We start from the raw sequence: 231,845 nt of genomic DNA on the forward strand, positions 1-231,845 counted from the left end.
GCGCTGTTTCACCGCCTGACAGAAGGTTCCATCCCAACAGTGACAGCACGGCTTCACTGTTGGGCAACGCTGACAACGGAAACTGTACAAGACAAGGCTGCACACGGCCATATCCTGGCTGTGGATACGCACATCAATTTTCCGATCGAGAGGACTACGAAGAGGAGCTCGAGGTGATGACCTCCATATCTCTCGTAGAACAGGCTCCTGTTGGCCGGGCCCACCTGTCGGGGCCCCGCTCGGTGTAAGCACTCCCCTTGGACTATAAAAGGGAGAGTGCACTCGTTAGAAGACACATCGGAACACACACGCCTCAGGCTCAGTCTGGTTCACACAATCAATACTACACCAAAGTGGACATAGGGTATTACGCTTCGGCGGCCCGAACCACTCTAAAATCCTCGTGTTCTTCATGCGTTCATCTGTTCACCGATCTAGCGCTCCTAAGTCTCCTCCAAACCCATCCTTAACTAGGATTAGGCGTGTGCATTCCGCCACCCGGCTGGAGATTTCCTCCGACAAGTACTCTTCTTCGTAAAATTGAATTAAAATTTTATATGTATACAAAAGAGTATGGAGAATAAATATTGTATTTGAAAAAAATTCTGAATTTCAAATAGTTTGTAAACCATAAATTCCAATAAAACATAACAATTACAACAAAATATAATAAAAATAATAAGCAGCAGGGGGATCTCCCGCCCACTAAACTTTTCTTATTCGCGAAGAGGCCCTCGGGAGGGGCCTCGAAATATTTTTTCGAACCTCCCGCCCGCTGGTTGGGCAGGAGGTCCTCGGCCCCACGCCTCCCGCCCGATCAACGGGCGGGAGGTACCCATTTTCCGAATTGTTCCAAACCGGCACCCTTTTTTGAATTTAAATTTTTTTAACTCTTTTTTAAAAAAAATCCAGTTCCACCGGCCCAACAGGCCCGTTGCGGGAGCTGGCCCTCCTTCTAGGCGGCACGGCCGTGCGGCCACCCCTGCGCCTGCCGCCGTCTTCCCCGCCAGCCAGTCGCCGCCGCGCCGGGTGCACCCGCGGCAGCCACCAGCGCGGCCTCCAACTCCTCGTCCCGGCACCGCTGCCATCGCCCGAGCGCCGCCCGTGCAACCGAATCCAAGTGGGTCCGGCCCTGACACGTCATCACATTTTCCCCGCCGTCTGATCGAGATCAGTTTTAGGAAAGGAAACCACCCCGACTTGCTTGTTAAGAAACAGATAGCACGGGCAAGGCAACCAAAGTTGTGCTGGCCCTGCCTTTCTGTTTGTCCGCCACCGAGCCCCGTGTTGCGTTCCTCGCCGATGGAGGAAACCCTAGCCGTCGAATCCGCCGCCGGCGAGGCGCCCGCCGCGGTGGCGCCGGAGCGGAAGGAAGAGACGCTCGAGGAGGTGCTCGCCAGGCACAGGTCAGTAGCCCTCTTTCCTTCACCATGCCAGCTGTGGATTGGGGTGATTGAGCTTGTGCCTTCTAGATTTCTGTCAAGTTATATGTCGTGTCGTGCGTCTCGCAAGAGAGAAAAAAACTAAAACTTCTTCCTTCTTGTTTTTATGTGTTTAATAGGGAACGCAGATCGATTTCCCCCCTGTGGTAGATACTTGGGGGCTTCTAAATTGTAGGCTGGCTGGTTCACTAGTTTTGACACTGGTGCAGCTGTGGCTTTCCTGTAAGATTTAGCACTCTCGTGTAGCTGTGGATTTCCATTAGTCCAAAAAGTTGCAAATATTATTTATCTGTGAAGGTGGACATGTTTCTTCTTAGCCTAGATGACCGTAAGAAAGTTAGTTTTCCATGGCGACAATTAAACTTCTTGGCTATTAAAGTTGCGTATATACTAGTGATATGTGGATGCAAGTAATGCTCTGTTTTCATGCTGTTGTTCAAGTGATTGCATACACATGTGACCCGAGTTGGTTCGGCGGAGCGACTTTCGCTGAAAACCTGTGCAGCATGAGCGAGTTTAAAGCATTTAAAGGATATCAGAGTGGTGACAACTAGCTGATAGCTCGGTGGTTGGGCATCCCAGTTGTGCTGCCAGCCGACTAGGGCTTGAACCCTGGGTACGTTGGCTGTCGGCATGTTTCTTCTCGACCTAGATGACTAGAATTTCCCTCAGGGCTGTTTCATGGACACAATTAAACTTCCCCGCTATTAAAATTTTGAATATATAGTGATATATGGATGCAAGTGACATTTTTGCGTGCTGTTTGAGTGACTACAGATACACACATGGCCCAAGTTGGTTCGCTGAACGATCCTCCCTTAAAAGCGGTGTAGCATGTGCGGGTTTAAAGGGCCTAGAAGATATAACAGTGGTGCGACCTCGCTGATAGCACGATGGTTGGGCACCCAATTGTGGTGCCAATCGACCAGGGCTTGAACCCTGGGCCGCGCGCAAAAAAAAAGAGGTCCCTCAGTTGTTCACCCAGGGAGTCCACCCTTGGCTAATGTCGGCTTTAGGTACATTTTCTCGAGTCTCGACCCTGGAAAGTTGAGATTCCTTCTTAAGGGAAGTTTGTATGGATAGGTATAACGCGTGATATTCTATCTGTAGACTCTAGGTTCATATGCTACGTGCCATGAACAAAGTGCATTGCTGCTACATGACTGCAATACTGCATTATTGGGGGTAGAGAAGTTCATATATGCCAGACTTCACACCAGTTGCATTCACTGCACGTTTTCGCTAAAGGATTGAGCCCTGCTAGAATTCTAATAAAGAATACCTTACACTCCACTTTTCACCTGATCAGCATAAAGGATAAGATGTATGATAGTAAAGCACTTCGATTATTCATGTTCCATTCAATTAAATTTATGAAAATTACATCAAGTTAATCTAGAAAATAGAATATGCTGCATGACTTGCTTTAGGTTTGGTATTTCAAATTGTGTGATGATATAATGGACCTATGGCTGAGAATGCGGATACTTCATTGTTTTAGTATCAAAAGATCAGTTTCATAAGGAAAAATTTATATATTGGAAAAAAGAGGAGAACGTTATAAGTGGCATGGAATGTTTGCTTGCCTACTTGTCAGTATGATATAGAAAGGTTTATGTTTGAAGACTTCATCAGATGATCAAATGTTACACAAATATAGTAGTTGAATCATTTATGGAACCGTGTTTACACAGCTAAACCTCAAGTTTCTGGTCAGTTTTAGAGAAGCCGTTTTCTGCCAGCTGACTGGTTAGAGCATTATATATTTCATTATACACCAAATGTATGTTCACGTCAAACCCAACAAGATTGTGACCTGCAAAAGTTATTTCATATTTCTGCTTGTGTTTTATGGTGTGAAATCAGCTGTGTAGCTGAGTTCATTGATGTTGGAACTTGCTGTTTTCTATTCCTCATTTATCAGACTTGGATGTTCCTTACCTGCTTACTTGATGGTTTCACAAATGGTGGGCTGCAACCTTTTCAGTCGTGTCACAACTCACAAGTTATTGACAATGATTTTCTGTTTAATGTGTCTGAAACAGGAAAGAAAAATCCAAACTCCAGGATAAAGAAACAAGCCTGAAGAAAGCTGCTGCCAAAGGAAGCAAAGCTGAGCAGAAGGCTAAGAAAAAGCAAGTAGAAGAAGAGATTGCACGCCTATCAGCTGAGTTAGAGGCGAAACATGCTGTGGAGCTTGCTTCTTTTGGGTACAAACCCTCAGGCAGCTCAGAAAAGGGTAACCTTGACAACCTAGTGAAGGCCATAGCTGGTGTTTCCATGTCCAGCAATTTGGATTCCGCAAAGCCCAGCAAGGGTGCACGGCGGCGAGAGAAGAAGGCAAAGGAGGAAGCTGCTCGGGAGCAGCGGATCCAAGAAGAACAAAGCAATCTCGTCAGCGACCGCATGCTGGAAAACGAGAAGCTTGAAAGTAAGCTTGAGCCCTTGGGGCTGACCATTCAAGAAATAAAGCCAGATGGCCACTGCCTGTACCGTGCTGTTGAAAACCAGTTGTTGCTCCATTCCAAGGGCACGGCACGGTACAGCTACCAGGACCTACGGCAGATGACGGCCAAGTACATGAGGGAGCACGCAGACGACTTCCTCCCGTTTTTCTTAGCAGAAGGCAAGGCTGAGACTGGGTCAGATCCCTCTGAGAGCTTTGAGAAGTACTGCCAGGAGATCGAGTCCACGGCAGCCTGGGGTGGACAGCTTGAGCTTGGTGCGCTGACCCACTGCCTCAAGAAGCACATCGTGGTCTACTCAGGCTCCTTCCCGGATGTGGAAATGGGCCAGGAATACAAATCTGGATCCGGAGGTAGTAGTGCCGGGGATGTTAGCATCAGGCTGTCCTTTCATAGGCATGCCTATGGTCTTGGTGAGCACTACAACTCAGTGATTCCAACTGAGTCATGATAACAAAAGAAATTCGCCGCACTCTGATATGTTTGATTGTTTACTGGTCTTGCCTGTTGGAGGTTAAACACAATAGATGACTTGTTTCCGGTTGCTGCTAAATTTTCCATCTTCTCATCGGTCGTTGATGGTTGAGTGTACCAATCAAATCTGTACTCGGGAGGTTGTTTCCCAAACAATTTTGCTCTTACCAGTATTATGTTGCAATCAGTGATATGTTTTTCCATTGGCTGTAGCTTGTTGCTGCTTTTGAGTGGAAGTGTGGAACCCTAGAATCAGTGATACGTTTCTTTGCCTGTGTGCATTCCTAATAGTTGTTGCCTTGTGCCGTTGCTGAAATCGGCTGTAAGTTTTCAGTTGGACGGCTCAGTTGCATTTTGCCGTCTTGGCTCTGACATGCTGCTGTTCAGTTGACAGTCTGCAAAAAGAAGAGCCTTTTCAGGCAACAACGCAAGCATCGTCAGCGAAGGTAGCCATGCAAGTTATAACAAGTTATATATTTAGATCATTGGTCGATTTAAAAAATTAATAAAATAAATTAAAATTGCACTTTACGTAACTAATTTGAAATATTTTAAAGAAATGAACTAAAGTGGCGTACCATCATAATTAATTAGCTGATAAAAAATGCTACTAGGTATCCGCTTATATTCTTAAACGCAGGTCAGATGATGATAAGGTAGTTCACTCTAGTCATTGATTGGTTACTTTTCTCATGACGTGGCTTCAAATTTTGATAATCTATTTTCTAAATTTCGAAGTACCCTAATTATGAGGTATGTATATGACCAATTGGTTGCATCTAAACTACTTAGAGCAACTCGAGCAAATCCTCTGAACACGCCTCTATTCCAAATTTAGAGGGTTAAATAAAAAGATGCAATCCAACACATTCTCTGTTAGACCCTCTATTATTTTGGAAAGGCCTCCAAATTCTCTCCTCCACCCTCTGAGTCAGAATTGAGGACTACTTCTGGAGTTAAATCAAATTTGGAAGCCCCAAAAAATAGAGATAGACCCTGTCGGTGTTTTACCGGCTGCCCACCGAGAGATATACCCAAAGTGGTAAGTTTAGGTGAGGAGACATAGAGATCTGGAACTCGAAGATGCAAGGAACACAAAACTTAGACAGGTTCGGGCCGCGAGGTGCGTAATACCCTACGTCCTGTGGTGATTTGTATTGCCTTGGGTGTAGAATGATCCTAGGATCTGCCTTGAATGCGTCTCTACCCCCCCTCCCCCCTATATATCCGGGAGGTCAGGATTACAAGAATTCTAGTCCAATACTAGATAAGGAATCGTAACCGAATACAACTCGAGTAGATTCCTTCTGTACCGACTAGCTTTATCTCTTATTCATATGAGATAAATAAGATGTAAATGTAAATAAGAGATAAGACGGGCTTTATCTCTTAACCCTGTTTAAACTACGTTATGTACACAGTCTCGTGGCCCCGGATCTGACAAGCCCCCGAGCTCTTTGTAGCTGAGTACTGCAGGCTTCTCGAGTACTTTTGAAGTAGTCTTCGGCTTCTTTTGAAGCTTCGTCTTGAAGTTCTTCTTCAAGTATTTACTTGGCTGCATCGAGGCTATGAGGTGCTCATGCCTCGAATTACTTCTTTGGTATGGTGTGCGATTGAAAAATCGTACTCCATATGGAGTAGCCCCCGAGCCTTAGGTTGAATCGGAGAATCAGGCTCAGGGTGATATTAGTCTTGAATCTTCGTTGCCTACTCTTCGAATATATTCAAAAAATAAGTAGTCGATGACACATATCCTGCAGCCCCCGAGTCTTGAATCCAAAACCTTTAGGTTTGGAAAAAGGATCCAAGAATCGTGGTATTGGTGTTACTCTGAAATTTCGAGAAAAACTCTTCGCCTTCTGCATAGTGAAATTGAGCCTCCCGCTGGTTTATTTAACCGCGTGGTGACTTAGGGTTTCTTCTGCACTCTTAGTCCAGCCCCCGAGCTTACGAGCCAGGAGAGCCGAAGGAGCCACGTTGAGTAGTGTGCATCGTTCAGCTCCCGAGCCTGGGAACTAGCGGAACTGTGATAGCACACCGTACTGCCTGGAGGGTTGTTGCCGAAGCTTGATATGAAAAAAGACAATGCATACATTATGTAGCATAATGCGAAGATACCGAATAGTACTTAGTAATAATGTGAAGACACCAAAATTTATTTGGTGTAAAAATTGCTGTGTCAAGCTCTTTTTTAGGCCATTTAAACCTCCCGAGTAGTATGCCTGTTACGTTTAAGCACCTGGTCCTGTTTTAGCCATTGCTCATAGCGTGTATGAGATCTTTATCTCGTGTACGCGTAAAGGCATTAGGCGTGACAGAAGAGCTGAGGTTTCACGGATTAAGGCATGTGCTATCCGAGTAGATTAGCGACCGTTAAGAGGAGACAAAGAGTAGTTGTCATGCAACAAAGAGGATGAGCAGTGCGCAAAATTAGTCGATATTGCGACAGAATGAATGCGCGTTGCACAAAATGTAGTCGACGAAGTGTAGCTCTGGAGGGTTTCATGCCCATCGAGAGATGTACACGAATAAGTAGTCGGCGAAGTGTAGCTCTGGAGGGTTTCAATGCCCGTTGAGAGACGTACATAGATAAGTAGTCGGCGAAGTATAGCTCTGGAGGGTTTCAATGCCCGTCGAGAGACATACACAGATAGGTAGCCGATCATGGAGTAGCCTCCGAGGGTTTCATGCCCGTCGAGGGGCGTACCAAAAAAGGTAGCTGATCTTGTGAAGAACAAGTCGGAAAAGTTATAAGTCACTTAGCTTGACTCGTGGACGAATGTCGATGAAGCCGTGGAGCTTGTTGATGGAGCTGCGACAGTTTGTTGATGAAGCTCGACTAGTCGGAGTCGATTTCGACTGGTGAACTGGAAAGATGCCATCGAGTTCGCCGGTAGATCTTCGATGCGCTCCCCTACCTAGCGCGTCGGCTGTCGGTGGTTTACTGGCTGCCCACCGAGGGGTATACTCAAGGTGGTAAGTTTAGGTGAGGAGACACCGAGATCAGAAACTCGAAGGTGCAAGGAACACAAAACTTTGACAGGTTCGGGCCGCGAGGTGCGTAATACCCTACGTCCTGTGGTGGTTTTTATTGTCTTGGGTGTAGAATAATCCTAGGATCTGCCTTGAATGGGTCCCTGCCCCCCTTATATATCCGGAAGGTCAGGATTACAAGAATCCTAGTCCAATACTAGATAAGGAATCGTAACCGAATACAACTCGAGTAGAATCCTTTTGTACCGACTAACTTTATCTCTTATTCATTTGAGATAAATAAGAGATAAGACGGGCTTTATCTCTTAAGCCTGTTTAAAGTATGTTATGTACACAGTCCCGTGGCCCCGGGTCTGACGGACCCCATTTAGCATTTGAAGATCTAATTTAGGAAACTTTGCTGGAGTTGCTCTTAGCGATAAAATACCAATTCCCTCCATCTGACCAGCATTGACAAAAAAGTGAAACACCATGCTACAGTACCTATTTACCGTAAGGAGTCTAAAAAAATCTATTTACCGTAATGAATAGGCTGCACGCGCGTGTGAAATGGAAACAAAAGTAATGAAGAAATATAGATGTTTGGCCCTGGCCGTTCGACTTGACGAAGGCCCAGCAGCCCAACAGACGGAGAGCCCTTATTATTTATATTCTCCTCTTGGGCTCTTCCCCTCTGTGTTCTCTTTTAGGGTTTACACTTTTGCGACGATGATGAACAACGACCTCAGTGCCGGCGACCGCTGGGCTTGCACCGTTGCGGAGGAGATCCGACGCTTCAAATCTCTCAGGCCTCGCCCATGGAGGGTCTTCCGCTACACCCCGAGTGGAGGTGGCCAAATGGCTGGGGATCCGACCACTGACGCAGAGCAAGCGTGACGAGGTCGTGGACATGGTCGCGAAGAAGATGGCTGGGCTTGCAGGCTCAGCGTTTTCTTTATCAGCCGAAATTCACCGAAATTTTCGATATTTCCATTCTATCCGTGAGGTCCGATAAAAGTAGATATTGGTCAAATTTTTCCAATTTTTCATGCTCATATAGATAGCCCAAATTCACCCGCGTCACGATCCCACACTCATAATATTTTATTCTTGATTTTATCTGTGAATAAGTGATGTTTAATAGCTTAGGAATAATTTCAGGTAAAATTCTATGAATCTTTTCAAAACAATTTGAATTTTTTTAAAATTTGATTCGATATTTCCGATATATCCTTGTTATCCAATTTATCGATGACCTCCAATAAATTTTAATTTCCGATAATGAAAACCCTGCGCGCAGGCTCCTTCGTGCTGCGCCACGGCACCATCTCGGAGCCCGAGGCCAGTCGCGCCGCCGCCGCCGCCGTGGAGGCCAAGGCCTTCTCCGCTGTCTCTGTGTACGCCGCCCACAAGGACCTGGCTACCAAGACGGAGCGGTTCGAGATCTTCCGGACGTACACTAAGGAGTTGTGGAGTCGCGCCTACCGCTACGCCAAGTCCCGACCCGAAGCCGCCGGCACCTCAAGGGCTGCAGGGCCCACTGCTCTGCCGCCTCCTGCCGCTTCCTCCGTCGGTTTCGCCGCTTTCGTCACTGGCGTCTGCGACGGGGCCTCCAACTGCTCCGCTCCCAAGTAGTAGGGAAATAGGGCGTCGCCCGCGCTTTCATCCAACGGGAATTGCATGCTCTCCTTTGGTGGGGGTTTCGTTGGTGTCTATGGTTAGTACTATGTGATCTGATGTCTATTTGAGATTACTCCAGTGAGAAAATGATCTACTTATGTTTGTGTCTAAACGATCTGGTACCTACTCTGCTCTATATTATATATATATATATATATATATATATATATATATATATATATATATATATGGAGTAGCTACAAGCGCGTGTAGAATAGATTTTTCATATATATATACAATCACTTGTAGCTACTCTCACTATCAGTATACCATCGTGCGTATGTCCACATACTCATTTATCACTTTAAATATGTTCATATACTAATTCTAAGATACTTCTGAGAGATATGCATGAAAAATTTTAAAAGTATCCCTATTTTTTTAATATATCATGATTATATATTAGTACTAGTATATAAAAATAAGTATATCTATATATTCCATGTATGATCACATACTTAAAATATATACCATCATAGATAATCTAGTATGATTACATACACCTCGTATGTTGTATCAGATACACCATACATCATGACATACAAATGTGCGAAGATCCTGCGAGCGGACCCATGGGAGCAGAAGCGCTGGCAGAGCTCTCCGTGGCGGAGCGGCGGTGAACGAAAACCAGGCCGACCGGATCTGCGCGGTTGCGCTGCCGGATCCGATTATCGGGGAGCTCATTTTTTTTAATTTTTTCTTCCTTTTCTATTTTTCTTTCTCCAAACTTTTTTCACCTAAAGTTTCCTGATTTCGTAATAAAAGTTTCCTATACAACTTTTCCGCCAAAAAGGCTATGTAGAGTGTATAACTTCTTGTTTTGTTTTACTTTGTTGAAATTCTTTTGTGCAAATGTTGGTTATTTTTGTTTCCAAAATTTTCCTATAAATTTTGTTCTCATTTTTATTCTCTCAATTTTAATAAATTTTTGTTTCCAAATTTTCGTTTTGAATATTTAGCAGATTTTTTGTTTCAAATTTTTGTGACCAATCAAAATTTTGTCTATCTAATTTTTTTCCAAAATATTTTCCTACTTTTAATAAATTTTGTAGTCATTTTTTTGTTTTGTAAGTTTTCTATCTACAAGTTTTTTAAAATTTTGTTCGCAATTTTTGCTTCCAAATTATTGCTTTCCATTTTTTTTAACAGTTATTGTTCAAACGACAATTTGCTCGTGAGGGCAAGTGGGGAGTTGACAGGTTGGGGATGGGGAACAAAGCCATCGCCTCAAGACTTTCCAAAGGAATAGAGCCGAGCGGGTGGGGAGTTTGGAAAAGGAATGGCGCGGGGGAATAAGTCCAAATAAGGACGGTCGCCGGGAGTGAGGACGCGGTCCTCCCTGCCGCGCCGAACGCAGAGCCTCCGAACGATGCAGCTCGACCAGGTTCCGGCTGGGATTTTCCGCTCCGGACGCGCAGCACACGGACCGCATGCAAATGCCTGATGGCCTCGCCGCGCCGGCGCGGCCTCGCCCACCGCGGCACCGCTAACACGGCCGCCGCCGCCGCTTTGCTTCCGCAGGGAAGAGTTCCAGGGAATAGCCAATTTTGCGATGCGAAGCGTATATGTTTAGCTCGTTGATCACCGGCTACCACCTCCATTGTCGAGCCTGCGTGCACAGCGCGGTGTGCGGAGCGGCAGCACGGGGGCTCGAAGAGGGGGCGTGAGTGAAAACGAAGGCTTGACATCCGCGGGCACGGCGGCGAATCTCCCAGCTGAAGGCTGCGTGTACCAACCAAGGCTGTAACCGGGAGTTCATTCTCCCAAACAATTTTTCTCGCTGTTTCCTGGGTTCAGATTGTGTCATTGCGTGCCGTCACCGTCCTCATCACCATGTTTTGTTGCTGCTTTGTGACTTGAACAGAAACTAGTACGCTCCCTTGCATCCCAATGAGTAGTCGCCTTCTTACCGTGTCTGTAGTTGCTTGTCTGCTTCCTGTTAATTCGAGCTGCAGCTTCGCCTTCGCGGCGCTCTTGCCTCTTGGCCTGGACATGGTCCGCAAAGAAGAGTGTTCCCTGTGGGTGTTTGGCAATGGCAACAGAAAAGTCAGTTCGGGGTCTCTCATCAGTTGTGTGGCTTCCGTCTTCCTTCCAGGCTTCCAGCCGAGGCCGTCGTAGCATACTGTCCTCGGCTCCTCACCATGCCTGCCGCCTGCAGGATCGCCTCGCCTCGTCGTCCCGTCATAAGGACATCTCCGCCATGGCCGGCATCTCCTCCCTCTCGTCTCCAGCAGCGCGTCATACCTCCTCCATTCTGCAGGACCCTGCACGGTGGGCTTCCGGCCGGCGCCCGGCGGCGCGCGCGTCCACCTTTGTGCGCCGCGATGACGACGGCGTCGCGTCGCGTCACCTGCGCTGCGAAAATGACTGGGCAACTGATTTTCTGGGCCGTGGCATCGAACTGGGCCGACCTGACTGCTATAGGCCCACACGACGCTCCCAAGCCCAAACACCTGCTCGGATCCTGCCGCTCGTTCCCGATCCGACGGTTTCCGTGACCCCAGGGTGGACGGTAAATGAAATATCGTCCGCGTCTTGATGTGTGCTCCCCTCGCGACGGCCGCCGCCTTCCCACCGCCGTCCGCTGGCTTGCTAATCGGAGTCGGGGTTAGAACGCCGTCGCCCCGTCGCGCTGACGGCCGCATTCCGCTGATCGATGCGCCTCCGGCTGACCCTCGTCGCAACTCGCGCACAGATGGTGGCGAGCCTGCCGGTCAACGCTGAGGGCCTCGAGGCGCCGTCGCGCGCTCGCCAGCCGCTAACGCCGCCGCCGCCGCCGCGCCGTTGCTGTCGAGGGTAACTACGAGAACCGCCCGATTTAATATTATTTTAAGTGAAACCGTCGGTTCTTATCATGAAAATGAGAGTAAACTTGCGCTCGCACCAATAGCGTGCCACAGGTTAACCCACATCTAAACTCCCAAGAATCAACTTAACTTTTCACCGAAAATAATACTAAACCCGGTAGTCCCGGTACGTGCTCCAACATATGCCCAAGATCACGCACATGCACATACCGTCACAAGCTCATATATCACCATTGATTCACAAAGAGTAAATTTTAATACAAAGTTAAGCCATTAACCATTACAACATTGATATAACGGAAGGTTCTAAATCTGAATTTAAGGTTCAATAAAGGATACAAGCCTCGGGCTCACATAGAAGAGATAAAAACCATAAAGTTTAACGTTTATCATGATAACCTCAAGTACGATATGCAGCGAAAAATATAACGATAAATAATATTAATGACGCCTTGCTCAAGGACACCATTGACCATATTGGCCTATTCCTCGCCCGCGCCGGGTTCGGCGGGGTAGAAATGGCCAAACACCACTTCCGGCTCACCTGCAACTTAGTATAATAAAGCAACATGAGTACAAAGGTACTCGCAAGACTTACGCGGATAAATAAATCAAGAAAAATGCATATGAAGGCTCACAAGAAGGCTTTAGGGCTAAGTAAATTAAATACGCATGAGCTTCCTAGTTCCACCATCTAGCCTCCTAGCATTTTAATTAACTTGCCCAACCCACCTCAAATTTTAGTTAATTAGATAACTCGAATCCTAAGCATCAACAAGAGGGAACGTAACATGCAACCAACCATTTGACCAAAACTTCTACAAAGATTTCGTAGGATAAAGAGCTTGCTCATAACCGAGAGGGCGGCAATTCGAATTGATTCATTAACCTTGCAAGGGTGTACATCTTTACCCACACGACACAAGGAACATGCGACTCACCCAACCGATCACGTGGGGTGAGGGGGTACTCGCATCAACCTTTCCCGACAAGTTGTAACCGTCGAACATCAAGCCTAACTTGCGCGGAGAGTTACCTAGCTCCGCCGGGGACACCCCTAAGCCTCTCTACAAAGCCCTACGGCCACGCATCTAGGACCGTGCATCAACGATTAGAACTAGAGGTTATTCGGTTTATCTACCCTATGAATGGATATGTGGTAGTACGATAAGTGCTCAATTTTCAAGGTCATCCACGGATGGTCCTTAATCGGTTCAAGCGGACTAAACCTCCGAGACTCCTTTCTCTAGGCCCTACCTTCTGCTCAAACCTCAAAACCACGCTTCCAACTAGACCGATCCAAACCAACAACCCGACACCGGACAACATGTTTAAGATAATAAAATATGGGTGAAACAAGTGATCCTATTCCAATTTTCCCTACAAGATATCTACCAACTCTAGGCACGACTAAGCATTTAGTTAAATGGTTTGCAACTAGCTACGTGTGTCAAGGGCATGGATATACAAAATCAAGGGAGGACATTGCATGAAAATAGGACCAACAATGCAATAGATAAATATTTAACATAAGCATAGATATCCTAAGTGAAATAACTAAATTTAAGCAAGTTAAGTAGGTCAAGGGATCATGCTTAGCTGCTTGCCTTGGTTCTCTTCTTATTCAACAACACACTCGGCTCCCGGCTCGGTCTCAACGAACTCGGTGGGCTCAACGGGTGCGTCCTCCGGCGTCTCGGTCACTAAAATGAATGAATGAGATGTGTGCATTAGGATGATGCTAATGATATAAAAAGAGTTGGTATGATATGAAATGGAAATGAAGTACCACAAGGAGGCACGCAAGCAAAATACACGAAGCTCGATCAATAATTCAAAATCTAAGCCCGAAGGCGAACTTGCTCACACAACATATAGCAAGAATAAATTATGGTTTTATTTCTGCACACAGGGGATCTCAAGAGGGAATCATGAGAGTTGAAATTGCATCAAGAGCGTATTTGTGGAATTACTTATGTTATTTATAACTTTCAGCAGCTAAACTCAAGTTAAATCTTAAAAGATACTCAAAGCATATCTATAAATTCTCAAAGAATTACTGGAGACAGAGAACATGATAACAAAAGTAATAGAAGTGGTTTTACCATTTTATCAATTTTCTATCAAAAGTTATTCATTTTACAAGTTTGCAGGCAGCAAAACCAAAAATGCATTAAAACCCTATCAAACAGCCTAGGAACATTTACACAAGCTGCACCATGAGATAAAGCATTTTATCAGAAATTTAACAAGATTTAGTTTAGCATTTCTAAAGAATCACACAAAAAGTTTAACAATTAACTATGTTTAGCAAGAATAACCTATAACTCAAGGTACAGGACTCTAACATGTATAAAATTAATTTCTCTAAGTAGATCTATTACAGAGGAGTCAAACAAAACAAATTTCACAATTTTTGGAGATCCACAACAATTTCTATGCAATTTACAAGAATCAGCATGAAATGACACAACAAAACGGGGCGGCAACGCTAGATCCACCCGGGCCGGCACCCAACAGGCGCCGACAGGTGGGCCCAGGCGGCCGGGCGCACGACCCAGGCGAAGTCAAGGACAGCCGTGGCCTTGACTCGCCACGGGCGCGGCCAGCGCACGCCCGCGGCGCGACACGCGCGCGAACGCGCGCGCGCGGCGCGACGCGGCGGCGGCCAGCGAACGGAGGAGCGGCAGGGGGACGAACGGGGGCGGGGCGCACGCGCACCAGCCGCGCGGCACGGCAAGGGTGCCCACCTGCGGCACGGGCGAGCGGGACGGGGCGGCGGTGCGGCGGAGAGCGGCGGCGGCGGGAGGAGGTGAGCGTCGGGGAGGAGCTGCGGACGGAGGGAGAGGCGGCGGGCGGCCGGAATCAAACAAGGAGGAGGAGAAGGAGGTGTGGGCGCGGGCAATCGGGGCGAGGCTCACCGACGGCGGCGGCGGACGGAAGAGGAAGAGGCGGAAGCGCGCGGGTTTTGGGCCGAGAAAGGAGAAGGGGCGCGGTTCGAATGGGGAGGGAGGAAGGCGAGCTGGCGGCGCGCGGGATAAGCCCCGGGCGGGGCCGCGCTGGCCAACCGGCGGGCGCCGAAGCGACGCCCGCCGTGCGGCCGGCCAACGGGCGGGCGCGGAGGCGCGGGAGGCGCGGACGGGGAGGCTGACGCGCGGGCCCAGGCGCGCAGGAGAGGGAGGAGAAGCTGACGGGTGGGGCCGGGAGAGAAGGGAATAATCGAAAATGGAAGGCCAAAATTCAAAACTCTAACAAAAAACTTCCCGGGCTCCAAAAATCACCAAATTTTTACTGAAGCAATATCACACTACCAAGAATATAATGCAATAACAAACACTCAAAAATACGCCAAAACTTGCCCACAATAAATCATCCAAAACTGCAGTTTTCAAACTTTCCAAGAATTTTATGGCTCGGCAGAGACATCCAAAAATTTAGGAAAAATATCTTAAAATCATCATTTGAAATCTAATATTTGAATAAAATCTTTGGGGGCACATTCACTTAGCAGAATTTGAACTTGCTTCACAACTTACACATAAATCACACAAGAAAATGGATGCTCATGAGGTAATTAAGTGCATATGATGCTCCTTGATGCTTGGATGATGCTCATGATGATATCTTAAATTTTTATCTTGTGCTTTTACATTTCGGGTCGTGACAGTAACAGTCCATGCGACGCCTACCGTACGCCATTTCCGCTCTGCGAATAGCGCATGCTTGTCCCGTGGCAGACTTGCCGCCTGAACCGATGAGGTGGAGAAGCAGGGGTTCCATCGGTGGCGATCGAGGCAAGAGAGCTTCGGATCACGCATCTCGTCGGGCATCGTTCGCTGTGTTACTGGACTTCATCGTCCTCCAGCAGAATCGAAATCAGCATGCGGGAAACCCAACCATTCACAGACATGGTCGCTACAATTTCAGGCATCATTGTTCCAATTTTGGTTCTCCTTTTTCTGAGACAAAATTGCTCTTATTTTCCACACACACGCGTACAAGTCTTTCTTCATGGTGGCATGGCTGATCGTTCCGACATGGTGATCGTTCCGACACACAGAGCACACAAGAACACATGGTGGCACGGCTGCAACTCACGACACGCTACCAAGAAGACACGACAGGGACGACACAGATGCGCGAACACGCCAACGTACTTGGCCACGTAGGAGTACCATCTATCACGGCAGCTGACGAGGAGTCTGCGTGCGGCAGCGTGCTTCCTCGCCTCGCCGTCCCGTGAGAGCTCTCAGAAGGACACCTCCTCCCTGGCCGCCGGCTCCTCCCTCGCCTGCAGCGGGGCGGCGGCTCTGGCCTCCGTCTTGCAGCACTTGCTCCCGTGCCCGTCGTCCGCCACCTTGCGCGCGACGATGACGGAGTTGATCACCTCGTCGTCGGGGTGGTACACGGCGAGCACGTCGAACCCGCCGCGCCCGATGTCCTCGGGGTCCACGACGGGGTACAGGAACCCGCGCGCCCCGTGCGCGCTCCGCACCACGAGCGCCGCACCGGGGGCCATGTGCCGGCCAAGGTGCGCCACCACCCTCGCCTTATCCTCGGCCGCCACCCCCACGAGCGCGGCCAGGAACACCACGTCGTACTCCGCGAGCTCCTCCGTCAGGTCCGCGACGTCGGCCGTGCGGAACGACATGCGCGCGGACAGGCCCGCGTCGGCGCGCACCAGCTTCCTGGCGCGCTCGTTGGCGGCGGCGCACCGGTCGTAGTTGTCGAACAGCGCGCCGGGGAGGTGGCGCGCGGCGAGCACGAGCGAGCTGAAGGGCAGCGGGCCGGAGCCGACGAAGGCGACGCGGGCGGGGGCGATGCCGGGCACGTGGCGCGCCAGGAGGTCGTTCTCCAGGCGGCTCAGGTCGATGTAGTTGCGGTAGTAGGGGAAGCGGTGGAGGTGGTCGAGCGGGTTGTCGAAGGCGGCGAGCGCGTCTGCGTGGTGCGCCTCCAGCTGGCCCTCGGCGTCGGAGCAGAGGCGGATGAGCTCCTCCCGCATCTTCCGCGCGTCGGGGCCGAGCCGGGACACGTCCACGGGGCTCGTCGGGACGCAGGCCGCGACGAGGGCGGTGAAGAGCGCGTCGACGGCGGGCGACGGGCTCAGCGACGGCAGCTTGGCGATGGCGGCGTGCAGGCCCGAGATCTTCTCCACCAGGGCGGCCACCTCGTGGTTCTGGGCCTCCATGGCGGTCGGTCGGTCGCTTGCGATTTGCGGAGTTGGTGAGCTCGGGAGGCTAGCAGGTCGCGATGCGATGGAGGCGAAGAGCCGAAGGCGATCGAAATGGACTGAGCTGCTCGATGGGCTCTGGATGGCGCAGTCGATCGGCGTGCATAAAGACCTGGCGCCGGGACGCACGGCCGGCCGTTTGCATGCAGCGTGGCCGGTGGCAGGTGGGGAAGACGACGACGCTTCGTGTCGGTGGAGCTGCGAAGGCGAGCATGCTGCACGGCGTCCGCTGCCGGTGGCCTGTTTCGTGCTTCTATTTTGTATGCATGGTCCTACTGCTTGTTTTATTCTATTTTCGGGATACCAGCTTGATCGTTTCCAGAACGGGACAATTCGTATTAGTCAATGTCGCTCGTCAAATCTATCGATTGGTCAGGTAGCCGGATCAACTCTGTAATACTAAAAGAAAACAGGACTCAGGATGACCTCGGTTCGAAAATATTCATTCGCCCTCAAATAAAGAAAGGTGGGCCGAAGGAAGCTTGGATGCTAACTGGGCCGCGAAATCTGACCCGATCGCGGATTCGGATGGATGGGATGGGGGCCCTGTTGCCTGCCGGGCATGGCATGTGCTCTGCGCCTGCACCATCTCAAAAAGATTTCTGGCAAGCTGCAGTCGACAGCGACGCGTCACCTCTCTTCCTTGCTTGGCCGCTTCCGTCCCTTCCCTGGCTGCTTGCCCTTGACCGCTCAACACTCAGCGCCTGCGGACGACGACGATTGACGCGGTCAGCGAGTACTACAGTGCACGAGCGCTACTGCTAGCTACACCCCAGCTCAAATCGCAAGCCTGTACTTGGATCTTGGTAGGATCAAAATGCGCATCCTCCCCAAGCGTGCACGCATTCTGGAGCCATTGCCAATCTAAGATCTCTCACAGTTCGTCGACGCTGCTGGACCAAGAAAACCTAACCTACCGACTCGAATTTGCTGATGATCCTGCCTGTCCCTGTCCAGTTTTAACACAATGGCACAGAAACTTTCCCAGCGTCCCCACATTAATTTCGACAAACACGCTATCAACCAGTACAAGTTTACTCCTTACTTTCCCATACACCACCAGACAAAGCACGCGAGATTAGGATTATTGTTAGACAAATCGGGCATCTAATTGCTGCGGCCAAACATCCAACAGCAATTTGCACAACAGCTCATGCTTTTCCTTGTACCAGCTTCAAGCACCCACATCCATCAACGGCGCACAGAGCTGCTGCCCTAAATCTGAATTCTGCCCATTCCACCTTTCGGTGCGCCACTGACACTCATCAAAGGTGAAAAAAAAGGTGATAAGAAAAAAAAACACAGCCCATAACCACAAGGAGAAGTGAATCTACCATATAGGAAAAGGAGGTAGGCCACCATAAGGGCAACGCATCACCACCACATGCCATGCTTCTCTTCAGAAGCCTTCCTGGCAGTAACAAGGAAGAAAAAAAGAGAGAGAAGAAGCTCAACAGAGAGAAACTACTACAAACCAGCACAAAACAACCTCATTGATCTAGGGCTACGAGAAAACTGATGCTTGCAGACGGTGCACTACACTCGAATGGTGGTTACGCTTTCGCAGTTACTGGCAGTTGGAGCTCCTCCCGGGGCCTCCATAGTAGAAGTAGGTGCCCCAGTCGCCATTGTTGCTGTTCTGCACGTCGTAGCAGTTGGACTGCTCAGTGAAGGTGCCCAGCCCCTTGGGGGCCTTGAGGTTGTTGGTGCTGTCCACCACCTGGATGTTCTTGAAGTAGCTCGCCTTGCTGAACCCTTCCTCCGGGAAGTGCCCGCTGCCCATCTGCGTTGATGTGTGCACGCCGTCAGGCTGCGAGTTCACCACCTCCCCGCCCCACTCGATCATCGACGCGCTGTCCGCCAGGTACGAGAAGAGGAACGATGGCCAGTAGCCCAGCACGTAGTCCTTGCCGAACTGCATCCACCAGTTGCCCTCCTTCGGGTCCTGCACAGATATAATGTGCACATATACGGAAGAGATTAATATAGCAGGCACACATTGGAAAAGTAATTTACCAGTGTAAAAAGACATCATTCACATTGACATAGCTAGGTTTCACCGTTTCAGTATCAGTGAATAGTAAAACTGTTGGGCATACACTAGGTGGATGCATTCATGTTCTTCTAGCACGCAAATCATGCACTCATTACCCATGCTCAATGGAAATGAACAACGCTGCACTTTCTATCTCACACTCAGAATACCACTAGCTTGTTGAGGTGAAAAGTTAGTAATGGTCGTTTCTTTTGAAAAATCAAAAGTTGAGTAATCATTAGCGATAAGAAAGAAAGGTTTGTTGAGAAAAGGAGTATGATAACCACAGGGTGAGGAGGAAACCAATTTTCAAAGCCCCAGGGGTACGGGTTCACCAGTCAAGGAGGAGCACGAGTAAGAGCATAACAGCAAGTGGGCTAAAGATTCTCTGCATGTCTCTGATAATTCTCAACGTACTAGGCATGACATGTGGTGAGTTACTAGTTTAATTACTTGCTCACCTTCCAGATCAGTATACTGATATCATATTGGGAGCCAGAGTAGCTTGAGGTCGGGAAGATGCTGGCACCCATGGCAATCTCGCTGTTAATCTGAACGAACCCGGAGCACAACATGTTGTAGCACCCTGTTGCTTGGTACGCATCACTCTGCAGAACATCAGATAGCAAAAATAATCAGGTATCAACAATTAAGGAAACAAAATGGCAAGCGCTAGTGCAAATATTTTTCAAGAATGTTCTTATAGTAATGTTCAAAACTTACGGTCCAGTAGGTGAACAGCCTTGTGTTGTTGTCCCCATACAGGTCCGGACTAACCTGATGCAACAAAGCAACACACAAGTGTTTCAGAGCTCGTGATAAGAGGCACTGCACTGCAGCAGGGCTCCCAACCGCGAAAACGGTGCTGCATTTACTCGATACTGATTATGAATGTGAAGCTCATGGGCTGTGGGTCTTTCTTTCTCTACCTGCCATCCAGCCTCGATGCTGTTAAGATCCTCCCCAAATGACCCCCCCAAGATCCAGAGCTGGGACAAGCTGAACTCGTTAGGCTGCTCGATCTTGGGCTCCCAGACATTGATGGTTGCCTTGGCGCCGTAGTACTTGTCGCCTTGAACGTACGCTATGGCATGCTGCGATTGTCAACAAGAGTTATGAGCATCACGGTACATCAGCACACCTATATACCTCCTTCCACATTATGTCCTCAACAACATGGGTGATACGAGCAGGTACCTGATGGCCACCCTCATTGAGCATGGTGGGATTGACCGACATTGGGTTCGCGGTGGTGTGTCGCTTCCTACCGTACCTCCGCATTGAGCTTGCCCTGAGCAGGTCGTCCTTCTTCGTTCTCCTGATGGGGACGGTGCCTTCCGGACACCTGCCATTCTGATGCCAGAGCTGAACCTTAGGCTTCTCGCCACTGCTGGTGGAGGCCACATTGGTCTTGGATTCGTCATACAGGCCTTCGGGGTGATAGTTCGGTCTCATCTGCGAAGCACAAATGCGTTAACTGAAACAACCCAACAAGATACTGGTTTCGGTTACTGCAAGCGAAGCACTGGAATTTACCTGGATAGTGTGGTTCTTGAGGTAAGGATGATCAAACGCTGGCTGGTGGGAGATGTGCACGCAATCTATGATGTCCCCATCTGGGCTCTGCTCGATTTGAAATTTGCAAACAGCTGAATTAGATGGGTATGAACTGGAGCAAAACACTTTAGCAAGAGGATTATTTTGACAATCCCAGAAAAGAAAATGCCAAAGTCAAGCTAGAAACAACTCCAAACAAGAACAAGCACAAAGTGTGGAGAAAAGAGTGAATAGCCCGAAAGCGAATTCCCCTCAAGCGCCACCGCACCGCAAAAGAAGCCCGAAAAGCCAGCTTTTATTGAATCCGAGTACAGCTTCAACGACTAGCAAAGAAATACACCTATCGTGTCGCTTGTGCTTGCTCAAATGCTCCCAAATGCAGCTAAAAAGACGCTAGTTTCCTTGGAAATTCACCTGATGGGGGAAAGATTTTTTCCCCCAAGCAAGCAATTCAAATCTACAGAGAGCAACAGCGAAACAGCAGGCTTGACACAGCTCCGGGGTGAAAAAAGAAACAAACCAAACTTGACCCACCTCGATGCTCTTCACGGCCGGCTTGTTGAACCGCTTGAGGTGGCGGTGCAGCCTCGCCGCCGGCGACCTCGCGGCCGCGGCGGCAGCACACGACAAGCAGATCACCGCCACGAGCAGGCACGCGACCCCCCGCGTGGTGTCCATGGGCGGCGCGCCCCTTCACACCTCCACCGCTGCTGCTCCTCCTCCCTTCCTTCCTCTCCTCCTCTCCTCCGACGCCCTCCGCCGCCGCCGGCGACCTTGCAGCACGGCAAGGCCCTCCCCTCTTACCCAGAGAGCCCCCTCGCCGGCCGCCGCGCGGCTGCCACCACGGACCGAATCGAGAATTTTGAAACAATGCGGGGGCGTGGTGGGATTGGGAGTGGGAGTAAATGGCTCGTCGTCTTGGGCGGCTCGTCGTCTCGGTTGGGAGCGGAGCGTCGTCCACTACCGCTTGCAAACAAGTGGGCAGTGAGGAGCACTCTCGCTGCTACTTTTGCCATTTCCGAGCCCGTGCTTCTGGACCAAAATGCCCCTCTATGATTCAGAAATTATTAGAGACACCCGGCGTGCAACCTCGAACCGGGACCGTACCCACTGATTCGCGGGCCACATGATGGCATCGAAGGTTTTTTCTTTTAATCCATTGATGGTGGAATCTGCTCCATGCTGCTAATGAAAGTTTCTCAATAGCCAGCGTTAGGATTTAAGGCGGAAGGGACCTAGTATAACATCAAAACTTTTGTACTACAAGAAAGATTTTTACTAGCAATATCAAGTTATGAGACCAAAATTCACGGATGCTTAAAAAGTCAACTTGTGTGCTCGCTTCTCACTTCATCGGCATGGCCATTCGAACTTTGGCTACTTTACAAACCGACCAATCCAAACGACGGCTCTACTAGGTTTCATGTGCGGACAGGCATTCTAAAATAACGGTCGCAGGCGGTTGACTGCCGTTCATGCCCTTGCGTACGCTTAAAACGGCCTCCTCCTCCGTTTCCCCTTCCCGGGGGCGTGTGGTTGGTAGCAAGTTTCTTCTTTATCCGGGCTCGCCGTCGGTCCCACCTGCCAGCTTCGCCCACGCGGCACCACCTCGGGCCCGCCGCGGCAACGCCCGTCGGCTTCCCCCCAGGCTCGCCTCGCCCACCCGGCCCGACCCGACGCAGCGATCGAGCGCGGGCGGCGTCCTGATGGTTGCTGGCGGCTGGCGCGCCGCGCGCGAGGCGAGCGTGCGCATCGGATCCGGGCGCGACCGCGCGATCTTTCCCCGCCCCGGGCGCACGCACGCAAGGAAAGGCCTTTGCTTAGCAAAGCGATTAGCCCGTGGCGCTTTACAAAAGCAGCCGCGTCGCGGCCCGTGCTTAGCCTACTGTTTTTTTACTCTCGTGATGATGGTTTTACCGCACGCAAAAAGCCAAAGGGCATTGCCGCAGGGCTGTGAATTTACCCTCTAGATTAGTGGCATTTCGTACTGCCAGTACACTCGAACTATTTAACTGCGCTATCGCTCGGATGTTTTCACTTTGGCACGGGTACGGCGCGGCAAGCTCTGGTAAAAACCCTGCCACGGGGCTGGTTGGCTGTAGGAGTAGGAACAACACATGGTCAATCGCCATGACCGGGTCCGCGTACGGCCGGGATTGACCGGATCTACAGCCTTGGCATTTGGTAACGGGAAAGAAAACAGTCTTGGGCCTCTTGGTAACGGGTAAAAATAGTCCCGATCCTGTTGGGCACAGTGGCTGTGCCAGATTTATACGTGCGGTCCTCCTCTCCTCTCCTCTCCCTGCATTAGGAGGAGGAGGAGCTGGCTGGGACAAACCTGGATGTTTCAGGTCAGCAGAGCCGGCGCAGTAACATGGGGGGCCAGGCAAGGACCAGGGCCCAGAAGGGGAGCACCACTGGGATGGGAGCAGTGAAATGATCTTTTTTTTACTGGGATAAAACTTGACAGTGACTTCTTGTTACGCGTTCCAATTTATTATTATTTACCGTCGAACTAATGACCAGCCACTTACTAGCTAGGATTATTAGTGGTATTTGGGATGCTGTATTTGCTTCACAAACAAGACTGAAGCGCACGGCCGCCGCGGCAAACAGAGGGAATCCATCCTGACGAGAAAGCCGTCGCTTTTGCTCATGCGCAAACACTCGAAAGACACCTTTCTCTCCTTCCTTTCATACTTGCATTATCATTCCCGAGCTAGAAAAAGGCGGTTCGTGAAGGCCAGCGAGCGAGATGGGATGCTCTTCTCTTCTGTATAGAAATGGTCACTTCCCATCTACAAGAACCGAATCATGCCTTGTCCTATCTCACTCACTACTAGCCACCACCACCGCACAAGACTCGCAGCTTGTGTGGAGCTCACTTCGCTAGTTGTACACGTACTGTACTTGTACAAGCAAAAGGCAAATGGATAGGACATGGGAGATGGGCTTTGGAACTATCGTTTCACATGAGAGGAAAAAAAAATCAAAATGCAGAATTCTGAGCGTGACGTTGGTAACGCCAGGGGCACGGACAAGACAGCGTACAGATGCTGCAGGTAAGGAACTCGCACCACGTCAGCTACTGATCTGAGCCACGGGCACGCACAATTCAAGGCCGTTATCACATGCTCTGCTGTCAGTGGAAGAGGAGCAAAGCTGGCAGGTTTGTCCACTTATGCTAAAGCAGGTAGTAGCGCACACAAGAAGGGCTAACCCTTTTTCAAGTTTTCCCACCATAACGCTCCAGATCAAACTTGTTCCCCCAACACATAATTGAGGCAGCATGCTCTTACTCTATTGGAATTTTTTCACTCCCTCCTTCCAAAAGGAAAAGGAATGCGACTCTCGTTTCTTCTGAGTCAAACAGTTTTAAATTTAACTAAATTTATATAAAATACTATTAATATTTATATTATAAAATAAATATCATTATATTGATCACGTAATATATTTTCATGCTAAGTCTATTTGGAGATACAAATGTTACTAATTTTTTTATATAAATTTGGTCAAATTTAAAATTATTTGATTTTTCGGGAAGTGAGAGTTGCATTTTTTTTGGGACGGAGCGAGGTTATAAAAGATTCTATTGGATTGGAGGTATGACTCAGACAGTAACCAGCCATGCTTCAAGGGTCGACACTTCTTGATAGTTTGCTGCCCAGCTGCACTACACTATGCAAATCCTGACTGAGATGCACGCGTATGGCACACAAATCACTCTCAGGTTTGATTTACACAAATCAACTTCATCTTCGTGGGTATTTATTACGACCTTATCTTCGTGCGTATGCAAGCATTCTTGAAAGAAACTAATCACCCACCAACCGTATAAACCAAGGCCATCTGGTCTACTGCCACAGCTTAAAAGCATGCACCTTCTACCATAACGGTGGTCTAGGTAGGCTCTGCTAGTTTCAGAGCTGCTTTCCAGCGTGTGCGTGTCTGCAGAACAGAATGATGGCCCGTGCCTTGTACGAGGCACCGGCATAAGCATGATTGGCGGTGGGTGGGGTCATGCATGCACACTCCTCTACCAAAGTGTGTTTTGTGCATGTACTGTGTCTAGAAAAAAGTTAACCTGCAGGTAGAGTAAGGGAGCAGACACTCCCGTACCAAAGGACGACCTGAACTCGACACACGGGCTGGTGAGCGATCCGCCTATACGTACGGCTTATACCTGCCTGCCTACCTGGGGCCGTATAGGTGCGCGTCACCACCTGAACTTGAAAGCTCTACTGAACACAATGCTAAGCCCACTTTGGGAATTCTTGCGTTCCAGAACGGCTTGAAAGGTTTACTCTAGTAATCGAAACCCAAGGTTCAACAAAGATACGTATAACCCGGCCCGTTAATTGGAGAATATAATGCCACAACAAAAGAAAATGTGAGATAAGAGTGGTCAATGAGGCATTATAACAGACTACCAGGTAGGTCCCACTCTTCACTGCATCACGAACTGTGAAAGAAGCTAGCAAAGGCCACAAGGCACGGAACGGCAGCACGTACGTGCCACTATTACCTCGCTTGCCCGTGAAGCAAGAAGTTGACGAGGCTAGGAGGCTACCTAGCAGCCAAGCTACTTCATCAGTGTTCTTCTCTAGGTTATCCAAGCAGGGATTAATGGTGCATCCAGTAAGTTGGTACTACTCCATCCATGCCCCCCTTTTTCCATGGTGGTGAGCAGAGCACGGGCCCATGGGGCACCACGTGTTCACGGTTCGTGAGGCCACTCATTTGCCAAGGTTGCCCACACAGCCACACACTCGCAGATCACAACTGGGGCCTAATCCATGGGAGCAGCAAGTTAGAAATGTGAGAGCTACATTTCAGCTGTAGCAAACGGTTGGTTTGGCAAGAGGAAATCAGAGAAGAATCGTCATCTGACGAACCTTCTTGGAGTCTGGAGTATAGTCATCAAACTTCCTCTTTTGGGTGTGACCAAGGAGAAAATAACAGGGGTATCCGATGGGAGTAAATTAATCTGGCAGAGGAAATAAATTACTTGTAAGATTCATTGACCATGATATATAATTGGAACTGTATAAAGGGATGAAACATTTTCACTGTACCGGAACAGAAGCTCAGAAAGAAAGCACATGCGATTGAATAGGATAAGGTCCCCCATTTGTCTCCATCCATCCCGGCTGGCGGCTGCACCGCCTTGGTCCTTGTGACCTTTCCCATGCATACAAGTTCCTGACAAGGGGAGGCAGAATTTCCGTAAAGCCTCCTCCAAAGGTACGAGCTACTACCTACTCTAAACACTTCTAAACACTCTAAGAGACAACCCTTTCAATAATCTAACTCTAAGCACATAACTCGTAACATAAATGACTCTACATGTCATTCCTTTATTCATGTATCATACTATCTCTTATAGCTCTTCACTTTTGGCACTGTTTATCGACTAAAAAAATTCTATGACCTGGCTAAGAGCCAGCCTTTGGAGGAGGCCTAACAACAGCAACAACCAAGCAGGTCACTAAACTACATGAAAATTTGATTTGAGAAACACAGATGATGACAAACAAAAATTCTAAGATTTTCCGCTTGTCACCAAAAACATAGAATTACTGAGGTAAAGGCTTCGAGTTCTACAATCATATCATCCACTTTCTTACCAACATCGATGGAGACAGGATAAGGAGTAACGGATCGTAGTTGAGCAAGCCTTTACTTAGAAATAGACATGGCAGCGAGTACAGCTGTAAGCTATCACACTCGAAAGGTCAAACTAGCATAGCTGAAAATGAGAAGATGAGAGATCTATTCCTTTTACTGTCCTGCACGAGAGTCGGGGTTCCTAACCAACTCCTAAACACTATTGTACTTGCAAAGGAACAACTGTTCTTCATACTTGAGATGATGTCACTCATCCAGCAGCAACAGTGAGAATGTGGGATATTATCATTTCCAGACAGGAAGGAAATCTTCTTCAAGTCAATTATGGAATAGATGAATGGTATTTCTACTTTCATGTACCTGTGACATTTATGACTACTGCTTTGAAAACGAACAATATTCAATTCAGTAATGAAAGATTGACAGTCTAACCAGTTTCCTCTCAGTTTTTTTTTCTGTAGTCTCCGACCTATGGACTTATTAACAATTAGGTCCCTCAGAATGCAAGGTTCCTGAAAACTAGGAGATAGAAGAGCGACTGGTTTAACACCTAGGAGGCTAGGACTGCATCTTCGTGTTCAATCTTTGCAACTGAAGCCCTAATTTTTCTCTATTTCAGATCCTTATTCCTGTACAACCTAACACAAATGAAATTTAGAGATGGATGGAGAATCTATAATCTTAAAATTTCCAACCCCAAAGTTTTAAAACAAATGAAAGGCCCCTGTTGGCATGGTGAAGGGATTCAGCTGAAAGGATGGCCGCTATGATAATTATAACTTCTTTTGAGTAAATGCTTTTAACTTCTCACTGAGTGCTATCCTCACCAAGATGAGTTACAAAGATTTTTTTCTATTATAAGGAATAAAGATTAACTTTAAGCACGAACAAGATACTCTGAAAATAACCTTGCTGAGTGAGCCCAAGTGATTTGATTGCTCTCATCGAAAGAAATCATGATCATTTGGTGGTACTCGACATGCTTGATCCTTGACTATGCGGCCAAGAACAAGTAGGAAGTCAAGCATTAGAACTCAGTGAGGATATTATGCCCCAAAAGTTCAAGCAGGCCGACCGAGCTAGACATCACTTATCATTATTATTAAGGCAGGAGGCAGCAGCGCAATCATGCAGTGTGCACAACAGTTTTGAGTCTTGTTAGTGTTTCTTATCATCATATCCCTCATTTTTTATTCAATAATTTCCAGAATAGCGTACATCTCTTGTACAAGCTCACACTGTGTCTCGCTGTTAGCAAATAGCAGTCAAAAGCCAAAAAAAAACCCTCAAGCAGCTACCATCATCAGGTCAATAGATCAATTCCGTGGGTGCTAATTTTCTATTTGCATCAGAAATTTAGAGTAGGCAGAAGGAACCGATTCTGAGAGGTCAAATTAGAACATTACTGTCTACTGTTCTACACAGCAATCCAAATTACAGAAGTAGCTAGCTCCAATAACAGCAAATGGAACGATTAAGAATAAAACATTGCATAGTGCAATTCAACATATGACATCCTAAATTTGACGAAGATGCAAGTCATACTTATAACTTAAAGTTATTATAGTCCTCTTCAACTCGAAATCTGGCGCCTACAGCGATTATTAGATACCCAAAAAAACCTAAGGTCCATCTCTCTACAAAAGTCATTTTGCTAAGTTCTAGTGACCTCATGACACGAAAATTTTATCAGAATCGAGCATTCAGATCGCTGATCGATGCTGAATATGACTCTATTTGGACGAGTTCTCCAGATCACCCAGACGGCCAGACTCAACATAGTGCACAAAGCCACAAAACCCTGAGCCCACGAACTGGGATCCCAATGGTAGGTCAAGGTAATTAATTTACCACGCGATCAGCTAGTACTTAACACGAAACCGAAAGCTAGCGCAGGGCAGCCGCGTACCTGAATCGACGAGAAGCAGATGGAGCAGAGCGAGGACGCCGTCGGCGGAGGGCCAGCGTCGCCGCATCGCCCGCCCGCCGCTACACCGGTGGGCCGCGGCGCCGGGGTCGAAGGCGGAGGCGGGAAACTCGAGCCCGATCGTGCGCTTCCCGCCTCCGCCTGCCCTGCTGCTCCGCTGCAGCCAGCCAGCGGTTGCTGCTGCTGCGAATCTGTATTTCTGCCGTGATTTTGGAATTTGTCTCTGGAATCCACTGCCGTGATTCCAGCGGTTGCTGGACCGAATTCTTTTGGTGCCATGGTGCCGCCGCGGGCGTATCGTATGCTTTGCGGCACACTGTTTGCGGCTGACGGGTGGATTTGACGGAGATGGAAATTGGATTTGGGAAGAAATTATGCTTTGAGATCATCACAGTTTCCAAAAGAAGCGTCTTACATATATGGCACTATAAACACCCTGCGTCCCTGCCCCTTAATTAACGAATGATACAGCAGTGTAACTTCTTAACTACCAGGGCAGGGCATGCTATTAGTTACACAACAAGCACCAAATAATTCCCAGATACAAACGCAGCACACCACACAACACTTCAGCAATCCACGCTCTCCCGCCAGCTGGTTCGTTTCCACGGCGCACCAGAGCGATCACTATCATTGCCAACTTCACCAAGTCTACTTTCAAACATACCAATAAAAAATAGAAGATTATGCTTCAGCAAGCGTCTTAAAATGTTGCAGAAAAGAGCATACGGGATATACACTCGAATATCTTTCTGTCTTGAAGGATGCTAGAATTTCGCAAATGTCAGCCCATAGCAGGAAAGGGGTTCCTATTCTCTTATCATAACATCCCCATCAAGATTAACAAGGGGGCCTCCAATCTCAGCCTAGCAAGTTGACATGAACAAGATGTGAATTCTACTATTCCAACACTAACTAGGTACTGCTAGCCAGCTCATTCCGATGCAACCATATACTTCTTTGTTCAGAAATACAATGTCTGTCCAATTTCAAGCATTGGACATAGATTAATCCAATAATATCCAGGTTTTGTCAAAAAGGATAATGATACCCTTATATTCATATTCCAAAGTACTTTCTCATGACCATGTTTTAACCGCAAGCTAAATAATGTCAGGGGAACAGTCAAAGCTTGCTTTTGGACAGTGAAATTACACTTACAGAAACGTGGAGCTGATGAACTTGTTCCGCTGATGGCGTAGCTCCGGCTCTTAAAATTGTGAAATTTGATACGAATGGTCTGTTCTACCCATGGGACATGGATGATTGTTGTTTGAAAGCAGTTTGCTTGTGAATGTGCTTTCCCAAACCTGTCAAGAGCTGCAAATGTTATACACGAGTATAATAACTACTGAAAAAAATGGCACAAATAGAGAAACACAATTTTTCCCGACATTTGAAGCTAACCTTGATACCCGAACTGTAATGGCATTGGTAGAGAGAACACAGACAATGCCATTAACCTAACAGGGATCCAAGGGAAACTCGCGAACGCCATTGATCTAGTCCAAATTAGATCGGCCGCAAACGATGTCGACTCCAAATCAGATGCCTGCATACCTGCTTATTGATCCAAACCGGACGGCGGCGCCCGTACACGTCTGTGTAGGAGGCGGAATCCGGATAGCGGCGGTGCGCGCAGGCGGCTATGGCACGGCGCAGTGCAGCGCAGCGTGCGGCACGCGCGGAGGCTTGTCGTGCGGAAGGACGGCATGCGCAGGCTGCCTGCAGTAGGGTAGGGGAGCAGCCGGCGTCCGGCGTCCCAGTCCCAATCAAGCCGTGCGCGCGCAGCCCTCGCGACAGCTAGCGATGAATCCCTTGGCGGGATGAAGATCAGCGTGATCGGCTTAGCGATCTCCCCGGTGACATCCTGCTCCGCATCGTCGGAGACTTGGGTCTGCCCGCCGTCGTCAGAGCGAGCGGCCGAGCGTCCCTTCCCTTCTTCCCGACCTCACGATCGACGTCGCGGACTTGGTGTCTCGTCGTCACAGCAACCTCGTCGAGGACGACGACGGTGGCAATCGGAAGCTGATGCAGGCGTACGCCGGCGCGGCGAGGCGGTTGCTGGCTCCCAGCGCGGAGAGGGCCCTCACCCTCAGGAGCGTGCGCCTCCGCTTCCTCCGATCCTGTTGGAGCCGTCGTACCCTCCTGCACACCATCGGCTGCACGGTCGAGGACATGCTGGTCGCCGAGGAGAGCAGCAACATGGAGCGCCTCGAGTTCGATATATGGACGGAGACCGAGATCGGTGGCGGCGCCAGCAGCAGCACTCAGCAGAAGGCCATGTTCCGACGGCGACTCGTGTCGTTCTTGGATGCTTGCCCCGTGGCGTTCGGATGGCTCACCTTGCAGAACCTATGCTTCGGGCCGTCCGACGTTCCTCGTCTCCTCCGCAGCTGCACCAGGATGCATGCAGCTCCTCTCTTTGAGCCACTGCAAGTTCGGCTGCAGCTCCGTCGTGGAGGTCGACGCGCCGCCGCACTCGTGGCTCGAGGCGTTGGAGATCCGCTTCTGCTGCTTCCGGAGGGTGGAGCTGATCCACGCCCCCAAGCTCAGACGATTTCATTGTGATACTTGGTCCGGTGGCGACCCACCTGTGCATTTTGGACACGTCCCTCGCCGTCGCAACGTAACCCTTGCTTGTAACGTGCATTGAGCAAGGTCTTCCTGTCCAGCGCAGCAGCTGCAAACCTCTCGACGTTGGATCTGGATTTCCGTGATGGGAAGGTACGTTAGTTTAGTGTGCCATGTCGATCACTGTTAATTACCGTGACCTCTATTTTGCAATCTTTTATTTGTTAACACCAAAACTTAAATATCTATCTATTTCGTCTTTATTTTCCCTCTACATGCAGATATGGATTCAACCTGAAGAACCAATAAACCTCCCGTTTGCTAATCCAAGAGACGTGTATCTATACAACATTTTTGCCATATGTCACTTGAATTGGACTCTTTTTGTTCTTGAAGCCGCACCATCATTGAAGAACCTTTATATCATGGTAAGTTATTACACCATGCATCCTTTGTTCTTCCAATCCATCTCTATTTTGTAGTAGTAGTTTGTCTATAAATTTGGTTTATTTCTTTATCAATAATCAACATATTTAACCATTGTGAATTATATGTACTAGTTTAGCAACCCATGCTCATATACCGCGAGAAATTTTAAGAGACCTAAGTACTCGCATGCTTATGGTTTTTTTTTTCTTATCTCATTTCATCATTTTCTAACAAAATACATATATGTACTTTGTAACTTTTATCCAGCTAGCTGTGTAATAGACTTATTACCAAGTACTCTATATTATTTTTCGGTCGTATTCATAGTTTCCTCTCTTTTTATTGTGCTTTGGGTGTCTCTGACATGTGTTTCGATACTTTAGATCGTTTGTGTCTGCTCTCGTTGTAGCCCATCTTCCGTGACTTCATAAATCCAGATTCTTATCTCCCAATGTTGATCTTGTTACCTATTGCAAACTGTAGGACATATATTTTTCCCTCGAATATTAAAAAAATATCAGCAAGTTGATGATGTGGCATAGAATTTAATGCCATGAAACTCTCCCTAAGTCGCCAACCGGTACTGCTAAGTCCCAGCGGCTATCATTTGTGACAATTAGTGATTATAATTAAATCTACAAAATGGATAGTCTTGAGTTGATGCCGTCGCCGGCAGCGTCACCGCAGTGTACTAGATGTTCCTGCACGTATGCCTTCACCCGCTCATGGAGGTGCTGGGAGACGGCGCGGTGGATTCACCGATCGATCGACGAGGTGCACACCGGCCGACCCCGATCGGACCTGTTTGTCTGGACGGCGTTCGACGACGGCAAATAAGGCGCGCGGAAAAAGCTGCAGCAGACGCTCGGCTCGGAAGAATCGGCTTTTCCAGACGTTATGAAATCAGGCTTGATTTTATTTTGAGAAGCAACATATATATACAATTTGAGAATTGAGACCAAATACACGATTGAAGTCAAAATATACATGTTGGAAAATTGGTGTCAAAGGTTTATGGAGCATCTAGTGTTCTGTTGTCTGTGGCATCGCAAAGCATTCTGCCAGCATGTTCAAGAATTAAAGAAACTAGTAAAATTTGATGAGAACAAGCATCTAGGCCTGAAAGAGACAAGCCACGGCAACACTACAATTAATTACTGCAATGTCTGTGACTTGGGAATAGATGGCCACTGCACCAACAGCAAAAGAAAAGGGAGATGAGCTGCCTGCGTTGAAATCAGGACTTGCCATACATCCACAGATTTGGCTTCACTGACCAATCAGGCTTGATTTTATTGTGGAATATGAGACCTTTACTCCTGATGAAAACATAGGAAGCATTAGCTTTGCAAACAGGGCAAAAAAAAAATCCAAAGAATTAGCTTCACAAGGGAAAATTCCACACAACATCGATCTCTAGCATATTTAGATGAGAAAAAAATGACTTGGACATGGTCGACTTACCAGTAGCCGTGGTGGCAACAGGTAAAACTATGATGGATGAGCATGTAAGGGCTTGCCGGAGGTCTATTCCAGCATGAAATGTCTCCATCCATAGCTGGAGACCAGGTGCCAGTACCTATATGGTACTGTTCAGTACTCCTTGGCAAAGGACGTCCTCCCCTCAGTGGATTGTTCTAGTCACTCTATACCTGCAGGTGATAGAGTTAGCCACAACAGAAGGGAGCCCCTTGTTCTGTGATGCATACAGGGGCCGTTGCCCAAGGAACAGAGCATGCTCTCCAATGTTGGTTATGGGAACGACCCTTCCACTGATGAGGTCGGCGACTCTGTAAACAACCAGGTCTGTAGGTTTGGCATCATTGAAGCCAACAAGCATGAGCTCCGAGCCGCATTCGACCAGGTGGACTGCGCCTAGAGTTGCAACCAGCGGGCAGTGGGCGATGATCCTCGGTGGCAGAAGAGACCGACCCTCTGCGGCATCCGGATCAATTTGCCAGATGCACACGCTGTTCCTTTGAGGAGACTTGGGCGTCACCGCGTACAGGTTGCCATGGAAAGACACCATTGGTCCTAGCAGACGCGGGAGCCTGCCGGCCAAGAGAGTCCACCGCTGGTCGCCGGTGGTGGCGTGTGCCACAAGCAGTTTGATTTCGAGCGCCAGCACGACGGTGATGGCCCCGGCGGCGGCGGGGCCAACGGTGACGGCGGCGCTGACTCCCGAGAGGAAGCCGCGGAGCGTGCAGAGCTTGCGATCCTCGGTCATGTTGCCGTAGTGCTCCATCTGGGGCAGGAGGGACGAGAGCGGCGGGAGCTCGGCGACGTCGCCGGTGAAGGGGTGCAGGAGGCGGACGGCGGTGTACCCCGGGTCGCGGTGCCGCAGCAGCAGGAGGAGGCCGTCGGTGCAGCCGAGGAGGACGTGGTCGTGGAAGAGCGGGAGGTGGAGGCGGGCGAGCGCGCCCGTGGAGAGGTTGAGGAAGCGCACGTGCCCGCCGAACGCGGGGTGGCCGGGGTAGAGGCCGTGGCCCTCGGGCAGCATCATCCAGCGGCGCGGGTGGAAGCGCGGGTCGAGGAGGCCCCGGCCGCCGGGGCGGGCGGCGCTCCGGCTCCAGTGGGCGCAGACGGCGCGGAAGCGGACGTAGTCCATCAGGTCGCCGGAGAGCACCCGCCACCCGATCAGCTGCACCAGATCCTCCGGCAGCGATGCCCACGGCGCGCCCGCGCCGCAAGGGGCCGTGGCGACCCGGGCGCGCTTCGGACTCGGCAGCGGCGGCGACATCCCAGATGGATCGTCTGGTGCCGTCGAATCCGACCGCGCAGACAACCAACTCAGCCTCTTTTCCTCTCGATCCCGATCTTGTAGAGGAGCAGGACGATCCTAGAGATTGGACTCAGTGGATTTGGTTTGGGGATGGATCGTCGAGTCCAGGGTTTAACAAGGAAGTAAATAAAAAAAAAAGAAGTCGGAGTGGGAAAACAGGGGCATTCCGAGAATTGAACTCGGGACCTCTCGCACCCTAAGCGAGAATCATACCACTAGACCAAATGCCCGTTGATGGTTGCTGGTTTCCTGTGGTTTTATTACTTCTTAGCTGCGTCCATCTTAGGATTGTTATGACAGGATAGAGACATGGCTGCACAAAGAATGGACGGTAATGAGCGTCTTGCTTCTCATCTCTCTCTCTCTACCGCTGCTCATTTCCCATTTGCCAAACAACACTCTTACAATAAGAAAATGACATGAGCAGCCGCTCGTGTCGCTCCTGAGGGGCAAACCCCGAGCGAGCCGCCGCCGCCCCTGGTCCCTCCACCTCGTCGCTACCAGAGGGCCCGTGAAAATAGTAATAGGTTGAGTGGATGACACGCATGGTGTACGTACATAATAGGTATACGCTCCACCATTATATTGCATGGTTTGTCGAGCAGTTATATTAGGCTGGATATAGATGATGCGTTGTACAATGACTATGACTTGATGAGCATTATATACTAGCAGTTTTAAGTGATGTCGTCGCCTTCGCCTGCTCATGCACCTACCCGTAGAGCCGGAGCAGGTGCTGGGAGACGGCGCGAGGTGTACTTATGCCAGTATCAATGAAAGTTTTATGATATTAAATTCTATGCCATTTTGCTATTGCTGATACAGCGATAAGAAAGAAGGAATGAGTTTCATGGAACGAGAGAGGAGTTTCGTCCTCGTGAAACTCAGCTGACGGTAAAGGAGGTGATTGGTTTGCTGACTCGGCTCGTACTTGGAAGCTAGGCTCCCGCCGGCATAGGTGCAAGTTGTTTGGTTGCACGCACGAGTGCTTGTTACATAATTTTTTTTCAAAAACAGTTAGCAATATGATGTGTATTTTATATAATTACAATTTAATAGCTCTTAGTATACCTTATTAAATATTAATCAGCTTTGAAATCACTAATACCACTTAATACACCCTAATCATGCGCTAATAGAGTCATTAACCAAATGGACGCATGCACCAAGCGAGCCAGGCTCGCTTGCGGAGCCAATCGCCCCCATAGGCGCCGCCAACGCTGACACGCTGTGCCTCCCCCTCTCCCCCGTGGCGGAGCGGGAGCCGGACCAGCAGCCGCCCCAGTCGGCAACGGAGCCGCAGCAGATCCGGCAGCCGCGAGACGAGCTGCACGCCTCCAAGGCACAAGTCGACTTGGCTCAAGTCGACGGCCACAACGTCTTCGCCACTCCTCAAGCCAACTTAGGCGCGGCCTACGTGGAGCTGGAAAATCTACCTGAAACGGAAGTTATCCAGCGTGTCACCCAAGCTGCACTACTCGAAGAGCTTGCTCAGTCAGGACCAAATCCGTGGCCCGGCCCTCAGGGCGGAGCAACGGCTGGCATGCCAGAGCGGTGCACGAGCCACGACGAAGCAGGGGTCCGCCGCCGACAGGAGTATAATCGCCTCAACGGCAATCCAGAGGAGCAAAACCATCAGGATGACAACGCCCACAGCCGCGACAAGGCGGATACCGACTCCAGATCAAACCCGGACGCCTGCCACGCTACCAGCATCAACAAGGGTCAGTGTTGCAGAACCATGTTAAAAATGAAAAATTGCTCCGTATCTTTAAGTTGTCAGGACATGGCTTGCCGCCTCCCAACTAGTAAAGTTAAACGGGGGGAAAAGAAACACCGTGGAGGCGCCAATGCTTTCTTTCTTATTAGAATTATTATTACAAAATTGGTTGGTTACTTCTGCATGGGCTGTCGATCAAGCAACTGGGCCCCAACTTGCATCTAAATCTTCTCTTTTCCTGAGCAGATTGCCACAAAGAATTCTTCAAAACACGTTAGCCACCTCCTTCCGTTTACAGTAGCAGTCTCCTAATGTCGCTGAAATTCGATGCCAGCTCCGTGAAAAACCTCCCTGCTCCGCCGTACATCACAAAGAGGAGGTAAATAACACGAAGCAAAAAGGAATGATAGTGGAAACAGATACAAAGCGAAGAAATAAAATAGTACCTCCTACTTGCCCATCAAACACACGATGGTCAGCAGACAGCGTCAAGCTCATTTTTGTAACTGCAGCGGCCTTCTCATTTCCTGGACAAAAGTCTCATAGATTAGTAATATGCCTGCAATTGTTCTGAGCAGAAAAGCACAATGTCAATGAAACGTACCATCACTGTCCACAACAGGCTCAACAACCTTGTTACCTCTACCAACAGCTAAGATGCCAGACTGACAAAAGACATGAATAGGAACCATCAGTACGAATTCGACGGATCCATCCTGAGGGAATAGGGGAGGAGTTAGGGTGGAAGCGACCTGTGGAGGATTAATGATCGCACAGAAATGGTCCACAGGGTACATACCAAGATTTGAGATACTGCATAAGCATGAGCCGTGAAAATGTCAAAATACAGAATTTCACAACAGGCAGGATTCCCTGAATAACAATTACAAACAGGCAGACATCACTTACCTGAAAGTTCCCCCCTGAAACTCATTAGGTGCAAGTTTCCCAGCTCTTGCCTTCTCAGCCAGCTGCTTAACCTGAGTGATTAGGAATGGAGAAAACATGACTTACAACAATTGAAAATTTTAATTCTCCTAAGCACAGAAATAGAGATTCTTAGAAAAGTGTTGACCACAATTTATTTTTGCAAGTTTAGAGCTTCCATTGATGGCTGTTGATGGCAAGAGCTACATTTACATGACTATGATCAATTGATAGTATCAAAAACTTCCAGAGTATTCCGAAATACAAACATACTGCTGAGGAAATTTGGCTTGAACTTTGGAAACTTTGTTATACCTCTGAGGATATTGCTGATATAGTCTTTTGATCAGCATTTCTTATAATTGGAGTCATCAGACCCTAGAATAGCAAAGACAATCATTAGAGGCACCAAAGATACACTAACAGTAACTTCTTGGTATTCTTATCGTCATACCTTCTCTGTGGCAACAGCAATAGATATATCAACTGAATCACATTTTTGGGCTTCTTCCTTCTCACTGTTCCAGTAGGCTAAAAAGTGATGAAAACTAATCAATTTTTGAAAAGTGGAAACTAAAAGGGCAGGCTGTATGTTCGGTTGTAACAAAAAAAAAGGAAAACAGGACAGGGGCTGGTTAGCTATGTTCCAGAGAAGCGATAGGATAGGAAAACTAGAATACCACTGATAAAAAAACTGGAATTTGCCAATTGCCGACCACCAGTCAAACATCCCCACGTGCATGGCTGGTTGCCACTTGCGCTACGCTTGTCAAGTGAGTCAATATACATTTGAAAAGGATCTAATAGAAACTTGGTTGGCTGCGATGATCACCACATCAGCCCAGTACTTGTACTATTGTACAAGGGCACACATCAATGTATAAGCTTGATTGCGTCATGATTTAACCACCCAAACTGCCTGTTCAGTGACTATCCTATGTTTAATACCACGGAGCAAACTCTACCTCCCTGGAAAGACAAACTCAACTAAAGTATCATCGTGAAGCTGATCAAATTCAGGCTATGGTAATTCCATACCATGTTAATCTAATTTAAAACTAGATTAAGTTCATAATCCCTCCAGTCACTTTTTATTGACGTTTCAGACAAGCAAATACAACTACATGCAAGTCAACATCCCTGTCTGAAACGTCAAATAATACTGATAGCTGGCAGTACTATTCCAACCGTGGTGTATAATCCACAAACTCCTTTCCTGGTGTGTGACTTCATCATGGACCGTTCAAGCAAAATGAGAATGAATCAGTGAATCATATTTTGTGCAGGTCAGTGGGATGCTATTGCTGCTAGACACTGCCCTGTAACTTGGGTCAGCCGTCACATGTGTTTAAGCTTCCCAAGAACAGGCAAGTCATTGTGGAGTCCATATGTTCAGGCCAAACAGGATTTGGATATGATACATCTGGAATAAAAACACAACAGATCCCATTTGATATTTAATTAATTCTTTAGGAATTACCATTTGCTTCAGGAACGTTCCGCAAGGCAATTGCCACAGCTTTTATGATGATATCATTTACTGAAACTTTAATGCCATGTTGCTCTGCAACAAAAAAGACTCATGAGAAAAGAAGGCCCTTTTCTTATCTGATTACTGAAAACACCAAATAAAAGGAAATAAATAGCACACCTTTCAGTTCGCTCCTGAAAGCAAGCAAGGGATCAAGTACAACATCTGAGAACAATGCAACAAATATCATTATATCAATAACATCATGAAAATAACATGTGCAGTGAACGGATACAAACCTTTGGATAGATATAAATGAGGAGTCGTCTGTTTTGATTCAAGCAACCTTTTTGCAATAACCTGCATGATACCAAAACAGGTCGACTCTTATTAAACAAGTGAGATCTCATAGATGATACATGGCCTGACCAAGTTCATTTTCATCAAAGACATCATCGTGTACCAGTAGCAAGAATATCCAGCAGATAAATAAATTGATGAAACAGGCTATAAAATGGAATGACACATTTGCAGAATCCTCAGCAGCAAATATTTGAAGTGCTTATATGACAAGTTTTCAGGTTGAAGTACTTGATTTTATCTAAAATACTATATAAAGAGAACATGTAGTTCACTAATAATTTGATTCATTGCGCAAAACTCTGGGCCATCCTAGAATCCCTGTAGCTAGATAAAAGACAAGAGGAGTTCAATGTGGTGTGAAAGCTTTGGTATTCACACTTAGATTGATCACAGACTCTAGTTTTTTAGGTCATTCTATGCACAAGGTAACATAACTAAAAGTATATATCATGATATCTACAAAAGTCAATAGAGGTGAATAGAGTACCTTGCGTATCTGACTATTTGGAATATCTTCATATGTATCGGCCTTTTGTGAAGTAGTGGCTGGTTGAGCCTGGGCATCACGAGTTGGCTGAGATGAAGGCGTTGCTGGAGCCTTCTGTTCTTTGGCTGGGATTGAAATTGCGCCTGACTTCAGTGCAGCCAGAACATCCCCTTTCAGAAGGGTGCCACGAGGGCCTGATGCTCTCAGTGATGACACATCCAGTCCATGTTCCTTGATGAGTAACTTAGCTGCAGGACTGATTCGGCTCACTACTGAGCTTTGTTCAGACACATTAGCTACATCAGTTTTTGGTGCACTTTCTGTTGACTGTTCTTCCTTTTGTTCACCTCCAAACGATGTATCGGCGGGTATATTTTTAATATCATCAAGCTCTTCAACCTTAAATGGACAACCAGCAATCAGTAGAAAATTAAAATGGATGTTGAAAGGATATAAAAGCCACCAGTCATGGAGCTATACCGTGACAGCAATTGGCTGTCCAACCTGAACATCTTTTGAACCTTCAGGTGCTAAAATTTTGGCCAGATACCTAAGATATTAAAGTGGTTAGGTTAAACAAGAAAGGTGTATGCATAATTAATAAGCATCCATGAAAAGAAAAGACAGGGTATCACAAAAGACTAAAAAAATATGACCAAACACAAATTAGATAAAGACAAGAAAAAAGTTAAATGAAACAGTAACTATGTGTTCTAGTTGTGCCAGTTATTTAAAAACTTAAACATTTAATGTAGTTTTTTCATACTGGAAGAACAATGGAATAGGCTTGTACAGGAATTACTGGAACATTATGTGCAATTTCTTAGAGTTTTGGCCAACCTACACAATTGATGCATAATGGCAAAGTATAGCATATTACACTGATTTGACTTGGAGGCTTGGAGCACTATATTGACCAAAATTGACTAAATGAACTATGAACAAGTTTTGCATAAGAACCTTAATCAATATTTCCACTAAAAATGAATGCACAGGGAGGTTCATATAATGCAAAACATCGGAGCTAAAAGAAATTTAAATGGTAACCTATCCCTAAAGCATGCTGACATGCTGTACCACTGAACATGTTATTGTAATCAAAAGCACCTTTTCATAGTGACAGTTCATGAGACTATAGCATACTTTGCAGTAACTGTAAACTCGGGAATGCAAAATCATAATTATAGAGCAATGAAACTGAAACATATTAATAGTCTCTCGGAACTGTCATGTTCAATGTCCACAGTAAAGATTTAAACCCAATGAAAAACATGTCGTCAAGGACATTACCCTTCTTCAAGGCTTTCAAATTCAAGAGTGGCTTTATCGGTTTCTATCTCGCATATCACATCACCAACCTCTATCTGCAAAAAACATACAACATTTAATGATACTGACATATTGCTAATAGTGACAAAAAGAAGAAATTCTTTGAGAATATGATATTTGTATAATGAAATAGCAGATTGCGGAAAGCCTAACCTTGTCTCCTTCATGTTTTCTCCATTTTGCAATGTTACCTTGGTTCTAATGAAAACTATGTCAGAGTATGGAATATGCAGAAAGGAAAAAGAAACAAAGCTGGCAACATATATTACTAAGATCAGTGTTTAAAGTTTTTACCATAGTAGGGGACAATGCTGGCATCCCAACCACCAGATGTGGAGGAAGCCCTGCGAAAAGATAAGATCATATTAATGATAGTGCCATAAATTGCTATGTGCTAACAGAATATTTTTGTACATGTTTTTAATGTCAGTTTCAAATATGAAAAAGTAATAAAGAAGAAAATTAGCAGCATGCAGTAGTTAGTCTACTAATTGATTTGCTTCATCAGCACAATATGTTGACAAATAATATAATCTTGCCTAGAAAACTTCTCTTGACTGGGATGTGTTCGTAGAAATATGACGTAGAAAACCCAATGAAGCATACTAACTTACATAGGGACTTTCCTTCATCGAATCAAAAGTGCAGGACAACAAGAAACATAAGAGCTAAACCATATAAAATTTGGTAATTTCACGAGTTTAAGCTAGTGGTTTAAATATTTCAAGTTTTCTGTTTATGCAAAGCAATGGAAAGATAAATTCAAAGACTCACATGATAACAGTGCTACAGAGTAAAACTCAAGCTATGTTTATGCAAAGCAATGGAAAGATAAATTCAAAGACTTACATGATAACAGTGCTACAGAGTAAAATTCAAGCTATGGAAATAAAAAATTATTTGTCTGTTCATCTATAACATATCAGATTAACAATGTGAGCCATGTGGCTATACCTGTTGAGAACCAACGGGCTGGCATGGGAGCCTGCACAAGGAATGCTACATAAGTAGCAGTTTGATCAATGAAAAGGATTAATATTTGAACTCACCTTGTAATGTCCACCCACTGATGCTAGGAGTGATGGCCTGGAAAGAGATCAAACTTCAGGAAAAAAATTGTACAAAAGAAACATATAGGTAATCACGAACTAAAGCACGTGTAACTGTGGGTACCATTCCTGCATTACTGCAAATTCAGCACCTCATTCCAACAATCTTCCATTGCGAATAATGAAAGCATGAAACGTAAACATGTGCTAATCCACATTCCAACTAACTAGTTAGACCTAGGGTCAAAATTGGGGCCAGCACTGAATGCATGTACTGACAAACGACTTGGCAACAGTGTAAATCTGAACGATCCCAGCGACAAAATATGCAAAGTTATACCTCATGGAAGCACATCGGCCAGCCTCAGCTAAGGAACCCCTTGCACGCGACAAGCTGCGAGTGATCAACATTAGAAAATATGTCAAATAGCTGAGTGGACACGCATCACAATCTGTACGAATTCATCGGCAGCATCTAACATCTTACCCGACCAGAAGCGCCCGGATGTTCGCCATCTTGCCAAGCAAAAACCTAGACACAAGACGATCCCTGCGGCCAAATTCGCAAAATGAGTTACAAAAAGGAAAATGATAGCAAACGGTGGGTGAATTAACTTGGGTCCGGCAATATTTTGGAAAATAATCTGAACTCGCGAAATCCTAAACACACCACGGATGGATTGATCGAATGGAATTGCAAGGAGCCTCACCGGGACGGGCGGATCTTGAACCCCGCTAGAAACGGCGGCCGGGGAATCCGGCAGATGGGGAGGAAGGGACCACGGCGCGGACGGAGGAGGATTCGGCGGCGGAAAAGATGAGCACCACCAGCGGGGCGAAGGCGAGCAGGGGAAGCGAGCAGGTTTTGGTCGTTGGGTGACGACCGGGCCGGATGCTGTTTAGGTTGCGGATCCGGCTGTCCAAAACTATACGCTTACTCCGTGTAAAAAAATTGCAACTCTCGCTTTATAAACCAATCAATTTCAAATTTAACTAAATTTATATAAAAATACTAAATTTATATCTCTAAATAAATTTAATATAAAAATATATTACATGATTAATCTAACGGTACTTAATTTGTAATATTAATATTAATATTATTTTTATAAATTTGGTCAAACTTGATATTGATTGACTCCTCAGTAAACGAGAGTTGCATTCTTTTATGGACGAAAAGAGTAACATCCAGCTATCTAGGCCTGCGTTCGTGAGGCCAAATAGATTAGGTTGGGTTTACTCTATTTTTTAAAATGTTTGGTTCAAGGGCAATAGGGATGGATCCAAAGCGATAAGAGAGTATCCTTCTCACGTACGGGTTGGATCATGACAGAGGTAGACTCCGGGTATCCCTACCTAATGGGATCTAGATTCCTAGAAAATGATCTCATGCTACAATCCCTGTATGCAGATACTGTGCCACGATATAGGTCATGAAGAAGGAGGTGAGGAAGAATTAAGGATATATAACAGGCGTGAAACTAGGAGAAAATAGGGATGGGATCTTTACTATCGCGCACTGAGGTCTTTGCCTTTACAAAACGGTGAGAACATTAATTTTCACCGACTTTTTAGAAATCCATAGGGGTCGGCGGACCCCAACGAGCAAGCCTAGCTCCACCTCTGCGGGAGAATAGGATTAAAGGATAATTATACTATGATTTATGCGAATTTAGACCACGAGAATGTGACGTGGCATGAAGGTAGTGGGATACGGACGATGAGATCAGACAGACTGGATGTTGTACCGGTAGGATGATGAAGATCAGAAGGCTTGGATTTTGTAGAGGTGGGATGACATCAAGGGACGGCATAATGTACAATGTGCGACGCAACAAACCACATATGAAGAGCTCCGCTCTTTTTAGTAGTACATATATTGAAAAGAAAGGCAAAAGAAGTGTTCTGATTCCTCAACTTTACCTGAGACTCAAGTTACAATCTAGTTTCTCAACTTTTATTTTCAGTTAACCTCGTTCTTGTGTTGATGTGGCTATTCATGTTAACATAAGAATGATGTGAGAAGTTAATTTTTGCCCTAAGCTTCTTCTTCCTATCTCACTTTCTATTGTTGCATCATGGACATACAGATCCGCTGTTGCCTCCTGACTTGTTAACTTTTGTGCGCGTTGAAGTGCCCATTCATGTTTAATTTGATCTTGATCATACACGAACAACATGTATATATTTGCTTAACTTTCCGCTTCACTCCTTAACAAAGCGGAAAAGAAATAACTAAGATAAATAGGACTTTTCAAATTAGCCTTATGCTATTATGGAGCACCACATGTCCACATTACTATAAAGGTGAATTTAAACTAAAATAAAAATTAAGGGATTAAATTGATATTTCTAAAAATGGAGGGACTTGACTCTCGAATTAAGTTTAAGGGGGCAAATCGCCTATTTTTCCAAAACAAACCCTAGATAGCAGCCGCTCACCAGTCCACCCACACCCACCCCGCTCCCGCTTCCCCCGCCGTCACTCCGCTTCCCCCGCCGCTACTCCCCACCCCCCATCTCCCGCTGCCACGCCTCACCCCGATCCGGAACCCTTACCGACGCACCGAGATCTCGCTCCTCCTTACCAGCATGGAGGATCTCATGGAGATGCTGCTCGGCGGCGAGGACTTCCAGAGAATGGAGGGCACGCTGCGAATGCTCACGCAGCATGTCTGCTCCGCTGTCACACCCTTGGCCGTCGACGAGTCGGACTTCAGATACTGCCTGAAGAGCCATCAAATGGCCCATCCTGGACAGAGAATCAGCCACTACATTTTCTTTCCCTTGTCTATAGACAATTTTGAACTTGAGCCCCATCAGACGTGTCATAGCCTTCCTTTGCATTTCAGAGTGAAGATTCTGCTCTATCAGATAAGAGAGACTTTTGTGATCTGTCTTGATGATAAACTCCTGAAGTTGCAGGTAAGACCTCCATTTCTCTACTGCCATAATGAGTGCAAGGAACTCTTTCTCATAAATAGAACTAGCCTTGTGAGATGGCCCCAAAGCTTTACTCAGAAAAGCTACAGGCTGGCCTTGCTGTAACAACACAGCTCCAATTCCATTCTCTCAAGCATCTGTATCCACAGTGAAAGGTTGAGTGAAATCTGGGAGAGCCAATACCGGAGTAGTACTCATGGCCTGTTTAAGCTTGAGGAATGCTTGCTGGGTAACATCTGACCATTGAAACATTTTTTTCTTCAAAAGTTGGGTCAGGGGCTTAGCTATGATCCCATAGTTTCTCACAAAACGCCTGTAGTAGCCAGTCAGGCCCAAAAATGCTCTCAATTCAGTCACTGAAGTTGGTACTGGCCAATTCACCATTGCTTCAGTTTTAGTGTCATCAGTGGCAACTCCTGCAGCAGAAATGATGTGGCCTAGATACTCCAATTTTTCCTGGGCAAAGGAACATTTGCTGTTTTTGAGATACAATCGGTGATCTCTGAGTTTCTGTAGGACCTGCTGCAAGTGTTCAATGTGCATTTCCAAGGTTGGACTGTATATGAGGATGTCATCCAGAAAAACTAAGACAAACTTTCTCAGGAATGGGCTCAGTATATCATTCATCAAGCACTGAAACGTAGCTGGTGCATTGGTAAGCCCAAAAGGCATTACCCTGAACTGAAAATGGCCATGATGTGTTTTGAAAGCAGTTTTGAATTCATCTTGCTCAGACATCCTCACCTGGTGATAACCAGATCTCATATCTAGTTTTGTGAAATATTTAGCCCCAGCTAATTCCTCCAAAATTTCCTCAATAACAGGCATGGGGAATCTGTTCTTGACAGTAATGGAGCTCAGTTTTCTATAATCAATACAGAACCTCCAACTCCCATCTTTCTTTTGTACCAGTAGTACAGGAGAGGCAAAGGGACTTGTGCTATGAGTGATCAACCCAGCTTCTAGCAATTCCTTAACTTGCTTTTCGATCTCATTCTTGTGAAGAGGGGAGTATCTGTATGGTCTTGAATTCACTGGTGTTGCTCCAGGTTGCAGAGGTATAGGGTGATCATGGATCCTTTGTGGTGGAAAGGTTTTGAGGTCTTTGAACACATCAGTATACTTCTGAAGTATTTGTTCCACCAAGGGGGACAAGGGAGGGGGATGTGGTGGAGGAACAACATCTACCAGTGCAACTGCCCACACTTCATTGCCCTGAACCCATTTGCAGAATGTTTCCATAGACATTTCCTGAGGTAGCGGAGAAGAAGGTTGCACACCCAACAGTTTAATTTTAGTGCCTCTTTCCTCAAACTCAATTACTCTGTCCTCCCAATGACAGGTCATGGGACTGTGTGTGGACAACCAAGCATAGCCCAAGATGGCATCATAAGCCTCCAGATCCAATACCTTCATGTCAGCTGTCATGGTGTAACCATTTGACCACCACTGTAAACCAGGCACACACTTGTCAGTAATCAAGGTAGTCCCATTGGCCATGCTGACAACCTTGGGTTCAGCAGAAATAGGAGTAATGCCCACTTTCTTAAGAAAAGAAGTCTGACAAAACTGTGTGTACTGCCACTATCCACCAATATCAGCATTATTTTGTTTTTCACAAGTGCCCTGACTCTCATTGTTTGCCCTTTATCAGTACCAGTCATTGCATTCAAGGACAAAAGAAATCTTGAGAAAGAGCATCCTCTAACTGTGCCAAAATGTTCTCTGACAGTTCCACATCAAGACTATTCACAGATACAGCATGGACTTGAACTTTGGGTTGTTTTGTGCATACCTCGGTGTGAGAGGGATCATATTTCTCACTGCACCAGTAACAAAGGCCATTGGCTCTGCAATAATCTCTCTTCTGTCTTTTCTTCCACAAGGAACTTGGTGGTGACTGCTTGGGCTGGGAGGGAGGGGATTTTGCTGACAGAAGTGGTTTCTGCATTTTCATCTTTCCTCTTTCCTGTACCTTTTGATGGATCTTGGCCATCTAATAGCACGATGTAGTGTAGTCGGCACTTGTGTCTGTACAGCCATGCCCACATCAGATCGCAACCCATTGATAAATTGCTGAATAAAAAACACAGGATCATAGCCACTGTTATGCATAATGAGCTGATAATACAATGCCTCAAACTGATCAGCATACTCTTCCACTAAACCAGTCTGTCTGAGTTGCAAAAGATCATCCAGAGCCTTCCTGTACTCATACTGACCAAACTGAGCTTCCACTGCATCAGCAAATTGGTCCCAAGTAGCTCGAAGATGTTGCTTCTTGTACACTTGCAGCCACTTTGCTGCATTCTTGTCGAAATGGAGAGCAGCTGCAGTAACCCACATACTTTCTTCAATGTTGGAGATGCGAAAATAATCCAGGCACTTTTCTCTCCAGATCTTTGGGTGTTCACCAATAAACAAGGGAAACTGCATCTTAGGAATAACGGAGCGTGGAATATGAGTGGACTCCCTCGCAGGACGCGGCACCCCTGGATCCGGCCGGCGAGCAGAACCATCCCCCGTCTGAACTGGCCTGGCACTCTGGTGGCTACCACCCCCCATGGTCCGCACCGAATTGGTTTCCGAGTCACTGTCAGTCATCATGTCCATAGTCAGACGAGCCACCGTCTGCCCTGTTGCCTCAACTCGCTTGGCGACGAGCTGCTGTTCCTTGCCGTAATGATCCACCGTTGTAGTAGTCTGCTCCAACTGGGCCTTGAGTTCCTTCTGAGAGACACCAATCGCACTCACACGAGCAAATAGCAGATCCAAACTCGAGAGCACCTGATCCCAATGTGCCTCGTCCCGCTGACTCGATGCCTCCATGGCGTCTAGGATGAACGCCGTATGAACCAAAGGTTTTGGGGGCGCCGTGATTGACAGCACCGCAAGCCGATCCAAGGGTGAGTGGGAATTACGGGATCTCAACGTGAGCAAGGCACTCGAGGCGACGAACGCACCAACCCAAACTTGTTTCTCAGATTAAGGCCGACGGAATCTCTGCTGACAATTCACCGCGCAGTGATGGGGAAGGGAAGATCTGCATGCACAATTAAGGAGCTAATATGTTTATCGAGCTATGGATAGGTTAAAATTTAATAAAATAAAATATTTACGTGAAAAGATGCTAATTTACCTGATAGACGGTAATGGAGCTCAAAAGAAAATCTTTATTTATTTTATATTTTAAATTTGAGTATAGGAAACACCGTACTATTAAAAGGGATGCGAGGAGATGGCTTGAAGATGTCAAAGTACTTAATTGAGATGCTAACCTCCTACGAGATACACAAATCACGCATTTCCTGTAGTTTCTGCACTCGCCAATAATAACGACTATATGATATTTAGGTTGTGTTGTTGCCTTTTAATGTATAGTTAAGTCGTTGCAATAAGGTACTCACTTTTCATTTATAAGGTTGTACTGTCTTACATTGCATTTTAATGTATTATTAAGTCGTTGCAACAAGGTACCTAAATAAGACATTGCATTTTAATGTATTATTAAGTCGTTGCAACAAGGTACCTAAATTCCGTTTCATTTACCGGTCACCATTGACAAGCCATGAAAACTAAGGAATCAATCTGTTTAATTCTAAAATGATCAAAATACCACTCGTCTAGAAAATTCAATCAATTTGTTATATTCTAAATTATCAAAACACCATCGCCTTGAAAGTTCTATTTTGTACCCGTTCTTTTAAGCCAACTAGCATAGTGCTTTTTAAGAAAACCTAATAAATAAATAATAATTTTATAATCATAGAGAATAGTCAATAATAGTTTTATATTTATAACAAAGATGCATATTTCACATGGGAAAGGTCTCCAGTAACTGAAAATGGACATCCTTGAAGAAAGAAACACTGATGACAAGATGGAAGATTATATTCAAAGGAAACATTTGCGCTCCTGGTGTGCCACCCATCCAACAGCAACAGGGAGATTATATTTTAAATTTGAGTATAGGAAACATCGTACTATTAAAAGGCTGTCCTCGGTTCAAAAACATGGAATTGCATTTCAACTTTCGCGCACAACAACAAATATGAGATACATTACGCTACTACCTCGTGATGAGTTCAATAAATAAAATACAATGCAACAGTCAATAATCACAGCTTAAACCGGTGGTATCCTTTTTGCAGAGCTTCTGGCCTATGGACTTATTAACAATGAACAATCTCAGAATGTCAAGTCTAGAAAACCAATTGACAGAAGGGCAAGCATTTCAGCATCCAGTACAACATGCGAGTGTGAATTCTTCGCTTCTGAAGCCCCAAAATTCTCACTACTTCCTGAGCCTTAACCTCAACCTGAAACATATGGAAATTTGAGATGAATGGAGGAACCTATTAATCTAATAGAAGGATCTATTGTCATGAATAGATATTTCTGTGAAAGGCATCTCTCTGTTTTTCCTTTTCTGACCTACAAACGACTATACAAGTGTTTTACTGAGTTACATCCATTTGCATCTCTTAAAAAATGATATATGAAGATAGACATTCAAAATAGGCATGAAGTTAGATGTCATTCAAATGAGCAACTAACATCTAGCTTCACATTAAAAAAAATGCATGGCATCTTAACTGACCAGAGCAAGTGTTCCGAGTTGCACACTGATCTGGAAAATGATTAATGAGTATTGAATAATCAAAAGGACAACAGAATCAATATTCCTAAGGTCAGCAAATGTTTCAATATATTATGCCAATATCACCTAAATTTCACTAGGATAGTAGGAAGTAGGATACAACAACTCATGCTTTTGCCAAATTGTGGCGACCCCGTTGCTACAGATTGCTTAGATGCTGTTCAGTTCAAGCTGACAACCCAATGGAAAATCCATGACTCCATTTGGATCAAGTAGTCAGACAGCTGATACTGAATTTGCGCCCATTTGGATGAGCATCCAGACTCCAGCCACAACTAGGATGATAAAACTAGACAAGCTAATTTGCAGCGCAGACAGCGACCGGATACGCAACCACAAGCGTCGAGCAACCGCATACCTCAATCGGCGTGTTCGTGGATGTCGTCAGCCTCATCCTCCGAAGACGAGGACGAGGAGGAGTTGGACGAGTAGGTGAAGGGGTGCGGCGCAAGCTCCGGAGGCTGGAGGACGAGGAAGACGCGGCGGTCGCGGCGGGGCCGGAGGGGGCCGCGGGCTGGCCCGGGGAGGAAGGGGATGCAGAGGAAGGCGGCGAGGCGCGCGAGGAGGTGGAGCGGCGCGCAGCAGATCAGCGCGAGGACGCGGTCGGGCGGGAGCGTCTCCGGGTTGCACGCCACCCGCTGCCACGCCGCCGCCGACCCCCGCGCCACCCACACCACCCACACCGGCCGCACCGTCATGAATTGAAACCGACCCCGAGCCCCCAATTCTGGGCCTCGGCGTGCGCGGGGAGCGGGGAAGGGAAGGGGAGGCGCGCACGGCAAGAAGGCGGGCGGGGGCGCCTCCGCCTGCCTGCCGTGCCGCCGCGTGGATCTCGCCGCCGGGTTTGGAAGGATTCGCCGCCGCTGCTGTAAATTTTTTGTTTGTTGGGCGTTTGCCGCGTGCAGTTCGCGGTTGATTCATAGCTTTATCACTCGGCTGCATACGTGGACCCGCCGCCATGTGGAACCCGCTCGGCAGCCGGACGTTTCAGGCTGCATCTCCGCAACGGTTCAGAAGATTCGCACAATAATGTCCAACGGCCTGCCTGTACAGTGAGATTTATATAGCATGCGAATTAATACAAACTTGAATAAATTCGTACAAATTTCTTGTATGATCCCACTGTTCCAAACCGAAGGTGGAATTTCCTACCCGTAAACATGGTCTTTCTTGGGAAATCAATACGCACATTTTCAGTGTTCAGGTTGCAGAACAAAAATCGCATCTCCCGTGTCTGCTTTCTACATATGAACGGCATTCTGTTGAAAATGCGCAAACCGAAACGTGGTCAGCTATTGAAGTGCGATTACAATGACAAATGGAGGAACGATAAGCAGCAACGCAACCCATTCAACTGGCAACAGCGCAGCACGGTACTGAAAGCAGACAACGCTTTGCAGAAATGGATGATACAAATACGCAAAAATGAAACAAAAAGGCAAGATCAAACAACATAAGGCTGTAACAGTTACCCAGCTGCCGAAGACTTCCATAACAAGTTAATATGGGTTGAACATATCATTTCTTCCCATTAATTAGAGGGCGGGAAACAGAACTACACGCGCATCAACAAGTAAAATGGAACTTGGTAGGAAGGAAAAAACAGTTTCATCCACTGCATATTATTTCATGCATTTTGGTGTGCCGTAAAGAGAAAAATTGAGATAGCTTCTAGGCAGCACGTTTTTAAGGAATGGTTCTCTGGTAAAGCGGAAGGGCTCCCAGCGCTTCACGCTCAGCACTCTCCTTTTTCACCTGCAAGAAAAATGAGATATAAGACAAAGGCCACTAATGGCATGGATTGAAATAAAATATAAGTGTGAAATAACTTAGCAGCACAAGGCTAAATCAAGAACTATGCAGTATAAAGGCAAATCAAGAACATTGCAGCATAAGGCTAAATCATCAGCATAAGAACTTCACAGCATAAGGCTAAATCACGAACTCTGCAGCATATCAAGGCAAATCAAGAACTTCGCAGCATAAGGCTAACCAAGGAACTTCTTAAGCAGTGAAATCAGCATTGCATATCTGCAGTTAACATTCTACACCTTGAATTGTAACAAATAATCATGTTAAGTTGCAATGTTAACTGCAAAATGTTTGCTGTAGACAATATTAGCTGCAAATCATGCATAAGTTCTCCATGAATTTATAAATGCTATCATTTTCCAGCTTGCACCAAGTATTGATTTGCAAAAGTACAACAGTAATGATGAAAAAAAGGCTCAACATGATAATGATCACGAAAAGGAATGAGGTTGATATTCATGCTGTCATGCACCTTATGAAAATAACAGTAAGAGAGTTAAAGGGCATACACCCACGAAAGAAAAGGTCAGGATATCCTGGCTGTGAGATGAACTTCATCATTGCACATGAGATGCTAATGCATATCCTAAAGTAGCTTGAGTTAACACGTAATGCATGGTAAGGATAACGAATAAGGATCATGTAGACTATTCCCTTATGGAAGAAAAGAGACAGTGGCTTACTGGTTTTTATGTAAAGGACAGATGAAATGACAAAGGCATGAAGCAGAAAAGATCCTTACCAGAGCCAACATGTCACTCAAATAGCCTCTGAATGGAGTTTGTGCAGCCTGTGCAAAAGAAAGTAAATGTCTCAGAATACCAGAGTTTATTAGGCTATACTAAACAAAAACTCATGTAATTGTATGCAATACATGATATGAAGAGTATCCAATAAGAAATCCATGTCCACAGAAGAAAATTTAAAGAATATTCAGCTGATAATGATATGATTTCACACATTGGAAATCCATATTTTAAATGAACTAACGGCTTTTTGATACACTAATCTACAAATATCTGCGATGCTGAAAGAAGAAACAAAATTTAGATTTAGTTTTCATCAAACAACTACGTGGAACATCTTCAGGGCAAAACATAGCATTAATATAAGCAAGGATGAGAAATCTACAAACCAAAATGGTAAACTGAATAAAAAAGCATACGAGTGCCTAAAACAATCTAACAGACTCCCTCCTAGCTGATGCAAACTACACTGGGAGATGGCATATACAAAGCATACGTTCATAAAAAAAAGTCCTGGAATCAATATGCAACATCAGGGCAAACTTCTGCTATCCTAATTCCCACCATTTTTAATTCTAATGCTCACTGCAATCTCATCTCTCATCAAAACTTAGTTGAAATGTGCACCCTATTCAGAATCGCTGCCTCCTAATTCCACTGGTTTTATACACAACTATAACATGGAGCTGCAAAATAGATTGGCCGGATGGACCAACCAAAACTTCAGGTAAGTAGAACCATCTGCATCACATGTACAACCCAAACACATCACCCTACACATTTCAATTAATATGCAGTCGTCTGCCCCAGTACACAGATGACTCACCGCATGAGCTTTCAGTAATGCAACCTAGAGCCTATCTCATGCAATCTCGCACGCCACCGTCAGAACAACCACGACAAACACACGAATCGAGAGATCCAGATCAGGGCATGGGGGAAATGAACGGGCATGAACCTGGAGGTCCTCGGGGAGGTACTGATGCTTCATGGAGAGGTCCATGGCGCGCTTGAGGCGCTGGATGCGGGCGTCTACCACCTCCCTAGGCAGCCTCCCGAGCGCCTCCTTGATGTCCAGGTCGAAGTACGGATCGTACAGGTCGTCGTACCTCAGCCCTTTTGGATCGGATCACCGGATCACACATACGCAGCACAACCGCCATTCAGATCAGGAGAACAAGAAGAAAAGGACGAGATCGCGAAGGGAGCACGGCGGGATCGAGGCCAGATCGGATCCGGGGTTACCGTATTTCCTGAGGCGCGAGGAGACGGCGCGCATGTGGAGGCGCGCGAGCGGGTTGCGGCGCGGGTTCACCAGCCAGTTCGACAGCGCGGACATCATCGACGACATGGTGGCGGCGCCCGGGAGGTCTCCTACGTCCTGCGCGGCGGCGGGATGCGCTTCCCCTTGGCCTCCTCGCTTTTGTGGGAGAGGAGGAGCGGTGGTGGGCGTGGGTGTGGACGCGGTCTCGGGCCGGGGCGTACGGAAGATCGAGAGAATGGGCTGTCGTTATAGGGGCCAGAACAAGAGGAATTACGGTCCATTTATTAAAGCCATCTTAAACTTCTTCTTGAGGGCCGGCCCAGTTTATCTAGACGCTGAGTAAGATTAGTATTTTTTTTCCCGGGAAGAGAAGAGAGAGATTGAGAGTTTGAGACCAACCATCACTCCATCACTCCATCACCATTCACCAACGTTAGTATGTACTGTATTACTGATTTTCTTTATTGCAAGGTATTGTTAGTGACACATCTAGAAATAATTGCTCTGGTAGATTAGAGTGAAATTTTTCTTTTAATTTGCTCTTTCATGAAGAAAACAAGTGTTTTTAAGATATATACCAGCTTTTTTTTTCTCTTTTTTCCTGTTGAGAGATATCTGTCAGTTTCGCTATCCCAAAAACCCCATAGATAAGTTTCTGAGCACACAATACACCAATATTCCTACAGTACTTAGCCCTCCATACGAACATGACTCGCTGACAGCCTTAGAGAAAATTCAGAACAGTTTCATATTCTAGACTAGCACTACAACCAAACAAAGTTGACAGGAAAAGAAACTAACTATCACAAGGTAGTAATCAGTGGACAATAACTACCATCAGTTGCGGTGTTCTTTTCAAAGGTCAGCATCCAAAGGTGACCATGCATTTGTCTGCACTTACCAGAAACGCGACACTGTATTAAACTCCTGAGATTAGGCAACTAACCAAGTTGCAGCAACAATAAATTGGTGTAATGAATGGACAGGCACTAGCACAACACAGTAGTGACACTCTGTTTATTAAACCAAAGCATCAGTTGCCTAAGCTTTCTGTATGGAAAGGTATCGGCGATGCTTTCATTAATTTGTGCAGGAAGGCTCTGCTTCAATTTTAAAGAGCAAAGTGCTCAAACCTCCCCTGGCCCAGGATCAAATCCTGGCCTGGCCACCATTATGAAAAAGGGGAAAAGATGAATTTGCTCTGGTGGTACCAACAATAAAAAGAGGGCAACAAAGAAAGAAAAAAAAATCATCGCGAGGGTCAGGACAAGGAGTTAGTGATAAATTTAACTTTGATTCAGATACTACAACAGGAAAGCAACTTTGCAACCCAAATTCATGACAAGAAACTTCATAAGTTGCATTTGAGAGTTTTTATGCTGTTGGCAATACATGGGAGTTTTCCTTAATGATATCCACATAAAACAATTCAATTGACATAAGTGCCCACCTAGAAGACTGTTAATCCATGGCTTTCTTGATTTAATATTGCTCACCAGTTTTCAGAAGCCCATGACTTGCGCGGCAGTTTCAATAAATTCCTGTATAGAGGTAATGATGGTATTTGACAATCTTATGCTGAAGGGAAAGTGCAATGGAATTACAAAATTCTGAAATACTGAACAGCACAAATAATGGTATACAAAGTAGTGTTCCTATCAGTGAAGAAAAAAATAGTGGCTAAGAGAGGTTCAATTTATTGTTGCCAACTCAAGATATATAATGCCTCATTTATTTTCTCTATTTTCAACATCACAGCTGAAGTGGTCCATCAGATGGAAAAGCTGTTAAGTTTCCTTGTCCATTCCCAGTGTCAATCCGGTCTCTATGAAAAGCACCAGAGCTACACACAACTTTTTGGGTGGGCAAACACAAGATATGCTTAGATCAGAAGAAAATGCTGTAAAACAATCCAGAATTGCACAAAAGAATTTAAAACTATACGATTGGAAGATGCATAAACCAAAATTGACCAAACTGCACCACATTCAGCATCTGACGATTAAGTTGTTATCTGAAGAACATCAGAACACTCATCAGAACGACCAGATTCCTACAAAAGATAAGCACATTCAGGTGCCCACAGATAAAGCACAAAAGATGAGTTACCAACAAACCTTGATGCTCACGTATGCACATGTCTTGAGCCTTAAAACTCCACTTCAAACTTTTCCACAGGTTCAAGGTTATATCCAGATGTACATTTTAATCTTGTTATTCAGGTACAATTGTAACAGATGACAAACATGAGAACAACAAGAAGCAACTCAATATTTTGTTGCACACTGTTGTCAAACAAATAAACTGTATCGGAGCTGAAAAATAACTCAAAATTACAGAAAAATTAAGTGACATAAGAATCTCTTTGACTAGTTGTTTTATCTAACTTTCAGGATACTTATCAAGATGATCAGTGTCCTACTAAAGATAGGCACGTTCAGGTGCCCACAGATAAGCACAAAAAGGCAGCTATCAGTAATTCAGTATTACAAACCTTGCTGCTCAGGTAGTCATATGTTTTGATTCCTTAAAACTCCTAAATTTTCCACAGAATCAAAGTTATATTGAGATGTACCCTACAGTTTTGTTATTTCAGTATGAATTGAGTGATCACAAGACAATAAAAAAGGAGAAACAACGGAAAACTCAAATTTGTTGGACATTACTATCATTGACAAATAAACTGTATCGGAGCTTTACATCATGACAACATTCTCTTTTTTGAGAATTACCACTGTTGAACTATTTTATCATCAGAATTATCCCCACTTAAGGCACAAGAAGGGAGAGAACAGAGTGCCAAAGTCACTGGGATATCACATAATCTTGCCAATCGTTCAAACGAAGCGTTTATATAAGATGGCAAAACAAAAACAAAATGAAATGAAAGAACATATATTGGAGAGCCTCCATAGCATTCTGATGAACAGACACTTCAACAAACATCTTTTGTTAGCACTAAAGAAAAGGAGGCAGGTGCAGAAGCAAATTGTGATCCTGCAAAAACCTATTCAAGCTTCCATGCATGCAGGATCAACGAGAAACCAAGACCTTGCAGCTGGGACTCCCTAAAAATCTGCGAGTATGACCATGGTAGCGACTTCTCAGGTGCCTGGCATGTCTGAAACATGAACACTGCATTGCTTGCCGTCGATCCAAAGAGCCAACTGTGGACATCCCAGAACACCTCCACAGGCAAGCCATCAACGAGAATTGTCTGATTTCCCCTAAACTTCCATGCCAGGCGCTTCACCTGCATCACAGGCTTCTTATCAACCCTTATTTCGAGACATGGATCCTTCAGGCCGATGGTATCACACTCGATGACAATGTCATGGAACTGGCCTTTGTCACAGAATTGCGCCTTAGCAGAGTAGACCTTCTTGCCATATATGTGCTCCCTTCTCGCCACGAACGCAGCATTCAGCATCGACCGGTTGGCTCCAGTCTTCCTGTAAGCATCCTTCTTCATGTCACCGAGCAAAAGCACAAGCTCAAGGTCGAACACCACTGCAACATAGAACCCCTCCACTGGTTCTGGACCGGCACCAAACTTGGCGCTCGACAGGTCCCAGAAGATCTCAATCTTGCCATCCTCAACGTCGAGGCTCTTGGACCCCTTCTTCTTGGAGAAGAGCCACGGCTTGATGTCCGCCTTGCACAGGCACTGGCCGGACAGGTCGTCCACGCCGATGCTGAGGCCCTGCCCCATGAGGCTCTTGCTCCACGTGACCGAGATCACGCAGGGCCGGCCCGAGAACTGCGTCTGGTAGAGGCAGGTCACCAGGTTCTGCGCGGCGCCCTTGCCGGCGCTGGACGACGACGACGACGCGTCCGCGATCTGGACGCCGCTCTCGCCGAAGCAGGACGGGAAGTCCCTCATGGCTCGCTCACTTGGGCCTTTCAGCGAACACCTGGCGTGCAGTAGCCCGCTTGGATCACAGCGCAGAGCTCCGCTCTTCTGCTCTTCTCACGCAGCAATCGACACCACCCGGCGAGCCCGCCTCGCAATGCCGAGGAAGAGATGATCAACTGCGCACAGATCGGTCACGCAGATACGGAGGTCGCCGTCGAAGATTGCTCGATCCAGCAATGCCGCCACCGCCGGCCGCAAGATCCCACTCTTTACTGCAAAAGGCAGCACCGACAACCGCCCAGAAAGCAAGGGGCAGCCGAGTGATTGATCGCAGAGCAAGATTTCCTCACGACGCCGCCCCCTTCCACCGCAATCCAGCGCCGCGAATGCGCCAACCGGCCACAATCGCCGCGAAACCGCAGCGACGGAGCAATCTTCCGCCGGGATATCTTCAAAAGGTGGCTCAAGCTTCCGCCTTTATACCACAGCAGCGGCACCAGGAACGGAACACGAAACGGAAGCTTTTCCCCAGGCGAGGCGAAGGCCTTCAAGGCTTCAACTTCAAGCCAGAAGAAGCAAGCAACCAGCAGAAGATGAAGAGGATGTATGAACATCCATGGGAGAGGGGATTGAGAGGAGCAAGTGGATCGAACTCGAACACTAGCAACCACTCCAACCAGTGTACAGACTAGACACGAGGGAAGCAAGCAGCCGCAGCAGCAAGGTAGTGGGGGAGGGGAGGGGAGGTGGTGGTGTGGGAGGAAGGAGACAAAAGGTTAGTGAGAGGAGGGATACAGTACAGCCATACAAAGATACAGCACAGAGCACACACTGGCAGCCAACTCACTCCATGGAGGGAGGGGAGAGGACCGAGGAGGAAGGGCATCAGGGATTCAGGACAGGAAGAGCTGCAGCCGCTGGCTGCTCCTCTCTTTTTGTGACCGCTGCCATTGCCCAGTGCTACTGTTACCACTACAGGCACTAGCCACCGGTACATTTTAATGCTAGGAGAGGGGCTGGCTTGTGTGATCTTGTAGCAGATCATATCTATCAAAAAGATCTCGAAAATTGAGATAATGAATGGTCGGACGATCAGGAAAGAAATCAGTCAAAACACTTGAACCTTTCATAGCCATTTAGATTCCTACTGCCCCATGCTCATCAAAACTCAGACAGAAGTGAACAGATGACAAATTGCTCTAAAAAAGACAGTCTTGTTTAATCTCATGAACACAATGAATTTTTTTCCCCAGTTGCTATGCTGCACTTGCAGATTGCACATGGTGCCACTTTCTCTCTCTTCAGACTTGCCCTCTATTGCCTGCCTGCCATGAGAATACCAGCTCCTTTTCTGAATTTTCTTTTCTGGGGAGAACCGGTTCACATGCATTACAGTGGAAAATGACTGGAGTATGCGCCCTGGCTGCAGCCTACAGAAGTACATGTACACCGTGAGACCATCTCTCGCTGTTGTCTGGTCTAAAAAAAATAAGCATGTATCTCCTTTAGGATTTTTTTTTCACAAAAAGAAAATGGCCGTGAAGCATCTCTTGCCCCACTTGCTCACGGCTCATATTTTTCCTCCATGCTTGGCTTTGCTACGAATATTCAAATGGAAATATTGGGTGACGCGTGCGTTCTCAATCATTGCTTCTACAAACCAAATTTTTATACAACATTCAATAGTTTTATTGCAGGAGTGAGAATGTAAACTATACGTCAGCATGTCATTTCAAAAATATTCCATCTAAGCTATCCTGATCAATAGTAAAAGGATAGTTTTTAGGTTCAATTAGCAAGTTGCACTACTATGACTTTCGATTTTATGATGCACCCCCCGTGTTCTATGCTGATGACTTCATGTGATTAACAAAATTAAGCATGCTTATAAATAAGAAGGAAAGAGAGAAAGAAGAGTGAAAATGCAGGTACACCGTGGTACCATGCAGTGAGGTAACAGGAATCAATGAGAAGGACAACGGTTTTCTTGGATCTGGGCCCATTTCATCTCATCTGTTAACTGCACGCCCACGAGGGCGCATTTATTCACCTCCTGGAGATCATAACCACCCCCTCTTCACTCTGCTTCGTCCTCAAGCAAAGGTACACAAGAACACAGTTCCCTCTTCATTCACATCACATTTTTCTAAAGATAGATTCACTTCAACACAGTTTGCTCTTCACATTTTTCTAAACACGAATTCACTTCAGCTGTTCAGCACAGTTTACTCTCATTGAGAAGTAGTTTTCAAAGTTTGGTGCATTGGAGGAGCTGATAAGAAAGGGAAAGATCAGTAGTGCATCCTTACAATTTTAGCTTCCAAATTATGTTCCTACTTTGTTTTATTTATGCAAGCATATGTGTTTTTATGTGAAAAGTATGAGCCAGATGTACAACCCTTTCTTTGTCTTGCACCTACTTCACTCACCAGAACTAAATCAATAAGAAAGAAAGAAAGGCGACACTTATAAATTATAATGTGGAGTAGCACACTAATGCCATGAGGGTACAAACTTGTTTGTTCATGGAGAAAGAGTTGTTTAGGGTCCCATCTCAAGTTCTCAATTAATTACTCACCTAGCTAGAGCCAACTACTACCATCATCAATCATGGCAGGTGTTGGTGTTCAGCTGCCATTTCATTTTTTTCCTCTGACAGATTGTTAATATGACTCACAGACTCAAATATGAAAAGTACTACTCTAGTAGAGTCAAATGTGAATGTACTTGCTTGGAGCAGTGCTCGGCCTACCGTTTTCAGTCAATTCCGGAGAGGCTGGCAAGACCGAAAACCAAAGAAGATTTGACTGAAATCAGAAAAGTTGCATGAATTTCATCCGGATAAAAACCGAAGTTACCATACATCCATCTACCAGTGTGACCGCTAGAACTGAAATTCATTTAGTTAGTTCCAAAAATGGAGATGCTAAGAATTCATTCGAAGCGTCAAAGAACAAGGTAGCCACCTGAGTCGTTGGACTCGAACCCTGGTGAACCACAAAGGTTAGTGAAAACTAGAGTTTCTCTATGACCTATAATAATTGTTCTTTCTCTTGGACCAATTGGGTTCCTCTAGACTGATCTTCACACAAGATATATAGCAGTATCTGTGCTTCAATTTGCTGCGGCTACGACGTTGTCACCTACCTCAGCTAGTGACAACAGATCACTGCACTCAAATCTTGAGATCGATGATGACTTGGTGACACACCACGTTAGTCTAGGACTGTGGTGTTCCAAGTAGAATCATCATGATGTCCATGCATTCTGGTTGTCACTTTGCTTTCTGACCCTGCTGGCGTTTTTGGCGTGTACAGCATCATGTGCGTGCAGACGCAGGGCTCTCGCCAGGAAATCTGTGTGCAGCTGGGGATCGCAGATAATGGTATCCAGAAAAAGTTAAGGGCAGGACAACACTCGTTGGCGTGCTCGCGGATGATGGCAACAAGATTGCGTGCTGCTATACTACATGCCTGCCTGCCCTTTTATATTAGTTTTGGACTTTCGGTACTGATAAAATACTTCAGACAGAGAAGTGATTGATATTGGGCAACATATCAGGTGCAAACCAGGTGCCCGTGCAAACTCCGTGCAAACCAACTAATAAAAGTCGCAAAAAATTCTTAAAAAATTATGTATATACTTCATAGACTACTCTACCACTGTATAAAATTTTAAGTTCAAATTCATCATATGTTAAGAGATACTAAAAAGATAAAATTCTAAGAGATAAATAAAAGAGAAAACTCTTAAAACTTTCTCTTTTTTTATCTCTTAACATATGATGAATTTGAACTTGAAATTTTATACAGTGGTAGAGTAGTCTATGAAGTATATACATAATTTTTTTGAGAATTTTTTGCGACTTTTGTTAGTTGGTTTGCACGGGTTTGCACGGACACTCTGGTTTGCACCTGATCCGCCACCTTGATATTGTTACCCAGAATCACTTTGAAATTCTTACTTCCTATTTCATTTTTTAAAAGTAGTTCACAGCTATTTTGTCAAGGCTAAAGGGAAAATAGAGAGAGCTCTGCATTTGCACTTTAATTTACCTGTGTTTTTTATTTGTCGTTCGTTTGATGGGCATTCTGTTTCAAGCAAAACAAGGTCTGCTTGCTCCCGGTTCGGTGGCAATCATCGCAAGAAAAAGGCTAAAGCGGATGTCTTTACAGGAAAAAGCCTCCCTATCAGTCTGGGATAAAAAGTGCCAGGCACGCTAATGATGGCTTTGTTATGATAACTGACGGTGCACTTGCAGAAGTAGCTGTAAGCAGCGCCAGATGTTGCAAATAAAGAATGCGTCTTGGAGATGATGACAACCCAACTGGCAACTGTTTAGGGTTAAAGAAACTAAAAAAATCATCTAAACTAGTTCGATGGACACATCTCAAAGCAGTATCGTAATTATGAGCGCTGTAATGCTCTTTTTCTCAGGAGAGCGTGTCTGCAGTAGCACGGCAAGAACTCCATTGAGACTGGAGGAACTTTTCAGGCAGGCACCACAGCATGTACAAATAACATTCCAGAATTAGAGTCGGCAGTTCGTTCGAGTTTGTGGATTGTTACAGTGCAAGACGGGGAAGCTGTTTGCTTGTCTGTTTCAGCCTAGGATTTGAAAAGGCTGCAGTACAATTCATAATTCCAAGGCCAAACAAACAGAGGAATACATAGTGACCCTTCAAGCCTTCACACATCACACCTCTATCTGCAGCCAGTCATGAGCAGCATGAGGGCTACTAGTGACAGCACTGAGAGACCGAGAGATGAAGAGACGCCAGGCGCAGACACCATGCAACGCTAGCTAGCTGTCCCTACGTGGCCAAGTCAGGGCAGGCACCCCCGCACGCGCACGGCGTGAAAAGCTTGATCTCATTGTGGCGGCCGGCCGACAGCCACGCCCCCGCAGTGGTGAGCATGCAGCCGGCCGAGGGCCGGGACTGGACACTGAAGTTTTGCTTTGCTTGATCTGCACTTATCCTCCCAGTCCCACAGGCCACACTGCCTTTGAACCTCTCTTGCTTTTGGGTAGGATAGCTGGACCGGAGATCTCGATTGCAGCCAGCTACTGCACAATTGCACAGACACTAAGGCTCTATTGAGTTTGCACTTGCTTATGCTTATGTTGCTTATGTGTAGGGACTCAAGTTGAGTTTAAATAAGTCCTTAAAGTGCCAAATATGGTGACTTATTAGGACTAGAGGTCCATAAATTTTAAAGTTGTAACTTATGGGAACTAAAAATTGATTTTGACAGGGGATACCTTTCATTTAACGCTGCCCCAGCCCCCCTCCCTCCCACACCCACATTAAATGATTAGGGGTTCAAAAATCTTTGCACAACCACATTAAATGACTTTAGTTCCTACAACCAAATAGGATGGGACTTAAGTTTAATCCCTAAACTAAAAGGACGTTTGGTCCCATGGATTAAAAATGAGATCTTATTAATTGTATCATAAGTATCTTATTCGTCGTGTCAGATTGAGGCTCATTCTGGACGAGCAAATGATATAGCTTTCTTCCGACACCAGGGACTAAAATTAAGTCTGGATATGTTTGGTTACTAATTAGAAGTATTAAAATAAAATTAATTACAAAACTAATTGTATAGATGGAGACTAATTGGCAAGATGAATCTATTAAGCATAATTAGTCTATAATTTGACAATATGGTGTTACAGTAAATATGTACTAATAATGGATTAATTAGGATCTAGGATACTATATATGAAGCACCAGGAGCTGGAAGCAAGAACAGTGTTCGATCGGTCGAGCACCCGGCTCCGGCGACAGAAAACGCTTTGTTCCCCTGTCAGGATCGGAGTCGGAGGACCCTCCCGGTGGCATGAATCCAAGGCATGCGTTTGCTTGTGCTAGATAGGTTTCACCTGCACACACTACTCGTGCTGGCTTGAACTGCAGCTCGCTCGCTAGCGTACATGACTACATGTCATGCATGGCGACACCAACAGCATGATGGGGGACGTGGAAATGAAATCCTCAGTTTTAGTTTCAAGCCTCTAGTCATTTTTCTTTTGAGAGCCTTCTTTACCTTTCTGCTGCACGAGCTCTCATTGTTGTTGCTTGCTTGGTCAGCTGGCGGCCAGCCAGCCGATCTCCCCGGCCGGCCGTCCCGTCACCCTCAACTCCGGCCGTCGTCTGCGCCGCGTGCGTGCATTGCAGTTACAGGCCTGTACAGGAAACCAATCCCAAATCGGCTACCATCACGTACGATCATACCTATCGTCGTGCGCCGTAGAGGATCCTGAGGAAGTTCCTCCGTCCTGACACCGATCGATCAGGCGACCAGATCTTGGACGGCAGGCCTTTACATGTAACCAATCCAGACCAGATCGATCCCCATGGCGAACCGATCACAGTTCACAACAAACTCACGCGTGCGTGCGTGCATGAACGCGGCTGAATCCATTGATTGCAGCTGCAGCCCGGACAATTCACTACCCGGCCGTCGTTAGACGGAGCTTTCCTGCCTGATCGATCACACGATCGCCGACGGGGACGTACGGACCGGACGAGCACGTGGTGGTTTAGGCAAGGTTGGCATCGATCAATCACTCCGTCGTCAGCTAGGGGGCCATGAACGAGCAGCCAACGGACAGGCACACGTGGAGGGGCGCCATGGCTGCGCTCGACCAACGGACCGGCGATCCTTTCCGCGCCTGGATTTGTCCTTCTCCCGCGGACTCGAGCGCCGCCCGGAGGATTCTGACCGATCGATCGGTCTCTTTCCGGCGCCGACGGTGCGTGCATGGCCGCATGGTGGCGGTGGGAGCAAGTACTGGAGCCGGCCTAGCTAGGGTGCTGACCCACCGACAAGGCCGGCTGGCCGGCCGGTCGCCGGCGGCCGCAGCGCCGGAGCTCCCCGGGGAACGCTGAACAACTTACAGCTCGTCGATTGCCGCGTAGCTCCAGGAAATCTCCTGCGCCCGAACAGGGCGTACGGGGATCCGGTGTATGAATGAAATCTGAATGCATCTCGACTGTTTAATTTCCTAGTGATCTTTTCATCTTTACGCGCCCCTCTCCCTTCAAACCCTGGTTCGGTTGGGTACGAGCATTCATTGCTCGCGCCAAAGATGGCAGTAACACTGACAACGGCTGCCCGATCGGCTTTGATGTGGCCTACCGGCTCGCTCCTCTTGCACCGCATTGAAGGAGCAGCGCTGTCAGTTCGTTGAGCTGCCAGGCGCCAGGGTGCAGGGCACCATGATGGCCTGATCAGTTGCCTGAAAGGTATTGATCGCCAGCAGATGCCCTAAGCTTGAGTGGTAGTCTGGTACCACGCCATTACCAGTCTGTCTCGCCTCATCAGTGAACACAAGGCTGGATCGGAGCGTTATGTGTACTGCTACATCACTTGCCGATTTGGCAGTCTCATTCTTGCGTTCCTGGCTGCGAGCCTGGGAGGAGTATGGAAGAAGAACACCAGAAGATTCAGGACAAGTCACAGTTTTCAAAAAAAAAAAAAACTGAGAAGATTGTGGCAGTGTTTATCGACCAAAGGGAAAATTACGAATGGGCTTTGGATGGGCCTTGAATAGCTGAAGCCCATTGGGCTTGAAATGGACGAACTCAGTAGCGGCTCATCGGCCTCGCGATGCCAAGTGAAATTCCAGCGACGATCCAATCAATTATTTTCACTTGAAATTTGTCGGTTGTACTGAAATTTTCGAGGAGCACGTATGGCACCTTCCAGCGTCGGCGTCACGAAGAGCGGTGTCAGTCTCATCTCCCTGGGCCTGGACCCGTCCCAGCCATTGCTGTCGCAGGAGCACTGTTCAAAGATGGCTTCTTCTTCTTATCCTCTGGCACATGGATGCCAGATCTTTCGCCGCGTTGCCCGTCCAATCCGATCCGATCCTTGGACGATTTTCCTATATTTTTCTGGACGGGGTATCTCGGAACATGGATCAACAAGGGAACGGAAAAGGAGACCACTGTCGGCGGCGCGTGGCGCCCTGCGGCGTCCTAGTCGACAAATCAACAGTTAGTCTCCCATGGCGTATGGCGAGTTGGCCGGCGAGGAGGTTCAGTGAACGGCAGGTCATGCACAGCCAAGAACCATCAGGTCCTCAAACAAAACTTTGTATTCATTTCTGCATAGTGATGTTCTTACAATTTGATCGATCTATTACAGATAGTAGTATTCACATCTAGTAGCTGGAGCAGAAAATGTACACACAGGTCACTGGCAGCTGAGCCCTGGCCAATGTAAAGAAGAATGCACAAACAAAGCAAGTACTAATCAACGCATGGAATATATTATTCCAAGTTCTGACTGACGCATCAGAACCCCTGATAGTACCCGCCAAATGATATGCTTGCCCGTGCGGATGATGCGCCTCCCATGACCGACGACATGGTCTGGTTCAGCCTGGATGCCTGCTGCACAACCTGCTGAATCCTCTGCAGATCAAACAAGCGAGAATCCTGTCAGAATGCCCCCCATTATTTCTCTTTATACCGGTGCATTAGCAGCAGCCATTAACCTATTCATTCCAAGATTCCATTCTGCAATAATCTGGTCTAAATCCAAAGATTCTTTTCATTATTTTTGCACCAACGTATAAGTGAGGTGGTTCAAGTTTTAAAAGGAGGAGTAAAGTATAAGCAAGCAATATCTTAATCCAAGAACATACATGCCTTTAGGAATGTTTTGATTGCAGGTGTTAAAAAAGCTGAATTGCTACAAGGCATCAGGGAAGAGCCACGAACCTCGTCGCCGGCATACATCTGGCGGTGGATCTTGTGATCCTGCCGCTTCTGCTGCTGCTTGCCTCCAAGCAGGAAGATGAAGAACGTGGCTGCTGCAACCCCAAACGAGCAGAGCGCACCAACGCCGTTCACCCTCAGGTTCCCCACGCTGAGGCCAGTTTTGTTGACGCCTTCTTCCTCCCCAGCACACTGATCATCAGGTGCAGCAGCTTCAACCAGCACCTCTTCCTGATCAGCCTCCTTGACACGAGCCGGGGATCTGACGACCATCTCGTCATGATCTTCCTCTTCGTAGATCAGTATCTCGGTCACCTTGCTCACGAGCTCCTCTTGCTTCGGCTCGGCCGGCACGACCAAGGTGTCCTTGAATTCGGTGGCCGGATCATGGACACAGGCATCCTGTGATGGTAGCAGGAGGATGGGTTCCTTGTCCTCCTCCTCATCTGGGATGCAATCATAGGGAGGAGGGTGAGATGCAGCGGCGAAGTGGTCCATGTCGATCACGACCAGCTCGGCGCCGTGCAAGAGCTGGTCCTTACCACCGACAGAGCCATGGCCTCTATTGCTGCAGTCCTCTTCCAAGAAGAAGGAGCTCCTGTAGTCAGGCAGGAGCTCCCAGTCGTCAAGGCTGATCGCATCCATGGAAGCCCCTCTGCTCATGGGCAAGTTTGGATCAGGGATCTATATAGCTGGACGCTTGCAGCGATGATACCTAGAGTGGTCAAGAATGGATGCTTCCCAGGAATCACAAGTGGTGGCATGGAAGGATACTTTGTGTTTTTCTGGAGGGAAACGACTGGAGAAAGAAGAACCAATGGGCCGGCAGTGGGAACAGGGACACTTCTTGGAGCAAGGGAAATGGCAACCCAATTTTGAAAGAGTTTGTGTGTGTGTTTGAGCTTAGCCAGCATTGCTGCTAGGTGACAAGGGTGAAAATGTTCTTTGGCGCCTACCTCTTGGGAATTCCATCTTCCTTCATTTCTACTCAATTCTTTTTTTTCCCACGCTTTATGTGATCCAGTCAGGCCGAAAATATGAAATGCATGGACCCATCCATTAGGAGAAAGCCATTATATAAGAAAATAATAGGCTTAGGCTAACATTCATGGATTAACTTATCTTCGCCCAACACACCTTGTGAAACCTACTTAGCATGAATATATCAAATAACTTTATTAAGAGTTTTCTGTTATGCCTAGTGATTCCCAGTTTAAATACCACATCCAAAAGTATAGAAAAAGGACCTCCGACATTTAAAATAGTTCTCAAAACTTTATTCTGCAAAAGGCACACTGGATCACATCCAGTATTTCTGAAAATAAATACATGTACCACATGGTAGTTTTAATTAGACGGCATAACAAACTAATTAAATCTGTCTCCGTCATCAACTGTCAGAATTAGATGCCACTGCAACCTAATCCGCATCCACGTCAATCCTTTTCCATCATGTTATGACGAGCATTTCCAGAATGCTATTTGAAAGTCAAATCAAATTCAGAAAAAACTGCACAACATAGCTGAGCATGGTCAAGCAAAGGGGGCGATAAAACCAAATATACACAAGGAAGATACACACCTGTTAAGAACGGCATGTACAGGCGACATCTGTTCAAAAGCTTCTGCATAAATGCAAGTTAAGATAGCGACCAGAGACAGCAATGGATGATAAAACAGAATAGTAAAACTCAGAAGAAACCTTACAAGACAAATCGCCAGAGGAAATAACAAAGTCACCGAGAAAGAAAGCCTTTCAGGTTTCACGTGATCTTGTTTCTTCCAAAAAATATAGCGACCATTACAACTCACGAGAGCAACTGACTTCCACAGTTCAGAGCACGACTCAGTGGCCCAAGCTTCAAGCTCGTCATGCTGGCTTCAAACAGAATTACAAAGTGAAACCAAGTTCTTTAATGGAGAATAACAGTGTAAATTACAATACAGCACCACAAACAGAAAGAAATCCTAAAAAAGAAACTACGAAGATGTTCATCATACATGGCCAATTTACTGTAGTTAATGGACAGAAAGATTAGGCATTGCATTAGCAAATGCTAATGCAAAGGTATTCCTAATATACAACAGCACATGATGTCCTCAAAATTTACATGCCTGTAAGGTTTCCCCACTTCCTGACTGCACAGAACAGAGAACCATGGTACACATAGCAGGATGGGAAACAAAGATTAAATGGTCTCACCATGTGAGCCGCTACCCTAACAAACAACACCTCCGAAAAGCCTAAGCTTGCCTTGAAGACGACGGTTCACCCAGTGAAACAGAAGTAAACGAGGATGCCCAAGCTCGGGCGTTACTTGCTCCTTTCCTTAGGTCTGTTGCCTTATTGCTCAGTCTAAGCTTGCTCCAAAGCCTCCTCACATCAAGTACATTCAATGCTCGATCCAAGAGCTGGTTTGAACCCCTACGGATCCCCAAGTTTAAGTTTTGGACACGCACAACTAAGAAGGCTCTCAAATGAGACATGGCAACAGGTATGAAGTGCGCTGCAACCTTCAGAATGATAAAAAGAACTGCAAGCAACAAAAAGGGCTCATCGTTTGCCATTTCATGAAGCGATCGATCCCATGGCATTATGGACCTCAAGTTTCCTCTTCCCTCTTGCTGCACAATATCAAGATGCGCAATAGGATCTAGACCTGCAGCAGGAAAACATCCATCAGAAAAATGCTTTAAAGTACTATAAGGGACCTAATGGTACAATTATCCATGTGACCACAAATGTGTCATATAACATATCCCTGTTTAGTTATTTGGTGTGGAGTCAATCCATATTATAATGACATGTTGCTATGAGCATGCCCATTGCCACATAAACTATTACACCAGGCTGCTTGTGTACATTCACAAGCATCAATTATTCAAAACCTCAAAGAGTAAAACATCATAATTAGATAAAAATTTTGATGCATGACCACATTGGGGCCATGGGTAAAGAGCATTCGAGGCTTTTTCATTCATGGGTGCAGTTGATTCACCATTATGCAGCAGTAATAATTTCCAAGATAAAAACTAAAAAGCACACAACCAACTAAAAAATAATGTTAAAGAAAAATAATCCAATGAATTTCCAATAAAGGGAACCCAAGGATTATATTCTCAATCATTAGATCTGCTCAAGTCTCAAGTAAAGTATATTATAAAGAAACTGTGTTCATTCAATAAAGCTATGTATGCATGAAGATGAATTGTTCATACCTGTAGTTTCTTTATAGAAATCTACCAGAGAGCTGAGATCTTTTGAACCTCGATACCGAACCATCGTAGTCTCATTTACCAGAAGAATGGCTGGGACCCCACGAACACCATATCTTGAAAACAAACTACAGTGAGCAGATGCAGTACAATGAGCAGCAATCCGCTGAACAAATGATTTTTTGTTCAATAATTCAGCAGACTAACACTAAAGCATTCAACATTCACATACCTAGGTGTAGTAGAAGATTCTTCAACAGCAAAGTGATGTATCTGAGGGTACATAGTGCTGAGAGCTTGAAATATTGGTCGGAATTTGCTTGAAAATGGACACCATGCAGCGTAAAAGAGAATGGAGTATGAAGCACCCCTACGCCGAAGGTTCAACTCTGTATCAACAGCCTCTCCACTCACCTTCAGCAGAAGACAAGGTATATTAAGTACTACTGAAGAAGCCACAACTTTCCCAGTTTCGTTAACTATCCACATTCGTTGCACTGCCAGGGTTTTCAATTAATCAAGTGACAAAACAAGATTCTTCATCAAGTAAAAATGTGCCAACAGTGGATGAAAATAAGCTGGTTAATGGATCTACAGAAAATTAGGATGATCTGTTTCATCATAACAGGAATAGTTTTAGGTTGATACTATTTCCCATTTCATTGCCAACATTAGCCAAAAAAATAAGTAAACATAATTTAGCCAAATTTCTTACAAATCCTGTTTCAATTGAAATGCAGCCTTTTCGCTTTGTACATGGATGCACATGTCACAACCAGTCAAATATGCCTCGAGTTTGGTAAAAACTTTCAAAATCCAAACCGACATCTCATATTGCAGTTATGATAGCAATCTTGCAGCATTTTGGATGGTTAGGACAATACATGCATGTACAAGTAGTTTTGCACTTTCTCAATATTTATACATATTTCGCTATAAAAAGTGAAGTTTACGATGTAGATATTATTTAGAGAACAAACAACTAATATTCTCAGCCATTTGATCACTGATTGAAAAATACTGTTGCTGTAGCTCATGGAATGATTGAGTAAAAGTTACTAAAAAAATAACTTCTCTACTGTCAAATTGCTTGATTAAGTATGAGGGCATGCATATCATGTGGTATCATCATTGCATCCTAAACGTGTCTTTCTTTGCTGAAACCCAGACACGCACAATCCATGTTGCCCCATACCTTCCTTTGAATTTTGCCCCAATTCCCAAATTCTCTCGAGCCAAAAACTACTTGACCGCCCCATTTTTAAGTCCACCAGCCTCCTTCTGTTTATTATCAACCAATTGCATTCATAAACACATTTTCAGCACAAGCAAAGGTTTATTGAGTGACTGGATTCCTCAATAGCTCTGGTTTATTGTATAACTGCGCCTCAGAAAGTTTCCATGTCGCTAATTTTGCTGCTTTAGTTTTTAAAGACAAGACTAATTAGCTAGGTACAATATTCGCACCCATCAAATGCGAATATTTCTAGCAGGGAAAAAAATAAAAACAAAAATATCACCGCATCTTTCTCTATCACCCTCCTCTAATATCTCGTATCCCGAAGGCGAATTAAAAAGAAAAACAACACGTCGCTACTGTTAGATGAGCCTAGCGTCTGTAGGAGTCAGTTAGATTTGCATGTGTTTTTTCTGTTAGTCATGTGCATGAGGACCGGCTTGTGGTTGCCGTGCGCATCGTGCCCGTGAAGATAGCTCGCGCTAGACTCGGACAACCGGAGGTGAGCGCACATCGTGGACGTGGGGATGGACGCGTCGTTAGCGCGGTGTGCGGGTTGCCACCGGAGTCTGTTGCTTTGTTTTCAATAAAGGAGAAGGAAAAACCAGAAAACGCTGCGGGTTTTGGGCAGCACAAAAACTCTCGTGTGCTTGTGTTCCAAGTGTTCGTGTGTGTCCATCTTCACTCACGCCGGCGTTCCGAGCTCGCCTGAGCTGGTCACCGGCGTTCCAGCTCGTTCCAGAGCTAACAGCTACTAATTCCCGAGATTTCGACAGGAACGTCGCGGCTAGTTTGGCCGATTAGGCGGTGGAAGAGGAGAGGAGGCCTACCTCGAGAGGCGGGGACGGCTCGATCCGGACGAAGGGGCAGCGCGATCCGACGGCGTCGAGGAACGGCGGCGCGTCCCTCCGGGCGCATGTGCCCGCGCCTGGCGACCCCGCGGCGGCGGCCGCGCCAGCAACGGCTGCGACGAGGGCGAGGGCGACGGCCACGGCAACGGCGGCCGCGGCGGCGGCGCAGCGCATCATAGCTTCTCTCTCCCTTCTCTCTCTCCCTCTCTCTCTCCCCCCCCCTCTCTCTCTCTTCCCTTTCGATTCTTCCGCTTCGGAAATTTCTCCGCGTGTGGAGGCTAGATTTGGCAAAAGAAAAAAATAGGCGAGGTTATTTTGGGGAGCCGGTGCGGGTGGTGGTGGCCGGTGGGGACGCCCGCGGGTACGCGTGCGTGCTGCAGCCTGGTTGGTTGGGGCGCTGCTGCCGACGGCTGACCTCGGGCAGGGGACAGGTGGGTCCCTCCACGCCAGCGTCTTTTCTTGGGCTTCAGGGCCACCCAATTGGAAACAAGAGGTCAAAAAATGGCAAAAGGACCCTCACGGTTCCGTGGGCCTGAATCCACCACAAATGTTGGGCTTGGCCCATATCGTAGCCATTTCCACTGCGATCCGGTTCCTTCCTCGCCGCGAAGCCGCAAGGGGAGCAACGCCGACTTTCGCGATGCAGATCCTCCGCCGGAAGCTTCTGGAAGCTTCCCGCCGCCTCCCTCTTTTCTACGCCGCGCCCCGTGGCCGCGCTCATGCGATCGCCACGCTCGCTGCCGCCTCGCGGTGGGCCCCGCCCGCCGGCGCGGGCTCGCTTGCCGCCGCTCCGTGGGCCGCCACCCAGCGACGCGGCGCGAAGATGCTCGGCTCCGACGTACGAATTCCCTCGCGGCTCTTCTTCATCACTTTCCGATGATTCACCTCAGTCGATCCTTGCCAGGGTTCAGTTAGGGTTTTAGTGGCTTGATGCAGTTAAACTGGTTTTGTTCAGTTGTTTTTGTTCAATTCGCCACAAAAATGGTTAAGATGGTTTGTTTATTTGTCTGCGCCTCTGCGGCAGGATTAGTTGTTGCTCTTTTGTCTCTGGGACTGAGAGAATTTATTCAGTTCAGGCCGCAGAGGCTGTTATATGGAACATTATGCAGGGTTTAGCCGGGAGTTTATTACAGTAGTCATGATCATACATCTTAGGGATCCAATGCATGTCATGGATTCAAATGTGCAACTTTGTAATACACTGTGCAGGAAAGTGATGTCCTTCTTAAGTAAACTCATTACAGCTAGCAGTCAGCAGGAAGGCTTATCCATGGTCTAAAAAGCCCTTGCAAAATGAATATTTATGTCTAGCTAATATCTTTATCCTGGTCCGCCAAATGCTTTCTTTCAGTTCTGCACTCTTTTCTCTTTGCTGAAGCACTATGCACTGATTAACTCTGGGACTGTCTTCGTATATTGTAGGTGAAACTTGGAAATGTAATACAAAGAAGAGGTGTGTGCTTACATCTCTTGTGTTTTACCTTCTCCTTCAAGTATCACTGACAGTTACTCACTCATCCATTTGGCCAACCTTAAAATCAAGGTCGCATTTATCAGGTACAGAAGTTCTTTTTTGTATTCTGCATCCATTGGTAGTTACTGTTCCGGTGAAGTTTGTACTAATTTATACCGGTGTTCATCACAAGAAAAAGCCATGTATTGTTTCCTGACTTGGTTATGTTTTGTTCAGGTAATAAGAGCACAACATTCACATCAAGGAAGAGGAGGGGCCACAATACAGGTTCAGCGATTGGCGTCTCATGCTTCACTACCACAATCACAAGTAGCCAGCATTTACACTGTTTTATTTTGAACACTTGAGTGTTACAGGTGGAACTGAGGGATGTTGACACTGGAAACAAAATAACAGAAAGATTTCGTACCGATGAGGCCCTTGAGAGTATGATGATGCACCCCCCCCCCCTCTTTTTTTTTTTACAGAAAAGGCAACTTTATTAGGTAAGATAAATATAGGCACACAAGCCTTTATTTTGTAGCCTAACTGCCCCCATGCATGTAACCGTCCCCTGAAATGTGCTCACATGTGTTTTACGTGGGTACTTCTCTCTCCTCTTTACATTATATTCTAGGGTGTCACATAGGATTCATGTGCAAAGCCAATTTTAGAGAGTCTCATAACCTATGGAACATGATCGAACAAACTAAATTGAATTCGTGACCATAATTAATCTACGTAATCATGATGTAGAAACTGGTATATATGGACCAGCCAGTTTGGTATCTTATGTCCAAGATGTTGTCTGCCAGCCATGACCAAGAGCCTCTCCAAAATTACGTATTGTATTAAAGCTTCAATTGATTTGATTACCATAAGTGTATTCTTTTTGCACAAACACACATTATGTTAATAGTATTAAAGAAAATATAAAATATTACGGTACCATATCTAACAGAGTTTTGTGAGAAGCTGTCCAATTATCTGGGTCCAGCTGGATCCTGGCTAAGTTTCAGCCTTCCTGTCTAGCCAACTTCTCTAGAAAGAGCCTGAGCTAATGGCCTTGTATTAGCCTGACCACGATTTGCATTGGGAAAGGGGACTATAAACACTGGCTGGCTGCCGAACAATATCCAGTTTGGTGGCAGGTTGGCATCTATGATAACATGTTTGGTTCAGTTTTTCATGTTTTAAACTTATACAATCATGTTAATAATGCTAGTCTAATTATTAAAAACTCTGTGTGTACACAATCAGGAGTTTTTGTTGAGGGGAAGTCATTCACATATCTGTATCAGGAAGGAGACACTGTGATGCTTATGGAGTAGGTTTCATTTTCCAATTTTCTTGCCATTTAACTATTCACGTCTAAGCTGTGATGCTGTCCATACTTATTTTTTAGTTGTGATCTAATCTGGTGTCTTTTCTGCCAGGCCTGAAACATTTGAGCAAATTGAAGTTTCAAAGGATCTGTTTGGCAAAGCTGCTGCGTACCTGAAAGGTTCAACTGAGTATTAATTAACAACAAGAAGGAATTCTGATGGTTTTTAAAAATAAAAATGTGCTTATGTACAGTTAGCTATTTAATTCTCTTATGACTCCCTCGTTATATATGAAAGCTGATGGTTGTGCAGTATTATTACCTTTCAGTTTTCCTAGCATGACAAAGTACAAAAATCTCAATTTAGGTTAATACGTGGACGACTTAAGTTTTGCCAGATGACTGATATGTGTTAATCTAGTAATGTTTATTAATTTTATAGTTGCCTTCTATTATAGGGCTTAACTTATCATAGTCTCCAACCATAGCAGCTCGATTTTAAATTTGCACTGTCCATGTTTATTTCATATGCTCAGTTTGGAATTTAGTTTATAACACGTTTTTTAAATCCTTACAGCCTACTTATTTCTCTCTTATAAACAGATGAAATGAAGGTGAACCTACAATACTTTGATGGCCGGCCAATGTCTGCTACGGTTCCTCCAAGAGTGACTTGCACTGTTGTTGAAGCACAACCGAATACAAAAGGGCTTACTGCTCAACCTCAGTAAGTTTTTATGTTATTTATTTAATCATCCACTTATTTCGTGTAAGATCTGTTTATCATATATCTACAAATAACAACATTTTTTGTTGTTTTTACCACTTTTAATGGGTTAGTTGATAGAGTGCATATTCTGGGTGTCTATTCATACTCTGAAAGAAAATAGGCTTGTTAAATGTTCAGCAATAAGGTTATGGTTACATAGTAATATGATTTAATGCAATCTAATGAGTAGTGATTAATTGTTTAATGTGAGCATTCTAGTTGGCAGTGAGCGAACAAGATTAATAGCAATTTGCTTTGAGAGAGATTATGAGAAAGTTGCCAGCATATGCATATATCAAGTAGACACAGGCAGTGGGATGCTGGATTGTGGAAGTAGGCTAGTTTGTATCATTCAGAACTTGTAAAAGGAAGAAGCTGCAGTCACCTGTTTAAAATTGTCCAAACTAGCTCTTTGGTTACCTGTCCTGAATTCAAGTGTCACATCTTCCAATCGTCCGTGAGGCTGTGAATGTAAGAGATATTTTTGGCCCCAAACCTCTGTTTATTATACAGGGTTTGTGACTGCCCAGATCATGCTGCAGTAGTTTTTGGCTTCCTAAATCATTATATTGAAATGATATCTGTAATCTTGAGATTTGATCCTAAGACTTAAATTGCTTGATAGTGCAGAGGACTTTGTAGATCCGAGATTGATGAGCACTCTTGTCATTATGTTGTTATCATATAGCACTTAGAACATATCTTTTACTAACACCAGCTTCATAATTTTACCGTCAGATGTTTTAAGCCTCACTATTATACAGTTAACTAAGCACATGCTTGTTATAAATGCAGGTATAAAAGGGTCGTGCTGGACAATGGTCTTACAGTGCTTGTAAGTTGCTGGGCACCATTTTGTAGTGTTTGCTTACCTAGAACTATTGTTATTATATGCACTTGTTGATCTAGTGCTGTTAATCTTTGTTGGATTGTGTATGGAGTGCAGTACGCATGTTTTTTGTTTGCAATTTCTTTTTTTATAGATCATCTATCTAAAGAGCTGATTTGTAGTTGCTGAATCGGCACAGCTTTATACTTTTCTATATTTTCATTTGAAATTTAGGCGCGTAACCTTCTCATCATTCACCCTCTTTTTGGGTAAATTCCCTCTATGGCCCTAGAAATAATACCACTTCCTTCTATGGCCCTCGAAAGTTGAATCTTCCTTATTTGGCCCTATTTTTAATTTCTATCCCTTCTTTGGCCCTACAGTCAACTATGCCACTTAACTCGCATGAACAGTAACTTGTGGTTTTTCACCCCTCTTTTCTTGACTAAAACGACCTCCAAAATTCATGAAACTTTTTACAGTGATACAACTGATGGAGATGAATCCATTTTGCAAAAAACTCATATGTAGCATTTACGATCTTAAAATTAAAATTCACCAAATTATGCTACTTTTTAAGACTATCTGATTTTTTATGGCACAAAACTACTATCCAAAAATTGAGAAAAAAATACCTAATATTTCTAATATGAGATGTATTAATTTATAAAATTATTTTGTCAACTAAAATTATTTTTTATGGCACAAAACGACAAGGGAATTTACTCCTCTTTTTTCCTTTTGTCAACTAAATTTTGTTGCCACCATAAACTTCATCGGTTCACTTATCTCATTAATGCGGCACCTTGATTTTACCTGAAAATAAGTTATCTCCTGATTTTTTTTTCCCTAGATGCGTAACTTATTGAATAGTGATTGAACTTTTACGGACCCATGTGTGGGCTATTTCTTATGAACATTGCCCTTCTGTTGTTATATCAGGCACCACCTTTTATTGAAGCGGGCGAGAAGATTGTAATCAGTACAGTAGATGATTCATATATGACGAGGTACGTGATAGAAAGTCTGATCATTTCCTTATTATATCAAGAAAAGCAATACAGTTCATCGTTTAGAATCTGCACTGGTTTTCATGTCTCTTTTGATATTTAAATTCCCCTGATAATCATTAAAGTGATTTTGCATTTCAGGGCCTAAGGGATATCTTTGATAGCGTATTGTTGTTCCAAATGGGAATTGAATGCAATTTCCCTACTAGGATAAGTTTTCACTCGTGCAGCTACCATGGCCGCCAGCAACCAAGAATTTAGTTTGTAGCCACACATTTTGTACTCACAGGTGTTCTTATTTTGTTTCGTTTGGAACATTTATGCAACAGCTTCCTTTCATGGAGAGCCATGGGAATTTTTGTGGGAACACACAACACAGGTAGAGAAGCTATTTTGGTAGATATTTTGAAATTATTCATGTTCCCTTGTATGGCTTACTGTTCCGCGGAACATTGGGATTTGATTGTCTGGATTTCATGCAAATAAATACGAAGTTTGACTATTGATTCATATCTCGCATATGATTTACATATCCTGCAGCAGAATGCCATATCCTATCGGCAGTGGCCACTGCAAGAACATATTTAATTTGTAGTTTTTGTCGTTGAACCAACGCTGAAGATAACTCGTTGATTATATACAGTTGCTACCGTGTCAAATAATTTGCTGTGCTTCCTACACATTTCTAATTTGCATTTACTATCAACAACAACTCCTAGCAACAAAAGCCGCAAGTTTTCCTGAACACATCACTTGTAAGCGTGGATGTAATCTTGGAAGTAGAAGTTCTTCTGGATGAAGTTGGCTAGCCAGCGGGACACGGCGAAGCACAGCACGGCCGTGGACACGACCACAGCCCTCTGGACAGTCGAGGTGACCAGCGTTCCCTTGGCGACGGCAAGGAATCCAACAACGGCGACCGACGCGATCTGCAGTGCAACCTCGAGTGCCTTCATGGCCTTGAGCGCGGCGCTGCAGCTCGTACACTGCGCCACGTGTGACCAGTATCTGGACAGGCATCAGGAGATTTGCATTACAATTCACAGTTCAGATTGCATTGCAGAATTCTCTGCCAGGTGATGTTTTCTGGCTCATTTACCTCTCCATGAGCTGATCCTTGGTAGGGGTTGGTGGCAACTGATCGACTTGTGGGGTTGCCCATCCAACCCGATTCTTGCAGAATTTTCTGAACCAGTTCCTGAAGGCGATCACCATGTTGTCGGACGAGGTGGGCACATAGCAAGCTTTCTGCCAATTATCGAGGCCTACTGCGGCAAATTTGCGCTCCTGCAAAAGGAATTCAACAGACAAGAGTTACACAAGTCTGAATCACTTGTTGGTTGTGCCTGAAATTAGATGCTGAATTCAACAGACAAGAGGTACATAAGTCTGAAGATGTTGGTTGTGCCTGACAGGACTTGAGTTACCTCAACGTGGAGGAGGAAAATGTCTGAATCCAATATAAGATTCTGGCCTACATGGTACAGCCACCGTGGTGTGATGTTGTGGAGCCAGACCCCAACGTTTCTCGGGAACGCCCAGATCACCCTGCTCCTACCAGGAGCAACCGGAACGCATAAGAACACCAGCAGGATCCGAGGCGCCTTCTTTCCCTTGGCCCGACCGGCCACCAAGAACAGAAAAACAGTGCCGGCGTGTTAAGATGGTTCTATGAATTCCTATCCATCTCGGCTTGCGTTGACAAAGGGGGAGGGGATTTACACACACCTCTTGGGAAAATGGTGAACCCACGAGCGTGCTTGGCGCGATGAACTGGAAGTAGCCACGCTCCTGCGGTGACACAAACCCTTCTACGTTTGCCGCCTCAATCTTCATCTTGATCGGACCGCCGCCCTCTTTGTCGTAGTCAACTGTGAAGAAAACAAAAACTCCCAATCAGAGATGCAGAATGACAAGCAGTTTCTTTTTCACTCCTTCCAGATCCAGCATGAGCCCCAGTGTAAGCTCAACAAAAATTAGGCTGAAAGAACTACTTCACTTGCAATGCCAAAGATAAATTCAAAGATGATATTCATGTAAGAACAGGGGGCTTATCTTCCGGGATCTTCCTTCTTGCGGATTCCTCGCATTATCCCCTTGTGCGCATATGGTACATGAGCTGGGTCGAAGAGGTTCTCTACCAAAACATCATACCTGAATTGCAGTTTGCAACAGTGCTACAAGCTACTTATGACTGAACCATGAATATCCAGATGCACACTGCAGCTGGATCGACAAACGGAAGAAGCATAGCAAGACTCCGAAAAATGTTTTGAGCCTGTACCCGTAGGGAAGATCCCTGATGCCATAGACGGTGACGAACCCCGGGTCGTCAATCTCGGGAATCAACGGCGGCGGCTTCCTCTGCAGCACGTCCTTGTGCTCCGGCTCGGCTCTCGGGTAGAACCACAGGATGTTGTTCTGCACCACGCAGGGGTACGACGCCACGCAGGCCTTGCTGTTCTTGTGCACCTGCCGCGAGAATCACGAGAAGGATTTTGATTTCACTTTGCGGCGGCGAATGATGACGGCAACAGAGAGGAGAAGTGGCGATCGGCGGAGCGCGGCGTACCGGTGGGCCGAGGGCGGGGGCCTGGGGGATGAACTTGCAGGCGCCTGCGCCGTCGAAGCACCAGCCGTGGTACACGCACTGGAGCCGGCCCTTGTCGTCGATGCGGCCCTCGGAGAGCGGCGCGAGGCGGTGCGGGCAGGCGTCGTCGAACACGCGCCACTCGCCGGCGCCTCGGTCGTACCAGGCGACGACGCTGAGCCCGAGCACCGTCTTGCCGTGCGGCGCGCCGGGGTCGAGGTCGCACACGGGGGCGAAAGGGTACCACTGGTCCAGCCAGTCGAACAGCTCCTGCCCGGACGGCGACGGCGACGGCGCGTCCTCGGTCCGCGGCGTCTCGGCCGCCACGGTGGACGCCGACAGCCGGGCGGCGCGGCGGCGCCGCGACTGCGCGATCCGGGCGCCGCCGCTTAGACTCCTGGATCTCAGTGGCGCGGCGGCCGTGGCGAGGGGGAGCGACAGGCGTGAGACGCGCGCGACCGAGAGGAGGGAGAGGGTGTCCATGGCGCGGCGGCGGGCGGCGGGCAGCGCGGCCACAACCGGGGCGGACCTCGCGAGAAGCCGGGAACTCGTGGCTGTGGTGTGGCGGGAGTCGTGGGCACGCGGCTCCTGTGGGCCGGCAGAGGCGGTTGGATCAGGCGATCAGCAGCTCCCATTTCCTCCTTCCTGCACCTGTCATCTGTCGATGGTGCACACTTGGGCTATGCAAATCAAGTTGCAGGCTTGGAAATGTCCCACAAATAGTTTATTCAAAAGAAAAGGAAGAAGAAGATCGGGAACAAATTAATACAAATATCCCACAAATAAGCACATAAAATATATATCAGAATAAATACGGAAATTATGATATCCACTGCTAATAGCACAACTAAAAATTGCTAGGGTCGCAACAAAAGAACCCATTGAGAAGCAAGGCCGAAAACCAAATGGTCCAAATAGGCCAAAAATGAACATATGGCCCGTTAAGTGTCCACAAGAGCGGTAAGGCCGCCGATGGTAACGCTATGAAAAAGTCACCATCCGGTGGCTGAAGGAAAAAAGTAGACAAGGCTTCTCTAACGTGATGCCTGGTCACTGACGCGTGGGTCCGGCGGATCCATGCGGAAAAACGGACGAGCCTCCTCTGCAGTAGTGCAGAAGAACCGTTTCCAGAAAAAGCACCCTCAAGGCAGCAGCATTCTAACTTTCTAAGTTACAGGTCAGAAAAATTGCGTTCTCCTCATCCTCCAGAGCGCGTCACTTGTAAGCATGGGAGTAATCCTGGAAGAAGAAGTTGTTCTCGATGAAATTTGAGAGCCAGCGGGACGCGGCGAAGCACAGCACGGCCGCGGACACGACCACGGCTCTCTGAGCAGCCGACATGACCAGCGTCTCCTTGGCGACCGCGAGGAAACCGACGACGGCGACCGACGCGACCTGCAAGGCGACCTCGAGCGCCCTCATGGCCTTCAGCGCCGCGCTGCAGCTCGTGCACTGCACGACGTGCGACCAGTACCTGTCCATGGCATCCGGAGATGAGCACCACAGAGCTCACTGTGTTCCTATGGTGTTTGTTGCTTGCTTAAGGTGAAAATGTGAAAAACTTCAGGTACATCATTGGCTTAGTTAGTTACCGCTCCATGAGTGTGTCCTTGTTAGGGGTCGGCGGCAGCTGGTCAGGCTGCGGGGTTGCCCAGCCAACCCGATTCTTGCAGTACTTCCTGAACCAGTTCCTGAAGGCGACGACCATGGTGTCCGACGATGCCGGCACATAGCAATCGTTGTGCCAGTTGTCAAGGCCTGACGCAGCAAACTTGCGCTCCTGCAAAAGGTAATAATAAATCTTCAACTAGTTGAGCGCCTGAGAATGTACAAAACATTCAGGCATTTGGTTTTTGCATTGGGTCACCTCGACATGGAGGATGTAAGCGTCTGAATCCAGGACACGGTTCTGGCCGACGTGGTAGAGCCACCGTGGTATGATCAGGTCGAGCCAGACCCCGAAGTTCCTCGGGAACGCCCAGATCAGCCGGCTCCGGCCAGGAGCCACCGGGACGCAGAAGACCACGAGCATGAACCGGGGCGCCTTCTTCTTCCCCGGCTTCGCCTGCAGGGCCAACGAACAATGGGCTCGTCATGGCATGGCATCGCCTGCATTGCCAAAGGGAGAGGGGATGCACACCTGCATGCTAGTCCCTGAGCTGTAGAACGTGCACGGCGCGACGAACCTCCAGGAGCCGCGTTCCCACGAAGACAGGAACCCGGCCATGCTCGCTTCCTCTATCTTCAGCTTGATCGGGCCGCCGCCTTCTTTGTCGTGCTCAACTGTGAAGAGACGAACACCTCCGTTACAGGATTGACAGAACAACTCCCTTTCTGAAAATTCAGAGCAATTTGCATTGCCAAAGATGAGTGAGGTCAGGGACATATCTCCCGGGATCTTCTGTGTTGCGGGGCCCGCCTATCAGCCCCTTGTGGGCATACGGGACATGAGAAGGGTCCATGAGGTTCTCTGCCAAGATATCATAGCTGCAGTGGAAGCAGTTCAGAATTGTGAATGTGCATTGCAATGGAAGAACCATGAATGAATATTCAGAAGAAAGCAAAAAAAAAAAGAACAAAAGACAGAAGAGGCTGAACATTTTACCCGTAGAATAGATCTCTGATGCCGAACGCGGTGACGAAGGACGGGTCGTCGATCTCCTTGATGTACGGCGGCCGATTCCTCTGCAGCACGTCCCTGTGCTCGGGCTCGGCCCTCGGGTAGAACCACAGGATCTTGTTCTGCACCACGGTTGGGTACGACGCCACGCACGCCTTGCTGTTCTTGTGCACCGGGGGGCCGAGGGCCGGCGCCTGGGGGATGAACTTGCAGGCGCCGGCGCCGTCGAAGCACCAGCCGTGGTAGACGCACTGGAGCCGCCCCTTGCCGTCGATGCGGCCCTCGGAGAGCGGCGCGAGGCGGTGCGGGCAGGCGTCGTCGAACACGCGCCACTGGCCGCCGCCGCGGTCGTACCAGGCGACGACGCCGAGCCCGAGCACCGTCTTGCCGTGCGGCGCGCCGGGGTCGAGGTCGCAGACGGGCGCGAAAGGGTACCACTGGTCCAGCCAGTCGAACGCGCCCTCCCCGGACGGCGACGGGTCCTCGGTGCGCGGCGTCTCGGCCGCCACGGCGGACACTGACAGCCGGGCGCCGCGACGCCGGCGTCCTGGCGCCAGGATGGTGGCCGTCGGTCTCCTGGAGCTCAATGGCGCGGCGGTGGCGGCGAAGGGAAGCGAATGGCGCCCGGCGCGCGGGAGCCGCAGGTGTAGGGAGAGGGGTTCCATGGCGTGGCCGCGGCCAAAAGGCTACAGGAGGAATGCGTTGTGGGTGTGGAGTGGCCGGAGTGGTGAGCGGTGACTGGTGGAGGACGCTATCGCAATCGCGGCCGCGGTCGGCCAACGCTGGACCAGCTGCTACCGGCTACCGCGGCTGTGCCTGTCAGGCGCTGGACAGCTGCGCTTGTGGTAGTCACCAGCCGGTGATTGCTCACACGTGGATTTTTTTTCTTTTTAACGGAGGGAGTACATCACAATTCACAGGCATCATGCACCTGCACACGTAGGCACGTGTAGTGCATCATGGGTTCATATCCTCCGCTATTTTAACATCTACTCCTTCCGCTACGAATCTGGAAAAATCAAAATAATTAATAATTTTGGGACTGAAGGTGTAAAAGGAACATCTTCATCATCTTGTCTACTGCTCTATGGGCTACATGGACGTAATGCTACTCTGATGTATTATCCTTCCATAATACTATTTGTTGAGATATTAAGCTAAAATCTTATTTACTTATCTATGGACAAAGCTACAAAAGTTTGTCTGTTACAAACTAAAACGATTTATATTTGGATTGGAAGTTGGTACCAGAAAATGATGGGATCACCATGTTCTTTTTTCTTAAAGATGTTGGATCAGCACTAAAGAAGACTTGAAATATACATCATAAAATACACATCATGCCAGCCATATTGCACATATATAGACGAAACATTTCCATCCCAAGCTTCAATCTCCAATGGTCCTAGTAAGAAACCGGCAAGATCTTCTGAAACTCATTATCACTTGTAAGAATGGACATAATCTTGAAAATAAAAGTTCTTCTCTATGTAGTTAGCAAGCCAACGGGATGCGAGGAAGCACAACAGAGCCGCGGATACAACAATAGTTCTCTGAACAGTAGATGTGAGAAACGCCCCATTGGCAGCGGTGAGGAACCCAGCAATGGCGACTGAAGCGACCTGCAGGCCGACCTCGAGCGCCTTCATGGCCTTGAGCGCCACAGTGCAGCTGGTGCACTGCACGACGTGTGACCAATACCTGTTGAAAGCCATCGGAAAATGATGCATCACAAAATCCACACCAGGATCATCGTCTTGTCGAGTCTGTGGTGTCTGATGCTTCAGGTAGTTACCTCTCCAGGAGCTTATCCTTGGTAGGGGATGGCGGCAGCTGATCAACTTGTGGGGTTCCCCAGCCAACCTGATGCTTGCAGTACTTCCTAAACCAGTTCCTGAACGCGACGACCATGCCATCTGAAGATGTGGGCACATAGCAAGCTTTGTGCCAACTGTCAAGTCCCACGGCAGCAACCCTGCGCTCCTGCAAAAGGATTCAGCAGGGAGGAGGAGGAGGAGGACAAAGGAGAAGATCAGTAACTCAACTCGTCCATTTTTATATGTCATAAAAAGAATGTAGCTTTCACAACACATTTAGTGTCACAAGGACTGATGTACACAATGTCTGAATCCTCCCTACCTCAAAATGGATGAGGCAGATGTCTGAATCCAATACACGATTTATGACGCTGTGGGAGAACCACCGTGGCATGATCTTGTGGAGCCAAACCCCGGCGTTCCTCGGGAACGCCCAGATCAACCTGCTCCGCCCAGGGGCAACAGGAATGCAGAAGGCCACGAGCATGAACCATGGCGCCGCCTTGCCGTCAGCATACTGCAGAGAACAACCAACACTGCCGGTATGTTAAGATCGCTCCGTGGATTCCTTGAAAGAAGAATAATAAAAAGGAGTTCAGCTTCACTTCCATTGACAAAAAGGAGACTTGGATGCATACCACTTTGGTAGCTGGTGTGCCATGGAACGTGCATGGCGCCACGAAGTGGATGCTGCCTCCTTTCATCGTCGACAAGAAGCCGTCTATGGTGGCACGATCTATCTTCATCGTGATTGGATCACCGCACTCTTGATCGTGCCCAACTGTGATGAAATGAACACCCCCAATTAGCAGCGCAGAATGCTAACAGTCATTCAGATATTCTTGTGAGATTAGGGACGTATCTTCCAGGATCTTCCTCATCGCGGAAGTTGGGCAGCAGCCCCTTGTGCGCATACGGGACATGAGCAGGATCAAAGAGGTTCTCTACCAAAACATCATACCTGCACTGGTGATCTATGAACGAGCCATATATATCCAGGTATTGCATTGCAATGGAAGAAGTATCAGGGTTAACAAAAATGCTGGTGAGCTTTTTACCCCAAGAAGAGATCTCTCATGCCGAACACGGTGTAAGACGACGGGTCGTCGATCTCGGCGAAGTACGGCGGCCGCTTCCTCTGCAGCACGTCCTTGTACTCGGCCTCCGTCCTCGGGTAGAACCACAGGACTTCGTTCTGCACGACGCACGGGTACGACGCCGCGCACGCCCTGCGGTTCTTGTGCACCGGGGGGCCGAGCGCCGGCGCCTGGGGGATGAACTGGCAGGCACCGGCGCCGTCGAAGCACCAGCCGTGGTACACGCACTGGAGCCTGCCCTTGCCGTCGACGCACTGGCGCGAGGCGGTGCGGGCAGGCGTCGTCGAACACGCACCACTCGCCGGCGCCGCGGTTGTACCAGGCGACGACGCGGAGGCCGAGCACCGTCTTGCCGTGCGGCGCGCGCGGGTCCAGGTCGCACACGGGGGCAATCGGGTACCACTGGTCCAGCCAGTCGAACGCGTCCTTCTCGCCTGACGGCGCTTCCCCGGTGAGCGGCGTCTCGGTGGCCACGGCCGGGGCCGGCAGCCGGGCGGCGCCACGACGCCGCCGTTGTGGGGCGAGACATGCCCTGCCTAGCGGCCTCCTGGAGTTCAATGACGGGGCGGCGGCGGTGGTGTGAGGCGAGACGCGTGGGAGCTGGAGGAGGACCGAGAGGGGTTCCATGGCGCCCGCGCGCTGGCGAGTAGCAAGAAGCGATCGAGGAACTCGTTGCTCAGGAACGCGCGGCCAGATCGGGGGATCGATGGGATCCATAAGAAATTCAATCAGCACTCGGGTAGTCGGGTCGGCAGCTATCCGATCAGCCACTGTGGTGCTGTACTGTGTAGATCACATGCTTCACATTTCGATTTGGATTGCAATAAAGGTCATGTCGTGCTTTGTTGGAATAATAGTCAAGCGACTGGAGAGGGGGCAGTCATAGCAGCGACTGGACAGGCGCAGCTGCCGCCGACGGTGCTTGTCGTACTCACTGCTCAGTGCACGCACGCATGCATCTGCAATGATTGGACAAAAGTGGAAAAGGGCCTGTATAGTTCACAAACCGTAAACGCAAAAAAGTCGTAAACGCAAAATTTTCAAAAAATCTTACTAATTTGAAGTACTAAATGAAGTCTATTTACAAAACCTTTTACATGGATGGGCTGTAAATCGCAAGACGAATCTAATGAGCCTACTTAATCCATAATTTGCAACAGTGATGCTACAGTAACCATCCACTAATTATTGCTTAACCATGGATTAATTAGCATCATTAGATTCGTCTCTTGATTTACAACCCATCCATACAAAAAGTTTTATAAATAGACTTCATTTAGTACTTTAAATTGGTAAGATTTCTTTGCAAAAAGTTTTTTTACCTTTACGGCACGCAAACTAAACAGGCCCAGAAATGGAGGGCTCACGAGTCACATAACCTGTTGATAAAAAACAACACATACTTGTTAATAAATGGGCCCAGGCTCGAAGCCCAACTCATACACATGTAGGCGGGGCCCATAGAAACAACGTGGCAAAAGAAAAAAACTACTATCGTAAATATTCTAGTTTGTCTCTACCCCTATACAAAATACTAGAAAGGCATGCCGCGCAGAGCGTGTATTTCGTGTTGTAGTATTATTGTTGCTATAGACTTTAGTTTATATATAAAGTAGTACATATTAGGAAAATGTATAATTTTTAAGCAACGTAGGTAAGAGAGATTCGTCGCTTTGTTATTTTCGCATGGGCGTCATGGTCTGCGACCCATTGTTGCGCTTGGTATATGTTCTGGGCACTCTACGTCGTGGCGCTATTATTTGAGTAATTTATTATTTTGGGTATCAAAATGAAACTATGATTTTTTCCCGAGGTATAATTTGGTTACTATCTTTTTTATATTTAGCATTTTTGGTTATAGTATTTTTTATTATTATTTATTTTAAAAATTTGTTGTGTAGCAAAGCTTTTGGTTTTAAAATTTTGAGCAATTTTTGTATTCAAAACTTTTTGACATAAAGACGTTTCGGTGTCCGAATCGTAGGTAGAATAGATCTTACGTAAATATTTATGTGGATGAACTGTAAAAGTGTTTTAAATTTAAAATTGTACTATATAATAAAGCTGTAGATTTTAAAATTCTAAGCAACTTTTGTATTGAGCAGTTTTTAATTTGAGGACGTTTTGGTGTCTATATTGTAGGTACGATGGATCGCATGCAAGCATTTGTGCAAATAAATTGTGAAAGCGTTTTGAATTTTAAAATTTGTTCTATAATGAAGTTGTAGTTTTTAAATTTTTGATCAAATTCTATATCAAACAACTTTTGACTTCAACATGTTTTGGTGTTCAAATTGTACGTATAATGTTGCTCATGTAGAAGTAATGGATGGAATGAGTTGTGGTTTGATTTACTTAAATTAAGATCTGATGGTTTTTTATAAAAAAATCATGAGAGAGGATCAGGATGGAGGATTGATTTTATGAAAATTTAAGGTTTTCTTTGCAAATTTCCCTGAACCAGGAAGGTTGGACTGTGAGTTGATTTTAAGAAAAAATATGAACTTTTTCGCAAAATCACCTGAAAAAGAGGAGACTGGACTGCGGGTTGATTTATCTAAAGTTCGAGGATTTTTTGAAAAATAATCAGGACTTGCATGATCTTAGCCGTCCATCCAGCCGATCTGACGGTCGGGAATAGCCGGCAACGTGGCCACGCTAGCCGGCAGCTTTTGGTACATGAATCGTGTATAGAGATTGTCTTAATTTACTCTCAGGCTATTTAAAGTGGTCCAGTTCATCTTCGTTGAAATTTTCTTTCAAGTGGTGTTTCTGCTCAAAATTCCTTGGAATGTATTATTACGTATGTGAGGTCAACCTGTTCATTTGGCTTGCAAAGGCTCAAATTTCTTTTTCTTTCTTCAGAGGAGTTTCTTGCTCCAAACGGATTAAAACAACACGGGGCCTATATATGAACGGTTCCAAGTCTAACGCATCAAAATGGCCCGATAAAAGTGGTGCAAAAAAAAATTCTAAGTAACCAGGAAAACCTTGGTGCGTTGGATTATCTCAACATTTTTTTCTTTTTACAAGGACAATGGTGTTGGATCAGCTAAGTCCCAACTAAGTATATTACCCTCGTTAAAGATATGTACAAGGATGCGATGACTTGCGTTCGAACATGTGATGGCGATACCAGTGACTTTCCAATTAAAATAGGACTACATCAGGGGTCAGCATTGAACCCTTATCTATTTGCTTTGGTGATGGATGAGGTCACAAGGGACATACAGGGTGATATCCCTTGGTGTATGCTCTTTGCTGATGATGTGGTGCTAGTTGACGAGAGTAGGGCAGGGGTTAATATGAAGTTGGAGCTGCAGAGACACACGTTAGAGTCGAGGGGGTTCAGACTGAGTAGGACCAAGACCGAGTATATGATGTGCGACTTTAGCCCGACTAGGCATGAGGATGGGGACGTTAGCCTCGAAGGTCAAGTGGTGGCCAAGAAGGATACTTTTCGGTATCTAGAGTCAATGCTTCAGAAAAATGGAGACATTGATGAAGATGTTAGGCATAGAATTTCAGCCGGTTGGTTGAAGTGGCGGCAGGCTTCTGGCGTCCTCTGTGACAAGAAGGTGCCACAGAGGCTAAAAGATAAGTTATATAGGACGGCGATTCGCCCGGCGATGCTATACGGTGCTGAATGTTGGCCTACAAAAAGGCGATATGTCCAGCAACTGAGTGTAGCAGAGATGCGTATGCTGCGTTGGTTCTGCGGGCATACAAGAAGGGATAGAGTCCGGAACGAAGAGATTCGAGATAGGGTCGGAGTGGCACCTATCAAGGAGAAGTTGATTCAACATCGGTTGAGATGGTTTGGACATGTACAACGGAGGCCTCCCGAAGCGCCGGTGCGTAGTGGAGTTTTAAAGCGGGGCGATAATGTCAGGAGAAGTAGAGGTAGACCTAGACTAACTTGGGACGAGACGGTTAAGAGAGACCTTAAGGAGTGGAATATCGCTAAGGAATTAGCTATGGATAGGAGCGCTTGGAGATTAGCAATTAACGTACCTGAACCGTGACCTTTGTTACTTTTTGTTTAACTCCTAACTCTTTCTTTGGCTTGTGCCCTTTTTATGTTTCTTATTTTCTGTGGGTTTCATCTGTAGCCTACCCCAACTTGTTTGGGACAAAAGGCTAAGTTGTTGTTGTTGTAATGGTGTTGGATCAGCATTTTTTTTTCTTCTACTTTTTTGCAAGGATCTTGTATCACCACATAATGGTCGAAAAGTTGACAAGGTACACAGCAAGATCTTGTTAATCATAAACAGAAACAGAATGAAATAAACCAGCGAGTCACTTATAGGATCACCTAATCGTGTCACTTGAAAGCATGGACATAATCCTCAAAATAGAAGTTCTTCTCGACGAAACTGGCGAGCCAAAGGGATGCCGCAAACCTAGCACGGCCGCAGACACGATCACAGCTCTATGAACGACCGATGTGGCCAACGTCCCATTGGCGAGGGCGAGGAAGCCGATGACGGCAACCGAAGCCACCTGAAGGATGACCCCCAGCGCCTTCATGGCCTTCAGCGCGGCGCTGCAGCTCCTGCACTGCACGACGTGCGACCAGTACCTGTTGACGCCATCAGAAAAAAAATGCAATAATGCATCACAAGCTTCAGTATTTTTTTTTTGTTTTAGGCCACCATGGAGAATTGGTGACAGACTGATAGTAGACCATGCTACTTGTTTACCTGTCGAGGAGCTCATCCTTTGCCTGGATCGATGGCAGCTGGTCCACTTGTGGGGTTGCCCAAATAATCTGATTCTTGCAGTACGTTCTGAACCAGTTCCTGAAGGCGATGACCATGCCGTCTGATGACGTGGGCACATAGCAAGCTTGGTACCAGTTATCAAGACCCACGGTGGCAAAATTTCGCTCCTGCAAAATGGTTTTAGTTAGCAGGGAGAAGCAAAGGAACACCTTTTTTTTTTCAAAGTTCAGTTACCTCAATATGGAGAAGGTAAAGATCAGAGTCGAATATACGATTTTGTGAACATGTGGGAGTACGACCGCGTTGTGATCTTGTGGAGCCAAACCCCCGCCATTCCTGGGGAACAACCAGATCAACCTGCTCCTCCCCGGAGAAACTGGAGCGCAGAAGATCACGAACATGAACCAGGGCTCCATCTCACCATCGACGTTCTGCATGCATAAACAGTTGGAGCAAAGACCCGCTAGAGTGATCTAGAAAGCAAAACAATTCATGCATACTTGCATTGACAAATACTAGGAGAGTAGGCATACCACTTTTCTAGGATTTGTGCCCTGTAACGTGCACGGTGCTTTGAATTGGAAGTTGCCTCCTTCCATGATCGATAGAAACACATCTATGCCAGCTTGCTCTATCTTTATCTTGACCGGGTCGCCGCCTTCTCGGTTACGCTCAACTGTGAAAGAATGAACATTTCCAGTTAGCTGCATGGAATTCTGAACATTTCCAGTCAGCTGCATGGAATTCTTGGTTGAAACAGCAGACTGATTTGAGATGGCAAAGCTAAGTGATGATATGATACTCATGTCAGATCAGGGACTTATCTTCCGGGATCTTGCTCGTTGGGGAAAGTAGGTAGCATCCCCCTGTGCGCGTATCGGACATGAGCAGGGTCTATGAGGTTCTCTATCATGATGTCGAACCTGCAAATGAAATGTTGGATCAAAGGCATAGCAACGGAAGGAAGAAGCATCAAGATCCAGAAGAAAAAGAAGGAAAAGATTGAGCCTCTAGTTAATCACCGACCCGTAGAGGAAATCCCTTATGCCGAACACGGTGTGCTACGACGGGTCGTCGATCTCGGCGAAGTACGGCGGGCGCTTCCTCCTCACTTCCGCAGCACGTCCTTGTACTCGGCCTCCGTCCTCGGGTAGAACCACAGGACTTGGTTCTGGACCACGCTGGGGTACGACGCCGCGCACGCCCTGCTGTTCCTGTGCGCCGGGGGGCCGAGGGCGGGGGCCTGGGGGATGAACTGGCAGGCGCCGGCGCCGTCGAAGCACCAGCCGTGGTACACGCACTGGAGGCGGCCCTTGCCGTCGACGCGGCCCTCGGAGAGCGGCGCGAGGCGGTGCGGGCAGGCGTCGTCGAACACGCGCCACGCGCCGGCGCCGCGGTCGTACCAGGCGACGACGCGGAGGCCGAGCCGTGCGGCGCGCGCGGGTCGAGCTCGCCCACGGGGGCGAGCGGGTACCACTGGTCCAGCCAGTCGAACTGCTTCTCTGCGGGCACCGGCGCTTGCTCGGCCCGCGGCGCCCCCAGCGCCGCGACTGACACCGTGGACAGCCGGCGGCCGGCCCCATGGCGCCGCCGTCGTGGGTGGACGACGCGGGCGCCGCCTAGCCCTGCAGACCTCAATGACACGGCGGTGGTGCCGAAGGGACGCGAGGCGCGCGGGAGTAGTAGGAGGGAGAGGGGATCCATGACGCGGGCGGCGATCGAGTGGCAAGAAGCAAGGAGGAGCCTGCTCTCGGGGAGTGCCGGAAGAGTAGCGGGTGGTTGGATCGGTAATGTATACAGCGAGCGATACAGCGCCGGCCGGAAGCTGCCGGCGACTAACCCTCTCCGGCGCTGCAGGACATATCTGAGCTGCTGCTGCTGCTTCGGTCTCGCCTCGCGTTCGTTTGGAAATGGTTTCCAGTCACCGGCGCGGACCCGCGGACGGGCGGTCGCGATGGGATGGCATCAGCAAGCGAAGCAGACACCGGCGGCCACTGTACCCGGATCTGTGTTTGGAAATGACTGGCAGATATTTCAGCAGCGCATATGATTCATACCCGGGACAACATGTCAGAGTGTGGCTATTGTACGTTTTCAATCTAATGCAAGAAGCAACCTAACTAAACAAACATCTTATCTTACATGATATCCAGGATCTAGAAAAAGATTGTGACATGTTTGATCACCTCCATTTTCTGTAGCTACCAGCGATAAATTCAATCAATGATTAAAATGTATGTTTGAAGACTTTGTTGTTCTAAAATACAATTTTAATAAAGGGAAAACTCCTGTTTACACCCTTAAACTATAGCAAAAATCCGACTTTCAAACTTAAACTACAAAATCGGATAAGAAAGGCCATTCAACTGTTGAAACCAGGCAAATTTGAACCTTAGGGTGGTTTTGTATTTTTTAAATTTTTTTTTAAAATTCTAATTAGATCTAAAAAATCAAAACTAATTTATTTTAAATCATAAAAATATGAAACGAGTACCAAAATTTTTCTAAGAATATAATCTATCTATCATTGCTCTATTTGAATCTTATTTATTTAAAAATAATGTTATAAATATAAAAAATTAGATCCGAATAACTGACAAGTATAGTGACAATAGATATGTTACATTTTTAGAAAAACTTTGATACTCATTTCATATTTTTTGGATTTGAAATGAATTACTTATGAATTTTTTAGTTTAAATTTGAATATTTTTAACTTTCATAAAATGGAAAACCACCTTCCAAAGGGCCAAATTTACCCGGTTTCGACAATTGGATGACATCTCTTATCTGGTTTTGTAGTTTAATGTTAAAATCGGACTTTTGCAGTAGGACGTAAACTGGATTTTACCCTTTAATAAACAAAGTGATCATCACATGTCTGCCTAGCTCGTGAAATATTGATCGATTGTTCCTATGTATAGTATTGTGCTAATTTGGAGTTTTGCCAAATTACTGATTCACAAATGATATCAAGGGGGTTTCAATCGAATGCTTCCATTATGGTTTTTTCATAATAGTGAAGCCGCAATACCGTATCCTATTTTGTATTCAAGGCAAATATCTGAAACTGGAAACAATTTAGACATTTCCTGATTATCACAATTTAGGCAAAATGGTGAAAATCATTTTCTACTAGATGGCCCCTTTTATCACAATTTGCAATCCCTAGCTTAGCATGAATCATGAACGGTCCTTTCGAACTATCACTTGTAAGCATGGACATAATCCTGAAAATAGAAGTTCTTCTCACTGAAACTTGCAAGCTAACGAGACGCGATGAAGCACATCACGGCTGTAGACATGACCGCAGTTCTCTGGATAGTTGTTGTGACGAGCGTTCCGTTGGTGATGGCTAAGAAACCGATGGTTGTGATCGACAGGACCTGCAGTGCAACCTCAAGTGCCCTCATTGCCTTCAAGGCAGAGCTGCAGCTTGTGCATTGCACAACGTGCGACCAGTACCTATGGACACCAGTAGGAAATAACGCATTACATCCTGCACCGTTGAGTCTGCAGCGCTTGATGTTTGGAGCCATTTCAGAGACTGGAGATAGATCTTCATAGGCTTATTATTTACCTCTCCAGGAGCTTTTCCTTGGTTTGGTGGCAGTTGACCAACCTGTGGGGTTGCCAGGCTACTTGATTCTTGCGGTACTGCTTAAACCAGTTCCTGAAGGCGATGATCATGCTATGTGAAGATGTGGGAACATAGGGTCTGTTTGGAGTCTTGCCTAACCTGCCTAAGCCTAAGGTTAGGCATGTGCCACACCTGTGGCGCGCCTAAGGCAGCTCACTCTAAGCTTGTGTTTGGTTTGCTGCCACGCCTAAAGTTAGGCAAATCTGAAAAAGTGTGGCACCTGTTTGGATTGATACCCCACCTCAAGTTAGGCACACCTAAAAATATGTGGCAGCTGTTTGAATTGCCACCACACTTCACTTCATTCATACCATATAAATTAATAAAGCGTTTTGGGTTGTGTCATAAGATAAAAAAGTAACAAATCAATATAACATCCGCACAAATCCAGCAACTATGCATTGCATGTTAACGATAATTTGTAACAGTAATATAAGTCCACAAACAGCTGCTAAATAAGTTTATAACAGCAATATAAATAACTTTAGAGGCTCACATGAGTTTGAGTACCCACTAACTGTAAACAGATTCTAATTTCAGTTAACAAAAGGGTGGTGCAGCAGCTACCACCACCACCATGCATCTCCATCAGCCCTGATGCATGAGAACAAGTGCAAAAGAACCATCCACCATGCTCCAATCAGCCTTGAACAAGTGCAAAACAACCATCCTGCAGCTGAGTACTCGATGAGCCTATAACCAGTGCGAAATACATCTTTTTAGCAAAGTGCAAATAATAATCACAAGGATTGTTGAAATACAGCATGTATTACCTGACAAAAAAGGAGCAGCGAACCACACCTAACCAACTCACACCCCCTGGTCACTAAGGAACTTGAAGATCCATGACTCGAATGTTGTCTCAGATACGGCTGATAAGAAACCACGCATCCCCTTTTGGTTTTTATGTGCTATATATTCTCCTATCATAACCTTTTGACCAGTGGTTAGAGTCATCTTTTCAAGTCTTTCCCACACTATTTCATCAGAATTGCGTATAATTGGTGGAGGAGGTGCTGGCTTCTTGATTTCATTTTGAAGATCCACCAAAGTAGTTGCGATCATATCTCCACCTTGGACATCCGGCTCTTTGGTCTCACATCTCTCTTGGGAGGCCTGCTTTCACTTCTTGGACGCTTGACTCCCGAGCTAGATGAGCTTTGCTCAGCCACTTGAGATCCCATGCTAGCCATACCACTTAAAGGAGAAGGTAAAGTGTCAGAATCATCACCTAGATCATCCTCAGCTTGGGCATAGTTGGATAAGTCATTGCATAAATCATCATCATAATCATTTTCTTCATCAGCTTGAGCCTTATTCATGCAAGTGTTGGCGTCCATGGCAAGAGAACCATCAGCGCTGCTATTAAGGAATAGCTCCTGCATTTCACTGAAGAACTTGATAGGTTTGGACAGGAGCCTTCTTGCCCTATCCTGCATTAAGTATAGTGCTAAATGTTAATAATAAGTTCACAAAATGTTGACAAAAATAGGTTGAAACATAGTGCATACCTTTAGATTAACCTTCTCTGAATCAGATATGATGACCATAGATCTTGAAGCATCAAATGTGTTACCACTTTTGCCCAAAGCTGTTGCCTAAAACATAATATATTAATGATTTAACTTGTACCTTCTGGGAATTTTAAGCCCGAGGGTCGTGATAATGCATCTTGGAGCACAAAGGAATCATGAGCTGATCCTTCCCATCCAGCCAACACATATGTAAACCTAAGGTCAAAATCCACGGCAGCTAATACATTTTGCGTTGGATAGTGCTTTCTCCCCCTAAACCTATCTTGCATATATATAGGAACCGATGCCGGTATATGCGTGCCATCCAGTGCTCCTACACAATTCTAACACACAAAAACAGTGGTTCAGTTATTGAGTACTACAAATTAATATAAGGATGAATTCCAATTATATATATGTTACCTCAAAGTATGGGTAAAATCTTCCCGGGCTGGTGGTTATCTTTAGATGTGTCTTCGTGGTTCTCATGGTAATGATATCACGAGACAAGACACATAAAGCTTCCAAAACAACATTAAAATATCTACTAACTGTCTCTCCGGACCGCAAGAACTCAAAGGCAACTGATCTATTTGTCCATCTATGACCAACAAATTTCAAGAACATAGCCACTTGTTCTTCAATTGGCACATTAATACTGTCCTCTAATAATCCACGGGACCTCAAAAGACAACATAACCGGTGAAAAACAGTTTTACTCATGCGTAACTCACTAATACAATTAGCCTCAGTCTCGTTATATAAACGGTTTAACCTCCTTTCTCTTTCCAAATCTCTTTCTAACGAAGAACCATATTTGGGCCTCCTCATCAATCTATTTTCTTGTAACTTGTACCACAATATACAAACACAGATGGCTATGCAAACAAGCAACCTTCTTCTTCGAATGTTATAATCATAATAATAATACTCTAGATAATCCTTCATTGCACCCATCTATACATAAGAACTATTTTAGAATGCATACAACATATACGACACAAGTAAAATGTAAAGGATAGTTGTACCTTGCAACAAAAGATGATGGTCTTGCTTGAGAATTATTCCTGGAAAAAGAAAAAAAATGTTTAGAGAAATATACACAGATGGGGGGGGGGGCGCAACTGCTCCGCGCGGCCGGGCGGCGGGGGGCGGGCTGTCCTGCTCCTACTCTGCCGCGGGGGGGAGGGCCGCAGAGCGGGCTAGCGTCCTGCTCCCGCCGGCGGCCTGTTCTGCCCGGGGTGGGGGGTGGGGGGTGGGGGCGGCGGCGCGGGGCGCACCCGGCGGCGGGGGAGTACCTGGCGGCGGGGGAGATCCACGCGAACGGGTACGGTGCGGCGCGATTCGCGTCTGTGGCGGCCAAATCGAGCGCCCCAGGTGCGGCGCGTTTTCGTGTGGCAAGCTGCGTACGCCCCGCCTCAAAAGTGTGGCGCGCCTAGCCTTAGTATAGCAGCCAAACGCTTGCCTAACAGGGTTTGGCACGCCTAAGGTTAGGCTGTGGCGCCTTAGGTAGGACTCCAAACAGGCCCATAGCAAGCCTTTTGCCGGTTATCAAGGCCTACACCAGCATAATTTCGCTCCTGCAAAAGGGTTTGGCAGGGAGGATGAAAGAACAAATGTGTCAAGTCCACTCATATATCTATATAAGCAGAAGGATTGGAATGTCCTGGCGCATAATATTTGCATATTTGTATCTAACTTGACATGTAGTGACGCGTAATGTTCACGCATTTCCCTTTCAGTTAAATTACCTCAAAATGGAGGAGGCAAACATCTGAGTCCCAACACACGATTTGAGACCATGTGAGATAACCACCGTGGTACCATCTTGTAGAGCCAAACCCCAACATTCCTCGGGAACGTCCAGATCAATCTGCTCCTCCCAGGAGCAACCGGAATGCAAAAGGCCACAAGCATGAGCCAAGGAGCCGTCTTGCCGTCAGCGGCCTACAGGGGCAAGCTTGTAAGTTGTAACGATGACTCCATGGACTCCCTACCACTTCATTTGCACAGACAAGGGGACAGGAGGTCTGGAGATGCATACCACTTCGTCAGTCGATGAGCCATGGAATGTGCATGGCGCCTTGAACAGGATGCTGCCGCCTTCCATCGTCGACAAGTACCCATCTATGTTCGCCAGCTCGATCTTCATCTTGAATGGGTCACCGCCTTCTTGGTCGTGCTCAACAGTGAAGGAATGGACCAATCAGTGGCGAAGATGCTACTATTGTTATCCAGCGTTCACCTATTCCAGCCTTCTTTTTGTTTGGAAAACAGGTGTCAAGATAAGAGATGGTATTCGTTTCAGATTAAGGACATATCTTCCGGGGTCTTCCTTTTCGCGGAACGCAGGCACCAGGCCCTTGTGCGCATACGGTAGATGAGCAGGGTCCATGATGTTCTCTACCAAAATATCGTACCTGTAATTGTGAATGTGCAATGCAGGTGTAGCCATGGAAGAAGCATCAAGATCCAAACGATCAGGGAAGATTTAAATATAATCCTGAGCTGTTTGTTACCTGTAGAAGAGATCCCTCATGCCAACACCGCTGAGGAGTGGCGGGAGCAGCGGTTGCCGGTGTCCGGAAGGGTAGCGAGTGAATCAGCGACAAGGATGGCTGGCAGCCTCCGGCAGCTGTGCCCTGTACGGACGTATCGGGCGCTGCAGGCCAAGGGGCCAGCTGAGCTGCTGCAAATGAGCAGACCACGTGTATCACGTGCATCAACAACGACTCTTCCAAAGCACCCGGGCCACCAAGCAAGCGATCAGCTTTCGTGGCCTCGTGGGCCAGTTCGTGCGTGAGAAAACCCAAGAGCATCTGGGCTTTCGAGCCTTCGGTTTCGTTCACTTGGCCCAGATCCTAATCATAAGATAATTAGCACACTTATATATCCTGGCGTGGAATTCGCGAACGCATATCAAATGCAAGCCATGGTTGACTTGGGAGAAATCGCCAGCCGGAAGGAGGCGCTACCCGCTGGCTAGCCAGTAGCCAGTCATCTCAGCGCCAGCGCCAGCGCCCGAGCTGCGAGCTCTACGCTTCTACCTCTACCTCCACGCTCCACCACGCCTCCTACCTAACCGATCGAAACAAACCCGCCCGCCGCCTGCTCGTCTTGCCGCGGGTCGCGCGCAGAAACGCTAGCGCTGGTTTGCCCACCACAGACAGACACACCGCGGCGGCCATCATGGCGGCGAGCGCGAGGGGGGGCGTGTGGGAGATCCAGCCCGGCGACGTGGGCGCCGCGGGGCTCGGCGCGGCGGACGCGGGCGCGTTCCTCGCCGCGCTCCACTCCGCCGCGGCCGCGGCCGGCCCGGGAGCCGCCGGGGACGCCGTGTGGGCGGCGGTGGCGGCCGCGGGGGTGCTGCGGCCGGAGCACCCGCACGCGCTGCACCAGCTCGTCTACTACTCCGTCTACGCCGGGTGGGACCGCGCCGCCCGGGGCCCGCCGCCGTACTGGTTCCCGTCACCGTAAGTCGATCGCCGGTCGCGCTCCTGTTCCTTTTGCGACCAAAACAGGGCAGCTTGATTCCGAGTAGCTTCCGGCCTCCCGTTTGACATGATCCCATCAAAACGAGCTTGAAATGGAAGTTGTGATGTGAATGTAATGTGCTATGCAACGTTCAAGCTTCTACTTGTGCTGTGTCTAACAATACCAGTAAGATTGATAGGTTGTTGGTGACTTGGTGCTGTATCAATTAAGCTGACTGACATTAACACGTGTTTGACTGTCACAGGATTGACAGTAGACAAACGAACCTTGGGAGGTTGATGGAAGCAAACGGGCCTAAGCTGTTAGGGCCAGCATACAAGGACCCGATAACAAGTTTTAATCTCTTTTACAAGTTCTCCGTAGAGAACCAAGAGGTCAGTTGCTCTAATTCTCCATTACTCCATACAAAAGTAAACAATGCTTGATTTTTCTGATTTTGTTAGTGTAAAGTGGCTATCTGAACTTAATTTCTGATGGATACTTTAAGTTTCCCCTCCAACAATGTGACCCTAGCCTTCGAGGTGATTCACTTTTTAGGTCTACTGGTCAATGGTGCTAAAGCAGCTCGCAGTCAAGTTCCAACAAGAACCAAAGTCGATTCTAAGTACATCAGATAGATCAAAGAGAGGGGGGACATGGCTTCAAGATGCAGTGCTCAACATTGCCGAGTGTTGTCTGCTCCCTTGCCCTTCCCTGAACAGGACAGATGACAGTACAGCTATTGTTTGGAGGGATGAAGGCCATGATGATCATCCAGTGAACCGTATGTCACTGAAAGAACTTCGCAGTCAAGTGATGTGTGTTTTTATTCCCAAACTAAGAGATGAATCAACAGATTTTTTAGCTTTTCCGTGAATTATTCTTCATATGGCTTTCCTTGTTGCTATGATATTTTCAGAACTGTTGCAAATGCCTTGGATACCATGTTCCACAAAGGGGATCGGATCGCAATAGACATGCCTATGACATGCAATGCAGTCATCATATATCTGGCGATCATCCTTGGTGGCTTTGTTGTTGTGTCAATAGCAGATAGTTTTGCACCACAGGAGATTGGTACTCGCATGGGTGTTTCAAAAGCAAAGGCAATTTTTACTCAGGTGAGAGATAAAGCAAGCATTTCATGGTGGTATATCCATTTAGGACTAGATGTGGGCTCATTCTAAATTACATAAATTTCAGGATTTCATTATTAGAGGAGGGAAGAAAGTTCCACTTTACAGGTATCACATATAGTTCAAATTCATGTTCTGGTAAACTAATCTGCTCATTTTCAAAATAAAAGAAATGAAAACTTCTATTCTCTTCTCTTCTCTCAGAAAAAAGGGAATTTGTTGTTCTTGTAAATTTTTGTACCTAGTATGTAAATGTTGCAGTTCGGAATTAAATACACATTATCCTGTGAAACCATCAACTTGCATTATTTGATCAACTTTTCTTTAGCTATGATCAACTGAATGGAAGTACTACAATTAAATAATTATCATCACCACACATCAGATTAGCTCATAATAATTCCATTCTATAGCCGTGTCGTGCAAGGGTCTTCATCTAAAGCTGTTGTGATTCCTGCAACCGGAGACTATCTTGGAGTTACACTGAGGAATGGTGATATGTCCTGGAAAGATTTTCTTTGTCGTGCTTCTGGAAGGTATGTGTTCAGTTTTCTCTTTCCCTTGTCACACATGAATAAATGGCATCTTGAGCTTAGATGATTCTGAAATTCTTCTTTTGTGAAAATTGAGCACAACTTCATTGTAAATAAAGGCAATTTCTTCATATAAGGAACATTATCTCTTGGATTTGCAGGTCATCTATCTATTCTCCAGTTTATCAGTCTGTGGATGCGCTAACTAATATACTATTTTCTTCAGGAACAACTGGTACATCCTACAACCGTTTCCTTTCTTTCTCTGTTTGCACTGTATTTCATGTTCACATTTATTTTTTGTTATTTCATTTGCTTCTTGTGCAGGGGAGCCAAAGGCTATACCATGGACACAACTTTCTCCCATAAGATGTGCAGCTGATACGTGGGCCCATATGGATGTTCGTCCACAGGACATAGGTTGCTGGCCTACTAATCTGGGCTGGGTTATGGGACCTATAATCCTGTACGCATGCTTTCTTAATGGTGCGACTTTGGCTTTATATCATGGATCTCCACTTGGACGTGATTTCTGCAAATTTGTACAGGTGGGGTTAGCATAGCTTGCACCTTCACTTGCTTTCAACTCCTAAAAGGTTTTATCCTTGCTCCTTGCATATAGTTCTGTTGGTTTTGAGCTTCAGTATGTTATGTTCATTAGTCCCTGTCGAAGTAGCATAGGCATATCTTACTTCATATCTGTTTTTTTACAGCTCTAGCATACCTCTACACATTGAGTAACCACCTGACATCAAATCTGTCTATGCTCCCAAAGCATTTCATTCAATGACGTATACTACAGTTCCTTTTTTCATCAAACTATTGGGTTTATCAAATGATGATAGATCCATATTCATAGTAGGACAGAAAATACAAAGGAAATCAGCCTGTCCTTGTGCACTTAGATTATTTCTGCAAAATATTTTGCAGGATGCAGGTGTGACTTTATTAGGAAGTGTGCCTAGCTTGGTGAAGTCATGGAAAGCTGGGAACTGTGCTAAAGGGCTTGACTGGACCAAACTCAGGTAAGTAGCACTGTCGGAAGGCAGTCATCTTCATCACTGTCTGGTGGAAGGATGATTACAGTATTATATTTGCAGGGTACTAGGCACCACAGGGGAGGCTTCTGATATTGATGATAATCTGTGGCTAACTTCACACACCTCATACAAGCCCATTGTTGAATGCTGTGGGGGCACGGAGTTGGCATCCTCATACATTCAAGGTAGTCTTTTGCAACCGCAAGCCTTCGGCGCTTTTAGTGGTGCATCAATGTCCACTGGGTTTGTCATACTTGATGAACAGGGAACTCCGTATGTAAGTAACATCCCCTAGATATTTCAAGTTTGTTTGTTGTGTTTGTGGCATAACCATTTGAGTTATCTATGGCAGCCTGACGATGTACCTTGTGCTGGAGAAGTGGGTCTCTTCCCTCTGCATTTTGGCGCTACAAATTGGCTTCTCAATGCTGACCATGACAAGGTTTACTTTGATGGCATGCCCATTTACAATGGAAGGGTATGGAACTGCATATGCCAGTTATCCATTTAGATTGCTAAATAAGCAGTTCATATTTGAATTTTTAAACCAGCAACATCTCATCGTTATTTGACTGTCTGCCTAAATTTTTAACAAGCAGCATATTTGAATTTTATGCTGAACATATCATCAGTGGTGTTCACCTGTAAAACTTAATTGCTGAACCAAATTGAAGTGCTGAATCAGGCATTCAGGTTACATGCTATTATAGGTTGTAGAACAAAGTGGTGAATAACCTTATTTTGTATTGGTGCTGTAGCAACTCCGACGACATGGAGATATAATCCAGAGGACAGTAGGTGGGTATTATATTGTACAGGGCAGAGCAGATGACACCATGAACCTTGGAGGAATTAAGGTTGAACCTCCCCTTTTCAATGTTTCTAATCCCTTATTACCATCCTTGCATTTCATGGAACCAAATACATTGTTCTCATCTGCATATGCAGACAAGTTCAGTGGAGATAGAAAGGGTATGCAATAGAGCCGATGAAAGACTTCTAGAAACAGCTGCCGTTAGCATCAAACCTGCTGGTGGGGGACCAGAACATCTGGCAATCTTAGCAGTGCTGAAAGATAGATCGGCCCAATACGATGTAAATCTTCTCAAGAGCAAGTTCCAGAGAGCCATCCAGAAGAACCTCAATCCTCTTTTCAAGGTAAGACCTTCCCTTTTCTGCTGTCGAGCTCAAATGATCGTATGAACATGCTTACACTAAGATCACTGGAGTCATATATTGATCTTGGCAGGTGAGCTATGTCAAAGTTGTTCCTGAGTTCCCAAGAACTGCTTCAAACAAGCTTCTGAGAAGGGTCCTGCGGGACCAACTGAAGCAGGAACTCTCAAATCACAGCAAGCTCTGACCTTTGAGTGGTTTGACTGTCCTACCTTCGGTGAAGAATACCTTTTCGCATGTCACAATATTAATATCAAATTCACCCGTTCCAAATTCAATAAAGCAAATGAATAAATAGGCATCGTTCACTGAGTTGTGCAGAAGGCTTTAGGATGCTCATTATCATTTGGTACTTCGGAATTATGCTCAGCGCGTATCAAAGGCTTGATAGTATAGTAGATTTGTTTCTCCTTTTTTTGCACTTCTTCAGCCCTTATACGGCAACTGCTTTTTTCAAAAGGGAATTACGAGAGGAAAACTAGTCCAGAGAACATTTGCAAAGAGTAAATCTCAAATACAGAAACCGGAAAATCCAAATGTAGCACCGTTGGGGCTCTGTCATTGTTGTGTGATTCTGTTGGCAAATGCAACGAGCATGGTGGCGTTGTGCCGTCATCCATCCCGTTGATCTTGGGATCTGTCGGCGGAGCAGGCAGTGCCTCTGCAGACGAAGCAGCAGCCGTGGTTGGCGCACCGGAGGTGGTCCGTGGCATCGACGGCGACCATACGGAAAGCGGGGGGCCCTCGTGCGCGCCGGGCCGTGCCGCGAGTCCCAGCGCGCGGCTACGATGCGGCGACTCGCGTGCGCGCCTCCGCCTCCGTGTCCTCGCAGTAGGAATCTGACGAGTGGCGGCCTTGTGCTAGGCTTGAGAGGGAGATGAGTGAGGCGGGGCTTCGCGAACAGGCGGGCTGGACGCCGGCGGCGGGCGGGCGGACGGCGGAAGGAGCCTGCCATCTGACCAGGTTTTTTTTTTTTTGCAAATATGCGGATCGCGATTACTAATCGCGATCCGAAATGTGGGGGGGGGGGGGGGGGGTGGGGTTGCAAATGTTCAGGGGATTTTAAAAAAATATTCCACCTCGGCTCCATGTCAATCGGCGCGGCCGCCGGCGAGCTCCGCTAGCCCCGCCGCCGCGCGTCCAGCGCTCCCCTTCGTTGAGATCACGCGCTCACACGCTGACTCCAGCCCCCGCATACCCAGCTCGAGGCCTTAGCTCCGGCAGGATTTTGTTTTTCGACGCTCGACCCATCTAGAGAGCAGGAGGCGAGCGAGTAGCTAGTGGCGCGGCCATGGCGGCGAGCGCTCCGAGGAGAGTGTAGGCGATGTGCAGGCTGTCAGGGTCGCCGCATCTGAGTGCGGGTGCGCTCCTCGCCGCCCAATGCTCCGCCGCCGCCATCGCAACGGGAGCCGATGGGGCCGACATGTTGAAGACGGTGGCGTAATCTCGTCTCCTACTCCGTCTACGGCGGACCGCGCCGACCGGAGCCCCTACGCTGTGCTGGTGCGTGCCGCAGTGAGTCATTCGTTGTCATGCATCTGGTACCTGGGTCGGGGGAAACAGGGTGGGCAGTGGCAGCTACTCCCTAATGGCCTCTGTTGCCAGGCGGATCAGTGCGAGCAGTAGAGGGGCCATGCCATGGTCATCTGATGGAGATGGGAACACTTAATGGGAGTGTCTGACAGTATACGATTAGCGCCATCCATGTTTCTAGATCCGAAATCATCAGGGAGATTCATTCTGCAGTAATTTTTCGTGCAGTGCTCAATGTTGCTGAATGTTTTCTGCTGAATGGTGCTACCTTGTCCTTCCCTGAAGGGGACTGATGACAGCACAGCTATGGTCTGGAGGTACTAGTCTCTGATGATTATCCAGCTATTTCTCATTGAAGGAGCTTCACAATCAAATGATATATGTATCCATTATGAAAACGAGATAAAAGCTTACCCGTAAAAATTTCATTGAATTTTACTGTGATTCTTCTGCATGGTCATCATCATTGTTCTGTTGATTTCATGATTTTAGGATTGTTGCTGCAGATGGCCTGGGGCATGTTTCAGAAAGGGGATGGTTAGCAAAGGCTAACAGATATGCCTACAGCATACATTGCAATCATCTTCTATTTGGTTATTAATCGTGCCTTTGTTGTTGTGCTGATAGCAATAATTTTTGCATCTCAGGAAATAGGATATTAGGTGAGACATTAACAAGCCTCGCATGACACAGCCACTAGTAGTAAGTTTCACAAGATTTCAGGGCTTAACTTTCTTTGTTTTGTTAAGATCTTTTGTTCTGATAACTTAATTTCATCCTTTTTAACGAAAAAATAGCGCTCCATGTCCTCACAAACTTATGGCTTAATTGGTAAACCTTTTAGCTTTCAATGAATTAGAACCCATCCTGTGAAATGAATATTTTGCATTGTTTTCGGAATTAGCTCTTAACGTAATAGTTCTCAGTATACAGTAAAATAGCACATAGATTACAATAGTTTTTCTTCTGCCATGCTATGCAACTGTGCAAAGGACTCATCTAAAGAAATTGCAGTTCCTGCAAGTGAAGGTTGTCTTGGAGTTACACTGAGGAATGACAATATCTCCTGGAAAGGTTTTCTTTATTGGGCTGGTGGAAGGTATGATGTATGTAGTAGGTTAAGTCTAATCACTCCCTTCTCATATAGAAATACACTAGAATACGAGCTTAGATGGCTTTATGCATCTTATGCTTCATAATACAGAACACCACTGCGCAAAAGGAAAGTAATTTTGTTAGAGATGTTTCTATTTTCTTCAGGACAATTGGTATGGATTTTCTGAAGATCCACCCCCCCCCCCCCCGGTTTTTCTTTTTGTCTAGAGCATTATTTCTCTTGTTCGTACATAATTTTTGGCTTTTACTCTATTTCTGCCAATAGATGTACGGCCGATACGTGGGCACATTTGGATATTCGATTGCAGGAAATATTTTGCTGGCCTACAAAGCTGAGTTGGGTTATGGGACCTGCAACCTTGTACTCATTTTTTTCGCAACCTTGTACTCATGCTTCAGAAACAGCAGCTGTTAGCATCAAACCCGTTGGTAGGAGGCCAGAACAGCTGGCTATCTTGATATTGCTGAAATAAAAATAAAAAGAAAAAAGAAAAATCGCTGCAATACTGTATAACTATCCCTAAGATCAAGCTTTAGAGAGCCATTCAGAAGAATCTCAATCCTCTTTTCAAGGTAAGAGTCTTTTGTTTTCTGTTGTTAAGGTCAAACGGCAGGTTAGCCATGTCAAAGTTGTTCCCAAGTTCCTGCAAAGTACTTCGAATAAGCTGCTGTGATAAGGGTCCTGAGGGATCAGCTGAAGCAGGAACTCTCAAATCACAGAAAAATCATGGAGCACGAAATGCGTGGAGCACTAAATTAAAGGTATGTCTACTCAACAAATTGACTTTTCAAATGTCATCTGAAAGAATCCAAGTTTGATGCTGGGGTTTTACTGTATGTTTATTACGTCAGATGCTTGTGTTGGTAAATAAAATGGGCATCCACATGTGTTGTGCTACCTACCATCCACTTGATACTGGACCCTGAACTTCTTGTGTTCCGAGGTATGTGGGCAATACATGTAACCTTGACATCCAATCCTACTCACATAAAATTTCCTGTAAGTTCTTGCATTTTTTTTTATATATGAGACAAGGAAGTGAAAGTATGTGTCATTGCAGTTTCTAATCCTCTGCAAGCCCAATTATTATTTTTGTGATCCTGTAAGACTTAGCACGCAAGTGACCAAGCAAGTTACGCTTCCATTTGGAAAGCAAGGCTGTTCTGATGTATATTTTCGTCGGAACAGGCCGTGCTTGTACTGCAGAACAGCATCCATATCCTGACTTTTATGCACACCAGGCCTGGAAAAATGCCTACTACAAGACGGCTAAATTGACTAGTGCGAAGCTCAGTTGACAGAAGAGCACGAGCCAAAAATCATTCTTGTGCACGTCAAAGCTGAAGGAGTCAAGATTCAAGGCGCACATTGTTTTGCCCCCTTGTTCCTTGCTGCCATGCACCGGTACATGTGATGTTTTCCAAGCGTGGGATTTCTTTTTCTTTTTGATGCCACGGTATGTGTAATGCAGCGGCTGAAGTACCAAACCGCATGCGGACTTTTTTTTTTCTCCATCGTCATGAATTGTAATGGCAGATTTGAAAACTACTAAAATTTGTGGTGGCGTGGATCTAATGAACCCTTTTTAAGTTTGGATTGTCTCGTTGTGTTGTGCCAATGCAGAATTGAGTTTAAATTATGGGAAATGCATTCAGTTTAACACCGGCCTGCCCGACTTGCAGAATCTCATTTTGTATCATGCTTCCACACTGCAAGAGGCATGGTGAATACTAAACAACGCGTAGAATGTTCCAAGTCACGCACAGGTTTCATGTCATCCCTGCGGCGTCTTCTTTTTCCACGCATATAGAGGGGGAAATGGAAAAGGTGGACATAGTAGCACTGTAGCAGACTAGCAACAACAGCTACAGCTAACTGCCAGTCAGCGTGTCCTGGGAAGTTTCTTGGTTGGCACTTGCCAGCGCTATGACTGTTTAATTTCCATTTTGAAGCAAAGACAGCGTAGCCTTTTTGTGTTGGCACATCTGCCTTGTAGACAGAAAGCTTTTTTTTTAAAAAAAAGGTAGAAATGACAGAAAGGCTTTGCTCGAACAAAGTTGCCTCAGCATGTCATGTTCTCTAGTTCGAGGTCTGTGGGAGTGAATCCAGTAAAAGAAACAACTAGTGCGCTATGGTCATACTCATGACATGATCCTGTTCAACAGGTACACCAGATGGCATTGGCTCACTTAACCCATCTCAAAAAAAATATGCTCCATGCACCACTGTCAAGTCTTTAAACGCACGATTTCCCAATGACCAATTTAATTTTTGCAAATTGCCCCCCCAAAAGAATCCCACATGCCACTCTAGGATGAAAACAAAAAAAGAGAATGAATGTGTGAAACACCAATTGGATGAAAGAATTAGAACCTTCCGAAGTCAAACGTCAAACCGCATGACGCCCACAAATCCGAAACTTCCAGGGACAAAAAAAAAGAGAGAAAAGAAGAGAGAAGAAGAAAACGAGGAGCCCCCGAGACCCCGCGTGGTCGTCCGGTCCAGAGCGGGGGGCGGGCCGGCAACGACGAAACGAGCCAACGCCGCCACCTCCTCCTCTCCTCCCCCCGTCGCCGTCCCGTCCAGCTCCGTGATCCGCACGACCCCGTCCGCCTCGGCCTGCGCCCGCCCGCCCGCCCGCCCGCCCTCCTCTCGCTACAAGAATCCGCCCGGCCGCGCCGCGGCCCCAGCGAGTCCCTCCCTGCGGTGCGGGAGAACGGGAGAGGAACCGAGCCGGCGGCGTTCGCGGGGGAGATTGGATATGGAGGCCGCGGTCGTAGGTGCGGGCGGCCCGGGGCTGACCAGGTGGCAGGCGGCGGCGCTGTCGGCGGTGGCCGGGTGGGTCTGGGCGGCCTCGTTCTACGACCTCACGCGCCGGGCGCGCGCGCTGGTCCAGCCGTGGGTCACGCGCCGGGTGCACGCCGAGACGACGGCCATCCTCAGGTTCCAGGTCCGTCCCCGCGCGCGTCATCTCCGTCCTCCCCTGTCTGATTCCGGCTAATTTTACCGACGAACGAGTTAACTGCATTTGCAGCGCTTCTCTTTTAGGAATTGTATCGCGCGATTTGATGTTTTTCACTCGTGTTCCTGACGTTTTCACGATTAGTCTACTTTGCAGGAATAGGAAAGCCTGGTAGAGGGAAGGATGTGATTGAATTAACTGGAGAAACTTGAGATGAACTTGGCTCAAATTTTAGAGTTTAACCTCCTAAACCTAACTAGTATGGATGGGTAATAAATAGAGAAAATGTGCCTTACAAAATCATTGGTATCTTAGTCTTATGTTTTTGCCTATCTCCGGTGTTTCTGCTGTTGGCTCTGAAGTTAAATTCTGTTGGCTGTTGAAATTGTTGCAGAGGTTGCAACACAAGTTGCTGGACAATTTCTTCTCTGTGCTGTCGTGCGTTGTATCTGTTCCCTTCTACACGGGATTCCTCCCTCTCCTCTTTTGGGTATGTCTTGTGGCTTACTTATTGACTCTCTTTCCCCATTTCCTGCTGCAACTCCCTATGATTCTGAATCGCTTTTGTTTTTGTACATATTGTAGAGTGGACACGGCAAGCTGGCTAGGCAGATGACCCTCCTCATGGCTTTCTGTGATTACCTTGGCAACTCTGTGAAGGTTTATCATCCGTTCATCATACAATTGAAGGTATAACCTTTGGTTTAGCTGCTGACACTCTTCATGTTTCTGGTTGCAGGATATAGTGTCAGCTCCTCGGCCATGCTCTCCTCCTGTAAGAAGAGTAACAGCTACGGAAGATGAGAAGGAAAATGCCATGGAATATGGGCTGCCATCATCGCATGCTCTGAATACTGTTTGTCTGATGGGGTATACTGCTGATCTTATTTGGATTGGGGAAGCTTGAAAAGAATTTACGTCTAATGCTGCTTCTGATCAATGCAGATATCTATTACATTATGTCCTCGCGTATGGAGGACATGGCAGTGTTATGATTGCTGTGGGTTTATCTCTAGCTTTCTTGCTTGTTATGCTAGTTGGCATTGGTGAGTTGGAGTTCTTCAGGCAAATGTTTTTCTCAACTTACCAAAAGATGCTGACGATTTGGTTTACCTGAAATTGACAGCAAGGATATATTTGGGTATGCACAGCTTGACCGATGTTATTGCTGGGATTGGTTTTGGCTTTGTCATCCTTGCATTCTGGTTGGCTGTCCATGACCATGTTGACGCCTTCGTTGTGTCTGAACAAAACGGTACGTCCATATACCTCATTGCTCGTGTACTGCAAATTTTGGAGGCACATGGACAAGGCGTGCCATTGAAAGTTGAAAAGTATCCTCACAATTTGCCCCCTTCGCAGTTGCATCCTTCTGGGCAGGCCTCTCTCTATTGATGTGCTTTGCATACCCGAAGCCAGAATTCCCAACTCCTAGCTTTGAATACCATACAGCATTCAACGGAGTCGCTTTTGGAATTGTAAGAACTCTGTCTATTCTGGTCAAACTGAAGATATGATATATACCTCCTGTACTAGCCTTAGACTGGAAATGAAGCTAGTTTAAGATAAAAATAACATGGCATGGATTCTGGTTGCTTCTCACTTTCCTTAACCATTTGATTATAATATCTCTAGTTTCTAATCCATCTTATTGATGGAATGCATAAAAGTTGGTCATTGACTAAATATTTGTACTGTCCCAAATAGATTATGTGGTACAAAATTAGTTCTCTATGATGATTTGTTGCTAGTCAATCACTCTCTCAGTACCAAGTTTAGAATTCAAAAAAAAAATAAAGAATGAAAACTTTAGGCCTTTCATCTCTGTTTTGTTTCTTAATGTTTCGGTACAGCCTTTTCACCATTCTGAACTATACTCTATACATGAATTATCTCTGACATTTTCGTTGACAAACCTGACTCAGGTCTACGGCATCCAACAAACCTACTTCCATTTCCACACCCCTGACGCCCCCCTCATCTTCAGCCCGCAATTGCCCCTGCTCGCATTCGCCGGGCGCGTCCTTGTTGGGATACCGACCATCCTGGTCGTGAAGTTCTGCAGCAAGGCGCTGTCCAAATGGCTGCTGCCCGTCATGTGCAGCACCCTGGGCATCCCCATTGTATCATCTTGCTATGTTCCTGCCCTGAAAGTTGACAACAGCAAGAGCAAGCCTGACGTGAAGCAAGGTGTCGGGTACCTCCAGAGGGTGTTCTCCCTCTTCCCCCAGAAGGCATTCGACGTGGACACGGGCATCAGGTTCGTCCAGTACGCCAGCCTCGCGTGGTCCGTGGTCGACCTGGTGCCGGCCATATTCACTCATCTGAATTTGTAGCCCAGGTACTCAATAATTCAGGGTGCAGTTTCATTTTTAGTCTTTCTGGAGCTCCCAATGGGGTGTTCCTACTCGTAAGACATGGATCATCTTATGAGGCTGTAAATCCAATGATCCCTCCCTCGTCTTTTTGTCTTGTATGCTTGCCTAGGTGTTTTCGCCACGGGGTGATGCTTCTGTAGAGGTGTTTAGTAGTAGGCAGGAAGTATTAATGTGTTGCTGTAACTATTATTGTTGCATGACAGAAGTGGCCACTATAGTGCCACGTCTAACCCTGCAGTTGCAGTGAATTCTGATTCTTGACAGCAAAGAAATGCCTTCCCTTGCCTTGCATATACTATGGTAGTGTGGTGTTGGGTGGACTATCCATGCTTGCTACTGTTATCTATGCCTGCTACTCCAAGGGGTGGTAACAGATCATGGCTTTGATGCTCTTTCCATCATCCAACTTGATCCTTATATATTTTTATTTTTAGCTTAAAATGTATTAGATTGGAGCTCGGCCCTTTTAGAATCCGAGATCTTTTACCACCCCCTGCTTGCAGGTCATCTCACAGTGTGTTAAGTTTTGCCCTCTGAAAACGTTGTCAACTTCTCAACTCTCGTAATGGAATTGGACATGGTAACAGAACAATGAGGCTGATCATGACGTAATGACGCATATATGACTATCAGTATTGACACTGACTGAAGCCTGGACTCTGTATGTTAATGGATTAATGCTACTTGAACTTGGTAACCTGGGCGGCGGCTGGGGGGCCGTTCATGCGATGCGACCAGCAGCGAGCTGTGCAGGATTGGCTCGTGGTGAAAGCGACACGGGGGAATGGACGTGGGCAACCAATCGCCGTTTGCAAGCGGGTACCCAACGAATCCAGGCCAGGCCAGGACGTTCCTCCCTGTCACTTGTCATGTGCAGGTGCTGCCCGAGACGACATGCCACGTTTTGTGAACAGGGAGGCACCAACCAAAAAGCCTTCTGGAAGCTCGATCGATCCTGCATTCTCAACGAGAGAGAGAAAAAAAGAAGAATCATCGAGACCACAGCTTATACCTAAGCCAGCCTCTGATCGTCGGTAGGCGCTTACAGCGGGCATCATAAACAATTATTATGCAGCTGATGTTGACATTATTCCAAGGCACATTAACAGCACAAAAAAAATTGGACAGCAGGGTCCAGTGATGTTACTGTCAGCTGCTGGTGAACAGATTCTCTATGGCATTCGCACATCAACACCTTGAAGCATGTTTCATGTTTGGTTGGTCCTTATCCAGGTAGCACAACCGCCCAAGAGGCACATGACAGACTGCTGCATCCTCAGGTGAGACTAGCTCAGGGCTAGGATACGTGATAGTATTTCAAAAGGAAATGATAAATACGATGTTACAGACCGCACGCGCATACAAATCATTCGTTCCACTGGTCTTCGGGTGGTGCACTTCGCCTCATTTTGTCCAAAGCAAAATCAAAAGCGAAACCAGGGCTCAATTGAAATGCTGGTTGCAAAGAATGCTACAACATAGACTACTTGTGCTTAAATGGTAATTCTATACGGCAAATCGAGGCAGTTGTTCACCTCTACAGGAATCACAAAAAAGAAAAGAGAAAATAAGAAACAAGTGAGGAAGAAAGGGGAACAAAATGAATACAACGGGAACAGTTTCCTCTCATCATACAGATTGCTGCTTGATGCTTGAACCCACCACTGCAGCACCCCCACCAAGCCAAAAGCATCAACCAGTTAGAGATAAGTGAGAACACAATCCGGTCCTTCCAGCTGTAGTGGGTATACACTTGAATCGAGATGTGACTGAGCAGCCCGCGACAGCCGAAGAGGCATGGGCAAAAATAATAAGAATAGCACACAGGGGGGTTTCGAGCAAAAAAAAAATATCTGCAACCAGGAAACTTCACCTATCTATCAAACCTTTGCTGCATATCCACATCACTTTTGCATCAGAGGAAATAATCAGGTGTCCTACGAGTTACATCTGGCTCTCCCCTTCTTGGGGCTGGCTCAAACTGCAGAATCACAGATCAGAACTCATGAGACACCACAAAGTATGCATGAAGCCAGATAACGGAGTAAGAAACAAAAACGTAACCGGCATGCATATATTCTAGCAAGAGCTGTCAATGATCATGAGTCATGACAGAAAAGACAAATCTCAATAATTGAAGATAAAAACATATGAAAGTGTATCAATTTCATTTGAGCGAAAACAATCAGTCCAGCACTTTGATCAGGGTTCATATTCAATAGCTATCATCTGAGCTATCTTCTCGATGTCAATCAATGTAATCAATTTGATTAATTTTTCCTGCTTGAGGTGCGAGGGTAACATTATCATTTCGTTTCGACAATAGCACATTTGATTAGATAAATAAATCACTAAGCCAAAAACTATCATGAGGTCTATTCAGAAATCAGGCATCTGTTGCAAAGAAAATGTACCTGGATGAAAGTATGCTCCCTGCAATCATCCACTTCTAAGATTGACGCCATGTTCCCACAGCGATAGCAATAATTAGGTGCGCTAAATATGGTCACAACTTTTTGCTCCTGTTCATGTAATAAAGGCATAGATCAGAATGGGGCCACAAAAAGAGTGTATGCTTCAGAAACAGATACTTACATGAGCCCAATTGAATCCCTCCATGACCAATTGGTGAGCTCTAGCAATAAGCCTTAAGTTATTGGTATGGTTGAACTGCTCTGAAATATCCTGGAACAAAAGAATTTGGCAGTGTCAACACATAAGGTGACATGCGATAAGCACCACTATAATTTGTGATTGACCACATAATTTATGTACCTGTCCGAAGGTATATCCAGCACCACGTGGAGAAATACCCCAACCACATCGATCATCTGGATCAGACCACAGAAGATCACACATTGGACCTTCATGAGGAACTTCTTGGACGCGATCAAAGTTTCGGATGTTATCGAGGGTCTCGATTGATGGTGACAATCCACCATGCAAGCAAAATATTTCTGACTCAACCTATGAAAAGGAGAAACAAGTTGAATGCCAAATTCACTAGATACACATGTAAAGCATCCTAAATAAACAAGCACTGCAATACGCACCAATGCTGTCAAGGGGAAGTAGTCAAAGAGGTCCGTGAAAGTTTTCCAGACATTTGCATTTCCATACCTGCAATGAGCACAGGAACAGGATGTATCTTACAGTCTTAATATTTCACTGAAAAGAGGGTGGTATGGTCAATTCTGTTTGGACATAGGACAAGTAGAACCAGTTACATAAACTATCACATAAAAATAAATCATGTAAAGTACAAATCATACAGTAACTGAAAAGCTGGTAATTTGCTAAAGAACTTTTCCTTGCTTCATTCATCAACACTTTGGATCATCATACAAGATAAGATTCCAACAAATGTACTACTTCTCACAGCATTTAACATAAGATAAAATTTTGAATAATCTTCTTCATATTAAGACTTGTAGTCAAGTTGCAAGCATGCAATGTCGGATTCAGACGTCATTTTTAAACTAGCTGGGCCCAGTAGAGAGACAGAGAAATAATCCTTTGGCGTGTTGTACTAAAACTTAAGCTTGCAAATTTAAAGAATGTGTACTAGTGTTCCAAGGACCAAAGGCGATGATTTTCCTGTAGACTAGTTATAAGCCCTTTTTATTTTACTTATAAATCCTACTTAGTGATATCAAGAAAATACTTTCCAGAGAATAATTGCCAAAAATACAGAAACCTAAGCAAAGATACTCACTTCCTTAAGCACTCATCATAGAATCCATAAACTTGAGTGATCTGCAAATCAGCAAATAAATTAACTAAAAACTTTAGTTTGTACGAGGTGATAGCAGAAAATGAAAGATGCATGAAGAAAAACTCAGAATAACAATTTCTGCACCAAAATATGTATACCTGTCGGCTTTCGTGGTTTCCTCTGAGAATGGTGATCCTCTGAGGATAGCGAACTTTTAAAGCCACTAAAAGCTGTTTATTACATGGGATAACATCAGTACTAAGAGCTACTAATGTTGCACAAATTAGAGAGTTAAGTATGTACACCAAAAGGCATGCGGAGTGCGCACTACACACCTACACTGGACACTATGGTGCATAAAGACATGAGTGTTTATAGACTAACGTTACTCTTACCGTGACAGTTTCAACAGAATAGTAGCCACGGTCAACATAATCTCCCATAAACAAGTAGTTCGTATCTGGACACTGGTAAGCAAAAGCAAGTGTCAAGGTATTAAAATCTTCACCTGTTTCTTCACAGATCAAATGGTGACAGAAGAATATAAAAAAATGAAGAAGATACCTTTCCACCAATCCGGAAGAGTTCAGCAAGATCATGAAATTGTCCATGAATATCACCACAAATTGTAACTGGACTCTTCACAGGCTGCAAGTATGATGACAAAACCAAGCATCAAAAAGTAAAAAAACACAACCAAATCAGAACCACATCTCTGAACTGGTGTCTAAAAGGCATAGATAATCAGGAGTCCATTGCACCGTCTGCTATTTAAAGTTGGTTAAAGCTCTACAATTCTGAAGGTGTATCTTCCATCCGCATGCCAATTAAAAAAATCAAACCTAAACTAGTTGACAGAATGATACATTACAAAGAATGAGTATGGGTTGCCACAAACTGAAACAGTACAGGTTACAACTCAAAGTGTAGATTCAGGACTCCTCTATTGAACTCCCTATGTCCATTTTTTTATACTTCCAAACTGAGGCTGTCTTTATTAATCCAATGCTTCAGTGCCATACTACAATCTTTTTAAGAGCCTGGCACAGTCCCATGCTCCTTTTCTTATTAAAAGTATAAAATAGGTGGATTAAGAAATCTTTCCTCAGATCTTACAGTAACAAATATTTAGCCATTGCAACATGCGTAGGAATAAATTTATATGTATGATTAGCGAACATAAAATTCAGCTAGTGCCTGGTGGCATAGAGTGTGAATTGGAAACTTAAGCAGTTTTTATGGCTGGTTGAGTCAAGCATTAATCTAGCTATCAAGAAAAGTAAAGTGATGCCAAATATGATGTCCAAATTGATCCTAGCAAGGAATCAATGATCTCTTAGCCAACACAATCATCTTAGCATATAAAGATGTAAAACAGAGTACCTGAACATTGCTTTCCTCCATCAGAATCTCCTTCGCCTTCTCACACAGCGCTCTGACCTGTACGGTAAATTGCACTGAATCAGACCCACCCTCCCTTGCAAATGTGCCCAATAATAACAAGGTGGGATGTTTAAATCTCGGAGCGGTTCTAGGCCCCCTAGCACTCCCCATATAGCATAAATCGGGGTAGTAAAGTTATGTTGTTATCAGAGATCTTAGGAAAATGAGCAGTCATAATTGTTTCCGTTCAAGCAGACAAATTAATGCAGAGTTGGAAAAACAGAGGGGGGCTAAAAAGAATCAATTTTTAGCGTTTCCTCAGCGTCAAAAAGTGGCGCACCGCTCAGCTCACAGCAACATCCCCAGCTTGTAACCGCCCAGCACCCGCCCGAGCAAATCAAACGCCCTCGCAAAACATTTCCGCGCCAACCAGCACCGGAACGCTTGCCAAGCCCCGATCTCCCCCTGACCCGTGCCCCCGCCCCGCAATTCCGCTAGATCTGGCGAAAACACACCTCAAACCGAGAAGAGACGGGCGGATAGGCTTTACCTCGGGCTCGGGGAGCGGCTTGCACTGCATGAGCCGCTCGATCTGGTCGTCGATGCCGCCATGGGGACTGCTCATCTTCACCGCGGGGGAACCCTAGATCTGGGCGGGCACGCGCGCGCGTGAGAAGTGAGCGGTGGGGAGGAGGGAGGGGGGCAAAAGGCCTGGAAAGTTGCAAGGGACGGTGGTTATATAATTGCGAGTTTGGAGGCTACCTCTGAGGAGGAGGGGGGAGCCAACGGACGGACGGACGGCCGGCCGGAGCGCGCGCCGTGGTGAACTGGTCGTCGTTGTCGTGGATGATGGGTGTGGGTTTGTCCCGTGCATATAGCATGTCACGTCGATCAAGCATTCAAGGGCGTGTTTGTTAGTATCGGATATTTAGACGATAATAAGAAGTATTAAATATAGATTAATTATAAAATTAATTGTATAGAGACTGATTCGCGAATTGAATTTATTAAATCTAATTAGTCTATAATTTGACAATGTTGTGTTATAATAAATATATGCTAATGATAGATTAATTAGGCTTAATAGATTCATATCGTGAATTGGGGCAATTAGTTTTATAATTAATCTATATTTAATACGATATCCAAATATTTGATGTGACAGGACTAAAGTTTAGTTACTCGGATCCAAACGTACCCTAAGTCTAGCCTCCTCACGCGGCATACTGTGTGAAAGATTTATCATCTCTACAACTATTTAAAAAATTGCCATGCTAGAACGAAAATTATCTTTCTTCTCATTTCTATCTCTACTTCTATTGCATTTTCTTCTTCATAAAACAAAAATAAAAGATAGATCTATTTTCCATCATCTTATTTGTTCCGCATCTGCATAACCTAATGTACCACCTCCATCATACACTCATGGTGTCGCAACATCGCCATATAAAATTCCATCCATATAGCCCTATCATCCTCCGTGACTAAGTTCATGCCACCGTCACCACCATCTCAACCATACCGTCACAATGCTAGAACACCACGTCATACCCTACATCCAACTGTATCAGTCCACTCATACCATACTTTGTGCACTTAACTCCTACCCTCCATACCTCTAAACAATCCAACACGCGCTGCAACAACTTTTCTTCCCATTCAATCAGGTGACACATGTTAGAATTGCAACATTTCAGATGATGATTAATTCGTTCCTTACTAAAAAAAAGAGCTACATAAAGAGTTCATTATGTAAATTTATATATGAAGTAGCAATGTACAATACTCGATGTGGAAATAGCAACGCTAACCAAATAACAACTTCTACTAGAACATCAAAGGCACACCGAATTTCTAAGAACCATGTACACTTAACTAAATCTACTCATTGTGCCTTTAATTATATGTTGCTTGGCTTAGTTCTAGATAGAATTGAGATCCGTAATAACCATCCTGAGTTAATGAAGACCTCCAGAGCTCTGATCTAGAAAATCAAAAGACTGTTTAGAATGAGATATTTAGATCTATTGCTTAGCATGGTGGAAAAAGTTTTACATATTTTTTCATATAACGCTTATCATGGTGGTATTGGCTGGCAGGATGGCTAGTAATGAGCATCATTTGGCTATAGTTTTGCCTAGCTCTTGGTGCATACACTTGCAAGTTTTACTTTTTCTACTACAAAATAGCGGTGTTCGTAAAATGGTCAAAAACACTACAACATGGACGGCAAGTGTGATGTGCGAGTATGTAGATGCTAAATTATTTTTGCACGTCTTGACTATAACTATGTGATTTGACACCTCTCACTCTTCATATGTTTTAATAGTATCGCTGAACATCATACTTAATGTAACAGTTTCACACTATACTTCAGCGAGTATCACCTAAGCCATTAGCCACTAGGTCACTAAAGATCGATCATCACGATCGATGCATCACAAATCAATTAACCAACGAGAGGTTAATAGAACAATTAAAACTTAAATATTTCCATTTACTTATTTTATTTAATAACTATATTTATTCGTGTATATTTTTTTCATTCTTTCTCACGTGTATAAGTTGATCTAGTGTTCCAACTTTTAAAGAGTTAGATCTCCTACGCTTAAGGGTAACACCCACGGCTTGAATCTTCACATGTCGCGTGATACGATGATTCTCGTCGCAAGGTACAACCGTGATGTTAGAAAAAAAAGTAAAAATAGATTGATCCGTTGACATACTATCAGGAGAGATAAAAAAAGAAAAGAGAAGAAAATATCCATTGCAGTAACTATTATTGATATCTTGAAATATTGAAAGCCAACTTTCATATAGGTAGAGCAAACAATTAAGGGAATAAAAATCTCTTAGAGACAGTTTCCCAGCTGGTGAAAAGTTATATTTTACGAAGTAATTTATTTTAAAAAATCACTCTATCTACATAAAAACTGCGTCGCGGACCGGCCAAGTCGGAAAAGGGCAGATATTTTCCGCCGGCCCCTCGTATAACTTCTCCCCTTGTTTCGCCCTACGCCTTTTGCTGCTTCGGTTCATCTTCCTCCTCTCGCCTCGCGCTGCTTTTGCTTCTCCTAGGGTTTCTCACGGCTCAAATCTATTCCTGCATAGCGCTCCGTTGTATCTAGGTTTTCTCGCATCGGGCATCCACTCGCCTCTTATCGCGTTTTTCTTCTCCAGGGTTTTCTCACGACTCCAACACCTTCCAAGTCTAGCTCTCTCCGCTTTACCATGTCACCGTCCTTTCCCTCGCGTGTATTAGGGATCCGCTTAGCCTTCCGATTGGATTTTTCTTCCTTTGTCAGTAAGGAATCTATGTCCTGTTTGTTTAGCTAGATTGTTCGTTTTGCTCAACATAATATGTTGTTTCATGTGAGCCGTGTCTGCAAATATCTCACTCTAGGTTGGATAAACTACAATCGATTCCAGTTTGTTGCCTATTTGTTTGCCTGTGGACTACTGCTTCAGTTTATTTTTAGTTTCGAGCAGTGGTGGATCTAGACTTTAAAAATTAGGTGTACATAATCTGTAAAAGTATTCTTTTTATTTAACCATATTCTAATAAAAGTTATTATAGCTAGTTTGAAACATATATTATTTAACAATTTAAAAATTATTACTTAAACATACATTCCATTTCTCTTTAGTCAATAGCTTCTTAAGAGTAAACAATAAAGATTTCATATATCTTGGGTACGTTCGTTTAGTATTTTATTTTTTTAGTGTTAGTTGTTACATAACTAGCATATAAAATATTTATCAATGTGATATTTTGCTCCACTATATGATTTGACGTGTTGTAGGACATATTTTCTAATACTTAGGTAGAATAAGATTTTTTTAGCTGAAACAATTTGTTATAATCATAGCATATATGCCCGTAAGTTGATACGGATGATACTGTGAAGCATTTATTAACCTTAGCAGTTTAAATCATCATGATATAATTAAATTTCACATGACAACATCTCGTTCAAAATCTTTTCAAATAAAGTTTTGACATCTAGCATTTCTTAACACTTTCATACATACAGCATATCCCCCTTTCTCAAAAAATCTCCCTGCCATTCTTCACGATGTTGGCTTTCGCGACCTTGATTTTAGCAACAAGATCTTGATTTTAGCGATGATAAAATAGCCTACCATATTAGCATGCGTGCTCATCCCAACACTGTGATTTAATGATCTGCTGATTTGCACCTACTAACCTGCTGAGCATTTATGACTCACCCCAATCCCTATTAACCTGCTGAGCATTCATAACTCACCTCAATCCCTATGTAGGTTTAACATAAAAGCTCAAAACTCATGAGTTATTTATATTTGACTTATTAAAAGCTCAATTCAAACTAAGCTATACTTGGAATCAAACCAAGCTTGGACCCCATCCGGAACTCGCGAGCTCCAATGATCCGAAATTAAGTATTCAATGAAGCTCGAGTATTTCAATTTTGCATGGCATGTGCATGTACCCTGCTACCTCTATTAATTGAATTTCCAACCATCGAAAGTTAAAATAATATAGCTGGAGGTTAGAGCCTTGCATTAGCTAGCGATTTACTATGTTGAACAAGCTAAATAGGTACAAAATAATACTCCCTCCATTGATAGTTCTATTTCATCTTGGTACAATGATTAAGAAAAAAAATCTTGTGTATCATCTCAATAATCATGACTTCTCATTTTCTTTTTTTTCAAAAAGAAGTTACTCTGGACCGGTATCGAACAGCCATTGTACTATTCCCAAGATGTCAACCCAAATAGAACTATCAAATAGAATAATTTAATTTTGGAAATAAAAATATCAAAAGAAAATAGAGGGAATAAAGCTAAATGTCTAAATATGCCTCTCTTCCATTTATTTATCGAATTAAATACATTTTTAGGGCAATCTCAGTGCATAGTTTTATTGCACTAGTACAAAGACTATGAATTCGATAACCGAACTGGATGAGTGTTATGAGAATGAAACTCTACCTTCTCTCTTCTTGTAACGACCCTACCATATCAGCAAATTTGCTGATGTGGTATAACATTTAATGCTTATAAAATTTCTACTGAGACTAGTTTTATACATGCGTCTTCTTATCTATTATCAATACCTCGTAGTTTTGTTGTCGTCATAAAAGTTAGAGAGTGTTTGGATGGAGGCAATAAACTTTAGTCCCTGTCCCACCAGATGTTTGGACATAAATTAGAAGTATTAAATATAGACTAGTTATAAAAGTAATTGTATAAATGAAGATTAATTTGTGAGATAAATATATTAAACCTAATTAGCTCATGATTTGATAATGTTGTGCTACTGCTACAGTAAATATGTGCTAATAATGGATTAATTAGTGTTAATAGATTCATCTTTATAATTAAATCATATTTAGTTCTCTAATTGGCATAAAATATCCAATATGATCTTTACTAAAAGTTAATAAATTAATATCTGAATCCAAACCTTAAACATCTCGGGCTCAGATCAACCTCGGCTCGGGATCCTCCAGCTCGAGCTCGGCTCGTTGACAGCCCCTCCCGCTCGCCGCTCAGGGCCTCAGGGTCATCTCCTCCCTCTGTTAAACCTTTCCCTTCTCTCGGGCTCTCCTCCCTTGCTCTTCCTTCCCTGGCGGCGACGACTGGACGAGCGGCGGCGCCATTTGTCCTGTCTTCGCCCAGCCCCAGCGACGAGCGCATCTTCCAGGTATGGCCGCCCCTTCTCATTCCTTCTGCTGTGCGAGACGGAGCACCCCAAACCCTAACAAAACTATTTGTATTCGGATCTGAATCCAGTTACAATATATTACCTACTAACTTCGATTTCGTTTGCAAGAATTATCGGGTGTACATGTGTACACCCATGTCCTATGCTGGGTCCGACCCTGGTTTCGGGGGGTTCGACTGGACCCATGCACGTAGGTCAGACAGAAACAGAATTATGGTTTGCTAGTGTATATCAATGCACATTGCTTTGATTGGAAATATGTGTATGCTGAACTGAATCACGGTTATCTATCAAAACATTTATTAAATATTATGGGATTTTTTTTGTGCTCAGAAAAAAATAAGTTAGTCATTGGTTGAGGCTTTATTTCTTTTTGCTGCTGAAGTGTTTGCTATGCGCTACATTATCCTTCATTTTTACTGACAATTTTCTGTCATTCTGATATTTTTAGGTCTCAGTGATCACCGGTAGCGTCCTCATCAAAGGCCTCTTGCGAAATTATGCGATCTTCATGGGCTGATTCAGTTGCGGCGCCCGCGACTGTTACTGCTACTGCTCCTGCTGCTAATCATCAGAGCGGGTGACCCACCCTCAGTGCATACGTCCCTCCCCATCTCCGTAATCGCTCAGGTGGTCCTCCCTCTGAGAACCAGGCTGTGCCTGCTGCAGCTCCAGCACCAGCTGAGGCACGGTCAGCTGCTGTGCAACCTTCAGGCTACGCAGCTGTTGTTGGTGGCGGCTCTCGTTGGTCTGGCCCTACTGGCGGTGGTGGTAGCAGCGCCATACGCCAGGGTGGTGGGGGTGGTGGTGGTGGCCGAGGTGGTGGTGGCAGTGGTTGGAACTCTCACCCTGGGTGGGACCGTAGAGATCGTGAACCAAACCCCTTTGCCAATACTGAGGCTGCAGATGTTGATTTTGAGAGTCAGGAGAACACAGGCATCAACTTTGACGCATATGAGGATATTCCTGTGGAGACAAGTGGCCATGACGTCCCTCCACCAGTCAACACCTTTGCTGAGATTGATTTGGGTGACGCACTGAATGAGAACATACGGAGGTGCAAGTATGTGAAGCCAACACCGGTGCAGCGACATGCCATTCCTATCGACATTGCAGGTAGGGATCTCATGGCTTGTGCACAGACAGGGTCTGGAAAGACTGCAGCATTCTGTTTCCCTATCATCAGTGGTATCTTAAAGTCACGGCCACCTCAGAGGCAAAGAGATTCCAGGACAGCTTGTCCCCTAGTGCTGATACTGTCCCCAACTCGTGAGCTATCTATGCAAGTATGCCGTCATTCAGGTTTTCTTTTTTTATTGCTTTATTGCTGCTCATTTTGACGTGGTTTGTGATAATACTTTTTTTATGCCTCAGATTCATGAAGAAGCAAGGAAGTTTTCATGCCAAACTGGTGTTAGGGTGGTTGTTGCATATGGCGGAGCACCAATACATCAGCAGGTTTACACTTTTCTTTGCATTATGATTCTTGTTTTATTACAGGACGGGGTTTTTAGTTTTTCACATGCCTATTGAGTTCCATTGCGATCTTAATATCTTGTCTGATGTGTCCAAAATCTTGGTGATAGTTCTACTGATTAGTTTATGATGATGCATCCATTATTTTTTATCGATTAGAATTCTTAGGGAAATAGTCGGATATCAATGCACTTTTCTAGACATTGCTTTGAGAATGGCAAATTAATAATTGCCCCTTATTGGTGCTTTCTGTGTTCCTTTTCCTTTCCTTTTTATACCACTTAAATTTGTGACGCAGACTCTCTATATTTAAGTTAATGGCTATGAAATATGTATCCATCTAGGCTCCTAAAGACATGTACTTAACTTTTACTGTAGCTGAGGGAACTTGAAAGAGGAGTTGAAATCCTTGTGGCAGCTCCTGGTCGTTTGAGGGCTAGAGTATCACTGCAAATGATAAAGTACTTAGCTCTTGATGAAGCTGATCGAATGCTCGATATGGGGTTTGAGCCACAGATACGCAAGATTGTTGAGCAAATGGATATGCCCCCTCGTGGTGTGAGGCAGACTATGTTGTTTAGTGCCACCTTTCCAAAAGAAATCCAGGTATTTATACCTCCCTTGTTCTAACTTCCAGCTTCAACCATATATGTAAACTTTTTTAGTGTCTGCATCATTACAGTTTGGGCGAGTTGCTGAGGTAGTCAGAACTTGGAAATTTTGCACATTCATTACCTGTTAAAATTACCATTTTGCTGATGTTGTCATGTTTAATTGTTGAAAGGTAAAGATGGTTTAGCTGTTGTAGAATCTGAATCATATCCATTTTTCCATATTTTATTCCTAGAACTGTAGTGATGCTTGTTTCCATTTTACAGAACTGTATGCTAAAAATGTGTCTATGTCAGCATGTTTTTGTTATGTTGAATGATACGGTCAGAAAATCTTGTTGCTAAAATATTATATCGCAATTGCAACTAGAAGAAATATTGTTTGTCTGTTGTGATATCTGTACTTTTTTAGCCTTTTTGCATGACGTAGAGAAAAGCATGCCTGATTGTTTGTTGTACATGAGCTAATGAAAATCTTGAAAAAAAATTCTGCAGCGTCTGGCTTCAGATTTCCTTGCTGACTACATCTTCCTTGCTGTTGGAAGAGTTGGTTCCAGTACTGATTTGATTGCTCAGAGGGTTGAGTTTGTACTTGAGGTGGACAAAAGAAGTTATCTGATGGACCTTCTCCATGCGCAAAATGCTAATGGTGCCCATGGGAAGGTATTGCATGTTGTGAGTTTTCTATCTACCTTTGATTTAATTTTTGGTGTCATTTTATGGAGTCACTTTCACTATAGTAGGATCATAACTAATACACTCAAATTCGATTTTTTATGTCACTATTTTTAGAAATGTTACTTCAATCTCTGTGTCACTATTTTTACAAATGTTGGCCCAACTGTTGTTGTCATGTTTCCAGCAAGCTCTTACTTTGGTCTTTGTGGAGACGAAGAGGGGAGCTGATGCTCTTGAGGACTGGTTCAAAAATGGGTTCCCTGCAACAAGTATTCATGGTGACAGGACACAACAGGTACAGCAGAGCTATAACTATCCGTCTGTTGTAGTTACAATTGTAATTCTTGGTAATAAATTAGCAAGCCACCATGTAGACATTTTGCATGCTGCTGAACAGAGTTGGATTTGTAACAGGAAGATGCTACAAAAGATCTACTGTATTGTCTATTTGGGTGACCAATTCAAATAAACAATACACCAGATCCATCTTTGTAGCATCTTCCTGTTATAAATCCAACTTTCCGTGGCTGTTTAATGTGCTATGTGTGCTTCCACACGAGGGGTAATATTTTCAATCATTTGTATTGCATCCAGCTGTTAAGTGTGTGCTTATATCATAACATCATTGTACTTTGTCTGTGTTTCAGGAAAGAGAGTATGCATTGAGGTCCTTCAAGAGTGGAGCTACTCCCATACTCGTTGCAGGTGATGTGGCTGCTCGTGGACTTGACATACCACATGTTGCTCATGTCATCAATTTTGACCTCCCAAATGACATAGATGACTAGGACGAGCGGGGAAATCTGGTCTGGCAAACTGCCTTCCTCAATGAGGGCAACTTATCACTGGCAAAGCCTCTGTGTGAGCTGATGCAGGAAGCTAACCAGGAGGTTCCTCAATGGCTTGAGCGTTATGCAGCTCGTTCATCCTATGGATTTGGCGGGGGCAGGAACCGCCGATCAGGTGGTGCTCGATTTGGTGGCCGTGACTTCCGCCGTGACCGGGACTTCAGGGGAGGCGGTGGCAGTGGTGGAGGATATGGAGGAGCAGCGGCGGCGGATATGGTGGCGGCTATGGTGGAGGTGCAACAAGTTCCTGGGACTAAATACTGTTTCCTAGTCACCAGTGGGAATTGAACTGACACGCCTGATGTTCTTTCCACTACACGATTCCGGAAAAACACAATGCTCTGACACGAGTTTTTGGAAAGGAAAAAAAAACATGTCAGCACAACTAGTGTGTCCGCTGCTAACTAAATAAAAACACAAGTTTACAGGATACATGTTACAAGTTTCTTTTCCCCTGAAACAACTTCAAACGGTGCAACACGCGAGGAAAGAGAAGGAACAAAAGAATTGAGATTGGCACAGCATCATGGAAGCAGTAGCATGCAGCCATATCCTTCATTCCATCTACAGTCGGTACTTCTGGATTTTCACGGCCTTTGTAGACTACAGAGTACAAAACAAAATCTGTAAAACCTCCAACATAGAATTAGCCTCGGAAAGTTGGGAAGAAAAAAAATCAAAAGAATAGAGTTAAATCATTGAAACGTACCGTATTGGCGTAGTTGCTCTCTTAAGTCTCCATATGAAAAAAAGGGCCAACTAGCAGGGCTTCACTTGGTATACAGTACCCCAAATATAATAGCCACCAGCAGAAGAACAATCATGAGCTGAGGAAATCACAGAAGCAACTTCAGAAAATTATACAGCAGAATATTAGCATGATTTTGCTGGTTATGGGTACTCACCAGCATAGGCTTGTAAGGTGACTTGTCCAAATGGTACCCCCTACAGAATCAAGACAATCAGGATGAAGATACCAACAGAGAAGTTGCGACTCTTAAATCATTCAGCGTACCTGCTCTTTAGCAAACCTGATGACCTGCAAGTTTGCTTTATTGAATCCACACGTTTTCGTGTTAGCGCAGCATTTGGATCATTGTCGTCAATCTGGAACATGGACCAAACATTCTATACATCAATTCTCAAACAGCAACTGTAGTAGTCCAGAAGCCTTTAGAGGAGACCATGACTAATGCTATGAATGCAACACAGATTGGTACTAAGGTAGATTGCTACAGGCAACCTGCTCGAAATACACTTGTAATTCCATTGGGACAACATTAACACATGGTCAGAACAAATAATGGCGAGTTCCAGACAATTCATGAAGCAGCTTGAAAGTGAAAACCCGAATAAGGATTTCCTAGTTCGAAACCTAAATTATTTGGTCTGAAACATCAACTAATTCCAAGTGTAGATAGTATAATAAAAGGCTGCCTACACCCAATGAACTTAAACATTATGTAGTTCACTGTAGTGATTCAATGGGAACATGACTGTTTAGAATAACCGGGTTATGCAATAACATTGATCAATATAAGATTTCTAGTGGTGCAGGTAGCTCAGGCTGGTTTGTATGATCTACTGGGCACAAAATAGTGAATGGCCAATTTAGTGGTGTGGGTTTTGGGTCGCCCATCCTATCAAATTTCATTGTGTTACAAAGGAACACCATAAATACTATGATGTTCTAGTCAAATAAAGACAGGTAGACTCCATATTGGCTCCATACCTTTGACTCCAGCAACAAAGAAAACTCATAGAAAGCAGTATAGACGTCTGACATTGAGTTTGTCTCATCAATCACTCGTGCCGTGAGCCCTAAGATAGTAAATATGTTAGGTAATTATATAGACAAAACATAAGTAATAGATTAAATCAAATTATTATGTTAGCTGGATCAGTGATTATGAAGAAGCAATTGTGGTGAAATGCAGATCCACTTGCCAAAAATAAAGCAAGGAAAGCATGAAACAGCCTCATTTAAGTGCACATCTTCCTCCACAAATCCAAAAACAGATTCATAAATGATATTAGGTACCCTGCAAGTTTCAAAGTGCACTTTTGTGCCTCCTATAAATGAACGGCGTGAGGTTGTGATGGACACACGTTTCTCCCTAGAGCATAACATGCCTTGCATCACTGATCAAATGCCAATCACATAACAGTAATCAAAAGAAACCAAGAACACATATGTATGTTCTATCTGAATGTAGCATGTAGTGTACAAAAGCAAAGCACTGCAGAACTCTCCAAAATAAATTTCACTAAGCATAAGTGCGAGTGTGACATACTGGAGAAAAAGCAAGGTAAAGAGGTAACAGGTAAGTCTTGATGAAGTTTAATATGTGTTACAAAAGTAGCTTACCACGTCTCATCTTTACAACTCCTCTAAAGACATTCACATTATTGTAGCAAAGAGCACATGTTCCAATTGCCATTATCTGAAATGAGGAAATAGCAAGTTAATAGTACCCCATAGAGGAAGCTGTTTCAAGAATATATTGATTTACTAAGCATATAACATGCAAAACGTAAGAAAATACTTCATGAAAATAGGAGAATCACTCAGGACAAGTCAAGAAACCAGGAATGTTATCTAGTTTCCCACAAATGAGATTGTTTAAAACAAAGCCAATTGAGCAATTAAGTAAAATATCATATTTCAAGAATATTCAATCCAAAATTAACATCATATTTCAAGAATAATATTCAATCCAAAACTTAACAGTTTCCTCAGCCACGAAAGATGATCAAGGAAGCCTTTTTTATGGGTAAACAATTATTATGAGCAGCAACTACTTTTAATAGCTATAGGATACAAAGGATTCGGGTATATCTAGGAAACAGAGAGTAAACAGTTCTTAAGAGCAACTGTGTGCAGCTGTGCACTAAGAATAGCTCAATCCTAATACTGTGACCACACCATGTCAGGCGGTACTGATGAATGATCATTATTATACTGCAATGGAAGTGCAAGAAAATACTAGGAAACATTGATCCTTAACGGAAACTGCACCGTAATATAAACGTCAGTTCACTAATATGGACTGGTATGCCTAGTGCCTATGTTGAAACTATCCAGCTCTATCTATGAATCAATGATGGAATGTTCAATACCACATGCTCGAACAAGAACGCGAATCTTGGTATATTTTGTCTGACAAAAGCAGGTAGCCCAATACGCCTTAAATTTAAACCTTTTTTGGCCTCAGCTATTCTTTGTTGTAAGGTAGTTCCACTGATACTACCAGAGTTTCAGGCCTTCAGCATATCTTTACAGAGCTACAATCACATCTCATCATACTACTTAGAAAGAGGGTTTATGTGAGGATTGAGTTAAATGCTAAATAACAGTGTTCAATCTGGAATTAGATTTATGAATGCAGCATCCATATAGATTTGGAAAACTAGGTCCTCAATAGACAATAAAGTATAACCAGTTATGTACCTGAGGTATTGCACAAAAACGGAAAATAGCATGATCCTTCAAGGCTGACATGTACTGGAGGCAGTCTTCAGCATGGATCAATGCATTAGTCACTAGATCGTTCAAGCACTGTACTGCCTTTTGTGAATTTTCCTCATATTTGAAATCCTGGTTTCAGAGAAAAACACAAATTAAGCTTGTCTGGGGTAGATTCATCTGATTGTTCACTATATATTTGAGCTACTTTCTAAACAGCAGTTATGAACTCCCCCAAAAGGTCGAACATATAATACATGTCATGACAAATCTCTGGATGTGTGATCTTTTAGTCATTTGGAACATTTCACATGTGAAACTACTCAACAGCAATAAAAGAAGCGAATGTGTCGTACCTCAAGTTTATCTGCATATTTACTCCATATCTCTTGAGGCCAGAACATGCGGGACTTTGGTATCTCATTTATGTCTTCCAAATAGTCCCTAATTATATTAGTTTTCTGCAATTTGATTTCAAATACTTGTTAGTGAGGCAAAAACATAAATTACATTTCAAACAGAGATTGAAAAATGCCAAGCTGATTCACTAACATCAATTAATATACCTGCAAAAATAGACCCATTGAATTTGACAGTGAGTCTGGAGCCAGATCTTCAGTCCCAGCAGCATAAAACAGTCTGGAAAGTCCATACCCAACCAGCCCGGCTACATAGTGACAGTATTCTTCATAGTCATCAACAGTTTCAACCTAAATAAAGAAGGATAGTTCACATTAGTTCTGAACAATACTCAATCAACATAAGTATATACATTCTAGGTGTAACCAGCACAATGATTTCCCCCTTGTTTCTCCATGAACTAACCGTTACTAATAATTCTTGTAAAAAAAATCAGTTTCTTCTCACTTTATTTTCAATGCAGGTAAATCGTGGCAAACTACTTTTATGCACATATGACTATATACCTTGAAAATGTGACAACATATAATTTAGTTATAAGTGCAGATTCAGATAGCTTTGTTGCATGTTCACTGATAGACACAAGCTTATCATGGAAAAAGTTTCTTCATGATACATAAGACATTTCATGGCTTAACGCACATCACAACTGATGCGATAGCAATATGTTGAAAACAGCAAAGCCTCGAAATATATTTCATCATGACAACCCATTGATATGACATCCAGAAGCTGGAGTTGCATGTCAAACAGTAACCAGAGAAACACCATGTGATCTTTTAAGTGGATGCAAGTAAATGGTAATTATGTTCATGTAGGCACGCTACTGTCTAGACTTCCATTCTTTTCAGTCATGAAATACGTAATGGTACTCATGACTAGTATCCGGATCCTATAAGATGCTACAATGATGCAGCCTAGACAGTAATACATGCCATATGCCCATATCAACATTTCACTGCCAATAGTTACAAGGCTTTATTTTATTTCTTTAGGACAAGGCTCTGATCAATAATTACACTATCAATACATATTTTTTTCTGATGCAATTAATGTTATTAGATTTGTATTAAAAAATACTTATGATTATAATTTGTATCACATAAATGAAATATTCAATGTGGTAATTGATGGTCAAAGCTTTGTCCTAACTAAAGGAAATATGCCTCGTAAGGAAAAAGAGGGAGTATATAGTTTATTTATATTAGCACTGTGACTAGGCTTGGATATTTGGTGGATATATATTAACAAACCTCCTTGCATATAAATTTTGCCATTCCTGCTCCCATTCGCCTAGTGATTTCTTCAATTGCCTTTTGATAACTGAAAAGAAAAGAGAATTATTATTTACCACAAGGCTATTTAATAAAGTAATATCTGAGGTAAAGAATTGAAAGGTAAAGAGAAAACTTCAAGTGCATATTAATGCAATATTATTACTATGACAACGTTAAAAAACCTAGTTCTGAAATGGTAAATTTAGATATAGCATCAGTATTGGATGTGTAGTGTTTGACAATACATCCCTGCGCAATGGATTTAATTTGGGAAAATGCACACTTGCTTGTTAAAGGACAAAGACAAACATTATCCTCATACAAATTGTCTGCTTGTGTAACTCTCAGTAATTGTTTCACCCTTACAGCCTGATAATGAGATAGCGATTTCAAAGCTAAGCACTGTTTCAGTACTACCCAGTGCAAGCTCCATACATAGGAAAGTCAATTGTTTCTTGTAGAAGTGTTTAATGAACAATTGACGTGTAGGAGTATCTAAGACTTCACAAAAATCTATACGAAGCCTCAAGCTGTGAAACTATCAAAGTAAGCAGTACCAAAAGTCTGAAAAGGCAACAAGTCAGGGAAGAAATAAAGTTACCCTTCACCAAGCTCCAGGAACGCAGTGGATACGTGGTGAAACTTATCCATCAGCACTTTGTAGTTATTTGTTCCACCTGCAAGGCCACCCACACCCTACCAATCAGCATCACTTTTAGAAAAGAAATCGAACAACAAGGCCCATTTTTAGTGCACGAGGGCCGCATATCCAGAGGAGCGATCTTGTACACGAGTAGTGCCAGTCGCGGTTGTAGATGTGGCGATAGAATTCCTGGAGGATGGGCACCTTCACCTCGGTTGGGATGCTAGTGTCATCCTCTGCAGTTACATTAAACGCAGTTCATATTACTGTTAGAACGGAAAGCACTAAAGTCGTCAAACAATAAGCAAATACTGCCGTAATCACACTCCAACTCTAATGTTCCAAAAACATCATCGCTTGATCTAAATACAAATACCAGCAACGCAAGGGTATAAGACTACTGACCAACGGTGTCGAGGGCACGGAGCACGAGGTAGAAGATGCACACCTGAGCGATCCCAACAACGGCAGTTAGAAACGCCTCCAAGACCCACACGGCACGCACGCACGCACACCAAAAATGTCGGGACGAAAGCCCAACAAATCGTAAAACGCCGCGCATCAGATTCGAAGGACGCCACATGTTATCCTACTCGAGTGGTGAAAATCGAATTCGTGTGGGACGATGAGGAGGAAGGCGGGCGGAGTGAGCGGGTACTGACTGCATTGCGGAGCTCGGGGCCGAGCTGCTGGATGACGAGCGCGAAGCTTCGGGAGACATTCTGGAGCATGGAGTAGGCGAAGCCCCAGTGCTCCTCGGGCGGGATCTGGCGCTTGATCTGCCCCGCCGCCACCCGCAGCTTGACCAGCGCCACCACCTCCTCCGGTCGCGACAGCGCCCCCATCGCCGCCGATCCAGCCAACGAACAGCCGCCTCCTCGCGAGCCCCGATAGGACGACCGGGCAGCCGGATGCGGGGAGATGCCGATTCGATGCGGCCCGCCCGCTGCGTGGGAGTATTTCTAGTAGCGCCTCCCCTCCCCAACCTGGGACGAGACGAGGCGAGACGAGTCGAGATGAGAAGGGTGTCGCCGTCCGCGCGCTGTCCGCTTGTGTTGGCGAGCGTGGGTTCCCTTTCGTGATTAATCCGGTCATCCGGGTTGTTGGGTAGCAGCGGGTGGAACGATCTCCCATTCTCCTCCCACCTCGTTCTCTCCGCTGGGAGCGCAGCCGCGGGTTCCTGCCCTATGACGAGTGGGCCCTGAACGGCGGCGCCCTCTCGTGGGCCGGCGCGTCAGCGGGCAAGGCTGTTTTACACGTGTGTCATTGTAGGGTTTGCCGGATTGGGGAGGAGGAGGAGGAGCGCGTGAGGGTGAGGCCCTCGTGGACTCGTGGTGAGGCCCGCCAGGGGAGTGGTGGAGGCGGGAGGGGACGGACTGGAGGGGCATGGGTATCGTATTGTTTTTGTCGCATCTCGCCCGGCACGTTGGACACGGACTCGCCGCTCGCGATACGTGACAAGGCGGCTTGCGCCTTGCGCGTCGCCGCAGAGGCGTGGACCGTGCCCGGTGTTACACTGCTCAGAGCGTGGTTAATAATAGAGCCAAATGCTTGGCTTATATATAAGAGCTAAATTATACAACAATAATCATTTTATTTGTCTACCAGATATTATTTAATTCATATCTTCGTTCTCTTTTCTATTCACCATTATATCTACTTCTACTTGGACTCACCTATGCCCTATGCCTAGAAGCTTGTGCTCAGCTTGTTGCTTGCATGAGAACCAAGCTCTCTCATTCCTGTTCTTCTCTGCATCAGCAAAAATAATGACAGGCTTCGCTATAAGCATATTATAACTGCTCTCATAAATCCCATATCGTGAGGTCTGTCTCTTACTATCTTATCGGCCTACACGTATACGTATAGTAAATCTCTCGGTGGTTACTTGAGGAATATGTACAGTGAGACTTGAACCTTTTCCGAGACGAATCAACTGGAGATCTTCACTAGGCTAGGCTTTAGGTCTGACGCCATCCCGTTCTATTTTTCTAGCAACGAGTGGTGGCACGACACGATCAATCAGCCAACAAGCCACGCATCACGTTTTCGAGAGAGGGTCGAGGATGAAAGGGACTCGTATCGGGCCCGCACGGAAGCCGGTTATGGGCTTCTGCAAGAGATGGTCGCCAAGCGGCCCAGCCATCGTCCCCTAAAATCCTCGCAAATGTTAGTAGTCATGCGCGTGACTGCGATTCAACCAATCATAGAAGGTCCATCAACGGCACACTGCCACCGCCGCCGCTCGTCGCGCCGCCGAGGTAGGGGAGAAGGGAGGGGGTGGAGCAGCCGCCGGGGTGGTAGGTGGGGGAGCGGCCACCGGCGAGGCCGGTGTGGTGGTCGAGGTGGCGGGGTTGGAGTTTTGGGTTGCCGGGCTTCCAATGGCCGGCAACTCTAGAGGGGAGGGTGACGGCAGCGGTGAATCAATAGTGCTGGCGGTTTGGCCAGCAGAGGAGGCGAGACGGCAGGGCTGGACTCCAGGTAGATGGTGGCCGGGTGGGGGGCAACAAGAAAAACAATCCTTATCACATATCGCGAGTTCCAGCGTGCGCTTTCAAGGTGAGATGCAATAAAAACAATACGATACCCATGCCCCTCCAGTCCCTCCCGTCCGGTCTCCACCACTCGAAGGCTAGTGGCGCGGCAGCGCTAGCCGCCGGCCAGGGCTGTGGATGGGGGGGGGGGGGGAGAGACGGGAGGAAGAAGAGGCGAAGGAGGCAGGGAGCAGCGCTTCTACGATGAATCGCATTGCAGTACCGCGCATGGCTCCTAATTAGACCCAAAATCCTCGCCTCCTCCCCCGCCCGCATCACGAGCGTGGGAACTGTTGGTATTTTTATCGTCAGTGTATCTAGGGATAGCTTAAGATAGGAGATTATTTGGTGAGGAATCTCCGGATTTAAAATTTAAAGGTAAAAGCGAGGATACAAGACACAGATTTAGACAGGTTCAGACCGCCAGAGTAGCGTAATGCTCTACATCCTATTTGGGAGTACTATATATTGCGTCTTACACTTGGGTGTTGAGTTACCTGTCGGCTACTGTGCCGATCTATATATCCCTACCCTTCTTTATATATCCCGAGGGCGGGTTACTAGTCTTTAATCTTTACAGTAGGAGTACAGGGTAGAGTTCTAATAGAATCATACAGGGTAGAGTTGTAATAGAATCATACAGAAATTCCAGTAGGAGTCTGACTTTATTTTCCGTAGAGATAGTTTTTTTGCGGATACTTTAGGGTCTATCCCTTCAGGATCTATCCCTGATGGGTACAGTTCGGATAGGTGCTCATGTGCGCTCCACTCCCGCGATGTGGAGCAAACAAGGCAGATTGCGAAACTTATTTGCTCTAAAATTGATGCAGCTTGAAACTCGCTTAGAAAATTCTTTGAAGTTCCCAGGTTTGCCTTGAAACTTGGGAAAGGTATTATGAAATGGAAAAAAATATTTTTAGTTCCTAAATTTTGGACCGAATCCAAGTTTCCTCCCTACACAATAAAACTATCCGTCTGAACTCCTCGTACTCGCTCTGGCTGGTTTCTCTCAATGCATTTTCTCTTTTTCTTTTATATTTATTTTGGCTGAATCTTTAAAAAATCATAGTAAATAATAAAAAAATTATAAAATAGAAATAAATTTTTTTGGCTCCACATGAGCATATCTATGCAGTGAACATATTATATGATATAATTTAGTAAAAAAATTTATTGTACTTTAGATATATACTTTTCTATAATTAATTCGTAGATACAGTTTTCATATTCCAATTGTGATGAAATTTTTATGGTGCGCTAATTATTATATGCTTGAGGTTTAGTAAAAATTTGATGCTCATTGGATCATGTATGCTTGAACAACTAAATTTTAAGACTTTTTAGTTTCTCAAGAATACATGATCCAATAAGCATGAAATTTTTACTACAGCTCAAGCATATAGTGATTAGCTCACCATAAAAATTTCATCATAATTGGACTACGAAAACTGTATCTATGAGTTAATTACAGAAAGTTATATATCTAAAAGTAAAAACAATATTTTACTAAATTATATCATATAATATGTTCACTGCATAAATCTACTCATGTGAAGTCTAAAAAATTTTATTTCTATTTTATAATTTTTTTGTTATTTACTATAATTTTTAAAGATTCAGTCAAAATAAATATAAAAGATTCAACTAAAATAAATATAAAAGAAAAATAAGAAAAACCACCGAGAGAAACCAGCTATGGAAGTTATTTATCTGGTATTGCGAGTCGAGATGGACGGTTTCATTAGCTAGAGAGAAAATTCGCATTCGGCACGAAGTTTAGGGAGGTAAAACAAAATTCCTCAAGCTCGCATGATATTTTTTCCATTTGACGCGACGTTGGGCCCAAAATCTAAACCATGGTTTGACAGGTGTCGTCCCTCTGAGTGCATCATCCAACGGGTGTCCAGTCGTTCTCGAGAAAGATAACGTTTCAATTGTTTAGACCTCCGTCTAGAACATGGACAAGGACAGTGATTCAATGAACATCCAATCCAACAAATTGCTTGTGCTTCGCCTACGAGGCCACAACTCACAAAGTCTCCATCGTATTTTTGAAGTTAAAATATAAGGCCACGTGAGACGCGAGATGTCATTCAACACCTGCCACGATGCATCAACCACTGCAATATTTTTCAGTCCCTTCAAAGCCCCAACCTTTATTACAAACAAGTCATACAGTCCACTACAGTCTAGCCAGCGCCTCCAGTTCTGCTCCGCCACCATTGCTGGCCACGGTTCAAAATCAAAATGGGCGAAGCTGACGCCACGAAGCTCGACGTGGTGCTGTTCCCGTGGCTGGCGATCGGGCACATGATCCCGTACCTGGAGCTCGCCAAGCGCCTGGCGGCGAGGGGCCACGCCGTCACGTTCCTCTCCACGCCGCGGAACGTCGCCCGGCTCCCGCCCGTGCCGGCGCAGCTGGCGCCCCGCGTGCGCCTCGTGGCGCTGCCGGCCCCGGCCGTGGAGGGCCTGCCCGAGGGCGCCGAGTCCACGGCCGACGTGCCGCCGGAGAAGAACGAGCTCATCAAGAAGGCGGTCGACGGCCTCGCCGCCCCGTTCGCGGCGTTCCTCGCGGACGCCGTGGCCGGCGGGAGGCGGCCGGACTGGATCGTCCACGACTTCTGCCACCGCTCGCTCCCGCGGATCGCCGGGGAGCACGGGGTGCCGTGCGCTGCGTTCCTGATCGTGCAGGCCACCACGATCGCGTTCCTGGGGCCGCGGTGGGCGCACGCCGCGTATCCGCGCACGTCGCGCGAGGACTTCACCGTGGCGCCCAAGTGGTGCCCGTCGTTCCCTCACGCCGTCGCCTACCGCCGCCACGAGGCCGACTGGGCCGTCCGCGCGTTCCAGCCCAACGTGTCCGGGGTGTCCGACATGGACCGCATGTGGGAGATCATCGAGCGCACCCGATTCACCATCTACCGCAGCAGCGACGAGATGGAGCCCGGGGTATTCACGCTGCTCACCGATCTCTTCCGCAAGCCGGCCATCCCGGCCGGGGTCCTAATACAGCAGCCCGACCTCGCCGACGGCGCCGGCAAGAGCTCCCGCTCCGGTGTCCGTTCCGAGGTCCTGCAATGGCTGGACAGCCAGCCACCGAAGTCCGTCATCTACGTCGCACTCGGGAGCGAGGCGCCACTGACGGCCAGCAACTTGCACGAGCTCGCGCTGGGGCTGGAACTCGCCGGCGTCCGCTTTCTATGGGCATTCCGGAAGCCGAGCGGCATGTCCGCCGCCCCCGGCACCGGCGTGGGCGAGCTGTTGCCTGCCGGGTTCGAGCACCGGACACGCGGGCACGGCCTCGTGTGGTCGGGGTGGGTGCCGCAGGTCGCCGTGCTCGCGCACGGCGCGGTGGGCGCGTTCCTGACGCACTGTGGGTGGGGCTCCACCATCGAAGGCCTCGTGTCTGGGCACCCGCTGGTGATGCTGCCGTTCGTCGTGGACCAGGGCCTCATCGCGCGCGCGATGGCGGAGCGGGGCATCGGCGTGGAGGTGGCGAGGGACGAGAGCGACGGCTCCTTCGGCAGGGATGGCGTCGCGGCGGCGGTGCGGCGCGTCATGGTGGAGGAAGAAGGGAAGGTGTTTGGAAGCAATGCCGAGAAGCTGAAGGAAGTTCTCGGCGATCGGCGACGGCAGGATCAGTACATGGACGAGCTTGAAGGGTACCTCACACGCTACAAGCCTACAAGGACAACAACAGTTCCTAATGGTGCCGGTCCAAGGTAATTTGGCGAGAAACATTATTTCTCTCCGTTACAGGCTGTCTCCAACGGTACCCTCTAAACCGTTATGTACCTTATATATATAGAGAAGATTCCGTTCTCTATTGCTCCAGCAGCGTTTTCTAAATGGTTCTCTAAAATAGAGAACGCTACAGGTTTCCTCTATATATAGAGATTCGCTCTCCTCTTCTCTATTTTTTCTTTACATTTTAAACACTGAATTAAATAAAAATAAAATATGTCCATAGCATTTGAGTACGATAAATACGTACGTATAAAAATTTGGAACAAAATATGTTTCTAATATAGGGTTTAATGTATAGAGAACGAGATTTAGAGAACGTTGTTAGAGAGAAATGAGATATAGAGGAGAGAATCTTGTAGAGAATTCTGTAAATGAAGGATATAGAGAAGGATACAGAGAAGGATACATAGAACGATGGTTGGAGATAGGGTTAGGGCTTCTCCGGTGTGAGTGAGAAGTTGAAAGCGAATCCTCATCCGAGCTGCCGCATGCATGAGTCGAATTTACCGCTCGAGAAAGCGAATCATCGAGGAGAGAGGGAGAAGTCGAATCATTGTTGGGAGTCGATTCCTTGCAAATAAAAAATGTATCGGTCCCACCTGCCAAGCCTTACTCCTCACTGTTTCTGTGGCTGCTTTTTCAGACCATGGTTCGACTCGCTACTGGGTTTCTTTTTTTAAATAATTTACATGTCTATTTTGGCATGTCGGCAAGAGTATGCTAAAAGCATGGCAGAAAAATGGGAGAGACAGAAATAAAATCGACTTTGATCAGCAAGTTACAGAGACATGTACATGTACTCTGCTGTTGTAACAATGGCTATGATGTGAATGCAGAATCAAGTGAAGGACCTCCCCTGCTTGCGTGTTCTACTGCAACAATTGCAGTGCTATTTTCGACAGTATCACCGAGGGATTCTGAGGTAGTGTTTGGATCCAAAGTGCAAAAGAACAAAAGGGCAAAAATTTTGCCATTTGCCAAAAGTGGCAAAAGTTTTGCCACTAGGGGTGTTTGGATTCAAATGGCAAAAGTTTTGGTAAAAGCTCGTTTAAACATCTTTTCTCCCTCTCATATCCCCTTTCCCGCGGCGGGGGGAGGCCGAGGCGCGGGGTCAGGCGGCGGGGGCGGAGGACGAGGCGCGGGGTCGGGATGCGGAATCGGGCGGGTTGCTGTTTCCTTTTGCTATCTATTTTTGCTGTTTCCTTTTTGCCATAAGGTGTTTGGGTCCAAATGGAAAAAAAAAGAGCAAATTTTTTGCTATTTGCACTTTTGCTAAAGGATCCAAACAGGACCTTGTGGGGGAGGCGTGGAGTACGTCGTGCCTAATTTAGCGGATCTGCGTCTGCGACATCTCCGCTGCGGGGGAGTCTGTTGCTATAACAGATAGGCAGCAGAGTCTCACGCTGATCTAGCTGTTGTGGCGTTGAAGTCACTGAATTGTTCCTTCGTCTTCCACCATGGCGGATGCTTTCTTGGCGTCGCTCCCGTGCCCGGCGCTCACCAAGAGCAACTACGTGACGTGGGCGATCAGGATGAAGGTGTACCTCCAGGCCCACGGTCTCTGGGACGCGGTCGACGCGGCGGGGCCGGTCGATCCACCGGCGGATCGCCTGGCCCTCGCGGCCATCCACCGAGGCATCAGCAGCGACACCCTCTTGACGATCGTCGGGAAGGAGACGGCGAGGGAGGCGTGGCAGGCGCTCAGGACCCTGCGCCTGGGCACCGAGCCCGCGATGAGGGCGAGGGCGGAGGCCCTCGCGCGCGAGCTCGAGGCGGTCAGGATGAAGGACCCGGAGCCCGTCGACGGCTTCGCCGCGCGCGTCGCGGCGCTTGTCGTTCACATCCGTGCGCACGGCGGCGAGGTGCAGGAGAGCTACGTCGTCAGGAAGATCCTCCGGGCCGCGTCTCCCAAGTTCTTCCAGATTGCTCTCGCCGTTGAGGCGGTCTGCCACTTGGAGTCGATGACCGTCGAAGACCTCGTCGGCCGGCTCAAAGCGTACGAGATCCGGCTGCACGACCGCGGCTTGATGACCCATGCTGAATGGGAGGCTATGATGAAGAAGAGAGGCGAGGAAGGCGGCTTCAAAGGGCACGGTGGAAGAGGCCACCGTGGCCATGGAGGTGGCTGTGGAGACCCCGGCAAGAAAGGCAGGAAGTTCGACAAGTCCAAGGTTCGCTGTTACAACTGCCGAGACTATGGCCACTTCGCCTTGGAGTGCCGGAAGCCAAAGAAGTAGGAGTGATTCGATCGAGCTTGAAACAAAATTTCCTTTTCCATGATGTATTCATGTTTATCTTTTTTTTAGTATGTGTATGAACTTTATTGATCATCATCATCCAACTATCAAATCAGAGTATCAAATGCAAAACAACTTTATGTACTCGAACAAAATTATACTAGTATGGAACGACAAATCTAGTGAGCAGCTTCAGCCATGTGTCCTGGCGACACCATGCATGGCCTGTCCACTATCCTTTCCGGAACTTGGACTTGAGGAGCTTGATGATCTCGGCGTCCACCTGGAAGCTCTTGGCCAGGACGGCGTCGGGTATCTCCGGCTCGGCCCCGAACAGGGACTGCGCGGCGAGCACGACGCCGGGCAGCTGGCTATTGAACACCGTCATGGCCCTGGCGGCGCCAGCGCCGACGTTGTACTGGAAGTGCATCATCCCGCGCGGGATCACGAAGCTCTCCCCGGCCCGCACCACCTTGGAGTAGAACTTCCCCTCCGTGCTGACGAACCCGACGAGCATCTCCCCGTCCTCGACGTGCACGAGCTCGGCGGAGCGCGGGTGGCTGTGCAGCGGGTTGACGCCGCCCGGGGCGAGGTCCACGCGGTTGAGGGACAGGCCGAGCGTGTTGAGCCCCGGGAACGCCTCCACGTTGCCCGGCGTCACGCCAGACCCCGTCGGGTTGTCCGTGCTGGCGCCGCGCGCGTGCGCCGCGAAGAAGAAGTCGTCGGAGACCACCGTCGACGCCGGCTTGCACGGGAGGCCCGGGAACGCCTCGCCGTCGCCCCGCGGCGCGGCCACGCAGAAGTCCTGGACCGGCTCGGGGTCGCCGCGGCAGGTGGCCACGAGCGTCGCCGCCGACAGGAGGAGGAGGAGCAACGACGCCGGCGACCTCGACATGGCTCTCGAGCGAGCTCTCCGTCCGTGCCTGGTGAACGGTGATGATGTGCGAATCGTTCTGCGATTGGCAGTTTGGAGCCATGCTGTTCCGGCTATATAGCAAAGGAAGTGCGGTGAGAGGACAAATGTCAAAGCAGTTGAAGGGTTCAAAAGTAGGGTGAAGTCTTGGTGACTTGCGAGGGAGACATCCACACCCACACACTGGTCATGATCTCTATTGTCAAGTTGCGGTTGGTGTGCTGGTGACAGTCAATATACTTTGTGGGCAGTGCTTTCAGATTCTAGGTGTCCCGTTAAATGGCAGCGAGTCAGTTCATCCTAGCCGTCGGATCGCGATCCAAGCGCTCGATGATGGCTGGGGATTGGCAATCATCGCCAGCCATCCATGACGAAAGGAGTAGGGCTTGACGTGCAAGTTCTGTGGTTGAAGTTGTTCGGTGGAGAGACCCGGTCATTCTTGAGAGGTTGGGTTTCTTTTTCCCTCCAATGGCAGGTGAACCGAACCCAAGGCGCGTGGTAACTGATAACAACCGAAGTGAACCAGTACAGGTCGGCAGGCGCCCACTGCAGCAGGTGGCTTCAAAATTCTTTAACCCGGAACCGTCTCGTCATTTTACCCAAGAGGCGGGCGGGCGTGTGGATGCTGCCGAGTGCCGACCTCGCCAAGGAATGTTCAGCACCAAAGTACCCATGCACCGGCGAGCGGTGATCAGCAAATACAAACCCAGATTTGAAAGAATGGTTCAAGGATTTTATTTTCCTAGGCAGAGAATCACTCACATATATATACCAGCACAAACATATCCAAGCAAAGCTAAGGAGTACAGAGAAAATACAAACTAAGGGAACAAATACACTACAATATCTGTACAAGGACCTGCATCTCTCTCTAACCTGCACACTGCACAGCACACTAGGAGCTGCTGTGAGATCTAACCGACGACACGGACTGTGCAGACACGGACGCCGTCGGGCTGTTCACCTCCCTCTCCCCATTGGCAACTCGTGGCTTCCCGCTGATCCTACTGATAGTCTCCTGGGCAACGTCGATGAACCAGTCGTCGCTTGGAAGGACCCTGCAGACATCAAGTGAGCACGTTAGCTTCGGTTTGAAGGGCACCGTGCCCTCGCAAGCAGGTATGTGCCTTCTGCAATGCAACCGTGTGCTCGCTCAACAACTTTTAGTGAGCACAAAAGAAGGATGTATTGATACGAGATAAAATGGTAAAAGTTTTTTTTACCTATCAGGGTCCATCCCAGTAGCAGAAAATGCTGCCATCGCCCTATCAATGATGTTCAAAATGACTTGATGCACGTGCCGAGATAAGAAACGCCCTTGCCCAAAAAGGATGACAAATTGCATATCCAGGTAGAACTGCAAAGGAAGGTAAAAATATGAATTACCATCGGTGGTATATAAGATGTAGAAGGGGATGTTTATTATCACGCAAAGGCCTGGGAGGCATTGAAACCTCCTTAACTGGAGGTGGAAAAAAAACAAGAAGTTAAAGGATCTAACCTGCTGAAGTCCAAGTGGACCCAAAGCCCTTGGTCCATCTTCGATCTCTTCCCAAAAGCTCTGGTCTTCTGAGAGCCAAAGCATGACTGTCTCCGTAAGTCGCATCATAAGCAATGTAGAAAACCTTTCCCTACCCACAAACATGTCTGATGCAATGCTTGCCATCTTATTTAATTTTCCATATAATTCCTGCAATAAACTGCGGATGAGATGATGCAGAAGACGAGAGTTTCTTGGGAAATTTTGCACGGTGCAACATGCAACAAATCAATTTCCATGACCTGCAATCACATGCCAAAAAACATGGAAATACCTGGAAAATCAGAGACGGAACCCATTCTGGATCTTCAACAGTATTATCCATATTTATGTACATGTCTGCGGTCAGATGGGAGTCACCATCGTCTGTGAATATAAGATCTAGAGCATGCTGTCTGCAGAAACTATCTCTAAGTTTGTCTACCGTGCGGTGCAGCTTCCTTTTCCATTCTCGTTGCTCTGCCGCGCGATTTTGTCTGTCAGGACCTCTGACTGGGTTCATAGAGTACAGCTTCATAGCTGCTCTGGGTAGCAACTCTTCAGCTAGTAAAGATGCATTAGCTAGCAGTGCTAACTGCTGCTCCTCCGTCTCTGCCATTCTAACAATCTTATTCCCTAAACCTTCCAAGTTAACTTCATCATCCACTGACCCTGGAAGAGCACTTACGAGCAAGTTTACATACGAGTCAAATATTTTCAGAAGCCCATCCATCGCGGAACCACCTAGCTGTAAGCTAACCAGTGGTCCAACATCCTCAAAGAAATCCTGCATGTCAAAGTTCCATTGAAATACAATAAGCGAATGCATGCATTGATTGTCAAAGTAAAAATGGAAATAAACTGTACATGTTGCATATAAAAGTGTACAAAATTTAATTAATAATATATCTGATAATAACAAAGAGGCCGCAATTTCAACTGCTGGAAACATTTCTTTTAAGGAATGAAAATTACCTGAACCATTGAATTGAAACGGTGAGCACTGCTTGAGAGCTTCGGCTGGAGTGCCAGACTACCAGCAGATGATCTAGCAAATGGACGTATACCAGTTGGAGGATAGGTGAGTATCCAGTCATCAGCTGCAGCTAAAGCAGCAGTACTCTCTTCAATTCTCCTCAAATTGGAATCCAATGCTTGCTCAACAGAGGGTCTGAATTGCTTCATTAGAACTGCTGAAAGTGATAGACCACGAGCTTCCAGCAATTCCGAATAACCAAGTGCTATCTTCACACATTCTGCAGCAGCTCTTAAGCCCCCACCAGCTGCACAAGAGGCTAAAGCATGCCTCTTTACAAGCAGTGAAAATGACATCGCCTGCTTAGTAGCCCAAGTAACCAATTCAGACATGTATGCTGGTTCATCACCAAAGACCTCGGCAGAGTCGCTGAGAGCCTGAGCTATAACACGAAAAACTTGCTGTGCAAGAGAAGCAGTGTATGCCCCACCATATGATGTGCTAGATGGTTGTATTGTTTGCATGTTTAATTGAAGCCTTTGATTGTGTGCACTGAGTAACAAACTATGAGCACGAGGTCCATCACCAAGCCTCTTGAGGGCAGAAGCTGCAGCGCGAAGCTCAACACCACAAGTAGAAGACTGGCAAGCAGCTTCAGCTAGCTGATCAGCCAATTTCTGACGATTTTCAGATATAGCCCTCTTTAAAGCCAGAATGTCAGCCGTACTAAGAGTTCCCTTCTGTTTTGCATCAGCAGCAATTTGTTCTGCTTCATCCAGGGCATCCAGTGCTTCATCAACTCTTCTTTCGGCTAGCGAAACATCAAGCATGTCAGGGAAATCTGTAGACCATTTCCATATTTCTGATGGTTCCTGATCTTCAACAGTGGATATGTCTTGCTCAGCAGAACCTTCAAGCCCTGTACTCAACGAATCTATCTGAACTCCTTCGGATAGACCATGAATCAAAGCTGATTGCGTACTTAGCAAATTTCTAACAGATAACAGCTCCCCTTCAAGGTCTGATATCTCCTTTGATGTTCTGTACCAGGAGACTAGTTTCAGAAATGCATTCCAAATTCATGAATCGGACAGAGGAGAAAGTAGCAATTATGTGAAAAACATGATAGCTTATGTTAAATATCTAACTATAATTTGCATGCCCCAAATTTCATGGTCCCTAAAGAAAACTTTTGGTTGTGAAGACAAAAGGAAAAATAGTTGATGGCATTTTATTATCAATTATTTGCTGGAGCGTGCTACTTAACAAACACTAACACAAATCAGTGAGAAACATGATCAATGGAAAAGTTGGAGCATCCATAATCCAAAGGTGGTAAAGTAACAAATGGGCAGCATAGAGCTTTTAGTATCATATACAGAAGTGTCGTTCAGAACAGTTCTAAGCAATTTATTGGAAACTGCCACCAATATAAAATTTCATTTAGTTTAAAATTTAAGCATTCATTTCCACACCTGATGAATGCAGCATAATTTGCATAAACACTTCTGCGCATCTCTTCAGCAGAAGCCTTCTTTAGATCTTGCAGATAAGAACACAGGTGCCTTATTTCCTGTCATAAATTTAGAATATCAGCACTGTTTCACTTCTCCAAGAATATTGTTGATCATGCTCACTGCTAAAATGCAATACAGATGAATTAGAGATTTCTTTAAAAAAATAAAAAAGCCTCTTGTTTCCACTTCTTAGCCAAAATTGACATCTATCCCCTACTTCCAAATGAATCAGTTGAACTTAGCACGCGAATATCTGCATATTCAATGTCATAGCCACGTAAGGACCGTCCAAATGTACACAACAAAAGGAAAGTTTCCCCTTTTTCAGAAACCTTCACAATCCTCGTAGTAACATTTTAATAGCCAAGGGCAACAACACCCCAGCAACTAATGATCAACTGCTCTTCTGGTTGTCAAAGTTTAGGAGTCTAAGTCAAGTTCTGTAACTTCAGCTTGAGCATGGACCAATCTGGCCCATAAAAAATATACGCAGCTATACCTGCGTATTCTCGGAAAAAAAAAACAATGGCAACAGCAGCATTCTGACTAGGCAGTGTGCCTCCCAGAATGAGCTATCTAGGATTCTCGGGTCAACTATCTGAAGCAAGATAAATCTACCCTTAAAAATACTGCAGGGTTCAAAGTTTCGTTTGTTTCTTAAACAAAACGGTTTGTCATGATCAATTTCCTTGACAGGGCCACCACAATTCCACTCGAGTTTTCATTTAAGATTTACGAAGATATGATTAGAAACACTCTGCCTGTGCCTACATATAACGCAAAAGTAGCGTCCCTACGCACTCTGCTCGAGTGCTCTGCTTCCTTCGTGCTCCAGCAAAAGGTGCCAAACCGAAATTCTATCATGCAAACTTATTCTGACACGTTTAGTCTCCGCGGTGCAGTAGTAAATTTGTTAGAAATTCGCATAACTTAACCTAAACCCAGAGAGAGTCATCCGCACACTCGAAAAATCTCTCTATAACAACCAAATCGTAATTATTAAGCCCAATTCGCACTTGTCTCCGAAACGCGTAGAGAACACTGAACCCCGTATCCCTCGGGCTTGCGAGCGAGCAAAAAGGACGCGACCCTTGGACCACCACTCGAGGCCAATTTCGGGTTCGGGTAGGATGAAATTCCTCACCTTCTCGTCCATGGTGCGGCACTTGGACTGCACGTAGGCGTCGGGGTCGAAGTTGTCGGTCTTGAATATCTTGAGCTTGTCCGCCAGCTGCACCCCGCCGTCGCCGCCTCCCGCGCCGGCCGCCGCGTTCACCGGGAACACGCCGGAGTGGCCGGCAGGCCGCGACCTCGACGACTTGGCGGACGCCATCGGCCGAGAGAAACCCTACTCCCAGGGCCCAGGGCTTGCTCCCCTCCCCGCCTCCGTATGGAGATCTAGAAGCTTCTAGAAGTGGGTTTCTCGCTCGCCTTGGGAGTTCAGCTCGGGCGCTTGGGCATTTCCGTGTCTCGATTGGCGTGTGCTGAGGATTTCGGGAGGGAAGGAATGGAGACTCTTGTTGCCGTGTTGGACGGTTGCCAAAGGTGGAAAGGTAGCCTCAGGCAGTTTAGCTCTTAGCTGTTCCTCCTATGATTTTGATATCTTTTTATTCCAGGGAGAAAGGGTTAAAGAGAGACGAACGAATTTGGAGTGCACTGATGAATTTCATTGAAACTTAAATTTGACAGTTGAAATCTGGTACGGAATTAAAGGAGAAATAGCTGTGCTCGGAGCATTGGCCTAATGTTGACACGTCTTGGTTTAGTCAATGTAGACAAGTAGCTGTAAAAAGGTTTTCAAGGCAGTTTTTCATTTTTTTTCATGTGGTGGCCATTCGTACTCTTCTTTTTTTTCAGTGCCATATTCTTTTATTAAAAATAAACAATTGTCTTTGTTTATATATTTCTTTATTGCTCTGAGTTGTAGAATCAGATGCCATTTGTGATGATTTCTTTTTGATATATGTCTCGTTACTTGTTTGTTGGAGACTTGGGGGGATAAAAAGTTATATAGCTTATTTGCAATTCTAGCAATAAGTATCTTGTAAGTTTGTTAAAACAGAATGTGGAACTTTGTTAATCCATGTTACACGCCTTGAGCAGTAGTAATGGAGAAAATAATGGCGTGTTGGTGGGGGTTTTTTTTGAAGAAACTGTTGGTGGTTTATGTGTTGAGCCACCTCATGCAAACTAGAAAAAAAAATTACAACCACATTTCATTTTGCACAAATATCACATGCCCCTGTTAAGTAGAGAGCCAAATGAAAAGGATGGAGTTTCTAACGATCCAGAGGAGGGAGTCGAGGAGTGGTGGAAGAGAGCTTAGCGCTGCTTCCTGCAGCACAGAAGCGCTCAGTTGCAGCCATTTTGATGTACACAAGCTGGAACTTGTGGAAGGAGCGGAACAGGAGAGTTTTTTTATCAAAAATGCTTGCAGCCGCACCAAGTAGTCCTGCAGATCAAGGAGGAAGTTAACTTGAGGAGGGGTGGCATGTGGCACACCCGTGGTGTTCTAATTTAGTTTCAATGTTTAGAGGAGTTTTAAAATTTCTTTGTAATATTAACTGTACTTGAACTGTTTTTGCTGCTTTCTTTTCAAATGCATAGGCAGTGCTCCTGCCAATTTTTCCAAAGAAAAAAAGGATGGAGTTTCTTTAGCATAAACAATCCAGGCATAATTTCTATTACATTCCCTAAATGCTGCTTACACAGGATGACATGAAAACTTCAAACAAGAAGATAAACAAAAAGTTGCAAACCAAACTCGCGCTATGGCAAATCGATCAGATTCCGGCAGACAGCACGACAGTCTCTGCCCACCACATTAAAATCCCAGGCTGGAAGGCAGCACCGCAGCACAGCCCAACTGCCGGGAGCACAAAGCTGCGTCGCTGGTGCACAGTCAGCACATCCCGACGTCTCATCACAAAAGCTAAAAGAAAAAAAGAGAGTACGCGTGTCTTTTGCTGCTCGTCTCTTTATCCCTCTGGCTTCCTTCCACCTCCTCCGATTCGTATAACAGTATCTCCCCTGCCTGCTATGAATGCCACTCGAATGCGTCGCGCCCGGCGCCCATCACGCGAGGACGGAGACGAAGGCGACCAGCGCCGACGACGCGAGGTAGACGACGACCGCGCCCGGCTTGCTCCCGGAGCCGGCGCCGCCCGCCGGCGACGAGCTCGTGGCGCTCTTCCCGCCCGCGGCACCTGCAACACGTACAATACATGAGTTCCAGTAGCCAGTAGAGCAGTACACGCTCCTATTTTGGCTGTAGCTTCTTTCTCTCATCTGCAGCTCATCATTTCTTGAGGACGACATGCCAGTACATCCGCACCGCGCGACCGTCGTTGGCCGGTCAGATCACGTACGTGTATGTTCCCAACCGTGCGTGCACGCGTACGGTGCGGTTGGGTCGGACCACCATACCACGGGTAGCCGGGTGGCATTCAACTTTCGTGTCACCTCAGGCTTGAATGCATGCTCGCGATCGGTCGCGGCGTTCCCTGTAGCTTTCGTTCTCGACTCGGCGTTCCCAGCACCGCGGCAGGGCACGTCGGGTCGGGGATAGCGTGGGGCCTTGGCGTACGTGTCGCGCGGCGCGTACGTCCCGGTCGTAGTCGTAGCACCCCGCTACGGCCTACGGGATACGTACGTACTAGTACAGGGAACAGAAAGCTGAGGAAGTTTCCGGACAGGGGTCACTGCCACTGGGTCATCAGGACCACGGATCAAGGGCAAGGCCAGGAAGACAGTGGGTCAATGGCCATGGCTCTGCGGGCAGCAAGATGCAAGTGGATGATGATGATGATGATGATGCAGGTGCCAACTGCCAAGTGAAAGAACGCGATCCGGTGGCCATGCATGTCATGTGCTCTTAATTCTCATGTGGTTTTTGTACCAGCGTTACATGTGGTTCAAAAAGGTCACGGAAACTGTAGCTTTGTATCTATCTTGTGCTAGGATAAAGTGGGAAAAAGTTGAAGAAGAAAGATAAGTTTTAATTAACGTACCGGTTGCAGCGGCGGGTATGGCCGCGGTGCCGTTCTGGGACTCGTGCTTCCTCGCGTACTCCTTGAAGATCTCCGCCTCGGGGGCGTCCGGCGACATCCCAAGGATCTCTGCAGGGTGAGAGTGGCATCCAGACGTTAGCAACTTACTAACGACAGTGTTGACGCACGTGCCAATATAATTTTGATCGTCAACGGACACGCAGCACCAAGTTTTCAAATCAAAAGTTACCCCAGAATCTCTCCAATGCAAGTTCTAAAGTTTGTACTAGGTTCTAGCTACCGGAGCCTGCCAGACCAACTGTGCCGCGCACACGGACAGCCTACTCTGGTGGCTCCTGCAGCCGCAGCTGGATCGGATCAGCACTAGTGTTGCTGTCCCGTAGCCACCTTTTACAGTGCCGTCGTGCACGACCGAGTACACACGCACGGTGTCGTGCACCTGCACGGCTAGCTCGTTAATTTGGACGCTTGTGCATGCCGCCAGTGCAATGCACGGATTCAGTAGCTGTGGAGGTGGCGGTGTACTAGCTTCTTTCATCAAAAAAGGAGGAGGAGGAGGAGAAGAAGCAGACATAGAGGTGGTGTGGTACTAGCTAGGACACGACGTACTGGGGCAGTCGGAGAAGGTCGCGGGGTAGTTGCAGAGGGAGGGCAGGTCCATGGCGCGGGTGACGTTGATCTTGAAGCCCAGCGCCGGCTCGTCGCGGTCCTTGACCAGCACGCACAAGCACTTCTTGCTGGCGGCCACCACCTGCTTGAGCCCCGCGCAGCAGTCGGGCGTCGGCGCCCGCGCCGTCGCCTTGTCCTGCACGAACGTCAGGCACGTCGCCAGGCCCATCAGCTGGTTCGCGCACTCCGCCCGGTCCGCCGCGAAGTCCCCGCTCGCCACGCCCGCCAGCGCCAGAGCCACCAGCAGCGCCACCATCGCCGCCGCCGACCTACGACCGCCGTGCGCGAGGGCGGCCATGATGCCTGACACGATCGGCCGGTCGACCTGCAGGCGGTGTCGTGGCGTGTGTGTTCTTGTGGGTGAGAGAGAGAGAGAGAGAGAGAGAGAGAGAGAGAGAGAGAGAGCGAGCGAGAGCGAGAGAGAGCTTAGAGGAGCTGAGGAGAGGAAGCAGTGGGCGATACGGCATGGGCGTGTGCTTGGGGCAGGATATATAGGCATCGCGGCCGCAGCTGGCGAGGTCAGCAAGCTAGCTAGCTCGGCGGGTTGGTTGGGTCACCCGGTTGTTCGCCCACAGCTAGTAGGGGCACGATCCGGTCGAGTGGAGCCCATCGCGGAGCCAGCCAGTGGCGTGGCGGAGCGAGACACGTTCGACCGCTAGTATTTATTGATTGGTAGACGGGTGCGTGGCCCGTCCCGTGCGCTTGCGATTGATGAAGGTTGGTTGGGAGATCGCGTTGCGTGCGTGCGCGGTTCGTGGAGAGGGGTGTGTACCACTGCTGGAGAGACTGGACTCCGGCAGGAAGTGCTGGTGGTCTCGCGAGCTCCAGCCTTCCAGGCAGGGGTCGCAGGGCTGGCTGGCGCGGTGCTGCCGGCCGGCCGCGGCCGCTGCCACCGCTCGAGCTAGGACGTGGCGCCTGGCACGCACACGTGAATGGTGATGGCCGGTGGGACGGTACACGTCACAATATGCCATGCATCTGGCTTCGATTCATAAATCCTACTACTTTCATTTTTATTTAAATATCGTATTATATTTATATCAGATCTGGAATCGCGCATATGACGTACATATAATTTAGAATAATAATAGAATATGATCCACGCCCTACATCAGTTGTAACTGCTTGTAGTAAGATCAGTTGGAACTGAAGAAAACTAGCAGAATAGTACTCGGGTAGGACTCATAAGCTCGTATTTGGCTAGAACTTCCATGTAATTCTATCCCTCCAGATTATATAAGGGCGGACAGGGATCCTCTCCAAACATAACATCATCTAAGACAATACAAACCACCACACATGACGTGAGGTATTATGCTCTCGCCGGTCCGAACCTTTCTAAATCTTGTGTTACTTGCACCTTCAAGTTTCTGATCTCGACGACACCCCACTTACAATCTACCACCTCGGTGATATCCCTCGGTAGGATTGGAGGTTAAACACCGACAGCTAACTTTGACCAAGTATATAGAAAATATAGCAATAACTACACTATCCAAAATATGCACTATCATGGATTCAATGAAATAAATTTGCTATTGTAAATATTATTATTTTTTTATAAATTTGATTAAAGTTGTTCAAATTTAATTTAGGACAAACCTAATACGATATCTACTATTTTAAATAAAAATAGAGGAAGTAATAGTAATAAACATTATAATGTGTCCTGGAATGTGAGTAACAATAAATCCTTAAAGCTAGTCGTAGTCGTACTACATGCCGAGTGAGGATCGGAGAAACTTAAGTCGCGCACGGTCTGTGAAGGCAAAGCGGTTTGAGAGAGAGAGAGAGAGAGAGAGAGAGAGAGAGAGAGAGAGAGAGCGCTGTGTTCTCCGTGTATGATCATTGCCGCCTGATTACCGAACGGACTGAGCTAGCTCGATCCGAGTCGTGGACTGGAGGCGCACGTACGTGCTGGAGCTAAGCAGCGTGCCGGTTGGTCGCGTACGGACTCACAGTAAGCACCGGCACCGGAGCTGGGCTGGAACTGGAAATGGAGGCACGCCGGCAATGATTGGAGAACACGGCCGGCCGGAACAGTTCCGAAAAAAGAGAGAGGCTTTTACTTCATCGCATGGAGCCTGGACACCATGCATACATTGCCTCCAATCCTGCTCACTGTTCCCATGTCCCAGGACGCAGTACCGAAGCAGCGACAGCGTACGAGCTAGCACGCGCGGCAGGAGCGCCTCCTCGCCGACGCCGTCGCCGGGCAGCGGCTCGGAGCTCTGGCGCTGCTGGTGAAACACTGTGCATGAGTGGTACCGTGTCGGGTTGCTGGTCATGGGCCGGACGGCCGATCATTGATTCTGATCTAGTTTTACGACTTGATTACCAATAACTAGATAGACCTGCTCATTGATGGCGCCCATCCGCCCACCCGTCCGTCCGGCTAGGATTCATTGGCACTGGCAGCTCGCCGCCGCCGCTGCAGCTCCAAAGTTTCAGGACTACGGATCGGAAGAGCGTGCAACTCGTGACGGAAATGGCATGACCGCACAAGCAGGAGCAGTACACAGCCTCCTTGCCTACATGCCTACTGGTAGGCGGTAGCTTGCTAGAGGGCATAGGCGGCTATGGCTCACCATCCCGTCCATGGCCGTTGCCTTTCCTGGGAGATCCGATCCAATCCCATGGCGCGCGATTGGCCGAGTCCCGGTTGATCGAACTTTCGTTGAACGCTGTGCGCTGGTCGATGGAGCACATGCTACGCTCTCGCTCCGGTCGCTTTGAGAGTGCTCCAGTAGATAGACAGCGTCGCTCATAATTGGCGGTGCAATTGCTGATCTTGACACGTTCTTCTTCATAAGCTAAGCCTCTACGCCGTGTCACGATCGACAGGGAAGACTTTGAATGCGTACAGGTGCTGATGATGAGGTGCGTGTCAAGAGGGAAAGTGGTGGCACGCTGTTCTTAGCGCACGCACGCAATGCAACTTACCATCAGCACTCGAATGGGGTTTTCTTATTGACAGGCGCCCAACGGTCGATATTACCAGAGTTTCCGTACAGCGACGTGCATCTTTGTTCATCCGATCAATCTACAGCATTTTTTTTAAAAAAAAAAAGTGGCCGCCGCTCGATCGCCGGTGACTAACTGAACATGCTTAAATACTTCGGTTATGCAGCTCAATCAATCGAGCATTCCAAAGTTCAGATATCTCTTTCTGAATTCTGATCGAGCAAGAGCTTAACTTAACGAGTAGCAGTACTGCTAATAATAAATACAGGCAGCAGTCGGCCAGCCTCTCCCTTGCCGTTCGTGTGTAAACTAAGGCCAAAGTAGTTGCATAGCACGATCGAACGAGGCGCCCTGTCGACCCCAAGTCGTCAGCGAAATGATTACCGCTACAGCAGCTACGGGAGCTGCAACGAGTGTGCAGAGGCACTCAATGGGCAGTTGCACTGAATGCACACCCTCTGAACTGTCATGCCCTGTCAAACGATGCGCCCGCCCTCGAGCTCAGGTCGTTAGCGAGAATGGGATGACGGCGCGATAGCCATGGAAGGGAAGCTGCACTGAATGCGCGTCCAACTGTTTAACGTCGCTAGCCATGGAATGGAAAGCCGCACTGAATGTGCAACTGCACTGAAAGCGAGAACGCGAGCATGGGCAGGCAGGACGAGAGGATCAGGAGGAGATCGCCGCTGCCTGAACCCTCGAGGCACTCCCACCACGGTTTCGTTGGTCCTTGCTCCAACGCCCAGGGGAACGAGGGGCCGCCGGCCGTTAACACTTCACCCACCCAGCACCTGCAGCTGCGTGCCCCATCGATCCATACATGCAGGTGCCGTGAGAAAAATCCTCCCTTGTACTGAATCCTGCCCGTGCGCAGGGGAACGCTGGCATCCGAAATTCCGAGTGGGAGTGGCCAACTGAGAGTCTGAGACACCCACCGCCGCGAGGCGTTTGTGGCTGGAGCTGCGTCCACGCAGAGGCAGGGGGTGATGGGCGGCGTCGCGCCGTGTCGCTGTAGCGGCGGTTCGCGGTTGGCGCCGCGCTGCCGCCGCCGCAGCGCGCCTCGTGCTTGTCGTGCCGGATTACGGGCCTGGCAGCCGCGAGATGGTTAGTGTTTATGTTTCTTGGGGGCGGTGCTGGCCTCCATGTTGGCAGAACGAAGCCCGCCGGTACGTGTTCTTTTCTCCTTCACTGCCCGGCTGCCCCTCTGCCTGGGAGAAGACTAGAAGAAGAAGAAGAACAAATTGCCATCGGCGCATTGAAAAGGCTCATGAATGGTCCATCATGCTACGATAGAGTGACGGCAACTGCATATCTTGTGGATATTGCGCAACCGTTTTCAGATTCGTTTCTTGATGGCTCTGATTCACCTGGAAATCGTGTATCCATGGCCGCCCAGTGAGGCAGTGACCGATGAACACGATCTGGCTGCCGTCCGTAGCGAGAGCAGTTTTACAGGTTGCATGTGTCTCGGACGGCACCTTGTCTGTTACGGCACCAGAAGAAGCAACCACGATAGCCCCTCAAAAAAAGAAAAAAGAAAAAGAAGCAACCATGATAAGCTCGTTTTACACGAGAGGTAGCTGCGAGCGGGCACCGACGTAGTGTCGATTGTTAACCAATCCAACTTCGACACGAGGTCGACACCGTAATGTCAGCTTTCACCATACTGGAGCTGCAACTGCAAGGACGCGAAGTATCCCGCTTTATCACAACAACGATATACAGAAAAAATATCAATAGAAACTTAAGGCCGAACGATTGATATGTCATCAACAGGATTGAAGTGAATGTGTAGAGCACTAAACTCCAGGGTACAACAATCACTGTCAAACGCTTGGATCATCAGAAAGGGCAAAGATCACTACAGTTGCCTACTCTCTGCAAAATTGAGCACTAGTGTCTTGCAAACCTATTTCACGTATCATGACATCTTGGCGGCATCAGCTTTGCTCAGGTCCGAGCCTTCATAGTTGAGGAGCTTATGCAGCGGGAGAACGAGTGGTGCCAGCGATGCCAGCACGATGCAGAGTATTGCTGCGATTCCAACCCACCAGGCAAAAACTGGGATCCCAAGCATAAGTTCATCGCAAACTGCACAGAGATTCATTAATCCATCAGACAGGTCCAGCACAAGCCCACTGATTGATACTAGTCTGAAATTTTACTGGGAACAAACGACCAAGGTTGCAAAGGTGTCTACTGGCACAGTGCATGAACTTGTTCTTAGATATTTTTGAATGACTACTAATAATGTGGAACTGAAAACAAGCGGATGCCGGATGCTTGGTATCTTATTAAATGGGAACAGCAGAAATTCATGAAAATTCAGTTAGAACACCCAACCACTCAATCATAAAGCGTCCACTACTCCACTAGTAGGACTAGGACCAATGAGAGCATGCAAAAAAAGGGATTCAGATCAATGAATTAGAGAAATCTAGAATAGAAATAGAAGCTGTTAGGTAGTACTGTAGTATTAAGTTAGTGTACTGAGCTCTGCCTTTTCTTAGCTAAGTTGGAAGAAACTTAGCTTTCCAAATCTAAGGTCATGCATCAAGCATCCAAGCCTAATATGATTTTTACAAATAATCTTTGCAAAGCTTTCAGTTCAAGGATAAACAGTGTAATAACAAGCATTGAGCACTGATGAACCAACTTAGGAAATGCATGATGCTGTTCAAACCACTGATTATTCATACGGATAATAATAAAATTACAGAGCCTGATTCATCCAGTACTATCTTCAGGAGTAAAATGATGCATTTTTTCAGCTCATATATACATGCTAAAGGTTCTAACAGGTTTTGACTAAGGGGGTGATTGGTTGCCTGCAACAAGTCGAACCAGGCCCGTGGCATGCAGGTAGCGCCAGTTTGGTTGCTTGCTTCAGTCATCGGGCCAGGTTCACGGCGTGCAAACTCATCCCCGCAGCCAGGCTCCGGGGGAACGTGAGAATCGGCCGTTTCTGCTGGGCTTGGTTGGCGGGGTGCAGCGGTGGGCAGCAGGCACGTAAAAAAAGCGGATGGGGACTGAACAAACAGGCAACCATTCACTGTTTCTACATATCCTGCTTCTGAACGAACAGATAACCAATCAAGGCCCTTTGCATGTGGCGAGCCTGGCTTGGGGGAGCCTGGCTGGCTGGTGCGACACAGGCTGGGCTCCTCCGGGCAACCAATCACACCCTAATCCCATCGTAATTTCGTAAAAGACGTCTGAAATGAATTACAGTGAAACACTAATGCCATACCAATGTTAAAAAGTGTGAGTTCTCTCTCTGGCACATTTGGCTTCGCCACCACACCCTCAGGCTCCACAGTGACAAGAACATAAACCTGAAATCAATCACATACAGCTATAAAAAAATCACCACATGAACGCATGCCATTGAGATTTATGCAGGCAAGAAACAAATACAGCTCATTGGTTGATGACTGATCAAAACTAACCGGGTTGCTACCCTCAGCCTTGAAAATTATCTTCTCTGTGTTGAGCAGCCTCCTGTTCTTGCTGCTCCAGTTCGCATCGTCAGGATCGTCTACAAGCCGAATAGAAAAGCTGGAGGGTATCTACAGACACAGACATAATTACATAAACACAGCCGCTAAGAACACGAAGATGATGCAATTTCGTTTCTCTCTCACATGAAGGGCACAGATCATACGGAGGCCGGGTAGGAGATCTTGACTTCGTACCACGCGGACGGCCGCAGCCCGTCGATCCTGTAGACCCGCCGGCCGTGGCGCAGTGGCATCGTCTCGCCCACCAGCTCCTTGCCGACGCTAAGCACCCTCGTCAACTCCTCCGCGCTGCAGGGGAACGCACTGTGCGGTCAGGAGGGAGAGTGGAACAGGGAAGCGAAGCGAATCAAGGCAGGGGGACGAGGGGTAGACCTGTGCGCGGCGGAGGAGAGCAGCAGCAGCGCCGGGATGAGGAGGAGGACGATGCGGCCGCGGCATGGCGAGGCGAGCGGCCGCCGCGGAGATGGCATGCCGATGGCTCTATGCAACGACGGCCGTCGGAGATGAGCCGGACAGAGAGAAGCGTCAGGACTCGGAGAGGAGTTGACGGTGGCCTTGAGGAGGCTAGATGGGCCTTCAAAGTCGGAAACAGGCTGCTATCGGGTCCATGTTACAAGCAGTCCAATTTATTGGGTTGGGCCTTTTCCTACGAATAATTATTGGGCTGATATTCTTAGCACACTTTTTGCGCGCGAACTTGCGGTTTAGTGTTGTGACTGCACTTTCCTCCGAAAAGAAGCAGAGTGATGACTGCAGGATTCTCTGTCTCTCAAAAGCAGCTGCATATTCTTTTTTGTTTAGGACTGGAGATTAACAATTCATCATGAAGAAAACAGTTCATTATCCAGTAGAAGAGGAGTTGGGCAGAGTCGCAAGACAGCAGCATTTCGCAATGGCCGCAAAGGCGCAAAGGAACAGTGGGTCAGTGGCGAGCTGGGGAGCTCAAGTTGTCTGTGATCAAGTTGTCCAGTCCACTAGCGAGGAGCCCGGGAGTGGAGTCTCGTCTCGGCCACTGGCGGCCAACGCAGTGCAAGTTGCGCGTCTCTTTTGCTGCGAAAAAGAAAAGGGAGGGGCGCTTCCTTTCCGCTGGTGCTGCCCCCGTTGGCCGCCAGCCAGTGAGCCAGAGATACGGAGACGAAGAGAAAAAGTTGCTTTCGGCGCCCGCGTTTGAATCCTTTGCGCCACCGCATTCCAAGCGAACAAGCGTGGGACGGGCCAGCCGAGGGATGCCAAGCATGTTCCAGAAGAATCCCAAACGAGTCAAAGAAATGCTGGCGCCTTGCCAAGGTATCTGGTCACCGAATCTCGAAGCAACTCGTGCAGTACAAAAGAAGAAGAAGAAGAAGATAGGGCACGTTGCAGCGCTGCAGGTCTTCTCACCCCAATCGTCCCGCATTTTCCGTCCCATGCACGGGTGCACGGGCAACGCGTGACTGCGTCGAATGAAGAGCTCGGACCCTGGTATGCAGAGCCTGTTTAGTTTGCGTGACGGAAAGGCAAAAAAAATTTTTACAAAGAAATTTTACTAATTTAAAGTATTAAATAAAATCTATTTAAAAAACTTTTTGCATGGATGGATTGTAAATCACGAGACGAATCTAATGATACTAATTAATCCATGATTAAACAATAATTAGCGGATGGTACTGTAGCATTACTGTTGCAAATCATGGATTAAGTAGGTTCATTAGATTCGTCTCGCGATTTACAGCCCATCCATGCAAAAAGTTTTATAAATAGACTTCATTTATTACTTCAAATTAGTAAGATTCTTTAAAAATTTTTACGTTTACGATTTTTTTATGTTTACGGGCCGCAAACTAAACAAGTAGCGGTAGTTTTCCGTTTCGCCCTGCGCTCTCCCAAATTCCTCCACATTTTTCTGCGCCCACACGGGGGAGGGAAGAAAACTGACACGCCAACTTGGCGGAGTACCTCCCGGGTTCTTCGCTCTTCTCGGCGCACTTGGGTCTCGTGCAGAGGACGAGGACGAAACGTCGAAACCGGAGACGATTTGTCCTTTGATGTGGTGCTGTTTGAAGTTTCCCGTTGGATGGGGATTGCAGAGTCGGTCTCCGTCCCTTGTGTACTTCGGCGTCAGCTGGGATGGGACTGGGAGTGCAGCGCAGGAGAGGGGAGCAGACAATTCTGAACTCGATGGACCAGCTGGTCCGGACAGATTGGCTCGTCGCCGTCGTTACGAGCCCCGGACCGATTCAAGATTGCTGCCGGACCGGGGCCCACCGGCGCAAGGGACGGGGCACGACAGCGAACAGTTCCCTGACCGAGTAACTCGTTCAGTTGGTCACCACTTTTGGGAAAGACAAGAATGTCTCGACCCATCTGTACTCGGCACTCCCCTGTTTTCTCCCATGATTTACTGAGAGCACAGATGATAAAGATACAAGGGAGGAGCCGATAAAGGTTGAACAGGTTTATCTTTCTCTTTCGTTGTTGACAGTATAATTATCAGTATATGTTTATGAAGGAGCATCTCTATATTTGCAGTTGTATGTTGACTTCTTCTCTTATCGCACGCTCTTTTTCGGATAGAGATAAGATGTTAGCTTAAAAAGTATGCAAAAATGCAGACATGCGCAGGATGTCAGAGGAACAGCCAAACTACACTTGGATACCACAGAATCAGAAAACTACTCCGATCCGACCGGTCGACCGGACCAAAACAAACGACCAAATCATAGTGTCAGATAAGCAAACAATGCAACTCCACCTCCATCAGACCGTGTCAGGCCAAATATTTTAGCCGAAGCACCCGGAGCGTATTCCAAGGCCGTTCGCCCATCACAGGCGTCTCATTCGCTTGGCCGGTCTCAATTTTTATTGATCGCAGGGCGCACCCGCCGCGAAAATCCACGGGTCAACACAGTGCCCCACCGCACGGGATCCCTCGCCCACCCGGCGCAGCGGTCACGGCCGGCACGCGCCGCTTTAATCCACGTGGATCCCTCCATCCCCACCTGAGGCCCCGAGTACGCGTACCTGCAAGGACCCAGTCCATGGCTGGAGCACCCCTTCCTCCTCAGGCCGGCCACGCCCGCGGCACGGGTCACGTAGCCCCGTGCACCGAGCTCACGAGGTCCACGCACGCCGCCCCGAATTCTCCCCTGCTTTTAAAATGGGGGAAGCTCCGAATTACATTCGCCAAGAGGGGGATTAGCGAGTAAAGTACGCGGGTTTGTGTGATCGAAACCGTCGATTGGAATTAAAGCTCCAAACACGTCTGTTTTCCTTCCCTTCCCCGTTCGCTGGCTCGGCCGCCTCCGCCGCTGCCTCGCTGCCTCCGCGCCCACCGCAGAGCCCGAGAGCCGAGACGCACGCGCGGGCGCGGCAGCTTCGCGCACCTCGCCCTCCCGCCCCGCGCGAGCTCCTCCTCCGCCTAGGGTTAGGGTTCGCGCTGCGGCCTGCGGGGGGAGGGCCGCGGGCGCCGGGCGCAATGCGGAGGCCGCCGGGGACCGGCGCGCCGTGCCGCCGCCGCGCGATCCAGGGGTTCGTGGCGCTCTTCCTCGCCTACGCGCTCTTCGTGCTGCTCCTCGAGTCGCCGCTCGTGTCCACGTCGCTGCCCGGGGCGGGGGCCTCCGCGGCGGCGTCGCGGAAGCTCCACCTCGACGGCGCGTGGGAGGGCGGGCGCGCCGCGCCGGCGCGGCCCTCGAAGCACCCCCACCGGGAGACCCTCTCGGCGGACGCGGGGCGCGGGCGGGCGCGCAGGTTGTCGGGGTTCGTCTCCGGCCTCGAGCTCCGCCACCTCAACTCCACCCGCTCCGGCTCGCTGCGCAAGGTCGCCGCCGAGGCGGCGGAGTCAGGGGCCCGCGTGTTCGCCGACCTGCAGACTCTCGCGACGAACCTGACGTCCTCGCAGGATTCGTCAGACAAGGAGGAGAGGAGCAAGTGCCCGCACTCGATCGTCCTCAGCGGCGACCAGTTCCGGGAAAGGGGGCGGACGGTGGAGCTGCCGTGCGGGCTGACGCTGGGTTCGTATATCACGGTGGCCGCGACGCCGCACGAGGCGCACCCTGAGCGAGATCCTAAGATCACGCTGCTCAAGGAGGGGGAAGAGCCGATCATGGTGTCGCAGTTCATGATGGAGCTGCAGGGGCTCAAGACGGTGGACGGCGAGGATCCTCCCAGAATTCTCCACTTCAACCCCCGCCTCCGCGGCGACTGGAGTGGCAAGCCGGTGATCGAGCAGAACACCTGCTACCGCATGCAGTGGGGCTCTCCCCTTCGCTGCGAGGGCTGGAGGTCCCGTGCCGACGAGGAGACTGGTCTGCACACACCACTGTCACCAGATAAAATATTGTTTAGCTATCGATTACGTTGGCTCAAGGATTTGGTTTTTGATTGAATTGTTCTGCAGTTGATGGGTTGGTGAAGTGTGAGAAGTGGATTCGGGATGACGAAGGCCGGTCGGAGGAGTCAAAAACGTCATGGTGGCTGAACCGGCTCATTGGGCGCACAAAGACGGTCTCCATTGATTGGCCATACCCATTCGTGGAGGACCACCTGTTTGTTCTTACGCTCACCGCTGGATTGGAAGGTTACCATGTGAATGTTGATGGACGTCATGTGACATCATTTCCATACCGCACTGTGAGTGGCTCAAATTTGTCTATGAAGTGGGGAATGGAATGAAATATAGATGGTGGTGTTTGACATTGTTGTTAACTTTTGTCTCTGGTGGTGCTGGCAGGGGTTTGTGCTTGAGGATGCTACTGGCTTATCATTGAATGGGGACCTTGATGTGCAATCAGTGTTTGCGGGGACTTTGCCCACTACACATCCTAGCTTTTCTCCACAGAAGCACCTAGAGATGTTACCCAGTTGGCAGGCCCCTCCCCTCCCAGATGAACCAGTTGAGATTTTCATTGGTATCCTGTCAGCGGGCAACCATTTTGCTGAGCGTATGGCTGTGAGAAAGACATGGATGTCTGCTGCCCAGAAGTCATCGAATGTTGTGGCCCGGTTTTTTGTTGCCCTGGTAAATCTTGAAGACCAAACTTGAGTACTCTGTTTTTTTTTTGACTTTTTGTATGTACTTGAGCTCAGTAATTTTCTTTTCTACAGCATGGAAGAAATGAAATTAATGTGGAGCTGAAAAAGGAGGCTGAGTTTTTTGGGGACATTGTTATTGTGCCATTCATGGATAGCTATGATTTGGTGGTTCTAAAGACGATTGCCATATGCGAGTATGGGGTATGTCTAAGAGCTTTCTTTCTTCAAAATTCGCTACTGTGAAGTCGCTGGAAGACACTTTCTCACTATAATGAACTTGTCCTTCAGGTCCATGTTGTATCCGCTAGATACATAATGAAGTGTGATGATGATACTTTTGTTAGACTTGAATCAGTAATGGCTGAAGTGAAGAAAATCCGGGATGGTGAAAGTCTCTATATAGGGAACATGAATTATCACCACAAGCCATTGCGTGATGGGAAATGGGCTGTTACTTACGAGGTAAACTTGATATTTAATTCCATAGTAATCTCATATGCCATTTTTTCCTTTCATTGATTGAAGATGCCTTGCTCACTACGCTGTAGCGAACCATTCGATACAGGGTATTTGGTCCATCTGGGTATTAAACAACATTAGCAATCAAACTTGTTTCCCCACTATGGTGTAAATTTTTCTGAAATCTTGTGAGTGGTAAAAGGTTGATTCGTGGTACCTTGATATCAAATTTACTGAATCTTTCTCCTGTTTGAAAGAATCACATAAGGATTCAATTACTTAAAACATATGACATAACTGAATGAGAATGATGCTGTGCTGCATGAGTCGATGTTGCTCATTACTAGCTGGATTAACTATTAAATTAGCTCCATGAGTCAAAACTGTCTAACAAATTATCATTCCCCATGGAACTAAAGCACTTCTGTCAAGTTGTTTCCTGTAAATGTCTTTGTGCTGCTGGCGTCTAATTTTTCGGTTTTTTTGGTCTGAACAGCCCTGTGGGTTGACTTTTGTCTTACATGAGGAAATTGTAGCCTTGAATCTTCTGAACTTCAAAATCAATTTACAGTTTTGATCTTCAACCAGAAGCTTGTTTCATTGGTAAAATACAAAATTATTATTTTGTATTGCAAACACATAAACTCGTGTTGCAGATATTGGGTTGTATGCATATATTTCATCAATAATCACTTAAAAGATCGTTTTTGTTACTGTATGTAGCTTCTGCTCTTATCCACCCAGTGCTGATATACATGCTAGTTATATGACAGTTATGTAATATTTTCTTAACTTGGTCGTATCTTTATTCAATGTAATAAAAATGAAACATGAGCTTGCCTACATTTAGTCTTTGTAGCAGTAAAAGTTTACAATAACGGATGTAGTTGTTTGCTGCTTTCGCTATTACACTGCTAGAGTTGGCTTTGTTGCTTTGTTGAATCAGTATGTACAAAGATAGATATCTTAACCTCAAGTGTGATTGTGCAACGTTTTTGATCTCATAGTAAGAGTCACTTTAATATCATACTTATACTAGTAATACAACCCTTCAGATATGCAATCAGGCTGAGTTTTTTTTTTGATAAGAAGGCTGAGCTTAGTTATCAATTAGCAAAGTAGTATACTGTACCTCACTTGACTGCACGGACTCAGTATGTCAGTGGAAAAAATCGATGGAATTCCCTGAAGTTCCACATTGAATGCATGCAGTTTCTAATCTATGCTTATCTTCTGTGCTTTACAGGAATGGCCAGAAGAGGATTATCCAATTTATGCAAATGGTCCTGGATATGTTATATCTTCTGATATTGCAGATGCCATTCTGTCAGAATTTTTAAACCATAAATTAAGGGTAAGCTCAGTTGATTGCTTCTGGTATGCATTTTATGACACTAATAGCGGCCCATAGGGTAGCTGGTTTTCGACAATTTTCATGCTTAAGAATAACTGGGGACCTGTCGGATCATATTTCCCTCCAAAAGTTCATAAACAAACTACCAACTGTGATTACCCTGCCACTAGATAGCTGGACCATGGGTTTGTAAGAAAATAGGCAGGACATAATGGTTCTGGCAAGAATCTAAATTTCATTCTTGCTATGCAGCTTTTCAAAATGGAGGATGTGAGCATGGGCATGTGGGTTGAGCGGTTCAACAGCACCAGACCTGTTAAATATGTCCACAGCGTCAAATTTTGTCAATTCGGATGCATAGATGATTATTACACTGCACACTACCAATCACCGAGGCAGATGTTATGTTTGTGGGACAAGCTGCAGGCTGGTAAAGCACAATGTTGCAATATGAGATAGCAATAGTGGATGTGTTGGTACTTGAGCATTTCTGTGCTAGTAGCACCCATCTATATTCGTGGAGAAGTTGATATCCTGGAAGACCCCAAGATTCAAGAATATTAGCTGACGGTAAATTAATCCCTCCAGATGACTAACAAATGGCCATTTAATGGTCCTTTTGGTATAGCTGACCAGGCTGTGTTTCAGCTGGAAACAAGGGAATGGACACAAACAGCCTGTAACGCCTTTAGCCTCTGGTGCTCGTTTTAATCTCAACATATAGACGAAGTTCTGTGGGCGGTGCGAGCGCTGCTATTGGACTTCATTTGTAAATGTGAAGGGTAGAAAATCTTAGTCAAGTTACTGGCTTACTGCTGCTTTTGGTACGATTGGCTGTGGTTGCAACCAGAAACAACCCAGCTGGTACAGATGAGCGATCTTGGTAGTGTACAAGAATTTTGCTGTGCATTCTCTTTAACATGGTCCTAAGTTATGACTTGATTTAGCAGGCGGACTTTGACATCATCTCGCAGTTCACGACTTAGGCTATATGATGTTTTATCAGCAACTATTTCCTTCGATATTAGTTTTATGCAATGTCAGCATATGACCATCTGTATACCTGCTTACTCGAAAAGCTTTTTCCATTCCGGACGTGTAAAAATATTCTTTACAGAATTTAAAGCAAATTCGGGGATAAATGTGTGCGTCATGGGCTTAAAAAGGCCCAACGCTGCAGGTAAGGCCAACGCTACAGGCCCAATCCAAAGAAGCCTGCAGAGTCGAAAATTTCGACTTCAGCCCATGACGGAAAGTGGATACCGCCGCGAGAAGAGTTGTGGCCATATAAGAGCAGAGCGCCCCCAAACCGGCCACAGCAGCCGCCGCGCCGACCCGCCGTCGCGCGCCTGCTTCTCTTCCTTCTGAGCGTCGCTTCCACCCCAAGCCCCACCGGCCACCGCCTAGATGAGCCGCCGTGATCACCACCAGTGGCCTCGCCCTGGCCAAGGATACGACCCTCGCGCCGCCGCCGCGGCGCAGTGGTATGGTGCCGCCTCGACGTCCTTCCCCGCCCCCGGCGCGGCGCCGCTGCACGGGATTAACCCCTACGCCTTCGCCTCTAACCCCCTGTTCGCGGCGAACCCCTTCAACACCTTGGTCGGTGACCTCCTCCTCCAGAACCCCGCTGCCCTAGCTTCCTACCAGCAACAGCAGCTGCAGCAGGCGCATCACTTCCCCTCCCATGCCTACCACCAAACCCCTACCTCCAACATCCAGCACCGCCCGACTAAAGCCGCCGCATCCGCCTTACCTGCGCCAGCGCCCCCCCAGCCACAGCAGCAGCCGCGCCAGCAGGCTGCTCTCGATCGGGCACAAGTGGCGGCGAGGAATGCTCGGGAGGAGCTCGTGAAGAACGGGGAGGGTGTCACGGGTTGGAAAGTGGCGCAGGCGGTGCTGGTGGCGCTCAAGGTCGATTCGTGGGGCTCCCTCGGCATCCAGCTCCAGGACGTGCCTCTCCTACGGGACCTCTTCCTCATAGAGGGCAAGGTCAGTGCTCAATACCTGTAGTCGCAATCGAATACCTTGTGTCATATTTTAAGCCATTACAACTCTTGGTGCAAAAATTAAGCTGTGTGGTACATGACCAAAGATAGCATTATCTTGGATAAGAGCTAAAATAGCATGTACAGACTAGAACTGTTAAGTGACTCAATAGTTTAAAATTAGGGAGTAGTCAGCTACTTTCATCTGATCAACTATACTGAACAATTTAGACAAGAGTAGTTTGATGTTTGCTCTTTTTCACTGGAAGTGTGAGGGCTTTTTTCCGCATGCAATTGCAAAGCTTGCTGAGCTCGTATTAGTCTCAATTCACAAGTCATTATTATTTGGGCATGATGGGCATTACTTGTATTTGTTATTTGTCAGGTGAATGCATTCATCCATTGCTACGTCGCTGCAAGAAAAATTGTAACGATTTCTGATCTAGAGGTTGAGATATGCAAGAATGAGGGGGTTGGGCAGTTTGAAGAGCTGGGACTGGGGCCTTTCCTTCAGCACCCACTTGTTGCACATTATTTTTCAGTGCCATCTGATTTGTCTAAGGTGCCTAAGCTTAGTAGCGAGGAGGTTATCAGTGTCCTGCAGAAATTTGTGGACAAATCTAAGAAGAAAATCACAGTGGAAGATTTCTTGGATCATCTTTCCGAGCAAAAATCAGTCTCTGGAAAGGAAAAACTTGGCGTGCGGGTACAGAGCTTGGGGTATGTACCTGTTATGGAGCTGCTAACGTACTCTAACAGTACCTGTTTAGAAATCAGAGTGTTTGATGTACTTATTATCTTCCGCATGTGGTTCCCATATTAGTTTTAGTGTGTTTTGTGTACCCTGAAATAGAAATGCCTTCTTTTGGCCTCTGTCGTTTCATTTATCACCAGAACATTCTACTTTCACTAATTTAGGGAGGTTTTGTAGGTTGCATATTTCCTTACTCCGGCAGGCCAGGCAAACTGAAGTGTCTACTGTTAAGCTTCTAGGAACTAAGAGTGGGTCTGGCCATAGTAGTCAAGAGAAGTATTTGTCGAAAAATACAAATTTCCATACTCACAAGAAGGCGTTGGACGAGAGGTTCAATTCTCTAACTAATCGTATAAAGCAGTTACCTGGGATCAATAAACATATCCATTTTGATTCAACTGATGATGAAACTGATGGCGATACTAGCTGTGAGGATGATAAAAATGATGACAATGAGGGTAAGAATGGATGTTCTGTTCTTGATAAAAAGGATGGTGATAAGCGTGTAAATAGCTGTCCATATCCTTCAAAAACCGAAGAAATGGAAAGGCTTGGTTTGAAATCTGAAATTAAGAAAAGGAAAAGGCCAGCTGTAGAGAGGAGAAAGGCAAGACAGATTGAACAAAAGGGGATTCTAAGAGAAAAAAGGAAGTTCGAAGAAAACGCGAGTCCTAGCTCTTCGTGCAAGCAGCCTAAGAAGCAGCAAAAGTTGCAAAAGCATGAAGCTTCACTGAATTGTTTCCTAAGCATAGGTAAGCTGGAGAATTTTATAACAACATGGAAGGAAACATGTCGTGAGCATCCAGTTCAGCAGGTATGTTTAGTACTCGTAATTAAATCAATGTTTTCTTTAAATAATTGCAAAGTTAAGTAAACTCGTACATGTATCTCTAATGAAGAAACAAGCATACATCATCCTTTTTTCAACTTATCTGAAAATTGATTGTTTAACAGCAGACATGCTCAGTCTGGACGTATCCTATTTCTAGAACTAATTTCTTTCTACCTGTCACTGATGCAGGTTTTGGAAATGATAGCAAATTACTATGGACAATCACCAACGGAGAAGAAGAAAATAATAAATTTCTGTTCACAGTACCCAGGCATTGGCCTTCTCAATGTTGCTGTGAGTTGATTGCCCTTCTTTATTCATCTGACTTGAACATCGCAAACATGTACTGTATTTACTATCCACTATACGGGTATCATATTTTCAAAATGAACTTTTACCTGTATTTCCTCCATGATATCTATTAGAGATGATAATGATGTGGTAGGCCTGAATCTGATAATGGTTGAGTCATCTTACACGATTTGGAGGCACATTTTTTATTATCCCATTTTCGTCTCTCGTGCCCCCATGCCCGCACCATTGAGCTACCTTTATCTATGAAAAAGTCGTTCAATCATGATTCGGTTTAAGCTAGTGTGTGGTCTGTGATGGTTATGTTTAGCGATTGTGTGATCGATCTTACAATTCAGGAAAACTTAAAATGTTCGCCTTTTTAGGTGTTAACACGTTTCCATGCATGATGCCTAAATAGGCAATACTATAGTAATTCTAGGTAGGGAGTGATTCGTTGACTATGCATTTTCCGTACGTGATGCCTAAATAGGCAGTATTATAGTAATTCTAGGTAGGGAGTGATTCGTTGACTATGCATATTTAGTGTTACCATTTTGAGATCTTTAAACTTTACTGCAACATGGACATGCAGGTTAAATCGATGGGATGTGGCCTGCTGGATAGTATTTACGATGTGATACAACTTTCTAGTGAGAATGACATGTCTTCAAGCCCTCTTCATAACACCACCACAGAGGTTATGGAAATTGAGCCTCCGAGTAAAGAAAATACTAGTTGTATTGGTAATGGAGCCAATAATAGGAGTGAAGACAATGGGACTGGACATAGTGTGTACCCTCTCTCCTTCCCTCCCTCTCATTTGAACTGCAGTTGGCATTCAACTGCTGAACTGCTTGCTACAAACAAATGGCCCCTTTTCATATTTCCATTTGTTCATGCAGGTGTTTCTATTGATGATGTCATCAGGAGGATTACAGAATATATTGAATGCAACAGTAGAGCCTCTGGTGATGTGGCTTTGCAAGTGAGGGCACTTCATGATTGCGAAACATGGGTAACTACTCAATTTTCAGTGAATCAATTTAGTGCTCTTGGGCATGGGACATTCCTTCAATTTTTGGAGAAACATTGTCATCAGTTCCCCACTGCTTTGAGTAGTTTCTTGAAGGGGGGTAACTGCGATTCTTCATCTCTGGAAGTTTCTGTACTACAGCAGCAAATTGAAGTTTTACTCGGTCAAGCTGAGAGTAATTGGATGGAAGATGGTGACTTTTCAGAGGATAGTTTAGTTATGATTCTTAAAAGGCAATTTCCGACAATTAGCTTTGATGTCGCGCAAGACAAATCTGGGGAAGGATTTCCTGGCTATATTAAGAGGCATGGAAAAAGCATACAAACGAATAGTTTAAAATTTTCCATCTCGTTGTTGGAGAAACGGTGGTCTGGAACTTTGCCAGGTAGACATGAAAATGTTGATGGGCTAATGAGCAATGTTGCTGAACAATATTATTTTGGTGGAATGGTGTGCTCACGAGAGGCAATAAATTGTTTACTGAGGGCTCCTATGTTGTCTGATCTGCATATTTGGTCCCATTGGGATCTGCTATTTGCTCCTACACTGGGCTCCTTTCTACATTGGTTGCTGACTACTGGCCCTATTCAAGAGCTATCATGCATTGTGACCACAGATGGTAGGTTTATTAGAGTAGATCCATCAGCCACAGTTGATCAATTCTTGGAAGCCATTATTCAACGTTCACCATTTCAAGTGGCAGTGAAACTGCTTTCACTGCTATACGTTTATGATGGTTCTACGAACACCCCAATGTCATTGCTAAAATGTTATGCACAGCGTGCAGTAAAGCTCATAGTAGACAACAACCATGATTTGATGAACGCTAATTCTGAGAACACTCAAGTGTCTTCTGCAGAAAGTATCAGGTCTGACAGCTTGCCAAACTTTGATGATGCAGTTCATTTGATTGCGAAATTTGTACTCAACTGTCTTGGTCATTTACCTTTGGAGTTCCGTAGTCTTGCAGCAGACATACTATTGGCAGGACTTCGGGCTGTTACCAAGAACTGCTATTCAGTCATGTTGCATGAAGCCACTGAAGATTGGCAGCTTTGCATGCTTCATGATATTGGCTTGTCACTTGGAATTGCAGAATGGGTTGAAGATTGCCGTAGGTTGTGTTTAACTGAAGAAGTTCATGTGCAGACAGAAATGCATTCTTCTGCCAAGCTTACATCAGCTGCGTCTGAGGTAGATACACTTGAAAGTTCTAACATGCTTATTTCTAGTGATGTTGATATGATGGATGAGAGAAGAAAATTGTTTCCCGGCACAAATGATCAAGTTGGTAAAGATAATAAAGACAATAAGGTGTTGAATCATTCTGGAACTGAGGCAAATATTGCAGATTATCCTATGATGGGAGAAACAAATCATGAGGAAGCGTCTCTTGTTATTGAGACTATACGCCGTGAAGAGTTTGGTCTTGATCAGGCACTAAGTTGCACTGAGAATAGCTTGTTAAAGAAGCAGCATGCTCGACTTGGCAGAGCATTGCATTGCCTTTCACAAGAACTATATTCCCAGGATTCTCATCTACTTCTTGAGCTGGTAAGCTTGAACTATGCACTTCCTTTTTCACTTGAATTTGTTGTGTGCTTCCAGGGCATTTGCATTAAAATTTGAGGGAATATTTATTTGCTGACCTTATTCTATTATGCATCAGGTACAGAATGCTGACGACAATGCATATCCTGAGGATGTTGAACCAACATTAGCATTCATTCTCCAGGAGAATGGTATTGTTGTTCTTAACAACGAGAGGGGCTTTTCTGCTGAGAACATTAGAGCACTTTGTGATATTGGTAACTCGACAAAGAAAGGATCAAACCGGGGTTATATTGGAAATAAAGGCATTGGATTTAAATCAGTTTTCCGGGTAGGTTGCAGAATAATTTTTTCACCAAGTTTTTATATTGTCCTAGTTTCATGGATATTGTTCTCATTACTGATCCTTTGTTGGTACTTGTCCTTTTAACTTGTGTGACGTTTTGAATTATCTGGGGGAATGAATACCATTTTGATTTTGCCAATATGTTTGTAGGTAACTGATGCTCCGGAGATCCATTCAAATGGTTTCCATGTGAAATTTGATATCACTGATGGCCAGATTGGTTTTGTGTTGCCAACTGCAGTTCCACCTTACAGTACCACTTCTTTTAGTATAATGTTATCCATTGAAGATGACAAGGATGCCCGTTCATTGGGGAACACTTGCATTTTACTTCCTTTCAGATCAAAATTTAGGGAGGGCACTGGTATGTGCTCTATTGTGTCTATGTTTTCTGATCTCCACCCATCTCTTCTGCTGTTCCTTCATCGACTAAAATGTATCAAGTTTAAGAATTTGCTTGATGACACACTTCTGATTATGAGAAGGGAGGTTCTTGGTGATGGCATTGTGAGAATCTCTCATGGGATTGAGACAATGAGTTGGTTGGTGGTCAGTAAGAGGTTACAAGGTACCATTGTGCGGAATGATGTGTGCACCACAGAGATAGCTGTGGCATTTACTTTGCAGGAGACTGAGGAAGGAGATTATGAACCTTACTTGAAGCAGCAACCTGTGTTTGCTTTTCTTCCTCTAAGGAATTACGGCCTTAAATTCATTCTTCAAGGAGATTTTGTTTTACCTTCTTCCAGAGAGGAAGTGGATGCGGATAGTGCATGGAATCAGTGGTTGTTGTCTGAATTCCCCTCTTTGTTTGTCAGTGCCCAAGAAACCTTTTGTGCTCTTCCCTGTTTTCAGAGGTGCCCTGGAAAAGCTGTCACAGCCTTCTTGAGTTTTATTCCTCTAGCGGGAGAAGTTCATGGATTCTTCAGCCACCTCCCTCACTTGATCCTTTCCAAGTTGCGTCTGACCCGCTGCATGTTTCTGGATGGCTCTACTTTGCAATGGGTCTTTCCGTGCAATACACTTAGGGGTTGGGATGAACAAACAAAAATGCTATTGTCCGATGGCTTACTTCATGAACATCTTGGTCTTGGTTACCTCTCAAAAGATATTGTTATTTCTGATAATTTATCAAGGGCCCTAGGTATTCATGACTATGGACCAAACATTTTGATAGATACCATCTCATCTATTTGCCGAATTGATGGTTGTATTGAGTCATTGGGCCTGGAATGGCTATGTGCATGGTTTGTTACCCTTTATTTGACGTTGCTTTCTCATTCTTCTCGAAATGTTTCCTTAACAAGAAGCCTCGAAGATGATCTGTTGAATACAGTAAGGAAAATACCATGCATCCCACTTTCAGACGGTTCATTTAGCTCCATTGCAGATGGTCCCATATGGTTGCCATATGATATTGTCAATTCCATTCCTGAATGCAGAGGTAGCATTCAGAATTTTCCAGTTCTGTATAGTAATCTTCGAACTGTAAGTCCCCATCTTCTATCTGCATCCTGCAAAAATAAATACCTCAATGAAGAAGTCAGAACAAATGATCTGGTAGACATACTGCAAAAGATTGGGGTGCGAAAGTTGTCTGGGCACGACATTATTAAAAATCACATCATGATTTCCTTGCGTGATGGTTTAGATGCTAATACAGCTGATAAAATGGTTAGAGAGTATGTGAGCTTTATTATGGTTCATCTCCAATCTTCTTGCACCAGCTGTAACTTTGAAAAAGAAGAGATAGTGTCAGAACTACGGAAGAGGCCTATATTCCTTACAAACCATGGATACAAATGCCCAGCTGATGAACCAATTCACTTCAGTAAAGATTATGGAAATTCTGTGGATGTTGGCAGGCTGCTTCAGGATGTGGAAATTAATTGGATTGAACTTGATAGTTGCTATTTGATGCATCATGGTTCAAAATCATCACGGTTTGAACTGGAAAAATGGAGGCGGTTTTTTGAGGAGATGGGTGTGACTGATTTTGTGCAGACAGTGAAAGTTGAGAAAAAATCATCTCAAGTTGATTCTTTTCTAGGAGGCCATTCTTTAGCTGATGTATCTGCAAAACCCTGTGCCGTGTATGACTGGGAGTCACCAGAATTGTCTAGTATTTTATCAGCATTTTCTTCAAAAAGATGCCGGGAAAATTGTGTATATCTTCTAGAGGTTCTTGACAGATTATGGGATGATCATTATAGTGCTAAAGCTAGGAGCCTCACAAATGCCACACATTGTGGTGAAAACAGAACAGTTGAATCGTCATTTTTGAAGTGTATTCAAAGCTTCAAATGGATAGCATCAAGCATGGATGAGGATCTTCATTGTGCAACAGATTTATTCTATAATTGTGATAATGTCCGCTCTCTTTTTGGCAGTGTGGCGCCATATGCTGTACCACAGGTTGGTAATTTATCCTTGCGAAATTGTTCTGGGATTTACCAGGCACCTCACCTTAATCCTTTGCGGAGCAGGTTTGTAGCAGTTCACTTAGGAAGGACCTTGGATTCAAAACAGAGGTATCCTACTGTGATGCGTTGATGGTCCTAAAGTCTTGGATGACATCACAGGCTCCCTTTAGTGCAAGGTAATATGTTTCTCCATCTTGATTATATTTGAGTCATAGAAACATTTATGTGATTTGCAAGTTAGGAAGCACAACCACTTAGTTGTTCTTTTATGCTTTTGTTTGTTAATATATGGGTTAACCTCCCTTTTCTTCAGTATGAGCCAGATGTGCAAATTCTACACATTCTTGTCAGAAGGTGTGGCGGACTCGAAAATTGACATTAAACAGGACTTCCTGTCATCACCCTCTGTATTTACACCACTACAACGTCCACGGTCAACTGAGGTTATTCCTGGGAAATTTTTGCCACCAAAAGACCTCTATTGGCATGACCCAACAGGATGTTCTGAAATAACAGAGGAATTCATCGCGATAAAAAGCAGAAGCATGTTCCCTAGAAGGATGCTGTCTGCAGACTATCCAAGCCTTTGTGAATTCTTTACTGAGGCATGTGGTGTACCAAAGGTGCCAACAACATCCAATTATGTTGAGATGCTTATACGTCTGTCAACTGCTGCATTGCCTTCACAATCAGCCAACCATGTAAGTTGCTTTAGTGCATGGCTATATTTTGTAGCTTAGTTAACAGTAGATGCTTCCAGCTAATTATTATGATTTTAATCCTTCTGAACTGAAGAGACAGCAAAGTTTTGCCAGTTGTATCTTGTAAGGTTATCTCATTTAACTTATTATTTCTTGTTTTTCATGTTGTATACAGGTCTTTCGTGTATTTGTGAGATGGGCTAATGATCTGCATTCTGAAAGTGACAAGACTGATGATATATTGTACTTGAAAGAATCTCTTCAGAAATTAGAAACAACAATATTGCCCACCACAGTTGATAAATGGGTCTCTCTGCATCCTTCCTTTGGCCTTGTTTGTTGGGTAGATGATGATGAGTTGAAGCAACAGTTTAAAAATTCTAGAGATATCAACTTCATACAATTTGGTGACCTTTGCTTTGAGGATAGGCAAATGCTGAATGGAAGAGTTGCCTCTTTGATGAAAAGTTTAGGTATCCAAGCACTTTCCAAGGTAATAGACATCTTTTTTTTTTTGGTATTCACAAGTATTCAATTTTTAGTTTTCTCCTCATGCAAGAGGAGCAGTGTTTACAAGGTAAGTGTAAAGTTATGCAAGATAAAATGGAAAAGAGAAACCCCAACAAAATTCAATTTGTGCTTTAACTTTGTGAAATCCATTCTTCAAGGCAATCTCTATTAAAGAAGTCATTAGGGCCCAAGTGGGTATTCATGCACTTACATATTTTGTACCATACAATCTTCATCTATCTCTATCTCTACTTTTTCTAAAGCAAGCAATGATTCCTTGGTCCGTCAATCGGATTTCTAATCGGAACCCGGATAAATCAACCGGAAACCTAATCGGAACCCGGACAAATCAATCAGAATTCCAATCGAAACCCCGAACAAATCAATAGGAATTCCAATCGGAACCCGGACAATCAATGCCTCACGCGGTCAAGGCAAGGCCCTACACGGAGTGAAAGAGCACAAAGTTGGTGGTCTCAGTAGGTCCGGGAAAAAATTATGTTACCCGTAGCAACACACGGGCATTGTGCTAGTAACTATAAGGGGGTATTCACGATAATGACTGAGAGAATGGAGAATTGTGGAGTTGGGAACTTCTGTCAAAGAAAATCTGTAGTTAAAGAAGTTTTGTACTCTAGCCATTTCCTTTAACGGGATGCACAATCTTTTACCAAATTTATCTTGGTTCTTTTTTCGTTGGGTTAAAAGAGATGATTATGGCAGAATTATAGCAGTGGTTTAATATGAGTTTATGGTGTAATTTTGACAATATCAGTTCATCATACCAGCCCTTGTAGTGCTTTCTTTGGATGAAGATAGATCATTGATCATTTATGAGTTATACTAATCCGTCACATGCAGCAGAAAGCTCTAGTTCTGGATTCTGGCACAGTGCAAATAGACCAATATTAAAAGTTTTTAGTTATAGCAGAATGATTTAATCATGCTTCTTGGTAAACTAAGAGTGCTTATTTTACTAGTTATGCAACTGCATAAGTGTATATTTCTTCTACATTTATGTAATTGAACTAAATATATTGACCCCAAGCAGGATAAGTAGGAAATTACGTATTGAAGTAAATTTGTTATAGCTAAATTCCAAATTTCTGCGTGTTTCTTATCACTCTTTCTACCTTTACATAGGTTGTGTATCGAGAAGCAATATTTTATGGTACAGCAGAAAACAGAGAAAAAGCTTCTCTAATCTGTTGGCTTTTGCCATATATGCAACGGTACATCTATAAAATGCATAGAGATACTTATATCAACTTCCAGCAAAACGAGATCATGAAGCTTAGCAATCTGCAAGTAGTTGTTGTTGACAAGTTATTCCACAAGTATGTGCTGAGGGGACTTGAGAGTTCTTCTAAGAAAAGATTCAAATGCCATTGTCTTTTGCAGGTTTGTATCAATTGTTCAATTCTTCCATTTGCAAGTTTTATCTGTTTAGTCTAATTTCCTAATCAAATTATACATTTTTTTTAAAAAAATCCTCTATTCCAATCTGGCCCTTAGATTTAAACCATTTTGAGTAAACTGTGCCCAGGGTCTTTAAACTTTTTTTTTTGGATTCGTATAAGGTCCATTAACTCTCTAAGTGAGCATCTAGATTCTTAAAATGCTATAATTGGACCCAGAGTGATTAGAGTAAACCACTTGAAAAGTTTAAGAACCTAGATGCTCACTTTGATAGTTTCATAAACCTAGGTGAGAATTCGAGAAAAGTCTTAAGGACCCTGGGTGTATTTTAATCTCTATCGTCATTGTTCTTCTTGTCTGCCTTCTGTACGTGAGCTTTATACCTCTTGGTTGTTAATGCATGATGTACTTAACATAATGCGCAATGTACTTAACATTTGAAGGTTTGCTCTGCTTAATTCCTCTGTCTTATTTTATTTGGCATGTTACTGGTTTGCAGGGAAATACGCTGTACGCTACACAAGATGCTGATCCACATTCAGTGTTTTTGGAACTCTCTAGGATTTTCTTTGATGGATCCCCTGATCTGCATTTTGCAAATTTTCTTCACATGATAAAAACCATGGCAGAATCTGGTACGACTGCTGAGCAAATAGAGTCTTTCATCATTAATAATCAGAATGTGCCCGAGTTACCTGAGCATGAAGCGATCTGGTCCTTCTCTTCCTTGTCTGCAACCAACCAAGGTGCAGCCAACCAAGAAGTTGATCCCCAGGGGGTTGAATTCCAACTTCCGTGTGAATTCAATGTTCCCAATCATCAGAAGGCACCAGTAATGATTTCAAGTTGGCCTCTTAGTCATTGGAGAACAGCACCTGGCTTCAAAACACCTCTCATAAGCCATCAAGCATGCACGCAAGAGGCATTGGTGAAAGATGCTGGACCTTCGCCAGACTTAAGCATGCCTGCTCTGCGTGGACACACCGAAGATGCTTTACTTTCTGTTGATCTTGACGGGGATTGGATCATAGAAGAGAATGCAAGGACCGAAACTACATTACTTGCAGATAATACAGCCACAATCCTCGATGAGCCTCAGATGGTGATGTCTGTTGACCCTTCTAATGGACCTGCTTATTCAGTCGTGGAGGCTGGAAGTTCAAGCCCAACGGTTCGTGTTGAGCTAACAAATTTCAATGAGAACCTGGCCAATCTTGTAGAAGAGAGCAATAGGCTGACTCCAGATGCAAGCCAGTTAAAAACAGGGAGGTTTGGTGAAGCAGTGGTCCACAAATATTTTGCTGAGCAGCTAGGATCCAACAATGTGAGGTGGGTGAATGAAAAAACTGAAACCGGACTGCCTTATGATATTGTTGTCACACACAGCGAAGGTTTCACGGAGTATGTGGAGGTTAAGACAACAGTGTCTTCAAGAAAAGATTGGTTCGACATCACACCAAGGGAATGGCAGTTTGCGTTGGAGAAAGGTGATCTATTTAGCATTGCTCGTGTTATTCTGTCAAGTACGAAGAAAGCAAGTATCGAGATGTTAAAAAATCCGTACAAGCTTTATAAGCAGAAAACATTGCGTCTTGGTCTCCTGATATCCAGATAGCATTGCGTCTTGGCCAGTTTTGTTGAGGCGGACTTTTCCGCAGATTGAAATGGCTGTTCTGAGTCTTCAGTACAGGGGACTGGGTCGGGCCTCGGTCTACATCAGGATCCCCTCTTCTGCACTCTGAGGAATCTTCTCCATTGACAGCTCTTGACCATGTCATCTGCCTTTGTAACCCGATCTGAAATTTGGGTGCATAATGTATCAGGTTTTGTCCTTGTTTTTTTTTCATTATTTTAAAGGTGGATGGTGTAACTAGACGTGAAATTGTACAGAATTGATGTAGTCTGATGCTACTATGTACTGTTAGCTAGTAATACTAGAACGGTTCACAATTCGGAACGCTCCCGCCATTGAACCTTCCGGATTCCGGCTACCTTTCTGTATGAAACTACGAAATGGAGACGCTAGCAGTGGCAACCTGCTCTCTTCAAAAAGGGAAAAAAGAAGGGAACAACCACTGTGTCAATTGTGAACAAACTGAACCGTAGCCAAGTGACAGGCTCGTGATCAGTATAGAGATGCTAGCGGGATCGGCCGGTGGTCGTCCTTCCGCTGTTTTTCCTCCTGTCGGCGTCGTCCGGACCAGTCTCCGGTGTAGTACCCTCTTCTAACTACAGGGTAATGGGCTCGCGCCTTCACGATCCGGCGGCCCGTCAGCGCCGCCGGCGGCACGCGAGGCTCCCAGCTCCGGTCGCCCGCACCGCCCCCGAGCCGCGCGGCTCCGGGTCACGCGGGGGCGCGGGACCACTGCGGGAGAGTTCCGCCGCCGCGTTCGTCAAGCCTAACCAAACCAGCCATGAATCACCAGCCATCAACCATCGCGACCCATCCGGCCCCTTCCACACGCTGCGCCGCAACCTGGCGCGAGGACCCAGTTTGGCCCGGGGCGTACGGTGGCACCGCGTGCGGTGCGGTCTAGCGCCTCGCGTCGGTGGCGCGCGTGGACAACGGCGTGTGCGTTGGGTCACAGTCACACACTACTGGGTCGCTCCTCGTCGCTGCTGTTCCTTCGCCGCGTCGTCCTAATTAGCTTGGCAACCTGCCAATCTCCGCTCCGCGTGCGCCAGCAAACCTGTATGTACCCAACCCAACCCAACCGCAGCTGCTGTCACAGGCAAACCATGCTACGCAGTTGAGCAAGTTTTTTTTTTGAAAGATCACAGTTGAACAAGTTTCCTCGGCTGCCTCCAGATAGGGAAAAAAAAGTCAGCTCGGCGTTCCGGCCTGCATGTCGTGCCGGCTTTCAGGTTCGCCAGCACGCTGACCGAGCCAAAATTGGGTGAAAATGAGACAGAGCCGTTGCCCGCTTGGGCTGCCGTGGCGTCGTCGGGTCAAGATCACGGCCGCCGCGTGCGTTCCTGCCTGCCCCACACCACGCCACGGTCCGGTCTTTAAACACTCACACGCCACGTCAACGCCCAGTCGTCCCTCACGATAAAGGCCGGCCGGGGACAAAGCCCGCGCACGCCTCCCCAAACGGCTACTTGATCGGCTCGGTTCCTTGTCCTCGCTCGCTTGCTCACACCGCGCGTTCGCGAACCCCCGCCGCGCCATGCCGCCGAAGCGCGCGTGCCGCCTCGCGCTGCTGGCCGCGGCGGCGGCGTACCTGCTCTTCCTCCTGCTCTTCGAGCTCCCCTCCTTCGCCGTCTCCACCGCGTCGCCCCGCCACGCGCACGCCGCCGCCACGCACCGCGCCCGCCGCCGCGAGCTCGAGGCGGCGGCCTCCGCGCTCCGTTCGCCCTCCCCGCTCCGCCCGCACAAGAGCGCCTTCCCCCGCCTTCCCCCGCTCGCCGTCTCGTCCGTCCGCTTCCACCGCCCCAACTCCTCCTCCTCCTCCTTCGACGCCTCCGCCTCCGCCGCCTTCGCCGCCGCGCGGCCCCACCTCGCGCACCTCCTCTCCTATTCAAATTCCGCCTCCCCGTCGCCGTCCCCATCCGCCGCCGCCTCGGCCTCCTCCTGCCCCGCGACGGTCTCGGCGCCCGGGGACCGGCTCGCGAGCGGCGGCGCGGGAGTGGTGGCCGTGGAGCTGCCGTGCGGGATGGCGGTGGGGTCGCGCGTCACGGTGGTGGCGCGGCCGCGGGCGGCGCGGGCCGTCGGGGAGCCGAGGATCGCGGCGCGGAGAGAGGGGGGCGCGCCAGTGATGGTGTCGCAGTTCATGGTCGAGCTCCTGGGCACCAAGGCGGTGCAGGGGGAGGAGCCGCCCAGGGTGCTGCACTTCAACCCCAGGATCCGCGGGGACTTCAGCGGCCGCCCCATCATCGAGCTTAACACGTGCTACCGGATGCAGTGGGCGCAGCCGCAGCGGTGCGAGGGGTTCGCGTCACGGCCGGACGAGGATACCGGTGAGCTCGAATGCTTTGCTTTCTTCAGTTTTGTGAACTACCTCTTCGTTCGGTAGGAAATTAGGTTTGCTTATTAGAAAAAAAAATGCCTGAATTTGTTAGCTGTTTCTCCAATTCATCGACCAAAAGATTAGGATTTCTTTATCTTCACGAATGTAGCTCGAAAAGTTGCCTTTGTAAATTGGCTTGAAACTGAAGTTATGGTGTTGACCTTTCAGTTGACCGGGAATTGAAGTGTGAGAAATGGATCCGGGATGATTACAGCAACTCAGAAGACTCAAAGATGAAATCGTGGTTGAACCATTTGATTGGTAGGCCGAGCATCGATTGGCCATACCCATTTGCAGAGGGCAAGCAATTTGTTCTGACCATAACAGCTGGTCTGGAAGGCTACCATGTCAGTGTTGATGGCCAGCATATCACATCGTTCCCTTACCGCACTGTGAGTAGTCATGGCACCTTGTACAGGCTGCAAAATTGTTTCAGTGCTGTCTCAAGATTTAATTGCCTAATGGTGGTTAATTGTTTGCTTGGCAGGGTTACAATCTGGAGGATGCAACGGAATTGTCTTTGAAAGGAGACCTTGATGTTGAGTCCATCTTCGTTGCTCATTTGCCCAGTTCACCTCCTAGTTTCTCTCCACAGAGTTATCTCGAGATGTCTGAACAGTGGAAGGCTTCACCCTTACCAACTGAACCTGTGGAGCTTTTTATTGGCATCCTTTCAGCTGCTAACCATTTTGCTGAGCGTATGGCAATTCGAAAGTCATGGATGATTTCTACCAGGAGATCATCTAATGTTGTTGCTCGCTTCTTTGTGGCTCTGGTTAGTTTGACAGATGAATGATTAGGGTAACACTTTTCCATGCGAAATCTAATAAATAAAAAATGCTTCGCAGAATGGAAAAAATGAGGTAAATGAAGAGCTGATGAAGGAGGCGGAGTACTTTGGGGACATCGTTATAGTGCCATTCATGGACAACTATGATCTTGTTGTTCTGAAAATCATTGCCATCGTCGAGTATGGGGTGCGTAATTTAAATCTCTGGATGAATTTATCTTCTTGTTTTATTAGCTTTAATTTCATTTGCATAAAAATCCTCATGATATTGCAATAACTTTTCAGGTGAGGGTTGTTCCTGCAAAGCACATAATGAAATGCGACGATGATACATTTGTCCGAATTGAATCTGTTTTAGATCAAGTAAAGAAGGTCCAAAGTGGGAAGAGCATGTATGTAGGAAATATAAACTACTACCACCGGCCTTTACGGTCTGGGAAATGGTCTGTCACATATGAGGTGAGACTCTATTTTCTATAGAGTTAAAGAATATTCGTACATGCAGTGTGCTGCCCCTTTAAAAATGCTAGAGGAAACCCTTTCAGGTGGTCTTCCTTACGCTAGGTTGCTGAATTAGCGTGAATTCAGCATGTTAATTGTTAGGTCATCAGGGATGAGCCCTTCTTTACTCTCATTAATATCATTATACTGTTTACCCTTCTCAAATACTATGAATATGTTAAGGAATTGAAAGCAGCACCTTTGGTACAATAGCTGGCATCGCTACATAATTTGTTGTGGTGACCCTATATGTTCCATAAAACCTTAAATTGTTAGATTCATTTCGTCTTACATTTCAGTTTAGTGGTTGATACCCTGTTGATGCTACATAAATTTGATCTAGTTTTTCTGCTCCTAACAGGAATGGCCAGAGGAAGTATATCCTCCTTATGCTAATGGACCTGGCTACGTGATTTCATCAGATATCGCTCAATACATTTTATCTGAGTTTGATAACAAGGCATTAAGAGTAAGTACAGCAGTTATACCCTCTTTCTATCTCTCGTCGTTGGGTACAACAATAGTGCTTTGTTATTTTTTGAATAATGGAGTCTGCAATGAGTGATTTCTAATGGCTACGGGTTTTCTTTTTCTTGACACAGCTATTCAAGATGGAAGATGTCAGTATGGGCATGTGGGTTGAGAAGTTCAATGCCACCCGTCAGCCTGTAGAGTATTTGCATGATGTCAGGTTCTACCAGCCTGGTTGCTTTGATGGTTACTTCACCGCGCACTACCAATCCCCACAGCACATGATTTGTTTGTGGAGAAAGTTGCAAGCTGGAAGCGCTCAGTGCTGCAACGTGAGATGACAACGGCTACCGCATCCCTGGAGAGCAGATTGATCATTGTGCACTTCATCGAGAGACAACACAAGGATGAGTTTGAGGCATAACTCTCTGGGCTTCGTCAGTTGTCACCATTTATTCGTTCATTCTTTTGGTCAGTGGTTGATTCAGCTGCTGATGCTAACACTGGAGATCCATTTTCCTATAACTGTTTCTGTACATGTCAAATTTATTTGACCTAGCTAGGATAAGAGCTTGATGGTTGTTTATGTAATTGTTGTATACCCACCATTCTTGTATATACCATCTTGTGTGTTGACGGCTACGAGAATTACTAGCTTTCGGCTGATGAGGTTATTTTTGGTTTAAACTTGTGCTGGCATTCTCTTCATCTTGACGAGGAAATAATGCATTATCCATTTGTTCTTCCCCGACAGTTATCTGGGCGTTTTCCTGGACCGTATAGGAGTGTCCATCATGCTCATCGGCCACAAGATACCCATTTGTTCTCAGCACTTCGAGAAGGTCTATGCACTTTCCTGTCCACGCCGACTTGCTCTGCCTTCCCAAACCTGACGAAACCGATATGCACTTGTTCCTGACGAAACTGAACCTTGCATGAACAGAAGTCTAAATATTCAGAATGCTGAACTCCTGACAGCAAGCACGGCGGCTGGGATCCCCTTCTCTTTCCTGAACCGACCTGTCTCTTTATCCGCCCGGCCGTTAGATCTCCTCGCGAGTTTTGCGGAGGCTCCGACTACGAACCCCCAACAGCCAGTAGATTGAGATCCACGCCACTGTTGTTTGTACGCGGACCGACTCTGATCACTACGTGATTTCCATCCAACTATTTATAAGCACTGGCCGGAAGTGCCTTGCGCCACGCACATTCACCTGCGATCTCCATCTTCCCTCCCCTCTCCGCCTCTCTCGCCGGAACTCGAGAGCGCGAGAACCAGTTCCGTCGACATGGCCGCGGCCGACGACGCGTCGTCCGTCGCGCTCCTGCGCGGCCTGCGCTCCGGCGCCGTCGACTTCGCCTTCGTCCACCGCGTCGACGTCTGCTCCGCCGCCCCCGCGGACCTCGTCGCCAACCTGGAGCCGGTGCCGGGAACCGACCTCGCCGGAGACGGCGGCTACAGCAGCATATGGTACTTCTACTGCCCCAAGCGGTACAAGAACGCCCAAGGCAAACCAAGCGGGCACAGGCAGCGCGCCATCGCCGGCGGCGACGCGTGCTGGCACTCGGAGACACGCCCGAAGCCCGTCAAGGGCCTTGCCGGCGCCACGCTCTGCAACCTATCCTACGGGCGCAAGGAGGGCTCGAGCAGATCGTTCAACCGCATGGGATGGTGTATGACTGAATACGATGAAGAGGGAGGCGATGGCCACGTCCTGTGCAAGGTTTATCGCTCGTCATCCTCTCTCGCCAGGGGGAAGTTGAAGCCATCGTCGTCCTCCACCAACCCCGCCGCCTCGTCCGAGCAGATGGCGGCCCAGTGCTACTCTGCCTCCAAGAGAAAGGCGACGGCCGACCACCCTCTGGCGCGGCCGAGCAAGATCAGCAACGCGCCGGCTTGCGCCAGTAACTACTCCGTCGTCGATCAAGAATTCTATCAAGTGGATCATCAGGTGCAGGAGCCCTTGCTTACTGATGACCAGACGATGATGCCAGTGGGCATAGATTACGAGTTCCTATTCCCAGCCGAGGAGGAGCAGGAGCAGGTTCAGCAGAACACACTGGTGACAGCCGAGGAGGAGCAGTTTCAGCAGAACAACCTTGTGATGGCCGAGGAGACGCAGCTTCAGCGGAACAACCTGGTGACCGCCGAGGAGGAGCAGCTTCAGCAGAACACACCGTTCACCATGGACGGCTTGTTGGGCGGCCCGGGGTACGGCGAGTACGGTGGCTGCTTGGGGAACACCCAGGTCACCATGGACGAGTTGTTCAGCAGATCCAGCGGATGCTACGGCACGCCGACAGCAATGGCACCGCCTCATGCCGGCTTCTTTGAGGGTCTCGCCTTCTGATTCTGATGTGTAGCACTGGCTAGAACTAGCTGATGCATGTGCCCTTAGCTGCACGCAAGTTTTGATGCACAAGTGTAGCTTGGCAAATACAAGGGCGCCATCAGTGCGATACTGCGGTGTAAGATGACTCGGTGCTGCTTTGTTTTCGGGGAGGAGCGCCCGTAGTCATTGCCCCGGGGACGTAGGTCAAATTGGCCGAACCTCGTTAACAAATATCGTGTCTCGTGTTGTTTGCTTATGTGGTTTTCTTAGATACTCTATGTGTTTATGTTCATGGTTATTATTATCGCGTTCATTAATCTGAGGCTACCGATGTGTTTGTATATTGGTGGTATTCTAACATGGATTTAGTTGTTTTGCAGTTGGTCTTTGTCAATTCATATCCTCTGCTTTGTAATTCTACAGTTGGTTTCTACCAATTCGTAGTCTCTGCTTGTAATTCGTGGTGAGATTATTGATCACCATAATCGTTTCAGCTGTGAAAAAACGCGAACAAAAAAAAAACTGCCCATCGAGTTCTAGTTGACAACATCATGGAGTTACTTTATGTCAGCATTTTTTTCTTCAGTAGTTCTCTGCCCAACTCAAGCTGCAGACCTGCAGCGATACAGCTATGTTATGATCGTCCACGAGGAATGTATAACTTTCCCTATATATGTTGCGAGCAACAGATACACAAGGCTTTTCAGATATTCTACAATCTCAGAACCACCAGACTAGAGTTGTGAAGCTCATTCATCAGAGCCATCGGGTGAATGTTTGAATCTAATCTTACACGATAGAGGATGACATGAGACAGCAATGCAATGGCTGACCTCTGCAATGTGATTTCCTTTCCAGGTAGCTATAACAATCATCTCCATCTGGAACACGAAGCCCTTTGTTAAGGCATGATGAGAAATTTAAAAGCGTCAGATAACAGTAATTGCACGGAGCCTATCTATTGAAATAAGAGAGGGACACCTAAATGATCAAGTCAAGTCTGACGACGCTCAGGACTGCAGTAATGTCTGTGCAAGAACATTCGCTGCCACGGCCATGCAAGTCAACTAGTGCATGAGACTGAACCATGGATACCACCATTCTTAGCATTGCTCAGGTACATGAATTCTTCTAGGCTATTTCATTTCAGTTTGGTGAAGGGCTAATGCTCGGGCATTGCTTAAGTGTAACTTCAGCCAGGTTGGTAGCAAAGAATTTTTCAGATAAATCGGACCGAATACATATTCCATACAAAATTAGGTTGAAGATTTGTACGAGTATCTGTAACAAAAGTATTCTCTGCCGCGTTCTCTGAATTTGCGCGCGGCGGCCGGCGGCCGGCCTCGCCCTCGTTCTGTTCAGTGCCGGCCGATTCAGACAATTCAGCAGAGCCTTTGGCATCTGGTCTGACGATCATATCTGCTGCAGATGAGGCCTTGAAGCAAAGTCGTTGCAGCTAGTCCCCGACAGGAAACTCAGGCTGACCATGCCAACACCGTTCCCCCACCGAAATGGCGATTCCGGCGGCCAGCTCGGTCGTGCGCGCGGGTGGCCGGCTATGTGAACTGTGCTAGTAGCTGCCAAGGGCTGAACCACATGCGAGTATTCAAGATGAACGGCTTTATTAGTACAAAACATTCGACGTACTTGCCAAAGCAATGCAAGCTCCAGGACCTAACTTAGCTAGAGCACGCACATGCCTGCAGGAAAGAGAAACCGAGGTTAAACTGAGCTAGGAGGTTTTCTGTAACGATTAAAGAAAGAGGTATTTGTTTGTAAGTAAATATGGAGGGTTAGAATTTGGAAATTGCTAGTCGGTGGTGGCGAAAGAAAGAAGAGTGGTGTGCTCTCCAGCTGTAATATAAAACAGGCATGGATAAATAAAGAGATTTTCTCATTTAATCTATCTTAGAATTACTAGAATATCTTATATTTCAGAACGGATGGAGTACTCGCTGAGTTAATGGAACATGTAAGTCAACTTGAAAGATGAAAATATTGTTTGAGCCAGGGCAAAAAAAAAATCTAGCATCGACACCTAATTAAGAAAGGCTTTGGTGCAAATGACTAGCACCATACATTATTGGTTTGTACACATACATAGATGTGTAAGTACACAACGTTTACGGGCGAATCGCAAAAGCCTAACTAGGGTTCTAAAATACCTACACGAGAATCACATAGAAAATCAGAAAAGACTCATCAACTCTAAGAAAACTATGTTGCAAGCCCACCGAGAACAAACCAAATCACATGTGGGCCTGCTTTGTGCCTTTCCTAGCTGGAGAGAATCCGATTCCGCTCCGCACCCCATTCTGTCGTGTGCCGGCCCGTCTCGGCCTTGCACGCCGTGGCTCGGCACCCACACCCGCCGCCCCCGCGACGCGACCCCGCAGGTCAGGTGGAACCCACCAGGTCGGTCGGCACGTGCTGCGCGCCTGCTCGCACCGGCGGCACGCGGCCCTCGTGACGCGCCGAGCCGGAGGCGACACCCCGAAAGACGCAGCAGCTCCCAAGTCCGGGAGGACCGACCGAAGCCACCACACCCACCCAGACCCCGCTCCTTTCCACGCGTCACACGCTCCGGGCTGCAGCCGGCAGGGCCCCGCGGCGGCGCGCCCACAGAAACCTCCACTCCACGGCAGCAGCGGTTGAATTCCACTCCACTCTCGGCCCCCGCGCGCCTCCACGCCATTCCCGTGGGCGCCGCGGGCGTGCCGGTGCCGCCGAATCCCGCGCAGACCGTCCCCGCTGTTCTCGCTGGCCGCTGGCGCCGTCTCGTCGCCGGCTATTAAAATAACCGCGAAACCGACGACGCGGCCGCGTCCGCCGAGCTCGGTGCTCCTCCCGCTCCCGTCCCCATGGCGCCGCCGCCCGCCCTGCTCCTCCTCGCCGCCCTCGCGCTCGCGCTTGTGCTCTGCCCGAGCCCGGCCCTCTCCGACGCCCACGGCGGCGGCTTCTACGACCCGGCGCGCGTCACCCAGCTCTCCTGGCGGCCCAGGTGAGACGCCTTTTTTTTTTCTTTCTTCCTCTGCGCTGCTTGGCTGGCTGCGGCGGCCAGTGGTTTTGCGATCTCCGCGTCTGACTGGCAGGCGGGGCTTGCCCGATCTCGCAGGGCGTTCCTCTACAGCGGCTTCCTCTCCGACAGCGAGTGCGACCACCTCGTCAATCTGGTGAGTTGCTCCATCCAGCCCACAGCCTCCCCTTCTGGGTAGCGCCATTTGTGCGGAGGCGCTCACAGAGTTTTTCCTCTTGTTTTGCTTGTGTTGGGTTGTGGGGGTTTAGGCGAAGGGGAACATGGAGAAGTCGATGGTGGCGGACAACAACTCCGGGAAGAGCGTCATGAGCCAGGTGCGCACAAGCTCCGGCACCTTCTTGGCCAAGCACGAGGTAACGCATCTTCGCCCGTCGTCCTCTTCCTGCGCAATGCCACCGGTTGATTCCTCTGCATTTGATCTCGTGTTAGTGGCTGAGTGCGTTCGTCAGAACTCTCAGGCTCATCGCTAGTGCAATGTGCACCTGCAACCTGCATTGGCACGGTAGATGATCATGCACAGCAGGAACGAAGTGAGAGAGATGTTTGTTTTTAGTAAACGGTGAATAAGGTCCTATTGGATTACTGAGTGCTGACATGGCATGTGCTGAATCTGGTGTGTTTGCTAGATGTGCCTCATAGTTTTGCTTAGGCCATGAGCTTGCTTATCTGCTGATAGTGGTCTTCCTTGAGATAGAATCATGTTGACCGAATACTATTTCTGCTAGCTGATAGAACAAAAAAAAATAAAATACCAACAAATAAAGCCCCTTTGCTTGAGAAGAACAAAGTAACTATATCTGAATGAAAAGATCATTCTGGCATTTGTATGGTCGTACACTTTTCTAGTGCGATTATGAAATGGCCATTTAAACATGGTGTATGCAGCTAGAACGTCATTTTGACTCTATTCCATTCTGATTATTCCTTCTCTCGAATGCCTTTGGACTATTCTTCTGATTGGTGATTCATGCCATATTGCATAACCATTTGAGCCAAAAAGCTGCTAATGGGAATGCTGATGTACTTTCTTTCTTTGACCCATTGAAGGATGAAACTGTATCTGCAGTTGAGAAGCGTGTAGCTGCTTGGACATTTCTTCCTGAAGGTGATTCCACATTGGCTTCATTTGCCTGTCAGAACTAGATGGACATTCTCTAACATCTACATTGTTTTCAGAGAATGCTGAATCAATTCAAGTTCTGCGCTATGAAATTGGTCAAAAGTATGATGCCCACTTTGATTATTTTCATGACAAAAACAACCTGAAGCGTGGTGGTCATCGAATTGCCACTGTACTTATGTACCTGACAGATGTCAAGAAGGGTGGAGAGACTGTATTTCCAAATGCTGAGGTATGCACTTAGTTATGAGATCGCTTCTGCCTTTTGAAAATAGAGTTCTGACTTCTGAGATTACTTCAATTAGTTGTTTTTTGCAATTAGAGTAGACAGGAACTTATAGTCATCTGGCACGTTGATTTCAGGGAGGCCATTTACAGTACAAGGATGAAACTTGGTCAGATTGTGCGAGATCTGGTCTGGCAGGTATCCTTCAGACTCACACCATAAGTGATGTCTTTCCTGGCCAGCCTGCCTTTATCGGCATTGATGCTTTACTTCAGTAGCCGCAAACCCATTTTTGCATCTTCGTTGTCCTAAAACAAGGTTGTGCTCTGCTCCTGCAGTGAAGCCGAAAAAAGGAGACGCACTACTGTTCTTCAGTCTTCATGTCAATGCAACAACTGATACAAGTAGTCTTCATGGGAGCTGTCCAGTAATTGAGGGTGAGAAATGGTCTGCCACGAAATGGATTCACGTCCGATCATTCGATAATCCTCCAGATGTAAGAGCGGATGCGCCATGTTCCGATGACAACGAGCTCTGCCCTAAATGGGCTGCTATTGGGGAGTGTTACAAGAACCCAACATACATGGTGGGCACCCAGGATACTCTCGGATTTTGTCGCAAAAGCTGTGGACTCTGTGATGCTTGAACCGCCAACAATCTGAACGTGCTGTGGGGTGTTGGATCGGCCACTGTTGTTTGCATCCCTACTCGGTTGTTCTGTTACTGACTTGTAAATAACAAGTGAAGCAGGTCGGTTGAGTAGTATAAGAGTTATTACGTTTACTCCTTTGCATGGTACCTGCAAATTGAACTTACGAGTTACAACATCTTGATATAGAAGCAACGAAATTTTTGTCAGAATTAAGGCTGAGTGAGCTCGTTGAGCTACTTAGTACATGATGTGTTAAGAGTGTTACTGGCCATATAGCCTGATGGATCCTCCAAATGTTACTTGATCAATGTCCTGTATAGGTTTGTCTGAACTGTTTTTTTAATCGGTGAAGTCTGAACTTTTACGCCTCCAAAGTTTAGGCAGCAGATGAAGATTTTCTAATTTCACTGAACTTCGTCCCGGCGCCGCAGGAGCTCCTCGGCTGTGGGCCGAGCCGCATTTCGGCCCACGGAGTCGGCGGCGAAGCCGAGCCACGAGCCCACAAAGTGATTCGAGAGATCCCTGTGCAAACATGCTTTGGGCTTCTAGCCCACCCTGATCTGGGCCGCCTAATCTGGATCGTACGGCCATTCGTGGCCCAAAATTGAATCGCGACTAATAATCGCGATTCGAGTACTCGCGGATTCAACGATAAATAACTATTACTTAAGGGACCTGAATGCAAATATACATCGTAGCGACATAAGCCCACGCAGCGTGGGCCCTACCTGTAGGTGTGCAGGCCCAGTGGCAAGACTGCGAGAACGGCTCTGCCGATCTGCCCCTCCGCCCCACCGCCGCCGCAGTCCGTCGCGGACTCGCGGGAGCTCTCTGGCGTCGGCTGCTACGCCACTCCAACCTAGATGGGCATTTCTGGTTTGATTTCCTGATCGAACGCATTAACCCTAATCACATTCGTTCCCTTTTTCTGCAGAATCTAGGCGCCCCCTGTGAAATCAAAATCAAAAGTATTATCTTGGAGGCGCCAGTTACTTCACGAGTTCGCAGCAATGGAGATGCGTGTCCTGCTTGCCTTTTGCTCTTGTATCCACCACCACTGCCATCCCGGTTGCTCATGCTCTCCTCCGTTCGGGGACAAGGATATATCCAGTTCTGCATACTAACTTGCGACCCAAATTGGATGCTAGAGCGGTGTCTGAAGACAAGGACCATTCTTTTTCTGAATGTGCAAACGCAACTAGACCATTCTTGCTTGCAGTGAAAGCAATGTAGGGTTGCAGTCTTACAGAGCGTGAAAAATGGTCTGCGCCGAAGTGGATTCATGTGGCAATGCATCAAGCACGATGCAAAGCGAAGGATGTTCTGACAAGAGCGTGATTTGCGTGTCCTGGGCTGCATCAGGCATTCAGTCGTACGCGAGAATTGCCCGGTCTACATGGTTGGGAAGAATACTAGCCAGGTCAGTACAGGAAGAGCTGTAATATTTGTAGATTGCAGTCCGTAGCACATTCCAATCAGGTAGATGCTAACAATGCAGTTTCACCTTCTTGGACATTGACACTGACCTTTAGCTGTATATACAGATTTGATTAATATGGGATGGAATGAAGTGATGACCATAATGTTCAGAGAATTTGGATTCTCTTCATGTTTTTCTGTGTGGCATCTAGGTGGTTACATCCTGACTTTACTGCAATCGGGGATGCTGTAATTTGTGATTTACTGCTACAGTAGGTTCAAGTGACATTGTGGCATGCAACTCCCTGTTCCAGTGCTCCTGCTTTACTATTTTGTTGTCTAGCTTCACAGTGGATTTAAGGACAGCGACTGTGTCAACCTGTCTCAAAAATAACCAACTTCTTTGGCCCTTTCCACAATATAGAAGCTCTTTGGTCTCAGTCTCCTCCCTCAAGCTTGCTCTGCCAAAGAAAACCCTGCCTCCTGCACAACAGTGAGGAGAGAGAGAAATAAATATATACAAACTCTTTGGCCAGTCACTTGATTCCATGTGTAGAGGCGCCACCGCGCTAGCATGAAGCAACAATCCAACAAAATCTGGTTACACTGATACAGATGATAATCCAAATGAATGGGCTTCAGTGAGTATGCTCAGCATAATGGTTCAAAAAAAAAGTATGCTCAGCATATGATTTCAAAGGGAATTTAGCAGAGAATCAGAATATTATTTTGGGAGCATTTCAATGCAACATCACACCAATTCACCAGATCAAAGGACAAATAAAAGGATTGTGACAGATCACATGAAAGTGAAGTTTATTTCTTCAGGGTGCCTGCTCACTTTGGAGCTGCTGCTTTTGAACCTCACTTTGCCAGGGCAATCTCTCATGTGTCATGCTGTTCTCTCCTAGAATCACTCGAAGATGAATTCTTTCTATTTCTTTTGCACATATGACCTGAATTTATCTTCCGAGAGGAATGTACTTGAGGGGAGAACAGGGGCAGCCTTAAGAATCAGATGGCAGTGCCTCTCAAAACTTTTCTTTTCTTTTTCACTGTCTTTTACCCCTCTCTTCACAAGAACAAACAAGGGATTAAAAGGGAAAGGTAGGAAAACAACATAACTCAAAAAGCAAAGTGCAAAAGCAAGCATGGCTCAGCTTGCTTTGATTCTACTCTCCCCCTCCATTAGGTCCTTCAAAAGCACAGCAGAATCAGCCAAAGCAAAAGAAGCGCCAGAACAGAACAAGAAGCAAGAATACCGCAACAGCGACTGACACAAATCCTGCTGCTACTTCCCCACATTATAATATGCGGTCACGTTGCGCAGCCGCAGCGTTGCATCGCATTTGCGCCACCCCATCCCCATGAGAAGAAGCTCTTAGAAGAGCAGCAGCAGAGGAAGTGTTGTCAAGTGAGGCGGCAGGAGAGAGGGAGGAGGAGGCGGCCGCGGAAGAAGACGACGCTGCGCGGCGGCGGCCAGCGGTTGTCATGAGAAGGCCGGCGGGGTCCGTGAGGCCGGCGGCGGCATTGGCCATCTTGTTTGGAGCGCTTGTGTTGATGGCGTTGGTCATGGACGACGGCGAGAAAGCGGCTCTGCCGGCGAGCGACGCGGCGATCGGCGGGAGGAGAATGATGCTCAGAGCAGATGGAGAGCAGAGGACTCTAGAGGATTTCAGAGCTGATGATCCCTTCCAGGACAGCAAGAGGAGGGTGCCTAATGGCCCTGATCCCATCCACAACAGGTACTTCGATTTACAGATTACTGCACAACAAGCTTGATTTGGTGTTTCGGTTGTTTTTTTTCCCCTGTCATGAGCATTTACCACATCAGAGAAAAGCAGTTGCTATCTTTGTAGCAATGCACAGGTTTCTTGAAATTTGACATTAGGCTTAAAAATGGCAGTTCAGGGCTTCTTTTACTATATAGAGTGGCAACATATACTGTAGCCCTTCATCCAACTTGAAATAGTAGAAATCCAGCACTCATTATACTTTATCAGAATTTCTTTGTTTATGCTACATCTTGGGAAGGAAATGTTCTTGTTTGACGAGCTTCTGCTACTTGTACTCCAAGGTGTATGTTTATACAGTGTGTTCAATATGTTGTGTGATAGCCACAAAACGCCATTTTTTGCAGACATGTAGTCCATTTGCCTCGGTGTATGCTACCATTTACCATGATTTCTTCAAGATTTTTATGTACAATAGGAAAGGAAAGAAAGACAAAGCTACTATTTCACATAAAAAATGCATGAGCCCTACACTGGTGGGAAAACAAAGAGAGGTGCAATTCTGCATATGAGCAAAAGATGCTGAGCACTCCTTTTCCTTATCCCTCCCACATTCCCCTATGATGATATGCTAATCTTTCAGCAAAAGCAAGTAGATAAGTCCTATTCCCCTAATGAGTAACATAGATGCACATATCATTCCTGAAATGATTAGTCTACATGCATGAAAGCAGTCAAACAAAGTGCACCACCCCGATTCATCATGATAAACAACAGAAAGTCTTAACGGTTTCAGTGCATCACCTTCTGAAACACAAACTTGCCGTGCTGTCTCAATTTCTGCTCCAAGCTTCTCCCTCGACTAACCTGATTCTTTGTCCTTCTGCGTTCTCTAGGGGAACTGGCAAGTCCGGGCGATCGCCAGGCCGAGCTTGACGGTGACGGCACGCATGTCAAGGCGCAGAAGCTTCTGAAGAGGCAGACATGTGTGGAGCATCAAACAGATGGTGCATTGCATTGCAAGGAGGAAGAGGAACAGACAAGAGGTGCATTGTGGTGGGTCTGGCTGGAATGTGGGGGTGTAACTAGGGGGAGGTGGCCTATCTTCTTCTAAGCACTGCTATTTAAGACAGTTTTAAGCATGATGATAACTTTAACTTTTTTGGGGGGAAACAAAGGCTATTCTATTCTACCAGTGGGAGTTTTTTTTGTAAAGAGAGCAGTAAGTATCAAGCTTCCTCTCACATGGAAACAAGCAAGCATCAAAGATTCTTGGCAAAGGGATGTGGGCAAGAGCTCCTCCTCTCTCTCTCTTTTTGGCCGCAGCTGCTTTATACATCTCAGTAGCAGTACCCTGTTTTCTTTGAGGTTTCATTCTTTTGCATGGCCACTGTAGCATTGCAGCAGCACATCACAAGTTTGCTAAAGGAGTCATGGGTCTAGAAAGAAGCACCAGCACAAACAATTTTGGGAACTTTATGCTATTCTAAAATAAAGTCCCTGTTTATTTTGCCAAAAAATTTCAAACTTAATCCTCTTGTGCCTGACTCTAGTTTTGTCCCAAAACATGGAACTTGCAACAAACATGCCACAAACAAACAAACCAAGGAGCAACGTTAAAAGCAAAGGGAGAGAAGGGGTAAAAAAAAAAGAGAGGGGAAGCACCAGCCAGCCTGCCAAAGCAGCAAGCACGCCTTTTTCTCTTCTTTTGTTTCCTCGTCTCTTTAACTTCTTTTCTTGTGAGCTTTGAACAGCCAAAGTGGCCTTGCTTGAGTTCTAAAGCAGACAGGGATGCTAGAGAGAGACTAGAGAGAGAGGAGGCTCTGTGATCAGAGCTGCTGTTTCTCTGTCCAAAAGATGAAGGCTCCTGGTCCTGGGTGCTAACCTATTGACCAGTCATCCTGTCTTAGAACTGAAGATGTACTGCCTTGTGTGGACTGCTCTGCTCACTGCAGCTCTATCAGATGCAGAGCAAAGGGGAGACAGAGATGTATCCTATTCCTGCATCCGCATGCATCCAGAGGCCCTTGGGTCCAAGCACAGGCCCGTCGCTCGTACTCTTTCTGATCGCAAGAACAGTGCGTACATCCCACTGCCAATGTACCGTCCATTTGTACACTGCATTTTACTTGCTTGAAATAATCAACTGAAAACTTAAGTGCCCATTTGCTAGGGCTAAAACATGAAAGCATGTGTCACTTGTAGACCCAGTAAGTGGCATTTGAAGCAACACCTCTCAAGGCACCCTGTTTTTTTTTAAAAAAATAAAAGGCAGGAGTGCTGCCGGATCATATAATAAGTACAGTTCTTACAACTCAAGGCATTCTGTAATTGTGTAATTGTATATAGGCAGTTCTACTTTTTTTTTTCTCGAATACGTAGGAGATCTACACATCTTTATATTAAGATACAAGAATTTACAACGCGTCACGACAGCCAGTTCTACTTGAGCTCATTGATTACAGATTTACAGAGAGATGGGATGCCCAAGAGCGACGCTTGAGTGGTGTGTTCGTCTACCTCTGACCGGACGCAACTTTGCCAGGATCGGCAGACGTAACGTACGTACGTACCCCCTAGATAGATTCTTGCAAGCACAGACCTCTCTGCCATCAATGGCGTCAGCACCAAAGCTCAGCGGATGCGTATCTCGTGTTGGAAGAGACGAGCAACGGGATCGCGCATAGATGCTCGTCCAGGCAGGAAGGGTATCTAATTGAAAGAAGAGGCCGTCATTCTAATTGTAATATGGATATTTTTAAGCAAATTGCTATATGTATTTTTTTTTATTTCTTGTTTTTATCACATGGATTTTGATTTCGGTAGCACAGAGAGATGAAGGGGGCCGGCCCTACGTTCAGTCTGGATACATGAAGGTCACGAACAAGTGAGGTCCAACCTGGCCCGAACACATGCAGCCCAGCAGATAGGCTGCCACGAAAACAAAGGACCCTGGGCCAGGCTGCGGCCGGACCCACGAAAACCAGTTGGGCCACGGCCCAACTTTCCCCCGGCAGGCAACAACCCAGCCCAGGCCATCGAGCTGAACAGGTCTCGCGCGCGGAAATATTAGCAGTCGCTCGCGTGACTGGCAGTAATCCGGTCGCAGAAGCCACACAGCTGGGCTTTTTCATTCTATGGGCACGTTTGGCAGGGCTCTGGAGTCCAACTCCAAAGGGGAGCAGGCCAGAGCCAGCCAAACGTCCCAACTTCGGAGCAAAATGCTCCTGGAGTCGTAGTGCATTTTGGATTGGAGCAACGGAGTACCTGGTTTCCAGCTCCAAACGCTCGTGTTACAAACTTCGTCGTGGAGTTCGGATGAATTTACCCGCCACTGCCACTCGTTACAAGAAAACGATTCGTTTCTATCTTTTCTTCTCTCCCGAACGCGTCTCTCCCGCTCCCCACATCCACCGCCCCTTCTGCCCTATCCGCCGCCGCCCGGGAGGCCACCCGCCGCCGCCCCTCCTCCGGTCCCCCGCCGGCCTCCGGCCCCCGCCGCATCGCTCACCGCCGCGACTCCCCCCGCCGCATCTCCCCCCGCCGCCGCATCTCCCCCCGGGCCGCCGCCCTCCGGTCCCCCGCCGGCCTACGCCCCCCCGCCGCATCGCGCACTGCCGCGACTCCCCCCGCCGCATCTCCCCCCCGCCGCCGCATCTCCCCCCGGGCCGCCGCCCTCCGGTCCCCCGCCGGCCTACGGCCCCCGCCGCATCGCGCACGGCCGCGACTCCCCCGCCGTATCTCCCCCCCGCCGCCGCATCTCCCCCCCGGGCCGCCGCCCTCCGGTCCCCCGCCGGCCTACGGCCCCCCGCCGCATCGCGCACTGCCGCGACTCCCCCCGCCGCATCTCCCCCCCGCCGCCGCATCTCCCCCCCGGCGCATCCGCCCGCCGCCGCATCCGCCCCCGCCGCATCGCCCCCCACCGCCGCGACTCTCCCCGCCGCATCTCCCCCCCGCCGCCGCATCTCCCCCCCGGGCCGCCGCCCTCCGGTCCCCCGCCGGGCCGCCGCGACTCCCCCCCCCCCCCCCCCCGCCGTATCTCCATCCGCCGGCAAGGTTAGTTGAAACGCCCCGGCCTAAACAACCGGAGCTAAACATGTATTTAAACACCAGAAAACAGTCCCTGGTGAAAATACATTACACAAGTGGTGCCACAGTCATACATAGCCTTATTTAATACGTTCGATTACAATAATAATATAAACTAGAAATACAATAGTTGCGATGATAAACGTAAGGGTAAACTCTTCATCGGACATGGGGGCTTCTACCACAACGGCACCACTCCAGACTTGGGTATAGGGCACGAACTACTCGCCTTCCTCAGGCACGAAATCAGGATCCTCTGCAACAAGTCATAAACGGGTGAGTACAAAAGTACTCAGCAAGTTCCACCTCACCCTACGGGAGGGGAATGACATGCACGATGCACATTAAGCACAAAGCATTAGTGATGCAAGTTATAGTATGCAACTCTTCCCGACACAACCCACAGTAGGTAGCTCACTAGTTGTCAGGACCACACCGTAGCCTGTCCATTCCGTGGACACGGACCATTCGAATGGATTCTACACTCTGCAGAGGTCGTACACTGTACCCACAAGCTCGACTGCCCGAACGGACAACCGACATAGCCGACACCCAGCCGTGGTCACGCCCCAGCCCGGCCGCACAACCCTCGGGTCCTGACCCCAATGGTCTATACCCGTGAACCATCCCTGCGACCGCCAGGCTAACCAGTGGGATTAGGCTAAGTCCGGCCCATAACGGAACCTGTGGTCGTACTAAAGTAAGCTAGGTGAGATGTCAAAACAACTCGGTCCTTATGGTTCACCAGGGCAGCAACCATTCCTCAACATGTCAACTCGAGCCTACCTCCACGGTAGCACTCACCTGCCAGTCTACCACCACGGTAGCGCCGGCTCCAGCATACCCAGCTGCCCTAGCCTCAACCAAATCCCTTCATATCCTAGTCTCAACTCTGGATATGCATAACTACTCACATGCATGTATGAGCACACTCAATCACTCAAGCATCGGTATATGTAATCGATCCTAAACCAGGACTACAACTAGACGTCCTCACATGGATGCAACCGCTCACGTAGGGGTCAATGAAACTTGCCTTCGCTTATGTACGCGTCGGCGGCGGCGGCTTCCTGCTCGTGGTACGGGTCTTCTGGCTCCGGCCCGCTGTACTGGCCTTCGTACTCCTTGGACGGCTCCTCCTCGGTCACTCCGTGATCTACGGGCGGAAACGGCACAACCGGCAACAAACACAAGCAAGCTTTAAAATAAGCTCAAATGGAGATGAAAATAGGGGAAATAGATAGTACATGATTTGAGGAGAGGATCAACTGTTGGAGCTTCGTCTCGTGAGTGAACTGGGCTCGGGAGAAGTGGTTTAGCTAGTGAAGTGAAACGGCTCGGTGTGCTTGGGCTGATGATGGAGCTCATCACGGCCTCGCTCCTTTTATAGGCGGGGAGAGGCAGCGGCGTCGCACAGGGACGGGCGACAGCGTGGGCTGCGGCAGCTCGCCGACAGCTCCCACAGTGGCAGCACTGAAGACGCGAGCGTCGAGGCGGCAAAGCCGGCGAGGACGCTGCAGCGGCGTGGGCGGGGTGGGGACGCGGAGGTGGGCGGCACGGCGCGGTGCCGGCGGCAGTGCGCGGTCGCGTCGTGGGGCCGGTGTGTCGCGCGTGCGCGAGCGAAAGCGAGCGCGGGTGGGGGACGGCAGGGAGAGGCGTCGGCTTCCTTTATAAATGAGGTGAGGCGGTTCGCGCGGCGGAAAAATATCTCGGCCGGCGCTGTGTGCGACGACCCTGATTTAAGGCGAGGTGGAGCCTACCAACAGATGAATCACAACCTATATACTAAGTACTCAAGCTTAACCAGGAGACTAACACGTACCTTATTGGAGCGACAAAGTCACGAAGGATCGCACAACCTTAAGTGGCTAGTCCAACACTAAGCTTACCACAACTTATCTAACTTGCTCATGGGTGGATGGCAAAAGAAAGGGGGGGTCCTATTTATAGATCAAGGGGAATGGTGTTGCTAGTGAAGATAAAGAAAGCACCGGAGAAGGAAAACAGAGGGGAAAGGGAAATCGAATTCCCCAAGGACTTATGCGTAATTTCAGAAAACTACAGGGGCTCATCTGTAAGGCAAAATTTCCCATCAATCCAAAACTCAAATGAAGAAATGTCCAAAACGAAAGTTGAAGAGTTTTTCGAACTCTACAACATTGCTTTAGGGCTCAAATTCAAAAACTCAAAACTTATGTTTTTACACATGAATTTTTGGAACAAAAGTCGGATTTGAATTGCTTTTGTCCTAAAGAGTAAAACTTTATAAAATTCAGGACCTAAATGCAAGCATTTATGACACGTCATGATGGCGGGATAGACTCGTCATAAATGTTGGATAGACATGTCTTTATGACGGGATAGACTCGTCATAAATGTTGGATAGACATGTCATTATGACTCGTATTTTTACTTTAGTCCTGAGTAGATTTAAAAGTTACTTTTTGTAAATCAATATCTTTTATAAAATTACGCAAACACCCTTACTTTGCATTTCTTTCAACAGTGATGAAAATTGGGATGTTACAAACCTACCCCACTTAGGTTGAATCTCGTCCCCGAGATTCAGCTTCAGCACTAAAGAGACTGGGGAACTCGGCTCGGAGCGCATCTTCTCTCTCCCAAGTTGCTTCTGCTTCAGAATGTCCACTCCACTGGACTCGACAAATTTTGACTGCTGAGTTGCGGGTTCTTCGCGTCACAATATCTAGAATTTTTACTGGTACTTCTTGATATCTGAGATCATCCTGCAGGTCGATTGTTTCTGGTGCCACTTGTTCTTCCGGTACTCGCAGACACTTTCTGAGTTGGGACACGTGGAATACATCATGTACATCTGACATCTCTGCTGGCAACTGAAGCTTATAGGCTACCGCTCCCACTTTCTTGATAATTGGGAAAGGTCCAATGTAACGTGGGGCCAACTTTCCTTGTACCTGGAATCTGCGTGTGCCGCGGATTGGGGAAACTTTAAGGTACACATAGTCCCCAACTTCGAAGCTGAGAGTACGCCTTCTTTTATCAGCATAACTTTTCTGGCGGGACTGAGCTGCCTTTATATTTTCTCTGATTTCCGCTATCTTTTCTTCTGCTTCCTTAATAAAATCTGGGCCCTCAATAATGCGGTCACCGACTTCAGTCCACATGAGAGGTGTACGGCACTTCCTCCCGTAGAGGGCTTCAAACGGCGACATCTTCAAACTGGACTGGTAGCTGTTGTTGTAAGAGAACTCCGCATATGGCAAACTATCTTCCCAATTTTTGCCATAAGTAAGAACACAGGCTCTTAGCATGTCTTTAAGGATCTGATTAACTCTTTCAGTCTGGCCATCAGTCTGAGGATGATAGGCTGAACTGAAGTCCAACTTTGTACCAAGTGCTTCATGTAACCTGCCCCAGAATCTCGAAGTGAACTGGGTGCCTCTATCTGACACAATCCTCTTAGGTACTCCATGCAACTTCACAATACGCTCAATATATAATTTGGCTAATTTATCCCCTCCATAACTGGTACGTACTGGGATGAAGTGTGCTACCTTAGTAAGTCGATCGACAATTACCCAAACCGAGTCATGGCCGCTCTGGGTTCTTGGTAGACCGGTTATAAAATCCATACTAACTTCATCCCACTTCCATACTGGAATTGGCAATGGTTGGAGTAATCCACTGGGTTTCTGGTGCTCTGCCTTAACCCTTTTGCACACATCACAATGAGCTACGAATCGAGCAATATCCCCCTTCATACCATTCCACCAATACTTCTCCTTAAGGTCTAGGTACATTTTTGTAGTGCCGGGGTGAATGGAATAAGTGGAGTTATGGGCTTCATCCAGGATGGTCCTGCGAAAATGACCTTGCTTAGGCACACATAATCTTTTCTTAAACCACAAGACTCCATCCTTATCTATCCTGAAATCTGGGGCTTTGCCTTCACTGTTGCGATCTTTAATCCATACCAATCTTTCATCCTCCATCTGAGCTTCCTTAATCTGGTCATCCAGGATGGGATGAACACTAAGATTGTGGTTGCAAGAGTGGCGTATAACCCTTAGGTTTAACTTCCTCATTTCTTCACTTAGCTCTGGGGCTTGCGTAACTAGGTGATGGCAATACGTTTTACGACTGAGCGCATCAGCCACCACATTAGCTTTTCCGGGGTGGTAATGAATTTCCAAATCATAGTCTTTGATCAACTCCAACCATCTTCTCTGCCTAAGGTTGAGATCTGACTGGGTAAAATGTACTTCAGGCTCTTATGATCCGTGTAGATCTCACACTTGTTCCCAATTAGGTAATGTCTCCAAATTTTGAGGGAATGCACCACCGCGGCTAACTCCAAGTCATGGGTGGGGTAGTTCTGCTCATGTGTTCTCAACTTTCTTGAGGCATAAGCTACAACTCTTCCTTCTTGCATAAGCACACAACCCAATCCTTGTCGGGATGCGTCGCAATAAACGACAAAGCTCTTCTGATTATCTGGCAGAATTAGCACCGGGGCAGAAGTTAGTCGCCTCTTCAATTCTTGGAAACTTCCTCGCAAGCTTCAGACCAGACAAACTTTGTGTCCTTTCGGAGCAACTCGGTCATAGGCCGGGCTATCTTAGAGAAACCTTCTATGAATCTCCGGTAATAGCCGGCTAATCCCAAGAAACTTCTAATCTCCGAGGCTGAGGTTGGTTGCTTCCATTCTGATACTGCCTTGACCTTTTCTGGATCCACTTCAACACCTTCGGCTGTTAAGACATGACCCAGAAAACTGACTCTCTGCATCCAGAATTCACACTTACTAAACTTGGCATACAACTGGTGTTTTCTGAGCTTTCCCAGCACAACTCTAAGGTGTTGTCCATGCTCCTCGGCACTCTTAGAGTAGACCAGTATTCGTCTATGAATACCACGACAAACCGATCTAACCCTCCATAAACACCTTATTCATGAGGGTCATGAAAAAGGCGGGGCGTTAGTTAGACCAAAAGGCATCACTGTGAACTCATACTGGCCATAACGGGTCCTGAAGGCCGTCTTAGGGATGTCCTCTGGTCGTACTCTGAGGTGATGATAACCTGACCTCAGATCTATCTTGGAGAAGAACTTAGCTCCCTTCAGCTGATCAAACAGGTCATCGATCCGAGGCAGAGGGTACTTGTTCTTGATGGTGACTGCATTCAGGTCACGGTAGTCCACACAAAGTCTCATGCTTCCATCTTCTTCTTCACAAAGAGCACTGGGGCTCCCCACGGAGAAGCAGCAGGTCTAATAAATCCCTTTTGTTGGAGCTCCTCAAGCTGCTTCTTCAACTCGGCAAGCTCTGGGGCTGCTAACCGATAGGCATTCTTTGCTATAGGCTTGGTTCCAGGGACTAAGTCAATAGTGAACTCTACATCTCTTTCTGGAGGCATACCGGGTAGTTCATCTGGAAATACATCTGCGAATTTCTGAACTACTGGCACGTCTTCTGGGGATTCTGCTTGAATGTGGTTCACCATGGAGTCTGGTAGGCTAGGCTGGATTAGGCATGTGACTGTTGACCCTTGGTGGTTGGTGATGTCACTGCTCTCTCAGCACAGGCTATGTTTCCTCGGTGCTTGGTGAGCCAGTCCATACCGAGTATGACATCTATCCCTTTGGAAGTAAGACTACTAGGTTGGCAAGGAATACTACCCCACTTAGGTTTATAGGGATATCTAAGACACCTAAGTGGCAAGGTATATGACCTCCAGGCGAACGTGTCATTAACGGCCTCTTAAGGGCTATAGTAGGTATATCATGCTTTTCCACAAAGTGGGAGGATATAAAGGAATGTGATGCTCCAGAATCAAAGAGTACTGAGGCTAGAGCTGATTGGACCAGAAACTCACCGAAAATCACTCCTGGTGCATCCTCTGCTTCTTCCACGTTCACATGGTTCACCTTTGCCTTGCCGAAGGACTGCTGCTGGCTCCTAGCTGGTGCAGTACGGTTGGTTCCCGCCGGCTGCTTTGGTCCTTGAACAGAGTTGGAGAAAATAGAAGGGGCCGGCTGATTGAGATACGGACAGTTGGCCCTGTAGTGTCCGACTTCACGGCAGTTGAAACAGGCCTTCGGATTGGTCACTTGACTTCCGCCAGTCGGTTGGGTGCGGGAGGTGTTCTGGGTCTGCAAAACCGGAGCTGACTGGGCTGGCTTCTGGAAAGAACCGGGGTGCGTTCTGAATGAGGTTGCACCTTGGCTCCTCTGGCCTGAGTGAGCCGGATACTGAGTCTTCTGGAACTTCTCCATCTGCTGGGGTTTCTTGCTTTCAAATCGTCGTTTGCGCTCACTGAGTTCTGACTTCCTATTTCTCTCAGTGGTGATAGCCTGTTGATCATGGCATTAAAGTCACTGTGGGTGGTGACTTCAACCAAGGTCCTGATTTCAGGGTTTAGCCCACCAAGAAAAGCTTCTTGCTTCTTCTCGTCATCATTGATATCCTCTGGTGCATAACGAGATAACTCCGTGAACTTATGGAGATACTCCGTCACATTCATACCACCTTGACGAAGCTTTCTGAACTCATCCCTCTTGAGCTTCATGACACTGCTGGGGATGTGATGTTCTCTGAAGATCTTGACAAAGTCGGCCCATACCATCTCGTTAGCGTTTTCATTTATTTCCCGGTAACTCTGCCACCAAGCAAGGGCTGGTCCCCTTAACTGTTGTATTGCGAGCAAAACTTTGTCTCTGTCATCTGCATGGACCACTTCGAGCTTCATTTCAATCTCTCGCAGCCAATCATCTGCCTCAATAGGGTTATCAGATCCTCCAAACTTAGGTGGCTGCAAGCGGTTGAAATCTGCAATCCTGCTGCCATTGCCATGATGCATTGCAGGTCTATTGTTGCCAGGGTTGCCTTGAGCTTGAGCTGTGAGCGTGGTCACAAGAACTTGAAGGAGTTGGTTCTGCTGCTGCAGTATGGCTGCCAGATCAATGGGTGCTGGGGCACGGGGAGGTGGCGGTGGTGGGTGTCCATTTCCTGGTGCTCCTGGGGCTACGTTCAAAGGGGCCTGGTTTCTTGGGTTGACTTCGTCACCGTCTTCCTGAGCATGGAGTCCCTGGACTCGACTCGAACGACGGGACATCTGCGGTCAAGAAGGGATAAGGTACGATTAGGTGGCTCTCCTAATTTATTACTAGGGTAGATTTGCATATATATATATAAAATAGCACACAACACAAACAAATCATTCAAGCACCAAGCATTTATTCAAACAAGCAGGGGTACATGACATGACGGATTACAATAACGCGGCTTGACTTTTAAGGGTCGGCCGGGACGACTCGACTACTGAGCCCTACCACCCGGTCTTCAGGGTCACTGTTTCCGGGATCTCGGGGAGATGCGGGAGGCGTGGGCGGCACTGATTCGCAAATCCTCCTGCGCGGTTGGGACAAAGGGTACAGTGGGATCCCCTCCAGGATTGGTGGCTCCGCGGCGGTCCTGGGATGGCGTTCCTTGCGCTTGGCACGGTCCACTAGGTAGACACCCCTAAGGAGTTGACTGTGGCGATCTGCCTGTTCCCTAAGGTTTTCTTCAGCCATGGCGAGGCGGCTTTCAGCTTCAGCCGCTCGGGCTTCTGCCTGAGCTAAGGCCAGCTTAGCCTTATGCCAACGGGACTCCGCTCCCTCAGCACGCTGGATTAAATCTCTCACACGCTGATGCAGTTGGTCGCACAAATCGTCGAGGCTAAGCAAATAGCCAGACATAGCGACAACTGTGGGGTTCTTCTCTGTCCCTGCGGGACTTTCCAAGTTGCGGATCCTCGCCGCCCAAGCAGGACGGCTACGGTCCAACGGTGGGAAGTACTTCATGGGAGTGGAACCCAAGTGCCATTCGAACATCTGGCACAGGTACCGCAGTGCCTTGCGAGCTGCAAGTTGAATGGTGTCAGGCATACGGGCTCCAGTGGCGGTGACGCTCCAGGGTTGCATTTCCAAGTATTTATCACTGGCGCCAATATGGACGGTGACCTCACAGCTTTCGGTGCCATGCTCCATGAACTCGCGACCCGCATACTCCGGTCGTTCCGGAATACCCAGTCGCGCCGTGGCAGCATAAAGCACCCTGGGAAATCCATCTTCGTTGATGCAGTAGGTGGTGGTCCAGTCATCCGCCATCTAACTTACAAAGGTAGGGTTAGCATAATAAGGATAAAGTTTTAAGGACTAGTAGGGTCTCATGGATTGACCATCCTAGGGCTCCTACGGTCATCGTTACTACCGGTTCGTGTCCTACAGCCAAGCATGGCTCTGATACCACTTGAAACGCCCCGGCCTAAACAACCGGAGCTAAACATGTATTTAAACACCAGAAAACAGTCTCTGGTGAAAATACATTACGCAAGTGGTGCCACAGTCATACATAGCCTTATTTAATACGTTCGATTACAATAATAATATAAATTAGAAATACAATAGTTGCGATGATAAACGCAAGGGTAATCTCTTCATCGGACATGGGGGCTTCTATCACAACGGCACCACTCCAGACTTGGGTATAGGGCACGAACTACTCGCCTTCCTCAGGAACAAAATCAGGATCCTCTGCAACAAGTCGTAAACGGGTGAGTACAAAAGTACTCAGCAAGTTCCACCTCACCCTACGGGAGGGGAATGACATGCACGATGCACATTAAGCACAAAGCATTAGTGATGCAACTTATAGTATGCAACTCTTCCCGACACAACCCACTTTAGGTAGCTCACTAGTTGTCAGGACCACACCGTAGCCTGCCCATTCCGTGGACACGGACCATTCGAATGGATTCTACACTCTGCAGAGGTCGTACACTGTACCCACAAGCTCGACTGCCCGAACGGACAACCGACATAGCCGACACCCAGCCGTGGTCACGCCCCAGCCCGGCCGCACAAACCCTCGGGCCCTGACCCCAATGGTCTATACCCGTGAACCATCCCTGCGACCGTCAGGCTAACCAGTGGGATTAGGCTAAGTCCGGCCCATAACGGAACCTGTGGTCGTACTAAAGTAAGCTAGGTGAGATGTCAAAACAACTCGGTCCTTATGGTTTACCAGGGCAGCAACCATTCCTCAACATGTCAACTCGAGCCTACCTCCACGGTAGCACTCACCTGCCAGTCTACCACCACGGTAGCGCCGGCTCCAACATACCCAGCTGCCCTAGCCTCAACCAAATCCCTTCATATCCTAGTCTCAACTCTGGATATGCATAACTACTCACATGCATGTATGAGCACACTCAATCACTCAAGCATCGGTATATGTAATCGATCCTAAACCAGAGCTACAACTAGACGTCCTCACATGGATGCAACCGCTCACGTAGGGGTCAATGAAACTTGCCTTCGCTTATGTACGCGTCGGCGGCGGCGGCTTCCTGCTCGTGGTACGGGTCTTCTGGCTCCGGCCCGCTGTACTGGCCTTCGTACTCCTTGGACGGCTCCTCCTCGGTCACTCCGTGATCTACGGCGGAAACGGCGCAACCGGCAAACAACACAAGCAAGCTATAAAATAAGCTCAAATGGAGATGAAAATAGGAGAAATAGATAGTACATGATTTGAGGAGAGGGTCAACTGTTGGAGCTTCGTCTCGTGAGTGAACTGGGCTCGGGAGAAGTGGTTTAGCTAGTGAAAGTGAAGCGGCTCGGTGTGTTAGGGCTGATGGTGGAGTTCATCACGGCCTCGCTCCTTTTATAGGCAAGGAGAGCAGCAGCGGTGTCGCACAGGGACGGCGACGGCGTGGGCTGCGGCAGCTTGCTGTCAGCTCAAACAGTGGCAGCACTGAAGACGCGAGCGTCGAGGCGGCAAAGCCGGCGAGGACGCTGCAGCGGCGTGGGCAAGGTGGGGACGCGGAGGTGGGCGGCACGGCGCGGTGTCGGCGGCAGTGCGCGGTCGCGTCGTGGGGCCGGTGTGTCGCGCGTGCGCGAGCGAAAGCGAGCGCGGGTGGGGGACGGCAGGGAGATGCGTCGGCTTCCCTTTTAAATGAGGTGAGGCGGTTCGCGCGGCGGAAAAATATCTCGGCCGGCGCTGTGTGCGACGATCCTGATTTAAGGCGAGGTGGAGCCTACCAACAGATGAATCACAACCTATATACTAAGTACTCAAGCTTAACCAGGAGACTAACACGTACCTTATTGGAGCGACAAAGTCACGAAGGATCGCACAACCTTAAGTGGCTAGTCCAACACTAAGCTTACCACAACTTATCTAACTTGCTCATGGGTGGATGGCAAAAGAAAGGGGGGGTCCTATTTATAGATCAAGGGGGATGGTGTTGCTAGTGAAGATAAAGAAAGCACCGGAGAAGGAAAACAGAGGGGAAAGGGAAATCGAATTCCCCAAGGACTTATGCGCAATTTCAGAAAACTGCAGGGGCTCATCTGTAAGGCAAAATTTCCCATCAATCCAAAACTCAAATGAAGAAATGTCCAAAATGAAAGTTGAAGAGTTTTTCGAACTCTACAACATTGCTTTAGGGCTCAAATTCAAAAACTCAAAACTTATGTTTTTACACACGAATTTTTGGAACAAAAGTCGGATTTGAATTGCTTTTGTCCTAAAGAGTAAAACTTTATAAAATTCAGGACCTAAATGCAAGCATTTATGACACGTCATGATGACGGGATAGACTCGTCATAAATGTTGGATAGACATGTCTTTATGACGGGATAGACTCGTCATAAATGTTGGATAGACATGTCATTATGACTCGTATTTTTACTTTAGTCCTGAGTAGATTTAAAAGTTACTTTTTGTAAATCAATATCTTTTATAAAATTACGCAAACACCCTTACTTTGCATTTCTTTCAATAGTGATGAAAACTGGGATGTTACACCAAGCCGGCGGTGCCAGGTGGTGGAAGAAGGTGTCACTGCAAAAGCAGCAGACGAAGAAGCCGAAGGCGAGGCAGCGGAAGCAGGAAGCCGAAGGGTGTAAAGGGGCCCCGGGTTGTCACAACGGAGAAGTGGACGCCGGGAAGCCGAATCCTTCACAGTAAGACCAGAGGAGTCAAATTCGATAGAACAGGAATTGTCAGCAGTAAACTGGCGAATGGAAAGAAGGTTGTGAACCATTCGAGGAGCAACAAGAACAGTAGGAAGACGAGGAGCAGAACCCACGGCGGTGACAGGAAGGCAAGACCCATCACCAACCATGATAGAAGGACAAGAGGGGTGTGGGGGTCGGACAGAAGATAGGATACCGGCGTCAGGAGTGGTGTGGAACGAGGCGCCCGAGTCGGCGATCCACTCGGTGCTGACCGGTGGGGTCAGTCCCATGGTGCTAAAGGACTGCGCCAGAGCGGCCTGGTCCCACCCCCCAGGCCAGGTCGGCTGCTGGCTAGGCTGAGCGGGCGGGGTCCAGGACGGCGCGAAGAATGGAGCGGCACCAGTGAACATGGCCGCCGGCTGGAGCTGAGGACGAAGCCCCCCCGCCGGACCCTGGAGCGGCCACATCGAGATGCGCCCTGACCATGGGTTGCTGAAGGATGGCCAGGGTGTACCTCCAGGGGCAGGAGCGGGAGCCGAGGTCGACGCGCTCCGACGGCCCCCACCGGCACCAGTATCCCCAGGAGCAGGGCCACCAGTGCCACCACCACCACCTCGTCGCCGGCGACGTCCACGGCCTCCCCCTCCCCCGGTCTGCCTGGCGGAAGCAGCCCCAAGGAGGGAGGTGACAGGAGCAGCGGAGGAGGCCGGTGGAGCAGCAACAAGCGCGGCGGGGCTGGGTGAGGAGGATCCGGGCGCGAGACCCCTGGTGATCTCCTCAAGGGCGAGGTCGTCCCGGACCTGCAGGAAGGTGGGAAAGGGCCTCTGGCGGGTGATCCAGCACTTCAGGTGGTCGTAGGTGCTGCTCAGGCCCCATAGGACATTGAGCACCAAGACCCGATCGGACACCGGATCCCCGAGGTCGTGAAGAGCATCAGCCATGCTCTTCATCCGCCGGCAGTACTCACCGACGGAGAGGTCCCCCTGGACGAAGGTGCGGAAGGTGGCATCGAGATGGAGGGCGCGGTACTCGGCGTTGCCAAGGAACTGCCCCTCGAGCGCCACCCAAGCCTGTCGTGCAGTGCCGCCGTGGGTCCTGACGAGGTCCTGAAGATCTAGGGAGATGGTCCCGAAGATCCAGGACATGGCGACACTGTCGAGACGCAGCCACGCCACGTCCCGCGCCTCGATCGGCGAGTCGACGAGGACGTGGTCGTCGAGGGCGTAGCGGCGGAGGGTGAGGAGGACCTGGTCCCGCCAGCGGCTGTAGGAGGAGGACGCGGGGTCGAGGAGGACGGAGACCAGGGCCCTGATGTTCTGGACGCCGGCTGCCTGGAGGTGGAGCTGGGCGACCATGGGGTCGGTCGGGTCGTACCGGGCTCCAGATCCAGCGGACGGGGCCTGGAAGGAGGAGGAGGTGCCGTGCTCAGGGTCGACAGGCTGGCCGGAGGAGATGCGGAGGTAGCGCTCCGCCTCGACGACCCGGAGAGCGAGTGCGTCGGCCGTGGCGCGCTCGCGCTCCCAGGCGAGGGCAGCCACACGGACCCGCTCCTGGGCGGCCGAAGCCTCCGACTTGGCGGTGAGGAGGGCCGCGGCGAGAGCGGCGTCGGCCTGCTGTCCTCGGAAGGTGGCGGAGAACGGCGCATCCTCGGATGCCATCCCGAGGCCAGACCATGCGGCACCGGGCGCAGAATCGACGACGGGCTGCGTGCGCTCAGCGACAGCGGCACGGTGGGCCACAGCGGCGGCGGCGGGATCGGCACCCGCGGCTGGCAGCAGCCGTACAGCGGCCCGCAGGGCGGCCGGATCGGTGCTCGCAGCCTGCAACAGCTGCGCTGCGGCCCGCAGGACGGCCGGATCGACGGCGGCGCGCGGCTGGGGTCCCGCAGCCCCGGCACCCGCGCCAGCAGTAGCTGCGGCAGCAGTGGTGTCGGGCTGCAGGGGGGCCAGGGCGCCAGCAGCCTGGAGCAGAGGAGCAGCGGCCTGGAGCAGAGGAGCTCCGGCGGCCACAGCGGCGCCCGCGGTGGCGCCCGCTGCGGCGCCCGGCGGCTCCTAGAGCAGAGGAGCCGCGGCGCCCGCGGCGACGCCCGCGGCGGCGCCCGCAGTGGCGCCCGGCGGCGGCCCCAGCGGCTCCTGGAGCAGGGGAGCCACGGCGCCCGCGGCGGCGGGGAAGCCGGGCGGCGGCTGCCCGGCGGCGGCGGCCCAGGCGCCCACAGCGGCGCGAGCAGGAGCAGAGGAGGGAGAGGAAGAGGAGAGGGGAGGGAAGGAGGAAAGGGGAGGAGGAGGAGGAGGGGCCGGCGGCCGGCGGCCGGCCATGGTGGCCGGCGGCCGGCGGCCGGCCATGGTGGCCGGCGGCGGCGGCGGCGGCGGGCAGGAGGGGAGGAGGAGCAGACTAGCTAAGCTGATACCATGTAGAAGGGAAAATTCACTGTATTCAAAACCCTAGACAGGGTATAGAAGAGGTAATATACATGGGCCTCTATGGGCCACAATGCCCATGGGCCCAATACACTCCAACACACGACACCATGAATCTTCTAGAAAAAAGATGCACTTTTCACGGACACTAGTCCCTTGCCGGGAAGATCTAGAGCCCCATCATATTCCTCTAAGCTTCTTGCTCTCTCTACCCCGGGCGCTGCCTGATCTGAGCTCGGCACACGATCTGCCCGCTGTCCCACACGAGAGCGGAGCAGAGGAAGGGAGGGAGCAACAATGCTAGTGGAGTAGCGGAGGGCAAGTGGTGGTTGGCTGCCTGACGCAGACAATGAGCGCTCCGTGCGGCAAGAGGACATACGACGAACCAAAATCGAGGAAGCACATTGAAAGGAACTACAGGGAAAACAGGATGAGTTACTTCTCTACTTGGGTTTTTTTTTAGAACAGAAGCCTAACCGAAGTTCGAACCATTCAGGTTACCTACTAACCGGTCAAACCAGTGGTTTATCATTTATCAATATAATATTAATTTCTTAACATGACTTCAATGGAAAATATGCACATTGTTTATCATATATGTAATAGGATCTGCCAAACACATCACATATTGCACAATAGATGAAATAACATAGCAATACCACAATAGTCTATTGTCCAAAGTTCCAAACAGACGTCCAAACATCTCTGGCTCACCAAAAATCCTATTTGATGTTTCACCGATTCAATTAAAAACTGATCAATTCAATTGGTTCGCACCGGTTCAATTGCATGGCCGGTCTTTTGGTTGAACTGAATCTGTCAGCTCAGCGCTATAGAGTTTCCCGATCCAACCAGTGAACTGGTTCTTTTTTTTCTATATATGCCTAAGGCGTCTCTCCCTGTCCTCTTAATCCCCTTTCATGGATCTAGGACCATGACAAGCACACTAGTTTTTTATTCCTCTATTTCATAGTGGAAGTCCATGGTTGTTTGTGCAAAAGAAAAAATAGGGGAGCATAAGCTTGAGTCAATGGGCTATCTTGCACCCTAAAATTAGGGGTAAGGTAAAAATAAAGTAACAATTACACTCTTATTTTTTTTCTCCACATAAATTTAAAATGGCTACTCTTGCGTAATAGGACATGTATTGTGATACTGATGGAGTGCATATGGTAACTTTATACGTAAATGAATCAAAGGTGAAATTTACGTTTCAAATCCAAAGAACACATATTGATGACTAATGTTACATATCTTGAAATATCAGTGGTGGTTCCTCCATGAATTTCAAACTAATAGAAAAAGCCAAATACTAACAAACGTCTTACTAAAATCAAGAAATAGCCCTTACAACAATTCCAATAATCCATTCTCGCTAAATGTTGCCATCAATTCTAGTGCCACCAATTTTACTTATACATACAGTATCGAAAGATCACTAGGCTTACCTTTTACAGTGAAGGTGATTCCTGATTTTATCAATGAGCTGCTGCTCACCATCATCCTGTGTGTAACCAGTGAATCCAACTCCACTACTAATGTGTATTAGAATCTTCCACAGATCAGGAGTTCGAGAAACCGACACAAAAGCTGAACAGGAGAATTGGCCTTTAATGGTGTCGTAGACTTGCTTTGCAAGAGTAGTCTTACCAAGACCTCCACAACCAGTGATTGAAACCACCTTAAGTTTTTGCAAATGGCCCATTCATCTCCATGGTTAACAGCTCAATGATATGCTTCTTAGGGCCATCGATGCCCACAAGTTTTTCAATATCCTCATGAAGTGCTTGCAGCCTGGGATCAACCGAAGAAGTGCTAGAGTTGTGCTTAAATTGGGCAAAATCATACCTCTTATGCCTCTCGGTTGCCTCCATTACACATGCCTTGAGCTCTTGGATCTGATTGGCAATCTCATGGAGTGCTTTCAGTCTCTTCAACTTGCGGATTCCTGTCGCCCAGAGCTTCCAGTGCGGGTTGGCCATAAGTTGTGACGAACCGACGGGCATGGCGTGGGATCCGGGAGGTGCGCGCACCCGCCGCGCTCTCGACCGAGGAGACGCGGGGAGGAGAAGCGGCGGCGGGCCTTGGGAATCACTGGCCGGCTCGGCGTCCAGCATTGGAGTTGGCTGTTTGGGGTGTCGGCTGCATCCTGAGTCCTGACCTGGCTCTGGCTCGACTCGAGCCAAGCGGAACGCAAGTCAGGCCCAAACCTGACAAAGCTAGCAGTCCAGCTAAACGGAGATAACTCGTGACAAAAATAAGCAAACTGACTGGAACCAAATCTCCTAACCCGAGCTGATATCCATTCCATGCCCACGCCGTTGTGGTCAATATAAGCAACCTGTAATCTAAAAAAGAATATAAGCGACCGGGCAAACACACCTTTTCGGGTAGCAAACCGGAGGTTTGGAAAATGACCAATATTGCTTACACCGTGCATATGCAGTAATGCACTGTTCAAACCCATGGATTTTTGAAAGAATCGGTGCTTGTATAGTCTAAGAGGGGGATCGAGAGGGTGAAATAGACAAATTTAAAACCTTAACCTATAGCTTCAACTATTTTGCATAAAACCTTAGCCCAGTTCAGTTCCGACGATCCTCCTCCTCTCCTCCAGTTCATTTATCTCATCCTAGTAGAAGAAAAGGAACGGTAATGCATATGACGGGGAAAACAGACTGACAAGGAAAAACATGTTCGGTGGAGAGCAAACTTACCAGCACTCTCAAAAGAGACATAATGCAATCCTCTTCCTCACCCTCCCAACCTTAAACTTGCTCTGTATACTCTCGTCTTCAACTTGACATTTTTCCAGCCACTCTGGTACTCCCCAAAATTTTGATTGACCCGCTCCAGATACTTGAGGAGAAGTCCAAAAGACAATAGAGAAGAAACACAAATGAGGGGCCCATAAGTAAGGGTTGATGCCCCTGTATTTGCTGGATGGAAGAAACAACTAAAGAGAAGTCGCACATTTTTGGTAATTCTGAGAGTGAACTTACCATTTCAGAATGTTTACAGTAATCATCATTACTCTCTGTTATGAAACTTGCAGAAGGACGGTTGGGAAGTGTCTCAATAGCAGCTTTAATAGCATTTGGGACAGATGCGACAATGTCATCGTTGTCGATATCAGAGGGGCAGTTGCCTCTAATCACGACCTCAACCTTAGCGATAGAAGAGAGGTTCTGGATGCCGAAATTAGAAGCATCATTCAGGCACTCCATCTCATGCACACAATACTTAAATTTGAGGTCTTGAACCTTTGGCAGTGATCCTGCTTCAAACTCCAGCGCGGTCCCACAACTCACGATGCACAGGGAGATGTGTTTCAGATTTCTGAACCCTTTGTTTCCCCTGAAGAATATCCTTCCATTGGTACTGCAGAAAGTGACCAGTTCGAGATAAAGCAGAGAAGGAATTGCCCCAAGGATCTCAAGGTCTTCCGGTCCCGTACGATAGATCTGCAGTTCTAATTCCCTGAGATTTACAAGTGAGCTCATCCAGTTCTGCACCTTGTCGATGAAACAGAATATGATGTGGAGTTTCTGGAGGGTACAGCGAGCAGTAGGGCACCATGAACCCGTTGACAGTGGCTGATACCATGGAAGATTATCTCGGCGGTCATGGATATATAGGTTGTGAAGGTTGCATTTAGATATCAAAGCTCCCACCAAAATTTGAAGGTCCTCAGCTTGCTGTCTTCCTCTGGAGTCAAATGAACAATAGAGTTTCCATGATATGACCAACGTCCTCAGCTTGGTTAGCTGGCTGAATTCTTGCATAGACTTCCCTATTTCATAAGAGCAGACCTCAAACTCTGCTAGCTCTTCCAAGCTCTTCATTTTACCAATCATTCCATCCGGGAATCTTATTCTGGGATCAACATAAAGATGGGCCAGTCGTTGAAGCTTCATGACAGTTGATGGCAGCTGTTTAATCCGGGTACCTCATACGTCCAGTGTTTCTAAATAATGTAGTTCCCCGATTTCCTCTGGTAGATTACTTATCAAATATGAGCAAAGACGCAAGTATTTCAGATGAGGCAACTTTTCAATAAATGTAGTAATGTAATGGTCGTTCAAGCCCCTACTAGCTTCTATGTCCAACACAAGGAGGGCCTTGAAAGAAAACAATGAAGTTTGAATAGGATGTCCAAATATAGTAAGTGATCGAACATGAGACAGAATCAGGCTTGTCCATATACTATCTTTTTTTTTTCATTGCGTTTGTTGACGACACAAAGCCTACGAATCTTGTATTCCAAAGTGTATTGATGCTCTACAGAATCTATTGAGGTTATGAAATTCTCATCAGCAGCCTTACATTTGATGTAGTCAAGAATTATGTCATGAACTAGACATGCCTTCGCCTGACCATACTCTATGTCAATGGGTTGGATCATGCTTCTATTGATAAGATCATTAAAATAATTTTCACCAATTCTATATGCACTTAGCTCTTGTTCTTCATGAATGAATCCTTCAGCAATCCATCTATTTACCAACCTTTCTTTTGCTATCACATAATCTTCTGGGAATATACTTAAGTACAGGAAACAAGTTCTTAGCTGGCGAGGAAGATCATAGTAACTGAGTGACAATATCTTTGTCATATCCTCAGCATCTGGATTCTTAGCAAGCGCATGGCCAATAGTAGTCAGCACCCTTTTCCATTCATCTTTTTCAACCTGATCAACTAACAAACTAGATATAGTGATGAGTGCCAAAGGTAATCCACTGCATTTTTCCATTATCCCATGGCATACCTTCTCCAGGTGAGGATAGCATAATTCCTCAGAACCGAATGCTCTTCTGTAAAATAACCTTTTGGAGTCAGCAAAACTAAGAGCTTCCATTTGATAAACATAACCCCCTTGAGAAGAACAGCATGATGCAACTTTAGCACTACGTATAGTAGTGATTATTCTGCTCCCACTATTATTATTCCATAATGCAAGCTGGATAATTTCCCAAGCTTTTGCATCCCATATGTCATCAATTACAACTAAGTACCTGCCACATGATTTTAAAAGTATCCAGTTAGTGCTGAAAACCTTTAAGTCAGCTTGGGAACATGATAGTTAGACAAATGAAAGGATACTCCCAAGGTAATGAATAGTGACACCCAGAACTATATAATCAAACGACATCTAAAAGTTCAATATTCCCCCCCCCCTCACTCCCCTCCCCCTCTCCCTCTCTCTCTCTCTCCATCAAGAAGACCATTCTAACATCATCAAATTTATTGTTGCGTTAACAAAACATAATAAATTATCACATAACCAAATTTACCTTTTATCGCGGAGGTGCTTCCTGAGTCTGTTAATGAGTTTTTCCGCATCATTCGTCCGGTGTACTAGTGAATCCCAATTCTTCAGTAATATCTCTTAAAATCTTTGTCATATTAGGATTCCGAGAAACTGACACGAAAGTTGCACACAAAAAGTGTCTTTTAATGGCCTGGTAGACTTGGTTTGCAAGAGCAGTCTTACCAAGGCCTCCACATCCATAAATTGAGACCACTTTAACTTCCGTGGATGAACCCTCCATCTCCATGGTTAACCGCTCAATGATATGTTTCTTTGGACCATCCATGCCCACAAGTTTTTCAATGTCCACATATAGCGCCGGCAGCCTGGGGTCGATAGATGAAATGCTCGAGTCGTGAGTTGATTGGGCAAAAGCATACCGCTTGTGCCTCTCACTTGCCTCTATTACGCATGCCTTGAGTTCTTCGATCTCATTGGCGATCTCATGGCACGCTTTCAGTTTCCTCAACTTGCGGAAGAAACGCTTGAAGCTCGAACCTCCATCGTGCTCGCCGTCAACACGAATCATGAAGGCATCAACACAATCTTCCAAGTCATAGGCCAGCACCCGTAACCTGTCCCTCCATTCCCTCATCTGAGGGTTGAGCTGCTCTGCATCTGCAAGCATCTGGAGCGTGGCACTCATGGCGCTCAGCTCATCTGTCAGAAACTTGATCTGCTTGCGCACACCTTTGACCTTGATGTACTCTCCTTCCAGCAGCTTGGTGAGCTTGGACAGGAGCGGTTTCATCACCCCCATGGAGACGCTCACAAGAGCAGCCTCCATTCCTCTGCTGCCAACGAGCTCTCGCAGCTGCGCACCTGAGACGTGTGGGCAGCGGGCACCTGCGGCGAAGGCACGGTGAGCATGGGAGCAGAGGCGTTCGTGTTGCTTGAACGTCACTACATCAAGCGAAGCTTACACCGGGGATGAGCTTGGGGAGGAACTGAGTTCCTTTTTCTCTTTCATCTCAATGTCTGGCGTCATTTCAAATAGGCTCGCTAGCAGGGGTCCGCTTCATCATTCCTGGGCACAGTACAGGGGTTGCATGATTGATAGGAAATGAAGGTTCAGAGGTTAGGGCCACTTGTGGGTTCAAACTGATGAATTGACGAGGCATCGCTTTCTATGAGCAACATCTCTTTTGCGAAAGCATAAATGGATACTCTTATCTTAAAGGGATAGGCGAACGACACACTTGGATACATGAATTGCTTAGTCAGTGTTTTGTCTGGACGCACGCAAAAGGTATTGTGATGCCCCACTATTTTGGCTCCTAATGTGCGCCACTATGCACTTGCTTTTTGCTTTGGAAAGCCTGGAAAGATCACCTAAGTATTTCTGATTAAAAAAGGTGTTTGGTCTTGACTCCTACTCTGTATAACCCAAGTCGTTCAAGTGGTAGTTCACCTGTCAATGTCAGCGGAATTTGATGTGTATCATGAAATTTTCTTCAGGATCTGGTTTATGATCAGTAATTCCTAGCGACCAAGATTTTTAGGCTGTATCATTGTAAGTAGTACAGCTACTTTTCAATTTGAACATATTTCTTTCCCTAAATTATCCCCAGGCTCTGTTTCATGTCTCACAGTTCCAAGTTCCAACATGTGTTACTGGATCTCTGAACGACAAATGATGACCAGAACGACAATGCAGAACACTAGGAGAGAAAAAAAACAGGAAAAACGACGCGCCAACCTCTGAACGGGGTAGGAGGCATCATCGGAGACTAAATGTCTCTGAACGCGACCAATGATGGTACCTCTCTGTTTAGACTGAACGTCTGTTTCTGCGAGGGCTAATTAGAATTAATATTATAGAAATAAAGTTTATAGCTAATAATTATAATTATCTATCTCACATCCTTTTTCATTTATTAAATATTCAAACACATACTTTAAAATACATATTTATTATTATCTAGTTGCAATAGATTTTATTTGCACACACCTCCACGTGTTTGATATATATTTAATTGAACCATTTGTTTTTGAATTGGTATTCTTATCTCTTACATCATACATGAATATACGGTGACACATATCGTGGGTAGTATTTTTATATAAACGATAACATAAATAATATATTAATAATGATATAAATAGTATTTTAAAATTTTATATTGGTGCACTTTAATATGTTGTTGTAATTATATAATTTAGATTCAGATTTAGTTGTTACTTTACCTTTTAATAATGATATAATTGGATATTTATATGCAAATTCAGGGTTTATTTGCATTATTTTTATAATGGTATAGGTGGGTAATTTACATGAAGATTAGGGGGTTACTTTAGATTTTTTTATGACGGCAGAGGTGGTTAATTTAGATACATGTCTAGGGTTATTTTAGTCTATTTTTATAATGGCAGAAGTGGGGTAATTTATTAGGAAAGATAAAAGATCCATTAGAGTTGTTGGATTGAAGGTTGGATGTTTCTGATTTTGTGAGAATTTCTAGAATTTTTCTACTCTAAATCTTTTAGAGTGTCCATATAGGATTTTAGGTGGCTTCATGTGAAGGCTTTAAAAGAAATCTCCAATTAGTAATAGTAAGATAGAGGCCGGACTACAAAGGTTTTTGCCGGCATTTATGGAGCCCCTTAATCTTTAGAGGGTTTGCACACATGCGCATGCAAAGGATATGACGTATTTCATCCGAACAAGGCCATATCTTGTGGGCTTTGCAAACAAGTATCTGTTCTTATCATGTTTAATTACCTAGTGTCTGGTGGCCTGTAAATTTGGGTTTGCTTGCAGTCACTGATGTTTTGGAAGCTAATCAAAGGTAAGGCACGAGCGTAGCACAGGAACATAAAAATCTGATCCTGTTTTGGTGGGATATCGAAACAGTTGAACAAGCATGTGTTGTCAACACAAGGACCAACGGGCGATCCATGAACGTAGTAAGATATTCTGGAAAAGTCGAACAACATAATGAAGGCCAGCTGTTACTCAAAGCAGATTAATTAGTCTTGCAACCAAAACAAACTGACCCAAAGCAGGCGATTCAAGGCAGCAGCATAGAGCAGAAACAGAAGCAGCAACTTCTCTGTTGTCGGAACTCTTGAAGAACAGTATTTCAACAATAGGCACCTCAACAGCGAAATGTCTTAATTATAAAAAAAATACAGTGAAATGTTTTCAACGAAGTTCAAAACTAACAGCACACCCGCACAAGGAAAACAAATATTCTAGAGAGATGAACAGAGCGATGGCTCTCACTCCATTGTGCAAGTAGTTAACCAACAAAGGAGTATGCACACTGCTAGACAAACTAGTATTAGTACCCGATATAGGGCGCGTTTTGTACCGGTTGGGCTGACCGGTACCGCCTGGCCGGTACTAAATGGAGGGCTCGCCCCGATACTAAACGCGCCACCTAGGAAAAACGAAAAAAAATCAATCACCCCCGGGAGTCACAAGTCACACGAATTTTTTAGGCGTAAATCGTGCACAGTCGTGAGGATTCGAACCCACAACCTCCATCCTCGCGCGTAGCTTCCTTACCATCCCACATGTGCATCACATGTGATTATGTGGGAGATGTATTCCTTTTAAGTAACCCGTGGAGGACCATTTAGTACCAGACTAAGACACCGGCCGGTACTAAATGGTGATATTTAGTACCGTGTGGTGTCATTGACCAGTACTAGGCCGCGCCATTTTAGTACCGAGCCAAGAACACCGGCCGGTACTAAAATGCGATATTTAGTACCGGCCGGTGTCCTGGCCCAGTACTAAAATAGCTTCGGAAACTTTCAAATTTGGACCCAGAACTAAAATACCTCCGGAGCAACTTTAGTACCAAACCAAAAGTTAACCGGTACTAACCAAAAGGACGAAACCTCATTTTTCTAGCGGTGGCAGCTTGCCAACAGGAAGCATCATGCCTCTTGCCATCGAGTATCCACTGCTAGAAAATAGGCTAAAGATCCAGGCCTAAACTACTGGCTGCTGTTGCAGCCGATACTGACGCGAGGCATCGGTACCGGTTGCAACAGCCACTGTCTTAGAGAGAGCCTTAGGCACCGGGTCATGGCACGAACCAGTGCCAAAAATTTCGTGGGGTCTCAAGCATTAGGTCATGCCACAACCCGGTACTAATGCCTCCACCTATAAATACCATACCCCCTCCCCTCCCCGAGCTGCCATGAACTCAGCATTGTTCATGGCAGCCGGGTGAGGGGATGGGAGAGGAAATTTTGGCAATTTTTTTCTAAAAAGATTAGAAATTTTTTCCTTGAGCTAGCAATTAATTTTATTCGGTGCAACTAGCCTTTGATTTAGTTTATAATTATTATAAAGTTGCTAATTAATTTTTTATAGTTTTAGTTTGCAAGTGATTTAGATGTAGTTAGCTATCAATTTAGTTTATTATTGATATAATAATTGTTAGACATGTGATAATAATTTTTTAGATGTAGATACCATGTGATTTAGATGTAATTAGCAATTGGTTTAGTTTATTATTATTATAATTATTATTATACTATTATAATTAATTTATTTAGACACTCTAATGAGGTGGTTTTAGCGTATTTAATTTTAGGTTGTAATTACGTTTTTTAGAAATGAATTATTTTAACACTCTAATGATGTATATATGGTATGTTTCTCAAAAAATTTCCATGTTTCTTCCAACATAGGCTTAGCAACATTAAAATCTTTTATGCTTACACTATAACCTATTGAGAACTAAAAATTTCATCAACAATGGCTGCAGCACATCAAGAAACTGGAGAACATCTCCTGAACCCTTCTCAGTAAGAGAGAGGACAACAAATCTGTGAACTAGGCATGAACACAATTTTTGTTAAGATCCAACTTTATAAATGATGCTATAAAGTTGTATTTTCATAAAAATTTTGTTCATCACTCCATCATTGATTTGGTGTCCTCTGTTCTATCTAAGAAGGATCAAGGAGAGGATCTCCAATTTCTGTATCTGCTGCAGCCAGTGTTGATGGAATCTTAATTTCTCTAGGATTTTAGTGTCAACCTAAAAGATTTTAATACCCTGAAGGCTATGTTGGAAGAAATATATAAATCTTTTCAGAAACAAACAGTCATCTCTGGAAGTCTATTTGTGGAGATGCGGTTTGAAAAATATTGAAGAGTGTCAAAATAATTCTATTGACTTTTGTATTCAATTATCAGTTAATGAGTAATTATTGGTTAGATCTTTTAATTAATCATGGTGTGTGATGGATATTTGGACCTTATAATTATTCATGTTATTGTAATTATTAGAATCTATTCATTTTTGTTCATTTATTTGATCATTGCACCAAAGTGGCGTACATTCGAACATAAGTAATTTGTAGATTTACTCTTTATTTTTGCAGATAAGTCGGCAATGGATGTACAACGCCGACCGGCGTTCAATGGAGTTTATTAATGGCATGCAGGAATTTATCGATGCGGCCAAGAAACACAAGCATGACGGTTTCTTTCGTTGTCCATGCCAAATCTGTAAGAATGAGAAGGATTACTCGTCAACAAGAACCATTTATAGTCACTTGTTCGAAAATGGTTTCATGCCCAACTACAATGTTTGAACCGAGCATGAAGAAGGAGGGATTATGCTGGAAAATGATGAAGAAGAGGATGATTTTGTTCCTCACTTTGAGGACGATTACTACAGTGCCTTCTTTAAAGATACTACAATAGGTGAGCCTGAAGAAGATGCTGAAGCACAGGTTGTAGAAGATGATCTTGGTCAGATGCTGGGCGAAGCAGAGGAAGTATGCGAAACTGTAAAGGAGTCCAAGAATCTAAAGTGTATGTTGGAGGACTACGTAACATTGTTGTATCCAGATTGCAAACAAGGGCACAAAAAGTTGGATACCACATTGGATTGTTGCAATGGAAGGCATCAAACGGTTTGTCTGACAAGGGATTTGAGGAGTTGCGGAAACTTATAAAAAACCTACTCCCTGAGGGTAACACATTGCCCGAAATAACATACGAGGCAAGACGTGATGTTTGTCCTCTAGGATTGGAAGCACAAAAGATACATGCATGTCCTAATATCTGCATCCTCTATCGTGGTGAGGAGTACAAAAATTTGGATGCCTGTCCGGTATTCAAAGCATGTCGGTATAAGATCTCTCGAGAAGATCCAGCCGACGTTGAGGAGGTGCATACCAAGAAGAGGGTTCCTGCCAAGGTGATGTGGTATTTTCTTATAATACCACGTTTGAAACGTCTGTTCATGGACAAAACCAATGCAAAGTTAATGCGATGGCACAAAGAAACGAGGAAGCAAGATAATATGTTGAGACACCCCGCTGATGGATCACAGTGGAGAACGGTGGATAGAACATTCCCAACTTTTGCAGATGATGCAAGGAATATAAGGTTTGGATTAAGTACGGATGGCATGTGAGCAGAGCAGTGGCCACAGTACTTGGCCTGTGACACTATGTATATACAATCTTCCTCCTTAGCTTTGTATGAAGCGTAAGTTCATTATGATGCCGGTGCTTATCCCCGATCTCAAACAACCTGGTAATGATATTGATATGTACCTGAAATCACTGGTTGATGATCTTCTTTTGCTATGGAAAGAGGAGGGGGTTCGTGTGTGGGATGCGCAAGCAGAGGAACATTTTTACCTGCGTGCATTGCTTTTTGTAACCGTCAATGATTGGCCTACACTTAGCAACCTGTCTGGACACTCCAATAAGGGTTATAAGGCATGCACCCATTATTTAGATGAAACCGACAGCACGTATCTGAAGCACTGTAGGAAGATTGTATACATGGGCCATCGTTGATTTCTTCCTGTCAAGCATCCATTAAGAAAGAAGCATGCTCATTATGGTGGAAAGGCAGATCATCGTACGAAGCAGAGGCATTGTGGGAAAATGGTATTTGAAATGGTCAAAGATATAAAAGTAGTCTTCGGAAAGGGACATGGTAGCAGATTCTACCAGATCAGTGCCTAGTGTTGAAGGACATGCACCTATGTGGAAGAAAAAGAGTATTTTTTAGGATTTACCTTATTGGGAAGTCTTAGAGGTCCGCAACGCAATTGACGTGATGCACCTCATAAAGAATCTTTGTGTGAACCTGCTAGGATTCCTTGATGTGTATGGTAAGCTGAAAGATACATTGGAAGCGCGTAAAAACCTGCAACGTACGAAAAAAAGAGCCACCCTGCATCCAGAGAAGAGGGATAAAGGACGCCATTACTTAGGTCCTGCCTGCTACACTATAAGCAAGCAAGAGAAGGAAAGTATGTTTGAATGTTTGAACAGTATCAAGTTCCCGCCAGGCTACTCTTCAAATGTAAAGAGGCTACTAAATATGAAAGAGAAGAAACTCGCACACATAAAGTCCCATGACTGTCATGTGCTCATGACGCAATTACTTCCAGTTGCATTGAGAGGTATTCTACCAGATAATGTTCGAGCAACAATCGTAAAGCTATGTGCATTCCTCAACGCAATTACACAGAAGACAATCGATACGATGAGTCTACTGAAGCTACAGGAAGATATTGTCCAAAGTATAGTTAGTCTTGAGATGATATTTCCTCCATCATTTTTCAATATTATGACGCATCTCCTGGTTCATCTTGTCAAAGAGATTAGTATTTTCAGGCCTCTCTTCCTCCATAACATGTTTCCTTTTGAACGATTCTTTGCAGTCCTAAAGAAATACGTTCGTAACTGTGCTCGTTCAGAAGGAAGCATTGCAAAGGGTTATGTGATAGAGGAGGTCATTGAATTTTGTGTTGACTATGTTGATGAAATTTGCCCGATTGGGGTTCCAGTATCACGGCATGAGGGGAGGCTGATTGGAAAGGGCACACTAGGAAAGAAATCAATAAATGCCAATGATCATGCTTCGTTGAGTAAAGCACATTTCTCGGTTCTGCAACAGTCAGCCTTGGTGGCTCCGTACATCGAGAAGCACAAGCATATCGTACGAAGCAAGTACCCTTGGAAGTCTGAAACCTGGATTACAAAGAATCACATCGAAACTTTTCCCACCTGGTTGCGCATGAACTTATGGCTAACGAGGACATTCATGAACAACTTGCCTAGTTGGCCAGGGGTCCATCCAATACAATCTTGACGTACCAAGGATATGAAATTAATGGATACATATTTTACACAAGATCCCAGGACAAAAAGAGCACCAATCAAAATAGTGGTGTCCGTATAGAAGCCATAGATACTAATGGCCAAAGCAATTCATATTTTGGTTACATTGAGGAGATCTGGGAACTCGACTATGGGCCTTTGAAGATTCCTCTATTTCGTTGCTAATGGGTGAAGCTGACTGGAAAAGGCGTCGATATTGACGTGTACAGAATGACAACCGTGGACCTCAAAGAGCTTGGCTATCGAGACGAACCATTCGTCCTAGCCAAAGATGTTACTCAAGTTTTCTATGTGAAGGACATGTCCAGCAAACTCGAGAAGGACAAGTCTAGCAAATCAACGAAGGACAAGTCACAAGATGATGAGCCAAAGCACCACATAGCTCTGGCAGGCAAAAGAAAAATTGTGGGAGTCGACGATGTCACGGATGAAGAAGAATACAATAAGGCTGAGGACATGACTCCGTTCACAGTGGATGTTGACACAAGTATCCTTTTTGTCTAGGAGGACGCTCCCTACGTACGCCATGATCATAATGAAGGGATGGTTGTAAAGAAAACTAACATTAATATTCCATTAGATGATTAATTGTCGCTTGAATAACTTTTAGTCATCATGTAATATTTTTAGTCATCATGTAATATTTTTAGTCTCTTGAATAATTTTTAGTCATCATGTAATATTTTAACTAACACACACTCACACCAATATACACATATTCTCTCTCTCTCTCTCACACACACACACACAACACATACACACTCACTCACTCTCTCTCACACACTCACACACTCACTCACTAGCACACACTCTCTCTTTTTAGGGTGAATTTTCTGTAATTAGATATAATAATACAATATTTACAAATTTTTTGGTGAACTTTTGCGCCCATATATGATTTTTTAGGGAACTAAAAGATTTTCTGCAGAAAAGCAAAAAGTAAACAAAATCAAAAAAGAAAGAAAAATGAAACGGCGGGAAACGAATTCCCCGTACCCGCATAGGTACTAGGTGGTCATATTGACCCGGTATCTAAAGGGGAGGAATTCGTTCATGCCCGTTGGCGCCCCCTTAGGTACCGAGTCTTAGTTTCACCCGGTACCTAAGGGATGGGGTATAAATGTCCTCGGCCCTTCCTCCCTTCTCTTCCTCCTCCTTCCTTCTTCGCCCAGCCCGATCGACGACGCCGGTCGCCACGCTCCACGCCCTCGCTCGTCCTCCGACGCCGGCCTCCCTCGTCCTCCACCGCCGAAGGCCTCCCTCATCCTCCGCCCCTGCTCGTCTCCTCGCCGCGCCGAGCCGACCCGAGCCGCCACCAACACGCTCGCCCTCCTTGTTGGCCACCTCCGGCCTGCGCGTGCGCCCGCGGCAGCCTCCTCTTCCCTCGCTCGTGTGCACCTCCTCGTCCTAGTCGGCGCCACGCTCGCCTCCTACGCCGGCGCCCGGTGCCCGTGCAGCCTCGGGCCGGTGTGCCCCCATCTCTGCCTCCGCCCCTCCGCCCGCGCGCCTCATCTGATCTGGCCTCGTCCACGTCATCTCCATGCCCGCGCCTCAGCCTCCGCGCCATATCGTCCCCTCCACAGCCTTAGATCCGCCGCTGTCAGCCCGCCCTCACGTGCTGCCCCGCCCCCCCCCCCTCCGACGACGTACGAAACGCTCGGCCGCCCGCCACCCTAACGTAAGGGCATAGAGCATTAGGCTTTTTATTATTATATTAGCGTTTAGTTATGTTTTTGTTTTTTATTAGGGTTTAGTTAGATTTTTTATGTTTTATTTAGGTTTATGATGATTATAAATTACATTGATTAGGTACATGTTCTTTAATTATGAAATTAGGTTTAGTTTAGGTTCATATTTAGTTTTCTTTAGTTTACATTCAAATTTAGTTTTTCTTTAGTTCTTTGATTATGAAATTTCATGTGTATGTATTATAAAGATGTGTAATTTGAAAGATGTATATATATAATATTGTTTATGGAAATTACATGTGTCATTTTCTAGACTTATTAATTATTGCGCGCACACATACACACACGCATACTCTGAGACATGCGCACACACTCACTCACACATATAACACTCACACACGCATTAGGATTTCAGTTAAGATGGACGGTGATGGAGATGGTCCAGACGCCGAACGGTTCCTTTTAGATCAAATCAACTATGATAGTACGGCCGTCTATGATCACTATTGTGAAGAAGAGGCCCGGGCTGCTGATTCTTTCCTAAATATGTTCGGAGATGGCATAGAAGAAGATGATGATGACTTTGCGCCGAGGCATAAGCAGCCTGTTCCCAGCATGATTCCTATCGAGGTACGTATCTTATATATATGCTTACAGAAACTTGATTTACATTTTATATTAATATTAGTTTTGTTATTAATATATCTTTTTTTCAATCCTCCTCCGGATCAAAGAATAGCAAGTCCAAAGGTAAATGACGACAGACCAAGAAGATGGAGGGAAGATAGGTTGTCACACAAGTGGATGCAGAGGGCTGCCCATATGCTCCTGAGGAGGCTAATAAAAGGTTTACAACCCAGTGTGGGGTTGTTGTTCAGGCACATGTGCTGATCACCACGAGACTCTGGAAAATGAAGAATCCAGATGAAGAACGCTACGCCGTGCCTCCAAACCAAAAGGAGATGTTATGAAGAGAACTCAAGGATATGTTCACTCTTCCTAAAGGAGTAGATGAAGTACTTGTGAAGAAATGTGCACTAAAAAAGATGGCCCTTGCATTTTCAACATTTAGGAAGAAATTATTTGGAAACTACATCAAGAAGGACAAGGAACCGGACTGGGACAATTTCCCCTAGGTCAAACCTTACTGGGAGGAGTTCAAGGAATACAAGTTGTCCGAGGAAGCTCAGGAGTTATATGAAAAGAATTAGGTCAATGCGGCCACCATGAAATACAATCACCGCCTCGGGCCGGGCGGATATAAAAAGGCGATTCAGAAATGGCAGAAGATGGCGCAGGACCTCATGGACAGAGGTATCCAGCCAGTAACTTGGGATTGGCTGGAAAGACGAAGCAGTGGTTGTTTGCTAATGGTGTCACACTTAACCAAGAGTATGGTAGTTTGGTAGTGCCCCCGATAATGGAAGAATTGGCCCGGAATTTGGTCGTAGAAATACAAGAGGGCAAGAAGGAACATTCGCGCCTCACAGGGAGAACGATGAGCTAACTAGGGCCTTACAGAACCCAGAACACCCTGGATGAGCCCGTGGCATCGGCATGGTCCCATGGAAATTTGCTTGGGCCGGAGATAGCATGTACAAAACTCATCACAAAAGTAAGGCAGAACAGGAAGACAAACTTTGTGCCATAAAAGATGAGATGAGTAGAAAAGTGCAACAGCTAGAAAGTGAGATGGAAGCAAGGGTCCAACAAGTAGTGGCGGTTGCTCAAAGTCAGCAGCAGGGCATTGGGATGCAGTCGGATGTTGTGATTAGCCCAGCCTCTCAGCGGCGTAGCAGCTGCGCATCCATGGCGGCCCCTAAGGATGAACCCAAAGAGAACGAGCCAGCGGTCGACAACTAAAGATACCCAGTGGATGATATCACCATGCAGACACCATGTGAGCTACATGTGAAACCAAAAAAATATCACCGCTCTGGTAGCCTATGGGTCGGCCTTATCGGTGATTCCTGGTGGTATGATTCATGGTAGGTAGGTACCGCCTGGCTACTCCATTGTCATCGTGGAGTAGATCGTCGAAGCCGGCGGACAAAATGAAAAGCTCGAGCTCGGTTTTGTTGGAGGGGACAGAGAACAGATGTTGGGACAGGCACTCCACGGTTGCATTCTATGGCACAAGGCCCACATCAAACTTATTGGGAATACAGTGGCTCCTGTGGATCCTCCTGCACCGCCAAGCCTGGATAATGATGATGACGGCGACTTTGGTGGTCCTTCATCTTCGCCACCACGGGCGCCCTCACCATCATCTCCGCTGAGGGCTAGGAGCACTCCGACTCCTCCAGCACCGGCCAAAGGAAAAAAACATACCTCATCCCTCCCACCTGCTGGAACTCCCAAGAAGCGGAAGGTTGTCGTGAAGAAAATAGGCCCTAAGAAGAAATTAGCATATGAGATGACCAACGAGGAACTGGCAGAGCATACGCGCCAAGAGGTGATAGATCATTTCAAACCTAAAGTACCAGAGAAGAGGGTGCTAATAGATGCAATGCTGGCAGCAAAGTTGTACGAACCTTGAGCGACGCCGCCAAGAGATAGGTAAAACTTCCCTCGGACTTCGATCACACGCTGATAAAGGCCCATCAGAAAATGAAGAAATGTGAGAAGACCGTTCCTCAGCTTGGCACACAACAGAAAATCCTTGAGCCCCACCGGGTGCAGACAGATAAAGAGAAACACGCGGCGAAATTTATGCAAGAAACGGGATTTACCTATGCACAGGCAGCCGGGCAAGAAGATATCCCTGTAGCTCAAGTTGTACGTCTTCCATACGAGTATGGAAAACCTTTTGTCACTAAAGATGAGGAGATCAATCTAGGCACGCAGATGCATAGATTCCATAGATGGTACCTGCGAATGTCGAAGGAAAACAACCCGAAGCAGATGTTTGGAGTTAAGTATCGTGACCACGATTTCTTCACTGGGAAGGATGACTTCTTGGTGAACTTTGAAGATGTGCATGCAATATACCGTTGAGATGCCCTCGACATATCTCTCACCACCGTCTGGATCCTCTAAGTATCGACTAATCTCCAGATTAATACAATTTATTAACCAGCGCTGTCGGTGTTTAACCGGCTGCCCACCGAGGGATATACCCAAGGTGGTAAGTTTTGGGTGAGGGGACGCCGAGATCAAGAACTCGAAGGTGCAAGGAACACAAAGCTTAGACAGGTTCGGGCCGCAAGATGCGTAACACCCTACGTCCTGTATGGTGGTTTGTATTGCCTTTGGTGTAGAATGACCTAATGATCTTCTATTTTTAGAGGGGTCCCTGACCTCCCTTATATATCCGAGAGGCCAGGGTTACAAAGATACTAACCAACACTAGCTAAGGAATCGTACCAGAACATATCTCGAGTAGATTCCTCCTGTATCGATTAGCCTTATCTCCTATTAAACGGAATAAATAAGAGATAAACAGAATGAATAAGAGATAAGACGAACTTAATCTCTTAGACCTCTTTAAACTACGCCATGTACCCAGTCCCGTGGCCCCAGGTCTGACAAGCCCCCGAGCTCTTCGTAGCCGAGTACTGCAGGCTTATCGAGTACTTTCGAAGTAGTCTTTGTCTTCTTCTGAAGCTTCGTCTTGAAATCCTCCTTCGAGTACTTTCTTGGCTGCATCGAAGCTATGAGGTGCTCATGCCCCGAATTTTATTTTTACTATGGTGCGCGATTGAAAAATCGCACTCCATATGGAGTAGCCCCGAGCCTTAGGTTGAATCGGAGAATCAGGCTGAGGGTCCCATTAGTCTGCAATCCGTTTTATCCTTCAGAAAATTTGAAAAATAAGTAGTCGATGCCACGTATCCCGCAGCCCCCGAGCCTTGAATCCAAATCCCACAAAATTTGGAGATAAGGATCCAACGACCGTGGCATGCAGGCTAAAAATGACAACTTGCGAAATTATCAAAGTGATGGTACAGATGATGGGTATTAGATTATTAATTCGAGAAACCCCTTTTTTCGGGCTAACTAACCCTGAAAAAATGGTTAATCGAATATTTAATCCAAACCATCCACCAAATGACCCCTTGACTTCAGAATATTCTCGGAAGTGACTCCTGAACTTTGGAACAGTAACTTTTCCCCACCCGCTGGTTATTTAACCCCGCGGCAATAGTGAGAGAAAAAACCGTGCTTTCAATTCGCATTCCGCCAAAAGCCACCAAAATCCCCAATCTGAGCCAAGCGCCGCCGCCATCCCCTCAAGGAAATCCTCCCGCTCCCACCTCCCCGCCACTCTCCCCGCAGCCCCCGAGCATCTCGTGGCCAGCGAATCGGAGATGGCGCCCAAGAAGGCAGAGATCGAAGAGAAGAAGAAGGAGGCGCAGCCTTCAACCGCAGAGTGGTCACACAGTAAGTGCTCCCTCAACCACCTTAAGAACCTAGTTTCCGAGGGGTTGCTGCAAGAAAAGACCCTTGTCAATTGGCGCCCCTCTTACCGCGAACCTTTTCCCATGGAAAATGTTGACGAAATCGTCACATTTCTCCATTTTGCCGAACGGGGATTGGCCCTCCCCTCTTGTTCCTTCTTCCGAGGCCTTCTGTATTACTACGGGCTTGAGCTTCACCATCTCAACCCAAATTCTATTTGCCACATTTCAATTTTCATATATTACTGCGAGGCTTTTCTTGGAATCGAACCCCACTGGGATCTTTTCCGCTTCCTCTTCCGTATCAAACCACAGCCCACCTCCAAAAGCCTTTCCGTTGTGGGGGGCGCCGGCATCCAACTGCGTCAGCAGGCCGGCGACAAATATCTTACATACAAATTCCCCTCCAACCTTCCTGGATGGAAAACCATTGGTTTTACATCGAAAACCATGCTCCCCGTCTTCCGACGAAGTCGAACAGACCACCTGTAGTGAGGGGAGAATGGAACCTTGAACCCTCCGGCGGGGAGATGGACCAAGTCAAAGAGCTGTTGGACGTCATTGAGGCACAGAAGAAGAAGGGAGTGACCGGCGCCTCCGTCATGTTCGCATTTTACAAACACCGCGTCCAACCCATCCAGCAGCGCCATCGCCTGGGATTCGAGTACACAGGCCCCGCTGATCCTTCTCGCATGTGCGCAAAGGATTTGCCAGATGAAGTCGCGCTCCAGCGAGTTCAGCGGGTGCTGCTAGACATGTACGCCGTGCCGCACGTGCCCACATTGTTTTCCGCACGAAATCCGCCGAAACCAGTAAGTATTCGACTTCTTTTTGCTGAAGATAACCGCTTTCGCTCCGTTACTTAACTGAAGAACTTTCTGCAGGGACACACGGAGCTGTACCGCAGCTACCCGCCGTGACCTGACGTCCCCCGACCAGACCACCTCCTCCCCTCTGCTGCCGCTGAAGCCAAGAGGGCTCGCCTTGCTGCATCTCAACGCAGCAGCGAGTCCACCGAAGGCGTGGGCTCGCAGGCGGGAGAAGGAGCCGAAGGAGAAACGCGCCGGGACAACTCCTCCGAACAGAGTGTGGAGTTGAACGGCGCTTTGCCGCCGGTGCCGCAAGGCCATCGACTGGTGCGCAAGCGCAAGGCGCAGGAACTCGAATCCACGGGTAAGAGTCTATCGGTTTGTTGTAATGTGGTACCTTAATTCTGAGTTGTACCTTATGACATCCTCCTGCAGTCCTTCCGCGTCCTCCGCCCGGGCCGGGCCTGAAGAAGAAGAGACGAGCCCCCCGGCCACCGCCGCCGTCACCATCGCTGTGGCGGGGACCACGCCACAAGCTGGTGAAACCCCGCCGCCAGTGACGGGGACGTTGCGTCGGGCTGTGCGAATGAAGAAGGCTTTTAAGAAGAAATCTGTACTATAAGTCTGCCTCTTGTTGCACTGCAAATGATTTGATCTTTCGACTTATGTGTTGACTAACTTCGACTTCGTTAGTGCTGCAAGTGCCGCAGATCTCCAGCTGACGCCAACTTCGACTGCCCCAGTCCCCGGGTCCTCGACCCGGGAGGAATCATCAAGTGCTGGGCCAGTCGCCGCTGCGTCAGCCCCCAAGGCATTGGCCCCCTAAGGGTCAGGGCCCGCAGAGCCCGTCCCTGGGACAGACACAACGCTGCCCGACCTGCCGCCTCCCGAGCTCCAACAAGTCGAGGCCGGGGCCAGTGGCGAGAAACAGGTCGAGGCCCCTGACGCCGCTCCAACAGATGGCGCAGGTGAGCATCTGACCGCCCCGGCTAGCTGCCGGGATCAACACGCTGTATGCTGAAAACCTTTGTGATTGCAGGTGCGCAGCAGCTGACAACTGACGAAGTCGTGGGCACCTCCGGGAGACCCGATGAGCCGCAGCTGGCTGAGTCAGGCTGTCAGGATGCCGTCGCCGCCGACCTGGCGGTTGAACAGCTGTTGTCGGACGGCAACGTAGAGATCCTCAAGAATGCGCATGACCTTGCCATGGTGAGGCCTGAAAACTGTACTGCCGGAGAATATATCGAGTTGCTTATCCGAACTTCCCCTTTTTGCAGAGTATGATCGCTCACTCCCGGAAACAGGCAGAGGAATTGAAGGCCATTGCCTGTGACCGCAAGGAACTTGCTGTCCTGAGGAGGTGCCTCGACAATGAAGAGACGGAGAACGTGCATCTCAGGGAGGTCAACGCCGAGCTCCAGCAACAACTCGAGGAGCAGAAGAAGGAGCTCGAGGTGCACAAGGAGCAGCTCAAGGAGCAAAAGAAGGCGCACCAACGTAAACCGTTGCTTCCCTCAGGTATTTTGCACTGTATGACTCACCCTGGGTTCTGAAAAGCTTTCCACCGCAGAGCTTAGGAGAACCTTAATGAGTAAAGAAGAGCTACTTACTGACGTGAAGAACCTGCTGTATCGCCGTACAGATGACGTCGAGAGGCTGCAGAAGGTGATCGGCGACACTGAGCGACAGTTCGTCGACAACCTTCAGCGAATCAAGGCGCTAGGCGAAGAACTCGAAGACCTCAGGAGGGCCGCCCGGGAGCTGGTGGACGTGGTGGATCCACCAGAAGAAGTCGAAGCAAACCCCCGGGCCCTGCTAGAGCGTCTCCGTGAGACCCCAGAGAAAGTAATGAAGCTCCTGTCCGAGGCACCTGTCACGTGTGTCAACAACGCCCTCGCAATCGTGAAGTCCTTCCTGCCGAGCGTGAAGCTGGAGATATTTGCTCAAGGCATGGCGGCGGACTGCACCGAGGAGCAATTCGACAGATACCTCTTAGAGGCCCAACCTGTATCAGAACACATAGTTCAAGGTGTAATGCATGATTAGGGTACTGAAAACGAGTATTCGCTTTCTTGTATATATATGGTTTCTTTTGATGTCTCTACTTGTGTATGTGCCTAGGCTGAATTGGTATCCAGGCTCACAAGGCGTAAGTAGTAGACGCTACCCTGGGTGCAACGACCCTAAAGGCAGCTAGGACGCGTCTAACAGATTAGCCATAGCTCGATCGAGCAGGTCTAAACTTGTTAGGAAGAAATGCGAGCATCGTCGCGTAATTGCCATGCTTAAGGCAGAGCTACTCCGAGTGCATTGACTCTGGATGTAGTCAGGGCCGCTCCTCATATGAGCGTGCTCCGCAAGTTAAGTGAGATCCGGACGGATCGGACTTGTTGGGAGCAAATGCGGGCATCGCCGCTGCTGTGCCGTGCTCTTGGCAGGACCGAGACTACTCTGGTATGACCACACAGGATGTAGTCGAGGTAGCTCTTTATATGAGTTTGTCCAACAACCTGGGTATGAACCAATCGAACGGGTCGATTGTGTTGGGGAAATGCGACTGCTGTCGCGTGCGACCATCCAAGGTCGCGGCGAAAACCGATATGGAGCGGATTTGGTCGGAGCGGAGGGTTCCGTCGAAAAAATGAAGTCGATAAGTTATGAATGTGGCCATAACCTTCGTATCATTCACGACAAGTAGTCAATTTGCACAAGTGTTTGCACGTGACCGCGGCTATCGCGCGCCTGAGAAGGAATGCTCAACCCGAATATTGTGGCACATAGCCTCCAAATTGTATCGAGGAGAAGAGATCTTCCAAGCCCCCAGGGATTCGGATATCACCGGGCATTTTCTTATGGGTAGAACTTGCGCAGGTTTTGAACGTTCCAGGAATTTGGGATGTCCTGACCCTCGGGACATTGTAGTCGATATGACCCTGGCCGTGTGACCTGCTTGACGACGAACGGTCCTTCCCACCTTGAGTTGAGCTTGTGCAGGCCGGATTCGTCCTGAATGCGAAGCAAAATCAAATCACCAATGCTGAACGACCTCTCCCTGACGTTGCGATCATGATATTGACGAATCCCCTGCAGGTATCGGGCTGACTGAACGAGAGCGGTGCAGCGAACCTCTTCCACAGAATCGAGCTCTAACTGCCTTGCCTCGTCCGCCTCGCCTTCGTTATACATTTCGACCCTGGGAGACTTCCACATGATGTCGGCTGGTAAGATAGCCTCAGATCCGTATACGAGGAAGAAAGGCGTTTGTCCTGTGGCTTTGGACGGTTGGGTCCGAAGCCCCCAGACGACATGCGGCAACTCATGCACCCACTTGCCTCCCTTTTTGCTGTTTTCATCATATAATCTCTTCTTGAGGCCGTCAATTATCAAGCCGTTTGCCCTTTCGACTTGTCCATTGGCCCTTGGGTGTGCGACTGAGACATACTTAACTTCGATGCAAGCATTCTCGCAGAACTCCCAGAACTGGTTGGCCATGAAATTTGGCCCCAAGTCCGTGATGATGGTGTTGGGGAAGCCGAAACGGTGCAAAATATCTTAGATGAAATCAACGACCCGATCTGGCGTGAGCTTGGCTATTGGCTTGTACTCGATCCACTTTGTAAACTTGTCAATAGCCACCAGAACATGGGTGAAACCGCCTGGCGCCATCGTGAGGGGCCCGATCATGTCAAGACTCCAACAGGAAAAGGCCAGGATGGCGGTATGGTGATGAGGCTGTGGGCTGGAACATGCGTCTGTTTGCCGAAGAATTGACAATTTTGGCACCTGCGCACGAGATCCTCCGCGTCGGTCACTGCGGTGGGCCACCAGAAACCAGCCCTGTATGCTTTCCCCACCAGCGTTTTTGAAGCCGCATGGTTGCCGCAGACGCCTTCGTGGATCTCCTGCAGTATGTCGTAACCGTCTTCCTTTGTGACGCACTTCATGAGAACTCCTGACCGAGCGCCACGCCGATAGAGCTTGCCATCGACCAGGATGAAGCCCTTGCTTCTTCGCAAGACGCGTGCCGCTTCCGCGCTCTTGGCGTCGATTCCCGCTGGTAGCCGTTGATCTCGAATGAAGTCGATAAAAGCCTCTCGCCAGTCCTCTCCCAGCACCATAACCTCTCGATCGGGTTGTTGGGGACCCACGTCGATGGTTACCTGCGGAGAAGACTTGATGGATGGCTGCTTGAGCTCCTGGACGAAGACCCCCGGCGGGACCTGGGCGCGCGTGGACCCTAGTTTGGACAGGATATCCGCGCCAACATTGTGCTCCCGCAATACATGATGAACCTCTAGGCCGGAGAAATTGCTTTCCAACTTGCGTACTTCCTGTACATAAGCTTCCATTGTCTCCTTGTTGCAGTCCCATTCCTTGTTGACCTACTGAACAACAAGAAGAGAGTCGCCATATACAAGTAGTCACTTGATCCCTAGTGATATCGCCAAACGAAGCCCGTGAAGCAAAGCTTCATACTCGGCTTCATTGTTGGATACCGCCCACAGGATCTGAAGGACATATTTCAACTGTTCACCTCGTGGAGAAATAAGCAGAATACCAGCGCCGCCGCCGTCGAGCTTGAGGGACCCATCAAAATACATGGTCCAGTGCTCTGGCTTGTCCACTGGGGTTGGGACTTGATTCTCCCTCCATTCAGCCATGAAGTCGACTAGAGCCTGTGACTTGATTGCAGTGCGTGGCTTGAAGTCGATTGACAAAGCCCCCAGCTCCACTGCCCACTTGGATATGCGCCCCGTGGCATCTTGATTATGAAGAATATCCGCCAGCGGGAAGTCCGTGATCACAGTGATCTTGCACT

At 46.8% G+C, this 231,845-nt stretch overlaps 30 protein-coding genes, 3 long non-coding RNA genes, 1 other non-coding gene and 6 pseudogenes across 45 annotated transcripts; 12 read left to right on the top strand and 28 right to left on the bottom strand.

The window, feature by feature from the left end:
• The first annotated feature begins 987 nt into the window (after window positions 1-987).
• LOC112878099 (deubiquitinase OTUD6B) lies at window positions 988-4,584 on the top strand. The gene is made up of 2 exons (XM_025942501.1): window positions 988-1,406; window positions 3,488-4,584. The coding sequence occupies exons 1-2, from the start codon at window positions 1,303-1,305 to the stop codon at window positions 4,356-4,358; spliced, it is 975 nt and encodes a 324-aa protein (XP_025798286.1). The 5' UTR covers window positions 988-1,302; the 3' UTR covers window positions 4,359-4,584.
• An 11,166-nt stretch (window positions 4,585-15,750) lies between these two features.
• Window positions 15,751-17,248, bottom strand: LOC112876381 (nicotianamine synthase 2-like). The gene has a single exon (XM_025940478.1). It carries the CDS (start codon window positions 17,027-17,029, stop codon window positions 16,091-16,093), a length of 939 nt encoding a protein of 312 aa, XP_025796263.1. The 5' UTR covers window positions 17,030-17,248; the 3' UTR covers window positions 15,751-16,090.
• Window positions 17,249-18,343: 1,095 nt separating this feature from the next.
• Window positions 18,344-21,655, bottom strand: LOC112877014. Its single transcript, XM_025941210.1, has 7 exons — window positions 21,198-21,655; window positions 20,643-20,729; window positions 20,304-20,561; window positions 20,036-20,200; window positions 19,830-19,883; window positions 19,568-19,714; window positions 18,344-19,016 (listed from the first exon to the last, which is right to left on the bottom strand). The coding sequence occupies exons 1-7, from the start codon at window positions 21,339-21,341 to the stop codon at window positions 18,639-18,641; spliced, it is 1,233 nt and encodes a 410-aa protein (XP_025796995.1). The 5' UTR covers window positions 21,342-21,655; the 3' UTR covers window positions 18,344-18,638.
• Window positions 21,656-24,134: 2,479 nt separating this feature from the next.
• On the bottom strand, window positions 24,135-28,616 carry LOC112876468. The gene is made up of 4 exons (XR_003225328.1): window positions 28,204-28,616; window positions 25,742-25,868; window positions 25,562-25,653; window positions 24,135-25,455 (listed from the first exon to the last, which is right to left on the bottom strand). It is a non-coding gene; the product is annotated as an uncharacterized LOC112876468 (long non-coding RNA).
• A 3,579-nt stretch (window positions 28,617-32,195) lies between these two features.
• On the bottom strand, window positions 32,196-34,109 carry LOC112877176. The gene is made up of 2 exons (XM_025941392.1): window positions 32,689-34,109; window positions 32,196-32,543 (listed from the first exon to the last, which is right to left on the bottom strand). The coding sequence occupies exon 1, from the start codon at window positions 33,962-33,964 to the stop codon at window positions 32,849-32,851; it is 1,116 nt and encodes a 371-aa protein (XP_025797177.1). The 5' UTR covers window positions 33,965-34,109; the 3' UTR covers window positions 32,196-32,543; window positions 32,689-32,848.
• Window positions 34,110-34,164: 55 nt separating this feature from the next.
• On the bottom strand, window positions 34,165-34,236 carry TRNAP-AGG. Its single transcript has one exon. It is a non-coding gene; the product is annotated as a tRNA-Pro (tRNA).
• Window positions 34,237-35,735: 1,499 nt separating this feature from the next.
• On the bottom strand, window positions 35,736-42,278 carry LOC112876719 (dihydrolipoyllysine-residue acetyltransferase component 1 of pyruvate dehydrogenase complex, mitochondrial). Its single transcript, XM_025940887.1, has 20 exons — window positions 42,063-42,278; window positions 41,840-41,902; window positions 41,693-41,746; window positions 41,353-41,389; window positions 41,258-41,288; window positions 40,598-40,647; window positions 40,457-40,501; window positions 40,265-40,338; window positions 39,455-39,524; window positions 38,975-39,373; window positions 38,424-38,484; window positions 38,305-38,349; window positions 38,134-38,217; window positions 37,108-37,184; window positions 36,969-37,031; window positions 36,636-36,706; window positions 36,479-36,539; window positions 36,331-36,391; window positions 36,173-36,253; window positions 35,736-36,077 (listed from the first exon to the last, which is right to left on the bottom strand). The coding sequence occupies exons 2-20, from the start codon at window positions 41,866-41,868 to the stop codon at window positions 36,019-36,021; spliced, it is 1,452 nt and encodes a 483-aa protein (XP_025796672.1). The 5' UTR covers window positions 41,869-41,902; window positions 42,063-42,278; the 3' UTR covers window positions 35,736-36,018.
• A 3,485-nt stretch (window positions 42,279-45,763) lies between these two features.
• LOC112874822 lies at window positions 45,764-48,161 on the bottom strand. Its single transcript, XM_025938375.1, has one exon. The coding sequence runs from the start codon at window positions 47,122-47,124 to the stop codon at window positions 46,249-46,251; it is 876 nt and encodes a 291-aa protein (XP_025794160.1). The 5' UTR covers window positions 47,125-48,161; the 3' UTR covers window positions 45,764-46,248.
• Window positions 48,162-48,299: 138 nt separating this feature from the next.
• Window positions 48,300-49,896, bottom strand: LOC112874826. Its single transcript, XM_025938377.1, has 2 exons — window positions 49,314-49,896; window positions 48,300-48,614 (listed from the first exon to the last, which is right to left on the bottom strand). Exon 1 carries the CDS (start codon window positions 49,651-49,653, stop codon window positions 49,315-49,317), a length of 339 nt encoding a protein of 112 aa, XP_025794162.1. The 5' UTR covers window positions 49,654-49,896; the 3' UTR covers window positions 48,300-48,614; window position 49,314.
• A 500-nt stretch (window positions 49,897-50,396) lies between these two features.
• Window positions 50,397-52,984, bottom strand: LOC112874825 (cytochrome b-c1 complex subunit 7-like). Its single transcript, XM_025938376.1, has 4 exons — window positions 52,759-52,984; window positions 52,472-52,629; window positions 51,510-51,557; window positions 50,397-50,710 (listed from the first exon to the last, which is right to left on the bottom strand). Exons 1-4 carry the CDS (start codon window positions 52,862-52,864, stop codon window positions 50,642-50,644), a joined length of 381 nt encoding a protein of 126 aa, XP_025794161.1. The 5' UTR covers window positions 52,865-52,984; the 3' UTR covers window positions 50,397-50,641.
• A 2,433-nt stretch (window positions 52,985-55,417) lies between these two features.
• LOC112873844 lies at window positions 55,418-57,624 on the bottom strand. The gene has a single exon (XM_025936922.1). The coding sequence runs from the start codon at window positions 56,658-56,660 to the stop codon at window positions 55,785-55,787; it is 876 nt and encodes a 291-aa protein (XP_025792707.1). The 5' UTR covers window positions 56,661-57,624; the 3' UTR covers window positions 55,418-55,784.
• Window positions 57,625-64,460: 6,836 nt separating this feature from the next.
• Window positions 64,461-65,207, top strand: LOC112874288. The gene is made up of 2 exons (XR_003224925.1): window positions 64,461-64,724; window positions 64,794-65,207. It is a non-coding gene; the product is annotated as an uncharacterized LOC112874288 (long non-coding RNA).
• On the bottom strand, window positions 64,724-66,327 carry LOC112874287. 2 transcript variants are annotated; one of them, XM_025937526.1, is made up of 3 exons: window positions 65,911-66,327; window positions 65,372-65,814; window positions 64,724-65,062 (listed from the first exon to the last, which is right to left on the bottom strand). In XM_025937526.1, the coding sequence occupies exons 1-3, from the start codon at window positions 66,029-66,031 to the stop codon at window positions 64,943-64,945; spliced, it is 684 nt and encodes a 227-aa protein (XP_025793311.1). In that variant the 5' UTR covers window positions 66,032-66,327; the 3' UTR covers window positions 64,724-64,942. The 2 variants fall into 2 exon arrangements, with proteins under 2 accessions (XP_025793311.1, XP_025793309.1); XM_025937524.1 differs by having other exon boundaries at window positions 65,372-66,327.
• A 929-nt stretch (window positions 66,328-67,256) lies between these two features.
• LOC112874285 (5'-adenylylsulfate reductase-like 5) lies at window positions 67,257-70,949 on the bottom strand. 2 transcript variants are annotated; one of them, XM_025937522.1, is made up of 4 exons: window positions 70,652-70,949; window positions 68,817-68,998; window positions 68,588-68,700; window positions 67,257-68,028 (listed from the first exon to the last, which is right to left on the bottom strand). In XM_025937522.1, the coding sequence occupies exons 1-4, from the start codon at window positions 70,847-70,849 to the stop codon at window positions 67,613-67,615; spliced, it is 909 nt and encodes a 302-aa protein (XP_025793307.1). In that variant the 5' UTR covers window positions 70,850-70,949; the 3' UTR covers window positions 67,257-67,612. The 2 variants fall into 2 exon arrangements, with proteins under 2 accessions (XP_025793307.1, XP_025793306.1); XM_025937521.1 differs by having other exon boundaries at window positions 68,588-68,712.
• A 144-nt stretch (window positions 70,950-71,093) lies between these two features.
• Window positions 71,094-76,561, top strand: LOC112874286 (elongation factor P). The gene is made up of 11 exons (XM_025937523.1): window positions 71,094-71,510; window positions 72,095-72,125; window positions 72,216-72,229; window positions 72,363-72,413; window positions 72,503-72,572; window positions 73,386-73,452; window positions 73,562-73,629; window positions 74,053-74,176; window positions 75,014-75,053; window positions 75,990-76,057; window positions 76,199-76,561. Exons 1-11 carry the CDS (start codon window positions 71,220-71,222, stop codon window positions 76,203-76,205), a joined length of 831 nt encoding a protein of 276 aa, XP_025793308.1. The 5' UTR covers window positions 71,094-71,219; the 3' UTR covers window positions 76,206-76,561.
• A 20-nt stretch (window positions 76,562-76,581) lies between these two features.
• Window positions 76,582-79,279, bottom strand: LOC112874283 (protochlorophyllide-dependent translocon component 52, chloroplastic-like). Of its 3 annotated transcripts, none has more exons than XM_025937518.1 (7): window positions 78,630-79,279; window positions 78,342-78,529; window positions 78,113-78,211; window positions 77,786-77,930; window positions 77,485-77,688; window positions 77,157-77,344; window positions 76,582-77,065 (listed from the first exon to the last, which is right to left on the bottom strand). In XM_025937518.1, the coding sequence occupies exons 1-7, from the start codon at window positions 79,128-79,130 to the stop codon at window positions 76,807-76,809; spliced, it is 1,584 nt and encodes a 527-aa protein (XP_025793303.1). In that variant the 5' UTR covers window positions 79,131-79,279; the 3' UTR covers window positions 76,582-76,806. The 3 variants fall into 3 exon arrangements, with proteins under 3 accessions (XP_025793303.1, XP_025793302.1, XP_025793304.1); XM_025937517.1 differs by having other exon boundaries at window positions 77,485-77,694; XM_025937519.1 differs by having other exon boundaries at window positions 77,485-77,670; window positions 78,630-79,276.
• Window positions 79,280-79,501: 222 nt separating this feature from the next.
• LOC112874284 (protochlorophyllide-dependent translocon component 52, chloroplastic-like) lies at window positions 79,502-81,999 on the bottom strand. The gene is made up of 6 exons (XM_025937520.1): window positions 81,253-81,999; window positions 81,036-81,134; window positions 80,788-80,932; window positions 80,515-80,712; window positions 80,240-80,427; window positions 79,502-80,121 (listed from the first exon to the last, which is right to left on the bottom strand). Exons 1-6 carry the CDS (start codon window positions 81,930-81,932, stop codon window positions 79,863-79,865), a joined length of 1,569 nt encoding a protein of 522 aa, XP_025793305.1. The 5' UTR covers window positions 81,933-81,999; the 3' UTR covers window positions 79,502-79,862.
• Window positions 82,000-82,630: 631 nt separating this feature from the next.
• Window positions 82,631-84,983, bottom strand: LOC112874282 (annotated as a pseudogene).
• Window positions 84,984-88,415: 3,432 nt separating this feature from the next.
• On the bottom strand, window positions 88,416-90,819 carry LOC112876704 (annotated as a pseudogene).
• A 1,292-nt stretch (window positions 90,820-92,111) lies between these two features.
• Window positions 92,112-96,598, bottom strand: LOC112875945 (annotated as a pseudogene).
• LOC112878266 lies at window positions 93,356-93,930 on the bottom strand (annotated as a pseudogene).
• A 418-nt stretch (window positions 96,599-97,016) lies between the features above and the next one.
• On the top strand, window positions 97,017-105,660 carry LOC112874444 (probable acyl-activating enzyme 18, peroxisomal). Of its 5 annotated transcripts, XR_003224980.1 has the most exons (20): window positions 97,017-97,532; window positions 97,799-97,928; window positions 98,092-98,351; window positions 98,453-98,654; window positions 98,737-98,777; window positions 99,083-99,205; window positions 99,364-99,437; window positions 99,530-99,750; window positions 100,133-100,227; window positions 100,303-100,519; window positions 100,595-100,720; window positions 101,001-101,099; window positions 101,191-101,400; window positions 103,180-103,268; window positions 103,444-103,488; window positions 103,599-103,653; window positions 103,966-104,219; window positions 104,333-104,829; window positions 104,920-105,011; window positions 105,257-105,660. XR_003224980.1 is itself a non-coding variant. In XM_025937760.1 (14 exons), exons 1-14 carry the CDS (start codon window positions 97,249-97,251, stop codon window positions 101,603-101,605), a joined length of 2,196 nt encoding a protein of 731 aa, XP_025793545.1. In that variant the 5' UTR covers window positions 97,021-97,248; the 3' UTR covers window positions 101,606-101,974. The 5 variants fall into 5 exon arrangements, 1 of the variants encoding a protein (XP_025793545.1); XR_003224978.1 differs by having other exon boundaries at window positions 103,444-104,219; XR_003224979.1 differs by having other exon boundaries at window positions 103,458-104,219.
• Window positions 105,661-106,520: 860 nt separating this feature from the next.
• On the top strand, window positions 106,521-109,701 carry LOC112878313 (lipid phosphate phosphatase delta). The gene is made up of 8 exons (XM_025942761.1): window positions 106,521-107,018; window positions 107,425-107,520; window positions 107,616-107,690; window positions 107,770-107,900; window positions 107,976-108,076; window positions 108,157-108,285; window positions 108,393-108,508; window positions 108,956-109,701. Exons 1-8 carry the CDS (start codon window positions 106,830-106,832, stop codon window positions 109,364-109,366), a joined length of 1,248 nt encoding a protein of 415 aa, XP_025798546.1. The 5' UTR covers window positions 106,521-106,829; the 3' UTR covers window positions 109,367-109,701.
• Window positions 109,702-110,768: 1,067 nt separating this feature from the next.
• On the bottom strand, window positions 110,769-115,355 carry LOC112875284 (serine/threonine-protein phosphatase PP2A-2 catalytic subunit). The gene is made up of 11 exons (XM_025939082.1): window positions 115,057-115,355; window positions 114,507-114,563; window positions 113,688-113,771; window positions 113,519-113,590; window positions 113,282-113,353; window positions 113,124-113,164; window positions 112,462-112,528; window positions 112,184-112,375; window positions 112,004-112,093; window positions 111,823-111,930; window positions 110,769-111,389 (listed from the first exon to the last, which is right to left on the bottom strand). Exons 1-11 carry the CDS (start codon window positions 115,129-115,131, stop codon window positions 111,324-111,326), a joined length of 924 nt encoding a protein of 307 aa, XP_025794867.1. The 5' UTR covers window positions 115,132-115,355; the 3' UTR covers window positions 110,769-111,323.
• A 4,658-nt stretch (window positions 115,356-120,013) lies between these two features.
• LOC112875282 lies at window positions 120,014-124,264 on the top strand (annotated as a pseudogene).
• Window positions 124,159-130,672, bottom strand: LOC112875283 (squalene synthase 1). Of its 2 annotated transcripts, none has more exons than XM_025939081.1 (14): window positions 130,301-130,672; window positions 130,044-130,086; window positions 129,785-129,874; window positions 129,597-129,672; window positions 128,972-129,041; window positions 127,865-128,008; window positions 127,655-127,759; window positions 127,284-127,430; window positions 126,201-126,276; window positions 125,565-125,653; window positions 124,848-124,939; window positions 124,738-124,777; window positions 124,542-124,659; window positions 124,159-124,456 (listed from the first exon to the last, which is right to left on the bottom strand). In XM_025939081.1, the coding sequence occupies exons 1-13, from the start codon at window positions 130,481-130,483 to the stop codon at window positions 124,603-124,605; spliced, it is 1,212 nt and encodes a 403-aa protein (XP_025794866.1). In that variant the 5' UTR covers window positions 130,484-130,672; the 3' UTR covers window positions 124,159-124,456; window positions 124,542-124,602. The 2 variants fall into 2 exon arrangements, with proteins under 2 accessions (XP_025794866.1, XP_025794865.1); XM_025939080.1 differs by having other exon boundaries at window positions 124,159-124,435; window positions 130,301-130,670.
• Window positions 130,673-134,355: 3,683 nt separating this feature from the next.
• On the top strand, window positions 134,356-136,077 carry LOC112876301 (UDP-glycosyltransferase 91C1-like). The gene has a single exon (XM_025940379.1). The coding sequence runs from the start codon at window positions 134,420-134,422 to the stop codon at window positions 135,896-135,898; it is 1,479 nt and encodes a 492-aa protein (XP_025796164.1). The 5' UTR covers window positions 134,356-134,419; the 3' UTR covers window positions 135,899-136,077.
• Window positions 136,078-138,201: 2,124 nt separating this feature from the next.
• LOC112874751 (germin-like protein 3-7) lies at window positions 138,202-139,106 on the bottom strand. Its single transcript, XM_025938261.1, has one exon. It carries the CDS (start codon window positions 139,049-139,051, stop codon window positions 138,389-138,391), a length of 663 nt encoding a protein of 220 aa, XP_025794046.1. The 5' UTR covers window positions 139,052-139,106; the 3' UTR covers window positions 138,202-138,388.
• A 700-nt stretch (window positions 139,107-139,806) lies between these two features.
• On the bottom strand, window positions 139,807-144,639 carry LOC112874749 (exocyst complex component EXO84B-like). The gene is made up of 7 exons (XM_025938258.1): window positions 144,226-144,639; window positions 143,040-143,137; window positions 141,564-142,605; window positions 140,884-141,375; window positions 140,571-140,759; window positions 140,293-140,426; window positions 139,807-140,127 (listed from the first exon to the last, which is right to left on the bottom strand). Exons 1-7 carry the CDS (start codon window positions 144,412-144,414, stop codon window positions 139,965-139,967), a joined length of 2,307 nt encoding a protein of 768 aa, XP_025794043.1. The 5' UTR covers window positions 144,415-144,639; the 3' UTR covers window positions 139,807-139,964.
• Window positions 144,640-145,827: 1,188 nt separating this feature from the next.
• Window positions 145,828-149,681, bottom strand: LOC112874750 (protein YLS3-like). Of its 2 annotated transcripts, XM_025938260.1 has the most exons (4): window positions 149,671-149,681; window positions 147,701-148,029; window positions 147,092-147,199; window positions 145,828-146,287 (listed from the first exon to the last, which is right to left on the bottom strand). In XM_025938260.1, the coding sequence occupies exons 2-4, from the start codon at window positions 148,014-148,016 to the stop codon at window positions 146,157-146,159; spliced, it is 555 nt and encodes a 184-aa protein (XP_025794045.1). In that variant the 5' UTR covers window positions 148,017-148,029; window positions 149,671-149,681; the 3' UTR covers window positions 145,828-146,156. The 2 variants fall into 2 exon arrangements, with proteins under 2 accessions (XP_025794045.1, XP_025794044.1); XM_025938259.1 differs by lacking the exon at window positions 149,671-149,681 and having other exon boundaries at window positions 147,701-148,355.
• A 2,782-nt stretch (window positions 149,682-152,463) lies between these two features.
• Window positions 152,464-154,780, bottom strand: LOC112875697. 2 transcript variants are annotated; one of them, XM_025939639.1, is made up of 5 exons: window positions 154,618-154,780; window positions 154,413-154,533; window positions 154,174-154,293; window positions 153,975-154,059; window positions 152,464-152,815 (listed from the first exon to the last, which is right to left on the bottom strand). In XM_025939639.1, exons 1-5 carry the CDS (start codon window positions 154,713-154,715, stop codon window positions 152,646-152,648), a joined length of 594 nt encoding a protein of 197 aa, XP_025795424.1. In that variant the 5' UTR covers window positions 154,716-154,780; the 3' UTR covers window positions 152,464-152,645. The 2 variants fall into 2 exon arrangements, with proteins under 2 accessions (XP_025795424.1, XP_025795423.1); XM_025939638.1 differs by having other exon boundaries at window positions 154,389-154,533.
• Window positions 154,781-157,426: 2,646 nt separating this feature from the next.
• On the top strand, window positions 157,427-162,014 carry LOC112875877 (hydroxyproline O-galactosyltransferase GALT6-like). The gene is made up of 7 exons (XM_025939879.1): window positions 157,427-158,528; window positions 158,621-158,853; window positions 158,954-159,241; window positions 159,328-159,456; window positions 159,544-159,717; window positions 160,961-161,068; window positions 161,321-162,014. Exons 1-7 carry the CDS (start codon window positions 157,700-157,702, stop codon window positions 161,525-161,527), a joined length of 1,968 nt encoding a protein of 655 aa, XP_025795664.1. The 5' UTR covers window positions 157,427-157,699; the 3' UTR covers window positions 161,528-162,014.
• A 238-nt stretch (window positions 162,015-162,252) lies between these two features.
• Window positions 162,253-174,866, top strand: LOC112875876. The gene is made up of 13 exons (XM_025939878.1): window positions 162,253-163,057; window positions 163,439-163,773; window positions 163,985-164,621; window positions 164,829-164,933; window positions 165,526-165,721; window positions 165,836-167,520; window positions 167,636-167,848; window positions 168,014-170,278; window positions 170,350-170,462; window positions 170,600-170,987; window positions 171,163-171,480; window positions 172,641-172,898; window positions 173,416-174,866. The coding sequence occupies exons 1-13, from the start codon at window positions 162,476-162,478 to the stop codon at window positions 174,529-174,531; spliced, it is 8,211 nt and encodes a 2,736-aa protein (XP_025795663.1). The 5' UTR covers window positions 162,253-162,475; the 3' UTR covers window positions 174,532-174,866.
• A 1,166-nt stretch (window positions 174,867-176,032) lies between these two features.
• Window positions 176,033-179,375, top strand: LOC112872879 (hydroxyproline O-galactosyltransferase GALT6-like). The gene is made up of 7 exons (XM_025935915.1): window positions 176,033-176,876; window positions 177,095-177,318; window positions 177,414-177,701; window positions 177,775-177,903; window positions 178,002-178,175; window positions 178,579-178,686; window positions 178,820-179,375. Exons 1-7 carry the CDS (start codon window positions 176,087-176,089, stop codon window positions 179,027-179,029), a joined length of 1,923 nt encoding a protein of 640 aa, XP_025791700.1. The 5' UTR covers window positions 176,033-176,086; the 3' UTR covers window positions 179,030-179,375.
• Window positions 179,376-183,614: 4,239 nt separating this feature from the next.
• On the top strand, window positions 183,615-186,265 carry LOC112873034 (probable prolyl 4-hydroxylase 6). The gene is made up of 7 exons (XM_025936066.1): window positions 183,615-184,022; window positions 184,137-184,194; window positions 184,307-184,411; window positions 185,106-185,163; window positions 185,235-185,410; window positions 185,542-185,602; window positions 185,743-186,265. Exons 1-7 carry the CDS (start codon window positions 183,883-183,885, stop codon window positions 186,048-186,050), a joined length of 906 nt encoding a protein of 301 aa, XP_025791851.1. The 5' UTR covers window positions 183,615-183,882; the 3' UTR covers window positions 186,051-186,265.
• A 1,374-nt stretch (window positions 186,266-187,639) lies between these two features.
• LOC112873036 lies at window positions 187,640-190,311 on the bottom strand. Its single transcript, XR_003224741.1, has 2 exons — window positions 190,013-190,311; window positions 187,640-187,958 (listed from the first exon to the last, which is right to left on the bottom strand). It is a non-coding gene; the product is annotated as an uncharacterized LOC112873036 (long non-coding RNA).
• Window positions 187,978-190,239, top strand: LOC112873035. Its single transcript, XM_025936067.1, has 2 exons — window positions 187,978-189,220; window positions 190,105-190,239. The coding sequence occupies exons 1-2, from the start codon at window positions 188,967-188,969 to the stop codon at window positions 190,142-190,144; spliced, it is 294 nt and encodes a 97-aa protein (XP_025791852.1). The 5' UTR covers window positions 187,978-188,966; the 3' UTR covers window positions 190,145-190,239.
• A 5,702-nt stretch (window positions 190,312-196,013) lies between the features above and the next one.
• On the bottom strand, window positions 196,014-199,905 carry LOC112875977. Its single transcript, XM_025939991.1, has 3 exons — window positions 199,597-199,905; window positions 199,156-199,315; window positions 196,014-196,099 (listed from the first exon to the last, which is right to left on the bottom strand). Exons 1-3 carry the CDS (start codon window positions 199,903-199,905, stop codon window positions 196,014-196,016), a joined length of 555 nt encoding a protein of 184 aa, XP_025795776.1.
• Window positions 199,906-204,247: 4,342 nt separating this feature from the next.
• LOC112875996 lies at window positions 204,248-205,941 on the bottom strand. Its single transcript, XM_025940017.1, has 2 exons — window positions 204,498-205,941; window positions 204,248-204,282 (listed from the first exon to the last, which is right to left on the bottom strand). Exons 1-2 carry the CDS (start codon window positions 205,939-205,941, stop codon window positions 204,248-204,250), a joined length of 1,479 nt encoding a protein of 492 aa, XP_025795802.1.
• A 2,057-nt stretch (window positions 205,942-207,998) lies between these two features.
• On the bottom strand, window positions 207,999-213,079 carry LOC112875316 (annotated as a pseudogene).
• Between the last annotated feature and the right edge of the window lie 18,766 nt (window positions 213,080-231,845).

The sequence above is a fragment of the Panicum hallii genome, chromosome 9 (assembly GCF_002211085.1).
Source record: "Panicum hallii strain FIL2 chromosome 9, PHallii_v3.1, whole genome shotgun sequence".
Lineage (NCBI taxonomy): Eukaryota > Viridiplantae > Streptophyta > Magnoliopsida > Poales > Poaceae > Panicum > Panicum hallii.

What these genes read in the sequence shown, in the direction of transcription:
- LOC112874287 (XM_025937524.1), bottom strand. Translation starts at nt 66,031, where the DNA reads ATGAGCAGAGGGGCTTCCATGGATGCGATCAGCCTTGACGACTGGGAG. An exon ending in AGATGTATGCCGGCGACGAG is followed by an intron (nt 65,063 to 65,371) that starts GTTCGTGGCTCT and finishes TTTGATCTGCAG; the next exon opens with AGGATTCAGCAGGTTGTGCA.
- LOC112873844 (XM_025936922.1), bottom strand. Translation starts at nt 56,660, where the DNA reads ATGAGGGACTTCCCGTCCTGCTTCGGCGAGAGCGGCGTCCAGATCGCG.
- LOC112875697 (XM_025939638.1), bottom strand. Translation starts at nt 154,715, where the DNA reads ATGCCATCTCCGCGGCGGCCGCTCGCCTCGCCATGCCGCGGCCGCATC. An exon ending in CTCTCCTCCGCCGCGCACAG is followed by an intron (nt 154,534 to 154,617) that starts GTCTACCCCTCG and finishes GTTCCCCTGCAG; the next exon opens with CGCGGAGGAGTTGACGAGGG. An exon ending in ACTCACACTTTTTAACATTG is followed by an intron (nt 152,816 to 153,974) that starts GTATGGCATTAG and finishes ATCTCTGTGCAG; the next exon opens with TTTGCGATGAACTTATGCTT.
- LOC112874444 (XM_025937760.1), top strand. Translation starts at nt 97,249, where the DNA reads ATGGCGGCGAGCGCGAGGGGGGGCGTGTGGGAGATCCAGCCCGGCGAC. An exon ending in CTTTGTCGTGCTTCTGGAAG is followed by an intron (nt 99,206 to 99,363) that starts GTATGTGTTCAG and finishes TTGGATTTGCAG; the next exon opens with GTCATCTATCTATTCTCCAG. An exon ending in ATTTTCTTCAGGAACAACTG is followed by an intron (nt 99,438 to 99,529) that starts GTACATCCTACA and finishes CTTCTTGTGCAG; the next exon opens with GGGAGCCAAAGGCTATACCA.
- LOC112874822 (XM_025938375.1), bottom strand. Translation starts at nt 47,124, where the DNA reads ATGGAGGCATCGAGTCAGCGGGACGAGGCACATTGGGATCAGGTGCTC.
- LOC112874749 (XM_025938258.1), bottom strand. Translation starts at nt 144,414, where the DNA reads ATGGCGTCCGCCAAGTCGTCGAGGTCGCGGCCTGCCGGCCACTCCGGC. An exon ending in AATTATGCTGCATTCATCAG is followed by an intron (nt 142,606 to 143,039) that starts GTGTGGAAATGA and finishes CTCCTGGTACAG; the next exon opens with AACATCAAAGGAGATATCAG. An exon ending in GTCCACTTGGACTTCAGCAG is followed by an intron (nt 140,427 to 140,570) that starts GTTAGATCCTTT and finishes CTTCCTTTGCAG; the next exon opens with TTCTACCTGGATATGCAATT.
- LOC112878313 (XM_025942761.1), top strand. Translation starts at nt 106,830, where the DNA reads ATGGAGGCCGCGGTCGTAGGTGCGGGCGGCCCGGGGCTGACCAGGTGG. An exon ending in ACCTTGGCAACTCTGTGAAG is followed by an intron (nt 107,691 to 107,769) that starts GTTTATCATCCG and finishes TTCTGGTTGCAG; the next exon opens with GATATAGTGTCAGCTCCTCG. An exon ending in AATACTGTTTGTCTGATGGG is followed by an intron (nt 107,901 to 107,975) that starts GTATACTGCTGA and finishes TGATCAATGCAG; the next exon opens with ATATCTATTACATTATGTCC.
- LOC112876719 (XM_025940887.1), bottom strand. Translation starts at nt 41,868, where the DNA reads ATGGCGAACATCCGGGCGCTTCTGGTCGG. An exon ending in GAAAACATGAAGGAGACAAG is followed by an intron (nt 40,339 to 40,456) that starts GTTAGGCTTTCC and finishes TGTTTTTTGCAG; the next exon opens with ATAGAGGTTGGTGATGTGAT. An exon ending in GCCTGTTGTGGACAGTGATG is followed by an intron (nt 36,254 to 36,330) that starts GTACGTTTCATT and finishes ACTTTTGTCCAG; the next exon opens with GAAATGAGAAGGCCGCTGCA.
- LOC112874751 (XM_025938261.1), bottom strand. Translation starts at nt 139,051, where the DNA reads ATGTCGAGGTCGCCGGCGTCGTTGCTCCTCCTCCTCCTGTCGGCGGCG.
- LOC112878099 (XM_025942501.1), top strand. Translation starts at nt 1,303, where the DNA reads ATGGAGGAAACCCTAGCCGTCGAATCCGCCGCCGGCGAGGCGCCCGCC. An exon ending in GAGGTGCTCGCCAGGCACAG is followed by an intron (nt 1,407 to 3,487) that starts GTCAGTAGCCCT and finishes TGTCTGAAACAG; the next exon opens with GAAAGAAAAATCCAAACTCC.
- LOC112873035 (XM_025936067.1), top strand. Translation starts at nt 188,967, where the DNA reads ATGAGAAGGCCGGCGGGGTCCGTGAGGCCGGCGGCGGCATTGGCCATC. An exon ending in CCTGATCCCATCCACAACAG is followed by an intron (nt 189,221 to 190,104) that starts GTACTTCGATTT and finishes TGCGTTCTCTAG; the next exon opens with GGGAACTGGCAAGTCCGGGC.
- LOC112874825 (XM_025938376.1), bottom strand. Translation starts at nt 52,864, where the DNA reads ATGTCGTCGATGATGTCCGCGCTGTCGAACTGGCTGGTGAACCCGCGC. An exon ending in ACCTCCCCGAGGACCTCCAG is followed by an intron (nt 51,558 to 52,471) that starts GTTCATGCCCGT and finishes TCTTTTGCACAG; the next exon opens with GCTGCACAAACTCCATTCAG. An exon ending in TGAGTGACATGTTGGCTCTG is followed by an intron (nt 50,711 to 51,509) that starts GTAAGGATCTTT and finishes TTTTTCTTGCAG; the next exon opens with GTGAAAAAGGAGAGTGCTGA.
- LOC112875283 (XM_025939081.1), bottom strand. Translation starts at nt 130,483, where the DNA reads ATGGGGGCGCTGTCGCGACCGGAGGAGGTGGTGGCGCTGGTCAAGCTG. An exon ending in TTCCTGGAGCTTGGTGAAGG is followed by an intron (nt 129,042 to 129,596) that starts GTAACTTTATTT and finishes TTTTCTTTTCAG; the next exon opens with TTATCAAAAGGCAATTGAAG. An exon ending in GTTTTTGTGCAATACCTCAG is followed by an intron (nt 126,277 to 127,283) that starts GTACATAACTGG and finishes TCCTCATTTCAG; the next exon opens with ATAATGGCAATTGGAACATG.
- LOC112874284 (XM_025937520.1), bottom strand. Translation starts at nt 81,932, where the DNA reads ATGGAACCCCTCTCCCTACACCTGCGGCTCCCGCGCGCCGGGCGCCAT. An exon ending in ATCAGAGATCTATTCTACGG is followed by an intron (nt 81,135 to 81,252) that starts GTAAAATGTTCA and finishes CTTCCACTGCAG; the next exon opens with CTATGATATCTTGGCAGAGA. An exon ending in CTTACATCCTCCATGTCGAG is followed by an intron (nt 80,428 to 80,514) that starts GTGACCCAATGC and finishes TACCTTTTGCAG; the next exon opens with GAGCGCAAGTTTGCTGCGTC.
- LOC112877176 (XM_025941392.1), bottom strand. Translation starts at nt 33,964, where the DNA reads ATGTCGCCGCCGCTGCCGAGTCCGAAGCGCGCCCGGGTCGCCACGGCC.
- LOC112876381 (XM_025940478.1), bottom strand. Translation starts at nt 17,029, where the DNA reads ATGGAGGCCCAGAACCACGAGGTGGCCGCCCTGGTGGAGAAGATCTCG.
- LOC112874285 (XM_025937521.1), bottom strand. Translation starts at nt 70,849, where the DNA reads ATGATGCGCTGCGCCGCCGCCGCGGCCGCCGTTGCCGTGGCCGTCGCC. An exon ending in AGCCGTCCCCGCCTCTCGAG is followed by an intron (nt 68,999 to 70,651) that starts GTAGGCCTCCTC and finishes CTTCTGCTGAAG; the next exon opens with GTGAGTGGAGAGGCTGTTGA. An exon ending in TTTCTATAAAGAAACTACAG is followed by an intron (nt 68,029 to 68,587) that starts GTATGAACAATT and finishes TTCCTGCTGCAG; the next exon opens with GTCTAGATCCTATTGCGCAT.
- LOC112873034 (XM_025936066.1), top strand. Translation starts at nt 183,883, where the DNA reads ATGGCGCCGCCGCCCGCCCTGCTCCTCCTCGCCGCCCTCGCGCTCGCG. An exon ending in GCGACCACCTCGTCAATCTG is followed by an intron (nt 184,195 to 184,306) that starts GTGAGTTGCTCC and finishes GTGGGGGTTTAG; the next exon opens with GCGAAGGGGAACATGGAGAA. An exon ending in TGCGAGATCTGGTCTGGCAG is followed by an intron (nt 185,603 to 185,742) that starts GTATCCTTCAGA and finishes CTGCTCCTGCAG; the next exon opens with TGAAGCCGAAAAAAGGAGAC.
- LOC112874286 (XM_025937523.1), top strand. Translation starts at nt 71,220, where the DNA reads ATGTTGGGCTTGGCCCATATCGTAGCCATTTCCACTGCGATCCGGTTC. An exon ending in GAGGAGGGGCCACAATACAG is followed by an intron (nt 72,414 to 72,502) that starts GTTCAGCGATTG and finishes TGAGTGTTACAG; the next exon opens with GTGGAACTGAGGGATGTTGA. An exon ending in TACCGATGAGGCCCTTGAGA is followed by an intron (nt 72,573 to 73,385) that starts GTATGATGATGC and finishes GTACACAATCAG; the next exon opens with GAGTTTTTGTTGAGGGGAAG.
- LOC112875996 (XM_025940017.1), bottom strand. Translation starts at nt 205,941, where the DNA reads ATGGCATCCGAGGATGCGCCGTTCTCCGCCACCTTCCGAGGACAGCAG. An exon ending in CCACACCACTCCTGACGCCG is followed by an intron (nt 204,283 to 204,497) that starts GTATCCTATCTT and finishes CTTACTGTGAAG; the next exon opens with GATTCGGCTTCCCGGCGTCC.
- LOC112875284 (XM_025939082.1), bottom strand. Translation starts at nt 115,131, where the DNA reads ATGAGCAGTCCCCATGGCGGCATCGACGACCAGATCGAGCGGCTCATG. An exon ending in ACTTCCCCTTGACAGCATTG is followed by an intron (nt 112,376 to 112,461) that starts GTGCGTATTGCA and finishes TCCTTTTCATAG; the next exon opens with GTTGAGTCAGAAATATTTTG. An exon ending in AGGGATTCAATTGGGCTCAT is followed by an intron (nt 111,931 to 112,003) that starts GTAAGTATCTGT and finishes TTACATGAACAG; the next exon opens with GAGCAAAAAGTTGTGACCAT.
- LOC112876301 (XM_025940379.1), top strand. Translation starts at nt 134,420, where the DNA reads ATGGGCGAAGCTGACGCCACGAAGCTCGACGTGGTGCTGTTCCCGTGG.
- LOC112875877 (XM_025939879.1), top strand. Translation starts at nt 157,700, where the DNA reads ATGCGGAGGCCGCCGGGGACCGGCGCGCCGTGCCGCCGCCGCGCGATC. An exon ending in CCGTGCCGACGAGGAGACTG is followed by an intron (nt 158,529 to 158,620) that starts GTCTGCACACAC and finishes ATTGTTCTGCAG; the next exon opens with TTGATGGGTTGGTGAAGTGT. An exon ending in AATGGGCTGTTACTTACGAG is followed by an intron (nt 159,718 to 160,960) that starts GTAAACTTGATA and finishes TGTGCTTTACAG; the next exon opens with GAATGGCCAGAAGAGGATTA.
- LOC112875876 (XM_025939878.1), top strand. Translation starts at nt 162,476, where the DNA reads ATGAGCCGCCGTGATCACCACCAGTGGCCTCGCCCTGGCCAAGGATAC. An exon ending in AGACAATGGGACTGGACATA is followed by an intron (nt 165,722 to 165,835) that starts GTGTGTACCCTC and finishes TTGTTCATGCAG; the next exon opens with GTGTTTCTATTGATGATGTC. An exon ending in CAGGCTCCCTTTAGTGCAAG is followed by an intron (nt 170,463 to 170,599) that starts GTAATATGTTTC and finishes CCTTTTCTTCAG; the next exon opens with TATGAGCCAGATGTGCAAAT.
- LOC112877014 (XM_025941210.1), bottom strand. Translation starts at nt 21,341, where the DNA reads ATGGACACCACGCGGGGGGTCGCGTGCCTGCTCGTGGCGGTGATCTGC. An exon ending in TCAATGAGGGTGGCCATCAG is followed by an intron (nt 20,201 to 20,303) that starts GTACCTGCTCGT and finishes TGACAATCGCAG; the next exon opens with CATGCCATAGCGTACGTTCA. An exon ending in GGCTGTTCACCTACTGGACC is followed by an intron (nt 19,715 to 19,829) that starts GTAAGTTTTGAA and finishes GATGTTCTGCAG; the next exon opens with AGTGATGCGTACCAAGCAAC.
- LOC112874283 (XM_025937517.1), bottom strand. Translation starts at nt 79,130, where the DNA reads ATGGACACCCTCTCCCTCCTCTCGGTCGCGCGCGTCTCACGCCTGTCG. An exon ending in GTTCACCATTTTCCCAAGAG is followed by an intron (nt 77,695 to 77,785) that starts GTGTGTGTAAAT and finishes ACTGTTTTTCTG; the next exon opens with TTCTTGGTGGCCGGTCGGGC. An exon ending in TTTTCCTCCTCCACGTTGAG is followed by an intron (nt 77,345 to 77,484) that starts GTAACTCAAGTC and finishes TTCCTTTTGCAG; the next exon opens with GAGCGCAAATTTGCCGCAGT.
- LOC112874750 (XM_025938259.1), bottom strand. Translation starts at nt 148,259, where the DNA reads ATGCCTATATATCCTGCCCCAAGCACACGCCCATGCCGTATCGCCCAC. An exon ending in GACCTTCTCCGACTGCCCCA is followed by an intron (nt 147,200 to 147,700) that starts GTACGTCGTGTC and finishes CTCACCCTGCAG; the next exon opens with AGATCCTTGGGATGTCGCCG. An exon ending in CATACCCGCCGCTGCAACCG is followed by an intron (nt 146,288 to 147,091) that starts GTACGTTAATTA and finishes TACGTGTTGCAG; the next exon opens with GTGCCGCGGGCGGGAAGAGC.
- LOC112872879 (XM_025935915.1), top strand. Translation starts at nt 176,087, where the DNA reads ATGCCGCCGAAGCGCGCGTGCCGCCTCGCGCTGCTGGCCGCGGCGGCG. An exon ending in TTGCCATCGTCGAGTATGGG is followed by an intron (nt 177,904 to 178,001) that starts GTGCGTAATTTA and finishes ATAACTTTTCAG; the next exon opens with GTGAGGGTTGTTCCTGCAAA. An exon ending in AATGGTCTGTCACATATGAG is followed by an intron (nt 178,176 to 178,578) that starts GTGAGACTCTAT and finishes TGCTCCTAACAG; the next exon opens with GAATGGCCAGAGGAAGTATA.
- LOC112874826 (XM_025938377.1), bottom strand. Translation starts at nt 49,653, where the DNA reads ATGACGGTGCGGCCGGTGTGGGTGGTGTGGGTGGCGCGGGGGTCGGCG.
- LOC112875977 (XM_025939991.1), bottom strand. Translation starts at nt 199,905, where the DNA reads ATGGTATGGGCCGACTTTGTCAAGATCTTCAGAGAACATCACATCCCC. An exon ending in AAATAGGAAGTCAGAACTCA is followed by an intron (nt 199,316 to 199,596) that starts GTGAGCGCAAAC and finishes TATCTCAATCAG; the next exon opens with CCGGCCCCTTCTATTTTCTC. An exon ending in TGCACCAGGAGTGATTTTCG is followed by an intron (nt 196,100 to 199,155) that starts GTGAGTTTCTGG and finishes GTCCCAACTCAG; the next exon opens with AAAGTGTCTGCGAGTACCGG.